Here is a 233,000-nt window from a genome sequence, read left to right as displayed (position 1 = left end):
GCAGCGCTGCGTCCAGCTACGTGGCTCCCAACACAAGAGAGACATGAACCTGCTGGAGAGGATCCAGAGGAGGATCACAAAGATGATCAGAGGGCTGGAGAACCTCTCTGTGTGGATGGATTGAGGGAGCTGGGGCTGTTCAGCCTGGAGAAGAGAAGGCTCTGGGCTTATAGTAACATTTCATTATCTGAGGGGGACATACAGGAAGGCTGGGCAGGGGCTGTTCCTGAGGACTTGTGGTGATAGGATGAGGGACAATGGTTTGAAACTGGAGCAGGGCAGATTTAGGTTGGACATCAGGAAGTCCTTCACAGTGAGAGTGGTGAGGCACTGGAACAGGTTGCCCAGGGATGTGGTTGAGGCTCCATCCCTGGAGACATTCAAGATCAGATCAGATTGGATGTGCCCCTGGGCAGCCTGCTCTAGCTGGAGGTGTCCCTGCTGCCTGCAGGGGGTTGGACAAGATGCCCTTGGAAGGTCCCTTCCAACTTGATGCAATCTGTGAAAAACAAAATGCTGGGGAGCATTTCTTTGCTGGACTGTGAAAGTAGGGATCATAGGGTTCCTCAGCTGGGATCCTTTCCTTCAGCTTGTCTGGTTTCACAGCCCCCCTGCTCCCCAGCAGGATTGGGTGGGCAACCCTTGCAGACTTCTCATTGTAGTGCTCCAAGAGGCAGCTGGGCAATGCTCAGCTCCGTTCCTATGTGCAAGGGGTGGTCTTTGGGGGTGTAGAATTGCTCCTTGCCTTGCTGGACACAGCTCCTTGGGAAAGCAGCAGTCAGGACTGATATGAGGAATGGCTTCACATTCCTACTGGAGTTACCACCAGCATCCCTGAGGCTCTGTATCTGATTTGGCTTGGGTCTCCCAGAGGTTTCCTTTCTAAATCCCCATCCATGGAAGAGCAGCTTGGCCACCCTCTCCCTCATATGGTGCTCTGCTGGGGCAGTCCAAGGAATGCTGCTGGCCTCAGCCACCACCCCTCCCTGAAGCAGAGTAAACTGTGCTGACAGGGTAGGAAATTCTCCTGAACCACAAGGACCTGGAGCTTGCCTCTTGCCTTCCTGTGGGCCTTAACCCAGCTTCAGCCTGGGTGTTTAAAGATTATTAATAGCAATAGTTGAATCAATGGGTTTGTGTTTTTCTTCTTCTGCCAACTGAGTTGTTTCTTCAGCTGAGAATTTTTGGTTGTTTTTATTCAAAGGAGGCAGAGATGGTCCCAAGGATGTGGTGGTGTTGCAGCACAATAATTCCTCTGACCTAACGGGCAGCCAGGCAGGGATTTCACTTTATGGAAGGCTCTCAGTCAGAAGTGGGCAATCTTCAGTGCAAAATAGCTCCAAACTGCAATGGGCTTAGCGCAGTGAAGGGTTTTAGTTCACAAGTATTTCTCTTCAGCAGCTGCAGCACACATAGAATCACAAGCCAGGAGCGTGTGCAGAGCCAGAGCAGGAGCCAGCATCCCTGAACAGTGTGAACAAACCTGAGGTGGCTTTCTTGGTCCCTTTACTGGGTGCCTGGACTGCGAGCTTGCTTTACTCATCCTCCACTCTGCTGTGTGGAGTGGCCCAGGAGGCAGAGATCAGAGACATTCTTTTCCTGTGACCAGGCTCAATCTCAATTTTTTTTTGTTGTTGATTCCATAATGCCTGGGAGAGCAGCTGCAGCTTCCTCTTGGGACCACACTCAACCCATAACAAGGCTTCCTTTCTGCTGATGTCTCTGCTGACCCTCATTTCACTCTTAAGTGCTGCATCAACTTGACAGCCCTGCAGTGTGCCCTGACCTTGCAGTGTGGCTGCAGAAGTTGGTAAAATTGTCTGGGGAGGCTGCCGGTAGTAAATTGGCAGCACCAAAGCCAGGAGCAAGTGAGAGGCAAAATTTTGTGTCCAGCTGTTGGTTACTTAGCCCAAATCAGTATCAGCTAAGGTCCAACCCAGTGTGCCAAGGCTTAGAGTTGGGGCTGGACTGGATGATCTCTGGAGGTCCCTTCCAGCCCCTGCTCTTTGGCGACCCTGTGATCTGTGGCAGGGGAACCTCCTTCCTCCATCGTGCCGAAGGTGGGCAGGTGGCTCCAGCACTGGGTGCTGGGTTTGTCTGGCATGCTGGCTCGGGACAGCAACCCCCTGCCGCCCAGCTCGACAGATGGGTGACATCTTCTGTCAGATCTCAGGCTTCCTTTTGGCAGCTGGCTCCAGGGAGAAAGGAACGTCCTCCTGCAGATCCTGGCCTTACAAAGCAGTCTATGTGGGATGGAAGGTCCCTGCTTTCTGGTTCCACAGAGCATGTGGGGGCTGTGTGGAGGGAAGTGCTCCTGGCATGCAGTGAACTTGTCCAAATAAACAAAAGGCTAAAAGCAGCCCATCCTCAGTCCCTTGAGAAACCCCACAGCAGATGTTGCCAGCAACTGTAGGCCCTTGTTGGGAATCCCATGGATAACCACTGACAGCAGGGAAGCACATGGCAGCGGAGGGCTCTGAGATGGCCCCTTTGTTCTTTGGGAGCAGTGCAGTGTCTGTCTGCAGTGCTGGGTGAAGCCTATAGCAGGGGGTGAGCAGAGCTGCCTCCTGCTCTTAGCTCACCTCAGCCTTACTGTGTGGCCTCAGCAGGTCACCCCTCTGCTCTGCACCAGAGATCCTCCTGTTGTGCCCTGAGTTCAAGGATAGGAAGCTGCTTCCTTGGGGATTTGTAGCCAAGCCTTTAAATTTTGCAAGGTGATTTGTGGCTGGAAGGGACTGTGTTCAGAATAGACAAATGTTTGGTGTTAATATTATTTACATGTGATTTGAAAGATGAGAGGGGGCTGAGAAGCTCAGCTGAAAGGTCAGAGTCAAATAATCATTTTGGTTGGTGTGGTGGGTTAATGCCCATTCTGAAAACAAAAAACAAAGCAGGGGGGAGGGCTTGTGGGTGCTTTGCCCTCCCTGCAGGGCATTTTCCCCCTGGGAAACTGAGTCTGTTCCACTCCCCACTCCCTGCCCAGCTAGGGTATAAAAAGCAGGGTGTTGCAGCTATTAGGTCTCCTTTTGGCTCCTGCCTCTCCTGGATGAGAGCTACTACGGCTGCCTTCCTGCTCCTCTGCCACACGGTCGGGCCTGATCCTTCTTCCTGCTGCCTCCATGCCTCTTCAGAGAGACTGGTTTTGTATTCTTCTTCTTTGTCCCACTCCCGTCCATCCTTGTTCCTTGCCCTTGTGAACCTTGCCTGTTATTGTTATATGTATATGGCTCAAAGAAAACTCTTTACCTCTCTACTTCCAGGCCAACTCCAAATTATTGCTTGGTGGATTTGCTCCTTCCCTTTCCCTTTTTTTTCTTCCCTCCATTGGGAGGGAGGAGGGGGGTGGGAAACAGGGGAGAGATTCTCAGCCTTGCCCCCATCTGAGCTCTTAACTCCCATTTAAGGCTCAAACCACCACAGTTGGATAGTGCTGGTCACAAATCTGGAGACCTGGTGTCAGTGCAGCAGGAGCTGGGCACCTCAAGCAGTGGAATGTCAAACAGCTGCTGCTTTTCTGCAGGGGAAGAAAATTTGTACTCTCAGGCACTGGAAAAGCTTCTTAAGAAACCCTGTGATGGTGTAAAACTTGCCAGAGGATATCCAAAGAGAAAATAATCAGTCAGTCTGAAATTAGCTCTCCTTTGGGCTGTAAGGTTTAAAATGCCCCAGTCTTAAAGGCAAGGGAAATACAGGGGAGCCACTAGAAAGAACAATTTTCTTCCTTGTTTTATCACACAAGTTTTTATTGGTCTCAGAATTATAGGATCTCAGACTGGTTGGTGTTGGAAGGGACCTTTAAAACTAACCTGCAAAGCCCATCCAATCCAACCTCCTGCAGTCAGCAGGGACATCCCCACCTAGAGCAGGCTGCTCAAAGCCCCAGACAACCTGACTGAAATGGGACATCTCCCAACTCTCTGGACAAGCTGGGACAGGGTCTCACCACCCTCAGTGTAAGAAATTTATGATTTTATTGATGAGGTCTGAATGACTTCATTGGTGCAAATAGGCTCCTGCATCACTTTGCAGAAAGCTTCGCCTGTGCTGCTTTGATGCTTTTCATGCAAGCTGCCTTTGCAACCAGCCCCTTCCACCTCTCCCACTGCACAGATTTTCCTCTCGTATAAGAGGAATAGGAACTGAGTCTTTCTTAATGTGCTTTGCCCAGGTAACACCACAGACCTGTCTGTTCAAGGCAATTATTCCTTCTTTGCCCTGACTACAAGGTGGATTGGCCTAAAAAAATCTGGAATAGACACTGGATTTCCTGCTGTTTTGGTAATCCCAGGGATGGGTCAGAACCTTCTGCAGTGGGGCATTTGGGAGGAGAGACATCCCTCCAATACAAACCATGTTTCAAAACCTCTTGGCTCCTGATTGCCCAGGAAGGTTATAAATACTGTTCCCAGGACAAACATTCTCCATGTCAGAGATAATGAGCCAAACAGCTGCTCCCAGGCTGTCCACTCTAACACCAGTAAACACTGAACCATGTGAGAAAGATTTTACATGCCCAGACACTCCAAGAGAGAAGATTGTACACTGATGTCTAAACCACAGCTTTCTTGCCGCATCCATTTTGCACTTTCAGAGGAAAAAGTTCTATAGTGACTCTGTTGGACACCTGTATCTGAAGGACAAGACCAGTACAGGCCATAACCTCTCTGAGCCTGGTGCAGAACGCACCCTGTTTACAGAGGGGAGAGAGTAGAAAGGGTCACAAACATCTCCTAGGAAGGAGAAGCTGTTTTTGTAAGAAACCTGTGTGCCACGTACAGCCACTGGCAACCTCTGGCTGGCTGAGCAGCTTCAGGTCCACAGCAGCAGTAAATCCACTTGGACTGGCTGACCAAACTGGGCTGATGGCTGCGCTACAGGACAATGAGAGGTGTCCTGGCTCAGGCTGCCTTGTCTCATATGAAGTACAAAAGAATTTGTAAACAGGATCTGAGAAGCATTTGAAGAATCACAGAACTTTGTCTGTAAATTTGTACCAACGCAAATGTCCACAACAGACTTCAGAAGTGACATCAGCTGGAGTCTGTGTGTCAAACCCCAACTGGGCAGAAAAAGACTGCAGGTGGTCTTGCAGTTGTGAGAAGATGGATGGGGATGCAGTGATTTTTGCATAGAAATCTCTGCTTCTGAGCCCTTCTTTGGAGAGAGTTGGGGTGGTTCAGCCTGGAGGTGAGAAGGCTGCAGGAAGATGTTCTGGTGGCCTCTCAGTGCTTCAAGAGCTCAGCAGAAAGATGGGGACACATTTCTGAGCAGGTTCTGCTGTGACAGGACAAGGGGTGATGGTTTGAACTGAAAGAGGGAGATTCAGACTGGAGAGAAGGGAGATTTATTTACTTATTTATTTTACAGTGATGGTAGTGAGAGCCTATGCCAGGTTGCCCAGAGAGGTGGGAGATGCCCCATCCCTGGAATCATTGCAGGTTGTTTGGGGCTCTGCCGACTGCAGGGGGGTTGGAGTGGATGAGCTTTGAAAGTCCCTTCCAAACCAAACCACTCTGTGATTCTATAATTAGGATCACAAGGCCTTTCTCCCAAGACTTTTTCCCATCCAGCACTCCTCAGACCCAAAACTCTAACCTGGGTTACAACTAGCCCACTGAAACCCACTTAAAATGCAACTGCAACTAATTGTACAGAGCCAGGAGAGAGAAAGCTGTGTAATTGGGTGGACCTCAAAAATAAGAGAGATCCTGCAGAAGCTGCACACATCTAGAATCACAGAATGGTCTGAGTTCAAAGGGACCTTTGAAGCTCATCCAGTCCAAAGCCCCTACAGCCAGCAGGGACATCCCCAACTAGAACAGGTTGCTCAGAGCCCCAAACAAGCTGACCTGGATTGGTGCAGGGATGGGGCAAAAGGTGCTTTGGTTCTTCCTGGCTTCTTGGCACTTCTGAGAGCAGAAGCAGTTGTATTGAAGGGCACCAGTTCATCATCTGGGGCTGTGGGAACCATTCTCTTCGCCTGATGCATGACTCATGTTGGCTTATACCCAAATGACCCCATTCAGGCAATGTCAAGGCACAGTTGTGAGCAGGACCTTTTCATTCATGTTCTCAGTAGGCATGAATCTGCTTAAAAAAAAAAGAAAGGTCAGTTAAGCACAGTAAATAGTTTTGTCTCTTGTTTTGGGCTTTAAAGATGTCCCAGTTGCTTAAGTGAAAATTGCTGTGACTTAGAGAAATGTGTCCCAAGGCCCTTTTCTGTTGTGTCTGTTGCTAATCACTGTAGAAGTCTTCCTCTAAGAAGTGCGGTTGGCCACTTTGCTGTTGCTAGCTCAGGGTTGGATGCTGATCTTAGTTTCTCAGCTTGCATCTGGCACTGGACTGTTGAAGTAAGAGGAGTGACTGAAGATTTATGGCTGTGTAAATGGGAGCAGAGGTGATCATCTCAAGTTCAGTTCTTCAGCATCTGGAGATCATCATAAATTCATTAAAAACTACTCAAGCAAATACTGAGTGATAACTGCTCTCTGACATCCCAGTCATGACATTGTCCCAGGCAGGGAGACAGGACAAGGGTGGGAAGAGAACCGGAGCAGTGGGTGGTAAGGGGATTTGGGAATCTAGCCTTCGCATGCACACAGAAATGGACAGGGCACACTCTTTGTTCTGGCTTCTCCCTGCTCCTAGCCTCTTGGATTCACTGGAATTACTCCTGATTTACATTCCTTCAAGTGAATCAGGATCGCTCCCCTTTCCCTCAGCAAAACAAACATTTGCTCCTTGGAAAGACAAACAGAGAAGACTTCAAATCTGACCCACAGCTGAGCGGAAATTCTCAGTAATGCAAGAATTTGGGTTTCTTTAGTTTGCAAACAAAGCAGGAGTCCTTGGAGGGAGCATGGTGATTATGTTGTCAGGGGCTACAGAGGGACAGGTCATGCTGCCACTGCTACAGCTGTTCCAGGTAGATGGCATGGAATGTGGAGGAATAGGATGCTCTGAGAGAGGAGGGTTGAGCTCTGGGGATGCTGACAGCAGCTGCTCTGCTGGCTCTGAGCCCTCAGGCAGGCACAAACCTCGTTGAAAACAACCCCAACTGCCTGAAGAAATTGAGATCCAGACCTCACCTGCGGGTAGTTGAGTGTCTACAGATCCAGAGAAAGGATTAGAATGATTTCCAAAAGTCCCTGAGCAGTCTGAGTGTCAAAAGGCCAAAGGGAACTGAGTTCAGAAGCTCTATTGGTATCAACTGGTGTGACTTCTCCCAGGCTCTGCCTCTAATCAATAAGTTTTTGCCCTCACCAGATCTCAGGTTCCCATAGCTCTCATGAAGAAACTCCATGTTAACTGGCAATGGATGGTTTTGCCTTCCTTCCCTTCCTCAGACACACCAGGACTGGTTTCAAATGCCAAGTTAGCCTCAGCCGAGCTGAAGAGCTCCCTGGCTCAGGAGCGGACAGTCAGGTAGGGAGCACCCAGAGCAGCTTCCCTCCAGCGAGGGAGAAGAAACACAGATGGACATCCCTGGGCATGCTGCTTGCTTAGCACGGTCCATTAAACTCAGCATGAACCCTGGGCCCAGCCTAACCCATGATATTTATGGAGTGAATATCTTCCTGCAAAGGCTGTGGAATGATAATACCACCGCTGCAGAGCCCCCAGCCCCCTCTCACACAATCATAGCTCATACAGAGCATTTTAAGACTATTTCATTTATCTGGAGCTGGAATAGCAGGGTCAGGTCCTGGCTGCTTCTCCATTCAGCATTGGAAAGGAAAGGACAGGAAAAATGATGTGTGAACCTCATGAGGTTCCACAGGGACAACAGCAAGGTGCTGCGCACGGGTCAGTGCAGCCCTAGGTATCAACACAGGCTGGGGATGAGAACTGAAGAGCAGCCCTGAGGAGAAGGACTTGGAGGTGCTAGTGGGGGAAGAGTCAGACATGAGCTGGCACCGAGCACTGCCAGCCCAGAGCCAACCTTCCTGCTGAGATCCCCCCTGCAGTGCTGGGGCCAGCTCTGGAGGCAGGAACCTGTTGGAGCAGGGCCAGGGGAGGCCAACGGGATGCAATCTGTGAATGCATCTGAGATGGGCAGAGCAGAGAAGGAACTTTGCCAGTCCAGAGGACTTGGGTATGGAGAGTGTGAGTTCTGCTGTTGTAGGGCACAGGCAACGGCAGTGGTGAGTGTGCAGCAGGTTTGATACACCCCACATGGAACAGCAGGCACATGCTGAGCTCTAACAGTTGATGCCACAGTCCAGAGCATTTCTGTGGGTTTTGGAGGTGTTGATTGCAAAATGGCCAAGAGGTGCCCTGACAAGAAAAGCTTCTTTCCCCACATATCCTTGAAACTGAGCCAGGCTGCAGAGTTTTCCTTTCTCCTACCCCCTTTATTGAGGTCAGGATACCTTGGGCTCAAAACTGTAATAATCTGAGGATCCCAAATAACTGTTTTTTAACAAAGCTTTGCGAGCTGAGAGGTTGGCCTCTCTCTGCCAGGTCATTAATTTCCAGTCTACTGCACAAGGGAGAACATTGTGAGTGCAGAAAGAGGCAGCAGAGTAAAGATGATTTGGGGCTATTTGCCTGACAAAGAATCTGAACCAGCCACAACTTTTCCTTTACCTGACTCAAGGCTGTATTGCAGAAGAAAAACAAGTGATTATTATTCACCTGAAGTTTGCTTTCCACCCCATCTCTTTGTACTTCTGCTGCCAAATGAGATCATGCTTCTGAGGGTGGAATGACTTAAACTATAGAGGTGAGAATTAGGGGTGCAAAAACCTTCCTTCAAACAGTGACAACAACAGACTGAGGATGTGTAGAACAGTCTTGAGAAGCTCTGGTGCTGTAACTCTGGGGAAAAATGGCCCAAAGCTTTGGCAGCCTGGCAGTGATTGTTTCACCAGCAGAAAAGGAAAAAACAGGCTGAAACATCCCCGACTTGTTCAGCCTGGCCTCACAGTAGAGGGCATCCAGCACTCCCAGCATTGCTGTGGCCTCCTCTGGCCCCTCTCCAACAGGTCCCTGTCTGTGCTGTACTGAGGACTCCAGAGCTGCCCCAGCACTGCAGGGAGGGTATCAGTGGAGCGCAGCAGAGGGGCAGAATCTTCTCCCTCTAACTGCTGGCTACAAAGAAGGCAAAGTGATGGACTGAGTTCCTTCCTGGCCCCAAATCTGGCAGTCAGCTTAGCATGTGAGCAGGATGCATCAAGCAGGCATCAGGGTTTGGGTAATGAACAACAAAATGGAATTCTGTGTTTCAGAACATCTCACTGGATGAACCTCACCATCTCTGCTGGCCCATGTTAGAGTGGCTGCCTGTGATCTGCTCCAGCCATGACTTACCAGCTGTGATAATGGAAACCTCCCAATGAGGAGCAGTCCTGAGAGGCACCAGCATGTCCTAGGGGCAGCTGAGCAGCTTTGAGTCCAGGCACAGCACTGAAGCCTTTGAGATCTGGGTGGACAAGATTCACTCTGCCATGCTGCTTGTACCAGCTTCTTGTTTTGGCTTCTGCAGGCAGAGTGTGAGTGGCAGAGATCAGCATGAGCCTCCAGTCTCCCTGTGTGCTTGCCTTCATTTCACCCTTTGGCCAAATGTGATTTTCAGCAATTAGATAAATGTCTGCCTTCACTTCCTACAGACTCAGGAGTGCTGCTGTTTGGGCAGTGAGTGAGCCCAGAAGGTGGCATCAAGGTGAATTAGATGCTCATTGTTCTTTGCTCAGGGGAGATTTTAAGCAAGGCTGACATCTTCATCCCTTCATTTGAGGCAGCTTGGGCAAAAAGAGGTGAAAATTAGTGTTAACTTGGGTGTTTCCTCCCTTTGATCATTCCGAGTCACTCAACCTTCACATTTTCATCCTGCTTCTTGGCAAGTGGCACATCCACTGGGGGGAACAGTTCAGCTGCAAGCACCAGGGGTAGGTTTTACTAACTGAGTGCCCTAGGAATATCTTGGGCCATTGTGTGTAGGGAGTGCCCAAAAGCTGAAGCTCTCCAGCTGATGCTGTCTTTCATGTCCTGATGCTCCTCTGCCTTTTTCTCCAGCTTACATTAAACTGTGCCTTTGTGGCAGACTTGCTCCAGGAGGAAAATTTGGCTCCTCTGTCCCCCACAGCCCTCATCTGGAGGGCTCCTAGTGCTTTGCAGTGAAGAGACTGGTGCAAGGGGTTCTACAATCCAGAGGTTATCCAGGAGCTAGCTATCCAGGTTCTGCTCTCCAGCAGCTAGAGTGGATACAGAGGCTCCTCTTTTAGCAAGGCAGAGGAGAAAGCTGCCTGGCTATGGCAGAGCTAAGGGGGCTTGGAGTATGACAGGATTGCAGTGGGGACATTCTGCTTATGCTGCTTTTCTGGGAAGATGAAGGCTTTGAAATTTAGTATCAGCCCTTCAGTGCTGGGTTGAGGGTTGGACTGGATGACCATTGAGGTCTCTTCCAGCCAGATGTATTCTGTGAGTCAGTGTCTTGATGATTATAGAATCACAGAATAGCTTGAGTTGCAAGGAACCTTAAAGATCATCCAGTTCCCACCCTCTAGTATTCTGTTCTATTCTATTCTCTGCCATGGGCAGAGACAATTCCCACCAGCCCAGGCTGCTCAAGGCCTCATCCAGCCTGGCCTTGAACACTTCCAGGGATGAGGAGTCCACAGCTTCTTTGGGCACCCCGTTCCAGTGTCTCACCACCCTCATAGTAAAGAACTTCTCCCTAAAGTCCAATCTAAATCCACCCTGCTCCAGCTCAAAGCCATTAGCCCTCATCCTGTCACTGCAAGCCCTTGTCAAAAGTCCCTCCCCAGCTCTCCTGTAGCTCCTTCAGGTACTGGAAGACTGCTCTAAGGTCTTCCTGGAGCCCTCTGCAGGCTGAACAGGCTCAACTCTCTCAGCCTGCCCAGGTGAGGGAGTGTTCTGCTCCCGGCTGAAGAGTTCATTTGAGGTCAGGCAGCAGATGAAAAGAAATTCTGAAAGCACAATTTGGAAAATCTTGGCTCAAGGTGCAGCTGCTGCTTCTTGGGCCAAGGAGCAATGCATGAATCAAGCTACACATTATGCACTAAAAAGGCACGAAAAAACCACCTTCAGATGTCCCACAGGGCTTGGAATTAATCTGTGTTTCATATTCTTGCTGTGTGAGAACATGAGAGCAGAGGTGTGTAGCCCTTTATCCCTGTCTTATTTATGAGCAGTGGGAGAACATCCTGTGAAATGTGAGCAGCTAATTTTAGGTGACAACATCGTTGAAGGTGCCAAGGAATGAACATCCAGCCAGACTGCCTGCAGCTCCCAGCTGCTCCAGGGCATGGGATGTTTGTGCCACCTCCAGTACATTAAATCTTTGGTATGGAGACTTAATCCTTCATTGTGACCTTAGCAGAAGTGGTTGTTTTGGATAGGGGTGTGACATCCCTCATCTTATGGAAAAAGGAAGAAGTGCATCTGAGGCAGTTTGCACCCTGCTACTGCTCTCCAGCCCTGGATCCCAAGGGGCTTTCCAAGTGCTAATTAGTTGAGTTGGTGCTGCCTGCTTCCAGCAATGGGCAAACAGCAGCACAGGGAGTGTGGAGGCTGAGCTGGTGTTGCACAGGGACCTGAGAAACATGCAGGGCTTGATTCCTGGTATAAATGCCCTACACTTGGAGGCAGGAAGGAAAGGAAGCTGAATTTAAATGACCTACTCCCTATATTTTTCTTATTCTTCTGTCCTACTTCCCAGCACACTATGCTTGGGTGTGATAGGGGCTGTATGGCACAGCATATCCTCTGTGTGTGTGTTCCTCCTGCTCCTTGCTTCATGTTGGCTCAAAGTCAGCACAGGGATCTTGCACTGCTTCTGCCCTGGAGAAGACACTGAATCCATCTTTTGAAGGCACAAAAGATTCTGTCCAGTACCCAAACTGCTGTCACACTCCAGGGCAGTGAGGACTAAGAGTGCCCTCTGCTGCACTCCTCCTTATTTTCCATGGCAGCATTCCCCTTGTTGTTTGGGAATAAACAAAATAGCTCCTTAATACACAAACAATTTAATATTTTAAAGCTCTTTTTGTGCAGAAGCCAGGGTCTGGATTTCAGCAGAAAAAAAGAAAGGATCATCCCCTGAGATAGGAAGCTGTGATATCCTGCATCAATCCCAAAGCACAAATAAAGCACCACAGAATCAGAGAATCACTGGATTCCAGTATGGTGAGGTTGGAAGGGACCTCTGGGAATAGAATAGAATAGAATAGAATAGAATAGAATAGAATAGAATAGAATAGAATAGAATAGAATAGAATAGAATAGAATATTCACCCAGTCCAACCCCCCTGCTCCAGCAGGGCACCCACAGCAGCTTGCCCAGGATCACAATGGCCAGGGGGATTGGAAGCTCTCCAGAGAGGGAGACTCTACAGCTTTGCTCCAGGCCTCCAGCAGCCTCACACCAAAGAAGTTTCTCCTCCTGTTCAGATGGAACCTCCTGGGTTCTAGTTTGTGCCCCTTGCCCCTTGTCTTGTCCCTGGGCACCACTGAGCAGAATGTGGTTCCGTCATCTTGCCCCCCACCCTTTAGCCCTTGCTGAGCACTGATTAGATGAGGATGCTCCAGGCCTCTCAGCATCTTTGCAGCCTCCACTGGACTCTTTCCAATAGTTCCCTGTCTCTCTTGAACAGGGGAGACATACCCCAATGCTGTCCTTTACCAATCACCTTTACTCTTCATTGCCTCATCTAACAAGCAACTCTTCATTGCAGGAGCCTTTATAGGCATGAAAATTCCACTCAGAGCTGGCAGCAGCAAGTGATGGTGGTGCATGGTCTGTTTTGTACCAACCAGTGCTGACCTTCCCATCTCTGCCTCCTTTTCAGATGGGAAACACTGAGCACCACAAAGCTCTGCTCAGTTAAATTCTCAGCTCTTGCAGCTAAACAGGAATGGATGGGGGTGTGTGTTACGTCGAGTAAACAGTCTCAGCTTTGGACTGTTGGAGTTAAAACGAAGAAAAATGTCAAAAATAATAATCCTGCTTTTACTAGGATTTGATTTATACACGTGGGAAATGACCGAGCTGCAGCCTGCGCCGGCAGCCCTGTAACCGCTGGGGCCGCCGGAATCTGCTCGTGTTCCCTGGAATTTGGGCATTCTTTGTTGCACCCATCTCATCCGAGTTCCAGATCGTCACTCGGGCGGGACACGCCCCCTCCGGGAGGCTGTTTAACGAGGAGCTGGTGTGCGGCGCTCCGCCAAGAGAGCGGAGGAGCTCCGCAGGAGGGGGCGTGGGTCGGCCAGCAGCTGGAACTCCCTCTTCTCCCTCTACTCGGGATGTCTGGCAAGCGGGGGACAGTATCCTGGACCCTGTTCCTCCTCCTCGTTCCAGCCTGGGTACGTATTGCACTGCAGCAGCTCCCTTTGCTGCCAGGCACCGCAGCTTTTTGCTTTGCTGGATGTGAGAGCTTTGGGCTAACTCCCGCAGCTGCCACCTGCCTCCGAAAGGGTCCCGATTCCGGCTGCGAGCGGAGCGCTGCCAGCGCTCGGTGGAACGAAATCAATCTGGGAGCTGTGCCCCGTGCAGTGCTGTCACTTGTGGAGCTCAGAGTTCTTCCAAACGGGAATGGATTTTGTTGCGGGAGGAGAAGAGAATGGAGAGGAGTGGAATTACTGAGTTTATGGCACTGCAAAGAATAAAAGTCCTGCATCCCAGTTCCTCACCATCAACAATCCTTCTCCTGCTGCCATTGTTCCCTGAGAACGGCGATTTCAAGGTGGGAATTAGACAGCAGCCTCTCCAGAGCAGGATTTGTGGCTGGGTTTGGGTTGATCCCAGTTCTTGACAGAGCAGCTGAGTCTGCTCAGGACTTTGCTGTGTTTCCTACAGCGCCAGCAAGACCAGGGGTGCTGGTGCAGTCGGGAGTGTTCCTCACTGCAGGAAGTGACTTTGCGATCAGTGCAGAAGTCAGTTTCACAGAGCCTCTATCAGCAAATTGCTCTGACAGATGCCATAAACTCCTGGCTAATAAGGTCTGTTTGATCACTGCTGGCAGGATCCAGTGTGTGCCAGCCCCTTTCCTGCCAGTGTCCTGTGCACATAACACTGCTGTGATCTAAGGGGAGATTTTGGGGGTTGGGATGATCCTCTTGTTCCTTGCACTGAACCCACTGTGGCCCTTTATTATCACTCTGAGATGACATCACTTGACTTAAACCTCCTGACTGCCTCCCAAATGTGAGTTTTGACTTTCTTTAAGCTCTGAGAGTGATTTTCAGCAGATTGAGCAAGGAAGCAGATTGAGCAGGTGAGAGTAGAACCAGCTGAGCTCCACCAGGCTCAGCCTGGGCATGTCTCTATGTCTCTGTTCCCTCTGTGAAACGGGGGTACTGGTTCTTGGCTCTCACAATAACAATCAGTAACCTTCTCTGGCAACTTGGGGAAGATGCCTTGAGAGTCTGTGATGGATGCAGAGCAAATATTTTCCAGGATGGCTCAGTGCTGGAAGTACATGGACAGCTGCAGCAGGTATAATGGAATGAAGCTGGAGGTGGGGAGATTCAGGCTGGATGTGAGAAGGAAGTTCTTCACCATGAGAGTGCTGAGGCCCTGGAATGGGTTGTCTAGGGAGGTGGTTGGGGTGCCATCCCTGGAGGTGTTTAAGCCCAGGCTGGATGAGGTTCTGGCCAGCCTGATCTAGTGTGGGGTGTCTCTGCCTGTGGCAGGGGGGTTGGAACTAGATGATCCTTGTGGTCCCTTCCAACCCTGACTGATACTATGATACTATTTTCCAGGATATCCCAGTGTTAGGAGTATGTGGATAGCTGTGTTTTGATAGCTTTATCTACTGCCACTCCTGGAGCTCAAAAAAGAACCAGTTCCATCTTTCTTACATCACTTCTCCTTTGCAGTTCCCAAAGCACTTTGCAGACACCTAGCCCAGCTTCAGAATGCACTTTTCCCAGTACTTTGGATGCAATAATGAGACCAAACACATATTAAATATCCTCTTTGTTTTGGCCTTCTTGGCTGGTGCCCTGGGCTCATATGGACATTGACTGGTCAGGAGTGAGAAGTCCTAATGATGCCCCAGAACTGCTGCAGTGGTGTGAGCTCATGTCCTTCCCAAGAGTGCAGGGAAAAGGTTTTGTGCGAATATGAAGCAGGAAGAACATTCTCCCTCTTCCCCCTCAGATAACTGGGTTTGGTGCTGGGAGGAAGCTTGTTCTAGCTTGTCAGCCAAGCAGATGGGACCTGGGTGTCAGTGGTGGAAAAGATGAATGGGCACAGGCAAAGGACTCCCCAAGTCAGGTTGTTTGCACTGCTGCTGTGGCTTGGACATCACTCAGGGATCCTGGGACATGGTGTTTGTGATTGATACAAGAGCTGCCAGCAAAGCCAGGAGTGGGGAGTGCTGATATTCTAGGCTTTAGCACTTTCTTTTACCTATAGCCATGACCTCCAACATTGCTTCTGTTCTGCTGCTCTCAAAATTCCCACTGCTAACCCCGACAGAAAGAAGGTCAGGGCTGTTGTGATCTTGAAGTTAGGATCCTGCTCAGTGAAGGTAAAAGCATAGTTCCCTTCTGCAGAGGGAAGAAAATGAAACATTCTCTAAGCCAAATCCCTCTGTACCCAGGTTGGTGGCATCTTAGGTGGAAATGTTGGTCTTTTGTATGGGTCTGGAGCAAAGAGTGAGTCCTTGCAGTTCTTTGGCATGGTTTGAGCAGGTTCTATGCTTCACTGAAGCAACTCGTTCACAGTATTGCAGGGTGGCTGCTCTGTGCAAGTGCAATGCAACCTGTCCTTTAACCTCTTTAAAACTACTGTGAAGACAAATTAAGAACTGGAGGAAGTTGGTTCAATGTCGCCATTTTACCAGCCGTTCTCAGCTCCAGATATTCCCTTCGCCAGCCCATTATTCACTGCTCACTCTTGGATATGCATGAATCAAAAAATATTTCAACTCACCTCCTGAGCCCATGAGGGGAGCAGGAGGTATAGATAGCACAAGCTGCCTCTGCTCAATAATAAACCAAACAGGAGCCCCAGCACACCCCAGGGCCAGGGGGATGGGGTGGTGGAGACATGTATGAGCTGACTGATGGGAACATCACCAAGGCTTGGAGAGCCCAGTGAGTATGGATGAATTTGGCTTTTTAAGCTGCTCATGGGTAGGAGTGAATGAGGCACAGCAGAGGCAGGGGCACAGAGTCACCCAGCAGGTCTGCAATACATTGAAGGTCTGAATCCAGGTGTTTTTGTGCTGAAAAGCAGCTGCACCATAGTGAGGAAGTGAAGCTGATTGAGAGCAGAAGGTAAAATTGGGTGGTCTGGTTTCTTTGGGTGAATTATTAAAGGAAATAAACAGCTCCAGCAGTGATCAATGGAGGTGAGGAAGAAAACTTGCTTGGTTTAGTTCTATTACATTCTCTGTTACCCAGGAAGAGGCTGCTTTGGTTTGTTTTCCAATAAAGAGCTATTTTGAGAGTTTTTCTTTATATGGCCTGTGGCTGACACTGCATTGGAAAATGCTTGTTGTCATTATATTTCTTAAGCACATGGATTTCATCTTAATATAGGCCGTGTGTTGGGAGTGCTTTGCCTCCTATGATCTCACGTCCCCCCACCCACTCATCCCTGGTCGAATAACATCTTCTTTTGGTAGCCACAGCATGAACAACAACAGAACCAGTAGGAAAGGGTTTCTGTATTTTTTTGTATCTTTTAATGCACTTCAGCAGGCAGTGAGAGATCCCTGAGACATGGCAGCTCCCAGCGAGGGATTCAGCCATGAGGCAGCTGGGCTACAGGCAGCAGAGGCTCATTCCAAATGGCTTTGTGCTGGGAATTTTCAAGCAGAGTGATGCTGATTCCTGCTGAGCAGGGTGAGACTCAGAGGATGTGTGAGTTAAGATTGAGGCTGATCCCTGTCCTACACCATGCTGTTCTGACTGCTACAGAAGGACAAAGCAGTTGGCATCTTCTGTCCCCATGTGAGCCAGAGCAGATGTTTTGAGCAATAGTCAAAACAGCCTGAAAAGTTTTACAGCTGTTATTGGTGACAAACCCAACATCCAAGGAAGCTGTTTCACAAGCTGGGGCTGGATGGGATGCAGCAAGTGCAAACAGCAGCAGAGTTTGTTTGTTTTAATCTCCGTTCTAGATGTCCTCCCCTCCCACCTGCCCCCAAGCTCCAGCTGCTGCAGCCCCTCTCACTGGGTGGCAGTGACCTGGACACGGAGCTGTGAGGGGTCTGCCCTGTCCAGTGCTTTCCTCTTCACCCAGCTCACAGCAATACAGGAGCCAAAAATGTTCTACTGGTTTCAGGGCTGAGACCCCCCTCTGCGGAGCTGGAGCCAGCTCTCTAGCCCTCAGCATAGCACAGACAGGGACTTGTTGGAGCAGGGCCAGAGGACGCCACAGCAATACTGGGAGGGCTGAAAGCCCTCTGCTGTGAGGCCTGTCCCAGGTTGCCCAGAGAGGTGGGAGATACCCTGTCCCTGGAACCATCCCAGGTCAGGTTGTTTGGGGCTCTGAGCAACCTGCTGTAGTTGAGAATGTCCCTGCTGACTGCAGGCAGGTTGGACTGGGTGAGCTTTACAGGTCCCTTCGCACCCAAACCATTCCACGATTCTGTGATCTGCATTCAAGGGTTGCGTCAGCCCTGCAGCAGCAGCTGCCTCTGGAGTGGGGGCTGAGCCATGTCCAGCAGCTCTGTAGTAGTGCTTTGGCACCCCTCCAAAACACCTGGACAATTTCATTTGGCAGAAATTGACAAAAATGCAGGCTAGAGTTGATGCACCAATGTTTCTGGGGAGGTGGAAGAGGATCTTTAGAGACCACACACTCTGCACCTTACACAGTCGTGGTTTTACACCTGGCTGTGTCCAGAGCTGAGTCCACCTGTGCCAAGCTCAATCAGGAGAAGGCTGACACAGACTGAGTTAAGGGAGTGCCTGCAGCATTCTGGTTTTCACAGAGAAAGTGACCTTCCTTCAGACATGGCTTGATCTCTATTTAGCATCTGAAGAGGGCTAAAACCCAAGACTGAGTTCAAGAGGTGGCCAACACTTCTGAAATGCCACCAAACAGGCAGCTGTAGGGTCAGAAGGTCCCACAGAGGGCTGCTTATGCTACATTCCCTGGAAAGCAAAGAGGAGAGGGCACACACCTTTGTGGCTTCATCTCTGACAATTCCTACACCTCTGGGAATTACAAAAGAAATAAGAGATTTGGGGATCAAAATGGGATCCAGGAACTGTTGGGTCAGTGCTTGGGGCTGTCTGACTTTGGGCTAGTCCTCTTGCTGTGTCTTGAGTTTTCCATCTTCAGGCTGGGGCGGCTGCTGCTGCTGCAGAGCACTGGGATGTTTTCTCCTGAGCAGAGCTGAGTGAGGGTTGAGAGCTGCTCACTGTTCATCACAACTCTGCTGTTGCTTGCAGGGAAGCAAGGGGCTGAGCTGTGTGTGGGACTCCAAATTCCTTGTAATGTTTGGTTTGGCCCTGCTTGCCAGAGGTGGCTTTTTGTTCCTTCATGCTTCAGAGGAGTTAGAGATGGGGGTGTGGGGGGGAATCTCAGGAGCCCTTGGAAGCTGCATGCATGTCCTTAGGCAGCAGGGCTCTGAGGTGGAGGGTGGAGCTGATCTCTCTGTTTGGTGGGGTGTCTGTGCTTGAAGCAAGTTGTGGTTGTATTTTTCTGCCTTGCTAGCTTGCAGGAAACATTTTCTCCACGGTGTTTGTCCTCCAGGTAGAAGCACAGGCCTGCACGTATCCATGCCAGTGTCCCTCCCAGCCTCTGCAGTGCCCTGCTGGCACCAGCCATGTGTTGGATGCCTGTGGTTGCTGCAAGGTGTGTGCCAGGCAGCTGGGTGAGCTCTGCTCCCTGCAGAAACCCTGTGACCATCACAAGGGACTCTACTGTGACTTCTCCAAAATCCACAGAGGCAGTGGGATCTGCTTAGGTGAGAGCTCTGTGTTCTGTTGCGTGGTTTTCTCATGGCCCCTTCTGCTTGCAGACCTCCCAGAATCCCCCCAGCATTGACCAAATTGCCTTCAGGGCTTGGAGCTTCATCCAGCAGCATGGTGAGAGCTGTGCCAGCTCTATGAGTCAACCCTTTCACTGCTACTGACACAACCAGCTTCCTCCTGCAAGGAAGGATATTTCTGAAGGCACAGGTTGGGGTTCAGGACTCTGTTCCTGTGACATAGAATCATAGAATAGAATTGCAAAATTGTTTTGGTTGGAAGAGAGCTTCAAGGTCATCAACCTGCCCCAGAGAGATGGGAGCTGCCCCATCCCTGGAGCCATCCAAGGTCAGGTTGTTTGGGGCTCTGAGCAACCTGCCCTAGTTGCAGATGTCTCTGCTCACTGCAGGAGGTTGGACTAGATTACCTTTAAAGGTCCCTTCCAACCCAAACCATTCTGTGATTCAATGTTTCTCTGATTCATCCCTACCTGCAGAGATCTTTGGATACCAGAAAAGCAGAGATGATCCTGTAGTTACTCTAGAGTAGGAGAGCCTGAGGGTGGTGGGGTGGCTTGGGTGGGTGCAGGGAGCTGGCACAGCTGCAGGATTGGAGCAGCTCTCTTGAGCTCTATCGTGTTCCCTGTAGAAAAGGGCAAAAGTCTCCTTGGCTGGATCTGGTGGCCAGAGGTGGGAGGTGGCAGTGGTGTCAGGCAGAGCTGGTAAATAAAGAACCAGCTTGGGCTGCTGGCACAATATGTCTGGGTGCTTGAGTTGGATCTGATCAATGGGAAAGGGAGGTCACGGTGGGATAGTGAAGGACCTGAGAGAATGATTGAGGTTTGAAAACATCATAAAGCCCTGAGCTGGATGGGGAGGAGTGGTGCTGAGGGAACAGCATGAGCAGTTCATTGGGATGGGCTGAACACAGCACAAGAGGGTCTAAAAATAAGTCTGAATGGTTGTGTGAGGGAATGCAGATGTCGTCCACTTGGGTGGAAAAAGTGAGGATTTTGAAAGCTCCAAGTGGGAGCACAGAAGTATTTTTATACCCGTGGCACTGAAAAGAGTTGCAAGTTGAGATCCAGCTCTTGTTAGGAACAAGGCAGCAGCAGCCCAGAAGGATCTGCATTCCCTCAAGGACTAGGTGGGACAGAAAGAGGCTCTCATGTGTTGTTTGGTCCAAACATTTTCTGCCTGGGACAATGTTCCACAGGTGAGCAGGAGTAAGGGGAAAGTAGATCAAGTTTCACAGTGAGCCTCCACAAGCAGACAAGAATCCTCCATTCTGGTGACTTCCCAAAGAGATTTGCATGGATTATTTTGGTTTTCAAGGATCAGGCTTGCTGAAAGCAGTAGCTGAGACAAGAACTGTCCAAAAGCAGGACTGCTGTTCTGGGAACCACTTGGGAATCTCAAAAGTAAGGCATCGCAACTGGTTGGAAAAAACCAAACCAGAAAAACCCTCTCAGAACTTCCCGGGAGCTCCTTTGAATACTCGCTGGGCTGTGTCAAAACTTCCAAAATGCTTCATCTTGATCTTTATGGTATCAAAATAACTGTCCAAGCTGAATGCTCCCTTCCATGGATCCTGTCCAACAAGTATTTTGGTTGAGCTATTGTAGGAGCATGAAGGAAATCTTTGATATCTGACTGAAATGCTTCCGTTCCTCACTGAAAACATTTCTGACACTGACCCCTGCCTGCAGAACTCTTCATCAAATTAGAGCTTTCTGCTGGAAACCTCTTGGTGGAAACACTTTAGCTCACACAGCTGTTAGGGACTGAAGATTGCTCTTGTGTATCAGATATTGTTGAGGTTCCTTTTTTTTTTTGCTCACACAGGTTTTATCAGGAGGGAGTGAAAGACTTGTAGGGGGCCGGAGATGAGAGATCTGGAGATCAGAACAGGGAGAAATAGAAACAGTTGGGGCTGAATGGAAGAAGAGATTCACATGTCTCATCTATCACTGAAGAGCTAAAAATGTCAAACCCCCAAAATGTTATTTTTCTTTTGTAGGTACCTTTAGATATCACAGTATCACAGTATCACAGTATCACTTAGGTTGGAAAGGACCTCGAGGATCATCGAGTCCAACCTGACACCGCAGACCCCATGACTAGACCATGGCACCAAGTGCCACGTCCAATCTCCCCTTGAACGTCTCCAGGGTCGATGACTCAACCACCTCCCTGGGCAACCCATTCCAATGCCGAATGACTCGCTCGGTGAAGAACTTCCTCCTCACCTCGAGTCTGAACCTCCCTTGGCGCAGCTTGAGACTGTGTCCCCTTGTTCTGGTGCTGGTTGCCTGGGAGAAGAGGCCAACTCCCTCCTGGCTACAACCACCCTTCAGGTAGTTGTAGAGGGCAATAAGGTCACCCCTGAGCCTCCTCTTCTCCAGGCTAAACAATCCCAGCTCCCTCAGCCTCTCCTCATAGGGCTTGTGTTCAAGGCCTCTCACCAGCCTTGTTGCCCTTCTCTGGACACGCTCAAGTGTCTCAATGTCCTTCTTAAACTGAGGAGCCCAGAACTGGACACAGTACTCAAGGTGCGGCCTAACCAGAGCAGAGTACAGGGGCAATATGTGGGGAACCAACTTAGATAAGGTGCTTCTTAGAAGAGTGTTGCCTTTTGGCCTTCCAGCAGTGATGAGAAGTAAAGCTGCTGGCTGATGTGTGGTGTGAGGAATGGATCTTGCACAGCACCACTGACTGGGGCACCCTCTGAGAGGGCAGGGAAGATCTCTGGCTTGAGAAGGGCTGTTGGCAGACTATGACAAAGTCCCCTTTTGTAGCTCATCCAGGTGGAAAAGAGATTTTCCAGAGAACTTTGGGAGGTCTGGCAGAGATGGACAGCTGGAGCCAGCCTCCATGTCAGGAATAGCCTTGGGTCTAGAGAGACAACTATTAACTGTACCATCTTCTGCTACATCCTGCATTGGCAGCTCAGGGGACACTTGTCCACCAGCAGGAGCCTTGTGATGCCCTGAGTCAGGGGCCATGCTGCCAGACCCCTGCCATCTCTTCAGCTTCTCCTCTTCCCTGCTTCCCACAGCTCATGAAGGTGCCACTTGTGACTTGCTGGGCAGGATCTACCACAATGGGGAGAACTTCCAGCCCACCTGCAAGCTGCAGTGCATCTGCATGGACGGAGCCATCGGCTGCATCCCCCTCTGCTCCGAGGACCTGCGGCTGCCGTCCCCTGAGTGTCCCAACCCTCAGCGGGTGAAGGTCCATGATAAGTGCTGTGAAGAGTGGGTCTGCAAGGAGGGCAATGAGGAAGCCCCCTTGGAAACACCCATGTCGGGTGAGCAGGGGGCTGGCAGCTCTTTGGGTGACAGGGCTGGATCCAAATTGTCTTTGACCTGCAGTCCTGAGTAGCATCTGTTTTGGAGCTGGCGACTGCTCGCTTTGTGCACTGTGGTGAACAAGTGTTCAGCTTGGTTGAAGGTGGCTCAACTCCAGAGCCATTAAGGGGAGATCTTAGTGATGCTGGGATGAATCTCACAGATCCTCTGACATTGCAGGAGAACTGAGCTGAGGTGGGAAACGGCCCTATGCTTGCCTGTGCTCTCCATGCTGAGGCACTGAGAGCTCATGGGATGGATCAGACCTTTGCTACTGTCCGCAGGAGTCACACCAAGTTGGGAGTGGCTACAGAGCTGCCATGCTTTGTTGCAGGCCCTGAATCATGGAGTGGTTTGGGTTGAAAAGGACTTTTTAAGGTCCTTCAGTCCAACCCCTGCAATCAGTGGGGACACCCCCAGCTAGAGCAGATTGCTCAGAGTCACAAACAACCTCACCTGGGATGGTGCCATGGATGGGGCATCTCCCTCCTCTTTAGGGAACCTGCAAAAGGGTCTCAGCATCCTCAGTGTCAAACATTTCTCCCTTCTCTCCAGTCTGATCCTTCCTTTTTCAGTTCAAACCATCACCCTTTGTCCTGTCACAACAGGCCCTGCTCAAAAGTCCATTCCCAGCATTCTGATTGTCCCCTTTCAGCACTGAGAGGCCACCATAAGGTCTCCCCGGAGCCTTCTCTTCAACAGGCTGAACAACCCCAACTCTCTCAGCCTGACCATACAGCAGAGGGCCTCCAGCCCTCCCAGTATTGCTGTGGCTTCCTCTGGCCCCACTCCAACAGGTCCCTGTCTTTTCTTGCAAACTTCCCTTGTGTCTTTTCTGTGTGACTTAGTTTTCAGGGAGGATCCAGCACAGAAGCCAGAACTGAATAACCTACAGGAGAACTGCTTGGTGCAGACCACCGAGTGGAGTGCCTGCTCCAAGAGCTGTGGCATGGGCATCTCTGCCCGAGTGACCAACGACAACCCCCAGTGCCGCCTGGAGAAAGAGACTCGGCTCTGCATGGTCCGGCCCTGCAACTTCGCCATGGAGAAAACCAAGGTACCGGGTTCGGGGGGAGGGGGCACAACACTGAGTGCCTGAGACAGCCCAGTTAGGCACTTGCCAGGTGTGAGCCTATCTCACAGGGTATGCTCTGTGCTACACTTTGTGTGTACTGTTGCCGAGTGATGGAGACAGAGCACAGGCCCAGGTGGACCTTCTGTCTGATTGCCATCTCCTCATCTGGTCTCTCCCTAGAAGGGGAAGAAGTGCGTGCGGACCCCAAAGCCACGGCAGAGCCTCCGCTTTGAGCTCTCAGGCTGCACCAGTGCCCGCTCCTACCGGCCCAAGTTCTGCGGCAGCTGCACGGACGGACGCTGCTGCACCCCCTATGCCACCAGCACCCTGGAGGTGGATTTCCGCTGCCCTGAGGGGGACTTCTTCCAGCGCAAGATGATGTTCATCAAGATGTGCTCCTGCCACTATGACTGCCCCCGAGACAACGACATCTTCCTGGCCATGCATCGCAGGAGGATGGTTGGAGACCATGTCAAGACTGAGAGGCTGTAGCCCTCTCCATGCCAGATCCACAGGCCACAGTGTCAAGAGAGCTCTGCAGTGCTTTTGTGGCTGTGTCCCAGGACAATGCAGCCTCTTCCCCCTCTGTGAGGGGTTGTGCTCTTCAGAACAGCACCATTCCTCACCAGTAGTCCCAGTGGCCTTCTGAGGTGTGTGTGGGAGCAGCTCCATTTGCTCCAGGCTCCTGGCCTTTACTCATGGTGGTACAGAGATCAGTGAAGGAACCACAAACAGGCTTGAGCTGCAAACTTGATCCCTGTACCCACTGACCAGATGGGAGAGTGGATCAAAGGCACCTGGCTCCAGCTGAGAGCACAGCGCTGTTGACTCCCCATGGGCACTGACTACCAAAGCCTGTGGAAAACCCAGAACACAGGATGGGGGAAGCTCAGGAGGCCTGAGCTAAGGCCAAGCTCTGCAGCTGCTTCCCAGCAGAGTGGGGCTCTGCTGTGCATTGCTGCAGAGCTGCTTGGTGAGCAGCTTCTTGGGTCCTGGCCCCATGCTCAGCTCCTCCAGAGCTTTTCTATTATTTTTAGCTAATTGGAGCCAACAGGCTGGAAAATGCTCTTCCCCATCCTCATGTCCACCTTTCACCATCCCACATGCATCCCTGTCAGCAGCTTTGTTCTGGATCAATTTGCTCCTAGAGAGGCTGGGTCATCTGCTGGGTGACCCCTTCCCTGGGTAGCTCCAGGGTGTATGTGTGTGTCTTTTCCCTGTTTAATTACTTCAACCTTGAGTGTCAGCAAAGGTGGCAGCTAGGAGAAGGAAAGAGCAAGTTATGTGGTGTCACTGCAGGAGACAGAGCATGGCTCAGGGTGTCCTCCAGATGACCTGAGCCCAGGAAGGGGTTTCTTCACAGCAGAAGGCATCTGGCCAAGCAGTAGCTTTGCCTCCAGTGATGTCCTAAACCTGAGGAGCTATTCCACTGTGCAGTGAGCATGAGCCAGGCTGAAACATGTCCCCCGTGGATGTGGCTCCCCGGCAGCTTTTAGTACCGGGATGACCACGTGTCTCTTTTCCTTAACCTCTTTCAGAAATGGCTGCAAGATGGGAGAGGGGATGGACCTTTCCATTTCACACACCCAAAACTGAACTGCAGCTACAATTCAGCTCCAGAGTCTGAATGGTAGGTGATAAGTTGGAGGATCACTGTTCAGCTTGGGTGTCCCTGGGGAGGTCAAGATGTGGGTGAGAAAATCACTGGTGTTTGTAAATGAAGCAGGTCCCTGCTGGAGCTACTGGGACCAGGGACATGGAGAGTGGTGTGGAGCTGGCTCTCCAGCAGTGGGATTCCCTTCTTGTCAGGCCTGTGCAGTCTCTCTGATATTAAGGATATGCTGATTGCTGGCCTGTAGCTCCAGGAGAGGCCACCTCAGCAAGTCCACAGTGTCTCTGAAATCTTACTAGCTGTGTTCAGACTGCTAATTTTTAGGAGAAACATCCCAGCAATGGTAAATCTTCCCAGTCTTTCACTACTGGGGATTGGGATGAATACCTGTCCCAGATGGGTGGGAACAGGGGATTCACCCTACCACATGTCCCACCCCAAAGCAGAACCTGCTGCTGGAGGATGATCCCAGCCATCACCAAATGCTACCCTGCAGCCCCTAGCACTGCTGAGATGCCAGCTCAGGACCTGTGTCTACTCCTGGTCCCTCTCCTCTTGCTCTCCCAGCCTGCAGAAGCTCATGAGCCTTCAGCCTCCTGTAATCAATTGGAACTGTAAATAATTTATCTGATGATGTTGCTGTTTTTAGTCAAGGCCTTCGTGGAGTTCTTGTGTCCTTTTGTCACAGCCTTGCTGGGACTGTGCCTCCCATTGCCCTCCAGGTCTGCCCTGAGCTTTTCTCCTGTCCTTAACTCATCTCTCTGGGGTGTCAATCCAAGCTAAGACTGCGCTTTAGCCAATGCTAATAAATTGCTTTTATTTTTTACAGCCCTGGTAGCATCCCTCTGTACAAGGCTCCTGCCTGGTTTCCCCTCCAGCCTTTTTCCAGCAACACCAGGCTGCTGGGACCCTTTTCAAAGCTGATAGCTGGGTGCAGAGGCAAGAGGGATCCCTGAGAGGTCCTGTCCCCTCTCCAAACAGCAGCAGAAGTGGTGTTTGTGTCTGATGGGCACCTTTGCATCCCAAAAGCTCTGGCTTCTGCTTTGCTGGGGACAAACAGTGCATCCCTCCCCTTCTGCTGAAGGTCCCAGCAGCCCTTAATTCCTGGTTAAAAATACCCCTGAGAGCAGATGTGAGCAGAAATCAGTGATAATGGGGACAGAATGTGAGGGGCTTTGCTGTGGCTTAACAGCTTATGGATTCATCCCTCTCCCTGCTCTCCTCCCCCCTGGCACTGAGGTGAGGGTGAGAGGCTCTTTCTCCTCCCCTGGCGAAGGCTGGGGGCTCCCTGAAGAGAGGCAGTTGATGTTGGAACAGAATCATTAAGGGTCTGACCCTGGAGCAGGATCTGTCGTGTTGCTCCCTGGACACTGCAGGGGTCTTCACCTGGTGCTGGGTGAGTAGCGCTGCCCAGTGCTCTGGGGGTGGCAGCAGGAGGGGACACAGTCCTTGCCAATGTCCCTAGGGTGGTGGCCATTAGGTGGCACCAGGCACCTCCCCAGGGAACATGCTGTCTCCAAGGCAGTGTGCCGTGGGGCCTGGGAGAGCTGAGTGGGTGCTGAACACACTCCACTGCTGAGTATGGCTGCAGGGCAGCATCCACCTCCTGCAGCCCAGCCCTGGGCACGCAATGTCACCACCATAGCCACCAGGCAACCATCATGGCCAGGCTGGGGAGAGGGCAGTGAGGTCCTCGATGCTGCTGAGGGGCCAAACTCCTGCTTGCTGCCACCTTGGGGGCCATCCCAGTCACTGCATTATCACCCACAGCCACCTCCTGCACAGCACCGATTAGCTGGGCATGTCCTCAAGATAAGGCTGAGCTTTTGGGGTGTGTGGTGATGTAGCCCTGCCTTTGCTCCTTATCAGCCTCAGCCATGCCACAACCTCTCCAAGGCAGGATGGGGCTTCCCTGGCTCCTTCAGCCCTCCAGGACAGGATGGGGCTGTCCCCGTCCCCAGGGCAGGGGTGGACAGTTGTCCCCCAGTCTTCCTTGGCCCCTGGGACACGATGGGGATCCCCAGACTTCTCCATCCGCTACGGAGCAGGCTGTTTTTTTACCTTAAAGGTGAAAAAAGGGCACTGGTGCCACTGAACAAAAAATTCTCCGCAAGCCCCGACCCTGCTGGTTTTGGAGCGGGGTAGGGCGCTCGGGGCAGCCCCATGACAGCGGAAGCCCTAGCCGTGCCCAGGGGCTGCCACCCGCCCTGGACGTCCCGGCTAGCGACTTTTCTCCTTACGTGGGTCGGTGACGCCACAGGACATGGTGCGGGGCCTACAGAGAGGCGTGGTCTGCTGATCACGCCCCCACGGTTACACCGCCCCCTGATGGCCCCGCCCACTGCAGAGCCGCGTCGCAGCTGGCCCGGCCCTCGTCGCGCCGCTTGACGGGCGGCGGCGGCGGTAGCCAATGGGTGGCAGGTAGAGGCGCGGAGGGGGCGGTGCGCGCCCTGACGTCAGCGGGGGGGTGAGGCCTGTGGTGCAGGTGGAGGCAGTGCGGCGCGGAGCGGAGTGGCCCCGGGCCGGGTGAGCTGGAGGTGCCGGGGGGTACAGCAGGGCCCAGGGGAACCCATAGAGGGATTAGGCCGGTAGTGGGGTTGAGGGGGTCATAAAGGGACCTGTGGTGCTCAGGGGGGTCATGGTGGGGTCGGGTGGCTTATGGGGCGGTGGGTTATAGGAGGTCTGGAAGCATGCGGAGCGGGGTCAGGTAGGTTATGGGTTGGGGAGATTTGGGTCTCACTGAGAGCCTGTGATGGGTCAAACTGTTTTTGGGATGTGGGGTTGCGGGAGCATTCGGGATGCTTTGGGAGCGCATGGGGAGTCAAGCTGGTTATGGAGCCACGGGGTTATGAGGGAAGATGGAGTGCGGTGGGGTGTGGGGAGCCACAGTGTAGTCAGACTGGGTGTGGGGTGATTTGGATTGGGGGCACCCGTAGAGGTCATGGTAGATCTCACGTGCGTTAGGGTACTGGATGGGAGGTCAGACTGCATGTGGGGGACCCACGGTGAGTGAGGTGTGTGGCAAGGGGATTGTGCAGAAACGGGGGTGTTTTCTGCCTGGGGGAGACCAGAGACCTGCAGTGGGGTCATGAAGCGTGGGGGACAGAAGGGGGGATGTGGGGTGCTCTGCAGGGGAGCGAAGGGGGACCAATGGGGTCAGGCTGAGTGCAGAGTGACTGTGGGGAGAATGGGGTGCAGTGGGGCTGTAGCAGGGACCCTGAGTTTGGCTGTGTGGGAGGGCTGGGGTGTTCTTGTGGGGCCGTGGTGGAGACTCGCAGCAGACTCAGGCTCTAGAGGTGGATGGGGTGCAGGGGCCCTGCCCCGGGACTGGGCTGTTTTCCCCCCCATAGTGTTGTTCCTACTGGTGCAGCCCTGATGAGTCGGGTCCTCCCTGTGCCCCGTGGTCACGGCAGCTCCTGTGTTGGCATCTGAGTCCGGCTTTGGTTTCCTGGTGGTGTTTGGTGCTTGTGGGGTTACACCTGAGCCCCGGGGTTTTGGCGTGCGTGGCCACACTGTACCTTCTCCAAGACACCATCTGCACCCTCTGAGACACTTCTCAGAGCCGGTGACCTTCGCCTGCCGTCGATACCTGCCCTGGTGCGGATCGATGCCGCGCTCAACTGGGCAGATCTCAAACCTCGCCGTCGGCCTTTCTGCGCGGCTGCGGTAGCCGAGCGTCCTCTTGCCATGCCCCCTTGCAGACGGGGCTGCTTTGCGCTGTTGCTGCAACCAGAGGAGTGTGCGGTGGGATGAATTGCATGTTCCTGCAACTGTAGAGGAATGAGGGCTTGGTGAACCTTCTTATGCTGGGGGCTCTGCTGGGGGCTTCTGCCTTCCCCACTTCCCGGTGGCTCAGGGTGTGAGCCGCTGGTCAGAGTCACTGGGGACAGTGGCTATCTTTAGGACTGTGTTGCAACGAGGGGCGTGCCTTGGCTAGGCACTGCCAGCAGCCGCCTGCTCGCCTGAGGATTGACTTACACCGAGGCTCCCGCGTGGGAAAAAAAATCAACATTTGCTGCGCGGGTCGCGGGAGCAGGAGTTGGGGTGCACTGGCCTCTCTGGGGCCCACAGCCAGGCTGTGGGGCTGAAGCCTGGGGTTGGGTAGTGTTGCCATTTGCTGCAGCAGGGTCACTGCCATGGTTGCTGTACGGCCCTGCCAGCACGGGTGGGTGGTGGGCAGGGGCTGACGTCAGGCAACATCTGCTCTGTGCCAGGTCAGACTGGGCAAAGGTGCACAGACATGAGGTTCTGTGTGGGATGCACCAACGGCCTCTTGGCACTATCACACATACTCTGCCACTGCCTAGCAGTGGGAGAAGGAAGATGGGGGAAGCTGAGGGTGTGATAATTCACTGCTCCTGTGGGAGAGGAGCTGCTCTGGGGCACAGGAACAAGTTAGGTTCACCCCAAGCACTCCACTGCTCCCTTCCAAAGGCTTTACTAAAGGTTTGGGCGTGACTCCAGGACAGCCAGAGTCAGGGCTACTGGTGGCAGTGTGGACTCTCCCCTCCGTGTTCTCAGCCTGCCAGAGTCACCTGGTTAGGTGTGGGAGTAATGTGCACCTGTGCCAGAGCTTCGTGTGCTTCCCTTTTCTGCCTTGGCAGTCGTTGACCTGCTTATGCCAAACGTGCCCCGGAGTGACACAACTTGGCTGTGCCTGTCCCTGAGAGGAGGTGGTGAAAACTTGTGGAGCAGTTTGTGTCCCCCCAGGGGTGTGGCTCCCCTTGAGTGCCAGCGTGTATGCAGACATGGGTCTCCCAAGCTTGTCATGGCACTGGCAGGTCCTCTTGTTCCTTGCCCAAAGCTTCCCTGTGCTTATGCTTGAGCCATTGTGTGGATGGTGGGGGCCTCCCCCATCCCTTCACTTGGCTTTGCCTTATGCTCAGGAGAAACTTCAGGCCTCCTCAAGAGGATTTGAAGCCCTGCTGAAGAGAGAAAGTGCCTGCTCATCGGTGGTGGAGCTGCTCTCCTCCTGGCAGCCTCCGGAATCGCTGGCAGCTGCATCTCTCTCCACCGTGTCCCTCCTGCCCCGAGGCTGGCATGATTGTTTCGGAGCTGCCTGATGGGTGAAGATCACTTGGAGGGTAAAAAAATGTCACTTGTTCTCTGAACTGGGGCCCGAGGGTATGTCACTGAATTAATATGTAACAGAGCTTTTGCTGAGCTCCATCGGCACCAGATGACAGCAGGCAGCAGACAGTCCCTGCCCAGCAGGGCAGATCCCCTCCCTTTGTGCCCAGTGCTGTTTTGCCTCTGTGCCTGTTCCCAGCTGCGGGAAGAAGCTCAAGACTGTGGTGCCTGGAAGTCTGGGGTCAGCTCTGGCTCCTGGCCATGCTGGATGCTGTGGGGTGGAGATGTGGGAGCTGTCTGAGGTGTGGTTCAGGTGGCAGGGACTCACCCACCATCAGCTTGGAGATCTCCTGGTGAGCAGCCTGGGAAGGATTTGGAGATTTTGATTGTCCCTTTTATGGATTTTTTTTTTTCTTCTAGTGATTTATGCAAGGCTGAGTCAGGCTTTGCTGGGAGGTGCTGGAGCCAGATAGTTCTCCATGCTTAGCCCAGGACCAGCACTGTGGGACCACGGCTGGTGGTGGGAATGGCCCCTTGGAGCAGCCTCACATGCTGGATCACAGAACCATAGAACTGTCTGGAATGGAAAAAAACTTTAAGATGGTTAGGTCCAACTGCTAGCCCAAGCCCATGCTCTACCAAGGGTATGGGGTTTGGGTAGTGTCTGTCAGGGTCCCTTTGCTGCACCAGGTTGAGCCACCCCCAGCTGAATTTATGGGGACAGCCAGGGTGGGCTGCTGGGCTGTGTGTCCCAGAGCTGCTGGGGTTCATGCAAAGTGGCCACCGGTCTTTGTGCTTCTCCCCACTAGAGGCTGCTGATGAACAGGGATTTCTCTTTCCCTGGCTCTGATAGAGGAGCAGGGACTTGAACTGGAAGTGCTGAGCATCCCGGCCTGAGCTTTTCCTGCTGATTCACCTCGGAGACAGCAGTGGGCTCCCCCCAGCAGTGGCTGGGTTCAGGGGGCACATCTGCTCCCTTGTCAGCCCCACAATGGAGCTCCCCACTTCATTAGCTCTTAATTAGGCAAATGCACCAGGACTCTGTGCAAGGTCACTGCCATGGGACCTGTCATGCTCAGAGCAGGGCCCCAGGAGTGCTGGCTCCCATCCCACCTGCCTGGGGGCTTTTCCAGCTGGGTGCTGAGTGCAGAGTGAGCTCAGGCTCTTGCATTGTGTTCCTGGAGGATCTGTGTGCAGCAATAACTGCTTTGCCCCTCCAGCGTATCCCGACTGGCAGAAAATCCAGGGATTAGTTCAGAGATAGAAGAGATCCTTCACCACTGGGCACAGCAAAGCCACCCTGTAGACACAAAGACTCTGCAAGGGCAGATGGTTTCATACTGAGCCACCTGGGCAGGGTGAGTGTTTGGAAAACACACCCAGACCCTGGGGAGATGAGTAATCACACAACAATTAGGCATACCACAACTCCCTGAGAGAAGCGAAGGTGGGTGTTGGTCTCTTTTCTCTAGTAACAAATGGTAGGATGAAAGGAAATGCCACAAGGTGCACCAGGAGAGATTTAGGCTGGATATTAGGGAAGATTTCTTTCCTACCAGAGTGGTCAGGCGTTGGAACAGCTTCCCAGGGAGGTGTTCAAGAAACCTGTGGCCGTGGCACCTGGGGACATGCTTTAATGGCTGTAGTGGTGGTGGGTTGACAGTTGGACTTGATGACCTTAGAGGGCTTATCCAATTCTATGAGAAACAGCTGCTTCTGCATAGTGACAGCCACAGCAGAAGGTGCCTGGGAACGAGTCTGTAGTGTTGCACAAGACCCTGCTGCCCTGGCTAGGTACGGCCCCTCTGGGAGAGCAGCATGGTGCCAGCTGGCTCTGTCATGGAGTGGCAACACAGCAGCTTCCCCAACAATGGCAGAGCAGAGCTTTACATAATCTGGGACTTGCAAAACAAGCTGGAAGGTCTGGAAAATCCTCCAGCTATTGCTGGTGCTCAAAGCTTGCTGAATTTCCTGGTTTGATCTGACGGGCTTGGGTTTTGTTTTGGGACCACGATGGAGGGAAATGCACTTAGCACAGATCAAAGAGAAGGGGGCTTGTGGCCTCTAATCCATGCATGCTTCTTAGACCAAACTACTTTTTGTGGTTCACAAGAGGTTTTGAGCAGCTGATTGCAGCTTTGAAGGGCTGTGGAGGCCTCTTAATCTATCAAATTAACATAGTTTGTCTCCTGTGTCCTCCTGATGCTTCCTGAGAAAATCCTGAGCTGTCAGCAGGGCAAACCTGGGGCGCCCTGAGCCATGCTCACCCCAGCACCAGTTGGGCTCCTGCTGCAGGGTCTGCTATAGGACAGAGAGCACTGGGTCAAAATGGCTTTGTGTTGCCTAAGCTGTGGGGAGGCTCCAAAGCTGCCTCTGGCTCATGGATTTTAGGACAGGCTGGAAGGGAACTTAGGTGTCTCTTTTGCTTTGCCTCTTGGTTTTCACGTAAACATGAAGGAAAACTTCTTTGGTGTGAGGGTGCTGGAGCCCTGGAGCAGGCTGCCCAGAGAGGTTGTGGAGTCTCCTTCTCTGGAGAGCTTCCAACCTCCCCTGCCTATGATGATCCTGGGCAAGCTGCTGTGTGTGCCCTGCTGGAGCAGGGGGCTTGGACTGGGTGATCTTCAGGGGTCCTTACAACTCCCACCGTGCAGGGATTCTGTGGAGGTGATTGTGGCCGCTTCCAGCAGCTTGGTGACTCAGAGGCAGCTGGGAGGGTGCTGAGGTTGTCAGGACCCCCCCGGCCCTGCACCAGTCTGGGGTCTCAACAGCAGTGTGTTGTCTGACCTAAGGAAGTATTTTGGTGTCTTGGCTTACCTATGCTCCTCCATTTGTTCACCCCAAAGCCTTTTGCCAATGCAACCAAAGCCACTGATGCCCTCTGCACTACTCAATTAAATGAGTGAATCCTGTTAATGTTCTCCACTCCTGCTCATAAATAGGTGACTGAAAAAATCTGTCTTTTCCTGCCACTCCTGGCATAGACATGTTTAGAAGCAAGGAATGAGGTTAAGTTCTTGCTGGTATGCTTAATGTGAGCAAGTTTTGGCACCATGGGAAGCAGCAAAAGAGGAGGAGGAAACCTGGCCTGACAGCATAAATACATCTTCTTATTAGAGGCAGCTTCCAGCTCCTTTCATGTAGGTAATTATATCTGGCCATGGTTGACCTGAGCTGGCTTTGAGCAAGGGGGTGTGAGGCTTGGCGTGTGCTGGGAGGCTGCAGAGTGCCCAGCCTTGAACTGCAGTGGAGTTAAAGCAATCTTGTAGGTGTTGCAAGCAAGCCAGTGTGATACAGTGGTGTGGTGGTAGATGCTGGGAATCTCTGGACTTGCATACAGCATGGAGAGCCTGATGTTGGTGCTGAGCACTGCTTGGCATGGCTGGGAGTTGGGATGGACCAATACCTTGAAGCATGACGGTAGCCAGGGCCAAGTTTTGGGTCCAGCACATGGTGGAAACAACCCCCTGCAATGCTTCAGGCTTGGGGCAGAGTGGCTGGAAACTGCCTGGTGGAAAAGGTTGACAACCAGCTGAAGATAAGCCAGTGTGTGCCCAGGTGGCCAAGAAGGCCAACAGCAACCTGGCCTGGGTGAGCAATAGTGTGACCAGCAGTACCAGGAAAGGGTGAGCACTGGTGAGGCCACACCTCAAATACTGGGGTCAGGTTTGAGCCCCTCACTCCAAGAAGGACATTGAGGGGCTGGAGCAGGGCCAGAGGAGGTCAGCAAAGCTGAGGAAGGGTCTGGAGAACAGGGCTGGTGAGGAGCAGCTGAGGGGACTGGGGTTGTTCAGCCTGGAGAAGAGGAGGCTGGAGGGAGACCTTCTGGTCTCCCATCTCAGCATGCAGATGGCTCATGTTGATGCTGCAGCTCTGCTTGGTCTGTCTGAACTGCCTGGTGGTGGGAATACAGAAGATGTCCAAGTGCAGAACTGTCCAGGCTGTTTCCTGGTGCTGCTGTTTTGCTTTTTCCAGCTGTAGCAGGAGGCAGATGTAGTTCCAGCAGCTGCCTGGCTCTGACAGTTTATGTCTTGCCTCCACTATGAGCTGCTTTCAGACTGTCCTGGTCGATAGGAGGCTGTTATCTGAGCTCAGCAAACTGTAATGATCGCATCCAAGCGCTGCATCTCAAGCCACCTGGCAGCCCTGGGCTGGATGAAGCAGCTCATTTGCACGGGGTGGTTAATTCTCTGCATGTTTTAATCTTCTGTGACCATCTGTGTTCTTCCCCAGCCTGGGGAAACAGGAGCTCATGGGATTTATTCCAGGAGGTGAACATAGAGAGGACTTTATTCTGTGCGTGATGAAAACTGCCCTGGGTCAGAGCAGGGCAGCCTCGTTAGCTCTGGGAGCAGTGTTCCTGCATCTTCAGGCAAGGAGGCCTTGACAATCTCAGCCCTGTCCTGAAGGCACATCCCAAAAAGCTGCAGGGAGGGAGCAGGGGTAAAAGGCACTTACAGAAAATGGAGACCTCTAATTGCTTTCCATCATCCACCCCCAAACCTGTCTGTGGTGGGCTTGCCTGGTACCTTGGAGGGCTGAGGGCTGAGGGCTGAGGTGAGGTAGTGTGCTAAAGCACCCTAAAAGCCCTGCTCCAGGTTGTGGCAGCCTCTAGGGTATGAGCCTGCCCCACCAGTAGTTTCTGCAGTGTCTGCCGTCCTGAAAGCTGTGGCTGGAGTTTGAATTTGAACTTCAGAAGCTGCTGATGGAACTGAGGTCCTCACAACACTTGAGTCAGGGGGACAGCACCTGTAGAAGGGCTACAGTAGCATTTCCATAGAGACCTGCGCAGGCTGCTGCTGGCAGAGAAAAGCTTTTCTGCAGGCAATACCTTGAAGTCTTAGTAGGTTTGGGTTCTCACCTTTGTGAGCAGCTCTGCAGCTCCTCACACAGCCAGGATCCTGCTCACCACAGGCTCCGCATGTGGCACAGGCTCAGGCAGCACCTGCTGAGGGCTCTGTTGGGGAACATCCATCCCACGGGGGCCGAAGCTGCTACTGACAACCCAGCCCAGAGGGAATGGTCCCTGCCCTGTAATTAGGCTCTCCTCTGCTCCTCTTCACCATACTGAGTAGTCTCATGGATATGCTTCTTGCTCTGGATCCTCCTGTGTGGCTTAAAAGCTAGAGATGCTTTCCCAAGAAAAGAGCCACTCACAAAGGAGAATCCCAATTCTCCATCCCTGTCTTACTGGAGTGAAAAGCAGGGGACCTTTGTGAAGGCTTTTCCCTGACTGCACCCCATGTGCTGTAAATTTGTTTGCCACCCTACACCCTGACCTTGTAAGTGAGGAAACCACTTCCAGACATTTATGCCAGCAGGGCTGGGTGAGATGTTTTACTAGCTGTTGACTGAAGGACTGAGACTGCCTCTTGAAAGGAGAGCTCTCCTTCACCTGCTTGCCAGGCTCTTTACATCAGTGTTTAATAACACTTAAAACCAACCATTGCTCCAACTCAATCCTCTCCTGGGTCAGCAGTTGGGTGGTACATCCCAAAGGATGCCTGTGGGCTTGTTCCCATCTCTGTGATGTGGCAGGTGGCTGCAGAAGAGGAGTGTAGTTCTGTGCTCAGTGCAGTAGCATCATGCTGGAGCTGAGGGATCTAGCGTTCAGCCTGGAGAAAAGGAGGCTGAGGACAGACCTCATTGCTCTCGCCAGCTCCCTGAGAGAAGGCTGGGACGAGTGGGGGTTGGGCTCTTCTTCTAGGAAACATAGGATGAGAGGATCCGGCTGGATTTTGGGCCCTGGTGTGTGGCTTCTGGGTTTCACAGCTGGCATCACTGTGGCTCAGGGCACCGCTGCTCCCTTGAATCTCTTCATTTCCTTAATGATCCTTTTTTTGAGAGGATTAGGGTTTAGAGGCCTCTGGCACAGTGTTAATTAAATTAAGTCTCTGGGTGTTTTGTTGAGGTTTTCAAGCCCACTAGAGGGCTCAGTTGGACCCTGTGGAGCTAGGGCTGGAGGCTCTGGGCTGTGGCCATCCCCTCCCGAAGTTTGCAGAAGTTACGTGAGGCTGGAGGAGTAGGTCTGCCACAGCAGCAGAAGGGACCGGGCTGCAGCCGGCTCCACTCGCTGCTCTCGCCGGCTCCAGAGGCTGTGCCGGCTGGCAGGCACAGGGCGCCTGCGTCACTGCTTGCCGTTATCAGTGGGCGGTGATGTCAGGCTGATGGTTGTTGGCTTTTTTCCCCCCTTTCCTGCTTGGTGTTTACACTTCTAAGAAGTGGCTCAACGTGAACGTCTGGTTCCACCGTCGCTTCTGGGAAGGGTCAGTCACCGAGGCTCGCTTGGGTGAGCTCGACTTGCAATGCTCATGTAGGACTCAAATGTGAGCAGGGGTTTTTGTTGGGGCTTTCATGTTCAGCTGGAGCTGATTATTAACCAGAGTCTCTTCTCCTTTCTCTTCTATATCCCCATGATGGATTTTGGTGGCTAACCTGTGTGGTTCACCTGACTGGCTCATCGCTGGGTAAGTGTCTGCTCCGTTAGCCTGGGGAGAGGAAAGCTGAGACCTTTGCTTGGACTTAAATAATGAACTGACTTGTTTATTCTGCCTTAAGCTCTGGAGCATTGTTTGTTACCAAACAGCAGGATTTATTTTGTATATGTGTGTGTGTGTGAAGAGTTTAGATACTGAAAAGCACTTAATATAGCAATTGCCAGGCCAAGTTTATAAGATAAAAAGCCCCCAGCAACACAACAGTTTCTCTTGCCACCCTGGGCTGCAGAGCACTGACCCAGCAATAAAAGCACATTAAGTGCCAGTGAGTGAACAAGTGGAAGTGAAAATAGCAGAAAGCAATACTTCCCATGTCTCCCCAGATGCCTTCTGACAGCTGTTGATAGGAAATCAGGGCTGTGGTTGTGTAAGGGACTCTCTGAAGGCTGGAGTACAGCACTGGGTTGACTTCTGCTCTGCCAGGGGCTTTGTGGGGCATGGAGAGGAGCCTGAGGTCCTTCTGGCAGGACAGGAGGGGAAGTGTTTGTTGAGCTTGGCTTGGAGAAATGCAGCAGCACTTATGTTTCCAGCTTGTGTTCATGGAGATCCTGCTTTGCACTGCGGGGATATTGTCCTGGTGGGGTGGATTCTCATGGTTTGCCAGCAGAAGTTTGGTGCCTGACTGCGAGATGCTGTTTGTGTTTTGTAAAGGCTGTCCAATAAGGGGGGTGTGTGTGCGCTCAGGGAGCAGCAAAGGAAGGAGTCTCTTCTTGGTAAAGCTGGGTACAGAGGTGCCTTTGCATAGAGGCTGCTATCTCTGGGAACTTCAGAAGTTTTTGACTTTTTTGTCAAATTCCAACTATCCTTCTGCTTAAGCTTTCCCCTTCCCTGTCCATCTCTCCCACTTCCCCAGTAATATCCTCCTCTCCCAGTAATGAGGAGGACTGACCATATTTGGAGCTGCTCTGCTCCATGCCCTGAGTGTTCAGTGTGCCTCCAGTCCCTGATGAAAGACTTGAAGGGAAGGCAGAGGAAGGTGCTGGGAACAGATTGCTTTATTCTGAAACTCAGCGTTGCCTCACACAGGAGGGCAGGAGGCAGGAATCACATCTGATCATAAACCTGTTGTTCTTAGACAGAAGTGAAGCACTGTATTTGGAAGCTGAGCAGCTGTTTCCTGTTCTGAACGAGCTGTTATTTGCTACCAAGTTTCTCAAGGAAGGATCATTAACTAACCAGAGAACCTTCCCTGAGTGGAGGTGCTGAGCGCCCAACACCACACCCCCCAGTCATTTGAATACAGAAGGGGTAGGTGCAGGAAACTCTGGCTGGCAGTGTGCTGGCCAGGATCGTGTTTGGAGCAAAAGGCAAATGCTCACTCACAGGATTGTTGGAGCGAGTTAGCGAGAGGCACAGGCAGCAGCTGTAACTGTCAGGCTGGCCAGGGTGAGCAGGAACCAGATCTTCCACCATCATGCTTGAGTGCTTTAGGACATGCTTTAGGACACGCTTTAGGACACAGTCACCCCTCGGGTTGTTGCTGCATGACAAGTCTCTGGTCAAGGGTGAATTTTCTTCTTGAAGGAGGCTGGTCCCCTGAACAATGTCTGGTTTGCTATTCCCAGAGCAAGCTCGCTGTGGCTTCTCTGTGTGTGAATGCTCTCTTGTCTTTCAGGTACTACACAGAGGGTAGAAACTTGCATTTTAATCCTCCTTCTTTTGGGGGTTTGATCACAGAGTCCCAGAATCCCACCATGGTGAGTGGGTGGAATTGACCTCTGGGAATCATCCAGTCTACCCCCCCTGCTCCAGCAGGGCATCCACAGCAGTTTACCCAGGTCATGATGGCTGGGGGGGGTTGGAAGCTCTCCAGAGAAGGAGACTCCACAGCCTCTCTGGGCAGCCTGCTCCAGGGTTCCAGCACCCTCCCATCAAAAAAATTTCTTCTTCTGGCCAGATGGAACCTCCTGGGTTCCAGTTTGTGCCCATGGCCCCTTGTCGTGTCCCTGGGCACTACTGAGCAAAGTGTGGCCCCATCCTCTTGCTGAGGATTAATCAGATCCCCTCCAGGGCTGCTCTTCTCCAGGCTCCACAGCCCCAGGGTTCTCAGCCTTTGCCCCTCACAAAGATGTTCCAGTAGCCTCTATTGGACTCTCTCCAGTAGTTCCCTGCCTCCCTTGAACAGGGAACTACTCAAGATCCTGATATGAGATAAAATTTGCTGCTTGCTGTATACTTGGTATTAATCTGGGTCAGCAGAAAGGACAGCTCAGCCAAACCTTGTTAGCAATGGTAAGATAAAGTTGGTAAGTTGTGTGGTACAGTTTCAGTGGATCAGGGACAGCCCTGACCTTCACTCAGCAGAGAAATCAGCAGGCTCAGGTTGCCTTTCCATCTTTAAGCCTGGCTTATCTCTTAGGTAACCATAAAATACATAATAGGAGCTGTAGTAAGTGAATCTCTTCTGGCCCGATAAGAGAGTTGGGCATCTGTCCTGAAAGTAACACACCAGCAGCCCTGTGGAGGGATGTGCTGCCAGAAGCTGAGGGGAGAAGCCATGAAGGAAAATGCTGAAGATGCAAGTGGAGCAAGGGGAGCCTGTGATGTTTGGGACTGTGCTCTTGACCTTTGAGATAGCGTTCCTATATGCTGCCATTATTTGAAGCATGTCAAGAAATCCAAGGTGAGGCTGTGTGTGCTGTCTGGCTTTGTGCAGAGGAGGTGGCAGGCACGGCGTGTCTGATGATGGGCTGCTGTGGGCTGCATCTTTCCCTGCACTGGTGATGGCGGGAGCCAAGTGGCATAGTCTACGAGTTCACCTGTGCCCAAAATAGTTTCTTTCTGTCCTGTAGTTTGTGGGTCACCCAGAAGGGCTTCGCCTTGTGAAGCTGTCGAGCAGCAGTTGTGGTTTGAACTTGGGTGTCCCCTTGATTCTTATTCACAGAATCAGAGAATCACAGCATGGTAAGGGTTGGAAGGGACCTCTGGAGATCATCAAGTCCAATTCCCCTGCGAAGCAGGATCACCTAAAGTAAATCATGCAGGAACACATCCAGGTGGGTTTTGAATGCCTCAGAGGCTGACTCCCCAACCTCTCTGGGCAGCCTAGTCTAGTGCTCTGCCGCCCTCAGTGTGAAAAAGTTTTTCCTTATGTTTCTGTGGAACCTCCTGTGTTCCAGTTTGTTTATTCACATGTAGCTCAAAGAGGAAGAACAAATGTCTCCTGCTTTTCTACTTTTCAGTGAGATTTTTTGCTTTTAACCTCTCCTAGAAATGCAGTAGCAGGGTGTTTCTCGTGCTCATCCCATCCCTTAGGAGGAGACCATCAGGATTTGACAGGGTGTCAAGTTCTGGGGCTTGCTTAGCTGAATGTTTCACTTCAGCTCTTTGTAAGGCAGTGAAATGCTTCTCATTGTGGTGTTTAAAATAGCAGTGCTGCCTTCTGAATTACCATCTAATTAAACGAAAGCAAAAACTCAAAAGCAAGTGAGCTTTCTGCGTCTCTTGTTGCACAAGAAAAGCTGTTTTAGTTGACCTAAAAAGCACCACTGAAAGCCAGGCTGAGGAGAGATGCCTTCCTCTGGGCTCCGCCAGCAGGAGCAGTAGTTGCTACTGTTCTTGGAGGGGCATTCACGTGGAGACAGCTGCAAGCACTCTTCAAAACAACCCTTTCTTTGAACCTGCTTGCCTTTGGCTGGGTGGTTGGAGGAACTCTGCTGTGAAGACAAATAATGAGAAGTACAGGATGGCAGCTTAATGATTATTAGCTGCTTGCTGACGCTGTCCTTGGTGAAGGGCCGAGGTGAGATCTGTCCAGCGTGCATCTCATGGCTGTTGCTGCAGCTCCTGCTCAGGAGATTGCCTGTGCAGACCACGAGGACTTGCATCCTCTGTGGACCTGTGGAGTGCATCAAACTCACAGTTACGTTATTTCAGTAACAAATATTTTTCAGAGAGGGTGATTCTTAGCAGTTAACTGGCAATGGCAGTTTGGGTGAAGCTTCCTACCCTCCCTGTCCCTCCATCCATCCCCACAGCTTCCTGTTACAACTGCTGGTTTCCCCCACTCCCTTCCCTGAGTTCTTGTCTATAAATCTGAACTGCTTTGGGTTTTCTTTACGAGCATGGAAATATATAACCTGAAAGAAAGCCTCAAAATACTTTATTTTGTAAAGCTCCAGAAAAGCTGGCAGCAACATGATGCTTTCTTCCAGGATTGTGTCCTATGGATATTAATATTTTTGAAGCTGGTATTCATGAGTGCTGGTTTCAGAGGTTAGTATACTGCAGTTCAACCCACCTGAGAGGCCTTCTTTGTTTTAAATGTCTGATATAGAAATGCACACCAATTAATCTCTGAACACCTGCAGAAATGCTGCTCACAGCAGACTGTGATTGTGCTGCATTAGGTGGTGGGTTTATCTGGAGAAAGGACTCGGGGTGTTGAGTCTGATGCAGTTCATACTTTAAGACATACTCTGCAAGGCCCAAGCAAGTGGCAATATGGGAAACCACATGGAACAATGTGGTGCAGAGCTTCAGCTCTGAGTTCTGGAAGGAAGGAGGTAGCTCATGCTCTGGTTAGAAGTTGTATTCACTCTTTGTAGAAAACTAATTAAATAAATGTTGGGTCTGGACAGTTGTCACTCTCAGATGTGCAGGTCTGGCTGGGACTCTCACACAGAATCCCAGCATGGTAGGGGCTGGAAGAAGCCTCTGGAACTTAACTGGTCCAAGCCCTCTGCTCAGGCAGCTTGCCCAGGATCACAGTGGCCAGGTGGGGTTGGAAGCTCCCCAGAGGACACTCCACAACCTCTGCCTCCTCCAGGGCCCTGGCACTCTGACATCAAAGAAGCCTTTCCTTGTTTGGGTAGAACTTCTTGTGTTCCAGTTTGAGCCCATTGTCCCTTGTCTTGTTGCTGGGCACCTCTGAAAAGAATCTGCCCCCATCCTCTTGTCCCCCACTCTTTAGATGTTGATCAGACTCTGGTCTTAAAACTTCCCTTTCCTGAACCAGAGAGCTCTGAACATTTTGCAGCCACAGGATGCTCTTTGATCAGATCAAGAGCCTAATAGCATGGAGTCAGATCTGTGCTTGAACAGTCTCTTGTGAAAGCTTCACATAACTGGTGCTTTACTGGTGAGAAGCTGCAGTTCAAAACCCACCTCCCTGGTCTTATTTAAATAGACCAGAGCCTGTCTTCTCTGCAGTTTGGCTCCTCATCCATGTGAGGAGAAAATCAGCCACTGACATCCTTTGTTTGTGGTCTGGCTCTTCTGCCTCCCTGCCCTAACGCTGGTCCCTAGGTGGCACTAACTGCTATTTTTGGGTTGATTGAACAAAGGCTGCAGAGCTAAGCTTGTCCCCTGCTGAAGTGGTAGCTATGTCTCTGCCCAAGCTGGCTGTTCATGTTTGGTTTAGGAGGCTGGTGCAAGGGCTTGAGCTTCCTCCTGATGCCCAAAGGGAGAGGTTTCCAGCAGCATCTCCTGGAATTCATGAATGAAAGGCAGACAGTCGGGCTCTCTCCATGAGCACATGCCTCGGTTTGTAGTTGTGTCTTCATTACACCAAGGGTGCTGTGGAATGAAAAACTGGGAAATGCTTGAAGTGAGAGAGCGCTCATGACTCTTGGCTGGTTATCTCTCTTCTGAGGCCTCGTTGCTCGGTTCAGTCCATCTCTCAAGCTGTTTCTGGAGCTCAGGCTCACGCCACAATGATTTTGCCTCTTGCAGAGCCCGTACCACTTGCATTCACTGCATCACTGTGTTTTCCAGGCTTGTTTAAGGACTTTCTAGATCCTTTAAGTGCAGCCACTTGTATATTTAATACTTCCTACCCATACTCAAGGGGAAGAGTATTTATCTCTCAGTGTAGAAACACTCCCCGTGTCAACACTGGGTCCTGCAGTCTGAAGCTGACCTCCTCGAATCTTTAAATGGTGCATCTTGGCAGAGATGTGCTTCACGCCCTGTTTCTGAGCCCTGGAACAATGCTGACTTTCCAGGGAGCTGTTCTTCCCTGTGCTGGCATGCATCCTGCAGAGCCAATGCACCTCTTCATCTATTTTATTCTTGGAGCCAGTCTGCTGTACTGCAGGACACCGAGTCAAGTGAACATCAGCTTTATGCAAATGAAGAAAACCCACAGTGGGGGCTTTTTTACATAAATTTATTGAGGTTTTGTGGTGATAATTCCTGGTGTAGAGGCTTAGTTGCCCAGCTATCCCCTCTACCTTTCCATTTCTTTTCCAGTATCAAAAGGCTTGAAGATGGGATTCTTCTACCCGTGGGAAAGAATGTGTAGTTTTACTTTGGCAATAATGGCCCTTAAAGGGCACAACTTCTGCTGTTAAAACAACTAACAAAGGAAAACTTCCCAGTAAGAAACCACATCATAGAATCACAGAATGGCTTAGGTTGGAAGGGACCTCAGGGGTCCCTTGCCATGGGACACCTCTCAACTAGACTTCGTTGCTCAAGGCCTCATCCAACCTGGCCTTGAACACCCCCAGACAGGAGGCATCCACAGCCTCCTTGGGAAACCCATTCCAGAGTCTCACCACCCGGGTACTGAAGAACTTCTTCCTCAGCTCCAGTCTAACCCTGCTTTCCCTCAGCTTCAAACCATTCCCCCTTGTCCTGTCTTTTTACACCCACATGGAAAGTCCCTCTCCAGCCTTCCTATAGCATCCCTTCAGGAATTGGAAGACAGCTCTAAGGTCTCCTTGGAGTCTTCTCCAGCATGAGTGACCTCAGCTCCCTCAGCCTGTCCTCATAGGAGAGGTGTTTCCCTTGTGGAGAAGCAGCTTGCATTTGGCAGAACCTGAAGCTAAACTGGCCATGAGGCTGTGATTACAGCAGCACAGTCTCTTGGTCTGTTTAACTATGGAGGGAGCTGCTTGTCACTTTAATAACTGCTCCACAATGAATCAGTTGTTGGTTTTGGAGAGTGCTATGATGGGCTGGTCTGCAGGTGTAGTCTTTGGTTAAATACTTGACACTGAGCCAGCTGAGTGTGGATGTGCCACTGCACACACACAGATCCACGGAACTTTTGGGCTGGAAGAGACCTTTAGGATCATCAGAACCTGGCATTGACAAGTCCAGTGCTACACCATGTCCCTCAGCACCACATATACACAGCTTTTCAATCCCTCAGGGATTGGGACTCCACCACTGCCCTGGGCAGCCTGTGCTAGGCCTTAACAACCCTTTGAGGGAAGAAATTGTTCCTCATGTCCAGCCTAAACCTTCCCTGACACAACTTAAGGCTGTTTCCACTTGTTCTGTTGCCAGTTCCTTTGGAGAAGAGATCAACCCCACCTGCCTGCAACCTTCTTCTGGCGAGTTGTAGAGAACCAGAAGGTCTCCTCTCAGCTTTCTTTTCTGCACCTAAACATCCCCAGGTCCTGCAGCTGCTCCTCCCCAGCCCTGTTCTCCAGACCCTTCACCAGCTTTGTTGCCCTCCTCTGGGCCTGCTCCAGCCCCTCAGTGTCCTTCCTGCAGTGATGCAGTGCAGCATGTTCTAGTTCTTCATGAAAATACCTTGAGCTGGCAGTTCAGCCTCTCAGAGGCTCTTCCTTGGCAGCAAGTGCTGCTGTGCCTGCTGCTTCCTGGGCTAAGTGAAGGGGTGAGTATGGGAGAAGTGCAGCTTTGGCTGGAGTACTCCTTCCTTCTAGGTAAATCATTTACCTGAAGGATCTTTGTTCTGGATCAGTGTTTTACAGTAAAATGATGCTTGTGAAGTCAGAGGGCGATTTCCTTTACACCTTATTCTGGCCGCCTGCTCTCATCCAAATCAGCACTGCTGATGCTGACAGGAACTTTGGGAAGAGGAGCCAAGGGCAGAGGGCCAGGAGCTGGAAAACTGAGCCACCTGCTCTCCTCCCACCTTGTTTGCTCTTGTGAAATGGCTGCTGCTGCTCCAGAGGCTGTCACACCTTAGCCAAGCATGTGAACATGGCATGTAATTGCCTGTGCCCATTGTATGTGCACATATATGTGTGTGAGATAGACACAACCAGCTTATGGAGACAGCAGTGGATAAATGACTGAATTGACCGGCTTAATTTCTTTGTTTTCCTAGAACTTGGCATAATCCTATTTCTCTTCACCTTAAATCCTGCTTGCTTTGGGGGAGGGATCACTGATACCAATGTGATGCACAATTCCTTTGCTTAAACTGGGAATTCCTCACATAGAGAAGCTTCCTGGGGTGAAGAGAGCTCTGTTCAGTTTATTGTGTGTCAGTAATGCTTTTAGGCACAGCATTCACCCGCACTGGTGTAAACTGTGAGCTTTGTTTTCCAACAGGTCCTACCAGCAGTGTATATCCTGTGAGGCTTGCAGAGCACTGGACCACATTATAAAGGATTTTTTAAATGAAGAATTCACTTGAGCTGGATTTCATCTACTGTCTAGATGCTCTTAAGATGCTAGAATGTGTATGTCTGAGCCTCTTGCTGGCTGTGTGCACATTTAATGGGCAGACGGTAGGGTCTGGTGGTGTTCCCTGTGACCTGCTTGGTTTGCCCTGGCTGCGTCCATCAGGCTCTGAGCAGTTGCCAAGTGGCCTTTCAGCTCTCAAGGAGAAACTTCTGCCTTGGAGACTACAAACACAACTGCAAACTGGTTTTATAGTGAAGAATGTAAGAAATTTCCATTGCTTCCTATGGGATTTCAGAGGTCACTTGGGGGCTGTGTAGGAAGGAAAAGGTTAGAAGCTAAGCCAGTGATTTACAGCAGAGGTGTGGTGGTGTGGTTGGTTGTAGGGACAGGATGAGGGGTAATGGCTTCTAATTGGAATAAGATACATTTAGATTAGGAATTCTTCCCTGTGAGGGTGGTGAGGCACTGGAGCAGGTTGCCCAGAAAACTTGTGGAGGCTTACAGCCTGGAAGTGTTCAAAGCCAGGCTGGTTGGGGTCTTGAGCAACCTGGGCTAGTGGAAGGTGTCTTTGTGCATGGTAGGAAGTTGGAAGTGGATTATCTTTAATGTCTTTTCCAACCCAAACCAGTTGATGCTTCTGTGATTTCCATGTGCAGAAGAGTGTTGTGTGTTATTTATTTATTTATTTTTATATATATTGGTTTTTTTTCTTCTTACAAAGGATTGCTTTGGGCTAGGTTTAAACTTCCCTGCCTTAGAAGGGCATTTTCAAGGCACTCTCATGGCACAGACCATGTCTGGTGACTCTACTGCTCTTTTTTTCCTGCCGTTTGAGCTCTCCATGGTTTGTTTGGTGTTTGAAGAGTAATAGTGCCCTTTTCATGCATGTAGAGCAGCTTGGACAGGTGCTCCCTGTGGATAAATGCTTCACCTAGGAAATAATGACTCAAAATACTCTGCGCTGGCAGATGGGACTGGGGATCATCTGGTGATCTGAGCAGGGTGGGTGACATGCTGCATGGTGTTAAATCAGTGTTTTGATGTGAAGGTTTTGTTGCCCTGGTCTCTTTTCCATGTAATCTGCAGTCTGCCTGGTCAGTGTGTGTTTGTGTTGCAATGAAGCAGTGTGGTTTTGTTTGCTTGTTTGACCTATCTGCAAGAAGCTGTTGCCAACCCTTGCATTCAAAAATTGTGGCTTCTTTGCTCAGCGGTTTTGTCCTCAAAGGCCTTTGGATTCTCTTATGACAGTCTCTTTCCAGCCCATCTGCGGGTAAGCAGCAGCAAAGGCAGCACTTATTGTAGTGGGTCAGCATCAAACAGCTGAGCCTCCTCCAGTTCACAGCCTGGGCTATTAAAATGTGTTAATTTAATGCCGTGGGGAGTGAAGCCAGAGTGCTGTGGGAGCTGCCTGTCTCTGGTGTAGGAGCAGTGACTTCAAGCCACCAGCTTGTGTCTTTGAATCAAATGTGCTCATCTGAGTCCAAGGAGATCACCAGACAGTCCAGATTTTAGGTGAAAATACTTCTCTTTACTCCCATTAAGGAGCTTTTTGTGAGTGATCTCAAGACTGAAACAAGGAGGGAGTCGCTCCATTCACAACTGAGTATCATAGGCATACAGAGGAGAAAAGCTGTGGGATGCATGTTAATTTTTCTGTAAGATGGGGTTTGTTTGGATGACATTTAGCACAAATGTCCTTAGTGTGTGAGTGGCCATTGCTATGTCAGTACTAGTGAGGGCAGGATGAAGTCATCCCATCCAGGCTGCCCATCAGCCCAGGGTATTAGCTGCTGCTGAAGGATGGTCACTCTTAAAGCGAGCAGAATAATGTGCCTGAGAACTTAATTCTCCTTGGGAGGCAAACAGAGAAGCTTCAGTGCTGTATCTTTTGGGGCTGTGTATATATTTGGGAGGGATTTAGTACACCTTCCCACCCTGCAAGATGGTCAGGCTGTAGCATCAAGGAAGGGCTGACAAGCTGGGGAGCATTTTGCTCTGGTGTATGTAGCTGGACAGCTCTGCTTGACAAGATAACTCGTTATAATCGGGCTGTAGGTGAAGAGAAGCCAGTCCATGCTGTTTCAGCATGGGGGGGCAGGTTGATCTATTGGGGGTGTGTGCTGGTGCGCCTCTTGCACCTTCGCCAGTACGGATGTGTGGGGTTCTTGCTGACCAAGCGCCTACCATCTGGATAACAACACGAAACTCTGTGTGGTTGTCACATCATCTGAGTCAGCCCCTAGACGGCTGATGATGCCCTTGCGTTCAAAAAAGTATGAAGAGAACACCACCACCCCTGCCCTGGGTCCTCCCTTCGGGGCTGGGCCACAACTTTCTCCGGGCAACAGCGACCCGTATTGAAAATCTAGGTCACGGTGGGAGGAGAGCGCGGCCGCTGCATCTCGCCGTGACCTGCGGGCAGGGCCTCTCCTGCCCTCTTTGCACCGCATCCGGGCCGCACCGAGTAACTCCGGCCCCTTCGTTTCCCCCCTCAACATCGATTAAGCGGTGGGGAGAGGGGGACGCCAGTAATCCTGTCCGTTCAGATCTCCTCGCTCGCTCCCGGGTGTTTTTCTGCCGGGCTGGGGGAAGGGCCGCGGTCTCCTAGGGCCGGGGTTCGGCGCCCGCGGGCAGCCCTGGGGGAGGGAGCAGAGAGGGAGGGGGCGGGAAGTGCTGAGGGGGCGCGCGCTCACGCTCCCCCCCCCTCCCCCCACTACTCCAGCCGCCGTTTCCCCTCCACCAATAGAGAAGCAGCTCTGGCGCCCCGCCCTCTGCTCTCAGCCAATAGGAGCTTACTACAGTGTTGTGGGCGGGGGCGGCACTGGGCTTCGCGGCGCGCGGTGGGCAGAGCGGCGGCGGGCGGAGGGGAGAGGGGTGGGCTCAGAGGGCGCGGAGCGGAGCCAAGCGGATCCGAGCCGGCTGGGCGCAGGAGAGGAGCTGCACGACCCCGAGAGTGCTATCTCGGGGAGGGGGAGAGCGGCTCAACGCGTCCCGGCGAGTGGGCGGCGGGCACCGGGAGCGGAGGAGGCCTCGAGCGCGCTCTTGGCGGCGGGTAAATGCTAGCGGGCGCGGGTGTGCGTGCATCGGGTGTGCGTGCATCGGGTGTGCGTGTGTGTGCACCGTCTGTCCACTGTGTGTGCACCCGGTGCGTGTGTTTGAGTGCGCGGCGTTATCTGCGCGCACGGTCCTTGCTCGGTGTGTGCGTGTGTGCAGCCGGCGTTATCGGGCAGCCTGGGCATCTGTAGGGGTGTGTATGCACGGGGTCTTTGCACCCTCTGTGTGCACCTTACGTCCGCACGCACGGGCTGCGTGTGTTCATGTGTGCACAGTGTGTGCACGCACATGTGTGTGCTTATGTGTGCATGGTCTCTGTGCATATTGTCTGTGCACATGCTTGTGTTCACGTGTACAAGGTGTATCTGCATGCACACGTGCGTTCACATACGCGTAGTCTGTGCAAGGTTTATCTGCATGCATATGCATGTGTTCCTGTGCACAATGTGTCTGTGCACGTGCATGTGTTCACATGTGCATGGCCTGCACACACGTGTTCATACATAGTGTGTGCATGGTGTTCATCTGTACAGTCTGTGCATGATGTGTTCATATATGTGGTCTGGTTTGTGCACACGCTTGCACGTGTGCCCAGTCTGTGTGTTCATAGTCTGCACAGTGTGTCTGCACTCATGCATGTGTTCACGTGTACATGGTCTGCACAGTGAGTGCACACACATGTTTGTGTGTACATAGTCTGTGCATAGTATGTCTGTACACACATGCTACATGTCTTCCTGTGTGCATGCAAAGGGTGTGAGTGTACGTGTGTGGTCTGCACATACACTGTGTGTTGTGTATCTGGGGTGCATGGTGTGTGTGACATATTTGGGGTACATGATGTGTGTGGTGTATTGGGGCTGCATGGTGTGTTCCATATGTACTCTCTGCATGCATGCAGTCTGTGTTTGTTCACAGGGTGTGCGAGCTCTCCGTGGTGGTGGCATGGAGAGCTAGAAGCTGAAAGGCTGAGGATTGGCTGGAGACAGGTTGTGGAGAAGGCGAGAAACACAAGGGGACAGCAGGATGGGGCACACAACAACAGGGAGTTGGCACTTGGTGTTCCCTCCTTGCTGAGGCTGTAGGTGCCCAGGGCTGCCAGTGGCGGAATTAGGATTCTGCACGGAGTCCATTGTGCAGGAGGAGAATGAAGGAGATATGACAGGGAAGAGCTCTGGGCTTGGTAAAACACTGGGACTGCACTTGCCCTCTCATGAGTGTGGTGCTGTGGTTGGGTGAAGGTTCTTCTGGCCATTCTTCTGCTTCCCTCCGAATTTCAGCTGAAGAGAGATCCCAGTTAAAGGCGTTTGCCACCAAGCCCTATTTTTATTTTGTATCCAGCGAGGCAGCTGGATACAAAAAGGAATTAAAATTGCATCTTGAGCCATCTGTGAGCATCCACAAGCCAGAGTGTTGTCCCTTGAGTGTTTCTTGGGGAGGAGGAACTGCTCCCTCTTTGTGCTCTGAGGCGACTGTGTGGGGTTGGGGGAGGCTGATTTTGGGCTCTTCCAGCTCTGGGTGTGTGAGTGTTTAAGTGTTGCATGCCCAGCTGTAGAAGGACAATTTCTCTGACACTCCAATTTCTGAGGCAGGTGTGGTACTGGAAATGATGGCTCAGTTATAATTCAATTCCCTGTGTTATAAATTAATTAAAATATGGAGAAACAACCCAAAATCTTATTTCTGAGCAACAGCAGAAATCAAATTTTTGCTTTACTTTGCTCTTTATATTTGGAAGGCTTTCCAAATGTGCTGGGGTTTGTTTGCCTAACTTGGATAGATCTGGAGGGATGGTCTTCTGATGAGCTGATTCTGATTTCACAGTGAGTTGTTGGAGGGAAAAATAACCCCGTGAGGTATTGGGAGGAGGCGGTGTGTGGATGGAAGGGCTCTGAGCCCGTTGCTGTTGCTCCTAGCGCAGTTCCTTTCCTAATTAGCTGATGTACAGTGTCGCTGCCCTATGAGCTGCTCCTTTGGCTGGAGAGGTTGCTTTGTGGAGGTGCAGTGGAAGGTTGGGTTTTTGGTAATGGCTGACAAAAGTGTATCCTAGTTCAATGAAGAGGGTTCTTCTGCAGTGTTGCTGTTGATGAGGATGTGATGGTTGTTAATGGAACTGTGGGGTCATTGGTGGGGGTGTTCTGCTTTCGGTGCATGTCCTGTGGACATCTTGTTTGTGGACTTGGTGTTTGTTTTTCCATGTTGTGATGCCAGCCTCTGGCATCTTTAATTCCCTTTTGGTGACAATTTGGAGTGTTGGGTGTGATGTAAAAGGTAGTAGGGCCCTTTGAGTATCTCCGCTGACATCGCCTTAATAAAGAAGGATTTTCTGGGATTCCTGTGGACAAACATAATCTGCTGCAGAAGCTAAACATCAAGGATAAACATAGTGCTCCTTGCCTTTAAAACTCAAGTAGACCGTGGTGGGTCCTCCCCCCCCAAATGACATGAATTGTGTCAGATCAGAGGAACGGGAATTGCCTGTGTTCTGCTCTGATGGCCTCGATGCAATTTGAAGCAAACCCTTCTCAGGGGAGCATTTGTTTGGAAGGCAGCAGCAGACTCCTGGGCACTGCTAGCTGGAGCAAGGGGAGGAAGGACTCTGCACAGCCTGTTCCAACACACCGTCTGCTCCCAGAGCCCGGCAGTGCTTTAGACCAGTGATGCTCCAAATGCACAGCTTCTGTCTCCGGTAGTGAGCTGCCAGCTCCCCGCCGCTCTGCCTGAGCAGCTGCGATGTTTTCACTTGACAGCGCTTGATTTTTTGGGACGTGGCAAAACAGATCTCTTCTGACACCCCATTTACTGCTTGTTGAGCAAATATTGGGATTGATGTGAAGCAGTCTGGTGGATGTGTTGCTTCTCTAGTACGCAACCGCGTTTGCAAATTCATTCATTAAGCGATCAAAGCCTTGCTGTGCCAGGGTAGCTTGCAGGCTTCCAGCCACGGGATGTTGGGATGCTCTGAAAGCTTTGATGTGTTGATGCCGGGAAGGTGACGTGTAACATGGTGGGAGAGAACTGTACATGAAAACGGGAGGCAGTGGCTGTGTACTGGGTATTCATCAGGAGTTATTTAGCATCTCAAAAGAATCTTGGATTTTTGGGGTCAGTGAGTAAACCTTCAGCTCTTCATTCTCAGGGCAGTTCATGGAGGTGTTGGGTGTGTGTCCACAGCACCTGGCCGGGAGTTGATGTGTCAAATACCTTTCTTTGATGAGTTCTTTAAGGAGGGGTATCTGATGAGAGCCTCTTCCTTTGGGGAGGGACCTTGACAGTACCCCTTCTGTGACAGAATGGGGTTTTCTTCAGCCTCTTACTGCCACAAGGTATCATTTCTGGGAAAAAGCTGGAGAAGTTAGTGCAGCTCAGAGGTGCTGGTGAGCTCTGGGCTCTCTCCAGGTGTCCAGGCCAGGGATCACCTGGAACAGAGAAACCTGGCCAGATGGGAAGCAGAGCAAGTTCTTCCCACCCCACTGTGTAAGTCCACAGATGAGGAGCTCAGGCTGGGCTGCATTTGTGTGCTCCAGTGGGTCTGTCTGGACTTGCTCTGCTTGCTGAAGCTGCTTTTACATTCATGGTAATGAGCTGTCATGAATCAGAGGTGTTGCTTTAATAAGGTTGAGGGGCCTGCAGCAGGCCTATGGATGCAAATAATTTCCTATCATAAACCTTGTTTTGAGCTTTTAAACTCCATTGCAAATCTCCTGGCTTCTTCGTAATCATGGTTCAGCTCCCTGCAACTTTTCTGGAGCATTAAGAAATGGCAGATACTCAAACTGCTCAGGCTCAGAGCTGTGTTTTGCTGCTGTCATGCATCTCTCTGGGGAAGCTCAGTGTGAAGCTTTGCATCTCAAGTGGAAACTGTACTCTGGGCTTGGCGATGTTTTGCAATGGTTGTTCTGCTTTTGGGGTGCTTGGTTTCCGCTGTAATCTTGCATAGATTAAGCAGGCAGCTGTACATAAAGATTTCACCTGATACTTCTCATTTGCTCTGCTGTTTTGATCAGTGCTGTGATTCCTTAAATTGCAGAGAACTGTAGGATGTGGCATAGCAGGGATTTATCTTTGATGGATTAGGTTAGAATGTTCATGGCTTGTACTTAATCCAGATTAATATTATTAGTTTCTTTACGCGGGCTCTGTTGTTTACGTGTGTTTGCTATTGCTGTGAATTTTTGCTTGTGTAATGCTGCTAACCTTCTGTACCAAAAGCAGACACTTCTAACTCAACTCTGTAGACAGAGCAAATCTGTTTTTTAATGAAGCAGTTCCACAGAGCAGAAAACAGCGGGGGCTTGGGGTGTGTTTGAAGCCATTGTGCCCTTCCAGTGCACCCTTCTCCAGACCCCACTGTATTCCTGATAAGGGCTTTTCAACCAAATGCCCACACCAGCTGGCTTTAGCTGCTCCACCCAGAGCAAACGTCTGCAGCAGTGCTAGCCATGTATAATTTATGAAGCTGCACAGCACGTGGACGCTGGTGAGTTTGGGAGGAGACCAAGCCTCTTCATCTCCCTGCTGTCGATGCAGAGTTAGGAGGGTGTAGGAGGAGGAGCAACTCTGGGAGGGTGTTTCTGTTGGTGAGTGAGCTCCGTGGCTCATTTTGTGGCCATGGTCATTGTGTTGTGTTCTTCCCTTCCACGGGGGTGCTTTTGAGGAGTGCTTTATCTACGTCCAGCTGGCGGCCAGTCTCTCGTGGAGTCCCCCAGGGATCAGTGCTGGGCCCCATCCTGTTCAATATCTTTACTGATGATCTGGATGAGAGGATTGAGTCCATCATCAGTAAATTTGCAGATGACACCAAGCTGGGGGCAGGACTTGATCTGTTAGAGGGTAGGAGAGCTCTGCAGAGGGACCTTGCCAGGTTGGACAGATGGGCAGAGTCCAAGGGCATGAGATTTAACACAGCTAAGTGCAGGGTTCTACAAATTGGCCACAACAACCCCAGGCAGTGCTACAGCTGGGGTCAGAGTGGCTGGAGAGCGGCCAGGCAGAGAGGGACCTGGGGGTGCTGGTCAGTGGTAGGCTGAACATGAGCCTGCAGTGTGGCCAGGTGGCCAAGAGGGCCAATGGCATCCTGGGCTGCATCAGGAACAGGGTGGCCAGCAGGAGCAGGGAGGTCATTCTGCCCTGCACTCAGCACTGGTTAGGCTGCACCTTGAGTGCTGAGTCCAGTTCTGGGCCCCTCAGTTTAGGAAAGATGTTGAGTTGCTGGAAGGTGTCCAGAGATGGGCAACAAAGCTGGGGAGGGGTCTGGAGCACAGCCCTGTGAGGAGAGGCTGAGGGAGCTGGGGTTGCTTAGCCTGGAGAAGAGGAGGCTCAGGGGAGACCTTCTTGCTCTCTACAACTACCTGAAGGGAGGTTGTAGCCAGGTGGGGGTTGATCTCTTCTCCCAGGCAGGCAGTACCAGAACAAGAGGACACAGTCTCAAGCTGTGCCAGGGGAGGTTTAGGCTGGAGGTTAGGAAGAAGTTCTATACAGAAAGAGTGATTGCCCATTGGAATGGGCTGCCTGGGGAGGTGGTGGAGTCACCATTGCTGGAGGTGTTTAGGAAGAGACTGAATGAGGCAATTGGTACCATGATTTAGTCGATTAGATGGTGTTGGGTGAGAAGTTGGACTTGATGTTCTCGAAGGTCTTTTCCAACCTGGCCTGGTCTATTCCCATTCCCATTCCCATTCCCATTCCCATTCCCATTCCCATTCCCATTCCCATTCCCATTCCCATTCCTATTCTATTCTATTCTATTCTATTCTATTCTATTCTATTCTATTCTATTCTATTCTATTCTATTCATCTCTTGGTGAGGATGAGTGCTGTGGGATGTCAGCCAAACATTCCAGTGGGTTCCCACCATCAGGTAATATCCCAAGAAAACCTGCAACCCAGAGTTGGGGAGGAGCCTTTTCTCTGCCCAAACCGATGTCCTCCTCACAGTGATCACTTGAGTTGTACTCACAGGGAAGCATGCCCTGGATGGAGCCCTGCCAATGGGAGCACGGTCTGGAAGCAGCAGGAGGAGACTGGGGCTAGTTAGCTGTTTCTGTGAAAAGCACAATTGCTTTGAACCTGTGGGTCACTGCTCTTAGGCTGATTATTTGCCCTTCCCCACCCCACACAGTGCCTGTGTGAGAGAGATAATTAAAAGCTTTTAGTTAAATAATTAGCTCAGTGGCTCTCACGGCTCCCTGGTAGAATTGTGGACTCAAACACTTGGAGGTAGAAGATGGCATGTGGCTGCTGCTGGTCCCGCAGCATCTCCTCCATCTCCTTCTGCAAGCACAGACCAGCCTGGTCTTGGGGTGTGATTGCAGATAGGCTTTTCCCCCCAGGGCTGGCAGGAGAAAGCCTCTCACTAAGTGGGAGCAGCCCTGTCCCGCTGTGTGTAGGACCCCGGGCTGGAGTTATTCTCTGCTAGTTGAACTCTGCTCTGAAGACAGGATTAGTAATTCCTGCCAGGGCTTGCAGTTCACATGGAATCCAAGCATGGTGAGGGTTGAAAGGATCTCTGAAGATCATCGAGTCCAACCCTGGAGTACTGTGTCCAGTTCTGGAGCCCCTATTACAAGAGGGATGTGGAGGTGCTGGAACGTGTCCAGAGAAGGGCCACAAGGATGATCAGAGGGCTGGAGCTGCTCTGCTGTGAGGACAGACTGAAGGAGTTGGGGCTGTTCAGTCTGCAGAAGAGAAGGCTCTGAGGTGACCTAATTGTGGCCTTCCAGTATCTGAAGGGGGCCTACAGGAAGGCTGGGGAAGGACTTCTCAGGATCTCAGGTAGTGATAGGACTAGGGGGAATGGAATGAAGCTGGAGGCGGGGAGATTCAGGCTGGATGTGAGGAGGAGGTTCTTCACCATGAGAGTGGTGAGACGCTGGAATGGGTTGTCCAGGGAGGTGGTCGAGGCCCCATCCCTGGGGGTGTTTAGAATAAACCTTTATTAGGATAAACCAAACCAGGTTGGAAGAGACCTTCAAGATCATGGTGTCCAACCCATCAACCAATCCAACCCACCCAAACAGCTAACCCATGGCACCAAGCACCCCATCAAGTCTCCTTCTGAACACCTCCAATGACGGCGACTCCACCACCTCCCCGGGCAACCCATTCCAATGGGCAATCACTCTTTCTGTATAGAACTTCTTCCTAACATCCAACCTGAACCTCCCCTGGCACAGCCTGAGACTGTGTCTTCTTGTTCTGGTACTGAGTGCCTGGGAGAAGAGACCATCATCTGCCTGTCTACAACCTCCCTTCAGGTAGTTGTAGAGAGTGATAAGGTCACCCCTGAGTCTCCTCTTCTCCAGGCTGAGCAGCCCCAGCTCCCTCAGCCTCTCCTCACAGGGCTTGTGTTCCAAGCCCCTTACCAACTTTGTTGCTCTTCTCTGGACACGCTCCAGCAAGTCAACATCCTTCCTAAACTGAGGGGCCCAGAACTGGACACAGTACTCGAGGTGTGGCCTAACCAGTGCAGTGTACAGGGGCAGAATGACCTCCCTGCTCCTGCTGGCCACACTGTTCTTGATGCAGGCCAGGATGCCATTGGCCCTCCTGGCTGCCTGGGCACGCTGCAGGCTCATGTTCATCTTGCCATCAACCAGTACCCCCAGGTCCCTCTCTGCCTTGCTGCTCTCAGCCACTCTGACCCCAGCCTGTAGCACTGCATGGGGTTGTTGTGGCCGATGTGCAGAACCCAGCACTTGGATGTGTTCAATCTCATGCCATTGGATTCTGCCCATCTGTCCAGCCTGTCGAGGTCCCTCTGCAGAGCCTCTCTACCCTCCAGCAGATCAACTCCTGCCCCCAGCTTGGTGTCGTCAGCAAATTTACTGATGATGGACTCAATGCCCTCATCCAGATCATCAATAAAGATGTTAAAGAGCACAGGGCCCAGCACTGATCCTTGGGGCACACCACTAGTGACTGGCTGCCAGCTGGATGTGGCACCATTCACCACCACTCTCTGGGCTCAGCCATCCAGCCAGTTCCTAACCCATCGCAGTGTGCTCCCGTCCAAGCCATGGGCTGACAGCTTGGCCAGGAGTTTGCTATGGGGGACGGTGTCAAAGGCCTTGCTGAGGTCCAGGTAGACCACATCAACAGGCTTCCCCACATCCACCAGGCGGGTCACCTGATCATAGAAGGAGATCAGGTTGGTGAGGCAGGACCTGCCCTTCCTAAATCCATGCTGGCTAGGCCTGATTAAGGCCTGATGCTGGCTAGGCCTGATTAAGAGCAGGCTGGATGAGGCTCTGTCCAGCCTGATCTAGTGTGGGGTGTCCCTGCCTATGGCAGGGGGGTTGGAACTAGATGATCCTTGCGGTCCCTTCCAACCCTGAATGAAACTATGAAACTATGAAACCCCACTACCAAAGCAGGATCACTTAGAGTCAATCACACAGGCACATGTCCAGGTGGAATGCCTCCAGAGAAGGAGACTCCACAGCCTCTCTGGGCAGCCTGCTCCAGTGCACCAGCACCCTCACAGTGAAAGAGTTTTTTGTTCTGTTGGTGTTGAACCTCCTGACTTCCAGTTTAAGTCTGTTGCTCCTTGTCCTGGCACTGAGAGGAGTCCGGCCCTATCCTTCTGACACTTACATATATATAAGCATTAATGAATTCTCCCCTCAGTGTCCTCTTCCAAATACTGGATTCTATATGCAGGTAGTTTTGCAGCCCTGCTTCCAAACAGGCAGATCCCAATGGCATCACCTTGAGGTGCACATCAGCCATTAGGGACAAGAGCTGGTGGGACTCCACAGGGACACAGCCCTTGTGTGCACAGGGGAAAAGAACATTGGTGAGCTGTAACCCTCCCTGGCTGACAGAGCTTTCTTGTTCTTCATGTAGACAAAAACAAAGCTGCTAATTCTGTCTGAAAAGTCATAAAATCCAGGATTGGGCCAAAATTCCCTTTCTTAGGTACCTGTTTTACAACTGTTTGCCTGGCAGTGATTGATGTGCAAGATAGAAATTGTGTGTTGAACTCTTGTGGGGAGTTGGTGTGAAGTCAAGAGAAATGTCACCTCACTGACATCTCCCTTTCTCCTGCATGAGTGTGTCCAGGTGTCCAGAGGCAGTGCAAAGCCGTAATGTAAATGTGCCCTGACAGAGGCAGAGGATGTGTTCCCAGGCTTCTTTCAGGAGGAAGGGCTCAGAACCTGCAGATGAAAGCAGCACTTTTAGGGTCCTCAGTAGCAAATACTGGGATTTGAGCAGTGAGAAACTGGGTGGGGTGAGGACTGGCACTGCTCTTGCTATCCCTCCATTCCTGCTTGGGATGTACCCTTCCAAGGATATCCCTCCGTTCATGCCTTCCTCCTGGGCAATGTCCTCCATCCCTCTTAGGGATGCATCATCCCGGGGCAATCATAGAATGGATTGGGTTGGAAGGGACCTTGAATATCATCCAGTTCCAACCCCTGCCATGGGCAGGGACACCTCCCACTAGATGAAGTTGCTCAAGGCCTCATCCAACCTGGCCTTGAATATCTCCAAGGAGGAGGCATCCACAGCCTTCCTGGGCAACCTATTCCAGTGTCTCCCGACCCCCATTGTACAGAATGTTTTCCTTTAATATCCAGTCTACAGCTTTCTTCTTCCTCTATCCCTCCTGGGGATTTACCCATTGGAATGGGCTGCCTGGGGAGGTGGTGGAGTTGCCATCACTGGAGGTGTTTAGGAGGAAACTTGATGGGGTGCTTGGTGCCATGGTTTAGTTGATTAGATGGTGTTGGATGGTGGGTTGGACATGATGATCTCGAAGGTCTCTTTCAACCTGGTCCTATTCTATTCTCTATTCTATTCTCTATTCTATTCTCTATTCTATTCTCTATTCTCTATTCTCTATTCTCTATTCTCTATTCTATTCTATTCTATTCTATTCTATTCTATTCTATTCTATTCTATTCTATTCTATTCTATTCTCCTAAGAACATCCCTCCAGGGGGATGTACCTTCCCAAAGACGTCTTTCCATCCCTCCCTCTTGGAGTGCACCACTGTCCCTCCATGCCTTCTGGAGTTTGTGCTGAGGGCCAGTGTAGTATTGTTGCCTCTTATCTTCAACTGTGAAGTTGAAAGTGAGTGTGTGTGGTGAGGAGCTGGTGAGGCTTGGTCCATAAGCACCTGAAGAGCTGTACTGCAAGATGGGAGTTCAGGCTACCTGGTCCAGCTGCTGGAAGAACTTTAGGCACAAGTTGGCACTGTTGGGGCCTTGGGGAGGAAACCAGCTGCAGAGAAGATGACTGTTCTCAGCTGTATGTTGTATGCTGCTCTAGTCAGAAGGGTTTAAGGACCTTTCCCTCGTCCCCTGCTTCCTTCCCTGCCCCCCCCCCCCCGCCCCCCCTTTCATGGGGAGGGGGAACAGCAAGGAAGAGAAACAGCTTTAGGGGGGGAAAAGCAGGCTCAATAGATGTTGTTTTTCCCTTGTTTTTCATGTGCAGCTAGGCCTCCTAGGGGGTTCAAACACGATGGAAAAGAGCTCTTGCAGATGCCTGGGTTTGCTGAGTCAGTTGCACACGTTGGCTGACTGTTCCTCAAGGAGCTTCTGAGAAACAATTTCAGGTTGCAGAGGCAGGGTGCAGGAGGGACCCTGCAGAAGGGGTTTATCTGTGGTGGAGCTGGGAGGAGCAATGATTGCCTCAACATGGGGAGGGTGTGTGGCCGATAGCATGGGGACGTGGTCATGTGCAGAGCTCCTCTGACTTCAGCAGCCGCTGATACTGAGTTTATTGGAGGAAATGGTGTAGGCTGCTCCTTGAGGCTTTGTCATCGTTCTTGTAACTGCTGCTTCTGTTATTTCCCTTCTGTCTGCTTGATGTCCTCTTCAAAAAACACTTGATGTGTTTGTGGGTGGCAGTAGCTGGGCTGCTTGCTCCTGCTTGGTTCTGTGCTGCCCTTCCCTCCCTCAGGAAATGGTGGAAAAACAGTCAGAGTTGGGTGGTGCTCTATCACATGGGGGTTGGACTAGATGATCCTCAGAGGTCCTTTCCAGCCCATACCATTCTGTGATTCTATTGTGAGATCAGAGCAGCGTTGCACTTTGTCCTGCTGCAGGACTTGTGTCCCTGACCCTTTCTGCAGTGTGGGTTGGGGTGCTTCACCCACACACTGGGAATGAGAACCCAAAGAACTGGTAGTGTCCAACTGTGTTCATCTCTAAGAGTGACCTTTAAAGGAAAAACCTTTGGTGTGAAGTTGCTGGAGCCCTAGAGCAGGCTGTCCCGAGAGGTTGTGGAGTCTACTTCTCTGGGGAGGCTTCCAACTTCCCCTGGCCATTGTGGTCACAGGATGTCAGGGGTTGGAAGGGACTTCTGGAGATCATCAGGTCCAACCCCCCTGCCAGAGCAGGATCATAGAATCCAGCTCAGGTCGCACAGGAACACATCCAGATGGGTCTTGAAATTTCGTCTCCAGAGGAGACTCCACAACCTCTCTGGGCAGCCTGCTCCAGGGCTCTGGGACCCTTACAGTAAAGAAGTTCTTTCTCATGTTGAAGTGGAACTTCCTGTGCTGTATTTTCCATCCATTGCCCCTTGTCCTGTCACGGGGCACAAGTGAGGAGAGGCGTTCCCTTCCTTGCTTTCACCCATCCCTCAGATATTTATAAACATTTGTTAAATCCCCTCTCAGTCTTCTCCTTTCCAGACTAAAAGGCCCCAGGTCAGGGGGCTCGACTGGATGATCTTCAGAGATGTCTTCTAACCCCCACCATACTTTTCCCACCCTGTTTGCATGCTGGAAGAAGTTTTTGTCCTATTTTATTTTGAAGAAATTAGATGCTTGGGGTACCTGGTGTCTCCCCTCAGCTTTGGGGACGCAGAAAATACTCGTTGGTGTCATTGTGGTACACTTGATCTCTCCCTTCAAATGCTGAATGGCATCTGAGATACTGCTGGGGAAACCACCGTGAGCAGTGTTACTGGCTTTGTGTTTGGCAGGTGCTGCTGTTGGCTTACTTAAAACTGAGAACTGGCTCTCTTCACTTGGCCCGACGAGGGCAAAGGGCGATGGCCCTTTTGTGGAGGGGTGGTTTATTAAAGAAAGACTTCCTACCACATGAAGAATAGAGAGGAAGAGCTCAGGGAAGCTGAATCTATTAGTGTGATGAGCCTGTGTGCCTCCGGAGACAGGAGTAGGACTAGATAATGAACATGGCTTCAGCAAAGCAAGGCTTGCAATTACAGGGAAATTTGGTGCTTCTCTGTGGTGTTTTTCTTGCACCCTTCCCAATGCATGAGCATTGTCCAGGGGTTGTCCTGGTGGGGCGGTTCAGGTTGGGCTTGATCCATGCAGTGCTAGTCACAGGACAGTTAGGAGATTTAGTCATGCAAATACGGCAGGCTTAATTTTTTTTTCTCCTTTTTCTGAGGTAGATGCACATCTGCACCTCTGCCAGTGGTTAGATTTGTTGCAGAGACAGTGCTGGGAGGCCCAGGAGCAGCTTGTACCCAGAGATCAATCATGCACCAGTCCAGCAGGTGGGAAGGTTTGCAGAGAGCTCATGGCTGCCTTGGCGAGGTCTGAGCCTGCCTGCGGGGTTAGCTTTGTCTGCTGGGCTGATGCTACTGGTGGAAGTGGTTGCACATTATCTGTTTCTCCTGTTTTCTTACCACAAACAGTTGTAAATCGCTGAGGCAGAAGGGACAGATGAAAACAACCCCCAGCCCTGGCTTTGCTGTGACACTTTCCAACTCCTGCCAGGGTCTTTTAGATTGAAAGCAGAACAAGGAAACAAAGAACTGTGCCCTTTTGATGCATTAACTTAAAAATGGACTGCAAATTGCCTATAGATTGTGCTTTATTTGGAGACAGTTCCACCTTCTGAAACTTCTGACTGGCAGAAAAACAAGTGGTGATTAGCTATACTGACATGAAAGCTGGGTTAATTGTAGCACTTCAGCTTTACCACTAGAAAAACATCTTGGCGTAGGTGAAGACATGTGGTTTTGAGCTAGAGTCACCGTGGAATGGAGAGGACACAGGCTGAAGTTGCAGCTTCGAAAGTATGAGGTTTGTGGGTGAGTTGTTCAAGGTTTTGCTTGTTTCTCCCCCTGTGCTGAGTACCTGGATGTGTTTCAGCAGAAACACTCCCTGAGAAAGCATTCTGAGATGTTTCTTTAAAGCGAAAGCACGAGTGGAGCAAAGCCCAAGCCTCTCTGGATTGCTGCAGTTGGAAAACATCAGCAGAGCCTTTCTAATAGAGCAGGTTATGAACGCAGTGCAAAAATGCAGCCAGCTGCATCCTGCAAAGCCGAACATCATCTCAACATCCCAGTATAAGTCAAGCCCAGCAGTTGCTCGGTTCTTGTTCTCTGGAGGAAGCTGCAGCTGGGGAATGTGCTATGTTTTCCCACCCATTTACTGTGTTTTTGCCTAGTCACAGGGTGTTTCATGGGTGCAGCCAGGTTGGGTGCTGCCGGTCAGAGATGTTTGGGAATGAGTCAGTAGAGCTCAGGATGCACGTTTCTTGAAAGCAACCCAGGAGATCCGCAGGCTTTGCACAAGCTTAAAGGCTGACACCAAGACAAAAAGATCAGACCTCCTGGTGATGGAAGCTCTGAGCTCTTGTGCTGGTGCTTTGGCAAATAATGCTTGAAATTTCTTGCTGTCTTCTAAAGAAAAATCTGTCTTTGCTGCTCCAAGCAATGAATTACAGTTGTTTTTAAATGCAAATGGCAAAAAATCCTCAGCTTGGAGCAGTGCAGCTATTTGATTTTTAAGTTGCTAGTTTGTCTCGCAGGTAATGAGCCAGCGTGGTATCCAGATTGGTCCCCTATGGCTATGTGGGATTGCAGCGGTCATCTGTGTGCTCTGTATTTACTGTGAGGACAAAAGAATGTGGCACTTGCCTTTTAGCAAAGGGACTGGCTTTTTCAGTTGGATCACTGGAGATGGGGATGTGTTTGAGATCTCAGATTCCCCCTCTCACTTATTAAAGAAGAGTACTTGGTTTATGCCACCTGCAGTTAAAGCCCACACAGCTATTGCCTAATTTCTCATGGCAAGAGCATGGTTATGTTTTTGTAGCATCTTCCTTTTTGAAGCCATGCTGGAAGTTGGCTTTGCTGCTTGAAATTAAGTCCTCTTGTAAACCAGAGGCTCACTGAGTGATTTATTAATTTAATTGCTGCTTCTAATAGTAAACACATTGTGGATTAGAGAGACACGTCCTGCTGCCCTAGAGGACTTGGGCAAAGTGGTCACAGAATCCCTGAATCCCAGTATGATGGAGGTTGGAAGGGTCTTCGGAGCTCACCCAGTCCAACCCCTCTGCTTAAGCAGGGTCACCCAGAGCAGCATGGCTGGGGTGGGGTTGGAATCTCTCCAGAGGAGGAGACTGCTCAACCTCTCTGGGCATCCTGCTCCAGGGCTCCAGCACCCTCACAGCAAAGAAGTTTCTTGTCCTGTTTTGTATCATCAGCAAACTGGCTGAGAGTCCATTCCGTTTCATCACCCAGGTCATTGATAAAGGCATTGAGTAAGGTCCCAGATATGTGAGTCATCCATGTTGTTCATGTCCCTGTGCAGGCACACCCCTGATGTGAGGGCTTAGTGTCCCCTGCTCTTGTTCCAGCAGGGTCTCCAAGCCCTGCTGCTGAGCAAAGCGGTGACGAGATGGATTTTTTCTCAAAACGCTGGGAGCAGAAATGAAGCACAGAGAAGAGCTATTCACCTTGTCATTGTGCTTTATGTCTGGGAGATGCCTAGCAGTGACCTTCCCTGCTGTGGTCAAGAATGAGTTTTGCAGAGCTGTTCATGACACCCCTTGAAAGCTCACCGCCCCATGTGAAGAGAAACACAGATTGGGAGGAAAAAGAAAAAGTAATACTCGGTTAAGAAATGAGCAGGCAGCTGTGCTAAAGTGGCATTTTCCCCTGGCACACAGCTGTTTCACACAAGTGGCACTGCAGCAGCCCGTTGTGTAATAGACAGCTGTTTGTAGAAAGGGACAAGGGACCAAGGCAGGTGGAATCCCTTCTCAAAATCTGCCAGAAGGATGTTTTGCAGCAGGGTGAATGTTAAATTTGAGCAGTGTGAGTTGCTCGATAACTTCTTGTGTTCCTGCCTGCAGATGCCAGCATGGTTGTGAAGGCTTCAGGAGCTGCAAACATTCCTAGATTGGATATTGGAGAAAATTTCTTTACCATAAGAGTGGTCAGGAATTGAAACAGGCTGCCCAGGGAGGTGGTGGAGTCACCCTCCTTGGAGGTGTTCAACAAACATGGGGGCGTGGTACCTGGGGATATGGCTTAGTGTCCTTGGTGGTCGTGGGTTGATGGTTGGACTGGATGATCTTGGAGGTCTTTTTCAACCAAAGCAATTCTGTGATTCTATGCTGAGGTCCATTCTGTGCCATTCCTGAAGACTATTGCTGGGCAGCTCTTCCCAGAGGAGCTGCTGGTCCTGGATGCCAGCAGGTTTGAAACTTACATTGCTGTGCAGTGCAGCCGGCAGCAGCCTCATGCACAGGGAATTCTGTAATTAATATCGGCTTGAGTGCTGAGTAATTTGGAGCAGTAATTGGATGGTAGCTTAAGAGCAGGAGCATGGTTAAATAAATCAAACAGGCTTTGTGGTCATAACGTCAGCAGGTGAAACACCTGGGAAATGGCAAATCCACATGGCAGTGCTGCGTGCTGTGAGCCAGGTGGGTGCTTCAAAGCACACCCAGCCAAACCCCAATGTGCAGAACAGGGGCAGGTCCTCTCCTTCCCCAGGTGCTGAGGGAGCAACACCTTCTTAGGCAGATTGATTTTAAAGAATTAGGCAATGAAATGTTCTTGCTGTGGAGTTGTTTGCAGCTTGTTTGGTCTGGGGAACTGCAACAAGCGTGGGCTGCTGAGTGTGTGTGCACTGATGTCCTTCCAAAGTAGGAGATCAGCTCGTTGTGTTTGTTTCTGGTTTTGCTTTTTACTCTTAAACCATACTTCTTGCTGTAAACCCTACTTTGCTTTCTGGAGCTGGTGTGGCTTTTCTCTGCTCTCTTTTTTCACGGTGCTCTGCTAACAGCTTACATTGGTGAGGAGATGTCTAGGAGCCAGCTGAACCTGGTTAGACCTTGTTTGCATATGTTCATTATTTTCATCTCCAGAGGAACAGACAGCCATCTATCTTCAGCCTGTGTATAGATAATAAGAACCTAAAGGAAATGTGATGGATGTGGTTTGAGAATATCTTTTTTGGAGGCGCAGAGGGGGTTTGACGTGAGCTTCCTGTCAGGGAAGCCTGGGTGAGCTCACTGATGCTTTTTGCTCTCTCCACTCTTTCACCCTGGCCTCATTTGAAGGGTCTTCTCATGGCAGTTTTAGCCTGAACAATGATACCAACAGAGCTTGCAGAAAAGAGGATTTGTCTGGCCTTTTATGCTCTTGTGCTTCGTGAATGTGGATTTCAGCAATATTGTTGTGTGGCTCCTGCTGTCAGCAGCTTGTTGAAAAGGGGAGCTCACTCGTCTGGTATTGCAGCTCTCGACTCGCAGCCCTTTTGCCCCATAATTTGAGCTGGGACTCTCCATTCAGCCTTCAGTACTGGGTGCCAGGCAAAACCCAGTAGGTTTTGAGTCCAAACCACTGAGAGTAAACCAGTTTATTTTTCATTTTCTGTTGGGTTTTGGTGCTTGATAAATAGCCAAGCTGCCCTGAGTCCTCATGAGTCTGCGGAGCTTTCAGCTGGCTGAGGTGGTGTTGGGCTCAGTGAGGCTTCACCTGTGCATGAGGTGGTTGCACAACCGGCATTGAAGTGGAATAGAGGAGAAAACAAGCAAAGCTTCTCCCAAACCCCATGCAGTTATTTGTGCTGCCTTTGTATTGTTGGGGAGGGGGTACTCACATGTGCCCACTTTGAATAGAGTAAGGATTATTCTGAGACCTAACTTGCAAAATGTGAGTCTTGGGGTGCTGGGTTATGGGCACGAGAGCAGCAGCTCACCCAGAAAGCAGCTCCAGCTCCTGGTCATTGTAACAGGGAGATATTTAAACCAGATGCTTTCTCTTTTCTGCACATGCTTTGTCCTTACTAGAGGGAATAGTTTGTCTTGCAGGGCTCTTCATTTGAGTTTTTGGTTTATTTTTGACACTGCAGTGTCAAGAAAAAGCTGGTAGCTGTTTGCTGTTGCCTTCTCATCAGGAGCATGACTGGCAGCATGCTGGCAGTGATGTGGTGGTGGGTATCAGCACTCATGGTGGGTATTGGCACCTATGGTTGTGTGTCAACACCACTGGTGGGTGTCAGTGCTGGTGGAAGTGAAGAAAGCTGATTACAATGTCAAAGCAGTGCCTCTATTCTCTGTCCTCTCCCTGCCTGCCCTTACAGATGGGTCCTCTTTAATGACTTTGAGAATGTTAATCTTCTCTCAGCGCTGCCAGGGGCAGATGTGAGCAGGCTGGGAAAGAGGGACCCGAGTTACCTGCAGGAGCAAGAAGGTAGGAGAGGATCAGTGGTGGGGAGAGCACAGGTCTAGCACAGATGAACAGGAGGGTGGGAGAGATTCCTTTAGTGTGGACTCCTGAGCAAAGCAATGTTTAATTAATTCAGGATTAATTGTGGCTGGAGAGGAGGGTGCTGTGGTGTGTTGCACAGAAAGTGATCAAGGAGCACCGGTATGATGATTAGCACTAAGTTGTCCTTATAGGTACTGGATGGGAAAGGTGAGAGTTGTAAAAGTGAAAAATACCTCTTGAGAACTGCTCAAGGTGCCAGTGTGTGTTCAGTTTTTAAACCTGCGAAGCCTCTTCCTGTCCCAGCCCATCAAGTGCAGAGAGGAAGACAGCAACTGAAAATAGAAGCAAACAGCCCCTGTAATGTGGGGGCAAAGAGTGTTTCTGGCCGTCTCCTTGGATCACAGCTTCCTTTTCCTTTCTGTAGGTTGAGGAAGGCACCATTTGTGCACATTTCCTCCTGGGTGCAAATGACTGCACTAACCAATGAACAAGAGGGTTAAGGCAGGACTTGAGCAGAGGGGACCAACAAGGACACTCACTTGGGTCTCCAGCAGCAGAAAATAACTCATGGTGCCATGTTATCTTCCTTCCCATTTTTAAATCAATGCTCTTCCTTCCCCCCAGGATGATCTTCAATATCCTGCTCACTGTTTCCCATCATGATAGGACAGGCTGTGCACCGGAGCTCAGCTGCTGTGTCCTGGTGAGCCATTAGTGCCTCAGGGTGGAGTCTGGGGTGGTGTTCAAAGGCAGAGTGGACACAGACACCCTGTGGAGTAAAACTGATGGCTTGGTGGGCAGGCAGGAGGTGACAGTGCTGTTATTTGGGCTGGGAAGCTGCAGTGGTGGTAAGAAAGTGCTCACTGCGTGTTTGCTGTCCCAGAGCATCAAAGGGATTGCTGACAGCTGAGCAACTGCACTAAACAACAGAGCTACCGAAGGTGATATGCCAAAAGCACCAGGTTAGGCACTGGAATGTTGTCCCTGCAGCCCGTAAGTATTGAGAGTGTCGCCTGAAACTGTAACGTTTTAAATGCCGGCTTTTACTGGGAGCTCGCACTCTGCTGCTACACGCAGGTGCCAAGGGCTGCTCAGTGCTCGTGCTGAAATCCTGCCAAAGAAAAGGTGATAAGAGTCACAGAATCATGGAATGGTTTGGGTGGGAAGGGACCTGTAAAGGTCATCTAGTCCAACCCCCCTGCACTCAGCAGGGACATCCCCAACTAGAGCAGTTTGCTCAGAGCCCCAGACAAGCTGACCTGGGATGGTTCCAGGGATGGGGCATCTCTCACTTCTCTGGGCAGCCTGGGCCAGGGTCTCACAATCCTCAGAGTCAAAAAACCTCTTCCTTTTCTCTAATCTGAATCTCCCTATTTTGGTTCAAACCGGTCCTCCTTGTCCTGTCACAAGAGGCCCTGCTCAGGTCTGCCCCCAGATTTCTTTTCAGCCTGTTTAAGTCCTGAAAGGCCACCAGAAGGTCACTCTTCTCTATTATTGAATGAAAATCACTTGTCTGGGCTGTGTGTGAGATAAAGCACCCAGGAAGCCAGGCTGGCACCCAGCAAGCTGGGTTGTGTCTCCTTGCTGTTGGAGGTGCAGTGCAGGCAGTGTGGGGAAGTCGGCAATTTTGATTCCAAGCCATCTTCAGTGAAAATGGCTGTTTGTAAATGTGTTACATCAGATGTGTCAATGGGTGTAATTAAGGAATGAAGACTGCTTCACACCCCTAATTAAGGGGATTAAAAAATGAAAGCTGCCTGATTTCACTGCTGGGTGGAAAAACCAAACAGGCAGACTGGTGGAAAGTGCTGGGAGGCCAAGGTGGTTCTGCTGCAGCCCCATCAGAATAGAATAGAATAGAATTAAGCAGGCTGGAAAAGACCTTCGAGATCATCAAGTCCAACCTATCACCCAACACCATCTCATCAACTAAACCGTGGCACCAAGTGCCCCATCCAGGCTCTTCTTAAACACCTCCAGTGATGGTGACTCCACCACCTCCCTGGGCAGCACATCCCAATGGCCAATCACTCTGTGAAGAAGCACCAAGAGGAGCAGCTCTGGGGAAGTGACAGCACTGATCCCTTCCCTAATTGGTGCATAATTAACTGCTGAGCATAGAAGACAGTGTTTGATCACTGGTTCAAGCTTTCTCCAATTTGATTTTGGTTTCTGGTGGGGATGGGAGGCTTTCCATGGGGATGCAGCTTTGAGGAGCTCACAGTTGTGTCATCCCATGATGGGCTGGTATCTCCTTACCATCTCAGTACCCATCACCCACTGTTGAGGATGGTGAGGTGGGGTCTTGTTGCATAGAAGCAGATGTGAGATGGATGTGTGGGGTGCTGGACACAGGGCAGGACCTTCAAGCATCCATGAAGTGCTTTTGTGTGCATGTAGTGGGCAGTGCCATGCCAAATCTGGGACAGTGAACGTGGGGTAATGGAAATATGAGGAAGCTGTGCCCAACATGGGCTCCTCTGCCTTGCTGAGAGTAGAACTGCTTTGTGGTGGGATGGAGACTGCTGTGAGAGGATCCTGACACAATGATCTCCCGTGATTTGTTTGACTCCAGGCAGGGGTCACATACCATGCAGGTGCAGGGGCCCAGAATGGCTGCCACTGGAGCACCCTCCACTCCTGCTGTGATTTTCCAGGAGCCATTTCCTTTGCTCTCCAGCTTGTGAAGCCGGCCCTGGGGAAACTTTAGGGTCACTGAGCATCGTCAGCAGGAAAGATAGGAAGAAAAACATCCTTGTGGAAGTGGTGTTAAGCATCCAATAGAATAGAATAGAATTAACCAGGTTGGAAAAGACCTTTGAGATCATCAAGCCCAACCCATCACCCAACACCATCTAATCAACTAAACCATGGCACCAAGTGCCTCATCCAGGCTCTTTTTAACACTTCCAGTGATGGTGACTGCACTACCTCCCTGGGCAGCACATTCCAATGGCCAATCTCTCTGTGAAGAACTTCTTCCTAACCTCCAGCCTAAACCTTCCCTGGCACAGCTTGAGACTGTGTCCTCTTGTTCTGGTGCTGCTTGCCTGGGAGAAGAGACCAACCCCCACCTGGCTACAACCTCCCTTCAGGGAGTTGTACAGAGCAATAAGGTCTCCTCTCGGCCTCTTCTTCTCCAGGCTGAACACCCCCAGCTCCCTCAGCCCCAAGTGTATGCCTGGGACACATAATGCTCTTCTGTAGCATGTGGTGCTGCATTTGTCAGGGCGGTGTTCTTCTGGGGCTCTGCTGGCATTTGAGTTTGTCCCACTGAAACTGCGTCGGTCCCTGAGGCTTTACAGACAGCATTTGGCTTGTGGGTATGAGTGCTCAGGAAAACATCTGAGTGACTGGTTTGCCTGTGGATTCCCTGTGGACCAGGTCTGGTTGAGACTGTGGTTGCACTCAGGCTTTAAACGGTGCTGTGTTTGCCTGGTGCCCTTAGACCCAGACAGGAACCTGGAGTGGGTCAGAGTCTGAACTATTTTAAAAAGGGACTTTCTGGAGCAGGTGTCTCCTCAACTTCTTGTGTTTATGGTGCCAGCAGAAGATGCTTTGCTCTTCCTAGTCTTGGGGCATGGTCAGCATCTGTCTGGGAGTCTGCATCTTCCATTTCTCATTGCTCTGTGCCTTGGGGAGGTGCAGCCACCTGAGAGGGGGCTTCCGTTTCTGCAGGCAGGGGATGGGGCCTGTTAAGAGCTTTTAGCATTGAACATCCTCTCTACTCTGCTCCCATGAGACCCCACCTGCAGTACTGCATCCAGTTCTGGTACCCCCAACCCAAGAAGGATGTGGCACTGTTGGAGCAGGTCTAGAGGAGTCCACAAGGTTGGTCAGAGGGCTGGAGAACCTCCCCTGTGGAGACAAGCTGAGAGAGTTGGGGCTGTTCAGCCCAGGGAGGAGAAGGCTCCTTAGAGCAGGGCAGTTGGAACTGAATGGTCTTTAAGGTCCCTTCCATCCCAGCCCATTCTCTGATTCCTGGCTGTCAGTGCTGCAGTGGTGGGTGCTTGGCAGGTGCCAGACTCTGTGTGTGTGCAGGGCTGTGTTTATCCAGCAGGCAGCTCTTTATCAAAGAGCCTGCTGGTCCCTCTGGGTTCTAATTATAGCTTCAGTTTGGAAACAGCCGAAGGGAGAATGACAAAAGCAAAAAGTGCTTTTACCCCTGTGCTTGAAAAACTGTAAGGAAGGAAAATGAGCGCTCTTATGTTAAACCTTGAGTGTAAATGAGGCGCAGTGTGAGTAAACACATCTGTGTTCAGGCAGGAAAAAAAAACCAACCAAAGCCTCATGAATAATGCATGGCAAAAAATCCTCCTGTTTGGTGGCTGGAGATCTATTGCTTATTGCTCTTGAACTGTTGCTGTAGAAAGCAGCATGCAGCTGGAGGAAGCAGGCTGTTGTCATCTCTGGCATCTCTGTTTTGCTGTCATCACCACCCTTGGTATTCCTTCAGAGCAAAGTCAGGAGGGTGGTGATGGAGTGACCTGCTGGGATGGAGCCTGTGCACCCTTGGCATTACTCACTCGCTGTGCTGCTGTGGCTGCAGCGCTCCTGCTGCTGGTCCTGGCGCAGATTTGTTGTGCCTGCCTCCTTCTGTGCCTGCCGGGCTACCCTTGCTTCCTGCCTCCACAGGTGGCTGGTGGACTGAGCCTCCCGGGGATGCTGTCTGCAGAGTGCAGGAGCCGGAGCTGTCGGTGGGGCGGCGATGGGTGCTGGGGGTCCCTCTTTCCTCTGCGAGACTGGGCAGATACCAGCTCCTGCAGAGGAGGGTTTCAGAGTGAGTGTACCAGCGAGGCTGAGCTCAGGAGGGAGGGTTTGATGTGGTTGAGTGGTTTGGAGACTTGTTTCTGGGGAAGGAAAGTTTCAGCAGGCACTGGGCAACTGAGTGAAGAGTTGTTTCTGCCCCAGCCTTATCTGAAGCAGGGGAAGGGAACCCCAGGGATTGCTTCTGCAGCTCGCTATGGGATAGGAAGCAACACTTGAGCTAAACTGATGGTTTGCTTAGTGCTTTTGGCAAGGTACTGATCTGCTCCTGCATTGCAGCAGGAGAGGGGATCTCGGAGTAGCTTTGTTTTGCTGGCAGCCTAGGCATATGCCTTCCCCATGGCTCTGTTCTGGATCCAAGTTCAACTGAGTTTTCCTAACAGGTCCCACACGGGCAGCCTTTCCAAACCCATCACTGTAGAGAAGGCTCCAGTGACGAGTACATGTCCTCATTTAAATTTCAGCGCTTTGCTGATGAGCAGAGCCTATGAATTCCTGCCTGAGGAATTCTATAGCATCCAGGAGGATTTCTGAGGATAGATGGGAGGAGCTCCCAGCTCCCTTTGGTTGTAGTGCACTTACTGTTCTATGTAGTCAGGCCATTTTATAAGCCCAGTCTTGAATTTGACATAAATGATTTGCTTTCAGCAGATGGTGAGCTACTATTCTTGCCCTCATTTAAATAGGAAAGCTGTACGATACCAGGAGATGAAAGAGGGGCATGGTGCTGCTGGGTGTGCAGTAGATTACGAGGGCTGGTCTAGTGAGAATTAAATCTGAGTGGTTGTAATGTACCATCTGTGTTGTGTTGGGTGCTTTATTTTTCCCCCATTGGATGAGGCTCTTGAGCCTCTGGTTGCCCTCCGGGTGAGGCAGCGTTGCTGGCTGAGCAGCAGCAGCTCTTTTGTTCAGGATTCAAAGAACCAGCACAAGAAAACGGTGCATGTTCATCCTAACAGGGGTTATAAAATGCCAGCACTAATTATTCCTTGTATGCAATCCATTAAATCAATTCTGAAAGGTTCTGATGCTTTATTTTAAAGTTATCTGTATTTTTTATTTTACTGTGTTTGGATTCATAGAGCCACAGTATCATTTCAGTTGGAAAAAACACTTTAAGATCCTCCAGCCCAACCATTCTCTCCATGGCCCTCAGCACTGCATCTCTGCCTCTTGGGAACTCTTCCAGGGATGAAGATTCAGCCACCTCCCTGGGCAGCCTGTGCCAGGCTTTGAGAACCCTTCAAGTGAAGAATATTCTTCTAACGTCCAACCTAAACCTGCCCTGGTGCCACTCGAGGCTATTTCTTCTTCTCTTGTCATTTGTTCCTTGAGAGAAGAGACAAACCCCCACCTGGCTCCAGCCTCCTCTCGGGGGGTTGTAGAGAGCAATGAGGTCTCACCTCAACCTCCTCTTCTCCAGGCTGAACATCCCCAGCTCCCTCAGCTGCTCCTCCCCAGCCCTGCTCTCCAGACCCTTCCCCAGCTTCATTGTCCTCTGGACCTGCTCCATCCCCTCAATGCCCTTCTTGGAGTGAGGGACCCAAAACTGTATTCAAGGGGTGGTTTTACCAGTGCCCAGTACAGGGGACAATTTCATATTTTGCTTCCAACCCCCCAGCCAAAGCTCTCCCTGTGCTGTTTGTAGCTGTAGTAAAGATCTCGTGCAGGATATGCAGCTCAAGCACAGGCGTGGGGCGAGTCCTGCCTGCGGCAGTCGCAGTTTCCTCCTCTCCGACCCACAGACGCAGGTCTGCTGCATGTGTTCCAGGTTCTCTAGAAGCTGAGTTTCCAGCCTGTGCTCTTAGTTTCAGAACAGCTCTAGGTGTGGTTTCCCTGGTGAATTGTGTGCTTTTCACACACGTTATGAAACGGGAAGGACTGCAGTCAAAAACTCCATGCTGTTGCTGAAACTGATTTTTTGGGGCCTATTTTTAGCAGAAATTTCCCTCTTACTGTTTCCAGCTCTTGCTGGTGTTTCTCTGAGCTGTTGGAACTGGCCACAGAATCAGAGAACCATTAAGGCTGGAAAAGACCTTTAACATCATCGAGTCCCACTATAGCCTAAGCACCGTGACCATGAAACAACCCAAAGGAGCAGCATGGTTCTTCTCAGAGAACAAACTTCATGACTTCCCATGAGCTCAGGTGCAGGGAGCAAGCCTTCTGAGTCCTTCAGGCTCTGTGTGGATGTTGGGATCTGCTGAGCTGATTGAATGCTACGTTTTGGATAAATGGCTTTGTGGAACAGTGATAGGAGAAACTTTAAATAAAAACCTGCTTGTGGCTGGGCTCTGGGCAGAGCTTTCTCCAAACAATGAGCTGAAGAGCTTAGGCAGGAGCCTCTTTCCTTGTGTTGCCTCTGCCGTCGGCTGGGTTGGAAACAAACTTAGTAAGCATCTCTGTGCAGCAAAGGCGATTTTGTCACAATAACCCAGCCCCTCGGGTGTGTTGCTCACTCACAAATCTCCTTGCCTTTGGCTGAGAGCTTGGGAGGAGGCGATTTCTGAACATAAAGCTTCAAAGGGAGAGAACCAGCTGTGAAGCCACACAGTGCAGAAGCATGCTTGGGTCTGCACCCATTGAGTTCCTGGTGCTGGCTGCTGCTATGAAATGTTTATTGGGAAGAGCTGGGGAGGGAAGGGCTTGGATGTGCCCAGCCCTGCCAAGGGAATCTGACCAAACTGTGAGGTGGTTGCTGGGGATGCAGGAAAGACACAGAGATGTTTGCTCACCACCGATGAGACCCACCTTCCTGTGCCAGGAGAGGTCCCTGACTTTGACTTTGAAATCTAAGTAAACATTGCTTGTTCCAGAATTGTTGGTATTTGAAGAGAAAAAACTACCTCCAGAGGAAATGTTTGTTCGTGGCCTGTCCCTCCTGTTTACCAAGGCTGGTAAGAGCTTGTATCCTCCCTGAACTCCTCATCTCAGAAGCCTTGATTCTGCCTTCTTAGTTTTAAGAGGTTACAGTGTGGTGTGTTTTGATAATTATTCTTGCAAGTGTATTTATCCCAAACACTGGGAATACTACAGAGAATCTGTCCTGTATCATGGGCTTGGGGTGATGTGTGTTTGGCTGCATGTAGTTCACTGCTGTCTGCAGTGCCCTGAAGCATCTGTAGGGAGTTTCGTCGAATCGCAGACCAGTTTGGGTGGGAAGGGACCTTTGAATTTCACCCAGTCCAAGCCGATCGGCCGGGACATCCCCAGCTACAGCAAGTTGCTGAGAGCCCCAGACTAGCTGCCCTGGGTTGGGGCATCTCTCACTTCTCTGGGCAAACTGGAACAGGGTCTCACCACCCTCAGTGTTGCTCCTTTCTCTCTGAATCTCCCCCTTCCAGTTCAAACCATCCCCCCTTGTCCTGTCACAACAGGCCCTGCTTAACAGTCTGTCCCCAGCTTTCTTTTCAGCCTATTTAAGTCCTGAAAGGCCACCTGAAGGTTTCTCCCCTCTGTTACTGAATGAAAATTGCTTTTCTGGGCTGTGTGTGAGATAAAGCACCCAGGAAGCCAGGCTGGGGAACTGAGGTGACAAAATGCCCAGCTCTCAGCATTTTGGAGAGCTAACCTTGGGTGCTCTTGCTTTCTTGGTTGGACTCTGCCAAGAAGTTCTGTCTTCTCCTTGGAAAGTGCTGGAGGAGGAGAACCAGTGGGGTGTGGGTTTCTGCGCCTCTGTGACTCCATTTAGCCCAGAGCCCTGCCACATCTGGGTTTTGGCAGCATCTTTGCCTTGTGATGTCCCTGATTCATCAGGTGCCTGTGCAGGGAGGGTGTCTCTTTGATCCTTGTTTCCTCAGTGTGAGCAGAAAGCTGCTCTTCCAGTTGTCTCCACCTCTCTGTTGGCTTTGGAGAAACCTAGAACAGCTCACCAAGGAGAAGATCATGAGCAGGGCATAAGTCTGTAAAGCTGGCTGCTGCAGGAGACCAAGTTAAAAGAGGCCATGCAGCTCATCCCCAAAGCTAGCTTGTGGGGCTGAGCCCAAGTGAAGAGGTTTCGAAGAGTTCAGAGGGGCTGCCCCAAATCTGACACCTTTCCAGTGGGGGCACAGACCCTGGAGGTTACCATACCTGCTTTTCCCAGAATTACAGATTCCCAACATGGCAGGGGTTGGAAAGGACCTCTGAAGATCATCCAGTCCAACGTCCCTGCTCCAGCCGGGCACCCATGGCAGCTTGCCCAGGATCACAATGGCCAGGTGGGGTTGGAAGCTCTCCAGACAAGGAGACTCCACAGCCTGTCTGGGCAGGCCTGCTCCAGGGCTCCAGCACCCTCACACCAAAGAAGCTGTCAAAAGCCTTCCTTGCAGTAAACCTCCACGTCAAACCAAACCCAACTTTGTAAACTCAGGAAATTTGCCTTGCTGGAGAAATAAGTTCAGTGAAGGTCTCTAACACTGCTCTGTTTCAACCACAGCTTTAGGAATAACATTGAGCATTAAACGCAAGGGGTGAATGCGTTGGAAAGGGAGGAGAGCTTTTCTCTTTCAAGCACTCTGGTTATTTTGGCAGTCAGGATGACTTAAAATAGTTGAATGCAGCAGTATGTAGGAGGGTGACGTCTTGAAGTGTTTCCTGCTTTTGTGTTGTGGAGCAAACGTTTGCACACTGGGGCTCGAGAAGTGGATTGGATTATGAGCTCTTCGCTCTGTGTAAGCAGAGGCAATTTATTGCTGCAGATGCATGTGGTGCAGCGCAAAGATTAGTTCTATCCTCTCTAAAGCGTGATTATTTTGGGTCCTCTTATACCTTAAATAGATATTCTCATGTGATTTCCATCTTTCTGTGTCAACAGCCCAGGCTAAAGTTGAGATAAACATTGCGTCAGCTTAGTCGCGCAGGCTCTGAAGAAATCTCCTCGCTCTTGTGGAGATTGTTTGGAAGCTTTTTCATTTTGCATTTCTCCAGTGTGCAATGCAAAGGTCTCGGACCCTGACCCCTGCCTGGCTCTGCCGGACTTGTCTTGTGAAGGTCAATGTAACTGATCACCACCACTGAGTCCCATCTGGAGCAGAGGAGTACTGTAGTTCCTCATGCTTAAATATCCCCCTTTTTAGTTCATGTTAAGGGTCTGTGGCCTCTTCCAGGGACATTTAGAAGTGAGCAGCTGTTAAAATTTGTTGTGCCTGCAGTTTTTGACTTTCAGGGAGCAGGTTTCTCCTTCCAATTGCAGTGGTGGTGACTGTAACACTGCAAGCAGGTCATCTGGGGTTTTGGCATGGTGTGGTAGAAGGAAGGTTGGCTGGTCATGTGTATGTCCTTATGTGGCTGGACTGAATGATCTTAAAGATCTTTTCCAACCTAAATGATTCTCCTCTGCTCTACTCCTGCAGCCAGTGCTGCCAGAGGAAGATAGGGACTTGGAGGAAGAGGGGACCTTAGGACAGCCCTGCGGAGCAGGACCCTCTGTTATCTCCTCCCTTTTGCCTGTTTCTGTTTTTAAAGCATTTGCTCTTGTCAGGCTCTGGAGACCTGATGTCAGGGAATTCAGTAGTTTGGAGTGAGCATTGTCCAAATGGTGGAAGATGTGTGGGCAAACATCTACGGAGATGTTTCTGTCAAAGCAAACCTTTGCAAAATGAATGAGTTTGCTCCTAAGGACTTTGTAGGCTGGAGTTGGCAGGACAGGGCGGTGTGGCTGGTGAAAGTGGCGTGTCCGTGTTTGTGGCTGGGTTTGAGTAGCTTAACGCAGACTTGAATGTTGGAAAGCTCTTGACTGAGATCTCTTGACCTCTCTTACAGCATCATGACAACAGAGAAGAGTCTAGTGGCAGACACTGACAATTCAGAGCAGCAGCAAGCCACGGAGGAGGAGGGAGCTGCTGAAACCCCAAAGCAAGAGGCTTCTCTAGAGGAAGGGCCTCAGCAGACAGCGGAGGGGCAGCCTGCAGTGGAGCAGAAGCAGAAGGCCTCCAACGGTGAGACACCTGTGCACAAGGAGCAGAGCAAGAGGGAGCGCCGCACCTCTGAGGGCCACGGCCTCTCCCGCCTCTTCTCCTCCTTCCTCAGGAGACCCAAGTCTCACGTGTCTGAAGAGGACAAAGACACTGATGTTCCTAAAGAGGCAGGAGGTGACCAGAAGGAGCTGGGATTAGGAGCCAGCCCTGATGAAGACATCCTGGTGAAAGCTCCAATTGCAGCTCCTGAGCCCGAGCTCAAAACTGATCCATCGCTGGATCTCCATTCCTTGAGCAGTGCGGAGACACAGGTAAAACACACTGCTCCATGTGGGGTGCTCTGGAAGTGTGTCTTTTTAGCCAAAACTATAGAAATTTCATATCCTAGGGTGATAAACTTGATCAGGAAAACTCATATAAGATGTCAGCTCCCTGTGTTCCATTGTGTGCTTCCCACTCCTGCATTCCTGCATCGCACTGTCCTGTGGAGCACCTGCTGCTGGAATTGTGCTCACACTTCACAGCACAACCGAAATGCCTCGTGCTGACTCTCTACTCTGCTGAGGAATGGGGAAGTCACATCAGAACCAGGGTTTAGGTTCATAATTCACTTCAGAGCAGTTGCTCCTCAGAATGTCCCTGCTGTGTGCAGAATAAAGGCAGGCCGTGGTGTGAGGTGGAGATTGTAACAGGAGGTGGGTTTAGGAAAGAGTTTCTTTAGCTTCAAGGAGCAGAAACATGGCTCTTTAGGCCTTGTTGCCTGCTCAGGCTGGGCTGGTGCTGAGCCTGCCAAGTACAAATATTTTCTGCTTATGCATCATGTAGACAGGAATTTCTGCACAGCATGTGGCTAAGCCCAGGTCCTCGTAGCTGTCTGATGTCTGCTTTTTACAGCCGGGGGCAGGTTTTGTGCAGTTTTTAAAGCATGGTAGAAACAGAGGCAGAGGCACCCACCAGGAGACACTCATCTGCAGCTGGTTTATTATTTGGGGGTATTGGATCTCTTAGCCCTTGGGTAATTGCAACTCTGCTGTTACTAATGTTGTTGCCTGAAGCTGGAGAAAGTTTTGTCAGGCATGGGAACAGGGAGCTGGTGTAGTCAGTGTCCCTGCAGGTGTTCAAGTGCGGATGTGGCACTTGGGGACATGATTTAATGGTTGTGGTGATGTTAGGCTGAAGGTTGCACTGGATGATTTGAGAGTTCTAAGAACCTCTTCTTCGAGGTTCTATGATTCTGTGGAAGGGAGGTGCCCTTTCTCCTGAGGTAAGCATTCCTTACAGCCCAGCCAGCCTGTGTGTGTTGCTGGAGTCTCAGCACATCTGTGGTGAAATTGGGATTATTCAGCTGCTGCTTAAGGTTTGAAAGGGATCCAGAGAGGTGTTAGTGTCTACAAGCTCTGACATCTGGATCAATACTTCACCAGTTAGAGCATTGCTAGCTGTAGGCAGTAATTGTAAAGCTACCTCCTTAAAACTAAAAAAGAGCTGTGGGAAGGTTCTTTGTAACAGCTTGTTCTTTCTTTGTCCAAATTTTGGAGCCTGTGAAAACCACAGGATGGACTCTGCTGATGTTTCTGAGGGCTGGGATTAGCAGAATGGGGAGGGACTGGAAACTTTCATACAATTTCAGTCTAGAAATTATATATCCAGAGAGGGTCACAAAGATGATCGGGGGCTGGAGCACATGCCCTATAGGGATAGGCTGAGAGAGTTGAGCCTGGAGAAGAGAAGGCTCCAAGGAGACCTTAGAGCAGCCTTCCAGTACCTGAAAGGGGCTGCAAGAAAGCTGGGGAGAGACTTTTGACAAAGTCTTGGAGTGACAGGAAAGAGGGAATGGATTGAAACCTGAGGAGGGAAGATTGGAGATTAGGAAGAAATTCTTGACAGTGAGGATGGTCAGACACTGGAACAGGTTGCCCAGGGGGGCTGTGGATGCCCCCTCCCTGGAGGTGTTCAAGGCCAGGCTGGATGAGTGGGAGGGCAGGGAGTTGACACTGGATGATTTTTAAGGTCCCTTCCAACCCAAACCATCCCATGAATCTATGAATGAAATCCATTATTTGTTTGTTTAACTTTAATTTACAGCCTCTGAGCACACATGAGTGTGCACCTACAGCCTTCCTTCACCATGGGCTCTTTGCTTCATACGAAGCATTTGTGCTGGTTTCTAGGTTCTTTAGATCACTGTCTGTGGCTTTGTGAACTGTGATGCTCGGCAGATATTTCTGCTGTGAGAGCATTTGTGGGGTGCTGCCTCTTTGATAAATGCTGACCAACAGGCATTAGAAGCTTTGACTGATTCCCTGCTCCCGATTGTCCTAGCCCTGCTGGAGCAGAAGTCAGCAGCTTGCGGACATTATTGAGTTTTTAAATACCTCCCTGCAGTTGTGCCTGGGTATGATTTCATGAGATGTGATGGGCTGAAAGGACAGGGTTTTGCTCCTGCTGCATCAAGCCACTTCCAGCACTTGTCAGAGTCTGCCATGAACTCGTTTAACCTGCTGAAATGGCAGTGACAAAAAGCCAACCCAGCTTCCTTCCTCCAAACTGCATCTTCTCTTACTTGAGTGAATTAAACTGGATGGCAAACTGCTTCAGTAGGCAAAGGGAGAGCAGTGTGAGTGCTGCCTTCCCTTTCTAGTGGCAGAGAGCTGCTTGTTCAGCTCAGACAGGCCTGGAGTGTCAGCACTACCCCACCTTCTAATGCCACTGCTGCCATGCTAGGGGACAGCACACTGGGTGAAAGCTCATTGCCTGATGTGGCACTGGGAGCATGGGGCCCATTTGCTGGATGTCTGGCCTAGGAGGGGAAAAACTTAGTCCAAAAGGTGCTGTCATTAAGACTGGGAAGATTTGCATGATGGAATCTGCCTGGTTTCTCTAATCAACCCTTTTTTCTTTTTTATTATGTCCTTATTAGATGAGAATGACTTGAAGAGCTTTAAAAGTGAGTGTAGATTCATAGAATCACAGACTGGATTGTGTGCAAAGAGACCTTTAAAGGTCATCTTGTTCAACCCCCCTGCAGTCAGCAGGGATGTCCCCAACCAGAGCAGGTTGCTCAGAGCCCCAAACAAACTGACCTGGGATGGTTTCAGGGATGGGGCATCTCCCACCATTCTGGGCAGCCTGGCTAGGGTCTCACCACCCTCAGTGCCAAACATTTCTCCCTTCTCTCCTGTCTGAATCTCCCACTTTCAGTTCAAACCATCCCCCCTTGTCCTGTCACAACAGACTCTGCTCAAAAGTCTGTCCCCTTGAAGTCCTGAAAGGCCACCAGAAAGTCTGCCGGAAGCCTTTTCTTCTCCAGGCTGCACTTCATGACCTTTCTCACCCAAGCTGCTGCTCTAGGTCCCAGGTTACACATTTATGTTACTCCTGGGGCGAGAACCCAGCAATGCTTGTTTCACCTGATGGTTTTATTTTTTGCTTGAGTTAATCTAAACTTGGCTGACCTGGGGGTTTCAGCCTGCACAGGAGGAGAGGAGGGGCGACCAGGAGCCCGAGAGCAAAGACCTTGGAGGCAAGGAAGGAGGGGAAGCAAAGGAGGAGTGCACCAAGCCAAAGCTGAAACAGGAGACTCTGGAGACCAAAGCAGAGAAGGATTTGAAAGCTGCCCAGAAAACAGTAAAAAAACACAGAAACATGTACTGCAAAGTTGTCTTGCTGGATGATACCACTTTTGAGTGCTCCGTGGATGTAAGTACTTTTGGGATTTGTTTCTGCTTCTCCTTGTTTCCCTCTCCCTTCTCCTCCCCTTGAAAAAGCACCACAAACATGGCTTAATGGGGGCCTCATTTGCTGCCCATGAGTTACATGATAGGCTTTACTGCAGGACAATCTTGCTGTAAGCTGTAACAACTTCTTTTGTGTGTTGGAGAAGTCTCTGGGTGCTAGGAATACATTTTTTTATTGTTCTACAGTTTCCAGGGTACCTTGTTTTGTAAAGAGGGAGCAAGTTAAAAAAAATTAAGATATCTTGCTTGCTGTTCATCATCTCTCTCATTTGTATCCCAGGCTAGAGTTTAGGTTTTGGGACAGTCTAAAAATCTTTTGCCCCTTCCCTTTGAGTAAAATGAGTTGTCAGGTTGATTTGTGCTTTTCTATTCACCCAAGGTACCTTTGCCTATCAGCCTGCTGGCAAATGTAACTCCTGGAGCTGGGATGTAAAGAGGAACATACTGTGTTTAGCCTGCAGTTGGATATATTTGCAGTAAACAATTTAAAATTACTATGTTGACTTACAGCCCTGCAAACCCCTTCATCTGAGAGCTTTCATCTTCTGCATTCTCTCCCAGGGCTCTCTTGCTGGCAGGGCAATAAAAAGCTTGCAGAAATCCCCATTTCAGTATTGAAGGACTTGTTTGGAATATTAATAATCTGGTACTTACCATTTGAGCATACTCCCCTCAGCTTGTTTTTCCCCAGTCCTGCTGGCTAAGTGGGCCATGAGAGGGTTTCTGGGTACAGGGCTCCTTGTGAAAGCTGTTACCTTGGGTGATCCTGGGCAAGTAGGTCACTGCCAGCCGTTTGTGTAACGTGGCTACTGCCTGCCCCTTGCTGGGGGCTTTGTCTGCAGCCCCTCAAAGGGAACTGTTCCCGGGAATGCTTGATGTGGTGTGGAGTCTGAGTTTGCTGCAGCAGTGCCTGAAGATACTGGCAGGCTGCAGGGATGCTTTTGGTGGGAGAGCTGGTGGTGGTGCGGTTGGTCCTGACTGGAGCAGGCCGTTAGAAATTGGACATCTCATCTGGAAGAGAGGAGATTTAGGTGGAGATTAGGAAGAAATTGTTTACAGTGAGGGTGGTGAGACACTGGCACAGGTTGCCCAGGGAGGTTGTGGGCGGGAAGGGACCTTGAAGATCGTCTAGTTCCAACTTCCCTGCCATGGGCTGCACTCTTGGCTCAGCTGCTATGCAAATGTGCCTGCAAGGAGCAGCACAGGCACAAGCCCTGAATTAGTGAAGCTTCTTTGGCATTACCAGAGCCACGCTTCCTTTTGTGCAGAGGCTCCAACAGAATGAGCTGCTCCTACTTACTATAGTTCTGTGCCTCAGAGATGTTTTCTTTCATGCTTTTGGACTAAAAGGGTACCTGTTCTGAGGGCTGTTCACTTCTGCAGGATGTGGACAAGAAGAAGGCAGAGGTGTGTTTCTTGAGGCAAGAAGTTGTTTGCTCAGCAGCTTTCAATGTGTCAGACACCACTGGAGAAGCTGGGTTTCATCAGCAGATCAGGGTGATGAAAGGGTCACAGAAATTATAGTCTTTGTTTCTCAGATGCTGTTTCTTTAGTGACCCTGCTAAATCAGGTTGCCCCCAAAATGGGAGACTGTAGTAGTGGGTGGTAGCAGCAGTTTTATACCCTGTGCTGATCATCTCTGATTGCCTGTCAGCAAGATACTGGTGTGGTAGACATGGTTTGAGAGGGAAAGTTCATACAAATCCTTGGTGTTTATGGAGTCACGTTGAGGAGCTCAGCTTAGAAGGGCTTCAGCCATGGAGCTGGTGGTAGCCAAGGAGACCCACTACAGTTCCCCAGTTTGAATTTTGATGCCTGATGCTCTTTTTTGTAAGGGGTGGTTGATGAGAGCAGCCAGGAGATCTAATTTTGGGCTATTCAGGACTTTTCTCCCTTCTTGGCAATGCATGGTGTGGTTTGATGACATCTTCTTTCTCCTTTCTCCCATGGACTATGGCAAGCAAAAAGCGAGCAGCCTGTCCTACAGAATTTCTTCTGTCTGTTTGCAGAAACATGCCAAGGGACAGGATCTCCTTAAAAAAGTCTGTGACCACCTCAATCTCCTGGAAGAAGACTACTTTGGTTTGGCCATATGGGACACACCAACCTCCAGGGTAAGCAGCTGTTCTTGTCTGTGTTCTGCCCCTGAGTGGCTTCAGCTCTTTGAAGGATCATCTCCCTTGGGGAGGATGTGGTGCATAAGCTCCTCTTAAAACTCCTTTTAGTGTCATCTCAAAAAAAAGGAAAAAGACTAAGAGGGTCATCACAGAGGCACAAATAGTGAAGAAATGACTACAGGAGTGTGGGTTTTAGTAATAAAGTGACATGACCTTGGGTCTTCACCTGGAAAAAAGTCATTAGTTACAGTATCACAGTATAACTAAGGTTGGAAGAGACCTCGAGGGTCATCGAGTCCAACCTGTCACCACAGACCTCATGACTAGACCATGGCACCAAGTGCCACGTCCAATCTCCTCTTGAACACCTCCAGGGACGGTGACTCCACCACCTCCCTGGGCAGCACATCCCAATGACGAACGACTCTCTCGGTGAAGAACTTTCTTCTCACCTCGAGTCTAAACCTCCCCTGGCGCAGTTTGAGACTGTGTCCCCTTGTTCTGGTGCTGGTTGCCTGGGAGAAGAGACCAACCCCTTCCTGGCTACAACCACCTTTCAGGTAGTTGTAGAGGGCAATGAGGTCACCCCTGAGCCTCCTCTTCTCCAAGCTAAACAACCCCAGCTCCCTCAGCCTCTCCTCATATGGCTTGTGCTCAAGGCCTCTCCCCAGCCTTGTTGCCCTTCTCTGGACACGTTCAAGCGTCTCGATGCCCTTCTTAAACTGAGGGGCCCAGAACTGGACACAGTACTCAAGGTGCGGCCTAACCAATGCAGAGTACAGGGGCACAATGACCTCCCTGCTCCTGCTGGCCACACTATTCCTAATGCAGGCCAGGATGCTATTGGCCCTCTTGGCCACTTGGGCACACTGTTGGCTCATATTCAGGTGGCTGTCGATCAGCACCCCCAGGTCCCTCTCTGTTTGGGAGCTCTCCAGCCACCTCGACCCCAGCCTGTAGCACTGCATGGGATTGCCATAGCCAAAGTGCAGCACTCGGCACTTGGACTTGTTGAATGCCATCCCATTGGCCTCTGCCCATCTGTCCAGTCGGTTGAGCTCCCTCTGCAGAGCCTTGCTGCCCTCTAACTGACCAACATCTACTCCTAACTTGGTGTCATCCGCAAACTTGCTGGTGACTGACTCGACCCCCTCATCCAGATCATCAATGAAGATGTTAAAGAGGACAGGGCCCAGCACTGATCCCTGGGGCACACCACTAGTGACTGGCTGCCAGCTGGATGTGGCACCATTCACCACTACTCTCTGGGCTCAGCCCTCCAGCCAGTTCCTAACCCAGCACAGAGTGTAGTGGTCCAAGCCATGAGCTGACAGCTTAGACAGCAGTTTGCTGTGGTGGATGGTGTCAAAGGCCTTGCTGAAGTCCAGGCAGACCACATCCACAGGCCTCCCCACGTCCACCAGACGGGTCACCTGATCATAGAAGGAGATCAGGTTGGAGAGGCAGGACCTGCCCTTCCTAAATCCGTGTTGGCTGGACCTGAGCCCTTGGCCGTCCTTCAGGTGCACAGTTATTGCCGCCAGGATAATCTGCTCCATCACTTTCCCTGGCACTGAGGTCAGGCTGCCAGGCCTGGAGTTGACTACCAATTGATGCCATTGATTTGTAAAGCTACAGTTCAAGAGGTTAGGAGAAGAAAAGCAGCAGTTTTTTTAATGGGGATTTCAAGAAGAGGTTATCTGCCCTTGGGCTGTAGAAGATGAGGGGGATTTCACAGTCCTGGAGCCTGTGTTCACCAAACTGAGCAAGACTAAAAGCTGGCTGCCCTGGCTCTGGTGTCATTATCTGTAAGGTTTGGAGCCATCCAGAGCAGTTCTGAGTGGAGGCTTTACCCTGTGAAAGAACACACATGACTTTTCATACCAAAACTCAGAGTATCATAGTATCAGTCAGGGTTGGAAGGGACCACCAGGATCATCTAGTTCCAACCCCCCTGCCACGGGCAGGGACACCCCACACTAGATCAGGCTGGCCAGAGCCTCATCCAGCCTGGGCTTAAACACCTCCAGGGATGGGGCCTCAACCACCTCCCTGGACAACCCATTCCAGGGCTTCACCACTCTCCTGGTGAAGAACTTCCTCCTCACCTCCAGCCTGAATCTCCCCACCTCCAGCTTCATTCCATTCCCCCTAGTCCTATCACTACCTGATATCCTGAGAAGTCCTTCCCCAGCCTTCCTGTAGGCCCCCTTCAGATACTGGAAGGCCACAGTTAGGTCACCTCGGAGCCTTCTCTTCTGCAGACTGAACAGCCCCAACGCCTTCAGTCTGTCCTCACAGGAGAAGTGTTCCAGCCCTCTGATCATCCTTGTGGCCCTTCTCTGGACACCTTCCAGCATGTCCATATCCCTCTTGTAATAGGGGCTTCCAGAACTGGACGCAGTACTCCAGGTGGGGTCTCACCACAGCTGAGTAGAGGGGGAGGATCACCTTCCTTGACCTGCTGGCCACACTTCTTACTCATATGGTTTCAGTTTAAGGTCTTTTCTTGGTTAGACTCAAGTAGTGTCTCATCTTTTAAACCCCTGGTTGTGCTTGAACTCAATCCCAAGCTCTGTTTCATGAAGCTCTGTGCTAAATTGAAATCAAGAACCCTCTTAGGTCCTTTAGGCTAGGTGCCTTGGTCCACACTGTGACTATTCCTGTGCTTCACCTCCAGCAGTCACTTGTGGGCCAGGTAACTGTGGCTGTTTATTATTAAGTATTTAACTGTTGTTAAATACTTAATAATTGTAAAGTTAATTTTCAATACACAGGCAAAAGAACACCCTTTTGCTCGCTGAGGCAGGCAGAGCTCTGTCCTGGGTTTATTTTCATGTCTCTGGTGTCCTGCTGTTTCCTTGTATGTAAAATATGCTTCCGTGCAGAAAAGGAGGCTCCATAACCTCCCTGGGCAGCCTGTTCCAGTGCTCTTTCACCCTCACAACAAAGAAGTTTTTCCTCATGTTAAGGTGGGACTTCCTGGGTTCCTGTGCTCATAGAATTGCTTTGGCTGGAACAGACCTTTACAGTCATTGAGTCCAACCATTATATAGGGAATAAACCTTCCCGGGGACAGCCATTTTCCTGGGTGGGAACGGCAGACAGTTGGGGCAGGAGATGGTGACAGTGGATAGAGCAGCTGGTCAGCACTGAAGGAGGTTGATGCTCATGCTGTTCTGAAAGGGAGGATTGTTTCCCACTGATCCATCACACAGTGTGGATAAAAATGCTCTTAATTGCTGTGCCCTTCATTGTCCACTGGCTCAGGCTGGGTGTGTGCTGAGGATACAAAACTGCTCCCCCGAAAACCCAGTTCTCAGCTCTGCAGGAGTGAGCAGTCGTGGCATCAGCATGGGCATAATGATGCTCTGCTTAAACCAGTGGCCTTAAAAATGCAGGAAGCAGCATGGCCACCTTCCAATGGATTTTGTGTCCCAGTTTTATAGGTTAGAGGGACAACATATAGAAAGATAAGATTAAATGTGAACATGGCTCTCCCTGCCGCAATGTTACGTGTCCTTCTGGTCAAGAGAGATTAGTTTGGAGGATTCAGTGAGGTAATTCCTTCACCTCAGGAGACCTGGACATCCAAATCCTGTTCAGGGCTTGTGAAAATGAAGAAGGTGGTTTAATGTAGCCTCACCACAAGGGCTGTTAGCACTGTGCTGTCCCCTTCAGCAGGGCAGCCCCTGACCTTTGCAAAGGGAAAGGTTCAGACCTGACGTGCTGGGAGTTGCTCAGACTGTGCTGGCAAAGCAGGAGCTGTTTTAGATGCTTGTGTTGCACCATGGGGCTGTTCAGCCTGGAGAAAAGAAGGGCTCCAAGGAGACCTTAGAGCAGCCTTCCAGTACCTGAAAGGGGCAACCAGAGAGCTGGGGAAGGACTTTTGACAAGGGCTGGGAATGACAGGACAAGGGGCAATGGATTGAAGCTGGAAGAGGGGAGATTGAGACTGGAGATTAGGAAGAAATTCCTGACAGTGAGGGTGGTGAGACACTGGACCAGGTTTTCCAGGGAGTCTGTGGATGCCCCATCCCTGGAGGTGTTCAAGGCCAGGTTGGATAAGGCCTTCAGCTATCTGGGCTAGTGGGAGGTGTCCCTGCCCATGGCAGGGGGCCTGGGACTGGGTGATTTTTTCAGTCCCTTTCAACCCAACCATTGCATGAATCTATGAATCATCCCACAAATCCCCAAATTACAGAGGCAGGGAGGAAAAAGGATATATTTCTAAGTTTGTAGATGAGATGATTACTAGAAAATTGAGTCATGCTTAGGAGAGATGAAGATTGAGTCATATGTGGTGTAAAAGATTCCAGGTTTCCCCAGTGGTGGGATGTTTTTCCTTCTATCTCAGTGATTAGGTTGTTAAAACCCAGCACTAACAATAGTCCTGGCTAGGGTAAGTATGGAGACAGAGTGCCTAAAATGAAGGAATACATCTGATTTGCCTGGTTTTAAGGGTTCTGGAGGGAAAAAAAAAAGTGTTGCACAAGTGGCTTTCAGAGCTGCATGTGTGGCTATGACTACCTTCTGCTATGTGCTTGCAGCCCTAATACTCTGCTTTTTGTTTTCCTCCTGTTCTTCATGACTCCTCCATGAGTACCTGGTAGGCGAAGGGCTGGAAATTCATCCACTGAGACCACAGACTGGAATAAAAGTTGTGGAAAATTCCCTGTCTCTCCACTTTCTGTGGCTGTGTTTGTGTCTTTTTTGTCACATTTTTAACAATTTACAGTTTTCTGTGGTGTTTCTGGAAAATCTGTTAAACTGTGAATGTTTTTATCTTCTTACAGACGTGGCTGGATCCTGCCAAAGAAATAAAAAAACAGGTTCATGGTAAGTAGATAGAATTTATCAGGTGGGAGTGTGTGGTTTGTACCGCTTCCCTAAATAAGTGTGGCTTTGGTGCATGATCTGGGGGGGGGCAGGGATAGGTGAGAGCTCCTGCGAGGGTGTCTGGCAGGGATCAACGCAGGTTCCAAGCAGTCTGTGCATCCTTTCTCATCTTCTTGAGTACTTAGTGATGCTCTAGATTTAGGAGAAAACATCATTTCTTTGGAAAACACAGCTTGGGCTGTGTTCACCCTGAGCAGCCCCACACTGTTCTTGCTGCCATGCGATGCTGAAGTGGGAGATCTGCTCCCTGTTGGAGGATGGGACAATGGCTGTCAGTGGGAGCTGTTCAAATCTCAAAGCGTACTGGGAGAGGCCGAGCGAAACTGAATGGACGCTGAGGCTGCTTTGGGGTCCACGCAGAGGTACTGGAGTGATGAATGGCTCAGGTGCCATCAAGGTAAATACCAGATGCTCTTCAGAGTTGTGTTTTAAGGTCTGCTTGCATTGAGTAAGTTCAAGATGAGGGCAGTGTCAAAGTTAAATACGCTTGTATTTAGCACTTTTGTTTTCTCTCAGGAGCAAGTCTGGCTGCTTTGAAGATGCAGTGCAGCTTTGTGAAAGTCCAGTGCTGTTTCACATACTATTTTGATGGGGAGCACAGAAAAAAATGGGTCATTCACTACAAGTCAGGATAGAGGTGCTGCAGGGCTGTGGAGTAGGAAAAGCTCTGGCTCTTACCAGCTTCTGTTTGAATCAATAGCAGGATGTGTGGAAAGGGCATGAGCTGCTCCAGCATGCCTGGAAAATTCAGTTTGTAAGTGTAGTGAGCATCCTGCTGTGGTATCTGATCCCCTGAGATATGGGTTAAATGGCAAATTATTTGAGTTCACTTGTATGTGGCTATGTGGACACCAGTGTCTGCTGGTGTAGCTGTTCTCTTCTGCCTGAAGTGTCTGCTGGGCATGGCTTGTTTGGGGCTGTGTGTAATACACAACATGCCTCGTGTTTAATCCCAGTGATGGCATTGCATAAGAAGTAAATCCATGAATGCTGCATGTCCCCTCTTCCCTCTTGGAGATTGTGATAAACCTCTGAGCGAGTTAAGCTCGGGGAGAGCTTCTCTTTCTGAAGCAAATATTTATTCTGAACTGGGGTCAAAGGGCAGAGCAGGGAGGAGTTGCAACTATGGGGATTACTTTCAGCACTTGGTGGGTTAGCCAGGTCTATTTTCTGTGGGTAAACATGGTTATTTTCAAGAAAAAGAGGTGTTGACCCCTTCTGCTGTGTCACCCAGACTGTCCCTGCCACAGTTAATGCCAGTTCTAGGTGTGATTCTGTAGGTTCTCACTCTGTAGTGGTGCTGTACAAGGTTTGCACTGAGTCTTATTAAAGCGTTTAGGTCTGGACTTGTAAATCTCTTCCTGTCTCGGCGCTTGCTGATGTAATCCAGAGATTGTATCCAGACCTCAGAGCAATCTTTCAGTACCTGAAAGGGGCTACAAGAAAGCTGGGGAGGGACATTTGATAAGGGCTAGTAGCGACAGGATGAAAGGGAATGGTTTTAAGATGGAAGAGGGGAGTTTAGACTGGAGATTAGGAAGGAATTCTTTACAGTGAGGGTGGTGAGATACTGGCACAGGTTGCCCAGGGAGGTTGTGGATGTCCCCTGCCTGGAGGTGCTCAAGGCCAGGCTGAATGAGACCCTGAGCAACCCAGGCTGGTGGGAGGTGTCCCTGCTCATGGCAGGGGCTTGAAACTGGATGATCTTTAAGGTCCTTTTCAACTCAAACCATTCCCTGATTCTATGATCGATGCTTGTGTTGTGCTGAGTTTAGACTGTGGGTTGCCCACCTGACCGCAGTGTACCAGCTCCCCAGTGAACTGGCACACCTGCTTCTGACCAGAATGCTGGAAATTGGGTTGAGTGATGAACCAGCTCTAACTCATTAACTCAGAGCATGCTCCTGACCTCCTCATGAATCCTCCTTTGCAGTTAATGAAAAGAGATGTCAGTAATGGGGTCTCTTAGCAATGAATTAAATTATTTCCATAAGTTGTGGTTTATTCAGGTGTATTTTACCTGTCCTGCTTGGTTTTCTCCTGTTTGTATCTGGGCTCCTGTAAATGTAGTCACATCTTACACCCTCTGCTAAGCAGCAGCAAGCTGTGAGTGAGCAGCAGTAAAACTGGTGTCACGGCTGATCAGCTCAGATTGGATATTCCCAGTTGGGAATCAGATCAGATGGGATATTCCTGGCTTTTTTTTTTATAGCTACTGACCATCATGGAGCTTTCTGCTGTGTTTGTTTTCTCAACCTCTTTTATCATTGCAGGAGGCCCCTGGGATTTCACCTTCAATGTCAAGTTTTATCCACCAGACCCTGCGCAGCTGACAGAGGACATCACCAGGTGAGGTACCTGGGAATCTTGTTGCCAGAACAGGGAATATTTTGTCAGAGTTGTTAATGTCTGAGTGTTCTTCTGTCATTCGGTAAGGTATTTGTGGTTTGGAGGGAGTTTTGTTTCTGTGTTTTTGGTGGACATGTGGGATGTTCTTACTCTCTGCTAAAGTCTGCAGGTGTAAAGCAGAGTTGTTTATAAACTTGCCTTTAGAAAAGTAAATTTGTATTTCAAGCAAAGATTTTTCGATTGCAGTCGTTACCTGCTGCCTTAATTCCTCCTGTCCCCCCACAAATAAGAATACAGGTAGGAAACAGAACCAAACATCACGCTGCATTCATCAGTGGCATAAACCAAGAGATTCTGTTTGATCCTCAAGTTTCTTAAGGTTCTCTGTGCTCTCTGTAAATACTATTTAACTTTTTCCCCTCCCCAGGTATTATTTGTGTCTTCAGCTCAGACAAGACATCATCACGGGGCGGCTGCCCTGTTCCTTTGCCACTCTGGCTCTGCTGGGTTCCTACACAGTCCAGTCTGAGCTGGGAGACTACGATTCTGATCTACACGGCCCTGATTACATCAACGAATTTAAACTGGCCCCAAACCAGACAAAAGAGCTTGAGGAGAAAGTGGTGGAGCTTCATAAAACATACAGGTAAGGTGTGGCAGCTGGAGGCCTTGTTTGCACACAGCAGCCTGAAATAATGGAGGTGATGTGGCTTTCTGGTGCATTCCCCTCCTCTGCTATGTGCTTCTGGTTTCCTGCTGCACCGAGTTTTCTTTTTTATGTTGGCAGCAGTAGCTTTAGCAGTAAGGTGTGAACTTGCTACTGTGAACATCAGCAGTTTAAAAGAGATCTAATGCTTTAGAACAAAAGTCTTGCTAGAAGCTGGAATTCTTTTATCCTGCCTGAAGAAGAAACTGTGTTTTCAGAAAGCAGATGCAAAGTTGCAGTGTTCATTAACAGGTGCTCTTCCTCAACACTGCAGCTGTGAAAGTGGGGTTTATTTCATGTGAAAATGAAAAATTTGGCTGTTGTAAGCCTGCCTATTGTCTTTTTTTGTTCTTTTTTCTTTGGAGTCTATGCAATTTTTTTTGACTGGAATCTGCTTGGAGCAAATCTCATCTCTTTGTGTGTAGCCTGCAGCATGTTTGGGGTTTTCTGCTGCCACATTTAATAGGTAGCACTTTCTGATGTGGAAGTGTTCCAGGGGCTGCAGGAGTTACAGGTCTGCAGTTAGACTGTCCTTGTGCTTGCCAGCTTGGGCACCACTAGATGGATAAGGAACTGGCTTGATGGCCACCCCCAAAGAGTGGCTGTCCATGGGTCTATGTCCCAGTGGAGGCCAGGGACAAGCAGAGTCCCTCAGGGATCAGTCGTGGCACCAGGCTTGTTCAACATCTTTGTGGGTGCCATGGACAGTGGCATTGAGTGCACCCTCAGCAAGTTTGCTGATGACACTAAGCTGTGTGGTGCAGCAGACACACTGGAGGGAAGGGAGGCCATCCAGAGGGACCTTGACAGGCTGGAGAGGTGGGCACAAGCCAACCTCATGAGGTTCAGCAAGACCAAGTGCAGGGTCCTGCATCTGGGTTGAGGCAATCCCAGGCACAAATACAGGCTGGGCAGTGACTGGCTGGAAAGCAGCCCTGAGGAGAGAGACTTGTGGGTGCTGGTGGAGGAGAAGCTCGACATGAGCTCTCAATGTGCACTTGCAGCCCAGAAAGCCAATCAGATCCTGGGCTGCATCAAGAGAAGTGTGGCCAGCAGGTCAAGGGAGGTGATTCTCCCCCTCTACTCAGCTGTGGTGAGACCCCACCTGGAGTACTGCATCCAGTTCTGGAGCCCCTATTCCAAGAGGGACATGGACATGCTGGAAGGTGTCCAGAGAAGGGCCACGAGGATGATCAGAGGGCTGGAGCACCTCTCCTATGAGGACAGACTGAAGGAGTTGGGGCTGTTCAGTCTGGAGAAAAGAGGGTTCTGAGGTGACCTTATTGTGGCCTTCCAGTATCTGAAGGGGGCCTACAGGAAGGACTTCAGGGAGGCACTGGATGCCATTGAGCTGGAGATCAGGGACAATCGGGTTGAGTGCTTGTGGGTGAAAATTAGAGGGAAGACCATCAGGGCAGACATCCTGGTTGGAGTCTGTTATAGACCACCCAACCAGGAAGAAGATGTTGATGAAGCATTCTATAGGCAGCTTAGGGCTGTCTCAAGATCGCCAGGCCTTGTTCTCATGGGCGACTTCAACCTGCCTGATATCTGCTGGGACCTCAACACAGCAGAGGAGACCGTCTAGGAGGCTCTTGGAGTGCATGGAGGACGGCTTCTTATCCCAGGTGCTGCGCGAGCCTACCAGGGGTAAGGCTATGCCTAACCTCCTCTTCACCACTAGGGAAGGGCTGGTGGGTGATGTGGTGGTCAGAGGGTGTTTAGGGGCCATGACCACAAAATAATTGAATTTTCAGTATTTGGCCAAGCTAAGAGGGGTAGCAAGAAGACCTCCACTCTGGACTTCCGGAAGGCAGACTTCAGGCTGCTCAAGGAACTAACTCAGAGGGTTCCTTGGGATAAAGCCCTTAAAAACAAAGGGGTCCAGGAGAGCTGGACCTACTTCAAGGAAGAACTGTTGAAGGCTTAGAACAGGCTGTGCCAATGTGCCGGAAGATGAGCCACCGGGGCAGACGGCCTGGATGGGCAATGAGCTTCTAAAAGAACTAAGGGAAAAAAAGAGGGTGTATCACCTTTGGAAGAAAGGTGAGGCAACCCACGGAATGTTTAAGGATGTTGCCAAATCATGTAGGAAGAAAATTAGGGAGGCAAAAGCACACGTGGACCTTAGACTGGCCTCTACTGTGAAGGACAACAAAAAGTCCTTCTATAAATACATTAATAGCAAGAGGAAGGGCAAGGACAACCTCCACTCCTTGGTGGACACGGAGGGGAACGTTGTATCAAAGGATAAGGAAAAGGCAGAGGTACTTAACACCTTCTTTGCCTCAATTTTTACTAGAAGGACAGAACGTCTTCCTGACAGCTGGCCTGCAGAGCTGGCAGAAGGAGCCAGGGAGCTGCATAATTTCCCTGTGTTCCAGAAGCAGGTAGCTGGAGCTCTCCTCAGCCGCTTGGATCCCCACAGGTCCATGGGACCAGACGGGATCCATCCTAGGGTGCTGAGAGAGCTGGCAGATGAGCTGGCCAAGCCACTCTCCATCATTTTTCATCAGTCCTGGCTCACTGGGGAGGTCCCAGAAGACTGGAAGCTGCCAACGTGGTGCCTATCCACAAGAAGGGCCGGTTGGATGAGCCAGGGAATTCCAGGCCTGTCAGCCTGACCTCAGTGCCAGGCAAGATCATGGAACAGGTCATCTTGGGTGCAATCACACAGCACTTACAGGATGGCCAAGGGATCAGGCCCAGCCAGCATGGATTTAGGAAGGGCAGGTCCTGCCTCACCAACCTGATCTCCTTCTATGATCAGGTGACCTGCCTGGTGGATGTGGGGAGGCCTGTGGATGTAGGCTACCTGGACTTCAGCAAGGCCTTTGACACCGTCTCCCACAGCAAACTGCTGTCCAAGCTGTCAGCCCATGGCTTGGACAGCAGCTCTCTGAGCTGGGTTAGGAACTGGCTGGAGGCTGAGCCCAGAGAATGGTGGTGAATGGTGCCACATCCAGCTGGCAGCCAGTCACTAGTGGTGTGCCCCAAGGATCAGTGCTGGGCCCTGTCCTCTTTAACATCTTTATTGATGATCTGGATGAGGGCATTGAGTCCATCATCAGTAAATTTGTGGACAACACCAAGCTGGGGGCTGGAGTTGATCTGCTGGAGGGTAGAGAGGCTCTGCAGAGGGACCTCGACAGGCTGGACAGATGGGCAGAATCCAACGGCATGAGATTTAACACATCCAAGTGCTGGGTTCTGCACATCGGCCACAACAACCCCAGGCAGTGCTACAGGCTGGGGTCAGAGTGGCTGGAGAGCAGCCAGGCAGAGAGGGACCTGGGGGTGCTGGTCAGTGGTAGGCTGAACATGAGCCTGCAGTGTGGCCAGGTGGCCAAGAGGGCCAATGGCATCCTGGGCTGCATCAGGAACAGGGTGGCCAGCAGGAGCAGGGAGGTCATTCTGCCCTGCACTCAGCACTGGTTAGGCTGCACCTTGAGTGCTGAGTCCAGTTCTGGGCCCCTCAGTTTAGGAAAGATGTTGAGTTGCTGGAAGGTGTCCAGAGATGGGCAACAAAGCTGGGGAGGGGTCTGGAGCACAGCCCTGTGAGGAGAGGCTGAGGGAGCTGGGGTTGCTTAGCCTGGAGAAGAGGAGGCTCAGGGGAGACCTTCTTGCTCTCTACAACTACCTGAGGGCAGGTTGTAGACAGGCAGATGTTGGTCTCTTCTCCCAGGCACCCAGCAGCAGAACAAGAGGACACAGTCTCAAGCTGTGCCAGGGGAGGTTTAGGCTGGAAGTGAGGAAGAAGTTCTACACAGAGAGAGTGATTGCCCATTGGAATGGGCTGCCTGGGGAGGTGGTGGAGTCACCATTGCTGGAGGTGTCCAGGAGGAGACTTGATAGGGTGCTTGGTGGCATGGTTTAGTTGATTAGGTGATGTTGGATAATAGGTTGGACACGATGATCTTGAAGGTCTCTTCCAACCTCTTTTATTCTGTTTATTCTATTTAAGAAGGCTGGGGAGGGACTTCTCAGGATCTCAGGTAGTGATAGGACTAGGGGGAATGGAATGAAGCTGGAGGTGGGGAGATTCAGACTGGATGTGAGGAGGAAGTTCTTCACCAGGAGAGTGGTGAAGCCCTGGAATGGGTTGTGCAGGGAGGTGGTTGAGGCCCCATCCCTGGAGGTGTTTAAGCCCAGGCTGGATGAGGCTCTGGCCAGCCTGATCTAGTGTGGGGTGTCCCTGCCCGTGGCAGGGGGGTTGGAACTAGATGATCCTGGTGGTCCCTTCCAACCCTGACTGATACTATGATTCTACAATGCTATATCTTCTCGGGACAAGGGCGAAGGACTCCTGGTACCAGGTTAAAGGCTGACAGTCACCAAGCCTCTTCTTCCTCTTGTTTTCACAGGCTCACAGAATATCAGGGGTTGGAGAGAACCTCTGTCAATCAGTGAGTTCAACCTTCTTGCCACCTCTCTGGGCGGTCTGTCCCAGTGCTCCAGCACCCTTAAATTAAAGAAGTTCCTTCTGATGTTTAGGTGGAACTTGTGATGTTCCAGTTTGTGTCCAGTACTGATCAGCACTGATGAGATTCCCCCCTCAGCCTGCTCTTCTCCAGGCTAAACATCCCAAATTCTCTCAGCCTTTCCTCATCACAGAGTTACTCCAGACCCCTCAGCATCTTTGTAGCCCTTTGCTGTACCCCCTCCAACAGGCCCGTCCTTCTTGAACCAGGGAGCCCAGAACTGGACACAGTCATCCAGCTGTGGCCTCACCAGGGCAGAGTAGAGGAAGGAGGAGAGCCCCTACTTGACCGGCTGGCTGCCTTCTTCTTGATGCACCTCAGAGCTTATTTTTATAGATGCTTGGATTGCAGGACCTGTGTGCCCTGTGCCACAGAGAGCTGGCCTGGAGAGCAGCCAGCCAGCAGCTTCCTCACCCTCCTAGAGATACATTTGGGGTTTAGGGGAAAGCAAGAAGCCCATAACACCACTTAGTGATACTGAGGCCATCAACCAGCAGCCCCTTCCCCTTGGCCTGTTAAGAACTGCTGGGTGATGCAGTCCTAAGGATAAGGGAGCGAGGATGAGACCTTCTGGTGGGCAGCTAGCAGCTAATAACCTCAGTGCAGCAGGAATGAGTGGTCACGTGTCCCTGGCTGGGAGCAAAGCTGCAATTAACATCTTGCTCAACCCCACAGATCAATACTTTAAATTGATTCCCCTCCATTTGCATTGAGAGGAGAGGAAGTAAGGGACAAAAAACACTGTGCCATTGACAAGCTTGGTGGTTAGTGGCAGCTCACGCTGCTCAATTATTCATGACTTCATTAGAAGGATACTTCAAGTTATAGGCTGTGGCTATATTTAGTCTGCTTGTGCCTGCAGAAGGAAGCAGGATGGGCCCATTTGATTTCTGGCCCATATTCTATGAACATGGAACTATCAGAGGGTTTTCAGTGGGAAAACTCTGCTAGAGCGTATCTCTGGCTCTTGCTACTTGATTGTCCAGAGAAGGGCAACAAAGCTGGGGAAGGGTCTGGAGAACAGTTCTGGTGAGGAGCAGCTGAGGGAGCTGGGTTCATTCAGCCTGGAGAAGAGGAGACTGAGGGGAAACTTCATTGCTCTCTACAACTGCCTGAGAGAAGGTTGCGGTGAGGTGGGGATTGGTCTCTGCTCCCTACTATCAGGTCATAGAAGGAGAGGAAATGGCCTGAAGTTGTGCCGTGGGAGGTTCATGTTGGACATTAGGAACAATTTATTTTCTGCAAGAGTGGTCAGGGATTGAAACAGGCTGCCCAGGGAGGCAGTGGAATCACCATTCCTGAGGCATTCAAAAAATGTGTGGCCATGGCACTTGGGGATGTGGTTTAGGGGCTGTGGTGGTGGTAGGTTGACGTTTGGACCTGGTGATCTTAGATGTCTTTTCCAACCAAAACAATTCTATGATTTGTGAAGTACAAGGCACAACTGGGAGATGGCAACTGCTCCTGGGTCTGTCCTAGATTGTCCTTAGAGCTGTCATTGTGCCCTGGCTCCCACCACTGAAACCTCTATTTATGTCATACAAGATGTATGGAGCCACTGGGTAAGGAAGACATCAAAGCAGGGAGCAAATTGAAGTGCACACAGTTGAATGCTCTCCCAGAAGAGCTGTTAGATATACCTCCTACACCAGGATCTTATTAACAAGGCAGCTACAATACCATTTATAATGGCCTCCGTTATCAGGATGTTTCTGTTAAGCAAAGTTGTGTTGTATGGCCCCTCCTGCAGACAGGGAACCATCTGTTCCCAGAAAACATCTCATTCATCTGGTTTGTCCCAGTAGGAATTGCTGCTGAGTGGTCTCAGCTGGCTGTGGGTTTGGAGAAAAATAGCTGGGCTTGTGGGGTCTGAAGGCAAGAGGTCTGGGAGGATGGTGCCTGCCACCCTCTGGCTTTGGCTGAATTGGTGTTTCTTCCACTGGATCAAGTTTTGGACCCTGCACCACACTTCCTTCCTGGATAATTCACTTTCTTCTCTAGTATCTGCACAGCTTCTCAGAAATAAGGTGCATCTGTTCTATGAGATGTCCCAAAGCACAAGTTTGTGCATCCAGACTAATTTAGTAATTCTTCATCTGGGCACAAATCTGTTGAAAGAAAAATAAAATGTCATGTTTAAATGGTTTTGTGAAGTCTGCTCTGTCCCCTCCTACAAGCCCCAGTTAGGAGAATACTGAGCCTTCTCTCTCTTTCCCCAGATCCATGACTCCAGCCCAAGCAGACCTGGAATTTCTTGAGAATGCAAAAAAGCTGTCAATGTATGGAGTTGACCTGCACCAAGCCAAGGTGAGAGTCAGTGTATGAGCACCTGCCTGTGCCTTGATGGTCCTTCCCTTGCAGGAGAAAGTTTCCTTCCTTCAGGAGGGTCCTTTAGAAAGATCTGGGAAGTGTGGGAACACAGCCACAGGCAGAAATGCTTCAAACACTGTTTCAGGTGTTGTAAGAGAAGTGATTCTTGCTGGTTATTATTTAAATATTCCAGGAAGCTTTAAAAGGTGACTGATGTAGATTGGTCCTTACTCTGAGAAACTCTGGCCCTGTAAGGGGAGCCACTCTCCTCAGGGAAATGCAGGATAGGCTCAAAGCCAACCCTTGGAATGTCACGGGAGGGATCAGCAGGAGGGAGGAGGTTGTGAGGAGAAACATTGAAGGAAAAGCAAACCTGGCCCTGGCTGTAAAGGGAGCTGGAGGCTGAGGTCTGGGTAATGGGGAGATGATTTTAGGGGAAGGTAATTTGGAGGGCAGACATTGTCCTGAAACTTGTAACCCCACTTAAATCCTCACCTACTCTCCCAGGACATGGAAGGAGTGGATATCACTCTGGGAGTCTGTTCCAGTGGCCTTCTCGTTTACAAAGATAAGCTGAGAATCAACCGCTTCCCCTGGCCCAAGGTCCTGAAGATTTCCTACAAGCGCAGCAGCTTCTTCATCAAGATCCGGCCAGGGGAGGTATGTTCTGACTTCTTGGTGCTCCTCTCTTCTTTAATTTCTTTCTGATTATCCCCACCCTGTGTGTGCTTCACTAAAACCAAATGTGGGAGGGTGTCAGCTTTTCTCTGAATGTTTTTTTTATGGGTGCTGGGTTCAGGCAGTGCCGCAGACCTTGCTGAAGCTGTGAACCAACGGGTGACAATTTAAACAAGGTGTCTTCCAGCACCACCTCCTGGCACTGGGTGGCATTCCCAGCATCCAGGGGAGACCATTGGGAAATTCATAGTTTAAATTGGGAGAGGACTAACTCCTTTTGTGGAAACGGGGCAAGACAAAGGTTCTTTGTCCCACTTAAAAAAGAAATGAAAGAAATATTTTCATGGATGTTTTCACTGAGACTGCCGCAGGTTGGGGCAGGGGTTGTCCTGGTGCTGACTCTTGGGAGCAAGGAGATCCCTGGAGCAGCCTGGTCACTGGAAACAAGGTGGGAAGAGAGGCTACAATGAGGAGCTGGCACCTTCCTCCTTCTTTTCCTTCTGCTTTGACTGCCATGACCCAGTCTTGCTGGAAGGTCAATTTTTGACCCCATCCCTCAGCTGGGCACCATGACAGGGGGATAGATGAGTCTGAATGGCTGAAAATCCCTTAGCACGCTCTGCAAATCCCAGTGCACCCTCAGAGATGCTCAGGTCTGTGGCCAAGCCATGCCTTTTCTTGGACCTGAGGTCTTCCTGCACATCATGGAGTGATTTCAGGTGCTCTTGGGCTTGACCAGCAGTTTGTGCTGCTGCAGAACAACAGGTCCGGGCTGAGGACTGGACTGCTGCCACATTTATTTCTTGCTAAGTAACTTTTATTTTCTGCAGCAAGAGCAGTATGAAAGTACAATTGGGTTCAAGCTACCAAGTTACCGGGCAGCAAAGAAGCTGTGGAAAGTCTGTGTAGAGCATCACACCTTCTTCAGGTGGGTTCCCTGACCAGTTGGCTCACCTTGAGTAACTAATGCTTTAGATGCACTGTTGAAAATGAGCAGCTCCTCCAGTGCTCTTTAGTGTTTTGCAGGAATTGGAGGGACCTGGCTGCAGAGACATGAAGTATTCCTGTTGCAATTTAGATTACAGGAAAGCTGGAGAGGGATTTTTCCTAAGGGTGTCTAGAGACAAGACAGGGGTGAATGGTTTGACGCTGAGTCAGAGCAGGGTTAGACTAGATCTTTGGAAGAAGTTCTTCAATAGGAGGGTGGTGAGACTCTGGCACAGCTGCCCAGGGAGGTTGTGGATGCCTCCCTGGAGGTGTTCAAGGCCAGGCTGGATGAGACCTTGAGCAACCTGGTTTACTGGAAGGTGTCTCTGCCATGGCAGGGAGGGTGGCATAGATGATCTCTGAGTTCCCTTCCAATCTAGGCCATTCTCTGATTATGTGATTTCTAGACAGCTTCTGTTTCATAAGGTACATAGAATGTCTTAAGTTGGAAGGAATCTTAAAGATCATCTGGTTTCAATCCACTAGACAAAGGTCTTTAGCTTTTGTAGGTGTGGGGCTTACTGTTAGCGCCTGTGTTTATAGATGGAATCATAGATAGTTTGGGTTGGAAGGCACCTTAAAGATCATCCAGCTCCAACCCCCTGCTGTGAGCAGGGACACCTTCTCCTAGCCCAGGTTGGTCAAGGTGTTTTGTTAATCAAGTGCCTGCAAGAGACTTCCTTAATTTGTATTTTAATTTCTCCCACTGCTTCCTAAGATCTGGAGGCAATGATTTTTAAGTAGTGTGTGTGGTTTTCAGGCTGACTTCCACTGAAGCCATCCCCAAGAGCAGGTTCCTGGCGCTGGGCTCCAAGTTCCGCTACAGTGGCCGGACGCAGGCGCAGAGCAGGCAGGCGAGCGCCCTGATTGACCGCCCCGCGCCCCAGTTTGAGCGCACGGCCAGCAAGCGAGCCTCCAGGAGCCTGGATGGAGGTGAGTCCCTCTTGCTTTTCTCTCTGTGGCTGCAGGGTTCTGAAATCTCTTAAATACCACCTAAATCCCCTGTTTTAAAAAAAACCCAAACACCTCCCTTGGACACAAGGCCTGGACAGAAAATGCAGGCAATAGTGGTAGTAGCAAGGACTGACTGACAGAGGATGTAGGTGGGTGCTGAAAGATCATGGCAAAGTTCTGGTGGTTATGGTATTTCCTTACTTAACAAATCAGGAATTAAGATATTCCAGGATGTGTTTAGTTTAATGTGGCTTTGTAAATGTGGAGCTTTCCTTGGGGGGTGATGTTTTGCCGCAACCGTTTGAAACTTTTTCAGTGTCTGTGAAAGTGATGCTGATTGTGAGACAGGGACCTGTTGGAGCAGGTCCAGAGGAGGCCACAGCAATGCTGGCAGGGCTAAAAGCCCTCTGCTGTGAGGCCAGGCTGAGAGAGTTGGGATTGTTCAGCCCAGAGAAGAGAAGGCTCCAGGGACATCCTGTGGTGGCCTCTCAGTGCTACAAGGGGATAATTAGAAAGCTGGGGACAGAATCTTGAGCAGGGCCTGTTGTGAAAGGACAAGAAGTGATGGTTTGAACTGAAAGAGGAAGATTCAGAGTGGAGAGAAAGACACCGAGGGTGGTGAGACCCTTTTGCAGCTTGCCCAGAGAGGTGGGAGATTCTGCATGCCTGGAACCATTCCAGGTCAGGTTATTTGTGTCATTGAGCAGCCTGCTCTAGTTGCAGATGTCCCTGCTGACTGCAGGAGGTTGGACTGGACAAGGTTTGAAGGTCTTTTCCCACCCAAACCAGTCTGTGATTCTGATGTTGAAATTCATGACATATCTATCAGGTGGGCTCATCCCCGTTAAAAGAGCTGGACAGCAGTAGGCCACAGGAGACAAGGCATGGGAAAGGGAATATCTAAGTGTGCCCCCCTTGATCTGAGTCATGGAATGCTTTTCAAACTAGGATCCAGGGAAAGGTGAGCATGCAAGGGTGCCTGATGGAGCAGGAGCAGCACTGCTTTGAGCCCCGAGGTTGTGCTGCAAGCTGGGAGGACACAAGGCTGCCTCAGCACCCCATGGCCAGGATGCTCTGCCCCTGACATGGATCTGCAGGGCTCAGCAATACCCTGGGCTTCATGCCTGAGGGTCAGGAGGCAAAGGGCTGATTGGTTGGAGCTCCAAACAAAGTGCCTGCTTGCTTGCAGTCCAGGTGTGCAATGTTACCCAGGCATGATGTGCAGAGGCAAGGGCACCAGTGCTGTTGGTTACCCTTTGGCCATACTCAGTAGACTATTCCAACCCTAGATGAGTAGAGAGATCCCAGCTGCAACCCTACACCTGAATGCCAGAGCTTGGGAAAGAGCAGCCTGTGAATGTGACACCTCTGTCCCCGTTGAAGTCTTCACGGTTTTTCATCTGCTGTGTGGGCAGTCATTAACCTGTGCCCCGTTTCCTCAGCTAAATGTGCGACTCAGAGAGTTGAGTTCAGAGCCGTAGAGGAAGAGAAGCAGGAGAAGGTGGTGGTGGTTGAGGTTCCTGAACCAAAACCCATGGATGAAATCCGAGAGAAGCCAGGTATAGCTGTGGTGGTGGCTACCACTCTCTGCAGCACCTTTCCTATCCTTTACATGCTTGCTCCTGACGCTTGAAGTTTCACCAAATCTTTGGTGGCTTTTCTTTTTTCTTTGCAAGAAGAGTTCCTCAGTCAGAGGACAAACAGCCCAGCAGACCCCCAGCTCCAGCAGACTCGTTACGTTTCCACCTTGCACCTTGTTAGACTGGGGAGATGGTGAAAAGTTTAGGATGTGCTGGCACCAGCAAGCTGCCTCCTTATTAAATTGGGGTGGTTTTGTGAATGTGGATTAGAAAACTTCAAAGTCTGATCTTGAAACTTCTTGTAAAGCTTCTGAAATTCTTCATCCTGGGACCTGCTTGACTTTATTTAGTCTTGTTCTGGGTTTTTCGGAGGGGGCGGATGAGAAATGCCACCCATTACTTATACTTTTCCTAAGATAGGTACTATTAATAAGGGCAGTAAACTTTATTAGTATTTCAGAGGTGCGTGGGTACATCAATGTGTTTGAGTGCTAACAAGTGTTTCACAGCAGCAGTGTTGTCAAATATTTGCAGTCTTCATCCCCTCCATAGCAAATGCATATGGTGCATCAGAGCTGGAGATAATTCATATGCAAACCCATTGTGTCCTTCTTCACTTCCCTTCCTCACCCTGACTTTTTTTCTAGCCTGCTTCTGACACCACTGTTTATCTGATGTGGAATTGAGACCAAGCTCTCAGAAAGCAGCATGGCAGACTGGCTCCCCACTACAAGCTTGCCTTGGATTTCTGCCAGTCAGGGAAAGCTGTCAAAATGCTTGATGCTTTGATGCTGTCAAAACAGAAGGTGGAGGACTTAAGACAGCAAGATAGGGCTGTATGGCCCTAGTTTCCATACTTGTACATTTAATTAAAGCTGATGGGTTTTATACAGGCTTTTCTCTAGGGGAGCCTGGATGTGTTTTTCCTAGCAGCCAGCACCTGCATCTCCCCAGACTTGACAGGCAGAGCCCATCCTGGTACCACACTTAAGAGCCCTTCACATGCCCCACAGATCCCTGCCTAGGCAGGAAGCCTGTAAAGCTTACTTGTGGTCTTCTTTTTCTCACTCATCCAATGCAATGCTGGGCCTGGCAGCATCAGAACGGCTGCTACACAGCTGCCTCGTGGAAAGTTACTCTTAAGCTGCCCAGTTTAAAACTTTGCTGTTCTTGGCCACTGCCTTGGAGAGAGATCTTCTCTGGCTCTGTCCTCTGCTGTGGTGACCATTGTGTGTCCGTGTAGTTCTCCAGCTGCTATCTTAACACCCGCAAACCTCTTTCTAGACAAACACACTCGTGACACTTTTGAAATGAAGCCCATTGCAGAGGAGGAAGAGGAGGAGAAGGTAGAGGTGGTTAAGGTTCCTGTGGCCAAGCCAAAGTTTGTGGAGCCACTGCCAACTTGGTCAGGTACAGCTGCAGCAACGTGTGCCATCGGCATGGCTCCTGCAGCCGCCCATGCTGGCACTGCTGGGTTGAGGTGTTGCAGTGCTGCAGGACAGAGGTGACATCGCTTGCAGTGGTGTTTAGTGCCACTTAGAGTCCCACATGGCTTTGCAAATGTGCTGTAGTGTGCTGCTTTACTGGAGTGTGCTGCTTGCTGAGCCAAGGAGGTGCCGTGCCAGGGCTTGGCAGTGTGGCTTCATGTTGAAGTGAGTGTGCAGTGGCCTCTGAACCCTCCTCTGTCACTGTCCCGTCTTATAGGTTCATTCCCCAGAGATGTAGGATCCTGTGGTGCCTGAAGATCAGGTTGTCTGCTCTGGGACTGCTGAAGGTCACCTGCACTTGGCTTTTTTACCTTTACTTCTCTAGTTGCTGTTTTTGTTTTGTTTTGTTTTGTTTTCAGAGCACCTTCACTGATCCACACTAATCATAATTAAAAGCAGAGCTGGTTAGTCACAACAGGAAGAGAGGGTTGAAGCCATGGAGGGAACTAAGTGGGAACTTCACCTGTTTTCTTGAATACTCTGAACAGCACTAAACCAGCTCCTGTGCTTGACTCAAGGATGTCCCATGGGATGGGTGCAGCAGGGCAGCCAGTGGCCAGCATCCTACCTGAGCACACCTAGGAGTGTCCTGCGGCAGCTTCTCCTTCTTCTCCTTCTGAACTTTTTCCTTCTCTCTTGACACTTCTGTTTCTAGTAGGGATTGTTTTCCTGGCCAGGGTGATAGAGAATAATCTTACATTTTGGAGCAGCACTTATTACTGTGTTTCAATCTCGTGTATCAAAATAGCTAAAGGTAGTAAATCAACAAAATATAACTAAAATAACCCAGTTTGGGACAGTACAGAACCCATTGCTGGGTATCAAAGGAAAAGCTTTCCATGAGGATGTCTAGAGACGGGACAAGGGGGAATGGTTTGAAGCTGAGGGAGAGCTGGGTTAGATTGGAGTTTAGGAAGGTGAGGCTCTGGAACAGGTTGCCCAGGGAGGCAAGGTTGGATTAGTCCTTGAGCAGCCCAGTCTAGCTGAGAGGTGTCCCTACCCCCACTCTGATTCTGTGGTTGACAGGGTGCTGGGCCATCTCATTTCAACTGTACTGTTACCTAGAAAGATTGGACCAGATGATCCTTGGTGGTCCCTTTCAACCTAACTTTCTATGATTAAAGAGAGGTGGCCCTGCAGATTTACAGAATGTCCTTTGCTGCTTCCCTTGTGAGGTGGCATTTTAACACATCCATAACTTTTTTAGCCAAACGTGCTCTTGGCAATGTTGAGATAAGTCCAATTGAAGAGGAGGAGGAAGAAAAAGTGGTGATGAGAGAACCAGAGGCGGTCCTGCAGGAGCCAGGTACCACCATGATGGCTTTGCATACCCAGCATCCTCCTGATCCTGACTGTTCCTGCCATCTCACCTGTACCTCTGTACAACCTCCCTGTGGCTGTCACTGCTTCTGTGGCATAAATGCACCAGGACATGGCGCCGAAAGGTTCACACAATGCCTGGCTCAGAGGCTATGCTGAAGAGGGGCAGATAATGAGCTGGCAGCGGTGATGGGTTGGGATTTAGGGGACATTTTCAGCAAGATGTAGTGTCTGGGAATTTGCCTCCAAGTGTAATTTCAGTCCCTGAAAAATCAGGTTCTTTTTTGCCTTTGTAAGGTTTTGGCCACAGGGCTATGCTTGATGCTGTACAGGTTTATTACATAGAGATGAGATGTGGTTTTCTTTGCAGTGAAACAGGAATTCTTACTAAGGAGGTACTTAAAATGACACTGTATTTTTTAACACCAAATTTCCTGGTGTCTTTGACTAGATTATGGTCACTGGTAACCTGGTGTTGGCCAGGGTAGGTCACACAGTGTGACCCTTGCTGTGTAAACTGTGACTTTTTTGCTCTCTACAACTCCCTGAAAAGAGGCTGGAACCAGGTGGGGGTTGGTCTCTTCTCCTGAAGAACAAGTGATAAGACCAGAGGAAATGACCTCAAGGGGCACCAGGGAGAGTTTAGGTTGGGCTTCAGGAAAAACTTCCCCACTGAAAGGGTTCTCAAAGACTGGCACAGGCTCAGTCCCCATCCCTGGAGGTGTTTCAAAGAGGCAGAGATGTCGTGCTGAGGGCCATGGGTTAGCACCAGCCTTGGTGGAGATAGAAAATGGTTGGACCGGAGGCTCTTAAAGGGCTTCTCCAACCCAAACTATTCTATATTTGAATAATTTTAGGAATATGAGACGGTGTCAAAGGAATTTTTTCAGGTCCCTAGGTGTATTTCTAGTGGAATGGCCACAACCCAATATCAGAACTAAATAGCTTATTGTATTTGTAGACACGTCGTGCATGAATTGATCTCGTTTTGTCACAGTATTGGCTTGAATATTTTTGAGGTGTTGGGCTTTTTAGGCATCAGAAACTGTCTGAGAGATAAGGAATTGAAAGAAGGAGTAGGCAGCTGATTTTGTGTTCACCTTGTGCTTGAATTTAGACTGTCATCCTCTGGAAAGGTGATTTTTTTGGCAGCATGCTCTTCATTTCTGCAGTCACTGACCTGGAGATGCTGGCTATCTTCTTGCAATAGTTCCTTGGGCTGCAGCAGAAAATACTCATCTTGCACATGCAGCCCCAGCCTGCTTTGAAACCCACCTGGAAGTTGCTGTGAAGCTCTATTGAGCAAAGCTTGTTGATTACTTTTTTTTTTTTTTTTTTTTTTTTTAATGTTTGAATAGCTGAAAAGATTGTGAGGCTGGGGGAAAGTCTGTGCTTCCTTCCAGAAACCACCTCTCTCTGGCTGAGGAGATGCCCATGAGTTGAGAATTCACCACAGCTCTAGGTGTTTCTATTTTAATGGTTACCCTGGAGTGGACTTCTCTGTCAGTTGTGTGTGAAGAACCTATAAATCAAAGGCACAGTGTCAAAACCAGATTTGCCTTTCTGGTGTGGCTTCTCTGCAGAGTGCAAGCTTGCTTTTTGTAAACCTTTTGTTGTGGGGTTTTATTTTGTTTTATTTAAACCGTAAAGAAAACAATCTCAACTTTCCTGTACTATATGCACAAGCTACTTTGCTCAACATCTTTATTCCCCCCCCCCCCCCTTTCTTTTTTTCCTTTCTCTTCCTCCTCCCTTTCTTTTTAAATGACGGCATTGTAATTTGTAAAGGCTTTGCCTGGTGCTCTGGAAGTGTTGCTGGCTCTGAACCATGTCCCAATTTGTCTTTCCCCCATCCTCAGCAGTGGCCATGATAAGCCCTGAGAGGAGTCCTCGTCCCACCTCTGCCCCAGCCATTGCTCAGAGCCATGCTGCAGAACAAGTCCCAGCTAAGCCTGATGTGAAGGATATGGTCACTGCATCTAAAGTAGAAAAGGAAACAGCAAAACCTGATGTGAGACGTGAAGAAATTCTAGTGGAGAGAGCCAAGCTGGAAACAGACGATTCCTCAAAGGTATGTCACACCAGAGGCTCTTTGCAAGAGTCTGTGATGATGCTGGGTGGGAGTGTCAGCTCTTGAAGCCACCCCAGAGTGGCAGCTCTTTGTACCAAGGATCTAAATCCTAGGGAAACCCCAGCCCTGACCCGCTGGGTCAGGAAAAGAGGAACTCCAGCGGGGCTTAGTTTGGTGGTTACAGTAGAACAAAATGCAAGTCGCTGATACAGAGTCAGAGCAGAATTCTAGAATCATTTGGTCAGAAAATGTCACCAAGCCCAAGCATTATGGCATTAAAAAAGCTGGCAAGTGTTGCACACAAGTTCATGGGACTTGAATTTAGGGCTCACCCATCACAGGGCTGTCTGCACTGGTTCCTGGTATGACAACAAGAGCGATTCCAGTGAAACTGGTGATAGGGATCTTGTCTGCAGCCCTGTGGCTGAAGGCACGTTGATAAGCTGTCTCTGGGAGAGCTGGTGGTACATTCCTGCAAGCTGGAGTAGGACTTGAGTTGTGGATGGCGCTGTCAAGACCTTGGTGGATGTATTGTCTAAATGAAATTGGTTTTAAACATGGTTTGATCTTTTCACAAATGTCTGAGACCACCACTGTGTACACTGTGTGTACTGTTCCCATTACTCCAAATAATGGGTAAAATTAGTGTTCCTATCACAGTGTCTGTAATATTCTGCAACTTTTACTGAGTGAAATCTTCCAGCACTGCAGCAGAGGGCCTTGCATGTTTCCCACATTACTCTGAATATTTTGCTGCTCTCAGCATTACTGAGCCACATTTTTCCATTCAGGGGGTCTTGTATGAGACAGAGCAGGCGACATCCCTGGTAGTGAAGGCTGGGAGAGCTGAAGAAAGGACAGTTGCTTCCAAACATTTCAGGGCTTGTGTGACCAGCAATTTTTAACTGAAAATGCTGAGGGGACCTTCAGGCTGGTGCTCTGTGTGTGCTCCAGCACCACCACTTAACCCTCCCCAGCATTAAACACAAGTCAGTTTGATTCATCCCATTCTTAAACACTGATTTTTGGTTTTCTTCTTTAAGTGTAGATGTGGGAGGAAGTTGCTGATTTGAATGTGCCAAATTTACCATTCCTCATATGTAGCTACATCACTTCACACCCACCTTTTGCCTTCAGAGTACTTGACAATCTAGTTTTTCTAAAAGACCTCCCTTAAAGAGTTAGAACAATCTTGGCTCTGTGCTTATGAACAGTAAAAGAGCTTCATTTGTGATGGTGAGCATGATTCGTGTAGCTAGATCTCTTCTCACTGACTCTTGAACATAATGCCTATGGATAACCAATCGTTTTCTGTTTTTGAAGAAGGTCTCTCTTAATTTGAGCATGTTGCTTTTGGGAAGGATTTCCCTGGGAGATGCAAATGAAATCTGAAAACACTGCCTGACAAAGCTAGCACGAGTGGGAAGCCTGTCTCCAGCTGCTCTTAGAGAGAGCACTGGTTTCAAACACAAATAATTCTGGAGCTGCAGGAATTATTGTGGGTGTGCTGTTGACTAACTGACCGTCATCCAAGAGCTGCTGTGTCATTAACTCTTTACCAAGAGGCTGCATGTTGGTTTATTGCATGTTCACCCAGCACTTCAAAACTAACTTGCTGCAGCTGTGTTTTGAAACTAAATGATCTCTGGAAACAAATCTACTAACACAAAATGTTTTTACCAATTTATTTCTTAAATGTAGGTGAGGAAAGCGCACACTGAGGTCACAGTACCCACCACCAGTGGTGCCCAGCCCCAGGTTTGTGCTAATTGTTCAGTTAGGTTGTTCACAGTCTTTTTGAAGGTTGAACCAGCGAGGTTCAATGTAGTGAAATGAACCAACCACTCTTTTTTTTTTTTATCACTGTCCAACAGCAGCAGCCTGCAGAGAAAGAGGAAGAGCTGATAAGAATGAGGAAGGTTAGCCATTTTACCCTTTCACCAAACAAGTTTGCTATATCATTCATGCATCTGTAACATGTTTAAAAAGACAGTGCTCCAACTTTCTCATGTGCCTGGGGTTGGGGTTTGGGGTTTTTTTTAATGACAACTATCAAAATAACCTGATTTCCAAGTGAAGAGCTTTTTATCCCAGAGTCTGCTAAAAATCCCCAGGTTGGATGTTAGACACCCACTTGATTTGATTTCTGAAATTGATCTTCTCTCTATCAAATTGGATTAGAAACTAAAGAAACCCAAAGAAATCCATTTGATTGGAAGCAACCCCCCCCCATTTGTCTGGAAACCAAAGAAACCCATTTGATTAGGAAAAAACCCCAAAACATTTCACTGGAAACCAAAGAAAACACAGAGTGCACTGCAGGAAATGCAGATGGAAAAAGTGTGGTGCTTTTTTGTATCGATGAATGATAAGGGAAATTTCCAGGATAGAAAAGGTGGTTGAGACATAGTTACTGTGCACATAGAGAGTGTGTAAAAGTTATACCAGGCCCTAGAGCCTCTTCACTGGGGTGGGGAAGCATCACTCTCAGAAATGTGAGTGCTAAGTGGTGCTTGGCTTCCACAGAAAACAATTAACTATTCTTTGTGGTAAGCTATACAAGTGAGGGCAAAAGCCACTGAGCTCCTGGGAGCTGTCTCTTTAAAGACCTCATTGCATCTCCCTATCCTCCATCATCACAACCCCCACTTGCTGGTGGTGGCCCCAGGCTGTGTTGTCCCCACAGCAGGGTCCCCACCCCACGCTGGCAGAGCGCTGCACCCTTAACCTTCAGTTGACCTTTTTTAATTTGCCAGTTTGTCAACCCTGCAAGAACAACGTTTTAATTTTTTGTGCTTTTCTTTTTTTTTTTCCTTTTTTTTTCCCCCCTTTTCTTTCGTTTTCACAGAAAAGAGCAAAGAGGCTAGATGGTGAAAACATTTATATCAGGCATAGCAATTTAATGTTGGAGGTTTGTATGAACTTGAAGCTTTTTTCAGTTGCATTTGCCTAGACATTCTGCATCTGTGCTGAACTTCTTCCTCTTCTGCTGCCTTTGTTTTTGCATGCTCCTGCACAAGAGACCTTTTCTTCTTTTGTTTTCAATGCGCTTTTGCATGGTGACAGTAAACATGGTGATGTGCAGGCATTCTTCCCTCTACCTCTTCTGACTTTCATTCTCTCGTACTGATCCAAAATATATGATTGGCAGAGCTGTGTGCTCAGGTCTGCTCTTGGACCTGCTAGCTGCTCATGGTGGCACCAGTCACAGAACCAGAGAGTCATGAAAATGCAGAATCGTTTAGGTTAGAAGAGACCTTTAACATCATTGAGTCCAATTGCTGAGTTGTGGCAGTGAGGCTCATTTACAAGTTTCTCCCTACTTGAAATTAGTTGTTTTCCAGGGGCAAAAGCTGATCTATGAAAATGCAAAATTCAGGTGGAATTGTCACCTTTGTGGTGTTCAGCTATCTCAATGTCCACATCATTTCAGACAGGACATTGCTGGAATGCTTGCAGTGTTATCATCCTTCTTCAAACACAGTCTTGACTTTGCAAAATCTTCAGCGTTCCCTAGGGCTCCATCTTGCATCAGCACCGGTGCCAGGTCTCCATGGAGCTGATGCAAGGGCTGGATGCTCATGGATGCGAAGCCATTTCATCCCTCCACATACCCAAAAGCCACTCCATCCCTCCCAAAGCCATTCCCTTCAGCTTGGGAGCCTTTACACTTGGTTTTACCTCAGCATGGTCTCAGAACAGACCACACCAATCATATATTTTATTCTTTTTAATACACTCTGTTATGAAAGATGTTTTGTGCTAATACTCTGTGCTCCATGTTTTCTACTCCAAATTGCAGCACTAGCAGCTGGTAGGGTTTCCCTGTTGGTATCTCTTGTACTAACTGCCTTCTCCTACTCTCAGTTGTAAAGAATTTGCAGCTTTGGAGTGCTTTTAATGTAAAAAAAAAAAAAAGTTATTTTTTGAGACTGCTACAACTTAAGCTTTTGGTCACAAGTGAAGCTTCTGCAGCACGATGGGCAGAAGTCAGCTGGAGCGCTGTGAAGACTACATGTGTGGCTTTCTTCCACCCAATTCAACCAGCTCCATCTTCCCCAACCCCAACAAGAGCTTTTTCATTGCTTTTAAACCCTCTTTCCTGCAGTACTTTGCTCTGACACCCAACCCACTTGCTCCCTGATGCCCTTCCCACCGGTTCTGTTGCAGGTGCTCCAGCCCTCCCCTAGCAAAAGGTTGACCCCAGCATCTCACCTGTTTTATTCCTCGTTTTCTCAGCCCATGCTTTTGGCACATGAGAAGTTTTCCCAGCAGACCTCACGCTCCTAAAGCTGCTGCTTGGTTTAATTGGAAGCTGCTTAACACTTCCTGCTTTGTAGCCCACACTCCATGTTGTCACACCAAGGGCAGAACAGGAGGAAAAGCTTTAAGGCATAGTGACCTCGTTCCTTGAGATGCTTCCCAACCCTGTTGTGGCTTCACATAGCTCCTTGTGGCTTTTGCTTCTCTGCCAGCCCTCCCAGGACCAGCTCTTGTGCAGTGGTGGACAGCCAAGGTGGCCTTTCTCTCTTCTCTAACCCAGGAGCAGCTGTAGCACCTGGACCTGGACTGGGCTTTATCCTGGAGTCCTCAGCAGACTTATATTTTTTTTAAATTTTTCCTCTAAGCAGGCACTTGCTTTGTGCTTTCATCTGGGACAGATGCAAAAAGTGTCTTTCCCTCTTCCCCGCCCCCCCCCCCCCCCCCCCCCCGCCAAGAACTGTGCCAAGAAGAGCAAATGTTCTTAGTGAAGCATTTTGGGTAGTGTGTCCTGTATCTGCAGGGTTGCAGATATTCTTGGGGGGGACTCTCCTTTATGACTGCCTTTCCTCTCCCATCTCCTAATATTGATGGGCTGAGTAATAACTAAAAGCACCAAACCAGTGGCATTTCCCAGCAATGCTTTTACTGACTTGAGTTTCCCCCCTTTCTAACAGGTGAAGCTTACTGCTTTTTGGCACTGTCCACAAAAGTAATTGTTTGGTTTATGCCTGTTTTATGTCAAAGCTTTGCTTTCAACCAGCTCTGGTTTGCTTGCAAGGAACAGCTGTTTTGAAACAAGCTGAAGAGAGCTGACGTGCCTTGAAGTCATTTATGTTGTAAACTGGCATCACAGAGTAGGAATCTGGCTTTCTCCAGATGAAGGATTTTAGCAGGAGTTTCTTGATTGATCCACCATAAAGTACATGCTCAGTTTGATTTTTAAAGAGCAGTCACCTCATCTTCATTTCAGAAGTCTGAAACCTCCTATGGTAGATCCTGGAGGGATGACATGAGAGGTGGGGAAATAAAAGTATTGGGGCTATTCTGAGAGAAATGGGTGTGGAGAGAATAAATCAAATTGGGAAAACAGTTTCTTAAGCATTAATTGCATTTACAGTTGTGAATCTTCAGGCTAGCAGAGGGAAAAGAAAGCAAACCCACCCAATTTAAATTAAATAACCCAAACAAACTTAGTTTTGCAACCTAGAACAATCTCAGATGGGGAAGACCCATGTGAAGACCCTTAGCTGCATCTAGGCTGGTGGAGCTTGAGCTTGAAGTGCTGGCACGTCTTGCTGCTGGAGGAGCCCCATTGCCGTTTCTCCCAGCTAATAGCAGTGGAAAGAGGAGAGAGGATGCTCCGTGTGTGTTTGCAGTGTGAGCACAACTGGTGGGAGGTGGCAGCAGCTCTGCTGAGCGCAGCTTTGCTATGCAGCAGTGAGGTGATGGCAGGTGTCCTCCCTGTGTCCCTTCATTCATCCTGTCCTTTTACTAATAGGATCTAGATAAGACCCAGGAAGAGATAAAGAAGCATCACGCCAACATCAGTGAGTTGAAGAAGAACTTTATGGAGTCCGTTCCGGAGCCTCGGCCGAGTGAATGGGACAAGCGTTTGTCCACTCACTCCCCCTTCCGAACCCTCAGCGTCAATGGGCAGATTCCCGTGGGAGCAGACGGAGTGAGTACCTTGGCAGCATGCGGGTGTCCAAGGAACAGTTTCCAACCCATCATTCAGCCTAGGTTTTAGTTGTATTGAATTTTAGTAGTTAATATTGACTTCAAACATTTACAGAGGCCTCAAAGGGAATCCATGCTTTAGTTGTGGTATCATAAAAATGGGATTTATTGGGGTAGAAAAGGTTGTAGGATTTCTTCACCTGGTTTTGATGCCACTTTTCCATGCTGCTAGACTTTATTTCATATGGTTTAGACTGCATATTAGAAAGAAATTTTTACAGTTAGGGTGGTGAGACACTGGAGCAGGTTGCCCAGGGAGGTGTTCAGGGCCAACCTAGGTTAGTGGGAGGTGTCCCTGCCCATGGCAGGGGGTTGGAACTGGGTGATCTTTAAGGTCCCTTCCAACCCAACCCATTCTGTGAGTCTGTGATGGATACTCTGGGAACTGGTTTATTCCTGGTGCCGGAGAATGCATCTCCCTCAAAATGTGGAACAAACCACTCCAGACCCCAAACACCTGACTTAAAGGATTTATTAATTCAGAGATAATGCTGCAGGTAACCCAATGGAGAAGAACTAGGATGGTTCCAATTTTCTGAAGTCGCTTTATTCACCAGTTAATCCAGGATGTTAGTGGGTTTAGTGCTTGCGTTAGGATCTGCTGTGGAGGCTTCAAGACTCCTCCTCTGGGTGCTACAGCAGGGATGGTCATACGTAATGGACTCTTTCTAGCTCACAGGAGCAGTGCCTATATGTTAGTAGCCACATACACTCACTGTACCTCTGCTAATTTCCTTAAAAAGGTAATTTTCTAAAGAAACCTTGTTGGAGCAGCAGAGATCTGTTTGCCAACTGGTTTCTTCTGGAATAACTGGTTTCTTCTCACCCTCAGCAACTGAGTGCACCCTCAGCAAGTTTGCCAACACCTCCAAGCTGCGCAGTGCAGCAGACACGGTGGAGGGGAGGGATCCATCCAAAGGGATCTGGGCAGGCTGCAGAGCTGGGCCCAAGCCAACCTCGTGAAGTTCAACGAGACCAAGTGCAAGGTCCTGCACCTGGGTCAGGGCAATCCCAGGCACTGATACAGGCTAGGCAGGGACTAGCTTGAGAGCAGCCCTGAAGAAAAAGGTGTGGGAGTGCTGGTGGATGACAATCACAGAATTTCAGGGGCTGGAAAGGGCTTCGACAGCTCATCCAGTCCACCCCACTGCCAGAGCAGGATCACCTACACCAGATTACACCAGATGCCCCCAGGCGAGGTTTGAATATCACCAGCGAGGGAGACTCCACAACCTCCCTGGGCAGCCTGTTCCAGTGCTCTGTCATCCTCACAGTGAAAAAATTTCCCTTCATATTTACGTGAAACTTCTTATGCCTTAACTTCTACACTTGCCCCTTGTCCTGCCATGGGGCACCACTGAGCAGAGCCTGGCTCCATCCACTCAGGACTCACCCTTTACATATTTATAAACATTGATGAGGTCACCTCTCAGTCTCCTCTTCTCCTCATACGGAAGATGTTCCATTCCCTTAATCATCCTCGTGTCTCTGCGCTGGACTCTTTCAAGCAGCTCACTGTCTTCCTTGAACTGAGTGGCCCAGAACTGGGCACAATGTTCCAGATGTGGCCTCACCAGTAAAGGTAGAAGGGGAGGGGAACCTCTCTCGACCTCAACATGAGCCGTCAGTGTGCACTTGCAGCCCAGAAAGCCAACCAGATCCTGGGCTGCATCCAGAGAAGTGTGGCCAGCAGGTTGGGGGAGGTGATTCTCTCCCTCTGCTCCACTCTGGTGAGACCCCACCTGGAGCTCTGTGTCCAGTTCTGGAGCCTCTATTATAGGAAAGATCTGGAGGTGCTGGAACATGTCCAGAAAAGGGCCATGAGAATGATCAGAGGACTGGAGCTTCTCTCCTATGAAGACAGGCTGAGAGAGTTGGGACTGTTCAGTCTGGAAAGGAGAAGGCTCCAAGGTGACCTTATTGTGGCCTTCCAGTATCTTAAGGGAGCTACCAGAAAGCTGAGGAGGGACTTTTTAGGGTGTCAGGGAGTGATAGGACTGGGGGGAGGGAATGGAGCAAAACAAATTCAGATTGGATGTCAGGAAGAAGTTCTTCCCCATGGGGGTGGTGAGACACTCAACAGGTTGCCCAGGGAGGTGGAAGAAGCCCCATCCCTGGAAGTTTTTAAGGCCAGGCTGGATGTGGCTCTGAGCATCCTGATCTAGTGTGAGGTGTCCCTGCCCATAGTAAGGGGGTTGGAACAGGATGATCCTTGAGGTCGCTTCCAACCATGACAATTCTGTGATTCTAATAGACAGCTTCTCTGGGTAATATTGGAATTACCTAGCTCAGATTTGAAGCCTGTGAATAAAACTGTAGTTAGAGCTCATGGTAGCTGATCTCTTAAATAATAAATGTGATTTTTCATTACAACTGAAAAGTGACACCCTGGCTGTGATGGCAGCAGCTGTAGTCTCTCCTGTTTTCAGCCTGGCTTCTCCCCTCCCTGCCTACAGCAATTGCTGATAAACTGGTATTTCATCTTCACAGCATTGCAAGGGAGATGCTTTTGAAGCAGAAAGGACCCTGCAGAGGAGGGAGGATTCTCAGAACAGGTACACAGGGTTTAGCAGGTGGAGTTGCTACAGGTTTCTCACAGCACAGAGAAAGACTGAACTAATGAGGATTGATCAGTGAGCCCTGGAAGTGTTCAAGGCCAGACTGGACAGGGCTCTAGCAACCTGGTGGAAGATGTCCCATCTCATGTAAAGGGGGGTTGGAACTAGATGATCTCGAAGGTCCCTTCCAAACCAGATCATTCTATGACCCTTGGAATTACACTGTTTAACACATGGATGGGTTCTCCTTTTCGGTTGGTGAGTCTAAGCAAAATTCCGCAGGGATTTGGGCAGTAAAGTGATGCAGAGCTCTGCCCATGGTGCCATGTGGTGGATGGATGTGTAAGTGGGAAAGAGCACGGTCTCTCAAGCTCCACAACTGCAGCTCAAGAATTACACTCTTATGCTAAAGAATTCCTTTCATGATGACTACATCGTGAGGTCTTGAGGGGCCGCTGTTCATGATAACTGGGTGCTGTGAGCTTTCCCCGTCTGAGGCTGCCGTGGTCCACAGAGATGCAAGGGTTGGTTTTCAGCCCTGGATTTGCATTTCTGGATGTTCCCTCTTGATCTGATCCTCTCTGAAGTGGGCTTGCTCTGAGGTAGAGATGCCGTTCTGCTGTGAGCTTCCAGAAATGCATCTTCGCCAGGCACCTGCAGGGAGGGATTTTCCCTCACCTGCCTGTGTTTATGGATGGTAAATCACAATTCAAAGCGGTTTTGTTCCTCCTTTTTCTGGTGGTATCTTCACCCTGCTGGGGTGGCCAAAGGGGGTTGCAGCCAGGGCTTGCTTTTCTGCTGTTCCCATACATTTTATTGCAAGACAACTGAACCTTAACACGCTTTGTGTGTCCAGGTCAAGAAAGTCACTGTTCTATCTTCTGAGAGACAGGTTGGTGGGCTTGAGGTAAAGCTGCTGTTCTGATATCTGCTTCTGAACCAGACATCTGCTGTTGCAATGGCACCAAGCAAAAACTCAGCAGCAGCTGCTGGATAACACTTTTTTTTTTTTCCCCTTTTGGCTACATGAAGTAGTTTTGTAACTCACCCCAAGAGGAATTTTGGCACTGCTGCAGCTTTTGCAACCTTCAATTTTGCTTGTTTTGGTGCATGGCTGGTTCGAAAAAACTGCATGAAAGATAAAAACTGTGTATTCAGCAAGAAAAACAATGATGGGAGTTTAACTGTACCCTGTTCTTTTTATGTTGTCTTTCTTTCCTTTTTGTTGTTGTTGTGTTAATGATCATGTTACTCTTGCATTTTATCTTTTTGTTTGCTGCCCAGTCTCCCGGCTACTTTCTCCCCAGTTCTCATCACTTGAGGGTGTGCAAAGAACCAGTCCCAAAGTTCTGCACTGATCAGAGGAGGCTGGCTCAACTCAGAGAGCTCAGAGCCAAGTTTTTCCTCTCCTAGGTACACTGGGGTTTGACCAGGTCAAGCATATTAAAGGGATGGAGAGTTACTAAACAATTCTCACAGTCTTTCTTTCTCTAAGGGAAGTGCTAGAGAGCCCTTGCATGATCCTGTCTGATGAGTTTCTCATTCCTTAGACTACAGAAGGAGTCTGGAGGCTGCTGAGTTTTCTACATTCCTTAGACTCCAGAAACAAGAGTGTTAAAACGTGGAGCAAAGTGTAAGGAGTTTGCAGTGCTCCCACTGCCATCTTGCCTGGTTCACACTCGGGATTTCTAAGTGTAACAATTTTTCACTCATTCCAGTAGAATTTTTGAAACAATGGAGATTTTGATACTGTGTCAGACCTCTGATAAAGCATTTTGTATCCTCACTGCAGTCTGGATGCTCCACACTATTGAACAAATGCTGGGTCTTAAGGGCACTGTACAGTAGAAAGCCATCAGAGACCACGTTTTGTACTGTACCATCTCTATTCCTAATGCCTCAAACTTTTTTCTCAACCATTCCAGTTCCAAAACAGTTCATTATATTGTGAGTGTACATTTTTGTGGGAGGGCAGTTATAAAACACACATGATTCTGACCCCGAGCCTTGTGACACAACACGTGTGATCCCGACCCAGACATTCATGTGCTCTGCAGAGAGGACTAAACTTAGTAGCTCTAAGGCTGAAGCCACTAGCACCTCTGCTCTCCAGGGCAGCTGATTTTTTATGCTGAGACAGACTGTCCTAACACTTTGCACACCTCCAAGTGCCATTTTGGACACTTTCCATCTGTCATTTTTGTTCATCTTTCTCTGTCTTTCTTGATCTTCTACCATGAAAGCAGACACAGGAGCGTCCTCTGTTAGTACAGGATGAAGACAAACTAAAAAAGCAGGAGATACCTTCTGAGACAGCCTTTCCCCAGCAAGCAAGTGAAGCAACTCTTCCAAAGGTTTCTATTGCAATTCCTGAGGAGCAGAAATCTCTCAAAAAGTGTCAGCTGTACTCTAGCATTTTTCCTTCCCCACGTATTCCCTTTATGATGTCCTTTTTCCTGGTCGTAGCACTGACTGTTTGGTGGCTGCTCTTTCTCTGAGTGGCAACAGGGTCGTGTTGAAACCTCAAGACCAAAGCTCCTGAATTTCTTGGCTGTAGCCTATGCTGTACCTTCCTTGTGCTGGTCTTTGATCTCTGTAGTTCACTGTCCTGGGGAGGGACACCCCACGACCGCCGTGTAAACCCTGCTGTGTGTCCTTGCATAGCTGTGATCTGGGACCTGGCAGGAGTGGTCATGGATTGCCAGAGCCACTCTGAAGTTTCCTAGTGTGCAAAAGCCAGTGCTCTGAGCCCTGCTCCTGATGTCTGTGAGAGGGCAGATGGGGAGTGTAAATACATGGGAGGAGACTTTTGCTCCTTCAGCCCCTGTAGATGCTGTGTAGGAATTGCTGAAGACTTGCTTGGATGCTTGTTGTGTCAAAAGTGGGATGCTGACAAGTTGAAGAATGTTTGATAGTGATCCAAAAGAGGCTTTACAGCGAGCTGCTGAATCCAATCCATAACCACTCCTCCAGGAAGCTAAGACTTGTATTTAATCAAACGTGATGATTAGCGATGCTGCTGCTAAGGTAGGGGAAGGGATGGGCAACTTCTTGTTCTCCTGCTGAAGGAAACCTTCTGCAAAGCATCAGAGCTTCCCTCTCACACCCTGGTGAGGACAGAACCCATTGCAAGTAGCTAATTATTGTAATAATAGATTAATCATCACCCACCACTCTGGTGGGCTGGATGCATTCCAGATGTGTTTTATTTAATTTGTGTTGAACTGACTGATGCATGTTTGCTTAGGTGGCAGGAATGAAGTCACCTGCTGCTAGATATGTCTCCTCTGTTAGCATGTTGACTTCTGATGTTAAAGCTATCAATTGTTTTGACTTCTCTAACTAAACCTCTGCATGCTCCTTGTTGTTTATTGCCTCTTAACATGAATTTCTGGACCACCCTCAAGTGTAGCCACGTTACCTGGCTGAGCTGCACAGGCTCCAAGATGAGTTGTCCAGCTGAGCAGAACTGGAGCAAGCCAGAGGGAAGAAGGGACTTTGTGTTTTAGGGGTTTCTTTTCTGTACATAATAATTGTGGGGCTGAGCTGAGCCAACTGCTTCTCCTTTCAGAAGTAATCTGTTTTTTGTTGCTTTGGCTGGAGGATTGGTGTAGGCACAGCTACATCTGAGAACAGCCACCAGTGCCATCAATGTTGGCAGCTGCTCCAGCAGCACAGAAGAGAAGGGAGAAAACCTTCATTCCAGGGACTAAACTATGTGAATATATATGTATAAATAGTTATATTTGTAGTCCTTTCTAGATCTGCATCTGTGTGAGCAGTGTTATGTAGGAAGCTAGCAGATAAGCTTGCAGGAAAAAGAAGTAAGGCAGATATGGCATGTGCTGTTTGATCTGAAGGACCGTGGGGGGTCACGGGCCGCTTGAGTCTCGCTCTCGGTGTGCAGGTTGAAACTCTCTCAATGCTGTCTCAAACCATTTGTTTTAATCTCAGAAATCTTTCTGATTACTCTTGTAACCTGCTCCAATTAGTTCACCAGTTTGTGCCTTTAGGACTTTGCTTTATGAGGATGCTGATTTGTTGCTGCAAACTATTCTTCCCTTCTTAATACACTGCCTTTAAAACACAGTCTTCCTCTTTCAGTGGTTGGAAGTGTAGAAGACACTGGGTGGTTATACAGGTTCACTGTGGTGTCAAGGAGAGCTGCTGAGACCTTCTTGCTGCCTTCTGGCGGTACTTGAAGGGAGTCTACAAGAACGATGGGGACTTGAGCAGGGCTTGTTATGACAGGACAAGAGGTGATGATTTGAAACTAAAAGAGGGAGATTCAGACTGGAGAGAAGGGAGTTCTTCACCATGAGGATGGTGAGACCCTGTCCCCAGTTGCCCAGAGAAGTGGGAGATGCCCTGTGCCTGGAACCATTCCAGGTCAGGTTGTTTGGGGCTCTGAGCAACCTCCTCTAGTTGCAGATGTCCCTGGTGACTGCAAGGGGGTTTGACTGAGAGAGCTTTAAAAAGCTTTAGAATGTCTATGATTCTGTGTCAAGAAGATGGATGCTGAAGAGGAGAGGTGGAAAAGAATGCTGAGGTACCATATGTTGAGCAGGAGTTGCAGAGTGGAAGAAAACCATGCTTCTGTCTGGGATTCCCTGCATGAATTTGCCTCCCAGAATTAGGACAGACATGATGAAAAGCAAGGGACCACTAATTGTGCCCAGTGGACGTGGAGAGTGAAGGCATAGAAGTGGCTCAGATCTCTCTGGCCATTTTCTGTCCACATTTCCTGGAGGAGAGCTGTTTGAACACACCCCTGCTCCCTTCCAAAAGCCTTTGCTGGCTGCTGTTGTGGTGCTGTCAGCACTGTTGAGGTTATTTCATCTTATCTGTGAACAATGACAAGGACTTTGAAGCCATCGCAGTGGCTTTTGCAAAGCCATGGTTGCTGTAGCTCTGGCTGTGCTATTTCCAAAGGACCCAGAGTCTAAAATTCTTTGCCCAGAGCAATATTTGGATGGTATGCTCAGGGTGTCTTACCCTGGAGTGATGAGATGCACTCTGTCACTTAGCTCAGTAATTTAATTAAAACAATCTCTCTTACTTTGCGGTTTTTGAACCTTGAAATAAGGCTGGTGGCCATCAGCAAAAACCCCTGTGACACTTCATTCAGATTCTGAGAATGCTCAGGATCGTTTTGGGGGTTTATAGAACAATTAGCTCTGCAGAGTATAAAGAAACTGAACAAAAGCTTTTTATTTCTCTGGCAGAGGCCAGTTCTCTCTGTTCAGCCTGGTGGATGAGATCCCTTCTGACAGAGAAAGCCCAGAGCTTACCAAGAAGAGGCCCCTTTCCGGGTCCTTCCTCTGCTTTTCCCCATTTTCATGTAAGGTAAAGGGATGTACAGATGTGTCCTGTGACAATCCACATTAAGGTCTCATTCCTGCACAAGGTGTATCTCCTACACTTTGATGCTGTGCTGCCTGGTTTCACCCTTTTCTTTTGATGTCCATGCGCTGAAGGAAGGGATTTTGGGATGCCTGCTGTCATGCCTGTACACTGGGAGAGTTGATTCACTCTAAGTTGATTCACTAGCACTTAAAGGGCAGAAATCTCAGGGTTTTAATAAAGGAACCATCACTTTGCTCCTTTTCTTCCTCAGGAATAAACTCACTGCAGAGCACCAGCAGACTCCAGCATGTGCCCTGACAGCACCACTGTCCCCAAGCAGTGGTGGGATTAATGTTTGTACGTGGTCATTGTGATGCCAGCCTGTGAGTGATTGAGAGCTGAGTTATCCAAAATTATCCAAAGGAAAGCTGGTCATGACCACAGCATGTAACCTCATCCAGATTGGCATGAGAAGTCCTGATATTTCAATATCACCTGCCACAGAAAACAACATCCTGGTGGCTCTGGCACACTGGAGACATTGCTGTGATGACTGCCAGCAGTTGTGATACGAATGATACGAACTTCCCCAGTGTGATACGAATGTGATACGAACTTCCCCAGTGTTCTGTGGTTTGGCTGCTTGGCTGCAGTGAGGCCCCTTGGTGCTCATTGGTGGGATCCAGTTAGTGACTGTTGAGGCTTCAGCATGCTCCGCTCTGGTGTGAGGGTGCTGGAGCCCTAGAGCAGGCTGCCCAGAGAAGTTGTGGAGCTTCCTTGTCTGGAGAGCTTCCAACCCCCCGCTGAACACTGTGATCCTGGGCAAGCTGGTGTGGATGCCCTCTGCTTTAGCAGGGGTGTGTGGGGTTGGACCGGGTGAGCTTCAGAGGTCACTTCCAACCCCATCATGCTGTAATTTGGTGATTCTGTTGATGGTTGAGTCCATGCTTTCTGCAACTTCTTTTCTTTCACTTCCTGAATCTTCTTACCCTGATACTATCTCTTTTGAGTGCCAGATAAAACACAGAATAATTTCTTGTGCTTTCATTTCATGACATTAGTGTTTTGAAGCAGCAAGTAGCATCCTGAAGCCAGAGCTGGTTGCTTGAAACTCAGATTCAGCTTCTGAGGCTGAATTAGGCATCAGGCTTTCTATGTAATGGTCATCAGTGATGCTCAAGGTGTGCATTACTGTAAAACAACAGCCCTTTTTTCTTTCTTAGTATTAAAAATGAACAGAGAAATTGTTTGCATCTCCTGCCAACTGCTGCTTTGCCATGTGTGAATCAAGGGCTTCGTGAGCAGGTCAGGTGAGGCTATGGAGAAGCTGAGGCTAACTCTTCCCTCGCAGCTTGTGCAGTAACTAGCGATGACCTAAGAAGTAGGCACTCAATATTCATCTCCTACCCTGAAATAATGAAGAGAGATGCATTTCCTCAGCATGGCACCAGAGGAGTAGCTGGTATTTGCAGGAGCAAGGTTGGGCTCATACTGCAGAGCTCTTCAGGAAGGCTGCGGGCAAAGTGTCTTTGTGTAAGAGTCAATAATTTGTCACTCTGGGAATTATTCCACTGGTTTATTGGGTTTTCTTTTTGCTGGTTATGAGTTGATGGTGCCTGTTCTGTACTGACTTAGACACTGTGGCAGGACATGTGCTGGAAAAATGTAGCACAAAGATGGGATATGGATCAACGTAGGACCTCTTTGGTCTGCACTTCCCGTGGGGGGATACTGGGGAACCTGGTAGTGGTGGACTCTCTGTGGTTCCCCCTGTTTACATCTGTCTTGGTGTGGGAAGCTGAAGGGAAGGACTTACCTTGGTTTGTACCACTGTGGGATCTTCCAGCAGTGGTACATGGTCATGTTGGACCAGTTTGTGGGGACTAAAAACACTTTCTTTTTTTACCTAAAATGCTCTCTTTTGGAACACTTTTTGATTTTGTATTTTTTCCTCAGAATTTTTCTTTGTAAATATGTACATTTGTCATTAATAAATGTTACTATAAATCAGATCCTTCTTTCTACTGCTTATTAACCAAAAAAGCTGTACATGAGTTGTGTTAATGACTTCCTTGGACTAACTCTCAGTGTTGCTTCCTTAAACCAGGAGCCATTAGGCCACAGGTTGTCACCATTCAGGATGCTAGGTCTGCTGGACACCAATGTGGGTTTTGTGTTCCTGGGGGGCAGGGCCACAGTGCTGTGGCTGTAAGCAGTGCTGAGTCGTACACTGGTCAGAATAATTTGATCGAGTGTTATATCTGGCTTGGTTTAAGACAAGTTTTGTTTGCACATGTCAAAAGGTTCAGCACTCTGCCGAATACTCAGTGGCACGCTGACACCTTTTCCCTCTTCACTTCTGAGAGTGAATGGTAGGAAAAGCAGTTTTGTCCTGTGCAATGCAGCTGCCAACACCTCTGCCCCAAACCTTGTATTAATCTGAGGACAAAAATGCACCTTTCTGATTCTGCAGACAAAGAAACCATGTTCCTGATTAACCACCCTTGCTCTGCGTGGTAATGGAGTGCAAGCCTGTAGTTGGCTTTGAGCCTGAGGTTGTATCTAGAGGCCGGATCAAGTGTCAGTCTTAATTTTAACTCCCCGATCTTTCTTCTGAGGGGTTATTTACTTCTGGATGAACTGTTTGGCTCATTCTGTGCAGTCACAAGTGGGAAAGCAAATGAGGCCATGATAGAGCAGCGTGAGGCTTGTGCCGGTGCTCTCCTGGGTGAGCCCAGTAGCCCAGCAGAAGAAATGAAGCAGGCAAAATGTAGCAGTGCAAAATGAACCCTCCTGGTACCTCCACTCTTCTCACCTGCTGCTGTTACACTAAACTGGTGGCAGTGTTTGCAATGCCACCAGCAGCTTTTTCTCTGTAGAGGGAGTTTGGAGTAAGAAGTCCCTTGTCCAAAAGTCCCTGCCCCACAGAAGGGATGGGAAGGGGATCAGGGTGGATGGGGAAAGGAATCATATTGCTCAGCAAACTTACTTTAGTAACTTAAGTACTGATCTTGAGGTTGTTTCATGTTGCCAAGTGGTGGATGCAGTGGATTGGAGGTGGTTGCTGTGTTATGTGTAATATCCTGGGATTCTTCTCCAGGGCAACAAGTTGATCTTTTTATGCTATGGATTTTCTAGCTTTACTTTCAGCTTTGGTCAAACACTGTATTATCCTTCTGTCATCTGATTAGGCTGCTCAGGATGTTGTGATCAGATCAATGACAATTCAAAAACCCATCCAAAACGGTGAATCCATAGGTAATGGCTCGGTTTAAAATGATGACATTGAACGGCTTCTGAACCTTTTGACTTCTGTCTTTTTAAGGCAAAGCAGTTCTCTATGGCGTGGCAGGTACTGTGAAATAAGGATCTCTTGTTTTCTACTTCATAATACTTCCTTACCCAAGTGCTTTGCCAACGGGGAGACTGAGCATCATTTGGTGTGGGAGCTCTTGCTGGTGAGTGTGGTTCGCTGCAAAGCAACAGCATCTCCCTGTGCATCTGTAGATGGTCGCCTGAAGCTGTTGGCTTTCGTAGCTACTTGTTGGGGGATAACCTAATAACATGCGTGAACAGCTGCAGTGCCACTGAGAGCAAGAGGGAACTGGGAAGTGCTGACTGCCTGGGATTCATGGCATTTAATGTGGTAGGTTTGGGGAGTCAGTGAGCACTGACGTTACATTGTTTTGTCAATTTGTATCAAGTGGTTTTGGTAATTGGCAGGTTTTCACCATTTCAGCACTCCTGGAGTTTCCTGCAGGGCGGGAGTCTGGTTAGGGATGGGGATAATTGATTTTTTGGGGGGGATTTCTGCAGCCCATAGACAAAATGAAGGTGTTGAGAGCCTGTACCAGGTTGCTCAGAGAGGTGGTCGATGCCCTATGCCCGGAACCATTCCAGGTCAGGTTGTTTGGGGCTCTCAGCAAGCTGCTCTAGGTGCTGATGTCCCTGCTGGCTGCAGGGGGTTGGACTGAATGAGCTTGAAAGGCCCCTTCCCACCCAAACCATTCTATGCCATGGGCTGCAGAGCATGGACACAGGGTTCATGAGTATATCCTGATCCAAAGTAGCAGAATCTTGGAAAAAAATACAGGGAAACAAATTGATAAAAAAAAAACACCTCTAAAAAAAAAAATCATCCTTTTGTTTGCTGGTATCAGCCATGCAATTTAGCCTGTTATTAGTTTATCCCCAGTCTGCATTGCCATGTGTCACTATTACACTGTACTGCTTGAGCTCCATCCTCAGGATCTGTCACCATTGGGGTCTCAAAGATGGGGATTTGCAGGGTCATGTATTAGCCAAATTCATGCCTGGTTTGATGTCTCTTCTGGGGCACTGCATCCTGTCCTGCCTTTTCTTTATGCTGTGTATGGCTTTGCCAATCCTCCGCTTCCTGCTTGATTGAGGCATTGCGGCTTTGGGCTTGTGTTCTAGGTTTCACAGGGCTTGAGGCGAGCTTGGCCCCCGAGCCCTAAAAATATAAATGCTTTTGCATCTGTGAATTAAAACAAATCTTGATAAGATCAGAATTTGTAATAGATGTTAAAATTCCTAGAGAGTTTTTGTTGATCTTAATAGAAAGATAATATTTTCTAGCCTCCATGCCAATGGTGCTTAAATACAGGAACAAATTCAGTTGTATTTCAGAAGAAAAAAAAAGTGAGTCCATCATTTTGTGTGGAAACAAAGACTTTTCCATTAGTCTGTGTTCTTTCTGGTAGAATAGCAAGGCAAGCAAAAAGAGCTTCTGCTGGGTTGATCTTATCAGGATTCATTCTGTCTGTAGTTTGCATGTTTATTGGTTCTGTAGGTGAGCAGTGTTTGTGTGCCCTGGGCTTCCTCTGAGTTTTTTCCTGCCTCTGTGCTTTTGCCATGCAAGATACTACCAAAATTGTTTTTCTAGGGAGATGGGAAGTTGTTCTGACTGGATACAAATGTTTGTTTCAATAGATCTGTGTTCATGTAGCTGCTTTAATCTGTTGTACCTGAAGCTTTCATGCTTCCTCTTGGTTGAGTTGTGCCCCAGCTGGTGTCCAACAGGCACAAATCCAGGCTGGGCAGTGACTGGCTGGAAAGTAGCCCTGAGGAGAGAGGCTTGGGGATGCTGGGAGACAAAAAGCTCAACATGAGCTCTCAATGTGCACTTGCAGCCCGCAAAGCCAATCAGATCCTGGGCTGCATCAGGAGAAGTGTGGCTAGCAGGTCGAGGGAGGTGATCCTCCCCCTCTACTCAGCCCTGGTGAGACCCCACCTGGAGTACTGTGTCCAGTTCTGGAGCCCCTATTACAAGAGGGATGTGGAGGTGCTGGAACGTGTCCAGAGAAGGGCCACAAGGATGATCAGAGGGCTGGAGCACCTCTCCTATGAGGACAGACTGAAGGAGTTGGGGCTGTTCAGTCTGCAGAAGAGAAGGCTCCGAGGTGACCTAATTGTCGCCTTCTAGTATCTGAAGGGGGCCTACAGGAAGGCTGGGGAAGGACTTCTCAGGATCTCAGGTAGTGATAGGACTAGGGGGAATGGAATGAAGCTGGAGGTGGGGAGATTCAGGCTAGATGTGAGGAGGAGGTTCTTCACCATGAGAGTGGTGAAACCCTGGAATGGGTTGTCCAGGGAGGTGGTCGAGGCCCCGTCCCTGGGGGTGTTTAAGAGCAGGCTGGATGAGGCTCTGACCAGCCTGATCTAGTGTGGGGTGTCCCTGCCCATGGCAGGGGGGTTGGAACTAGATGATCCTTGTGGTCCCTTCCAACCCTGAATGAAACTATTTGCAATACTTAGCATATATAATTAAGGAGACATCAGTATGTTGGCAGTATATAATCCCAGGTTTTAAAGCAAGAGGGAGACATGGACATTCAAAGCTGATAACCTCCATTCTTGTTCTGTTTTGTGAAATGTTGCAGTGCAGAACCTTGTGTTATGCAAAATGAGGGTGTGAGACCCTGTCCCAGGTTGCCCAGAAAGGTGGGAGATGCCCCATCCCTTGAACCATTCCAGGTCAGGTTGTCTGGAGCACCCTGCTCTAATTGCAGATGTCCCTGCTGACTGCAGAGGAGTTAAAGATGACCTTTGAAGGTCCCTTCCCTCCCCCAAAAAAACCTGTGCTCTGGATGTACCTTCAGAGGAGCAGGTATGGAAGTGTTTTCTGATCACCAATAACACTTACCTTTGTGTACAGTCTGACCTGATCATCACAGTGCTGCACTCTGTCCCCTCACTCCTGTTAAATGTATTTCCCTAAGAAGTATCCCCAGAGAAGCCTAAGAGGCTGGAAATCCTGGTGGGTAGGAGTCTGACATCTGCAACACAAAGAAGCAGTGAGCTGAAAAATCCCCAGAAGGAATGGTGGAAGCATCATTTCTTGAAATTATACAGTATCACAGTATCACCAAGGTTGGAAGAGACCTCAAAGATCATCGAGTCCAACCTGTCACCACAGACCTCATGACTAGACCATGGCACCAAGTGCCACATCCAATCCTTGAACACCTTATACTAAAATAAGCATCTGTTTGTTCCTACATAAAGGGGCTGCTGTTCTTACCCTACTATTGAGCTGTGCTGTTAGATGAGGTCACTCAGGGTGAGAGCTTCTGGTCTACAGAAAATGCATCGTAACCCATCACCTGCAGGCTTCCGACCTCACATTTTAAGCACAAATAACAGCTTTTTGGTTGCCTAGAGAATCTTCTGAGTAGAAACTGAGGCAATAGTTTCCATTCATCTTAACACCACCATTGCCATCAGAAGAGAAGTTGGCAAAATGGACTCACTGTGCTTCCATGAAAGTTCAGTCATGGGGTTTGGATGCACCAACACGTGGTGATTTTTATACGAATAAAATCAACTGCGAGGTTACTTATTGAGAAGAAATAGCAATGGCATTGGATTAAGCAGCATCCCTTGGATTTTTCTTCTTCTTGTTCCCTGTTGTTGGGTGATGTGTAGGTGCCCATAACTGCTTGTTGTGCCCATCCTTGAAGGCAGCTTGCCACGTCAATAAGGAGACAAACCCCAATTTCTAGCAGAGGACAGGACTGCAGCCATCACCCGGCGATGCTTCTCTGTGCATGTGAAATACTCAGCACTCAGGGTTTAGGCAAACAGCTGAATTTGTGCTAAATCTTTCTGTCCTGTTCATGTTTTAATTCTTCTGTCAGTGTGCCTTCCCTTCTTGCTAGAGGGCTCGCAGAGATCTGAGAAGACTAGTTGAGACCTTGCTGAGTGGAGAGCAGATAGAGGCAGCCTTAGTAACTAACCCTCTGGCCTGCTGCACTCTTTCCAAACATCTCAGGTGCTCTAGATGTGTTCACTTGCTTCTTGGGCTGAGATACTTCACTGTAAACTGAATATAAACTGAATCACTGGCTTGGTGGTGATGGGCTCAGCACACATCAATGTGAACTTCTGGCTTTCCAGCTTAAAGCCACGTTTCTTTATACCGCAGGTTTTGTGCTTAAGGTAATTGAATCCATTTGTTTTGAAGAAATCTTTCAGCTGGCCAGATGTGGCCAGAACTGGTGAGCTCAGGAGCTTCCATAATTGAAGCAGCTGATTTCAACACTAACTTGTGGATATTCTTGCAGTAATTTTAGCAACACCAGGTCTGTGTTTGTGATCCCAAGAGACAGCAATGGTAAAGAGGATGCTCAGAGGTGTGAGTGTTTCCAGGGGTGAGGAAAAGAGCAGGGCAGAGGCCCTGGATTACCCTGCACAGAAATTCTGGGCTTATTTTCTTTACCTCCACATGCAAATTCAAGCACAACATGAAATATTTCAAGGAGCTCAAGCAGAGCTGGGGTCTGGCTTTGGTGCAGTGGTTGGATTTTGTTGCACACGTGGATTTTGGATGTGCATTTGAAACACTGAAATTGCTCCTGTTTCCTGGGAAAAAAGTGCTTAGTGGTGGCTCTTCCTTTATGCTACTGAGAGTTGCTTTAAGAGTGATTCCTTAAACTTGAGGAGGGCAGATTATTAATGTGCTGGGAACTAAATGCCTGGGTATATCGCAGCACAAAGGTTTTGGTGCTTTCCAGTGTCCAGCCCCACTGTTGCATGTGGTACTGGAGATGAGATGTATTCTACAAAACCAATGTTTTGCCTTTATGCCTCAAGACCTCCTGCTCTCCCTAATGCTCTCTTTTTCTTTTTCTCTCTCTTTGGCCTTTTTTTGTGTATTCATTTCTTTTTAGAAACTGAGTGACTTTCTCTCCAGAGAGGATGTGGCTGCAGTGCCTGAGTGGAGCAGTGTTAACGCTGCCTTAGCCTGGGAGTGCTCAAAGCAGTCAGTAGCTTTTAGTGAGACCCTCGTGCCACCCACCTCAGAACCTTCTCCCAGCCGACACTTTGGTGCTTCCTCCTTAAGCAGCGAGGAGGAGGAGGAGGCAGCTCCCAGCCTCCCCGTGAGCGAGGAGGACCTGAGATGTGGAAAGGGGCTTTGTGTGCATGCGGAGGAGGACTCGGAGCTTTCTGAGCTGGAGCCCCCTGCCAGCCCTGCTGCACCTCCCCAGCAGCCCTGGGGAGCAGAGGAGGAGGAGGTGGCAGAGGATGACGAAGACAGATTGGCTTTTAGAAAGCCAAATGGCGAGTGTCACGACTTGGAGGTTAATGACGGGCTGCTGGCAGTCATTCGCTGCTTCCAGGTAGTGAGCCCTGCTCCCCACACCCCCGGCCAGCTTGGGAGTGGGAACCCGAACGTTGCAGCAAGCAGATGCCATGGATCCCAGAGGAGTTGTGCTTGCTTGGCTTGGACTCTGCTTGGAGCTTGTTAGCTGGTTAATCTCCCGCAGTCAGTGCACAGAAGCCCCTCTCAATTTGTCTTTGCATTAAATATGAACCCCTCTTGATTTATCTTTGCATTAAGTGTGAGCCCCTCTCAATTCATCTTTGCATCACATACAGTTGCTGCAGCACAAAGCTTTGTGCTTTGTTCAGAGCATCCTTTGCATCCCCAAAAAGGAGACTGTTTAGGCTCCAAAGACATATCATTCTAGTCCTTTAAGGCTTTTGCCACCTTCTTGTGTGCCAGAGGTTGAGCCTTAGCACAGCAGAGTAAATTGGAAGTGCTGCCAAACATGCTTTGACATGGTGCGAGTGGGCATTGATGTCCTCTTTCTGCTCTCCCATGGGAGATGACTATTTTTGCCTGCTTCAGTGTTGATGTTAATTGCTGATGGTTAAATTGATGCCCACTTTCCCCTGCTTAAAATCATGGTGGCATGTGCTGGGTTTGGGGACGGTGAGCAGAAATCGAGCCCTCTGGGAGAGCACTCTGGGTCTGAACTAACTCCTGTCTTCTTCTGGATGGTTATCAGGTGGCGGAACAACTGATTTCTCTTCCCCTTCCCCCAGTTTCTCTTTCAAGATGTCATGTTTCTGTCTTGTCTGACATTGATTTAATAAAAGTTAGAGGCCCAGGATCTGATGAGGATTTTTAATCATGTCACATTTCACCTGCAGTCAGGGTAAAGCTTCTCAGCTGAGATCAAGTCTGTATTTGCCTGGGAGTTGCGTTAATCTTGACATTGTCATCTGTACATGAGGGTCATCTTTTCCTGGCAGCTGGCCATGAGCTTCTAGTAATTAGAAAGTTGATAATCAGTGGAGACAGTTTTTGTGTGGTATTGTGGCACACCAGCTAAACCCTTAATGCCTTGCTCAGTCTTACCCGAGGACACGGTGTTGGGGAAGGTCTGGAGGATTTTTATATCTCTTTAATCCTCGTTCATGATCTCTGCCCTCTGAGCTGTGTGTTGTACCGGAGGCTTAAAAGCAAAGATTTCCAGGCTGACCTTCATCCCCACAGTGCTTTTATCAGATCAGTGTCAGAACACTTGCCAGGACAGGGTGTGGAAATGATGGCTGGGTCCTTACAGAGCTGTTTTTAACCCTGTCCCATAGCCACCGCTAGTGAAGACCCAGACGGTCACCATCTCTGACGTGTCCAGTGCTGTCAAAAGTGAAATCCCCACCAAGGAAGTTCCCATTGTCCACACTGAGACAAAGACCATCACCTACGAAGCTGCACAGGTAAGGCATGTTTGGGTTCATAGAACCACTGAGTGGTAGGGGTTGGAAGGGACCTCAGGAGACCATCCAGTCCAGCCCTGCTGCCAAAGCAGGGTCACTCAGAGCAGCTTGCCCAGGATGGCAATGGCCAGGTGGGGTTGGAAGCTTTCCAGAGAAGGAGACTCCACAGGCCTCCAGCACCCTCACACCAAGGAAGTTTCTCCTCCTGCTCAGATGGAACCTCCTGGGTTCCAGTTTGTGCCCACTGCCCCTTGCCCTGTCACTGGGCACCACTGAGAAGAGCGCAGCCCCATCGTCTTGCTCCCCACCCTTTAGATATTCATGTGAATTGAGAAACTCCCCTCTCAGGCTGCTCAACAGCCCCAGGGCTTTCAGCCTTTCTTCCTCACGGAACTGCTCCAGGCCCCTCAACATCTTTGCAGCCTCCACTGGACTCTCTCCAGCAGTTCCCTGTCTCTCAAACTGGGGAGCCCAGAACTGGACCCAGTGCTCCAGATGTGGCCTCACGAGGGCAGAGTAAAGGGGGAAGAGAACCTGCCATGATGTGCTAGCCACACTCTTGTTCGTGCCTCCCAGTATACTATTTGCCTTCTTGACCATCAGAGCACATTGATGGCTCATGGTGAACTTCTTGTTGCCCTAGCACTCCTCACTTCTCCCCAGAGCTGCTTTCCAGCCAGCAGCCTGTACTGGTGCAGTGGGATTATTCTTTCCCAGATGTAGGACTCCACACTTGCCCTTCATTTTCCAGGGCCTTAATTAAATTAAAGTAAGCATTTTGTGTCTGAGTCCTGCTCTGTTGATGTGGACACCCTGCTTCTGTCCACCCTGCCTGCGGACACTGACAGCCTGTTTTTCTGTCTGTTCTTCTGTCCTCCAGACAGATGGTGGCAACGGAGACTTAGATCCTGGCATCCTGCTGACTGCTCAGACCATCACTTCAGAAACCACCAGCAGCACCACCACCACTCAGATCACAAAGGTAACAGCATAGGAACATGATAAAACAGCTATTTCCCCTCTCTCCATGATAGAGAGGGGAGCAGGGCTGAATAATAAGAGAAAAAGCTCAAGATTTTCTTGGGGGAAAATAAAGTGATTAATACTTGAAACAAAGCATGAGAGTCCTTGTGCTGCACTGGGACTATGGAATATATGTTTATTGCAGCTCAGTGTGGGGTTACAGGCTCTGACTGTCCTATGGGACAAGGGAAGGAGCTGTACTGTGAGGCAAGAAATTGAATATTTCTCAGGTTTTTCTGTTAACAGCAGCAGTTTTCTCTGTGATTCTGGTACCATGGTATGACAGCAGAGGCTGGGAATGCTGGTTTTGGATACCATCTTTAGACAGGCAGCCCCAGCGCACTCCAGCTCCTTTTTACTTTTAAACTAACAGGGATTTTTCCTTTTATACTAGACTGTAAAAGGTGGAATTTCAGAGACACGGATTGAGAAGAGGATTGTCATTACAGGAGATGCCGATGTAGACCATGACCAGGTAGGACCTCAGGTGACATCTAAAAGAGCTTCTCACAAACTGAGCAGGCTCTGCCTTTCTGGAGATAACTTCACCAGGGAAGTTGTTTGAACCCAGGGAAATTTCTCTGGGTAGAAAAGAGGCCTACCAAATAGCTGGGGAGGGACTTTTGACAAGGGTTTGTAGTGACAAGACAAGAGGGAATGGATTGAAGCCTGAGGAGGGGAAACTGAAACTGGAGATTAGGAAGAAGTTCTTGCCAGTGAAGGTCGCGAGACGCTGGAAGAGGCTGCCCAGGGAGACTGTGGCTGCCCACTCCCTGGAGGTGTTCAAGGCCAGGCTGGATGAGGCCTTGAGCAGCCCGGACTGGTGGGAGGTGTCCCTGTCCATGGCAGGGGCTTGGAACTGGATAATCTCTGACGTCCCTTCCAACCCAACCCATTCTGTGAATCTGTGAAACAAAACTTCCAAGATTTATTTCAGTAATAAATTCCTCCTTGCCTGTACATACTTACACCAGCAAAGCTCAGTTCTGCTCTGAAACTGGTGCTGCCAGCAGTTCTGATTCCAGAATTGGTTTGGTGAAATGCAATTAAAAATTAAAATAAAAATCCACCAAAATGTGAATTTTTCCCTGAGATCTAGACAATCTGTGTTTGTTTTCTTGTAACCCTGAAGCACTGTGGAATGCCAGAAATCATTTCAGAATGCTCAGCACTTACATTAAATCTTGGGGGATTTGTATGAAATGCTTCCAATGACTCAGTCTCATCGGCCTCTTGTGTTGGGAAGTGATTGTGATCATCAGAGAATTAGACTCTGAATTTAATTTTAGTTGCAAGTGTCATGGGGCTGGAGAATATCCACAGAATGCTAGGGGCTGGAAAGGACCTTGAAAGATCATCCGGTCCAAGCTCCTGTCAGACCAGGATCACCTAGAATAGATCACACAGGAATGCATCCAGGCAGGTTTTAAATATCTCCAGAGAAGGAGACTCCACAACCCTCCTGGGCAGCCTGCTCCAGGGCTCTGTCACCCTCACAGTGGAAAAAAATTTCCTCCTGTTTCCATGGAACTTCCTATGCTTCAATGTCCACCATTGCCCCTGGTGCTGTCATTGGGCATTCCTACAAGAAGGGCAAATTACTCCAACAGAAGGTGTCTGAAATATGCTCATCACACTTGTTAGCAGAGTAAACAGGGGTTGCTTAACTGCTCTCATCCACCTTCTACTCTGGGGCAGTGGTGAGATGTGAGTTCTTCATAGAAAACAGATCTTCCTTGGAGAAATAATCTAATACCATCAAAAGTCAGCAAACTGGGTAGCTGAAGTGGATTCACTTTCTTTGTCTCTCCCTAGAGGTAGAAATAGCCTCTTGTCCCCCCTTGGAGGCATAGAATCATAGAATTGTGTTGGTTGGAAAATACTTTTAAGATCCTCGAGTCCAAGCATTATCTACCAAGCCTAGCGCTAAGCCATGTCCCTCAGCATCATGGCCATGGGGGCATGTCTCTGCCCCTTCAGGCACTCACTGAAGTGTGTGGTCTCTTCCAGGTCCTCGCGCAGGCGATAAAGGCAGCGAAGGAGCAGCACCCAGACATGTCGGTGACCAAAGTGGTTGTGCACCAGGAGACCGAGATTGCGGAGGAGTAGTGAGGCTGTGATGGACAAGTGAGTGGTGGGTGCTGCTTTGCCCCAGGGTGGGGGGCTCAGTCTCTGTGCCAGTGAGTTTTGGCTAAATTCAGTCAAAGTTTAAGTGAGTTACGATTAGCTGTTGAGTCCTGCTCAGGCTGGACTCTTTCATCAAGGCCGATGAAAGAGTCACAGATACGGAAATGAGCCAAAAAAGACCAAAAGAAGCAACGTGGCTTCTGTGCTGAGGCTGCTTTGCCTTACCGAGCACCTCCAATGCACCTGCACCACACTGAGCTATTGGTCTCACCTAGAACCTTGCCTGTAGGAGTGCCTGGTGACCCCTGAGCTGGACCCCAAGCTCTAGATGTGCCTGGAAAGGTCCGTAGGGTCTCTGCACTCTTCATGGTTTGGGGAAGGAGCTGCTGGAGGAATCCCAGAGCTCTGCCTGTGCACTGGTGCTGTAAAGCCCGTCCTGCCTTGTGTTGGTGATGTTGGTGTTGCTTGAGTTGGTGCCATGTGCTACCCAACCTGTGTCCTGCCTCAGCCCAACCAAGCTGGGACTGCCAGTGATTTGGAAAGCAGAACAAGAAGTTGTTGGTTAAGAAGAGGGACAGCATGGCCTGACAGCCAGAGTAGTTGAACTTTTTAACTGTCACAGAGTCATAGAATTGTTTTGGTTGGAGAAATCTTTAGGATCATCAAGTCCAATTATTAACCCAGCACTGCCTGGTCTCCATTAAACCACAGAATGGTTTGTGTTGGAAGGGACCTGTAGAGGTCATCTGGTCCCTCTGCAGTCAGCAGGGACATCCTCAACTAGATCAGGTTGCTCAGAGCCCTGTTGTGCCTCACCTTGAATATCTTAAGGGATGGAGCCCCAACCACTTCCTTGGGCATGTCCCTCAGCACCACATCTACATAGCTTAGAAATCCCTCTAGGGATGGGGACTCTGCCCTGGGCAGCCTCTTTCAAATGTAGATAAAAATGGCAGAGCTCTCCTAAGATTTGCAGCTCTTAAAATACAGTCCTTCAATGATGGGAGTAGGGGGTTGTTTGTGCCTGGAAGTGACTCTGAGCCTGAATTTACACCTGCCATTGGTGGTAACTAACTTGATTTCAGTTCTCCAGCAGCTTCACGGGAGCAGGTTCCTTGAGCTGGTTTTTGGTAACTGTAACTTCGCTCCTCTTTCTTCAGGAAATGTTCCTGCCAGGCACAGCACCAAGAATCAGAAACTCAGCAAAACTACCAAGAAACTACCTGGAGCACAGAGACCTCGGATTTACAAGACTTGACATTCAGAGACATTCATATCATTTATTAAGAGTTGAGCTTTGACATTTTACTTAGGATTTTTTCCAGGCTCCACTGGATCCTAGTGGATAGAGATTTTTTTAAATATATATATAGAGAGAGAGAGAGAGCGATACGAGTATGCCATATTTTGAACTGTGCTGACTTATTTTTTACAGGTTTTCCATTTGCATTCCCTCTCCTGCATTGCCCTTTCATCACAGACCCAGACACAGCTCCCAGGGCTCCAGGGATCTCTTCTTTTTAAGTCATGTTCCCTCCACTTCATCAGGGGTAACGGAGATAAGCCACAAGCCGCATCCTAGTGCAGGATCCAGGTGTGCCCTCCAAAAACCATGGCTCCTTCAGCTGGGAGAGTCAGTTTAAAGAAGTCAGACTTCAGTTTTGTGGAGTATTTTTGCTTATTGCCGCTTGATTTTATTTTGTTGGGTGGGCGGTTTTGGGGGGCTTTTTTTTGTGTGTGTGGTTTTTTTAGTTTGTTTGTTTGTTTGTTTAGCTCTAGGGAAGCTTGAGTCCCTCCGGCTGCAATTCCTGGGGGTGCAGAGCAGAACTGCTGCCTTCACCCTGATTTTCCTTCCCGGTGGGTTTTGGGACCCCTAATGTGTGAACACAGTAGGGTTTTGTGGTGTACCCTTTGTATGCTTCTTCACAGTTGACTAGATTTGGGGAATACTGGAAGTTGCTTTGAGTATCTCAATACTGTGAATCACAGAGCTTCAAGAGGACTGTGACAGCACCTTGCCTTCTTCCCGTGTGTCTCTGCCAAGTGCTACATCCCCCCTTGGTGTTTTCTGGCTCCCATTAAATCCAGAAGCTCCTAGAAGTGTGTGTTTAAAGTGTTTGGACTCTGAATGGTATCAAGGTAGGCTTAGGCAGCATTCACAGTAACTGATTATCTTCTTCAGTGTCTTAGTTTTTCACTTGCTTGTATTCATGACTTTTAAGTTAAAGCATTGGGGGTTTTGTTTGTTTTGTTTTGTTTTGTTTTGTTTTTTCCCCTGTAAGTCATGGGTTGGGGTTTTATTCCTCCCATCACAGTGCTAAACATGTTACCCGTAGACTAGGGCTTATATCCTGCTACCAGTGAATTTAAAACACTTCAGACAACCCTTTCTAGGCCTGGAACACTGTGTTTGGAAAGGCTGAAGAAGGAATCTTAGGAGGAGTCAGGTGTTTCTGTTGTGATAGAGCCAAACCACATGGAAAAAGCCACCACACCTCTTCCATGCTGGCTTCCAGGTCTGGGCTTTGTTTGGCTTTGTGACCACCTTGCTGGAAAAAAATACCAGGGTTAGAGTGGTTGCATCTTTAAGCTGAGCTCACAGAGCACTGGGGTCAGCTCTGGTGGGGTGAGGATGACCAGAAAACATCTTTTATGGGGCTGCTTGCTCTTCCTTCCACAGTATTGGATCTAAGCTGCTCATGGAGCTTCATGGAAATGCTCTGATCATGGCCTGGATTCTCCCTCCAGCAGTCAAATTTATCAAGAAGAAAAAAGCCAAGCTTTGTAGAAAGTCTGCCTAGACACTCATGAACGCTTTAGTACCCTCTGAGGTTGTGATTTCTTCTCTTTAGAGACTATATGTGTGTGTGTACATATATATATATATATATATATGTGTGTGTGTGTGTGTGTGTGTGTGTGTGTGTGTGTGTGTGTAACCTGTAGTGTGGCAAATTGGTAGCTAAGGGCATGGAGTGCTCTCTGCTGCTGCACCATAGTTGAGAACGGGGAGGAAAAGGCAATAAAAAGCTCCCTTAGTTTAAATGGGAATAATGTGTTTCAGAAATCACTGGTTTGAGCTCAGGCTGCAACAACTCGCTGTTCAGCTGCAAAACTAGCCTTGGAACTACACTGGGGCCAATGTAGCTTCTCCCATTCAGGTGCAATTTCAAACAAGCTGTGAGTATTGATTGGAGACTGCTGAAAATGCTGGAGCTACTTGAGTTTTGTTTTTTTTGAGCCTTGCTGGCTGTGGGTCCTTCCCAGCCTCCAGCCTTCCCATGCTGGTAGCTGTTTCTCAGGATGCTGTGGGTGTGTACTGTGGGCACTGGGCATCCTCTTGGGGAATCTGGGTAGTCCTGGCCTCCAGGGCTGTCGTTCAGATTCTTACTTCCTACTGATGCCTGGACAGCCTTTTCCCTCATTAGTCTCTGTGTTCCTGCTGTCCTCAACTTAGTTGGGTCATGCTTGCCTTAAACACCTGTTGTGCTGAGCACCCCCATGGCAATTTCCATTTTCTGGGAATTCAGCCTTTTTTTTGACACTCAGTCCTTCCTTCTCACCCTGTAGCAGCTACTGGAGGAGTCAAAGAGTGTGCAGAGTTAAGATTTCTGAACTTCACCAGAAAAAGCCAGTATGAAACTGAGTTTGTCCACAGCACTTATAGGCACTTGGCCCTCATGAGGAGCAGGAGAAAACACCCTGAGCAAGGGGTTTCTAGAATAAGAAACCTGCTGGCACAAGAGATGGTTCCTTTCCAAAAAGATGTGCTCACTGTGGCTACGGACATCCCATAGACTCGAATAAACCTGTGTTTATTTTCCCCCTGGATTTGGGTGGTTGTTTCCAGGTTGTTCATTATTGCACTTCCCCTTTTAAAGTCCTTTCTTCTTCCTGAGTACTTTAAATAAATGATTGCCTCATCACCACAATAGCAACGCCCGGAGCTGGGGGCAGACAAGCTCATCCCTTGCATGGAGTCTCAGCTCACCGCTGCTATCACCCCTCTGTGTGACCCCATGGAGGGGGGCGGTTCAAGCCCTGCTGACCCTCCCCAGCTCTCCTCAGCTGACGTGGCTACCGACATCCAGGAGCTGGCCAGGAGCAGCAGCAGCAGCCTCGGGAGAAGATGAGTTGTGAGCAGAAGCAGCTTCCATCCTTGGGGCTGTGGTGGGGCTGCTGCATCCCTTCCACCTCCGCTGGGTTTGCCAGTCTTGGCTCTGCTGTGTCATTTCTAGGGACTAAACAGCTAAGGAAGGTCTATTTATATGAATGTTCCCAGCTCTTCCCTCTCCACCAGTTCACCCAGAGACTGTCTTGATTGTATAATATACATTATATGGAAGCTATTTATATATGAATTAATGCTTTTATAGAGAGGAAGGCAAGGAGTTCCTATTCTCCTTCATTACTCTGGAAGGGCTCTGCCTGCCAAGTGGCGATCGCTGACCCAGCAGAGATCTGTTAGCAACGGACTAACCAAGTTCTGCTTTTCATAAACTGTGGTTTGCTGATTTTCCTAATCGTACAATTTACCTGGGGAGGTGGTAGTGTCCCAGCCTTAGCAATGAGACTTGTAAAAAAAGTAGAAATTAAATAAATAAATAAATACATAAATAACATGAGAATATGAAGGAGCTTTGGAAAGCTTTTTTCTAAGGCAGTTGTGAATTGTCTAGGCTAAGCCAGTCACACTCTTCTTTCTAAAACAATAGGAGCTTTTAAAACAGGCAAATCTGTCTAGATGGACTAGGGATGGGAGCTGTTCTTTTGGACTTTCATAGTGGTACAAAGGGAAAGTTGCTGTAGCGTTTAGCCAGACCTCAGTGTTGGGTATTGCTTTCTGTATTGCATTTTTCAATAAATTTTCAAACAAAACTCTCTCTGGCCCTGGAGTTTCTTTTCCTCCTTATCACCGTCCCCTAGGGTCCTGCTCTTAGTCTGGCTTCATGGAAATGGGCTTTTTCCTAAACCAGACCCAAGGGTATCCCCAGCAGAGCTGGTGTTGGCTATGCCACTGTGTGCTGTGGCTGAACACTGAAACCAGCTGCGCAGGAAGGTGGTGAAAGCTGCATCCGTGGAGACATTCCAAGTCAAGCTTAATGGGGACTGAGCAACCTGATCTAGCTGGGGATGTCCCTGCTTACTGCAGAGGGGGCTGGACAAGATGACCTTTGAGGCTTCTTCCAAGCCAATGCATTCTGTGACTGTGCTCTCCCTAAAGCAGCATCACTTGGTATCAAACCTCCTTTTGAGCTCCCCAGTTTCAATAGAGATCAGGTAAGGGTTTCTGCACCCCCCCAGCTGCTGCCTGACCCCAAATGAATGTGGCTGGAGCAGGGCATATGGTCTAATCCAGGGCGATTGTTTTGCCCTCCCCCCCCCCCCCCCCCCCCGCAGCATCCCAAGGTTGCCTGGGGACATCCAAAGGGGTTTGGAGGGTAACAGAAGGGGTCTAGGGGCATCTAAAGTGAGTCTGGGGACATCTAAAGGAGATCTGTGAGCATCTAGAGGGAATGTGGGCATCCTTAAAAGGGTCTGAAGGCATATAGAGGGGTCTAGGGCCTCTAAAGGGGGTCTGGGACGCCTAAATGGGTTTTGGGGGCATCTAAAGGAGTCTGGGAGGGCCTCTAAAGGATTGGAGACAACTAAAGGGGGTGCTGGTGGTGTTTAGAGGCCTCTGGGGGTTCCCTTGGGGGCTTCCAGAGGGGTGTCTGGAGGGGTCCCGAAAGAGCTGGGGAAAAGGGTCTCAGTGAGGTTTTTGGGGGTCTCTGCGGGGTCCACACAGTGTCTGGGGTCTTCTGTAGGGTTGCTAGGGATTCGGCTCCCTAGTGCTGCGCACTCGCGCTCACTGCTGCCTCCGTGTGGCCATGGAGAGGGAGTGATCGCTGCCGTATGCTGCTAAGGGCTATCGATCCTGCAGTGCATGCGGGGAGCTGCTGCCTCATCTCTAAATGCCCCAAATACTTCAAATGTCTGAGAATTCTGGGGGAAATCGAGGGGTCGGGTAGAGACTAAAATTTATTTAAACTTCTAGCTATTAGTGTGAGGCGTTAAATAGACAGCAATCTCTTACTTTTGTACAGGTATTAAAATTTTGTATTAATTTATAGTTAAAGAAGCATTTAAAAATAACAAGCCAGTATCTCCTCTGTTCTAAAAACGATTTTGGAAGATGGAAAGCCGGGCTGCAATAGGGGCGCGGCGCCTGCAGCTTAGGTCTTGTTGCTATGGGAGTGGAGCGGCTCGTTGCTAGGGGCCCCTATGCATTCGGCGCATGCGTTCTAGAGCGCAGCACTCGTGCACTAAGGAAGCGGGGTCGGACGGACACCGGTATTCAGTATTCCTAAGGTTGGAAGTAGACCGCAAAGATCATCGAGTCCAACCTGTCACCCCAGACCTCATGACTAGAGAGGACACTACTGCCCACTGCAGGCTTGAACTCACGACCTTCCCATTAAGGGTCTGATGCATTACCAACTGAGCCACCTGAGGGGTGAAAAACACCAACCTGTGCCGAGCCAGCTGGAGCCGTGTTTTGGGGTCCTGCAGGATTTGGGATGGTGTTCCTGCAGTCCAGGGACTCCCAGACATGTCTCCCCCCGGCATCTAAAGGCGTTCTGGGGGGCAAAGAGGGTCAGGGGGCACCGAGATGGCGCCGGCCCTCACCAAAGATGGCACCGCCCACACCAAGGTGGCACCGCCCACACCACGATGGTGCCGCCCACACCAAGGTGACACCGCCTACACCAAGATGGCACCGCCCACCCCAAGATGGCACCGCCCACACCAAGGTGGCACCGCCCACACCCGGGTGGCACCACCCACACCAAGATGGCACTGCCCACACCAGGGTGGCACCGCCCACACCAAGATGGCACCGCCCAAACCAAGGTGACACCTCCCACACCAAGATGGCACTGCCTAAACCAAGATGGCACCGCCCACACCATGATGGCACCGCCCACACCAAGGTGGCACCGCCCACACCCGGGTGGCACCACCCACACCACGATGGTGCCACCCACACCAAGGTGACACCGCCCACACCAAGATGGCACCGCCCACACCACGATGGCACCGCCTACACCAAGATGGCACCGCCCACACCAAGGTGGCACCGCCCACACCAAGGTGGCGCCGCACGCTTTAAATGGGTGCCTGTCACACTGCCTTGGCTATTAGGGTTTCTGGCCTCTGTGCTTTGTACCAGGTTAGTGCCAGCCTCTGCTGCTCTTTGGGGCTTTTCTGTACCAGCTGCATGACTTGCCCCTGGCCCTGTTTGTGGGGTGGGAGGTCCTTGACCCAGCAGGAGGTTCCTGGTACTGCGGGCCAGCAGCAGCGGGCAGGGGGAGGGAGGTGGGGTGGGTGTCGGCCTGCAGCGGTCTGGAGGGGTCAGGAGCAGTCTGCTCCCAGTAAAGCTAAGTGTTCTAGTCCCTCCTAGTGCTCCCAGTATGGGCCAAGTGTTTTCCCTCTGCCAGTGTTACTTGCAACTGTAAGTTCCATTCGTCGTGCTCCCAGTGTTCTCTTAGCTCTTCACAGTACTCCCAGTAACCCCCAAATATCCTCCCCAGTGCTCCCAGTATTGATTTTTGTAGCTGGGGTCATTGGAGGATCTTTGTGGCTGGGGGTGGTGGTTGGAGGATTTTTGTTCCCTGCTTTTATATTGTAGAAGCCTTTGTATAATAGAGGTGACACAATAGGGGTGATTTCAAAGCCTGTTTTCATACAAATTAATACCATTCTTCAATATCTAGATAAACAGGAGGAATTTTTAGTGGGCCTTTTAGTGTTAGGGTTAGTTGGATTAGATCTCTCAGCAGTGAGAAGCTTTCCTTAGGGTTAGGGTGGATTGTTTGTTTGTTTTGGTTTTGTGGTTTGTTTTTTTTTTTAATTGAATGGAAAAACCTCTGAACAGAGCCCAGCTGAGCTGCCTCCCACACACCAGCACAGGAGAAGCCCTGCAACTGGGCAGTGTTGCTTTCCCTCTTAGAGCCATCTATTAGCATCTAAGGTGGGTCTGGGGGCATCCAAGAGGAATTTTGGGGCATCTAAAGGGTTCTGAGGGCATGTAGAGGTATCTGGAGGCCTCTTAAGGAGCCCCTGGGGCATTTTTAGCTGGAGTTTTAGAGTTAGGCTTAGTTGGATTTTTAGTTGGAGGCTAACGCTAAAAATCCAGTGAGGTGAGAGGCTTTCATTCCCCCTCAGAAGGCTAGTGGCTCCATCCATCTCAGCTGACTTTGGCTCCTTTCAGGTCATCTCTTTTTCACATCCCAGCCCCTCTGCTCTGCCCCAGGTTAGTGCCAGCCTCTGCTGCACTCTGGGGTTCTTCTGTAGCAGCTGCAGGACTGCCCTGGCCCTGGTTGTTGGTGTGTGGGGGGGGCCTGGACCTGGTGTTAGGCTGCTGGTCCCGAGGCCATGTGGATCCAGTGGGTGGATGGGGAGTGTGGGGGGGCAGGGAGAAGCAGCAGTTCCCCAGGGCTCCTCAGCTGCTCAGAACTCAACAGTCTTGGAGGGGAATAAAACCCATGGAAAGCTGAGTGTGAGGTGACAAAGCAGGCACAGCCCCCCCAGGTTGGCACCGCCCTCAACAACATGGCGCCGGATGCTTTAAAATGGCTCAGTGCAGGGTCGTGGCTGTTACTCCTCAAGCTATGAGCAGACACACAGACAGTTGTTAACAGAGTTTCCTTGTGCATTCCAGGTCTGGTGTGTTCAGACCGACAGGATCTTCCTGGGCCATCCAATTACGGTTTCCGTTGACACTTTTCAGCCCTTACATCCGGTTTGCCGACAGAGGACGTTGGTTTGTGGGGCCTGGCAGCGACAGTTTTCCAAAGAGGAGCTCTAAGGACCAGCTGCAAGGTTAGGTTTGGATTCTCCTGGGGTGCCTGTGCTTGAAACCCCCCAGTCTGCAGCTGAGGCCGTGCAGAGTGGTGCTCGCAGTAGCTCTGTGCAAGTCTGCCATGGGCTCAGGAGGCCAGTATCTAGAGAGAGGGAAGGACAGAGACACTTCTAAGACAGTTTTAAAGAAATAATTATGAGAAGAGGCAAATTAATTCTGGGGACTCATGTGATATATCTGTTCAAGAGAAAAAAAAATGAAGGAGGTTTCTGACCATAACCAGGCTGACAAAGCACAGTAATGTGGTTTCCTATAAGATTTAACTCCTCCTGCATTGCATAGGGCACTTCAACAGCTGTCCTGACAAGCTATAAATAATGAACTTAATCCACCCTGTGCGAGCAATGGGGCAAAAGATTACAAAACCCATGTATGCAATTGAGACGTGTTACATTGGGACACCCAGGATACAGCTCATCAAGCTGATTGTCCTCTTCTAGTTTTTAGGCACAAGATGGAAGAAGGAAGGGGGAAGACAGAGCAGAAGCTATATTTAAAATATGAAACTCCTAGGCTGAAAGAAAAGAAAAACATTTTAAAGAGCACTCAGTGAGACTCTGTCACCAGCATAGCTAATCACAGAATCACTGAGTGTTAGGGGTTGGAAGGGACCTCAAAATAGCATCCGGTCCAACCCCTGTGCCAGTGCAGGATCACCTAGGGCAGGTTTTGAATGTCTCCAGAGACTCCACTAACTCTCTGGGCAGCCTGCTCCAGGGCTCTGGCACCCTCACAGTGAAAAGGTTTTTCCTTCTGTTCCTGTGGAACTTCCTCCTTTTATTCGTCGGACACAGCGGAGCCGCTGGGTCGTGTTGCTGCGGCAAGGTGACCCACCCTGTAGTTCAGGGCCTGGGTCTCTGCCTTCATGGCAGCCTGTTCCCTTGGCACCCTGTCAGCTTAACAGCCCTGTACTTGTGGCCTGTGTGACGAGTTTTGAGCCCTCCATCCCCCTTCTGTCCCCAGCAGCAGCCCAAGGTCCCTGTAAGCAGGGCTGGGGAGGCTGCTTTAGGCAGCTAACAGGAACCAACCTTTGCCTGGCCCTTAGAAGGCTTCCCAGTCCCTTCTTAGTTGCCTTCCCAGTGCACTCCCAGTCCTTCCCAGTCTCTCCCAGTTCCCTCCCAGTACACCCAGTTCTTCCCAGTCCATCCCGTTCCCTCCCACTCCCATCCCAGTCCATCTCACTGTCCTCCCATTCCCTCCCACTGTCCTCCCTGTCCCTCCCATTCCCTCCCAGCCCCTTCCAAGTCCCCTACCAGTCCCTTCCTAGTTTTACCCAGTCCTCCCCAGTACCCTCCCTTTCACCTTATTTCCTCCCACTCCCCTCCAAGTCCCTTCACAGTCCCCAACCCAGCCCTTCCCCATCCCTTTCAAGTCCCCTCCCAGTTATACCTGCACTACCTGGCAAGAGCCCTGGTGGACAATTGGAAGCAGTAGCATCCCCACTGGGAACACTGGGAGACAACTGGGAGCACTGGGAGCATGACCCAGGAATTCCCAGTACCCCCCTCAGCCCCCCATTTCCCTCCACAGCCCTTTACAGCCTCCCAGTCCATCCCATTTTCTCCTACACCTTTCCCAGTCTGGGAGGAGACTGGTAGGGGCTGGAAGTTTCTGGGAGAGTCTGGGAGCCATACCTGCAGCACCTGGAGTCAGACCTGGAGCCCTGGGAGACAACTGGAAGCAGCAGGAACCCAACTGGGACAAAAGTGGGAGACAGCTGTGAAAGTCCCCTCCCAGTCCCTGCCAGTCCATTCCCCTCCCTGTCCCTCCAAGTCCCCTCCCACACTGTCCCACTCCCCTCCCAGTCCCTCCCTGTTTATTCCTGTCCCTCCCAGTACCTCCCAATCCTTTCTACTCCTATCCCAGTATAGGAGACCAGTAGGGACCAGGAGGCACTGGGAGACATACCTGGACCAGCTGGAGGCATTGCTGGAGCCCTGGGACACAACTGGAAGCAGCGGGAACCCAACTGGGAGCACTAGGGGTCCCTGGGAGGAACTGGGAGACAACTGGGGGAGCACTGGGAGTATCTCCCCATGACCCCCAGTGCCCCCCTGAGCCCCTCCAGACCGCCCCAAAGTCTTTCCACAGTCTCTGAGTTCTTCGCAGTGCCATGTAGAGCCCTTCCCAGTACCTCCCAGTTAACCCTTAGAGTTCCCCAGTGCCCCTCACTCCCCCCCAGTAACCTTCCCCCCCCAGATCCTTTCTCAGCCTCCCAGTACCTCCCAGTACTGTCCTGAGCCCCTCCCAGTGTCTCCCAGTCCTTTCCCAGTCTGGGAGGAGGCTGGCAGGGACTGAGAGGCACTGGGAGGGACTGGAAGCCATACCTGCAGCACCTGGAGTCAGTTCTGGAGCCCTGGGAGACAACTGGAAGCATCAGGAACCCAACTGGGAGCACTGAGAGTATGTCCCTGTCGTAGTTTGGGCTGGCTGCCCTCTGCTACAGGGGTGTTTCCTGTGTCCAGAAGTCCAGCCCAGTGGGTGGACACAGGAAATTAGGTTATTTCCTACCATGATCCCTTGCACCACTATAAGTTTCACGGCGGGGTCTGGCACTTCCTCTTTCCTTCCTCCTCCGTCAGCCGGTAACTGGGGGAGAGATCTCCTGGCTTTGGGCCTGGCTAGGCCCAAGGCCACGGGGGGATGGGCAGTCTCAGATCTGGCCAGCTGAGACTAGCCTAGCAGTGGGAGGGGGAAGAAGGAGCCCTGGGGGTCTCGGGTGTACCCTCAGGTGGGGATGGGATTTCTCTGGGTCTGTTTTGGGTTCTTTTCTCTTGTCACTGTATTTCTAGCTCTCTGCACGCACTCACTGTTCTATTTAAACTTTCCATCACTTTTGCAATCTGTTTGTCTGAGTCGTTATTTCTGCGCGTGGTGGGGAGGGGGGGCCTGCCCCAACCCATTACAGTCCCCATAGCTCCCAGTGCCCCCCTGAGCCCCTCCAGACCGCCCCAAAGTCTCTCCGCAGTCTCTGAGTTTTTCCCAGTGCCATTCAGAGCCCTTCCCAGTACCTCCCAGTTAACCCTTATAGTTCTCCAGTGCCCCTCACTCCCCCCCAGTAACCCTCCCCCCCAGAGTCCTTCCACAGCCTCCCAGTACCTTCTAGTACTTCCCAGTAACCCCCAGTTCCTCCTAGTACCTCCCAGTCTCACATAATCAACCAGGTTTGAAGAGACCTCAGATCTCATCAGTTCCCTCCTATGTCTGCATCCCTACCCCCTCCTCACAATTAAACCATGGCTCCAGGTGCCACATCCAGTTCTTTTTTGGAACACCTCCAGGGATGGGGACTCCACCACCTCCCTGGGCAGCACATTCCAATGGCCAGTTCCTCTTTCTGGGATGAACTTTGTCCTCACCTCTAGCTTAAACCTCCCCTGGCACAGCCTCAGACTGTGTCTCTTGTTCTGGTACTGGGTGCCTGGGTGAACAGACCAAACCCCACCTGGCTACAACCTGCCCTCAGGTAGTTGTAGAGAGCAAGAAGGTCTCCCCTGAGCCTCCTCTTCTCCAGGCTAAGCAACCCCAGCTCCCTCAGCCTTGCCTCACAGGGCTGTGCTCCAGACCCCTCCCCAGCTTTGTTGCCCTTCTCTGGACACCTTCCAGCATCTCAACATCTTTCCTAAACTGAGGGGCCCAGGAACTGGACACAGAACTCAAGGTGTGGCCTGACCAGTGCTGAGCACAGGGCACAATGACCTCCCTGCTCCTGCTGGCCGCACTGTTCCTGATGCAGGCCAGGATGTATTTAGCCTTCTTGGCCACCTGGGCACACTGCTGGCTCATGTTCAGCTGGTGTCAACCAGCACCCTCAGGTCCCTTTCTGCCTGGTTCCTCTCCAGCTAGTCTGACCCCAGCCTGTAGCAATGCCTGGGGTTGTTGTGGTAATGTGTAGAACCTGGCACTTGGATGTGTTCAATATCATGCCCTTGGACTCTGCCTGGAGGAAAGCAGAAAGTATCTATGGAAGGTTTCAGGACAGGATAGAACAACAGGCTGCTGACGACGGAAGAACAGTCTGATGATAAAGAAGAGCTGACTGCAGTAAACAGCCTGAAGCGCGAGACAGAAGGACGCTCGCCTCCGTGCTGGAGAAGCTCAATCCCTCCCAGTCTCCTTCTCATCTTGCAGCGTGGCAGATTTCCCGGAGTGGGAAAGCAGAGCCGCGCTCTCTTTGGTCAGTGCAGTTTAGGTGGGAAGTGCTTCCACTGGCTCCATTGGTCCAGATCACCCCAGTTTGGGCTCTGTTTACTTTGGGGCCATTTGGGCCCATTTAGGATCCTCTTTGGGACTTTTTTCCCAGTTGTTCCCAGTCCCTTCCAGTTCCTTCGGAGCTCTCTCACAGTTCTCCCCAGTGCCTCCCACTTGAGCCTCCACTACCTCTTAGTCTCTACCAGTTTCCTCCCAGTTTTCTTTCAGTCTCTGACAGTTTCCTCCTCCTTCCCTCCCAGATTCCACCTCGTGCCCTCCCAGTTACTCCCAGTTTCTTCCCAGTCGCTTCCAGTTCTCTGCCAGTCCTTTGGTGGGAGGAAACTGTTGGGACCGGGAGGGCACCGGGAGGAGGCCATTACTGTGTAGTTTGGTAATACTGACGGCTGCAGCTGGTGCTGAGCTAAACAGAATGATCACAGAAGGCTTTTGCTCTGAAGCCAGAGCTGCCTGCTGGCGCAACGAACGTTTTTCTGACAGCTCTTGGAGGAACATTTCTGTACAGGTGTTCCCCAGGGCTCCTCAGCTGCTCAGAACTCAACGTGTTGCCTTGGAGGGGAATAAAACCCATGGAAAGCTGAGCGTGAGGTGACAACGCAGGCACCACCCCCCCCGGCGTGGCACCGCCCCCCCCGGCGTGGCACCGCCCCCCCCAGCGTGGCACCGCCCCCCCCCAGCGTGGCACCGCCCCCCCCCAGCGTGGCACCGCCCCCCCCCAGCGTGGCACCGCCCCCCCTCCAGCGTGGCACCGCCCCCCTCCAGCGTGGCACCGCCCCCCTCCAGCGTGGCACCGCCCCCCTCCAGCGTGGCACCGCCCCCCCCAGCGTGGCACCGCCCCCCTCCAGCGTGGCACCACCCTCCTCCAGCGTGGCACCGCCCCCCCAGCGTGGCACCGCCCCCCCTCCAGCGTGGCACCGCCCCCCTCCAGCGTGGCACCGCCCCCCCCCAGCGTGGCACCACCCCCCTCCAGCGTGACACCGCCTCCCCCAGCGTGGCACCGCCCCCCCCGCCTGGCACCGCCCCCCTCCAGCGTGGCACCGCCCCCCCCGCCTGGCACCGCCCCCCTCCAGCGTGGCACCGCCCCCCTCCAGCGTGGCACCGCCCCCCCAGCGTGGCACCGCCCCCCCCAGCGTGGCACCACCCCCCTCCAGCGTGACACCGCCTCCCCCAGCGTGGCACCGCCCCCCCCGCCTGGCACCGCCCCCCTCCAGCGTGGCACCGCCCCCCCCGCCTGGCACCGCCCCCCTCCAGCGTGGCACCGCCCCCCTGCAGCGTGGCACCGCCCCGGAGCGTGGCACCGCCCCCCCAGCGTGGCACCGCCCCCCTCCAGCGTGGCACCACCCTCCTCCAGCGTGGCACCGCAACCCTCCAGCGTGGCACCGCCCCCCCCGCGTGGCACCGCCCCCCTCCAGCGTGGCACCGCCCCCCCAGCGTGGCACCGCCCCCCAGCCTGAACCCCACCCCCCAGCATGGCACCGCCCTCAACAACATGGCGCCAGATGCTTTAAAATGGCTCAGTGCAGGGTTGTGGCTGGTAGAGGTTGCAGCTCTTCTGCTGTGTCCCAGGTCAGTGCCAGTCTCTGCTGCTTTGTGGGGTTTCTCTATAGCAGCCGCTGGAGCTGCGCGGGGCTTTTGGGGGGGGGGGGGGGGCGTGTCCGGGCTTGGCCGGTGGGGCTCTGCGGGGGTGGCGGCTGCTGCCTCAACCGTACCCAGAGGCCCCGTGGGAGCTCAATGCTGCCACCCTGTGTGTAATGGCCGGCAGTGCAGCCGTGCCGCGGCGTGTGCCGCCCCGGGAGAGCTCAATGCTGCCACCCGGTGTGTAATGGCCGGCAGTGCAGCCGTCCCGCGGCGTGTGCCGCCCCGTGGGAGCTCAATGCTGCCACCCGGTGTGTAATGGCCGGCAGTGCAGCCGTGCCGCGGCGTGTGCCGCCCCGGGGGAGCTAATTTCTGCAGCCTAATTGCGCTGAATGCTCGAAAATTCTTAGGGGAAGAGCGGAGGGCGGAGAGCTTGACTCGAGCGCCGCTATGGATCCGGCGCCTGCGCCCTAGCCCGGCTCTGCTGGCGCCACAGGGGCAGCGTCCCGGTGGTCCCTATGGATACGGCGCCTGCGCCGCAGCGGGTCCCGTCCCGGTGTCGCTGCCGGCCCGGGACTCCCAGGTGTGTTCCTTCCGGCGTCTGAAGGTGGTCTGGGGCCATCGGCAGGGCTTTTGGGGGTGACGGAGGAGGTCTTGGGGACACCTAAAAGGGTCTGGGGATACGTAAAGTTCTGGTGGGGCCATCTGAAAGGGTCAAGGGTCGTGGAGAGGCAGCTGGGCACCTCCGACGGTCCCTTGGGGAGGTCTCTGCAGGCTCCCGTGGGAGCTGGGGGTGTCTCGGGGTGGGTTTGGGTATGGGTTTGTGCTGCAAACAGCGTTGATAATGACTTAGAGAAAGACACACAAGAGACTCAGTAAGTCTCTTGTATCGTGCTTCTATTCTGGCGCCTGACACAGGTAGGATCATTTCAAAAGAGCTGTGTGTCTTCAGAGAGGTTTGGGCAAACTTTTATACAAAAAGTTATCTGTCTATAATGACAGAGGTCCAGATGCTGCCTATCTATACAAAGCTTATCTATCTAAAAGAGCAGAAGTACACATATCATGCAGGTGTCCTTTATCGTATACAAAAGAGCATCTTGTCCAAGACTAACAGAAGTGAATCACTGACAAATCCTGTTATTCCTTATCTATCCAAAGGCTGTCTGCCAACCCCTCTCCCCCTCCCTGCGTTCCAGCATTTCAGCTAACAAGCGGAAAATTCTTATCAACTCTGTGGTTCTGTTAATGAGACTTTTCTGTTCATCAATTCCCCCCTTTCTCACAGCCAACAGTATATTCCTATACTATATTTTCTGAAGGCAAACTTTGGACCCAGGCTTTCTGAGCTATCTTTCCCATGCTGACACTTGTGGAAGTTACTCTCAGATGTAGTCACCCAGTCTGATGCCCCCCAAGTCCAATTCATTGAGGCTTCCCCAAATAAAGGGGTCCTCATTTGGCCTCGAGGAAGTTCAGTGCATATCCAACAGTTAGAGAGATTAGTTTGCAAAGCCAATTCTTGCCTAACGTGTAAGTACATATTGCCTTCCCATCCCTCAATTTCCTTGCTGTGCTGCAAAGATTTTGAGAGGAATTTCTAGGTATTAACTACAGCCAGGGCAATCCTTCAAGTGCCCTAGGAATGCAGTGAAAACCTTTTGGGAATTGTTCCTGCTCTGGTACTCCTCAAGCTATGAGGAGCTCTTCAGGGCAGCTCCAAGGTTAGGTTTGGATTCTCCTGGAGTCGCACACAGAACGAGTCTCACGATTCCAGTGGTCTAATTTCATAGCTGCATTTTCTTCTCTCTGCCTAGGTGACAGGACGACCTCACTAATGAAGAGAGATAGCCTGAGCTCTGCAGGAACCTTGAACCCAAGCAGCCAGTGCCTTCTGTGAGTACAAGCTGTCCTTGTTCAACGTGGAGGTAGTTGAGAGCTGAAGCCAGACCACACCGTAATTCCCTCAGCTTCCTCTTCTGCAGATTAAACAGTCCCAGTTCCTTCAGCCACTCCTCCTAAGGCTTGTTATCCAGACCCCTCACCAGCTTTGTGGCCCTTCTCTGGACTCACTCTCTCACAAGGGGTGTCCTGGGGAACAGCACTTGTGCCCGGCCGGCCACCGGCTGGGTTTAACTCTGTTCCCCACCGCTCTTGGGGCCCAGCCATCCATCCTGTTCTGCTGTCCAGCAGTCCCTTTGAAAAGAAATCCATCTGAAAAAAGAAGTAGCAGAGAAGGAAAGCTGAAGCTGCAAAGATTGCAATCCCCTCAGTTCTGGTTGTAGCCGGGTGGGGGTTGGTCTCTTCTCCCAGGCAAGCAGCACCAGAACAAGAGGACACAGTCTCAAGCTGTGCCAGGGGAGGTTTAGGCTGAATGTTAGGAAGAGGTTTACAGCTTGGCCAAAGACTCTTCTGATCCCTGTCTTCTGGTCGTGACCAGCAGCGTGCACGGGTGGCCAAGAAGGCCACTGGCAACCTGGCCAATATCAGGATCAGAGTGGCCAGCAGGAGCAGGGAGGTCATTCTGCCCCTGCACTTGGCACTGGTTAGGGCACACCTTGAGTCCCGTGTCCAGTTCTGGGCCCCTCCGTTTAAGCAAGACGTTGAGTTGCTGGAAGGTGTCCGGAGAAGGGCAACAAAGCTGGGGAGGGGTTTGGAGCACAGGCCTGTGAGGAGAGGCTGAGGGAGCTGGGGTTGCTTAGCCTGGAGAAGAGGAGGCTCAGGGGAGACCTTCTTGCTTTCTACGACTCCCTGAAGGGAGGTTGTAGCCAGGTGGGGGTTGGTCTCTTCTTCCAGGCAAGCAGCACCAGAACAAGAGGACACAGTCTCAAGCTGTGCCAGGGGAGGTTTAGGCTAGAGGTTAGGAAGAGGTTCTGCACAGAGAGAGTGATTGCCCATTGGAATGGGCTGCCCAGGGAGGTGGTGGAGTCACCATCTTTGGAGGTGTTCAGGAGGAGACTGGATAGGGTGCTTGGTTGCATGGTTTAGTTGATTAGGTGGTGTTGGATGATAGGTTGGACACGATGATCTTGAAGGTCTCTTCCAACCTGGTCCGGTCCATTCCATTCCAATCAACTAAACCACGGCACTGAGTGCCTCATCCAGTCTCTTTCTAAACACTTCCAGTGATGGCGACTCCACCACCTCCCTGGGCAGCACATTCCAAAGGCCAATCTCTCTTTCAACCTGCTCTATTCTATTCTATGAAGACCTTCTTCCTAACATCCAGGTTTAATTGGTGAGAGCAACAGACTTGGTTGCTGCCACCCGCTGCTAAGGGGTCTGAGTGGCCCCCAAATGGGGTTTGGAGGCAGGTAAAGGTTTCTTTTGGCAGGTGAAGGGGTTTTGTGGGCATCTAGAAGGGGTGTGGAGCCCCCTGAAAGGGTCTGGGATAGTGTCAGGGGGTTCTGGGCTGGTCTACCAGCGGGTCTGGGGACATTAGAAGCGTCTGGGGGTACCTAAAACGGAGCTGGGCGTATCAGATGGGGGCTTTGGGTGCCTCCAAAGGGGTTTTGTGGGCATCTAAGCTGGGGAATCTGGGGGGGTCCTGAAGGAGTTGGGGGGGTTCTCCTCAAGCTATGAGCAGACACACAGACAGTTGTTAAGGGACTTTCTTTGATCATTCCAGGTCTGGTGTGCTGGGACTGGCAGGATCTTCCTGAGCTGTCCACGTACAGTTTCTGTCGACACTCTTCAGCTCGTACATCCGGTTTGCTGACAGAGGGTGTGGGGTTTGTGGGGCCCGGCAGCGAGACTTTTCCAAAGAGGAGCTCTTCAGGGCAGCTCCAAGGTTAGGTTTGGATTCTCCTGGAGTCTCACACAGAACGAGTCTCACGATTCCAGTGGTCTCATTTCATAGCTGCATTTTCTTCTCTCTGCCTAGGTGACAGGACGACCTCACTAATGAAGAGAGATAGCCTGAGCTCTGCAGGAACCTTGAACCCAAGCAGCCAGTGCCTTCTGTGAGTACAAGCTGTCCTTGCTCAACGTGGAACCAGCTGAGAGCTGAAGCCAGACCACACCGTAATTCCCTCAGCTTCCTCTTCTGCAGATTAAACAGTCCCAGTTCCTTCAGCCACTCCTCCTAAGGCTTGTTATCCAGACCCTTCACCAGCTTTGTGGCCCTTCTCTGGACTCACTCTCTCACAAGGGGTGTCCTGGGGAACAGCACTTGTGCCCGGCCGGCCACCGGCTGGGTTTAACTCTGTTCCCCACCGCTCTTGGGGCCCAGCCATCCATCCTGTTCTGCTGTCCAGCAGTCCCTTTGAAAAGAAATCCATCTGAAAAAAGAAGTAGCAGAGAAGGAAAGCTGAAGCTGCAAAGATTGCAATCCCCTCAGTTCTGGTTGTAGCCGGGTGGGGGTTGGTCTCTTCTCCCAGGCAAGCAGCACCAGAACAAGAGGACACAGTCTCAAGCTGTGCCAGGGGAGGTTTAGGCTGAATGTTAGGAAGAGGTTTACAGCTTGGCCAAAGACTCTTCTGATCCCTGTCTTCTGGTCGTGACCAGCAGCGTGCACGGGTGGCCAAGAAGGCCACTGGCAACCTGGCCAATATCAGGATCAGAGTGGCCAGCAGGAGCAGGGAGGTCATTCTGCCCCTGCACTTGGCACTGGTTAGGGCACACCTTGAGTCCCGTGTCCAGTTCTGGGCCCCTCCGTTTAAGCAAGACGTTGAGTTGCTGGAAGGTGTCCGGAGAAGGGCAACAAAGCTGGGGAGGGGTTTGGAGCACAGGCCTGTGAGGAGAGGCTGAGGGAGCTGGGGTTGCTTAGCCTGGAGAAGAGGAGGCTCAGGGGAGACCTTCTTGCTTTCTACGACTCCCTGAAGGGAGGTTGTAGCCAGGTGGGGGTTGGTCTCTTCTTCCAGGCAAGCAGCACCAGAACAAGAGGACACAGTCTCAAGCTGTGCCAGGGGAGGTTTAGGCTAGAGGTTAGGAAGAGGTTCTGCACAGAGAGAGTGATTGCCCATTGGAATGGGCTGCCCAGGGAGGTGGTGGAGTCACCATCTTTGGAGGTGTTCAGGAGGAGACTGGATAGGGTGCTTGGTTGCATGGTTTAGTTGATTAGGTGGTGTTGGATGATAGGTTGGACACGATGATCTTGAAGGTCTCTTCCAACCTGGTCCGGTCCATTCCATTCCAATCAACTAAACCACGGCACTGAGTGCCTCATCCAGTCTCTTTCTAAACACTTCCAGTGATGGCGACTCCACCACCTCCCTGGGCAGCACATTCCAAAGGCCAATCTCTCTTTCAACCTGCTCTATTCTATTCTATGAAGACCTTCTTCCTAACATCCAGGTTTAATTGGTGAGAGCAACAGACTTGGTTGCTGCCACCCGCTGCTAAGGGGTCTGAGTGGCCCCCAAATGGGGTTTGGAGGCAGGTAAAGGTTTCTTTTGGCAGGTGAAGGGGTTTTGTGGGCATCTAGAAGGGGTGTGGAGCCCCCTGAAAGGGTCTGGGATAGTGTCAGGGGGTTCTGGGCTGGTCTACCAGCGGGTCTGGGGACATTAGAAGCGTCTGGGGGTACCTAAAACGGAGCTGGGCGTATCAGATGGGGGCTTTGGGTGCCTCCAAAGGGGTTTTGTGGGCATCTAAGCTGGGGAATCTGGGGGGGTCCTGAAGGAGTTGGGGGGGTTCTCCTCAAGCTATGAGCAGACACACAGACAGTTGTTAAGGGACTTTCTTTGATCATTCCAGGTCTGGTGTGCTGGGACTGGACAGTTTCTGTCGACACTCTTCAGCTCGTACATCCGGTTTGCTGACAGAGGGTGTGGGGTTTGTGGGGCCCGGCAGCGAGAGTTTTCCAAAGAGGAGCTCTTCAGGGCAGCTCCAAGGTTAGGTTTGGATTCTCCTGGAGTCTCACACAGAACGAGTCTCACGATTCCAGTGGTCTCATTTCATAGCTGCATTTTCTTCTCTCTGCCTAGGTGACAGGACGACCTCACTAATGAAGAGAGATAGCCTGAGCTCTGCAGGAACCTTGAACCCAAGCAGCCAGTGCCTTCTGTGAGTACAAGCTGTCCTTGCTCAACGTGGAACCAGCTGAGAGCTGAAGCCAGACCACACCGTAATTCCCTCAGCTTCCTCTTCTGCAGATTAAACAGTCCCAGTTCCTTCAGCCACTCCTCCTAAGGCTTGTTATCCAGACCCTTCACCAGCTTTGTGGCCCTTCTCTGGACTCACTCTCTCACAAGGGGTGTCCTGGGGAACAGCACTTGTGCCCGGCCGGCCACCGGCTGGGTTTAACTCTGTTCCCCACCGCTCTTGGGGCCCAGCCATCCATCCTGTTCTGCTGTCCAGCAGTCCCTTTGAAAAAAAATCCATCTGAAAAAAGAAGTAGCAGAGAAGGAAAGTTGAAGCTGCAAAGATTGCAGTCCCCTCAGTTCTTGTGGTACCCGCTGTGAGATCCTAAGCCACCTGAACTGAGCCGGTCAGGCAGCCAAGCTAGTGCAGCAGTGTCTTCTGGAGAGTTGATAGGAGCCAGTTCTGTGGGGTTTGTTGAAGTGAGTGGCCAGTCGTTCTACATGAACAATTGTCTTAGTGCTAGCAAGCAGGAGGCTCTGAAGTGTGGTACTTTGAGAGCTCCATTCATACTTGCCCTTCAGGAGGAGCCAGCTCTTTCATTGAAGGATCTTCCTGAGGTGTCCAAGTACAATTTCTGTTGACACTTTTCAGCTCTTACATCCAGGTTGCTGACAGAGGATGTTGGGTTTGAGGGCCCTGGCAGCGACAGTTTTCCAAAGAGCAGCTCTAAGGCCAGCTGCAAGGTTAGGTTTGGATTCTCCTGGGGTGCCTGTGCTTGAAAGCCCCCCAGAGGCCGTGCAGAGTGGTGCTCGCAGTAGCTCTGTGCAAGTCTGCCATGGGCTCAGGAGGCCAGTATCTAGAGAGAGGGAGAGGGAAGGACAGAGACACTTCTAAGACAGTTTTAAAGAAATAATTATGAGAAGAGGCAAATTAATTCTGGGGACTAATGTGATATATCTGTTTAAGAGAAAAAAAAATGAAGGAGGTTTCTGACCATAACCAGGCTGACAAAGCACAGTAATGTGGTTTCCTATGGGATTCAACTCTTCCTGCATTGCATAGGACACTTCAACAGCTGTCCTGACAAGCTCTAAGTAATGAACTTAATCCACCCTGTGCAAGCAATGGGGCAAAAGATTACAAAATCCATGTATGCAATTGAGACGTGTTACGTTGGGACGCCCAGGATACAGCTCATCATGGGACGCCCAGGATACAGCTCATCAAGCTCTCCTAGTTTTTAGACGCAAGATGGAAGAAGGAAGGGGGAAGACAGAGCAGAAGGTCTATTTAAATATGAAACTCCTAGGCTGAAAGAAAAGAAAAACATTTTAAAGAGCACTCAGTGAGACTCTGTCACCAGCATAGCTAATCACAGAATCACTGAGTGTTAGGGGTTGGAAGGGACCCCAAAATAGCATCCGGTCCAACCCCTGTGCCAGTGCAGGATCACCTGGGGCAGGTTTTGAATGTCTCCAGAGACTCCACTAACTCTCTGGGCAGCCTGCTCCAGGGCTCTGGCACACACAGTGAAAAGGTTTTCCCTTCTGTTCCTGTGGAACTTCCTCCTTTTATTCGTCGGACACAGCGAAGCCGCTGGGTCGTGTTGCTGCGGCAAGGTGACCCACCCTGTAGTTCAGGGCCTGGGTCTCTGCCTTCATGGCAGCCTGTTCCCTTGGCACCCTGTCAGCTTAACAGCCCTGTACTCGGGGTCTGTGTGACGAGTTGTGGAGCCCTCCATCCCTCTTCTGTTCCCAGCAGCAGCCCAAGGTCCCTGTAAGCAGGGCTGGGGAGGCTGCTTTAGGCAGCTAACAGGAACCAACCTTGCCTGGCCCTTAGGGGGCTGAGGTCAGTCCCTGGGCTCCTGAAGAGGTGGTGTTGCGCTGCTGCCATGAGGGCCGGCCCGTAGGTGGGGCACGGGCCAGAGCCTGTGGCTCTCTGTGGGGCTTTTTGGGAGTGCTGCTGAGGCCTCACTCTGTCCTGTTGGCATCCTTTGTCAGGGTAGCCAGATCCTAGGCCTGATGTCTATCGTTAGCTCAATCGCAGAATTTCCTCGTCTGCTGTTCCTGTCCATAAATTTTTGCCAGTGCTTCTGTAATAAAAAGGTTTTTATTTCTCCTGTAACTTGCAAGCTGGTGACCTCCTTAGGAGCACCACTGTGTTGTTCACAAAGTTCTTTGCTGTTGCAAAGCTGGGAGAAGTGTGAGGTTCAGCTGATGAAGTTTCTCTCTTTAGGGGTGTCTGCTCAGCCGTCCTCTTCCTGGATCTCGGAGCTTTGTCTCTCCCTGTTTGCGGTGCCCCGACAAGGACTTGTGCCGACACATCCTCGGGAAGCTGAAACCACCAAAGGGTTTAATGGGTTTGAGACAAAATTCACCCAACTCATTCTGCGGTGGTGTACGGGAAAGAGTCGGTAGGGGAAGCCGCAGGACAGCCTGCAGCAAAGCTCAGGACTTGCTCCCTCGCCTCTGCCTTCTGCACGTCTCCTCGTCGGCCGCCTGTAAGCGAGACGCTTCACCAGCTGGCTTGTTTGAATTCAGTAAAGTTATGGCATGGAAGTTATCTGGTAGGAGTCGTTGCTAAACAGATGTAGTTGAAGCTTTGTATCTTCCGTTCTCTCTACTAGTTATTCTAATCTTGCCCTGTTGGTTTAGCCCATCAGTTTTCATGTTCTCTTCATCTATTAGTAGCAGAAGAAAGGGCCCCTTGATTCCAGTATTTCTTGCTGTAGTTCAGAGGTAGAGTTGGCTTTCCCTCTGACCTTTTATACTTTTACTTTGTGTTAAGTGGAACCCAAAACTGAATAGGATACTTTGTGTAAAGCTTGAGCAGCCCTTAACTTTCGAATTATACTGCATGCACTACTGCTTTGCAACATTCACAGGACTGTGGTGGTGTCAGACAGTTTACTTGCATTTAGCTCCTCAGGGGCCACGCCTTCCTTTGGGCTGATAGTCTTGGCCAAAGCTGCAATGTTCAGTCCTTGCTGTGAAAGGCAGGAGGTGCTAGCTGGGCAGTTTGCTTTATTTTGTGCCTTTCTGGGGGCGAATCAAAGGGAGTGGGGGGATTGTGGGTGGGCTGGTTCTGCCACGTGGGGCAGGGGGCTGCTGCAGCAGAGGACCAGGTGAGCGAGGGCTGGGGGCCCCCCCCTAAAGTGCTGAAAATTCTCCAAGGGCACCACACTATCTTTAAAAGTGTAAGTACTGGGGTGAGGCGAGGCGGAGGCAAACCTCTGGTTTGCAGCTGGAGAGGGAGGGCTTGGAGTGACTGGTGCGTAAGAAAGCTTTGGAAACGACCCCTGTCTGCCCTCTCTGCTTCTAAAAGGCTTTTAGCATTGGAAACTAAAACCCACGTGGGGGCCCGGCTGCTGCCCACGCCCAGGGAGGTGCTCAGTGCTGCCACCCGGTGTGTAACGGCCGGCAGTGCAGCCGTGCCGCGGCGTGTGCTGCCCCGTGGGAGCTCAATGCTGCCACCCGGTGTGTAACGGCCGGCAGTGCAGCCGTACCGCGGCGTGTGCCGCCCCGGGGGAGCTCAATGCTGCCACCCTGTGCGTAATGGCCGGCAGTGGAGCCGTGCAGCGGCGTGTGCCGCCCCGGGGGAGCTCAATGCTGCCACCCTGTGCGTAATGGCCGGCAGTGCAGCCGTGCCGCGGCGTGTGCCGCCCCGTGGGAGCTCAATGCTGCCACCCTGTGTGTAATGGCCGGCAGTGCAGCCGTACCGCGGCGTATAGCGCCCCGTGGGAGCTCAGTGCTCAACCCTGTGTGTAATGGCCGGCAGTGCTGCCGTGCCGCGGCGTGTGCCGCCCCGGGGGAGCTAATTTCTGCAGCCTAACTGCGCTGAATGCTCGAAAATTCTTAGGGGGAGAGCGGAGAGCTTGACTCGAGCGTCGCTATGGATCCGGCGCCTGCGCCGTAGCCCGGATCTGCTTCCCAGTCGCTTCCAGTTCTCTGCCAGTCCTTTGGTGGGAGGAAACTGTTGGGACCGGGAGGGCACCGGGAGGAGGCCATTACTGTGTAGTTTGGTAATACCGACGGCTGCAGCTGGTGCTGAGCTAAACAGAATGATCACAGAAGGCTTTTGTTCTGAAGCCAGAGCTGCCTGCTGGCGGAACGAACGTTTTTCTGACAGCTCTTGGAGGAACATTTCTGTACAGGTGTTCCCCAGGGCTCCTCAGCTGCTCAGAACTCAACGTGTTGTCTTGGAGGGGAATAAAACCCATGAAAAGCTGAGAGTGAGGTGACAACGCAGGCACCGCCCCCCCCGGCGTGGCACCGTCCCCCCCCGGCGTGGCACCACCCCCCCAGCGTGTCACCGCCCCCTCAGCGTGTCACCGCCCCCCTCCAGCGTGTCACCGCCCCCCTCCAGCGTGTCACCGCCCCCCTCCAGCGTGTCACCGCCCCCCTCCAGCGTGTCACCGCCCCCCTCCAGCGTGTCACCGCCCCCCTCCAGCGTGTCACCGCCCCCCCTCCAGCGTGTCACCGCCCCCCTCCAGCGTGTCACCGCCCCCCCTCCAGCGTGTCACCGCCCCCCTCCAGCGTGTCACCGCCCCCCCTCCAGCGTGTCACCGCCCCCCTCCAGCGTGTCACCGCCCCCCCTCCAGCGTGTCACCGCCCCCCTCCAGCGTGTCACCGCCCCCCTCCAGCGTGTCACCGCCCCCCTCCAGCGTGTCACCGCCCCCCTCCAGCGTGTCACCGCCCCCCTCCAGCGTGTCACCGCCCCCCTCCAGCGTGTCACCGCCCCCCCTCCAGCGTGTCACCGCCCCCCCTCCAGCGTGTCACCGCCCCCCTCCAGCGTGTCACCGCCCCCCTCCAGCGTGTCACCGCCCCCCTCCAGCGTGTCACCGCCCCCCTCCAGCGTGTCACCGCCCCCCTCCAGCGTGTCACCGCCCCCCTCCAGCGTGTCACCGCCCCCCTCCAGCGTGTCACCGCCCCCCTCCAGCGTGTCACCGCCCCCCTCCAGCGTGGCACCGCCCCCCTCCAGCGTGGCACCGCCCCCCAGCGTGGCACCGCCCCCCCAGCGTGGCACCGCCCCCCCAGCGTGGCACCGCCCCCCCCAGCGTGGCACCGCCCCCCCAGCGTGGCACCGCCCCCCCCAGCGTGGCACCGCCCCCCCAGCGTGGCACCGCCCCTCCAGCGTGTCACCGCCCCCCAGCCTGAACCCCACCCCCCAGCATGGCACCGCCCTCAACAACATGGCGCCAGATGCTTTCAGGGTTGTGGCTCGTAGAGGTTGCAGCTCTTCTGCTGTGTCCCAGGTCAGTGCCAGTCTCTGCTGCTTTGTGGGGTTTCTCTATAGCAGCCGCTGGAGGTGCGCGGGGCTTGGGGGGGTGGCCACCGGCGGGGCAGCTCGGGGCTTTTGGGGGGGGGGGGGGGGCGTGTCCGGGCTTGGCCGGTGGGGCTCTGCGGGGGTGGCGGCTGCTGCCTCAACCGTACCCAGAGGCCCCGTGGGAGCTCAATGCTGCCACCCTGTGTGTAATGGCCGGCAGTGCAGCCGTGCCGCGGCGTGTGCCGCCCCGGGAGAGCTCAATGCTGCCACCCGGTGTGTAATGGCCGGCAGTGCAGCCGTCCCGCGGCGTGTGCCGCCCCGTGGGAGCTCAATGCTGCCACCCGGTGTGTAATGGCCGGCAGTGCAGCCGTGCCGCGGCGTGTGCCGCCCCGGGGGAGCTAATTTCTGCAGCCCAACTGCGCTGAATGCTCGAAAATTCTTAGGGGAAGAGCGGAGGGCGGAGAGCTTGACTCGAGCGCCGCTATGGATCCGGCGCCTGCGCCCTAGCCCGGCTCTGCTGGCGCCACAGGGGCAGCGTCCCGGTGGTCCCTATGGATACGGCGCCTGCGCCGCAGCGGGTCCCGTCCCGGTGTCGCTGCCGGCCCGGGACTCCCAGGTGTGTTCCTTCCGGCGTCTGAAGGTGGTCTGGGGCCATCGGCAGGGCTTTTGGGGGTGACGGAGGAGGTCTTGGGGACACCTAAAAGGGTCTGGGGATACGTAAAGTTCTGGTGGGGCCATCTGAAAGGGTCAAGGGTCGTGGAGAGGCAGCTGGGCACCTCCGACGGTCCCTTGGGGAGGTCTCTGCAGGCTCCCGTGGGAGCTGGGGGTGTCTCGGGGTGGGTTTGGGTATGGGTTTGTGCTGCAAACAGCGTTGATAATGACTTAGAGAAAGACACACAAGAGACTCAGTAAGTCTCTTGTATCGTGCTTCTATTCTGGCGCCTGACACAGGTAGGATCATTTCAAAAGAGCTGTGTGTCTTCAGAGAGGTTTGGGCAAACTTTTATACAAAAAGTTATCTGTCTATAATGACAGAGGTCCAGATGCTGCCTATCTATACAAAGCTTATCTATCTAAAAGAGCAGAAGTACACATATCATGCAGGTGTCCTTTATCGTATACAAAGGAGCATCTTGTCCAAGACTAACAGAAGTGAATCACTGACAAATCCTGTTATTCCTTCTCTATCCAAAGGCTGTCTGCCAACCCCTCTCCCCCTCCCTGCGTTCCAGCATTTCAGCTAACAAGCGGAAAATTCTTATCAACTCTGTGGTTCTGTTAATGAGACTTTTCTGTTCGTCAATTCCCCCCTTTCTCACAGCCAACAGTATATTCCTATACTATATTTTCTTAAGTCAAACTTTGGACCCAGGCTTTCTGAGCTATCTTTCCCATGCTGACACTTGTGGAAGTTACTCTCGGATGTAGTCACCCAGTCTGATGGCCCCCAAGTCCAATTCATTGAGGCTTCCCCAAATAAAGGGGTCCTCATTTGGCCTCGAGGAAGTTCAGTGCATATCCAACAGTTAGAGAGATTAGTTTGCAAAGCCAATTCTTGCCTAACGTGTAAGTACATATTGCCTTCCCATCCCTCAATTTCCTTGCTGTGCTGCAAAGATTTTGAGGGGAATTTCTAGGTATTAACTACAGCCAGGGCAATCCTTCAAGTGCCCTAGGAATGCAGTGAAAACCTTTTGGGAATTGTTCCTGCTCTGTTACTCCTCAAGCTATGAGGAGCTCTTCAGGGCAGCTCCAAGGTTAGGTTTGGATTCTCCTGGAGTCGCACACAGAACGAGTCTCACGATTCCAGTGGTCTAATTTCATAGCTGCATTTTCTTCTCTCTGCCTAGGTGACAGGACGACCTCACTAATGAAGAGAGATAGCCTGAGCTCTGCAGGAACCTTGAACCCAAGCAGCCAGTGCCTTCTGTGAGTACAAGCTGTCCTTGTTCAACGTGGAACTAGTTGAGAGCTGAAGCCAGACCATACCTTAATTCCCTCAGCTTCCTCTTCTGCAGATTAAACAGTCCCAGTTCCTTCAGCCACTCCTCGTAAGACTTGTTATCCAGACCCCTCACCAGCTTTGTGGCCCTTCTCTGGACTCACTCTCTCACAAGGGGTGTCCTGGGGAACACTACTTGTGCCCGGCCGGCCACCGGCTGGGTTTAACTCTGTTCCCCACCGCTCTTGGGGCCCAGCCATCCATCCTGTTCTGCTGTCCAGCAGTCCCTTTGAAAAAAAATCCATCTGAAAAAAGAAGTAGCAGAGAAGGAAAGCTGAAGCTGCAAAGATTGCAATCCCCTCAGTTCTGGTTGTAGCCAGGTGGGGGTTGGTCTCTTCTCCCAGGCAAGCAGCACCAGAGCAAGAGGGCACAGTCTCAAGCTGTGCCAGGGGAGGTTTAGGCTGAATGTTAGGAAGAGGTTTACAGCTTGGCCAAAGACTCTTCTGATCCCTGTCTTCTGGTCGTGACCAGCAGCGTGCACGGGTGGCCAAGAAGGCCACTGGCAACCTGGCCAATATCAGGATCAGAGTGGCCAGCAGGAGCAGGGAGGTCATTCTGCCCCTGCACTTGGCACTGGTTAGGGCACACCTTGAGTCCCGTGTCCAGTTCTGGGCCCCTCCGTTTAAGCAAGACGTTGAGTTGCTGGAAGGTGTCCGGAGAAGGGCAACAAAGCTGGGGCGGGGTTTGGAGCACAGGCCTGTGAGGAGAGGCTGAGGGAGCTGGGGTTGCTTAGCCTGGAGAAGAGGAGGCTCAGGGGAGACCTTCTTGCTTTCTACGACTCCCTGAAGGGAGGTTGTAGCCAGGTGGGGGTTGGTCTCTTCTTCCAGGCAAGCAGCACCAGAACAAGAGGACACAGTCTCAAGCTGTGCCAGGGGAGGTTTAGGCTAGAGGTTAGGAAGAGGTTCTGCACAGAGAGAGTGATTGCCCATTGGAATGGGCTGCCCAGGGAGGTGGTGGAGTCACCATCTTTGGAGGTGTTCAGGAGGAGACTGGGTAGGGTGCTTGGTTGCATGGTTTAGTTGATTAGGTGGTGTTGGATGATAGGTTGGACACGATGATCTTGAAGGTCTCTTCCAACCTGGTCCGGTCCATTCCATTCCAATCAACTAAACCACGGCACTGAGTGCCTCATCCAGTCTCTTTCTAAACACTTCCAGTGATGGCGACTCCACCACCTCCCTGGGCAGCACATTCCAAAGGCCAATCTCTCTTTCAACCTGCTCTATTCTATTCTATGAAGACCTTCTTCCTAACATCCAGGTTTAATTGGTGAGAGCAACAGACTTGGTTGCTGCCACCCGCTGCTAAGGGGTCTGAGTGGCCCCCAAATGGGGTTTGGAGGCAGGTAGAGGTTTCTTTTGGCAGGTGAAGGGGTTTTGTGGGCATCTAGAAGGGGTGTGGAGCCCCCTGAAAGGGTCTGGGATAGTGTCAGGGGGTTCTGGGCTGGTCTACCAGCGGGTCTGGGGACATTAGAAGCGTCTGGGGGTGCCTAAAACGGAGCTGGGCGTATCAGATGGGGGCTTTGGGTGCCTCCAAAGGGGTTTTGTGGGCATCTAAGTTGGGGAATCTGGGGGGGTCCTGAAGGAGTTGGGGGGTTCTCCTCAAGCTATGAGCAGACACACAGACAGTTGTTAAGGGACTTTCTTTGATCATTCCAGGTCTGGTGTGCTGGGACTGGCAGGATCTTCCTGAGCTGTCCACGTACAGTTTCTGTCGACACTCTTCAGCTCGTACATCCGGTTTGCTGACAGAGGGTGTGGGGTTTGTGGGGCCCGGCAGCGAGAGTTTTCCAAAGAGGAGCTCTTCAGGGCAGCTCCAAGGTTAGGTTTGGATTCTCCTGGAGTCGCACACAGAACGAGTCTCACGATTCCAGTGGTCTAATTTCATAGCTGCATTTTCTTCTCTCTGCCTAGGTGACAGGACGACCTCACTAATGAAGAGAGATAGCCTGAGCTCTGCAGGAACCTTGAACCCAAGCAGCCAGTGCCTTCTGTGAGTACAAGCTGTCCTCGCTCAACGTGGAACCAGTTGAGAGCTGAAGCCAGACCACACCGTAATTCCCTCAGCTTCCTCTTCTGCAGATTAAACAGTCCCAGTTCCTTCAGCCACTCCTCCTAAGGCTTGTTATCCAGACCCCTCACCAGCTTTGTGGCCCTTCTCTGGACTCACTCTCTCACAAGGGGTGTCCTGGGGAACAGCACTTGTGCCCGGCCGGCCACCGGCTGGGTTTAACTCTGTTCCCCACCGCTCTCGGGGCCCAGCCATCCATCCTGTTCTGCTGTCCAGCAGTCCCTTTGAAAAAAAATCCATCTGAAAAAAGAAGTAGCAGAGAAGGAAAGTTGAAGCTGCAAAGATTGCAGTCCCCTCAGTTCTTGTGGTACCCGCTGTGAGATCCTAAGCCACCTGAACTGAGCCGGTCAGGCAGCCAAGCTAGTGCAGCAGTGTCTTCTGGAGAGTTGATAGGAGCCAGTTCTGTGGGGTTTGTTGAAGTGAGTGGCCAGTCGTTCTACATGAACAATTGTCTTAGTGCTAGCAAGCAGGAGGCTCTGAAGTGTGGTACTTTGAGAGCTCCATTCATACTTGCCCTTCAGGAGGAGCCAGCTCTTTCATTGAAGGATCTTCCTGAGGTGTCCAAGTACAATTTCCGTTGACACTTTTCAGCTCTTACATCCAGGTTGCTGACAGAGGATGTTGGGTTTGTGGGCCCTGGCAGCGACAGTTTTCCAAAGAGGAGCTCTAAGGCCAGCTGCAAGGTTAGGTTTGGATTCTCCTGGGGTGCCTGTGCTTGAAAGCCCCCCAGAGGCCGTGCAGAGTGGTGCTCGCAGTAGCTCTGTGCAAGTCTGCCATGGGCTCAGGAGGCCAGTATCTAGAGAGAGGGAAGGACAGAGACACTTCTAAGACAGTTTTAAAGAAATAATTATGAGAAGAGGCAAATTAATTCTGGGGACTCATGTGATATATCTGTTTAAGAGAAAAAAAAATGAAGGAGGTTTCTGACCATAACCAGGCTGACAAAGCACAGTAATGTGGTTTCCTATGGGATTCAACTCCTCCTGCATTGCACAGGACACTTCAACAGCTGTCCTGACAAGCTCTAAGTAATGAACTTAATCCACCCTGTGCAAGCAATGGGGCAAAAGATTACAAAATCCATGTATGCAATTGAGATGTGTTACGTTGGGACGCCCAGGATACAGCTCATCAAGCTCTCCTAGTTTTTAGACGCAAGATGGAAGAAGGAAGGGGGAAGACAGAGCAGAAGGTCTATTTAAATATGAAACTCCTAGGCTGAAAGAAAAGAAAAACATTTTAAAGAGCACTCAGTGAGACTCTGTCACCAGCATAGCTAATCACAGAATCACTGAGTGTTAGGGGTTGGAAGGGACCCCAAAATAGCATCCGGTCCAACCCCTGTGCCAGTGCAGGATCACCTGGGGCAGGTTTTGAATGTCTCCAGAGACTCCACTAACTCTCTGGGCAGCCTGCTCCAGGGCTCTGGCACACACAGTGAAAAGGTTTTCCCTTCTGTTCCTGTGGAACTTCCTCCTTTTATTCGTCGGACACAGCGAAGCCGCTGGGTCGTGTTGCTGCGGCAAGGTGACCCACCCTGTAGTTCAGGGCCTGGGTCTCTGCCTTCATGGCAGCCTGTTCCCTTGGCACCCTGTCAGCTTAACAGCCCTGTACTCGGGGCCTGTGTGACGAGTTGTGGAGCCCTCCATCCCCCTTCTGTCCCCAGCAGCAGCCCAAGGTCCCTGTAAGCAGGGCTGGGGAGGCTGCTTTAGGCAGCTAACAGGAACCAACCTTGCCTGGCCCTTAGGGGGCTGAGGTCAGTCCCTGGGCTCCTGAAGAGGTGGTGTTGCGCTGCTGCCATGAGGGCCGGCCCGTAGGTGGGGCACGGGCCAGAGCCTGTGGCTCTCTGTGGGGCTTTTTGGGAGTGCTGCTGAGGCCTCACTCTGTCCTGTTGGCATCCTTTGTCAGGGTAGCCAGATCCTAGGCCTGATGTCTATCGTTAGCTCAATTGCAGAATTTCCTCGTTTGCTGTTCCTGTCCATAAATTTTTGCCAGTGCTTCTGTAATAAAAAGGTTTTTATTTCTCCTGTAACTTGCAAGCTGGTGACTTCCTTAGGAGCACCACTGTGTTGTTCACAAAGTTCTTTGCTGTTGCAAAGCTGGGAGAAGTGTGAGGTTCAGCTGATGAAGTTTCTCTCTTTAGGGGTGTCTGCTCAGCCGTCCTCTTCCTGGATCTCGGAGCTTTGTCTCTCCCTGTTTGCGGTGCCCCGACAAGGACTTGTGCCGACACATCCTCGGGAAGCTGAAACCACCAAAGGGTTTAATGGGTTTGAGACAAAATTCACCCAACTCATTCTGCGGTGGTGTACGGGAAAGAGTCGGTAGGGGAAGCCGCAGGACAGCCTGCAGCAAAGCTCAGGACTTGCTCCCTCGCCTCTGCCTTCTGCACGGCTCCTCGTCGGCCGCCTGTAAGCGAGACGCTTCACCAGCTGGCTTGTTTGAATTCAGCAAAGTTATGGCATGGAAGTTATCTGGTAGGAGTCGTTGCTAAACAGATGTAGTTGAAGCTTTGTATCTTCCGTTCTCTCTACGAGTTATTCTAATCTTGCCCTGTTGGTTTAGCCCATCAGTTTTCATGTTCTCTTCATCTATTAGTAGCAGAAGAAAGGGCCCCTTGATTCCAGTATTTCTTGCTGTAGTTCAGAGGTAGAGTTGGCTTTCCCTCTGACCTTTTATACTTTTACTTTGTGTTAAGTGGAACCCAAAACTGAATAGGATACTTTGTGTAAAGCTTGAGCAGCCCTTAACTTTCGAATTATTATACTGCATGCACTACTGCTTTGCAACATTCACAGGACTGTGGTGGTGTCAGACAGTTCACTTGCATTTAGCTCCTCAGGGGCCAGGCCTTCCTTTGGGCTGATAGTCTTGGCCAAAGCTGCAATGTTCAGTCCTTGCTGTGAAAGGCAGGAGGTGCTAGCTGGGCAGTTTGCTTTATTTTGTGCCTTTCTGGGGGCGAATCAAAGGGAGTGGGGGGATTGTGGGTGGGCTGGTTCTGCCACGTGGGGCAGGGGGCTGCTGCAGCAGAGGACCAGGTGAGCGAGGGCTGGGGGCCCCCCCCCTAAAGTGCTGAAAATTCTCCGAGGGCACCACACTATCTTTAAAAGTGTAAGTACTGGGGTGAGGCGAGGCGGAGGCAAACCTCTGGTTTGCAGCTGGAGAGGGAGGGCTTGGAGTGACTGGTGCGTAAGAAAGCTTTGGAAACGACCCCTGTCTGCCCTCTCTGCTTCTAAAAGGCTTTTAGCATTGGAAACTAAAACCCACGTGGGGGCCCGGCTGCTGCCCACGCCCAGGGAGGTGCTCAGTGCTGCCACCCGGTGTGTAACGGCCGGCAGTGCAGCCGTGCCGCGGCGTGTGCCGCCCCGTGGGAGCTCAATGCTGCCACCCGGTGTGTAACGGCCGGCAGTGCAGCCGTGCCGCGGCGTGTGCCGCCCCGGGGGAGCTCAATGCTGCCCCCCTGTGTGTAATGGCCGGCAGTGCTGCCGTGCCGCGGCGTGTGCCGCCCCGGGGGAGCTAATTTCTGCAGCCTAACTGCGCTGAATGCTCGAAAATTCTTAGGGGAAGAGCGGAGAGCTTGACTCGAGCGACGCTATGGATCCGGCGCCTGCGCCCTAGCCCGGCTCTGCTGGCGCCAGAGGGGCAGCGTCCCGGTGGTCGCTATGGATACGGCGCCTGCGTCCTAGCCCGGCTGTGCTCGCGACAGAGGGGCAGCGTCCCGGTGGTCGCTATGGATACGGCGCCTGCGCCCTAGCCCGGCTCGGCTGGCGCCAGGGGGGCAGCGTCCCGGTCGTCGCTATGGATACGGCGCCTGCGCCCTAGCCCGGCTCGGCTGGCCCCCGGGGGGCAGCGTCCCGGTCATCGCTATGGATACGGCGCCTGCGCCGCAGCGGGTCCGGTCCCGCGCACGCGCCCTCCTCGCGGGCTTCGCCCCGCTTTTCTGGCCGGGGGGGCGGGCGCCGCGCTGAGCAGCTTTGGAGCCGGAGCTGTCGCGGAGAGCCCTGATTCGGTGCCTGACGCCGTTCTGTGCCCCAGGGTGCCTGCGAACCGCCGTACTTTGGCGGGGCAAGGGGTCGTGACGCATTCGGGAAGCTGGCAGTGCGGTTTCCGGTGTCGCTGCCGGCCCGGGACTCCCAGGTGTGTACCTTCCGGCGTCTGAAGGTGGTCTGGGGCCATCGGCAAGGCTTTTGGGGGTGACGGAGGAGGTCTGGGGGCACCTAAAAGGGTCTGGGTAAAGTTCTCGTGGGTCCATCTGAAAGGATCAAGGGTCGTGGAGAGGCAGCTGGGCACCTCCGACGGACCCTTTGGGAGGTCTCTGCAGGCTCCCGTGGGAGCTGGGGGTGTCTCGGGGTGGGTTTTGGTTTGGGTTTGTGCTGCAAACAGCGTTGATAATGACTTAGAGAAAGACACACAAGAGACTCAGTAAGTCTCTTGTATCGTGCTTCTATTCTGGCGCCTGACACAGGTAGGATCATTTCAAAAGAGCTGTGTGTCTTCAGAGAGGTTTGGGCAAACTTTTATACAAAAAGTTATCTGTCTATAATGACAGAGGTCCAGATGCTGCCTATCTATACAAAGCTTATCTATCTAAAAGAGCAGAAGTACACATATCATGCAGGTGTCCTTTATCGTATACAAAAGAGCATCTTGTCCAAGACTAACAGAAGTGAATCACTGACAAATCCTGTTATTCCTTCTCTATCCAAAGGCTGTCTGCCAGCCCCTCTCCCCCTCCCTGCGTTCCAGCATTTCAGCTAACAAGCGGAAAATTCTTATCAACTCTGTGGTTCTGTTAATGAGACTTTTCTGTTCATCAATTCCCCCCTTTCTCACAGCCAACAGTATATTCCTATACTATATTTTCTTAAGTCAAACTTTGGACCCAGGCTTTCTGAGCTATCTTTCCCATGCTGACACTTGTGGAAGTTACTCTCGGATGTAGTCACCCAGTCTGATGCCCCCCAAGTCCAATTCATTGAGGCTTCCCCAAATAAAGGGGTCCTCATTTGGCCTCGAGGAAGTTCAGTGCATATCCAACAGTTAGAGAGATTAGTTTGCAAAGCCAATTCTTGCCTAACGTGTAAGTACATATTGCCTTCCCATCCCTCAATTTCCTTGCTGTGCTGCAAAGATTTTGAGGGGAATTTCTAGGTATTAACTACAGCCAGGGCAATCCTTCAAGTGCCCTAGGAATGCAGTGAAAACCTTTTGGGAATTGTTCCTGCTCTGGTACTCCTCAAGCTATGAGGAGCTCTTCAGGGCAGCTCCAAGGTTAGGTTTGGATTCTCCTGGAGTCTCACACAGAACGAGTCTCACGATTCCAGTGGTCTAATTTCATAGCTGCATTTTCTTCTCTCTGCCTAGGTGACAGGACGACCTCACTAATGAAGAGAGATAGCCTGAGCTCTGCAGGAACCTTGAACCCAAGCAGCCAGTGCCTTCTGTGAGTACAAGCTGTCCTTGTTCAACGTGGAGGTAGTTGAGAGCTGAAGCCAGACCACACCGTAATTCCCTCAGCTTCCTCTTCTGCACATTAAACAGTCCCAGTTCCTTCAGCCACTCCTCCTAAGGCTTGTTATCCAGACCCCTCACCAGCTTTGTGGCCCTTCTCTGGACTCACTCTCTCACAAGGGGTGTCCTGGGGAACAGCACTTGTGCCCGGCCGGCCACTGGCTGGGTTTAACTCTGTTCCCCACCGCTCTTGGGGCCCAGCCATCCATCCTGTTCTGCTGTCCAGCAGTCCCTTTGAAAAAAAATCCATCTGAAAAAAGAAGTAGCAGAGAAGGAAAGCTGAAGCTGCAAAGATTGCAATCCCCTCAGTTCTGGTTGTAGCCAGGTGGGGGTTGGTCTCTTCTCCCAGGCAAGCAGCACCAGAGCAAGAGGGCACAGTCTCAAGCTGTGCCAGGGGAGGTTTAGGCTGAATGTTAGGAAGAGGTTTACAGCTTGGCCAAAGACTCTTCTGATCCCTGTCTTCTGGTCGTGACCAGCAGCGTGCACGGGTGGCCAAGAAGGCCACTGGCAACCTGGCCAATATCAGGATCAGAGTGGCCAGCAGGAGCAGGGAGGTCATTCTGCCCCTGCACTTGGCACTGGTTAGGGCACACCTTGAGTCCCGTGTCCAGTTCTGGGCCCCTCCGTTTAAGCAAGACGTTGAGTTGCTGGAAGGTGTCCGGAGAAGGGCAACAAATCTGGGGAGGGGTTTGGAGCACAGGCCTGTGAGGAGAGGCTGAGGGAGCTGGGGTTGCTTAGCCTGGAGAAGAGGAGGCTCAGGGGAGACCTTCTTGCTTTCTACGACTCCCTGAAAGGAGGTTGTAGCCAGGTGGGGGTTGGTCTCTTCTTCCAGGCAAGCAGCACCAGAACAAGAGGACACAGTCTCAAGCTGTGCCAGGGGAGGTTTAGGCTAGAGGTTAGGAAGAGGTTCTGCACAGAGAGAGTGATTGCCCATTGGAATGGGCTGCCCAGGGAGGTGGTGGAGTCACCATCTTTGGAGGTGTTCAGGAGGAGACTGGATAGGGTGCTTGGTTGCATGGTTTAGTTGATTAGGTGGTGTTGGATGATAGGTTGGACACGATGATCTTGAAGGTCTCTTCCAACCTGGTCCGGTCCATTCCATTCCAATCAACTAAACCACGGCACTGAGTGCCTCATCCAGTCTCTTTCTAAACACTTCCAGTGATGGTGACTCCACCACCTCCCTGGGCAGCACATTCCAAAGGCCAATCTCTCTTTCAACCTGCTCTATTCTATTCTATGAAGACCTTCTTCCTAACATCCAGGTTTAATTGGTGAGAGCAACAGACTTGGTTGCTGCCACCCGCTGCTAAGGGGTCTGAGTGGCCCCCAAATGGGGTTTGGAGGCAGGTAGAGGTTTCTTTTGGCAGGTGAAGGGGTTTTGTGGGCATCTAGAAGGGGTGTGGAGCCCCCTGAAAGGGTCTGGGATAGTGTCAGGGGGTTCTGGGCTGGTCCACCAGCGGGTCTGGGGACATTAGAAGCGTCTGGGGGTACCTAAAACGGAGCTGGGCGTATCAGATGGGGGGTTTGGGTGCCTCCAAAGGGGTTTTGTGGGCATCTAAGTTGGGGAATCTGGGGGGGTCCTGAAGGAGTTGGGGGGTTCTCCTCAAGCTATGAGCAGACACATAGACAGTTGTTAAGGGACTTTCTTTGATCATTCCAGGTCTGGTGTGCTGGGACTGGCAGGATCTTCCTGAGCTGTCCATGTACAGTTTCTGTCGACACTCTTCAGCTCGTACATCCGGTTTGCTGACAGAGGGTGTGGGGTTTGTGGGGCCCGGCAGCGAGACTTTTCCAAAGAGGAGCTCTTCAGGGCAGCTCCAAGGTTAGGTTTGGAGTCTCCTGGAGTCGCACACAGAACGAGTCTCACGATTCCAGTGGTCTAATTTCATAGCTGCATTTTCTTCTCTCTGCCTAGGTGACAGGACGACCTCACTAATGAAGAGAGATAGCCTGAGCTCTGCAGGAACCTTGAACCCAAGCAGCCAGTGCCTTCTGTGAGTACAAGCTGTCCTTGCTCAACGTGGAACTAGTTGAGAGCTGAAGCCAGACCACACCATAATTCCCTCAGCTTCCTCTTCTGCAGATTAAACAGTCCCAGTTCCTTCAGCCACTCCTCCTAAGGCTTGTTATCCAGACCCCTCACCAGCTTTGTGGCCCTTCTCTGGACTCACTCTCTCACAAGGGGTGTCCTGGGGAACACCACTTGTGCCCGGCCGGCCACCGGCTGGGTTTAACTCTGTTCCCCACCGCTCTCGGGGCCCAGCCATCCATCCTGTTCCGCTGTCCAGCAGTCCCTTTGAAAAAAAATCCATCTGAAAAAAGAAGTAGCAGAGAAGGAAAGTTGAAGCTGCAAAGATTGCAGTCCCCTCAGTTCTTGTGGTACCCGCTGTGAGATCCTAAGCCACCTGAACTGAGCCGGTCAGGCAGCCAAGCTAGTGCAGCAGTGTCTTCTGGAGAGTTGATAGGAGCCAGTTCTGTGGGGTTTGTTGAAGTGAGTGGCCAGTCGTTCTACATGAACAATTGTCTTAGTGCTAGCAAGTAGGAGGCTCTGAAGTGTGGTACTTTGAATGCTCCATTCATACTTGCCCTTCAGGAGGAGCCAGCTCTTTCATTGAAGGATCTTCCTGAGGTGTCCAAGTACAATTTCCGTTGACACTTTTCAGCTCTTACATCCAGGTTGCTGACAGAGGATGTTGGGTTTGTGGGCCCTGGCAGCGACAGTTTTCCAAAGAGGAGCTCTAAGGCCAGCTGCAAGGTTAGGTTTGGATTCTCCTGGGGTGCCTGTGCTTGAAAGCCCCCCAGAGGCCGTGCAGAGTGGTGCTCGCAGTAGCTCTGTGCAAGTCTGCCATGGGCTCAGGAGGCCAGTATCTAGAGAGAGGGAAGGACAGAGACACTTCTAAGACAGTTTTAAAGAAATAATTATGAGAAGAGGCAAATTAATTCTGGGGACTCATGTGATATGTCTGTTTAAGAGAAAAAAAAATGAAGGAGGTTTCTGACCATAACCAGGCTGACAAAGCACAGTAATGTGGTTTCCTATGGGATTCAACTCCTCCTGCATTGCACAGGACACTTCAACAGCTGTCCTGACAAGCTCTAAGTAATGAACTTAATCCACCCTGTGCGAGCAATGGGGCAAAAGATTACAAAATCCATGTATGCAATTGAGACGTGTTACGTTGGGACGCCCAGGATACAGCTCATCAAGCTCTCCTAGTTTTTAGACGCAAGATGGAAGAAGGAAGGGGGAAGACAGAGCAGAAGGTCTATTTAAATATGAAACTCCTAGGCTGAAAGAAAAGAAAAACATTTTAAAGAGCACTCAGTGAGACTCTGTCACCAGCATAGCTAATCACAGAATCACTGAGTGTTAGGGGTTGGAAGGGACCCCAAAATAGCATCCGGTCCAACCCCTGTGCCAGTGCAGGATCACCTGGGGCAGGTTTTGAATGTCTCCAGAGACTCCACTAACTCTCTGGGCAGCCTGCTCCAGGGCTCTGGCACACACAGTGAAAAGGTTTTCCCTTCTGTTCCTGTGGAACTTCCTCCTTTTATTCGTCGGACACAGCGAAGCCGCTGGGTCGTGTTGCTGCGGCAAGGTGACCCACCCTGTAGTTGAGGGCCTGGGTCTCTGCCTTCATGGCAGCCTGTTCCCTTGGCACCCTGTCAGCTTAACAGCCTTGTACTCGGGGCCTGTGTGACGAGTTGTGGAGCCCTCCATCCCCCTTCTGTCCCCAGCAGCAGCCCAAGGTCCCTGTAAGCAGGGCTGGGGAGGCTGCTTTAGGCAGCTAACAGGAACCAACCTTGCCTGGCCCTTAGGGGGCTGAGGTCAGTCCCTGGGCTCCTGAAGAGGTGGTGTTGCGCTGCTGCCATGAGGGCCGGCCCGTAGGTGGGGCACGGGCCAGAGCCTGTGGCTCTCTGTGGGGCTTTTTGGGAGTGCTGCTGAGGCCTCACTCTGTCCTGTTGGCATCCTTTGTCAGGGTAGCCAGATCCTAGGCCTGATGTCTATCGTTAGCTCAATCGCAGAATTTCCTCGTCTGCTGTTCCTGTCCGTAAATTTTTGCCAGTGCTTCTGTAATAAAAAGGTTTTTATTTCTCCTGTAACTTGCAAGCTGGTGACCTCCTTAGGAGCACCACTGTGTTGTTCACAAAGTTCTTTGCTGTTGCAAAGCTGGGAGAAGTGTGAGGTTCAGCTGATGAAGTTTCTCTCTTTAGAAGTGTCTGCTCAGCCGTCCTCTTCCTGGATCTCGGAGCTTTGTCTCTCCCTGTTTGCGGTGCCCCGACAAGGACTTGTGCCGACACATCCTCGGGAAGCTGAAACCACCAAAGGGTTTAATGGGTTTGAGACAAAATTCACCCAACTCATTCTGCGGTGGTGTACGGGAAAGAGTCGGTAGGGGAAGCCGCAGGACAGCCTGCAGCAAAGCTCAGGACTTGCTCCCTCGCCTCTGCCTTCTGCACGGCTCCTCGTCGGCCGCCTGTAAGCGAGACGCTTCACCAGCTGGCTTGTTTGAATTCAGCAAAGTTATGGCATGGAAGTTATCTGGTAGGAGTCGTTGCTAAACAGATGTAGTTGAAGCTTTGTATCTTCCGTTCTCTCTACTAGTTATTCTAATCTTGCCCTGTTGGTTTAGCCCATCAGTTTTCATGTTCTCTTCATCTATTAGTAGCAGAAGAAAGGGCCCCTTGATTCCAGTATTTCTTGCTGTAGTTCAGAGGTAGAGTTGGCTTTCCCTCTGACCTTTTATACTTTTACTTTGTGTTAAGTGGAACCCAAAACTGAATAGGATACTTTGTGTAAAGCTTGAGCAGCCCTTAACTTTCGAATTATTATACTGCATGCACTACTGCTTTGCAACATTCACAGGACTGTGGTGGTGTCAGACAGTTCACTTGCATTTAGCTCCTCAGGGGCCAGGCCTTCCTTTGGGCTGATAGTCTTGGCCAAAGCTGCAATGTTCAGTCCTTGCTGTGAAAGGCAGGAGGTGCTGGCTGGGCAGTTTGCTTTATTTTGTGCCTTTTTGGGGGTGAATCAAAGGGAGTGGGGGGATTGTGGGTGGGCTGGTTCTGCCACGTGGGGCAGGGGGCTGCTGCAGCAGAGGAGCAGGTGAGCGAGGGCTGGGGTCCCCCCCTAAAGTGCTGAAAATTCTCCGAGGGCACCACAATATCTTTAAAAGTGTAAGTACTGGGGTGAGGCGAGGCGGAGGCAAACCTCTGGTTTGCAGCTGGAGAGGGAGAGCTTGGAGTGACTGGTGCGTAAGAAAGCTTTGGAAACGACCCCTGTCTGCCCTCTCTGCTTCTAAAAGGCTTTTAGCATTGGAAACTAAAACCCACGTGGGGGCCCGGCTGCTGCCCACGCCCAGGGAGGTGCTCAGTGCTGCCACCCGGTGTGTAACGGCCGGCAGTGCAGCCGTGCCGCGGCGTGTGCCGCCCCGGGGGAGCTCAATGCTGCCACCCGGTGTGTAACGGCCGGCAGTGCAGCCGTACCGCGGCGTGTGCCGCCCCGGGGGAGCTCAATGCTGCCACCCTGTGCGTAATGGCCGGCAGTGGAGCCGTGCAGCGGCGTGTGCCGCCCCGGGGGAGCTCAATGCTGCCACCCTGTGCGTAATGGCCGGCAGTGCAGCCGTGCCGCGGCGTGTGCCGCCCCGTGGGAGCTCAATGCTGCCACCCTGTGTGTAATGGCCGGCAGTGCAGCCGTACCGCGGCGTATAGCGCCCCGTGGGAGCTCAGTGCTCAACCCTGTGTGTAATGGCCGGCAGTGCTGCCGTGCCGCGGCGTGTGCCGCCCCGGGGGAGCTAATTTCTGCAGCCTAACTGCGCTGAATGCTCGAAAATTCTTAGGGGGAGAGCGGAGAGCTTGACTCGAGCGTCGCTATGGATCCGGCGCCTGCGCCGTAGCCCGGATCTGCTTCCCAGTCGCTTCCAGTTCTCTGCCAGTCCTTTGGTGGGAGGAAACTGTTGGGACCGGGAGGGCACCGGGAGGAGGCCATTACTGTGTAGTTTGGTAATACCGACGGCTGCAGCTGGTGCTGAGCTAAACAGAATGATCACAGAAGGCTTTTGTTCTGAAGCCAGAGCTGCCTGCTGGCGGAACGAACGTTTTTCTGACAGCTCTTGGAGGAACATTTCTGTACAGGTGATCCCCAGGGCTCCTCAGCTGCTCAGAACTCAACGTGTTGTCTTGGAGGGGAATAAAACCCATGAAAAGCTGAGAGTGAGGTGACAACGCAGGCACCGCCCCCCCCGGCGTGTCACCGTCCCCCCCGGCGTGGCACCACCCCCCCAGCGTGGCACCGCCCCCTCAGCGTGTCACCGCCCCCCTCCAGCGTGTCACCGCCCCCCTCCAGCGTGGCACCGCCCCCCCAGCGTGTCACCGCCCCCCCAGCGTGTCACCGCCCCCTCAGCGTGTCACCGCCCCCCCCAGCGTGGCACCGCCCCCCCAGCGTGGCACCGCCCCCCCAGCGTGTCACCGCCCCCCTCCAGCGTGTCACCGCCCCCCTCCAGCGTGTCACCGCCCCCCTCCAGCGTGTCACCGCCCCCCAGCCTGAACCCCACCCCCCAGCATGGCACCGCCCTCAACAACATGGCGCCAGATGCTTTCAGGGTTGTGGCTCGTAGAGGTTGCAGCTCTTCTGCTGTGTCCCAGGTCAGTGCCAGTCTCTGCTGCTTTGTGGGGTTTCTCTATAGCAGCCGCTGGAGGTGCGCGGGGCTTGGGGGGGTGGCCACCGGCGGGGCAGCTCGGGGCTTTTGGGGGGGGGGGGGGGGCGTGTCCGGGCTTGGCCGGTGGGGCTCTGCGGGGGTGGCGGCTGCTGCCTCAACCGTACCCAGAGGCCCCGTGGGAGCTCAATGCTGCCACCCTGTGTGTAATGGCCGGCAGTGCAGCCGTGCCGCGGCGTGTGCCGCCCCGGGAGAGCTCAATGCTGCCACCCGGTGTGTAATGGCCGGCAGTGCAGCCGTCCCGCGGCGTGTGCCGCCCCGTGGGAGCTCAATGCTGCCACCCGGTGTGTAATGGCCGGCAGTGCAGCCGTGCCGCGGCGTGTGCCGCCCCGGGGGAGCTAATTTCTGCAGCCCAACTGCGCTGAATGCTCGAAAATTCTTAGGGGAAGAGCGGAGGGCGGAGAGCTTGACTCGAGCGCCGCTATGGATCCGGCGCCTGCGCCCTAGCCCGGCTCTGCTGGCGCCACAGGGGCAGCGTCCCGGTGGTCCCTATGGATACGGCGCCTGCGCCGCAGCGGGTCCCGTCCCGGTGTCGCTGCCGGCCCGGGACTCCCAGGTGTGTTCCTTCCGGCGTCTGAAGGTGGTCTGGGGCCATCGGCAGGGCTTTTGGGGGTGACGGAGGAGGTCTTGGGGACACCTAAAAGGGTCTGGGGATACGTAAAGTTCTGGTGGGGCCATCTGAAAGGGTCAAGGGTCGTGGAGAGGCAGCTGGGCACCTCCGACGGTCCCTTGGGGAGGTCTCTGCAGGCTCCCGTGGGAGCTGGGGGTGTCTCGGGGTGGGTTTGGGTATGGGTTTGTGCTGCAAACAGCGTTGATAATGACTTAGAGAAAGACACACAAGAGACTCAGTAAGTCTCTTGTATCGTGCTTCTATTCTGGCGCCTGACACAGGTAGGATCATTTCAAAAGAGCTGTGTGTCTTCAGAGAGGTTTGGGCAAACTTTTATACAAAAAGTTATCTGTCTATAATGACAGAGGTCCAGATGCTGCCTATCTATACAAAGCTTATCTATCTAAAAGAGCAGAAGTACACATATCATGCAGGTGTCCTTTATCGTATACAAAGGAGCATCTTGTCCAAGACTAACAGAAGTGAATCACTGACAAATCCTGTTATTCCTTCTCTATCCAAAGGCTGTCTGCCAACCCCTCTCCCCCTCCCTGCGTTCCAGCATTTCAGCTAACAAGCGGAAAATTCTTATCAACTCTGTGGTTCTGTTAATGAGACTTTTCTGTTCGTCAATTCCCCCCTTTCTCACAGCCAACAGTATATTCCTATACTATATTTTCTTAAGTCAAACTTTGGACCCAGGCTTTCTGAGCTATCTTTCCCATGCTGACACTTGTGGAAGTTACTCTCGGATGTAGTCACCCAGTCTGATGGCCCCCAAGTCCAATTCATTGAGGCTTCCCCAAATAAAGGGGTCCTCATTTGGCCTCGAGGAAGTTCAGTGCATATCCAACAGTTAGAGAGATTAGTTTGCAAAGCCAATTCTTGCCTAACGTGTAAGTACATATTGCCTTCCCATCCCTCAATTTCCTTGCTGTGCTGCAAAGATTTTGAGGGGAATTTCTAGGTATTAACTACAGCCAGGGCAATCCTTCAAGTGCCCTAGGAATGCAGTGAAAACCTTTTGGGAATTGTTCCTGCTCTGTTACTCCTCAAGCTATGAGGAGCTCTTCAGGGCAGCTCCAAGGTTAGGTTTGGATTCTCCTGGAGTCGCACACAGAACGAGTCTCACGATTCCAGTGGTCTAATTTCATAGCTGCATTTTCTTCTCTCTGCCTAGGTGACAGGACGACCTCACTAATGAAGAGAGATAGCCTGAGCTCTGCAGGAACCTTGAACCCAAGCAGCCAGTGCCTTCTGTGAGTACAAGCTGTCCTTGTTCAACGTGGAACTAGTTGAGAGCTGAAGCCAGACCATACCTTAATTCCCTCAGCTTCCTCTTCTGCAGATTAAACAGTCCCAGTTCCTTCAGCCACTCCTCGTAAGACTTGTTATCCAGACCCCTCACCAGCTTTGTGGCCCTTCTCTGGACTCACTCTCTCACAAGGGGTGTCCTGGGGAACACTACTTGTGCCCGGCCGGCCACCGGCTGGGTTTAACTCTGTTCCCCACCGCTCTTGGGGCCCAGCCATCCATCCTGTTCTGCTGTCCAGCAGTCCCTTTGAAAAAAAATCCATCTGAAAAAAGAAGTAGCAGAGAAGGAAAGCTGAAGCTGCAAAGATTGCAATCCCCTCAGTTCTGGTTGTAGCCAGGTGGGGGTTGGTCTCTTCTCCCAGGCAAGCAGCACCAGAGCAAGAGGGCACAGTCTCAAGCTGTGCCAGGGGAGGTTTAGGCTGAATGTTAGGAAGAGGTTTACAGCTTGGCCAAAGACTCTTCTGATCCCTGTCTTCTGGTCGTGACCAGCAGCGTGCACGGGTGGCCAAGAAGGCCACTGGCAACCTGGCCAATATCAGGATCAGAGTGGCCAGCAGGAGCAGGGAGGTCATTCTGCCCCTGCACTTGGCACTGGTTAGGGCACACCTTGAGTCCCGTGTCCAGTTCTGGGCCCCTCCGTTTAAGCAAGACGTTGAGTTGCTGGAAGGTGTCCGGAGAAGGGCAACAAAGCTGGGGCGGGGTTTGGAGCACAGGCCTGTGAGGAGAGGCTGAGGGAGCTGGGGTTGCTTAGCCTGGAGAAGAGGAGGCTCAGGGGAGACCTTCTTGCTTTCTACGACTCCCTGAAGGGAGGTTGTAGCCAGGTGGGGGTTGGTCTCTTCTTCCAGGCAAGCAGCACCAGAACAAGAGGACACAGTCTCAAGCTGTGCCAGGGGAGGTTTAGGCTAGAGGTTAGGAAGAGGTTCTGCACAGAGAGAGTGATTGCCCATTGGAATGGGCTGCCCAGGGAGGTGGTGGAGTCACCATCTTTGGAGGTGTTCAGGAGGAGACTGGGTAGGGTGCTTGGTTGCATGGTTTAGTTGATTAGGTGGTGTTGGATGATAGGTTGGACACGATGATCTTGAAGGTCTCTTCCAACCTGGTCCGGTCCATTCCATTCCAATCAACTAAACCACGGCACTGAGTGCCTCATCCAGTCTCTTTCTAAACACTTCCAGTGATGGCGACTCCACCACCTCCCTGGGCAGCACATTCCAAAGGCCAATCTCTCTTTCAACCTGCTCTATTCTATTCTATGAAGACCTTCTTCCTAACATCCAGGTTTAATTGGTGAGAGCAACAGACTTGGTTGCTGCCACCCGCTGCTAAGGGGTCTGAGTGGCCCCCAAATGGGGTTTGGAGGCAGGTAGAGGTTTCTTTTGGCAGGTGAAGGGGTTTTGTGGGCATCTAGAAGGGGTGTGGAGCCCCCTGAAAGGGTCTGGGATAGTGTCAGGGGGTTCTGGGCTGGTCTACCAGCGGGTCTGGGGACATTAGAAGCGTCTGGGGGTGCCTAAAACGGAGCTGGGCGTATCAGATGGGGGCTTTGGGTGCCTCCAAAGGGGTTTTGTGGGCATCTAAGTTGGGGAATCTGGGGGGGTCCTGAAGGAGTTGGGGGGTTCTCCTCAAGCTATGAGCAGACACACAGACAGTTGTTAAGGGACTTTCTTTGATCATTCCAGGTCTGGTGTGCTGGGACTGGCAGGATCTTCCTGAGCTGTCCACGTACAGTTTCTGTCGACACTCTTCAGCTCGTACATCCGGTTTGCTGACAGAGGGTGTGGGGTTTGTGGGGCCCGGCAGCGAGAGTTTTCCAAAGAGGAGCTCTTCAGGGCAGCTCCAAGGTTAGGTTTGGATTCTCCTGGAGTCGCACACAGAACGAGTCTCACGATTCCAGTGGTCTAATTTCATAGCTGCATTTTCTTCTCTCTGCCTAGGTGACAGGACGACCTCACTAATGAAGAGAGATAGCCTGAGCTCTGCAGGAACCTTGAACCCAAGCAGCCAGTGCCTTCTGTGAGTACAAGCTGTCCTCGCTCAACGTGGAACCAGTTGAGAGCTGAAGCCAGACCACACCGTAATTCCCTCAGCTTCCTCTTCTGCACATTAAACAGTCCCAGTTCCTTCAGCCACTCCTCCTAAGGCTTGTTATCCAGACCCCTCACCAGCTTTGTGGCCCTTCTCTGGACTCACTCTCTCACAAGGGGTGTCCTGGGGAACAGCACTTGTGCCCGGCCGGCCACCGGCTGGGTTTAACTCTGTTCCCCACCGCTCTCGGGGCCCAGCCATCCATCCTGTTCTGCTGTCCAGCAGTCCCTTTGAAAAAAAATCCATCTGAAAAAAGAAGTAGCAGAGAAGGAAAGCTGAAGCTGCAAAGATTGCAATCCCCTCAGTTCTGGTTGTAGCCAGGTGGGGGTTGGTCTCTTCTCCCAGGCAAGCAGCACCAGAGCAAGAGGGCACAGTCTCAAGCTGTGCCAGGGGAGGTTTAGGCTGAATGTTAGGAAGAGGTTTACAGCTTGGCCAAAGACTCTTCTGATCCCTGTCTTCTGGTCGTGACCAGCAGCGTGCACGGGTGGCCAAGAAGGCCACTGGCAACCTGGCCAATATCAGGATCAGAGTGGCCAGCAGGAGCAGGGAGGTCATTCTGCCCCTGCACTTGGCACTGGTTAGGGCACACCTTGAGTCCCGTGTCCAGTTCTGGGCCCCTCCGTTTAAGCAAGACGTTGAGTTGCTGGAAGGTGTCCGGAGAAGGGCAACAAAGCTGGGGCGGGGTTTGGAGCACAGGCCTGTGAGGAGAGGCTGAGGGAGCTGGGGTTGCTTAGCCTGGAGAAGAGGAGGCTCAGGGGAGACCTTCTTGCTTTCTACGACTCCCTGAAGGGAGGTTGTAGCCAGGTGGGGGTTGGTCTCTTCTTCCAGGCAAGCAGCACCAGAACAAGAGGACACAGTCTCAAGCTGTGCCAGGGGAGGTTTAGGCTAGAGGTTAGGAAGAGGTTCTGCACAGAGAGAGTGATTGCCCATTGGAATGGGCTGCCCAGGGAGGTGGTGGAGTCACCATCTTTGGAGGTGTTCAGGAGGAGACTGGGTAGGGTGCTTGGTTGCATGGTTTAGTTGATTAGGTGGTGTTGGATGATAGGTTGGACACGATGATCTTGAAGGTCTCTTCCAACCTGGTCCGGTCCATTCCATTCCAATCAACTAAACCACGGCACTGAGTGCCTCATCCAGTCTCTTTCTAAACACTTCCAGTGATGGCGACTCCACCACCTCCCTGGGCAGCACATTCCAAAGGCCAATCTCTCTTTCAACCTGCTCTATTCTATTCTATGAAGACCTTCTTCCTAACATCCAGGTTTAATTGGTGAGAGCAACAGACTTGGTTGCTGCCACCCGCTGCTAAGGGGTCTGAGTGGCCCCCAAATGGGGTTTGGAGGCAGGTAGAGGTTTCTTTTGGCAGGTGAAGGGGTTTTGTGGGCATCTAGAAGGGGTGTGGAGCCCCCTGAAAGGGTCTGGGATAGTGTCAGGGGGTTCTGGGCTGGTCTACCAGCGGGTCTGGGGACATTAGAAGCGTCTGGGGGTGCCTAAAACGGAGCTGGGCGTATCAGATGGGGGCTTTGGGTGCCTCCAAAGGGGTTTTGTGGGCATCTAAGTTGGGGAATCTGGGGGGGTCCTGAAGGAGTTGGGGGGTTCTCCTCAAGCTATGAGCAGACACACAGACAGTTGTTAAGGGACTTTCTTTGATCATTCCAGGTCTGGTGTGCTGGGACTGGCAGGATCTTCCTGAGCTGTCCACGTACAGTTTCTGTCGACACTCTTCAGCTCGTACATCCGGTTTGCTGACAGAGGGTGTGGGGTTTGTGGGGCCCGGCAGCGAGAGTTTTCCAAAGAGGAGCTCTTCAGGGCAGCTCCAAGGTTAGGTTTGGATTCTCCTGGAGTCGCACACAGAACGAGTCTCACGATTCCAGTGGTCTAATTTCATAGCTGCATTTTCTTCTCTCTGCCTAGGTGACAGGACGACCTCACTAATGAAGAGAGATAGCCTGAGCTCTGCAGGAACCTTGAACCCAAGCAGCCAGTGCCTTCTGTGAGTACAAGCTGTCCTCGCTCAACGTGGAACCAGTTGAGAGCTGAAGCCAGACCACACCGTAATTCCCTCAGCTTCCTCTTCTGCACATTAAACAGTCCCAGTTCCTTCAGCCACTCCTCCTAAGGCTTGTTATCCAGACCCCTCACCAGCTTTGTGGCCCTTCTCTGGACTCACTCTCTCACAAGGGGTGTCCTGGGGAACAGCACTTGTGCCCGGCCGGCCACCGGCTGGGTTTAACTCTGTTCCCCACCGCTCTCGGGGCCCAGCCATCCATCCTGTTCTGCTGTCCAGCAGTCCCTTTGAAAAAAAATCCATCTGAAAAAAGAAGTAGCAGAGAAGGAAAGTTGAAGCTGCAAAGATTGCAGTCCCCTCAGTTCTTGTGGTACCCGCTGTGAGATCCTAAGCCACCTGAACTGAGCCGGTCAGGCAGCCAAGCTAGTGCAGCAGTGTCTTCTGGAGAGTTGATAGGAGCCAGTTCTGTGGGGTTTGTTGAAGTGAGTGGCCAGTCGTTCTACATGAACAATTGTCTTAGTGCTAGCAAGCAGGAGGCTCTGAAGTGTGGTACTTTGAGAGCTCCATTCATACTTGCCCTTCAGGAGGAGCCAGCTCTTTCATTGAAGGATCTTCCTGAGGTGTCCAAGTACAATTTCCGTTGACACTTTTCAGCTCTTACATCCAGGTTGCTGACAGAGGATGTTGGGTTTGTGGGCCCTGGCAGCGACAGTTTTCCAAAGAGGAGCTCTAAGGCCAGCTGCAAGGTTAGGTTTGGATTCTCCTGGGGTGCCTGTGCTTGAAAGCCCCCCAGAGGCCGTGCAGAGTGGTGCTCGCAGTAGCTCTGTGCAAGTCTGCCATGGGCTCAGGAGGCCAGTATCTAGAGAGAGGGAAGGACAGAGACACTTCTAAGACAGTTTTAAAGAAATAATTATGAGAAGAGGCAAATTAATTCTGGGGACTCATGTGATATATCTGTTTAAGAGAAAAAAAAATGAAGGAGGTTTCTGACCATAACCAGGCTGACAAAGCACAGTAATGTGGTTTCCTATGGGATTCAACTCCTCCTGCATTGCACAGGACACTTCAACAGCTGTCCTGACAAGCTCTAAGTAATGAACTTAATCCACCCTGTGCAAGCAATGGGGCAAAAGATTACAAAATCCATGTATGCAATTGAGATGTGTTACGTTGGGACGCCCAGGATACAGCTCATCAAGCTCTCCTAGTTTTTAGACGCAAGATGGAAGAAGGAAGGGGGAAGACAGAGCAGAAGGTCTATTTAAATATGAAACTCCTAGGCTGAAAGAAAAGAAAAACATTTTAAAGAGCACTCAGTGAGACTCTGTCACCAGCATAGCTAATCACAGAATCACTGAGTGTTAGGGGTTGGAAGGGACCCCAAAATAGCATCCGGTCCAACCCCTGTGCCAGTGCAGGATCACCTGGGGCAGGTTTTGAATGTCTCCAGAGACTCCACTAACTCTCTGGGCAGCCTGCTCCAGGGCTCTGGCACACACAGTGAAAAGGTTTTCCCTTCTGTTCCTGTGGAACTTCCTCCTTTTATTCGTCGGACACAGCGAAGCCGCTGGGTCGTGTTGCTGCGGCAAGGTGACCCACCCTGTAGTTCAGGGCCTGGGTCTCTGCCTTCATGGCAGCCTGTTCCCTTGGCACCCTGTCAGCTTAACAGCCCTGTACTCGGGGCCTGTGTGACGAGTTGTGGAGCCCTCCATCCCCTTTCTGTCCCCAGCAGCAGCCCAAGGTCCCTGTAAGCAGGGCTGGGGAGGCTGCTTTAGGCAGCTAACAGGAACCAACCTTGCCTGGCCCTTAGGGGGCTGAGGTCAGTCCCTGGGCTCCTGAAGAGGTGGTGTTGCGCTGCTGCCATGAGGGCCGGCCCGTAGGTGGGGCACGGGCCAGAGCCTGTGGCTCTCTGTGGGGCTTTTTGGGAGTGCTGCTGAGGCCTCACTCTGTCCTGTTGGCATCCTTTGTCAGGGTAGCCAGATCCTAGGCCTGATGTCTATCGTTAGCTCAATCGCAGAATTTCCTCGTTTGCTGTTCCTGTCCATAAATTTTTGCCAGTGCTTCTGTAATAAAAAGGTTTTTATTTCTCCTGTAACTTGCAAGCTGGTGACTTCCTTAGGAGCACCACTGTGTTGTTCACAAAGTTCTTTGCTGTTGCAAAGCTGGGAGAAGTGTGAGGTTCAGCTGATGAAGTTTCTCTCTTTAGGGGTGTCTGCTCAGCCGTCCTCTTCCTGGATCTCGGAGCTTTGTCTCTCCCTGTTTGCGGTGCCCCGACAAGGACTTGTGCCGACACATCCTCGGGAAGCTGAAACCACCAAAGGGTTTAATGGGTTTGAGACAAAATTCACCCAACTCATTCTGCGGTGGTGTACGGGAAAGAGTCGGTAGGGGAAGCCGCAGGACAGCCTGCAGCAAAGCTCAGGACTTGCTCCCTCGCCTCTGCCTTCTGCACGTCTCCTCGTCGGCCGCCTGTAAGCGAGACGCTTCACCAGCTGGCTTGTTTGAATTCAGCAAAGTTATGGCATGGAAGTTATCTGGTAGGAGTCGTTGCTAAACAGATGTAGTTGAAGCTTTGTATCTTCCGTTCTCTCTACGAGTTATTCTAATCTTGCCCTGTTGGTTTAGCCCATCAGTTTTCATGTTCTCTTCATCTATTAGTAGCAGAAGAAAGGGCCCCTTGATTCCAGTATTTCTTGCTGTAGTTCAGAGGTAGAGTTGGCTTTCCCTCTGACCTTTTATACTTTTACTTTGTGTTAAGTGGAACCCAAAACTGAATAGGATACTTTGTGTAAAGCTTGAGCAGCCCTTAACTTTCGAATTATTATACTGCATGCACTACTGCTTTGCAACATTCACAGGACTGTGGTGGTGTCAGACAGTTCACTTGCATTTAGCTCCTCAGGGGCCAGGCCTTCCTTTGGGCTGATAGTCTTGGCCAAAGCTGCAATGTTCAGTCCTTGCTGTGAAAGGCAGGAGGTGCTAGCTGGGCAGTTTGCTTTATTTTGTGCCTTTCTGGGGGCGAATCAAAGGGAGTGGGGGGATTGTGGGTGGGCTGGTTCTGCCACGTGGGGCAGGGGGCTGCTGCAGCAGAGGACCAGGTGAGCGAGGGCTGGGGGCCCCCCCCTAAAGTGCTGAAAATTCTCCGAGGGCACCACACTATCTTTAAAAGTGTAAGTACTGGGGTGAGGCGAGGCGGAGGCAAACCTCTGGTTTGCAGCTGGAGAGGGAGGGCTTGGAGTGACTGGTGCGTAAGAAAGCTTTGGAAACGACCCCTGTCTGCCCTCTCTGCTTCTAAAAGGCTTTTAGCATTGGAAACTAAAACCCACGTGGGGGCCCGGCTGCTGCCCACGCCCAGGGAGGTGCTCAGTGCTGCCACCCGGTGTGTAACGGCCGGCAGTGCAGCCGTGCCGCGGCGTGTGCCGCCCCGGGGGAGCTCAATGCTGCCCCCCTGTGTGTAACGGCCGGCAGTGCAGCCGTGCCGCGGCGTGTGCCGCCCCGGGGGAGCTCAATGCTGCCCCCCTGTGTGTAATGGCCGGCAGTGCTGCCGTGCCGCGGCGTGTGCCGCCCCGGGGGAGCTAATTTCTGCAGCCTAACTGCGCTGAATGCTCGAAAATTCTTAGGGGAAGAGCGGAGAGCTTGACTCGAGCGACGCTATGGATCCGGCGCCTGCGCCCTAGCCCGGCTCTGCTGGCGCCAGAGGGGCAGCGTCCCGGTGGTCGCTATGGATACGGCGCCTGCGTCCTAGCCCGGCTGTGCTCGCGACAGAGGGGCAGCGTCCCGGTGGTCGCTATGGATACGGCGCCTGCGCCCTAGCCCGGCTCGGCTGGCCCCCGGGGGGCAGCGTCCCGGTCATCGCTATGGATACGGCGCCTGCGCCGCAGCGGGTCCGGTCCCGCGCACGCGCCCTCCTCGCGGGCTTCGCCCCGCTTTTCTGGCCGGGGGGGCGGGCGCCGCGCTGAGCAGCTTTGGAGCCGGAGCTGTCGCGGAGAGCCCTGATTCGGTGCCTGACGCCGTTCTGTGCCCCAGGGTGCCTGCGAACCGCCGTACTTTGGCGGGGCAAGGGGTCGTGACGCATTCGGGAAGCTTGCAGTGCGGTTTCCGGTGTCGCTGCCGGCCCGGGACTCCCAGGTGTGTTCCTTCCGGCGTCTGAAGGTGGTCTGGGGCCATCGGCAAGGCTTTTGGGGGTGACGGAGGAGGTCTGGGGGCACCTAAAAGGGTCTGGGTAAAGTTCTCGTGGGTCCATCTGAAAGGATCAAGGGTCGTGGAGAGGCAGCTGGGCACCTCCGACGGACCCTTTGGGAGGTCTCTGCAGGCTCCCGTGGGAGCTGGGGGTGTCTCGGGGTGGGTTTTGGTTTGGGTTTGTGCTGCAAACAGCGTTGATAATGACTTAGAGAAAGACACACAAGAGACTCAGTAAGTCTCTTGTATCGTGCTTCTATTCTGGCGCCTGACACAGGTAGGATCATTTCAAAAGAGCTGTGTGTCTTCAGAGAGGTTTGGGCAAACTTTTATACAAAAAGTTATCTGTCTATAATGACAGAGGTCCAGATGCTGCCTATCTATACAAAGCTTATCTATCTAAAAGAGCAGAAGTACACATATCATGCAGGTGTCCTTTATCGTATACAAAAGAGCATCTTGTCCAAGACTAACAGAAGTGAATCACTGACAAATCCTGTTATTCCTTCTCTATCCAAAGGCTGTCTGCCAGCCCCTCTCCCCCTCCCTGCGTTCCAGCATTTCAGCTAACAAGCGGAAAATTCTTATCAACTCTGTGGTTCTGTTAATGAGACTTTTCTGTTCATCAATTCCCCCCTTTCTCACAGCCAACAGTATATTCCTATACTATATTTTCTTAAGTCAAACTTTGGACCCAGGCTTTCTGAGCTATCTTTCCCATGCTGACACTTGTGGAAGTTACTCTCGGATGTAGTCACCCAGTCTGATGCCCCCCAAGTCCAATTCATTGAGGCTTCCCCAAATAAAGGGGTCCTCATTTGGCCTCGAGGAAGTTCAGTGCATATCCAACAGTTAGAGAGATTAGTTTGCAAAGCCAATTCTTGCCTAACGTGTAAGTACATATTGCCTTCCCATCCCTCAATTTCCTTGCTGTGCTGCAAAGATTTTGAGGGGAATTTCTAGGTATTAACTACAGCCAGGGCAATCCTTCAAGTGCCCTAGGAATGCAGTGAAAACCTTTTGGGAATTGTTCCTGCTCTGGTACTCCTCAAGCTATGAGGAGCTCTTCAGGGCAGCTCCAAGGTTAGGTTTGGATTCTCCTGGAGTCTCACACAGAACGAGTCTCACGATTCCAGTGGTCTAATTTCATAGCTGCATTTTCTTCTCTCTGCCTAGGTGACAGGACGACCTCACTAATGAAGAGAGATAGCCTGAGCTCTGCAGGAACCTTGAACCCAAGCAGCCAGTGCCTTCTGTGAGTACAAGCTGTCCTTGTTCAACGTGGAGGTAGTTGAGAGCTGAAGCCAGACCACACCGTAATTCCCTCAGCTTCCTCTTCTGCACATTAAACAGTCCCAGTTCCTTCAGCCACTCCTCCTAAGGCTTGTTATCCAGACCCCTCACCAGATTTGTGGCCCTTCTCTGGACTCACTCTCTCACAAGGGGTGTCCTGGGGAACAGCACTTGTGCCCGGCCGGCCACCGGCTGGGTTTAACTCTGTTCCCCACCGCTCTTGGGGCCCAGCCATCCATCCTGTTCTGCTGTCCAGCAGTCCCTTTGAAAAAAAATCCATCTGAAAAAAGAAGTAGCAGAGAAGGAAAGCTGAAGCTGCAAAGATTGCAGTCCCCTCAGTTCTGGTTGTAGCCAGGTGGGGGTTGGTCTCTTCTCCCAGGCAAGCAGCACCAGAGCAAGAGGACACAGTCTCAAGCTGTGCCAGGGGAGGTTTAGGCTGAATGTTAGGAAGTGGTTTACAGCTTGGCCAAAGACTCTTCTGATCCCTGTCTTCTGGTCGTGACCAGCAGCGTGCACGGGTGGCCAAGAAGGCCACTGGCAACCTGGCCAATATCAGGATCAGAGTGGCCAGCAGGAGCAGGGAGGTCATTCTGCCCCTGCACTTGGCACTGGTTAGGGCACACCTTGAGTCCCCTGTCCAGTTCTGGGCCCCTCCGTTTAAGCAAGACGTTGAGTTGCTGGAAGGTGTCCGGAGAAGGGCAACAAAGCTGGGGAGGGGTTTGGAGCACAGGCCTGTGAGGAGAGGCTGAGGGAGCTGGGGTTGCTTAGCCTGGAGAAGAGGAGGCTCAGGGGAGACCTTCTTGCTTTCTACGACTCCCTGAAGGGAGGTTGTAGCCAGGTGGGGGTTGGTCTCTTCTTCCAGGCAAGCAGCACCAGAACAAGAGGACACAGTCTCAAGCTGTGCCAGGGGAGGTTTAGGCTAGAGGTTAGGAAGAGGTTCTGCACAGAGAGAGTGATTGCCCATTGGAATGGGCTGCCCAGGGAGGTGGTGGAGTCACCATCTTTGGAGGTGTTCAGGAGGAGACTGGGTAGGGTGCTTGGTTGCATGGTTTAGTTGATTAGGTGGTGTTGGATGATAGGTTGGACACGATGATCTTGAAGGTCTCTTCCAACCTGGTCCGGTCCATTCCATTCCAATCAACTAAACCACGGCACTGAGTGCCTCATCCAGTCTCTTTCTAAACACTTCCAGTGATGGTGACTCCACCACCTCCCTGGGCAGCACATTCCAAAGGCCAATCTCTCTTTCAACCTGCTCTATTCTATTCTATGAAGACCTTCTTCCTAACATCCAGGTTTAATTGGTGAGAGCAACAGACTTGGTTGCTGCCACCCGCTGCTAAGGGGTCTGAGTGGCCCCCAAATGGGGTTTGGAGGCAGGTAGAGGTTTCTTTTGGCAGGTGAAGGGGTTTTGTGGGCATCTAGAAGGGGTGTGGAGCCCCCTGAAAGGGTCTGGGATAGTGTCAGGGGGTTCTGGGCTGGTCCACCAGCGGGTCTGGGGACATTAGAAGCGTCTGGGGGTACCTAAAACGGAGCTGGGCGTATCAGATGGGGGGTTTGGGTGCCTCCAAAGGGGTTTTGTGGGCATCTAAGTTGGGGAATCTGGGGGGGTCCTGAAGGAGTTGGGGGGTTCTCCTCAAGCTATGAGCAGACACATAGACAGTTGTTAAGGGACTTTCTTTGATCATTCCAGGTCTGGTGTGCTGGGACTGGCAGGATCTTCCTGAGCTGTCCACGTACAGTTTCTGTCGACACTCTTCAGCTCGTACATCCGGTTTGCTGACAGAGGGTGTGGGGTTTGTGGGGCCCGGCAGCGAGACTTTTCCAAAGAGGAGCTCTTCAGGGCAGCTCCAAGGTTAGGTTTGGAGTCTCCTGGAGTCGCACACAGAACGAGTCTCACGATTCCAGTGGTCTAATTTCATAGCTGCATTTTCTTCTCTCTGCCTAGGTGACAGGACGACCTCACTAATGAAGAGAGATAGCCTGAGCTCTGCAGGAACCTTGAACCCAAGCAGCCAGTGCCTTCTGTGAGTACAAGCTGTCCTTGCTCAACGTGGAACTAGTTGAGAGCTGAAGCCAGACCACACCATAATTCCCTCAGCTTCCTCTTCTGCAGATTAAACAGTCCCAGTTCCTTCAGCCACTCCTCCTAAGGCTTGTTATCCAGACCCCTCACCAGCTTTGTGGCCCTTCTCTGGACTCACTCTCTCACAAGGGGTGTCCTGGGGAACACCACTTGTGCCCGGCCGGCCACCGGCTGGGTTTAACTCTGTTCCCCACCGCTCTCGGGGCCCAGCCATCCATCCTGTTCCGCTGTCCAGCAGTCCCTTTGAAAAAAAATCCATCTGAAAAAAGAAGTAGCAGAGAAGGAAAGTTGAAGCTGCAAAGATTGCAGTCCCCTCAGTTCTTGTGGTACCCGCTGTGAGATCCTAAGCCACCTGAACTGAGCCGGTCAGGCAGCCAAGCTAGTGCAGCAGTGTCTTCTGGAGAGTTGATAGGAGCCAGTTCTGTGGGGTTTGTTGAAGTGAGTGGCCAGTCGTTCTACATGAACAATTGTCTTAGTGCTAGCAAGTAGGAGGCTCTGAAGTGTGGTACTTTGAATGCTCCATTCATACTTGCCCTTCAGGAGGAGCCAGCTCTTTCATTGAAGGATCTTCCTGAGGTGTCCAAGTACAATTTCCGTTGACACTTTTCAGCTCTTACATCCAGGTTGCTGACAGAGGATGTTGGGTTTGTGGGCCCTGGCAGCGACAGTTTTCCAAAGAGGAGCTCTAAGGCCAGCTGCAAGGTTAGGTTTGGATTCTCCTGGGGTGCCTGTGCTTGAAAGCCCCCCAGAGGCCGTGCAGAGTGGTGCTCGCAGTAGCTCTGTGCAAGTCTGCCATGGGCTCAGGAGGCCAGTATCTAGAGAGAGGGAAGGACAGAGACACTTCTAAGACAGTTTTAAAGAAATAATTATGAGAAGAGGCAAATTAATTCTGGGGACTCATGTGATATGTCTGTTTAAGAGAAAAAAAAATGAAGGAGGTTTCTGACCATAACCAGGCTGACAAAGCACAGTAATGTGGTTTCCTATGGGATTCAACTCCTCCTGCATTGCACAGGACACTTCAACAGCTGTCCTGACAAGCTATAAGTAATGAACTTAATCCACCCTGTGCGAGCAATGGGGCAAAAGATTACAAAATCCATGTATGCAATTGAGACGTGTTACGTTGGGACGCCCAGGATACAGCTCATCAAGCTCTCCTAGTTTTTAGACGCAAGATGGAAGAAGGAAGGGGGAAGACAGAGCAGAAGGTCTATTTAAATATGAAACTCCTAGGCTGAAAGAAAAGAAAAACATTTTAAAGAGCACTCAGTGAGACTCTGTCACCAGCATAGCTAATCACAGAATCACTGAGTGTTAGGGGTTGGAAGGGACCCCAAAATAGCATCCGGTCCAACCCCTGTGCCAGTGCAGGATCACCTGGGGCAGGTTTTGAATGTCTCCAGAGACTCCACTAACTCTCTGGGCAGCCTGCTCCAGGGCTCTGGCACACACAGTGAAAAGGTTTTCCCTTCTGTTCCTGTGGAACTTCCTCCTTTTATTCGTCGGACACAGCGAAGCCGCTGGGTCGTGTTGCTGCGGCAAGGTGACCCACCCTGTAGTTGAGGGCCTGGGTCTCTGCCTTCATGGCAGCCTGTTCCCTTGGCACCCTGTCAGCTTAACAGCCTTGTACTCGGGGCCTGTGTGACGAGTTGTGGAGCCCTCCATCCCCCTTCTGTCCCCAGCAGCAGCCCAAGGTCCCTGTAAGCAGGGCTGGGGAGGCTGCTTTAGGCAGCTAACAGGAACCAACCTTGCCTGGCCCTTAGGGGGCTGAGGTCAGTCCCTGGGCTCCTGAAGAGGTGGTGTTGCGCTGCTGCCATGAGGGCCGGCCCGTAGGTGGGGCACGGGCCAGAGCCTGTGGCTCTCTGTGGGGCTTTTTGGGAGTGCTGCTGAGGCCTCACTCTGTCCTGTTGGCATCCTTTGTCAGGGTAGCCAGATCCTAGGCCTGATGTCTATCGTTAGCTCAATCGCAGAATTTCCTCGTCTGCTGTTCCTGTCCGTAAATTTTTGCCAGTGCTTCTGTAATAAAAAGGTTTTTATTTCTCCTGTAACTTGCAAGCTGGTGACCTCCTTAGGAGCACCACTGTGTTGTTCACAAAGTTCTTTGCTGTTGCAAAGCTGGGAGAAGTGTGAGGTTCAGCTGATGAAGTTTCTCTCTTTAGAAGTGTCTGCTCAGCCGTCCTCTTCCTGGATCTCGGAGCTTTGTCTCTCCCTGTTTGCGGTGCCCCGACAAGGACTTGTGCCGACACATCCTCGGGAAGCTGAAACCACCAAAGGGTTTAATGGGTTTGAGACAAAATTCACCCAACTCATTCTGCGGTGGTGTACGGGAAAGAGTCGGTAGGGGAAGCCGCAGGACAGCCTGCAGCAAAGCTCAGGACTTGCTCCCTCGCCTCTGCCTTCTGCACGGCTCCTCGTCGGCCGCCTGTAAGCGAGACGCTTCACCAGCTGGCTTGTTTGAATTCAGCAAAGTTATGGCATGGAAGTTATCTGGTAGGAGTCGTTGCTAAACAGATGTAGTTGAAGCTTTGTATCTTCCGTTCTCTCTACTAGTTATTCTAATCTTGCCCTGTTGGTTTAGCCCATCAGTTTTCATGTTCTCTTCATCTATTAGTAGCAGAAGAAAGGGCCCCTTGATTCCAGTATTTCTTGCTGTAGTTCAGAGGTAGAGTTGGCTTTCCCTCTGACCTTTTATACTTTTACTTTGTGTTAAGTGGAACCCAAAACTGAATAGGATACTTTGTGTAAAGCTTGAGCAGCCCTTAACTTTCGAATTATTATACTGCATGCACTACTGCTTTGCAACATTCACAGGACTGTGGTGGTGTCAGACAGTTCACTTGCATTTAGCTCCTCAGGGGCCAGGCCTTCCTTTGGGCTGATAGTCTTGGCCAAAGCTGCAATGTTCAGTCCTTGCTGTGAAAGGCAGGAGGTGCTGGCTGGGCAGTTTGCTTTATTTTGTGCCTTTTTGGGGGTGAATCAAAGGGAGTGGGGGGATTGTGGGTGGGCTGGTTCTGCCACGTGGGGCAGGGGGCTGCTGCAGCAGAGGAGCAGGTGAGCGAGGGCTGGGGTCCCCCCCTAAAGTGCTGAAAATTCTCCGAGGGCACCACAATATCTTTAAAAGTGTAAGTACTGGGGTGAGGCGAGGCGGAGGCAAACCTCTGGTTTGCAGCTGGAGAGGGAGAGCTTGGAGTGACTGGTGCGTAAGAAAGCTTTGGAAACGACCCCTGTCTGCCCTCTCTGCTTCTAAAAGGCTTTTAGCATTGGAAACTAAAACCCACGTGGGGGCCCGGCTGCTGCCCACGCCCAGGGAGGTGCTCAGTGCTGCCACCCGGTGTGTAACGGCCGGCAGTGCAGCCGTGCCGCGGCGTGTGCCGCCCCGGGGGAGCTCAATGCTGCCACCCGGTGTGTAACGGCCGGCAGTGCAGCCGTACCGCGGCGTGTGCCGCCCCGGGGGAGCTCAATGCTGCCACCCTGTGCGTAATGGCCGGCAGTGGAGCCGTGCAGCGGCGTGTGCCGCCCCGGGGGAGCTCAATGCTGCCACCCTGTGCGTAATGGCCGGCAGTGCAGCCGTGCCGCGGCGTGTGCCGCCCCGTGGGAGCTCAATGCTGCCACCCTGTGTGTAATGGCCGGCAGTGCAGCCGTACCGCGGCGTATAGCGCCCCGTGGGAGCTCAGTGCTCAACCCTGTGTGTAATGGCCGGCAGTGCTGCCGTGCCGCGGCGTGTGCCGCCCCGGGGGAGCTAATTTCTGCAGCCTAACTGCGCTGAATGCTCGAAAATTCTTAGGGGGAGAGCGGAGAGCTTGACTCGAGCGTCGCTATGGATCCGGCGCCTGCGCCGTAGCCCGGATCTGCTTCCCAGTCGCTTCCAGTTCTCTGCCAGTCCTTTGGTGGGAGGAAACTGTTGGGACCGGGAGGGCACCGGGAGGAGGCCATTACTGTGTAGTTTGGTAATACCGACGGCTGCAGCTGGTGCTGAGCTAAACAGAATGATCACAGAAGGCTTTTGTTCTGAAGCCAGAGCTGCCTGCTGGCGGAACGAACGTTTTTCTGACAGCTCTTGGAGGAACATTTCTGTACAGGTGATCCCCAGGGCTCCTCAGCTGCTCAGAACTCAACGTGTTGTCTTGGAGGGGAATAAAACCCATGAAAAGCTGAGAGTGAGGTGACAACGCAGGCACCGCCCCCCCCGGCGTGTCACCGTCCCCCCCGGCGTGGCACCACCCCCCCAGCGTGGCACCGCCCCCTCAGCGTGTCACCGCCCCCCTCCAGCGTGTCACCGCCCCCCTCCAGCGTGGCACCGCCCCCCCAGCGTGTCACCGCCCCCCCCAGCGTGTCACCGCCCCCTCAGCGTGTCACCGCCCCCCCAGCGTGGCACCGCCCCCCCAGCGTGGCACCGCCCCCCCCAGCGTGTCACCGCCCCCCTCCAGCGTGTCACCGCCCCCCTCCAGCGTGTCACCGCCCCCCTCCAGCGTGTCACCGCCCCCCTCCAGCGTGTCACCGCCCCCCTCCAGCGTGTCACCGCCCCCCTCCAGCGTGTCACCGCCCCCCTCCAGCGTGTCACCGCCCCCCTCCAGCGTGTCACCGCCCCCCTCCAGCGTGTCACCGCCCCCCTCCAGCGTGTCACCGCCCCCCTCCAGCGTGTCACCGCCCCCCTCCAGCGTGTCACCGCCCCCCTCCAGCGTGTCACCGCCCCCCAGCCTGAACCCCACCCCCCAGCATGGCACCGCCCTCAACAACATGGCGCCAGATGCTTTCAGGGTTGTGGCTCGTAGAGGTTGCAGCTCTTCTGCTGTGTCCCAGGTCAGTGCCAGTCTCTGCTGCTTTGTGGGGTTTCTCTATAGCAGCCGCTGGAGGTGCGCGGGGCTTGGGGGGGTGGCCACCGGCGGGGCAGCTCGGGGCTTTTGGGGGGGGGGGGGGGGGCGTGTCCGGGCTTGGCCGGTGGGGCTCTGCGGGGGTGGCGGCTGCTGCCTCAACCGTACCCAGAGGCCCCGTGGGAGCTCAATGCTGCCACCCTGTGTGTAATGGCCGGCAGTGCAGCCGTGCCGCGGCGTGTGCCGCCCCGGGAGAGCTCAATGCTGCCACCCGGTGTGTAATGGCCGGCAGTGCAGCCGTCCCGCGGCGTGTGCCGCCCCGTGGGAGCTCAATGCTGCCACCCGGTGTGTAATGGCCGGCAGTGCAGCCGTGCCGCGGCGTGTGCCGCCCCGGGGGAGCTAATTTCTGCAGCCCAACTGCGCTGAATGCTCGAAAATTCTTAGGGGAAGAGCGGAGGGCGGAGAGCTTGACTCGAGCGCCGCTATGGATCCGGCGCCTGCGCCCTAGCCCGGCTCTGCTGGCGCCACAGGGGCAGCGTCCCGGTGGTCCCTATGGATACGGCGCCTGCGCCGCAGCGGGTCCCGTCCCGGTGTCGCTGCCGGCCCGGGACTCCCAGGTGTGTTCCTTCCGGCGTCTGAAGGTGGTCTGGGGCCATCGGCAGGGCTTTTGGGGGTGACGGAGGAGGTCTTGGGGACACCTAAAAGGGTCTGGGGATACGTAAAGTTCTGGTGGGGCCATCTGAAAGGGTCAAGGGTCGTGGAGAGGCAGCTGGGCACCTCCGACGGTCCCTTGGGGAGGTCTCTGCAGGCTCCCGTGGGAGCTGGGGGTGTCTCGGGGTGGGTTTGGGTATGGGTTTGTGCTGCAAACAGCGTTGATAATGACTTAGAGAAAGACACACAAGAGACTCAGTAAGTCTCTTGTATCGTGCTTCTATTCTGGCGCCTGACACAGGTAGGATCATTTCAAAAGAGCTGTGTGTCTTCAGAGAGGTTTGGGCAAACTTTTATACAAAAAGTTATCTGTCTATAATGACAGAGGTCCAGATGCTGCCTATCTATACAAAGCTTATCTATCTAAAAGAGCAGAAGTACACATATCATGCAGGTGTCCTTTATCGTATACAAAGGAGCATCTTGTCCAAGACTAACAGAAGTGAATCACTGACAAATCCTGTTATTCCTTCTCTATCCAAAGGCTGTCTGCCAACCCCTCTCCCCCTCCCTGCGTTCCAGCATTTCAGCTAACAAGCGGAAAATTCTTATCAACTCTGTGGTTCTGTTAATGAGACTTTTCTGTTCGTCAATTCCCCCCTTTCTCACAGCCAACAGTATATTCCTATACTATATTTTCTTAAGTCAAACTTTGGACCCAGGCTTTCTGAGCTATCTTTCCCATGCTGACACTTGTGGAAGTTACTCTCGGATGTAGTCACCCAGTCTGATGGCCCCCAAGTCCAATTCATTGAGGCTTCCCCAAATAAAGGGGTCCTCATTTGGCCTCAAGGAAGTTCAGTGCATATCCAACAGTTAGAGAGATTAGTTTGCAAAGCCAATTCTTGCCTAACGTGTAAGTACATATTGCCTTCCCATCCCTCAATTTCCTTGCTGTGCTGCAAAGATTTTGAGGGGAATTTCTAGGTATTAACTACAGCCAGGGCAATCCTTCAAGTGCCCTAGGAATGCAGTGAAAACCTTTTGGGAATTGTTCCTGCTCTGTTACTCCTCAAGCTATGAGGAGCTCTTCAGGGCAGCTCCAAGGTTAGGTTTGGATTCTCCTGGAGTCGCACACAGAACGAGTCTCACGATTCCAGTGGTCTAATTTCATAGCTGCATTTTCTTCTCTCTGCCTAGGTGACAGGACGACCTCACTAATGAAGAGAGATAGCCTGAGCTCTGCAGGAACCTTGAACCCAAGCAGCCAGTGCCTTCTGTGAGTACAAGCTGTCCTTGTTCAACGTGGAACTAGTTGAGAGCTGAAGCCAGACCATACCTTAATTCCCTCAGCTTCCTCTTCTGCAGATTAAACAGTCCCAGTTCCTTCAGCCACTCCTCGTAAGACTTGTTATCCAGACCCCTCACCAGCTTTGTGGCCCTTCTCTGGACTCACTCTCTCACAAGGGGTGTCCTGGGGAACACTACTTGTGCCCGGCCGGCCACCGGCTGGGTTTAACTCTGTTCCCCACCGCTCTTGGGGCCCAGCCATCCATCCTGTTCTGCTGTCCAGCAGTCCCTTTGAAAAAAAATCCATCTGAAAAAAGAAGTAGCAGAGAAGGAAAGCTGAAGCTGCAAAGATTGCAATCCCCTCAGTTCTGGTTGTAGCCAGGTGGGGGTTGGTCTCTTCTCCCAGGCAAGCAGCACCAGAGCAAGAGGGCACAGTCTCAAGCTGTGCCAGGGGAGGTTTAGGCTGAATGTTAGGAAGAGGTTTACAGCTTGGCCAAAGACTCTTCTGATCCCTGTCTTCTGGTCGTGACCAGCAGCGTGCACGGGTGGCCAAGAAGGCCACTGGCAACCTGGCCAATATCAGGATCAGAGTGGCCAGCAGGAGCAGGGAGGTCATTCTGCCCCTGCACTTGGCACTGGTTAGGGCACACCTTGAGTCCCGTGTCCAGTTCTGGGCCCCTCCGTTTAAGCAAGACGTTGAGTTGCTGGAAGGTGTCCGGAGAAGGGCAACAAAGCTGGGGCGGGGTTTGGAGCACAGGCCTGTGAGGAGAGGCTGAGGGAGCTGGGGTTGCTTAGCCTGGAGAAGAGGAGGCTCAGGGGAGACCTTCTTGCTTTCTACGACTCCCTGAAGGGAGGTTGTAGCCAGGTGGGGGTTGGTCTCTTCTTCCAGGCAAGCAGCACCAGAACAAGAGGACACAGTCTCAAGCTGTGCCAGGGGAGGTTTAGGCTAGAGGTTAGGAAGAGGTTCTGCACAGAGAGAGTGATTGCCCATTGGAATGGGCTGCCCAGGGAGGTGGTGGAGTCACCATCTTTGGAGGTGTTCAGGAGGAGACTGGGTAGGGTGCTTGGTTGCATGGTTTAGTTGATTAGGTGGTGTTGGATGATAGGTTGGACACGATGATCTTGAAGGTCTCTTCCAACCTGGTCCGGTCCATTCCATTCCAATCAACTAAACCACGGCACTGAGTGCCTCATCCAGTCTCTTTCTAAACACTTCCAGTGATGGCGACTCCACCACCTCCCTGGGCAGCACATTCCAAAGGCCAATCTCTCTTTCAACCTGCTCTATTCTATTCTATGAAGACCTTCTTCCTAACATCCAGGTTTAATTGGTGAGAGCAACAGACTTGGTTGCTGCCACCCGCTGCTAAGGGGTCTGAGTGGCCCCCAAATGGGGTTTGGAGGCAGGTAGAGGTTTCTTTTGGCAGGTGAAGGGGTTTTGTGGGCATCTAGAAGGGGTGTGGAGCCCCCTGAAAGGGTCTGGGATAGTGTCAGGGGGTTCTGGGCTGGTCTACCAGCGGGTCTGGGGACATTAGAAGCGTCTGGGGGTGCCTAAAACGGAGCTGGGCGTATCAGATGGGGGCTTTGGGTGCCTCCAAAGGGGTTTTGTGGGCATCTAAGTTGGGGAATCTGGGGGGGTCCTGAAGGAGTTGGGGGGTTCTCCTCAAGCTATGAGCAGACACACAGACAGTTGTTAAGGGACTTTCTTTGATCATTCCAGGTCTGGTGTGCTGGGACTGGCAGGATCTTCCTGAGCTGTCCACGTACAGTTTCTGTCGACACTCTTCAGCTCGTACATCCGGTTTGCTGACAGAGGGTGTGGGGTTTGTGGGGCCCGGCAGCGAGAGTTTTCCAAAGAGGAGCTCTTCAGGGCAGCTCCAAGGTTAGGTTTGGATTCTCCTGGAGTCGCACACAGAACGAGTCTCACGATTCCAGTGGTCTAATTTCATAGCTGCATTTTCTTCTCTCTGCCTAGGTGACAGGACGACCTCACTAATGAAGAGAGATAGCCTGAGCTCTGCAGGAACCTTGAACCCAAGCAGCCAGTGCCTTCTGTGAGTACAAGCTGTCCTCGCTCAACGTGGAACCAGTTGAGAGCTGAAGCCAGACCACACCGTAATTCCCTCAGCTTCCTCTTCTGCAGATTAAACAGTCCCAGTTCCTTCAGCCACTCCTCCTAAGGCTTGTTATCCAGACCCCTCACCAGCTTTGTGGCCCTTCTCTGGACTCACTCTCTCACAAGGGGTGTCCTGGGGAACAGCACTTGTGCCCGGCCGGCCACCGGCTGGGTTTAACTCTGTTCCCCACCGCTCTCGGGGCCCAGCCATCCATCCTGTTCTGCTGTCCAGCAGTCCCTTTGAAAAAAAATCCATCTGAAAAAAGAAGTAGCAGAGAAGGAAAGTTGAAGCTGCAAAGATTGCAGTCCCCTCAGTTCTTGTGGTACCCGCTGTGAGATCCTAAGCCACCTGAACTGAGCCGGTCAGGCAGCCAAGCTAGTGCAGCAGTGTCTTCTGGAGAGTTGATAGGAGCCAGTTCTGTGGGGTTTGTTGAAGTGAGTGGCCAGTCGTTCTACATGAACAATTGTCTTAGTGCTAGCAAGCAGGAGGCTCTGAAGTGTGGTACTTTGAGAGCTCCATTCATACTTGCCCTTCAGGAGGAGCCAGCTCTTTCATTGAAGGATCTTCCTGAGGTGTCCAAGTACAATTTCCGTTGACACTTTTCAGCTCTTACATCCAGGTTGCTGACAGAGGATGTTGGGTTTGTGGGCCCTGGCAGCGACAGTTTTCCAAAGAGGAGCTCTAAGGCCAGCTGCAAGGTTAGGTTTGGATTCTCCTGGGGTGCCTGTGCTTGAAAGCCCCCCAGAGGCCGTGCAGAGTGGTGCTCGCAGTAGCTCTGTGCAAGTCTGCCATGGGCTCAGGAGGCCAGTATCTAGAGAGAGGGAAGGACAGAGACACTTCTAAGACAGTTTTAAAGAAATAATTATGAGAAGAGGCAAATTAATTCTGGGGACTCATGTGATATATCTGTTTAAGAGAAAAAAAAATGAAGGAGGTTTCTGACCATAACCAGGCTGACAAAGCACAGTAATGTGGTTTCCTATGGGATTCAACTCCTCCTGCATTGCACAGGACACTTCAACAGCTGTCCTGACAAGCTCTAAGTAATGAACTTAATCCACCCTGTGCAAGCAATGGGGCAAAAGATTACAAAATCCATGTATGCAATTGAGATGTGTTACGTTGGGACGCCCAGGATACAGCTCATCAAGCTCTCCTAGTTTTTAGACGCAAGATGGAAGAAGGAAGGGGGAAGACAGAGCAGAAGGTCTATTTAAATATGAAACTCCTAGGCTGAAAGAAAAGAAAAACATTTTAAAGAGCACTCAGTGAGACTCTGTCACCAGCATAGCTAATCACAGAATCACTGAGTGTTAGGGGTTGGAAGGGACCCCAAAATAGCATCCGGTCCAACCCCTGTGCCAGTGCAGGATCACCTGGGGCAGGTTTTGAATGTCTCCAGAGACTCCACTAACTCTCTGGGCAGCCTGCTCCAGGGCTCTGGCACACACAGTGAAAAGGTTTTCCCTTCTGTTCCTGTGGAACTTCCTCCTTTTATTCGTCGGACACAGCGAAGCCGCTCGGTCGTGTTGCTGCGGCAAGGTGACCCACCCTGTAGTTGAGGGCCTGGGTCTCTGCCTTCATGGCAGCCTGTTCCCTTGGCACCCTGTCAGCTTAACAGCCCTGTACTCGGGGCCTGTGTGACGAGTTGTGGAGCCCTCCATCCCCCTTCTGTCCCCAGCAGCAGCCCAAGGTCCCTGTAAGCAGGGCTGGGGAGGCTGCTTTAGGCAGCTAACAGGAACCAACCTTGCCTGGCCCTTAGGGGGCTGAGGTCAGTCCCTGGGCTCCTGAAGAGGTGGTGTTGCGCTGCTGCCATGAGGGCCGGCCCGTAGGTGGGGCACGGGCCAGAGCCTGTGGCTCTCTGTGGGGCTTTTTGGGAGTGCTGCTGAGGCCTCACTCTGTCCTGTTGGCATCCTTTGTCAGGGTAGCCAGATCCTAGGCCTGATGTCTATCGTTAGCTCAATCGCAGAATTTCCTCGTTTGCTGTTCCTGTCCATAAATTTTTGCCAGTGCTTCTGTAATAAAAAGGTTTTTATTTCTCCTGTAACTTGCAAGCTGGTGACTTCCTTAGGAGCACCACTGTGTTGTTCACAAAGTTCTTTGCTGTTGCAAAGCTGGGAGAAGTGTGAGGTTCAGCTGATGAAGTTTCTCTCTTTAGGGGTGTCTGCTCAGCCGTCCTCTTCCTGGATCTCGGAGCTTTGTCTCTCCCTGTTTGCGGTGCCCCGACAAGGACTTGTGCCGACACATCCTCGGGAAGCTGAAACCACCAAAGGGTTTAATGGGTTTGAGACAAAATTCACCCAACTCATTCTGCGGTGGTGTACGGGAAAGAGTCGGTAGGGGAAGCCGCAGGACAGCCTGCAGCAAAGCTCAGGACTTGCTCCCTCGCCTCTGCCTTCTGCACGTCTCCTCGTCGGCCGCCTGTAAGCGAGACGCTTCACCAGCTGGCTTGTTTGAATTCAGCAAAGTTATGGCATGGAAGTTATCTGGTAGGAGTCGTTGCTAAACAGATGTAGTTGAAGCTTTGTATCTTCCGTTCTCTCTACGAGTTATTCTAATCTTGCCCTGTTGGTTTAGCCCATCAGTTTTCATGTTCTCTTCATCTATTAGTAGCAGAAGAAAGGGCCCCTTGATTCCAGTATTTCTTGCTGTAGTTCAGAGGTAGAGTTGGCTTTCCCTCTGACCTTTTATACTTTTACTTTGTGTTAAGTGGAACCCAAAACTGAATAGGATACTTTGTGTAAAGCTTGAGCAGCCCTTAACTTTCGAATTATTATACTGCATGCACTACTGCTTTGCAACATTCACAGGACTGTGGTGGTGTCAGACAGTTCACTTGCATTTAGCTCCTCAGGGGCCAGGCCTTCCTTTGGGCTGATAGTCTTGGCCAAAGCTGCAATGTTCAGTCCTTGCTGTGAAAGGCAGGAGGTGCTAGCTGGGCAGTTTGCTTTATTTTGTGCCTTTCTGGGGGCGAATCAAAGGGAGTGGGGGGATTGTGGGTGGGCTGGTTCTGCCACGTGGGGCAGGGGGCTGCTGCAGCAGAGGACCAGGTGAGCGAGGGCTGGGGGCCCCCCCCCTAAAGTGCTGAAAATTCTCCGAGGGCACCACACTATCTTTAAAAGTGTAAGTACTGGGGTGAGGCGAGGCGGAGGCAAACCTCTGGTTTGCAGCTGGAGAGGGAGGGCTTGGAGTGACTGGTGCGTAAGAAAGCTTTGGAAACGACCCCTGTCTGCCCTCTCTGCTTCTAAAAGGCTTTTAGCATTGGAAACTAAAACCCACGTGGGGGCCCGGCTGCTGCCCACGCCCAGGGAGGTGCTCAGTGCTGCCACCCGGTGTGTAACGGCCGGCAGTGCAGCCGTGCCGCGGCGTGTGCCGCCCCGGGGGAGCTCAATGCTGCCCCCCTGTGTGTAACGGCCGGCAGTGCAGCCGTGCCGCGGCGTGTGCCGCCCCGGGGGAGCTAATTTCTGCAGCCTAACTGCGCTGAATGCTCGAAAATTCTTAGGGGAAGAGCGGAGAGCTTGACTCGAGCGTCGCTATGGATCCGGCGCCTGCGCCCTAGCCCGGCTCTGCTGGCGCCAGAGGGGCAGCGTCCCGGTGGTCGCTATGGATACGGCGCCTGCGTCCTAGCCCGGCTGTGCTCGCGACAGAGGGGCAGCGTCCCGGTGGTCGCTATGGATACGGCGCCTGCGCCCTAGCCCGGCTCGGCTGGCCCCCGGGGGGCAGCGTCCCGGTGGTCGCTATGGATACGGCGCCTGCGCCCTAGCCCGGCTCGGCTGGCCCCCGGGGGGCAGCGTCCCGGTCATCGCTATGGATACGGCGCCTGCGCCGCAGCGGGTCCGGTCCCGCGCACGCGCCCTCCTCGCGGGCTTCGCCCCGCTTTTCTGGCCGGGGGGGCGGGCGCCGCGCTGAGCAGCTTTGGAGCCGGAGCTGTCGCGGAGAGCCCTGATTCGGTGCCTGACGCCGTTCTGTGCCCCAGGGTGCCTGCGAACCGCCGTACTTTGGCGGGGCAAGGGGTCGTGACGCATTCGGGAAGCTTGCAGTGCGGTTTCCGGTGTCGCTGCCGGCCCGGGACTCCCAGGTGTGTTCCTTCCGGCGTCTGAAGGTGGTCTGGGGCCATCGGCAAGGCTTTTGGGGGTGACGGAGGAGGTCTGGGGGCACCTAAAAGGGTCTGGGTAAAGTTCTCGTGGGTCCATCTGAAAGGATCAAGGGTCGTGGAGAGGCAGCTGGGCACCTCCGACGGACCCTTTGGGAGGTCTCTGCAGGCTCCCGTGGGAGCTGGGGGTGTCTCGGGGTGGGTTTTGGTTTGGGTTTGTGCTGCAAACAGCGTTGATAATGACTTAGAGAAAGACACACAAGAGACTCAGTAAGTCTCTTGTATCGTGCTTCTATTCTGGCGCCTGACACAGGTAGGATCATTTCAAAAGAGCTGTGTGTCTTCAGAGAGGTTTGGGCAAACTTTTATACAAAAAGTTATCTGTCTATAATGACAGAGGTCCAGATGCTGCCTATCTATACAAAGCTTATCTATCTAAAAGAGCAGAAGTACACATATCATGCAGGTGTCCTTTATCGTATACAAAAGAGCATCTTGTCCAAGACTAACAGAAGTGAATCACTGACAAATCCTGTTATTCCTTCTCTATCCAAAGGCTGTCTGCCAGCCCCTCTCCCCCTCCCTGCGTTCCAGCATTTCAGCTAACAAGCGGAAAATTCTTATCAACTCTGTGGTTCTGTTAATGAGACTTTTCTGTTCATCAATTCCCCCCTTTCTCACAGCCAACAGTATATTCCTATACTATATTTTCTTAAGTCAAACTTTGGACCCAGGCTTTCTGAGCTATCTTTCCCATGCTGACACTTGTGGAAGTTACTCTCGGATGTAGTCACCCAGTCTGATGCCCCCCAAGTCCAATTCATTGAGGCTTCCCCAAATAAAGGGGTCCTCATTTGGCCTCGAGGAAGTTCAGTGCATATCCAACAGTTAGAGAGATTAGTTTGCAAAGCCAATTCTTGCCTAACGTGTAAGTACATATTGCCTTCCCATCCCTCAATTTCCTTGCTGTGCTGCAAAGATTTTGAGGGGAATTTCTAGGTATTAACTACAGCCAGGGCAATCCTTCAAGTGCCCTAGGAATGCAGTGAAAACCTTTTGGGAATTGTTCCTGCTCTGGTACTCCTCAAGCTATGAGGAGCTCTTCAGGGCAGCTCCAAGGTTAGGTTTGGATTCTCCTGGAGTCTCACACAGAACGAGTCTCACGATTCCAGTGGTCTAATTTCATAGCTGCATTTTCTTCTCTCTGCCTAGGTGACAGGACGACCTCACTAATGAAGAGAGATAGCCTGAGCTCTGCAGGAACCTTGAACCCAAGCAGCCAGTGCCTTCTGTGAGTACAAGCTGTCCTTGTTCAACGTGGAGGTAGTTGAGAGCTGAAGCCAGACCACACCGTAATTCCCTCAGCTTCCTCTTCTGCACATTAAACAGTCCCAGTTCCTTCAGCCACTCCTCCTAAGGCTTGTTATCCAGACCCCTCACCAGCTTTGTGGCCCTTCTCTGGACTCACTCTCTCACAAGGGGTGTCCTGGGGAACACTACTTGTGCCCGGCCGGCCACCGGCTGGGTTTAACTCTGTTCCCCACCGCTCTTGGGGCCCAGCCATCCATCCTGTTCTGCTGTCCAGCAGTCCCTTTGAAAAAAAATCCATCTGAAAAAAGAAGTAGCAGAGAAGGAAAGCTGAAGCTGCAAAGATTGCAGTCCCCTCAGTTCTGGTTGTAGCCAGGTGGGGGTTGGTCTCTTCTCCCAGGCAAGCAGCACCAGAACAAGAGGACACAGTCTCAAGCTGTGCCAGGGGAGGTTTAGGCTGAATGTTAGGAAGTGGTTTACAGCTTGGCCAAAGACTCTTCTGATCCCTGTCTTCTGGTCGTGACCAGCAGCGTGCACGGGTGGCCAAGAAGGCCACTGGCAACCTGGCCAATATCAGGATCAGAGTGGCCAGCAGGAGCAGGGAGGTCATTCTGCCCCTGCACTTGGCACTGGTTAGGGCACACCTTGAGTCCCCTGTCCAGTTCTGGGCCCCTCCGTTTAAGCAAGACGTTGAGTTGCTGGAAGGTGTCCGGAGAAGGGCAACAAAGCTGGGGAGGGGTTTGGAGCACAGGCCTGTGAGGAGAGGCTGAGGGAGCTGGGGTTGCTTAGCCTGGAGAAGAGGAGGCTCAGGGGAGACCTTCTTGCTTTCTACGACTCCCTGAAGGGAGGTTGTAGCCAGGTGGGGGTTGGTCTCTTCTTCCAGGCAAGCAGCACCAGAACAAGAGGACACAGTCTCAAGCTGTGCCAGGGGAGGTTTAGGCTAGAGGTTAGGAAGAGGTTCTGCACAGAGAGAGTGATTGCCCATTGGAATGGGCTGCCCAGGGAGGTGGTGGAGTCACCATCTTTGGAGGTGTTCAGGAGGAGACTGGGTAGGGTGCTTGGTTGCATGGTTTAGTTGATTAGGTGGTGTTGGATGATAGGTTGGACACGATGATCTTGAAGGTCTCTTCCAACCTGGTCCGGTCCATTCCATTCCAATCAACTAAACCACGGCACTGAGTGCCTCATCCAGTCTCTTTCTAAACACTTCCAGTGATGGTGACTCCACCACCTCCCTGGGCAGCACATTCCAAAGGCCAATCTCTCTTTCAACCTGCTCTATTCTATTCTATGAAGACCTTCTTCCTAACATCCAGGTTTAATTGGTGAGAGCAACAGACTTGGTTGCTGCCACCCGCTGCTAAGGGGTCTGAGTGGCCCCCAAATGGGGTTTGGAGGCAGGTAGAGGTTTCTTTTGGCAGGTGAAGGGGTTTTGTGGGCATCTAGAAGGGGTGTGGAGCCCCCTGAAAGGGTCTGGGATAGTGTCAGGGGGTTCTGGGCTGGTCCACCAGCGGGTCTGGGGACATTAGAAGCGTCTGGGGGTACCTAAAACGGAGCTGGGCGTATCAGATGGGGGGTTTGGGTGCCTCCAAAGGGGTTTTGTGGGCATCTAAGTTGGGGAATCTGGGGGGGTCCTGAAGGAGTTGGGGGGTTCTCCTCAAGCTATGAGCAGACACATAGACAGTTGTTAAGGGACTTTCTTTGATCATTCCAGGTCTGGTGTGCTGGGACTGGCAGGATCTTCCTGAGCTGTCCATGTACAGTTTCTGTCGACACTCTTCAGCTCGTACATCCGGTTTGCTGACAGAGGGTGTGGGGTTTGTGGGGCCCGGCAGCGAGACTTTTCCAAAGAGGAGCTCTTCAGGGCAGCTCCAAGGTTAGGTTTGGAGTCTCCTGGAGTCGCACACAGAACGAGTCTCACGATTCCAGTGGTCTAATTTCATAGCTGCATTTTCTTCTCTCTGCCTAGGTGACAGGACGACCTCACTAATGAAGAGAGATAGCCTGAGCTCTGCAGGAACCTTGAACCCAAGCAGCCAGTGCCTTCTGTGAGTACAAGCTGTCCTTGCTCAACGTGGAACTAGTTGAGAGCTGAAGCCAGACCACACCATAATTCCCTCAGCTTCCTCTTCTGCACATTAAACAGTCCCAGTTCCTTCAGCCACTCCTCCTAAGGCTTGTTATCCAGACCCCTCACCAGCTTTGTGGCCCTTCTCTGGACTCACTCTCTCACAAGGGGTGTCCTGGGGAACACCACTTGTGCCCGGCCGGCCACCGGCTGGGTTTAACTCTGTTCCCCACCGCTCTCGGGGCCCAGCCATCCATCCTGTTCCGCTGTCCAGCAGTCCCTTTGAAAAAAAATCCATCTGAAAAAAGAAGTAGCAGAGAAGGAAAGTTGAAGCTGCAAAGATTGCAGTCCCCTCAGTTCTTGTGGTACCCGCTGTGAGATCCTAAGCCACCTGAACTGAGCCGGTCAGGCAGCCAAGCTAGTGCAGCAGTGTCTTCTGGAGAGTTGATAGGAGCCAGTTCTGTGGGGTTTGTTGAAGTGAGTGGCCAGTCGTTCTACATGAACAATTGTCTTAGTGCTAGCAAGTAGGAGGCTCTGAAGTGTGGTACTTTGAATGCTCCATTCATACTTGCCCTTCAGGAGGAGCCAGCTCTTTCATTGAAGGATCTTCCTGAGGTGTCCAAGTACAATTTCCGTTGACACTTTTCAGCTCTTACATCCAGGTTGCTGACAGAGGATGTTGGGTTTGTGGGCCCTGGCAGCGACAGTTTTCCAAAGAGGAGCTCTAAGGCCAGCTGCAAGGTTAGGTTTGGATTCTCCTGGGGTGCCTGTGCTTGAAAGCCCCCCAGAGGCCGTGCAGAGTGGTGCTCGCAGTAGCTCTGTGCAAGTCTGCCATGGGCTCAGGAGGCCAGTATCTAGAGAGAGGGAAGGACAGAGACACTTCTAAGACAGTTTTAAAGAAATAATTATGAGAAGAGGCAAATTAATTCTGGGGACTCATGTGATATGTCTGTTTAAGAGAAAAAAAAATGAAGGAGGTTTCTGACCATAACCAGGCTGACAAAGCACAGTAATGTGGTTTCCTATGGGATTCAACTCCTCCTGCATTGCACAGGACACTTCAACAGCTGTCCTGACAAGCTATAAGTAATGAACTTAATCCACCCTGTGCGAGCAATGGGGCAAAAGATTACAAAATCCATGTATGCAATTGAGACGTGTTACGTTGGGACGCCCAGGATACAGCTCATCAAGCTCTCCTAGTTTTTAGACGCAAGATGGAAGAAGGAAGGGGGAAGACAGAGCAGAAGGTCTATTTAAATATGAAACTCCTAGGCTGAAAGAAAAGAAAAACATTTTAAAGAGCACTCAGTGAGACTCTGTCACCAGCATAGCTAATCACAGAATCACTGAGTGTTAGGGGTTGGAAGGGACCCCAAATAGCATCCGGTCCAACCCCTGTGCCAGTGCAGGATCACCTGGGGCAGGTTTTGAATGTCTCCAGAGACTCCACTAACTCTCTGGGCAGCCTGCTCCAGGGCTCTGGCACACACAGTGAAAAGGTTTTCCCTTCTGTTCCTGTGGAACTTCCTCCTTTTATTCGTCGGACACAGCGAAGCCGCTGGGTCGTGTTGCTGCGGCAAGGTGACCCACCCTGTAGTTGAGGGCCTGGGTCTCTGCCTTCATGGCAGCCTGTTCCCTTGGCACCCTGTCAGCTTAACAGCCTTGTACTCGGGGCCTGTGTGACGAGTTGTGGAGCCCTCCATCCCCCTTCTGTCCCCAGCAGCAGCCCAAGGTCCCTGTAAGCAGGGCTGGGGAGGCTGCTTTAGGCAGCTAACAGGAACCAACCTTGCCTGGCCCTTAGGGGGCTGAGGTCAGTCCCTGGGCTCCTGAAGAGGTGGTGTTGCGCTGCTGCCATGAGGGCCGGCCCGTAGGTGGGGCACGGGCCAGAGCCTGTGGCTCTCTGTGGGGCTTTTTGGGAGTGCTGCTGAGGCCTCACTCTGTCCTGTTGGCATCCTTTGTCAGGGTAGCCAGATCCTAGGCCTGATGTCTATCGTTAGCTCAATCGCAGAATTTCCTCGTCTGCTGTTCCTGTCCGTAAATTTTTGCCAGTGCTTCTGTAATAAAAAGGTTTTTATTTCTCCTGTAACTTGCAAGCTGGTGACCTCCTTAGGAGCACCACTGTGTTGTTCACAAAGTTCTTTGCTGTTGCAAAGCTGGGAGAAGTGTGAGGTTCAGCTGATGAAGTTTCTCTCTTTAGAAGTGTCTGCTCAGCCGTCCTCTTCCTGGATCTCGGAGCTTTGTCTCTCCCTGTTTGCGGTGCCCCGACAAGGACTTGTGCCGACACATCCTCGGGAAGCTGAAACCACCAAAGGGTTTAATGGGTTTGAGACAAAATTCACCCAACTCATTCTGCGGTGGTGTACGGGAAAGAGTCGGTAGGGGAAGCCGCAGGACAGCCTGCAGCAAAGCTCAGGACTTGCTCCCTCGCCTCTGCCTTCTGCACGGCTCCTCGTCGGCCGCCTGTAAGCGAGACGCTTCACCAGCTGGCTTGTTTGAATTCAGCAAAGTTATGGCATGGAAGTTATCTGGTAGGAGTCGTTGCTAAACAGATGTAGTTGAAGCTTTGTATCTTCCGTTCTCTCTACTAGTTATTCTAATCTTGCCCTGTTGGTTTAGCCCATCAGTTTTCATGTTCTCTTCATCTATTAGTAGCAGAAGAAAGGGCCCCTTGATTCCAGTATTTCTTGCTGTAGTTCAGAGGTAGAGTTGGCTTTCCCTCTGACCTTTTATACTTTTACTTTGTGTTAAGTGGAACCCAAAACTGAATAGGATACTTTGTGTAAAGCTTGAGCAGCCCTTAACTTTCGAATTATTATACTGCATGCACTACTGCTTTGCAACATTCACAGGACTGTGGTGGTGTCAGACAGTTCACTTGCATTTAGCTCCTCAGGGGCCAGGCCTTCCTTTGGGCTGATAGTCTTGGCCAAAGCTGCAATGTTCAGTCCTTGCTGTGAAAGGCAGGAGGTGCTGGCTGGGCAGTTTGCTTTATTTTGTGCCTTTTTGGGGGTGAATCAAAGGGAGTGGGGGGATTGTGGGTGGGCTGGTTCTGCCACGTGGGGCAGGGGGCTGCTGCAGCAGAGGAGCAGGTGAGCGAGGGCTGGGGTCCCCCCCTAAAGTGCTGAAAATTCTCCGAGGGCACCACAATATCTTTAAAAGTGTAAGTACTGGGGTGAGGCGAGGCGGAGGCAAACCTCTGGTTTGCAGCTGGAGAGGGAGAGCTTGGAGTGACTGGTGCGTAAGAAAGCTTTGGAAACGACCCCTGTCTGCCCTCTCTGCTTCTAAAAGGCTTTTAGCATTGGAAACTAAAACCCACGTGGGGGCCCGGCTGCTGCCCACGCCCAGGGAGGTGCTCAGTGCTGCCACCCGGTGTGTAACGGCCGGCAGTGCAGCCGTGCCGCGGCGTGTGCCGCCCCGGGGGAGCTCAATGCTGCCACCCGGTGTGTAACGGCCGGCAGTGCAGCCGTACCGCGGCGTGTGCCGCCCCGGGGGAGCTCAATGCTGCCACCCTGTGCGTAATGGCCGGCAGTGGAGCCGTGCAGCGGCGTGTGCCGCCCCGGGGGAGCTCAATGCTGCCACCCTGTGCGTAATGGCCGGCAGTGCAGCCGTGCCGCGGCGTGTGCCGCCCCGTGGGAGCTCAATGCTGCCACCCTGTGTGTAATGGCCGGCAGTGCAGCCGTACCGCGGCGTATAGCGCCCCGTGGGAGCTCAGTGCTCAACCCTGTGTGTAATGGCCGGCAGTGCTGCCGTGCCGCGGCGTGTGCCGCCCCGGGGGAGCTAATTTCTGCAGCCTAACTGCGCTGAATGCTCGAAAATTCTTAGGGGGAGAGCGGAGAGCTTGACTCGAGCGTCGCTATGGATCCGGCGCCTGCGCCGTAGCCCGGATCTGCTTCCCAGTCGCTTCCAGTTCTCTGCCAGTCCTTTGGTGGGAGGAAACTGTTGGGACCGGGAGGGCACCGGGAGGAGGCCATTACTGTGTAGTTTGGTAATACCGACGGCTGCAGCTGGTGCTGAGCTAAACAGAATGATCACAGAAGGCTTTTGTTCTGAAGCCAGAGCTGCCTGCTGGCGGAACGAACGTTTTTCTGACAGCTCTTGGAGGAACATTTCTGTACAGGTGATCCCCAGGGCTCCTCAGCTGCTCAGAACTCAACGTGTTGTCTTGGAGGGGAATAAAACCCATGAAAAGCTGAGAGTGAGGTGACAACGCAGGCACCGCCCCCCCCGGCGTGTCACCGTCCCCCCCGGCGTGGCACCACCCCCCCAGCGTGGCACCGCCCCCTCAGCGTGTCACCGCCCCCCTCCAGCGTGTCACCGCCCCCCTCCAGCGTGGCACCGCCCCCCCAGCGTGTCACCGCCCCCCCAGCGTGTCACCGCCCCCTCAGCGTGTCACCGCCCCCCCAGCGTGGCACCGCCCCCCCAGCGTGTCACCGCCCCCCTCCAGCGTGTCACCGCCCCCCTCCAGCGTGTCACCGCCCCCCCTCCAGCGTGTCACCGCCCCCCCTCCAGCGTGTCACCGCCCCCCTCCAGCGTGTCACCGCCCCCCTCCAGCGTGTCACCGCCCCCCTCCAGCGTGTCACCGCCCCCCTCCAGCGTGTCACCGCCCCCCTCCAGCGTGTCACCGCCCCCCTCCAGCGTGTCACCGCCCCCCTCCAGCGTGTCACCGCCCCCCAGCCTGAACCCCACCCCCCAGCATGGCACCGCCCTCAACAACATGGCGCCAGATGCTTTCAGGGTTGTGGCTCGTAGAGGTTGCAGCTCTTCTGCTGTGTCCCAGGTCAGTGCCAGTCTCTGCTGCTTTGTGGGGTTTCTCTATAGCAGCCGCTGGAGGTGCGCGGGGCTTGGGGGGGTGGCCACCGGCGGGGCAGCTCGGGGCTTTTGGGGGGGGGGGGGGGGCGTGTCCGGGCTTGGCCGGTGGGGCTCTGCGGGGGTGGCGGCTGCTGCCTCAACCGTACCCAGAGGCCCCGTGGGAGCTCAATGCTGCCACCCTGTGTGTAATGGCCGGCAGTGCAGCCGTGCCGCGGCGTGTGCCGCCCCGGGAGAGCTCAATGCTGCCACCCGGTGTGTAATGGCCGGCAGTGCAGCCGTCCCGCGGCGTGTGCCGCCCCGTGGGAGCTCAATGCTGCCACCCGGTGTGTAATGGCCGGCAGTGCAGCCGTGCCGCGGCGTGTGCCGCCCCGGGGGAGCTAATTTCTGCAGCCCAACTGCGCTGAATGCTCGAAAATTCTTAGGGGAAGAGCGGAGGGCGGAGAGCTTGACTCGAGCGCCGCTATGGATCCGGCGCCTGCGCCCTAGCCCGGCTCTGCTGGCGCCACAGGGGCAGCGTCCCGGTGGTCCCTATGGATACGGCGCCTGCGCCGCAGCGGGTCCCGTCCCGGTGTCGCTGCCGGCCCGGGACTCCCAGGTGTGTTCCTTCCGGCGTCTGAAGGTGGTCTGGGGCCATCGGCAGGGCTTTTGGGGGTGACGGAGGAGGTCTTGGGGACACCTAAAAGGGTCTGGGGATACGTAAAGTTCTGGTGGGGCCATCTGAAAGGGTCAAGGGTCGTGGAGAGGCAGCTGGGCACCTCCGACGGTCCCTTGGGGAGGTCTCTGCAGGCTCCCGTGGGAGCTGGGGGTGTCTCGGGGTGGGTTTGGGTATGGGTTTGTGCTGCAAACAGCGTTGATAATGACTTAGAGAAAGACACACAAGAGACTCAGTAAGTCTCTTGTATCGTGCTTCTATTCTGGCGCCTGACACAGGTAGGATCATTTCAAAAGAGCTGTGTGTCTTCAGAGAGGTTTGGGCAAACTTTTATACAAAAAGTTATCTGTCTATAATGACAGAGGTCCAGATGCTGCCTATCTATACAAAGCTTATCTATCTAAAAGAGCAGAAGTACACATATCATGCAGGTGTCCTTTATCGTATACAAAGGAGCATCTTGTCCAAGACTAACAGAAGTGAATCACTGACAAATCCTGTTATTCCTTCTCTATCCAAAGGCTGTCTGCCAACCCCTCTCCCCCTCCCTGCGTTCCAGCATTTCAGCTAACAAGCGGAAAATTCTTATCAACTCTGTGGTTCTGTTAATGAGACTTTTCTGTTCGTCAATTCCCCCCTTTCTCACAGCCAACAGTATATTCCTATACTATATTTTCTTAAGTCAAACTTTGGACCCAGGCTTTCTGAGCTATCTTTCCCATGCTGACACTTGTGGAAGTTACTCTCGGATGTAGTCACCCAGTCTGATGGCCCCCAAGTCCAATTCATTGAGGCTTCCCCAAATAAAGGGGTCCTCATTTGGCCTCGAGGAAGTTCAGTGCATATCCAACAGTTAGAGAGATTAGTTTGCAAAGCCAATTCTTGCCTAACGTGTAAGTACATATTGCCTTCCCATCCCTCAATTTCCTTGCTGTGCTGCAAAGATTTTGAGGGGAATTTCTAGGTATTAACTACAGCCAGGGCAATCCTTCAAGTGCCCTAGGAATGCAGTGAAAACCTTTTGGGAATTGTTCCTGCTCTGTTACTCCTCAAGCTATGAGGAGCTCTTCAGGGCAGCTCCAAGGTTAGGTTTGGATTCTCCTGGAGTCGCACACAGAACGAGTCTCACGATTCCAGTGGTCTAATTTCATAGCTGCATTTTCTTCTCTCTGCCTAGGTGACAGGACGACCTCACTAATGAAGAGAGATAGCCTGAGCTCTGCAGGAACCTTGAACCCAAGCAGCCAGTGCCTTCTGTGAGTACAAGCTGTCCTTGTTCAACGTGGAACTAGTTGAGAGCTGAAGCCAGACCATACCTTAATTCCCTCAGCTTCCTCTTCTGCAGATTAAACAGTCCCAGTTCCTTCAGCCACTCCTCGTAAGACTTGTTATCCAGACCCCTCACCAGCTTTGTGGCCCTTCTCTGGACTCACTCTCTCACAAGGGGTGTCCTGGGGAACACTACTTGTGCCCGGCCGGCCACCGGCTGGGTTTAACTCTGTTCCCCACCGCTCTTGGGGCCCAGCCATCCATCCTGTTCTGCTGTCCAGCAGTCCCTTTGAAAAAAAATCCATCTGAAAAAAGAAGTAGCAGAGAAGGAAAGCTGAAGCTGCAAAGATTGCAATCCCCTCAGTTCTGGTTGTAGCCAGGTGGGGGTTGGTCTCTTCTCCCAGGCAAGCAGCACCAGAGCAAGAGGGCACAGTCTCAAGCTGTGCCAGGGGAGGTTTAGGCTGAATGTTAGGAAGAGGTTTACAGCTTGGCCAAAGACTCTTCTGATCCCTGTCTTCTGGTCGTGACCAGCAGCGTGCACGGGTGGCCAAGAAGGCCACTGGCAACCTGGCCAATATCAGGATCAGAGTGGCCAGCAGGAGCAGGGAGGTCATTCTGCCCCTGCACTTGGCACTGGTTAGGGCACACCTTGAGTCCCGTGTCCAGTTCTGGGCCCCTCCGTTTAAGCAAGACGTTGAGTTGCTGGAAGGTGTCCGGAGAAGGGCAACAAAGCTGGGGCGGGGTTTGGAGCACAGGCCTGTGAGGAGAGGCTGAGGGAGCTGGGGTTGCTTAGCCTGGAGAAGAGGAGGCTCAGGGGAGACCTTCTTGCTTTCTACGACTCCCTGAAGGGAGGTTGTAGCCAGGTGGGGGTTGGTCTCTTCTTCCAGGCAAGCAGCACCAGAACAAGAGGACACAGTCTCAAGCTGTGCCAGGGGAGGTTTAGGCTAGAGGTTAGGAAGAGGTTCTGCACAGAGAGAGTGATTGCCCATTGGAATGGGCTGCCCAGGGAGGTGGTGGAGTCACCATCTTTGGAGGTGTTCAGGAGGAGACTGGGTAGGGTGCTTGGTTGCATGGTTTAGTTGATTAGGTGGTGTTGGATGATAGGTTGGACACGATGATCTTGAAGGTCTCTTCCAACCTGGTCCGGTCCATTCCATTCCAATCAACTAAACCACGGCACTGAGTGCCTCATCCAGTCTCTTTCTAAACACTTCCAGTGATGGCGACTCCACCACCTCCCTGGGCAGCACATTCCAAAGGCCAATCTCTCTTTCAACCTGCTCTATTCTATTCTATGAAGACCTTCTTCCTAACATCCAGGTTTAATTGGTGAGAGCAACAGACTTGGTTGCTGCCACCCGCTGCTAAGGGGTCTGAGTGGCCCCCAAATGGGGTTTGGAGGCAGGTAGAGGTTTCTTTTGGCAGGTGAAGGGGTTTTGTGGGCATCTAGAAGGGGTGTGGAGCCCCCTGAAAGGGTCTGGGATAGTGTCAGGGGGTTCTGGGCTGGTCTACCAGCGGGTCTGGGGACATTAGAAGCGTCTGGGGGTGCCTAAAACGGAGCTGGGCGTATCAGATGGGGGCTTTGGGTGCCTCCAAAGGGGTTTTGTGGGCATCTAAGTTGGGGAATCTGGGGGGGTCCTGAAGGAGTTGGGGGGTTCTCCTCAAGCTATGAGCAGACACACAGACAGTTGTTAAGGGACTTTCTTTGATCATTCCAGGTCTGGTGTGCTGGGACTGGCAGGATCTTCCTGAGCTGTCCACGTACAGTTTCTGTCGACACTCTTCAGCTCGTACATCCGGTTTGCTGACAGAGGGTGTGGGGTTTGTGGGGCCCGGCAGCGAGAGTTTTCCAAAGAGGAGCTCTTCAGGGCAGCTCCAAGGTTAGGTTTGGATTCTCCTGGAGTCGCACACAGAACGAGTCTCACGATTCCAGTGGTCTAATTTCATAGCTGCATTTTCTTCTCTCTGCCTAGGTGACAGGACGACCTCACTAATGAAGAGAGATAGCCTGAGCTCTGCAGGAACCTTGAACCCAAGCAGCCAGTGCCTTCTGTGAGTACAAGCTGTCCTCGCTCAACGTGGAACCAGTTGAGAGCTGAAGCCAGACCACACCGTAATTCCCTCAGCTTCCTCTTCTGCACATTAAACAGTCCCAGTTCCTTCAGCCACTCCTCCTAAGGCTTGTTATCCAGACCCCTCACCAGCTTTGTGGCCCTTCTCTGGACTCACTCTCTCACAAGGGGTGTCCTGGGGAACAGCACTTGTGCCCGGCCGGCCACCGGCTGGGTTTAACTCTGTTCCCCACCGCTCTCGGGGCCCAGCCATCCATCCTGTTCTGCTGTCCAGCAGTCCCTTTGAAAAAAAATCCATCTGAAAAAAGAAGTAGCAGAGAAGGAAAGTTGAAGCTGCAAAGATTGCAGTCCCCTCAGTTCTTGTGGTACCCGCTGTGAGATCCTAAGCCACCTGAACTGAGCCGGTCAGGCAGCCAAGCTAGTGCAGCAGTGTCTTCTGGAGAGTTGATAGGAGCCAGTTCTGTGGGGTTTGTTGAAGTGAGTGGCCAGTCGTTCTACATGAACAATTGTCTTAGTGCTAGCAAGCAGGAGGCTCTGAAGTGTGGTACTTTGAGAGCTCCATTCATACTTGCCCTTCAGGAGGAGCCAGCTCTTTCATTGAAGGATCTTCCTGAGGTGTCCAAGTACAATTTCCGTTGACACTTTTCAGCTCTTACATCCAGGTTGCTGACAGAGGATGTTGGGTTTGTGGGCCCTGGCAGCGACAGTTTTCCAAAGAGGAGCTCTAAGGCCAGCTGCAAGGTTAGGTTTGGATTCTCCTGGGGTGCCTGTGCTTGAAAGCCCCCCAGAGGCCGTGCAGAGTGGTGCTCGCAGTAGCTCTGTGCAAGTCTGCCATGGGCTCAGGAGGCCAGTATCTAGAGAGAGGGAAGGACAGAGACACTTCTAAGACAGTTTTAAAGAAATAATTATGAGAAGAGGCAAATTAATTCTGGGGACTCATGTGATATATCTGTTTAAGAGAAAAAAAAATGAAGGAGGTTTCTGACCATAACCAGGCTGACAAAGCACAGTAATGTGGTTTCCTATGGGATTCAACTCCTCCTGCATTGCACAGGACACTTCAACAGCTGTCCTGACAAGCTCTAAGTAATGAACTTAATCCACCCTGTGCAAGCAATGGGGCAAAAGATTACAAAATCCATGTATGCAATTGAGATGTGTTACGTTGGGACGCCCAGGATACAGCTCATCAAGCTCTCCTAGTTTTTAGACGCAAGATGGAAGAAGGAAGGGGGAAGACAGAGCAGAAGGTCTATTTAAATATGAAACTCCTAGGCTGAAAGAAAAGAAAAACATTTTAAAGAGCACTCAGTGAGACTCTGTCACCAGCATAGCTAATCACAGAATCACTGAGTGTTAGGGGTTGGAAGGGACCCCAAAATAGCATCCGGTCCAACCCCTGTGCCAGTGCAGGATCACCTGGGGCAGGTTTTGAATGTCTCCAGAGACTCCACTAACTCTCTGGGCAGCCTGCTCCAGGGCTCTGGCACACACAGTGAAAAGGTTTTCCCTTCTGTTCCTGTGGAACTTCCTCCTTTTATTCGTCGGACACAGCGAAGCCGCTGGGTCGTGTTGCTGCGGCAAGGTGACCCACCCTGTAGTTCAGGGCCTGGGTCTCTGCCTTCATGGCAGCCTGTTCCCTTGGCACCCTGTCAGCTTAACAGCCCTGTACTCGGGGCCTGTGTGACGAGTTGTGGAGCCCTCCATCCCCTTTCTGTCCCCAGCAGCAGCCCAAGGTCCCTGTAAGCAGGGCTGGGGAGGCTGCTTTAGGCAGCTAACAGGAACCAACCTTGCCTGGCCCTTAGGGGGCTGAGGTCAGTCCCTGGGCTCCTGAAGAGGTGGTGTTGCGCTGCTGCCATGAGGGCCGGCCCGTAGGTGGGGCACGGGCCAGAGCCTGTGGCTCTCTGTGGGGCTTTTTGGGAGTGCTGCTGAGGCCTCACTCTGTCCTGTTGGCATCCTTTGTCAGGGTAGCCAGATCCTAGGCCTGATGTCTATCGTTAGCTCAATCGCAGAATTTCCTCGTTTGCTGTTCCTGTCCATAAATTTTTGCCAGTGCTTCTGTAATAAAAAGGTTTTTATTTCTCCTGTAACTTGCAAGCTGGTGACTTCCTTAGGAGCACCACTGTGTTGTTCACAAAGTTCTTTGCTGTTGCAAAGCTGGGAGAAGTGTGAGGTTCAGCTGATGAAGTTTCTCTCTTTAGGGGTGTCTGCTCAGCCGTCCTCTTCCTGGATCTCGGAGCTTTGTCTCTCCCTGTTTGCGGTGCCCCGACAAGGACTTGTGCCGACACATCCTCGGGAAGCTGAAACCACCAAAGGGTTTAATGGGTTTGAGACAAAATTCACCCAACTCATTCTGCGGTGGTGTACGGGAAAGAGTCGGTAGGGGAAGCCGCAGGACAGCCTGCAGCAAAGCTCAGGACTTGCTCCCTCGCCTCTGCCTTCTGCACGTCTCCTCGTCGGCCGCCTGTAAGCGAGACGCTTCACCAGCTGGCTTGTTTGAATTCAGCAAAGTTATGGCATGGAAGTTATCTGGTAGGAGTCGTTGCTAAACAGATGTAGTTGAAGCTTTGTATCTTCCGTTCTCTCTACGAGTTATTCTAATCTTGCCCTGTTGGTTTAGCCCATCAGTTTTCATGTTCTCTTCATCTATTAGTAGCAGAAGAAAGGGCCCCTTGATTCCAGTATTTCTTGCTGTAGTTCAGAGGTAGAGTTGGCTTTCCCTCTGACCTTTTATACTTTTACTTTGTGTTAAGTGGAACCCAAAACTGAATAGGATACTTTGTGTAAAGCTTGAGCAGCCCTTAACTTTCGAATTATTATACTGCATGCACTACTGCTTTGCAACATTCACAGGACTGTGGTGGTGTCAGACAGTTCACTTGCATTTAGCTCCTCAGGGGCCAGGCCTTCCTTTGGGCTGATAGTCTTGGCCAAAGCTGCAATGTTCAGTCCTTGCTGTGAAAGGCAGGAGGTGCTAGCTGGGCAGTTTGCTTTATTTTGTGCCTTTCTGGGGGCGAATCAAAGGGAGTGGGGGGATTGTGGGTGGGCTGGTTCTGCCACGTGGGGCAGGGGGCTGCTGCAGCAGAGGACCAGGTGAGCGAGGGCTGGGGGCCCCCCCCTAAAGTGCTGAAAATTCTCCGAGGGCACCACACTATCTTTAAAAGTGTAAGTACTGGGGTGAGGCGAGGCGGAGGCAAACCTCTGGTTTGCAGCTGGAGAGGGAGGGCTTGGAGTGACTGGTGCGTAAGAAAGCTTTGGAAACGACCCCTGTCTGCCCTCTCTGCTTCTAAAAGGCTTTTAGCATTGGAAACTAAAACCCACGTGGGGGCCCGGCTGCTGCCCACGCCCAGGGAGGTGCTCAGTGCTGCCACCCGGTGTGTAACGGCCGGCAGTGCAGCCGTGCCGCGGCGTGTGCCGCCCCGGGGGAGCTCAATGCTGCCCCCCTGTGTGTAACGGCCGGCAGTGCAGCCGTGCCGCGGCGTGTGCCGCCCCGGGGGAGCTCAATGCTGCCCCCCTGTGTGTAATGGCCGGCAGTGCTGCCGTGCCGCGGCGTGTGCCGCCCCGGGGGAGCTAATTTCTGCAGCCTAACTGCGCTGAATGCTCGAAAATTCTTAGGGGAAGAGCGGAGAGCTTGACTCGAGCGACGCTATGGATCCGGCGCCTGCGCCCTAGCCCGGCTCTGCTGGCGCCAGAGGGGCAGCGTCCCGGTGGTCGCTATGGATACGGCGCCTGCGTCCTAGCCCGGCTGTGCTCGCGACAGAGGGGCAGCGTCCCGGTGGTCGCTATGGATACGGCGCCTGCGCCCTAGCCCGGCTCGGCTGGCCCCCGGGGGGCAGCGTCCCGGTCATCGCTATGGATACGGCGCCTGCGCCGCAGCGGGTCCGGTCCCGCGCACGCGCCCTCCTCGCGGGCTTCGCCCCGCTTTTCTGGCCGGGGGGACGGGCGCCGCGCTGAGCAGCTTTGGAGCCGGAGCTGTCGCGGAGAGCCCTGATTCGGTGCCTGACGCCGTTCTGTGCCCCAGGGTGCCTGCGAACCGCCGTACTTTGGCGGGGCAAGGGGTCGTGACGCATTCGGGAAGCTGGCAGTGCGGTTTCCGGTGTCGCTGCCGGCCCGGGACTCCCAGGTGTGTTCCTTCCGGCGTCTGAAGGTGGTCTGGGGCCATCGGCAAGGCTTTTGGGGGTGACGGAGGAGGTCTGGGGGCACCTAAAAGGGTCTGGGTAAAGTTCTCGTGGGTCCATCTGAAAGGATCAAGGGTCGTGGAGAGGCAGCTGGGCACCTCCGACGGACCCTTTGGGAGGTCTCTGCAGGCTCCCGTGGGAGCTGGGGGTGTCTCGGGGTGGGTTTTGGTTTGGGTTTGTGCTGCAAACAGCGTTGATAATGACTTAGAGAAAGACACACAAGAGACTCAGTAAGTCTCTTGTATCGTGCTTCTATTCTGGCGCCTGACACAGGTAGGATCATTTCAAAAGAGCTGTGTGTCTTCAGAGAGGTTTGGGCAAACTTTTATACAAAAAGTTATCTGTCTATAATGACAGAGGTCCAGATGCTGCCTATCTATACAAAGCTTATCTATCTAAAAGAGCAGAAGTACACATATCATGCAGGTGTCCTTTATCGTATACAAAAGAGCATCTTGTCCAAGACTAACAGAAGTGAATCACTGACAAATCCTGTTATTCCTTCTCTATCCAAAGGCTGTCTGCCAGCCCCTCTCCCCCTCCCTGCGTTCCAGCATTTCAGCTAACAAGCGGAAAATTCTTATCAACTCTGTGGTTCTGTTAATGAGACTTTTCTGTTCATCAATTCCCCCCTTTCTCACAGCCAACAGTATATTCCTATACTATATTTTCTTAAGTCAAACTTTGGACCCAGGCTTTCTGAGCTATCTTTCCCATGCTGACACTTGTGGAAGTTACTCTCGGATGTAGTCACCCAGTCTGATGCCCCCCAAGTCCAATTCATTGAGGCTTCCCCAAATAAAGGGGTCCTCATTTGGCCTCGAGGAAGTTCAGTGCATATCCAACAGTTAGAGAGATTAGTTTGCAAAGCCAATTCTTGCCTAACGTGTAAGTACATATTGCCTTCCCATCCCTCAATTTCCTTGCTGTGCTGCAAAGATTTTGAGGGGAATTTCTAGGTATTAACTACAGCCAGGGCAATCCTTCAAGTGCCCTAGGAATGCAGTGAAAACCTTTTGGGAATTGTTCCTGCTCTGGTACTCCTCAAGCTATGAGGAGCTCTTCAGGGCAGCTCCAAGGTTAGGTTTGGATTCTCCTGGAGTCTCACACAGAACGAGTCTCACGATTCCAGTGGTCTAATTTCATAGCTGCATTTTCTTCTCTCTGCCTAGGTGACAGGACGACCTCACTAATGAAGAGAGATAGCCTGAGCTCTGCAGGAACCTTGAACCCAAGCAGCCAGTGCCTTCTGTGAGTACAAGCTGTCCTTGTTCAACGTGGAGGTAGTTGAGAGCTGAAGCCAGACCACACCGTAATTCCCTCAGCTTCCTCTTCTGCACATTAAACAGTCCCAGTTCCTTCAGCCACTCCTCCTAAGGCTTGTTATCCAGACCCCTCACCAGATTTGTGGCCCTTCTCTGGACTCACTCTCTCACAAGGGGTGTCCTGGGGAACAGCACTTGTGCCCGGCCGGCCACCGGCTGGGTTTAACTCTGTTCCCCACCGCTCTTGGGGCCCAGCCATCCATCCTGTTCTGCTGTCCAGCAGTCCCTTTGAAAAAAAATCCATCTGAAAAAAGAAGTAGCAGAGAAGGAAAGCTGAAGCTGCAAAGATTGCAGTCCCCTCAGTTCTGGTTGTAGCCAGGTGGGGGTTGGTCTCTTCTCCCAGGCAAGCAGCACCAGAGCAAGAGGACACAGTCTCAAGCTGTGCCAGGGGAGGTTTAGGCTGAATGTTAGGAAGTGGTTTACAGCTTGGCCAAAGACTCTTCTGATCCCTGTCTTCTGGTCGTGACCAGCAGCGTGCACGGGTGGCCAAGAAGGCCACTGGCAACCTGGCCAATATCAGGATCAGAGTGGCCAGCAGGAGCAGGGAGGTCATTCTGCCCCTGCACTTGGCACTGGTTAGGGCACACCTTGAGTCCCCTGTCCAGTTCTGGGCCCCTCCGTTTAAGCAAGACGTTGAGTTGCTGGAAGGTGTCCGGAGAAGGGCAACAAAGCTGGGGAGGGGTTTGGAGCACAGGCCTGTGAGGAGAGGCTGAGGGAGCTGGGGTTGCTTAGCCTGGAGAAGAGGAGGCTCAGGGGAGACCTTCTTGCTTTCTACGACTCCCTGAAGGGAGGTTGTAGCCAGGTGGGGGTTGGTCTCTTCTTCCAGGCAAGCAGCACCAGAACAAGAGGACACAGTCTCAAGCTGTGCCAGGGGAGGTTTAGGCTAGAGGTTAGGAAGAGGTTCTGCACAGAGAGAGTGATTGCCCATTGGAATGGGCTGCCCAGGGAGGTGGTGGAGTCACCATCTTTGGAGGTGTTCAGGAGGAGACTGGGTAGGGTGCTTGGTTGCATGGTTTAGTTGATTAGGTGGTGTTGGATGATAGGTTGGACACGATGATCTTGAAGGTCTCTTCCAACCTGGTCCGGTCCATTCCATTCCAATCAACTAAACCACGGCACTGAGTGCCTCATCCAGTCTCTTTCTAAACACTTCCAGTGATGGCGACTCCACCACCTCCCTGGGCAGCACATTCCAAAGGCCAATCTCTCTTTCAACCTGCTCTATTCTATTCTATGAAGACCTTCTTCCTAACATCCAGGTTTAATTGGTGAGAGCAACAGACTTGGTTGCTGCCACCCGCTGCTAAGGGGTCTGAGTGGCCCCCAAATGGGGTTTGGAGGCAGGTAGAGGTTTCTTTTGGCAGGTGAAGGGGTTTTGTGGGCATCTAGAAGGGGTGTGGAGCCCCCTGAAAGGGTCTGGGATAGTGTCAGGGGGTTCTGGGCTGGTCTACCAGCGGGTCTGGGGACATTAGAAGCGTCTGGGGGTGCCTAAAATGGAGCTGGGCGTATCAGATGGGGGCTTTGGGTGCCTCCAAAGGGGTTTTGTGGGCATCTAAGTTGGGGAATCTGGGGGGGTCCTGAAGGAGTTGGGGGGTTCTCCTCAAGCTATGAGCAGACACACAGACAGTTGTTAAGGGACTTTCTTTGATCATTCCAGGTCTGGTGTGCTGGGACTGGCAGGATCTTCCTGAGCTGTCCACGTACAGTTTCTGTCGACACTCTTCAGCTCGTACATCCGGTTTGCTGACAGAGGGTGTGGGGTTTGTGGGGCCCGGCAGCGAGAGTTTTCCAAAGAGGAGCTCTTCAGGGCAGCTCCAAGGTTAGGTTTGGATTCTCCTGGAGTCGCACACAGAACGAGTCTCACGATTCCAGTGGTCTAATTTCATAGCTGCATTTTCTTCTCTCTGCCTAGGTGACAGGACAACCTCACTAATGAAGAGAGATAGCCTGAGCTCTGCAGGAACCTTGAACCCAAGCAGCCAGTGCCTTCTGTGAGTACAAGCTGTCCTTGCTCAACGTGGAACCAGTTGAGAGCTGAAGCCAGACCACACCGTAATTCCCTCAGCTTCCTCTTCTGCACATTAAACAGTCCCAGTTCCTTCAGCCACTCCTCCTAAGGCTTGTTATCCAGACCCCTCACCAGCTTTGTGGCCCTTCTCTGGACTCACTCTCTCACAAGGGGTGTCCTGGGGAACAGCACTTGTGCCCGGCCGGCCACTGGCTGGGTTTAACTCTGTTCCCCACCGCTCTTGGGGCCCAGCCATCCATCCTGTTCTGCTGTCCAGCAGTCCCTTTGAAAAAAAATCCATCTGAAAAAAGAAGTAGCAGAGAAGGAAAGTTGAAGCTGCAAAGATTGCAATCCCCTCAGTTCTGGTTGTAGCCAGGTGGGGGTTGGTCTCTTCTCCCAGGCAAGCAGCACCAGAGCAAGAGGGCACAGTCTCAAGCTGTGCCAGGGGAGGTTTAGGCTGAATGTTAGGAAGAGGTTTACAGCTTGGCCAAAGACTCTTCTGATCCCTGTCTTCTGGTCGTGACCAGCAGCGTGCACGGGTGGCCAAGAAGGCCACTGGCAACCTGGCCAATATCAGGATCAGAGTGGCCAGCAGGAGCAGGGAGGTCATTCTGCCCCTGCACTTGGCACTGGTTAGGGCACACCTTGAGTCCCGTGTCCAGTTCTGGGCCCCTCCGCTTAAGCAAGACGTTGAGTTGCTGGAAGGTGTCCGGAGAAGGGCAACAAATCTGGGGAGGGGTTTGGAGCACAGGCCTGTGAGGAGAGGCTGAGGGAGCTGGGGTTGCTTAGCCTGGAGAAGAGGAGGCTCAGGGGAGACCTTCTTGCTTTCTACGACTCCCTGAAAGGAGGTTGTAGCCAGGTGGGGGTTGGTCTCTTCTTCCAGGCAAGCAGCACCAGAACAAGAGGACACAGTCTCAAGCTGTGCCAGGGGAGGTTTAGGCTAGAGGTTAGGAAGAGGTTCTGCACAGAGAGAGTGATTGCCCATTGGAATGGGCTGCCCAGGGAGGTGGTGGAGTCACCATCTTTGGAGGTGTTCAGGAGGAGACTGGATAGGGTGCTTGGTTGCATGGTTTAGTTGATTAGGTGGTGTTGGATGATAGGTTGGACACGATGATCTTGAAGGTCTCTTCCAACCTGGTCCGGTCCATTCCATTCCAATCAACTAAACCACGGCACTGAGTGCCTCATCCAGTCTCTTTCTAAACACTTCCAGTGATGGTGACTCCACCACCTCCCTGGGCAGCACATTCCAAAGGCCAATCTCTCTTTCAACCTGCTCTATTCTATTCTATGAAGACCTTCTTCCTAACATCCAGGTTTAATTGGTGAGAGCAACAGACTTGGTTGCTGCCACCCGCTGCTAAGGGGTCTGAGTGGCCCCCAAATGGGGTTTGGAGGCAGGTAGAGGTTTCTTTTGGCAGGTGAAGGGGTTTTGTGGGCATCTAGAAGGGGTGTGGAGCCCCCTGAAAGGGTCTGGGATAGTGTCAGGGGGTTCTGGGCTGGTCCACCAGCGGGTCTGGGGACATTAGAAGCGTCTGGGGGTACCTAAAACGGAGCTGGGCGTATCAGATGGGGGGTTTGGGTGCCTCCAAAGGGGTTTTGTGGGCATCTAAGTTGGGGAATCTGGGGGGGTCCTGAAGGAGTTGGGGGGTTCTCCTCAAGCTATGAGCAGACACATAGACAGTTGTTAAGGGACTTTCTTTGATCATTCCAGGTCTGGTGTGCTGGGACTGGCAGGATCTTCCTGAGCTGTCCACGTACAGTTTCTGTCGACACTCTTCAGCTCGTACATCCGGTTTGCTGACAGAGGGTGTGGGGTTTGTGGGGCCCGGCAGCGAGACTTTTCCAAAGAGGAGCTCTTCAGGGCAGCTCCAAGGTTAGGTTTGGAGTCTCCTGGAGTCGCACACAGAACGAGTCTCACGATTCCAGTGGTCTAATTTCATAGCTGCATTTTCTTCTCTCTGCCTAGGTGACAGGACGACCTCACTAATGAAGAGAGATAGCCTGAGCTCTGCAGGAACCTTGAACCCAAGCAGCCAGTGCCTTCTGTGAGTACAAGCTGTCCTTGCTCAACGTGGAACTAGTTGAGAGCTGAAGCCAGACCACACCATAATTCCCTCAGCTTCCTCTTCTGCAGATTAAACAGTCCCAGTTCCTTCAGCCACTCCTCCTAAGGCTTGTTATCCAGACCCCTCACCAGCTTTGTGGCCCTTCTCTGGACTCACTCTCTCACAAGGGGTGTCCTGGGGAACACCACTTGTGCCCGGCCGGCCACCGGCTGGGTTTAACTCTGTTCCCCACCGCTCTCGGGGCCCAGCCATCCATCCTGTTCCGCTGTCCAGCAGTCCCTTTGAAAAAAAATCCATCTGAAAAAAGAAGTAGCAGAGAAGGAAAGTTGAAGCTGCAAAGATTGCAGTCCCCTCAGTTCTTGTGGTACCCGCTGTGAGATCCTAAGCCACCTGAACTGAGCCGGTCAGGCAGCCAAGCTAGTGCAGCAGTGTCTTCTGGAGAGTTGATAGGAGCCAGTTCTGTGGGGTTTGTTGAAGTGAGTGGCCAGTCGTTCTACATGAACAATTGTCTTAGTGCTAGCAAGTAGGAGGCTCTGAAGTGTGGTACTTTGAATGCTCCATTCATACTTGCCCTTCAGGAGGAGCCAGCTCTTTCATTGAAGGATCTTCCTGAGGTGTCCAAGTACAATTTCCGTTGACACTTTTCAGCTCTTACATCCAGGTTGCTGACAGAGGATGTTGGGTTTGTGGGCCCTGGCAGCGACAGTTTTCCAAAGAGGAGCTCTAAGGCCAGCTGCAAGGTTAGGTTTGGATTCTCCTGGGGTGCCTGTGCTTGAAAGCCCCCCAGAGGCCGTGCAGAGTGGTGCTCGCAGTAGCTCTGTGCAAGTCTGCCATGGGCTCAGGAGGCCAGTATCTAGAGAGAGGGAAGGACAGAGACACTTCTAAGACAGTTTTAAAGAAATAATTATGAGAAGAGGCAAATTAATTCTGGGGACTCATGTGATATGTCTGTTTAAGAGAAAAAAAAATGAAGGAGGTTTCTGACCATAACCAGGCTGACAAAGCACAGTAATGTGGTTTCCTATGGGATTCAACTCCTCCTGCATTGCACAGGACACTTCAACAGCTGTCCTGACAAGCTATAAGTAATGAACTTAATCCACCCTGTGCGAGCAATGGGGCAAAAGATTACAAAATCCATGTATGCAATTGAGACGTGTTACGTTGGGACGCCCAGGATACAGCTCATCAAGCTCTCCTAGTTTTTAGACGCAAGATGGAAGAAGGAAGGGGGAAGACAGAGCAGAAGGTCTATTTAAATATGAAACTCCTAGGCTGAAAGAAAAGAAAAACATTTTAAAGAGCACTCAGTGAGACTCTGTCACCAGCATAGCTAATCACAGAATCACTGAGTGTTAGGGGTTGGAAGGGACCCCAAAATAGCATCCGGTCCAACCCCTGTGCCAGTGCAGGATCACCTGGGGCAGGTTTTGAATGTCTCCAGAGACTCCACTAACTCTCTGGGCAGCCTGCTCCAGGGCTCTGGCACACACAGTGAAAAGGTTTTCCCTTCTGTTCCTGTGGAACTTCCTCCTTTTATTCGTCGGACACAGCGAAGCCGCTGGGTCGTGTTGCTGCGGCAAGGTGACCCACCCTGTAGTTGAGGGCCTGGGTCTCTGCCTTCATGGCAGCCTGTTCCCTTGGCACCCTGTCAGCTTAACAGCCTTGTACTCGGGGCCTGTGTGACGAGTTGTGGAGCCCTCCATCCCCCTTCTGTCCCCAGCAGCAGCCCAAGGTCCCTGTAAGCAGGGCTGGGGAGGCTGCTTTAGGCAGCTAACAGGAACCAACCTTGCCTGGCCCTTAGGGGGCTGAGGTCAGTCCCTGGGCTCCTGAAGAGGTGGTGTTGCGCTGCTGCCATGAGGGCCGGCCCGTAGGTGGGGCACGGGCCAGAGCCTGTGGCTCTCTGTGGGGCTTTTTGGGAGTGCTGCTGAGGCCTCACTCTGTCCTGTTGGCATCCTTTGTCAGGGTAGCCAGATCCTAGGCCTGATGTCTATCGTTAGCTCAATCGCAGAATTTCCTCGTCTGCTGTTCCTGTCCGTAAATTTTTGCCAGTGCTTCTGTAATAAAAAGGTTTTTATTTCTCCTGTAACTTGCAAGCTGGTGACCTCCTTAGGAGCACCACTGTGTTGTTCACAAAGTTCTTTGCTGTTGCAAAGCTGGGAGAAGTGTGAGGTTCAGCTGATGAAGTTTCTCTCTTTAGAAGTGTCTGCTCAGCCGTCCTCTTCCTGGATCTCGGAGCTTTGTCTCTCCCTGTTTGCGGTGCCCCGACAAGGACTTGTGCCGACACATCCTCGGGAAGCTGAAACCACCAAAGGGTTTAATGGGTTTGAGACAAAATTCACCCAACTCATTCTGCGGTGGTGTACGGGAAAGAGTCGGTAGGGGAAGCCGCAGGACAGCCTGCAGCAAAGCTCAGGACTTGCTCCCTCGCCTCTGCCTTCTGCACGGCTCCTCGTCGGCCGCCTGTAAGCGAGACGCTTCACCAGCTGGCTTGTTTGAATTCAGCAAAGTTATGGCATGGAAGTTATCTGGTAGGAGTCGTTGCTAAACAGATGTAGTTGAAGCTTTGTATCTTCCGTTCTCTCTACTAGTTATTCTAATCTTGCCCTGTTGGTTTAGCCCATCAGTTTTCATGTTCTCTTCATCTATTAGTAGCAGAAGAAAGGGCCCCTTGATTCCAGTATTTCTTGCTGTAGTTCAGAGGTAGAGTTGGCTTTCCCTCTGACCTTTTATACTTTTACTTTGTGTTAAGTGGAACCCAAAACTGAATAGGATACTTTGTGTAAAGCTTGAGCAGCCCTTAACTTTCGAATTATTATACTGCATGCACTACTGCTTTGCAACATTCACAGGACTGTGGTGGTGTCAGACAGTTCACTTGCATTTAGCTCCTCAGGGGCCAGGCCTTCCTTTGGGCTGATAGTCTTGGCCAAAGCTGCAATGTTCAGTCCTTGCTGTGAAAGGCAGGAGGTGCTGGCTGGGCAGTTTGCTTTATTTTGTGCCTTTTTGGGGGTGAATCAAAGGGAGTGGGGGGATTGTGGGTGGGCTGGTTCTGCCACGTGGGGCAGGGGGCTGCTGCAGCAGAGGAGCAGGTGAGCGAGGGCTGGGGTCCCCCCCTAAAGTGCTGAAAATTCTCCGAGGGCACCACAATATCTTTAAAAGTGTAAGTACTGGGGTGAGGCGAGGCGGAGGCAAACCTCTGGTTTGCAGCTGGAGAGGGAGAGCTTGGAGTGACTGGTGCGTAAGAAAGCTTTGGAAACGACCCCTGTCTGCCCTCTCTGCTTCTAAAAGGCTTTTAGCATTGGAAACTAAAACCCACGTGGGGGCCCGGCTGCTGCCCACGCCCAGGGAGGTGCTCAGTGCTGCCACCCGGTGTGTAACGGCCGGCAGTGCAGCCGTGCCGCGGCGTGTGCCGCCCCGGGGGAGCTCAATGCTGCCACCCGGTGTGTAACGGCCGGCAGTGCAGCCGTACCGCGGCGTGTGCCGCCCCGGGGGAGCTCAATGCTGCCACCCTGTGCGTAATGGCCGGCAGTGGAGCCGTGCAGCGGCGTGTGCCGCCCCGGGGGAGCTCAATGCTGCCACCCTGTGCGTAATGGCCGGCAGTGCAGCCGTGCCGCGGCGTGTGCCGCCCCGTGGGAGCTCAATGCTGCCACCCTGTGTGTAATGGCCGGCAGTGCAGCCGTACCGCGGCGTATAGCGCCCCGTGGGAGCTCAGTGCTCAACCCTGTGTGTAATGGCCGGCAGTGCTGCCGTGCCGCGGCGTGTGCCGCCCCGGGGGAGCTAATTTCTGCAGCCTAACTGCGCTGAATGCTCGAAAATTCTTAGGGGGAGAGCGGAGAGCTTGACTCGAGCGTCGCTATGGATCCGGCGCCTGCGCCGTAGCCCGGATCTGCTTCCCAGTCGCTTCCAGTTCTCTGCCAGTCCTTTGGTGGGAGGAAACTGTTGGGACCGGGAGGGCACCGGGAGGAGGCCATTACTGTGTAGTTTGGTAATACCGACGGCTGCAGCTGGTGCTGAGCTAAACAGAATGATCACAGAAGGCTTTTGTTCTGAAGCCAGAGCTGCCTGCTGGCGGAACGAACGTTTTTCTGACAGCTCTTGGAGGAACATTTCTGTACAGGTGATCCCCAGGGCTCCTCAGCTGCTCAGAACTCAACGTGTTGTCTTGGAGGGGAATAAAACCCATGAAAAGCTGAGAGTGAGGTGACAACGCAGGCACCGCCCCCCCCGGCGTGTCACCGTCCCCCCCGGCGTGGCACCACCCCCCCAGCGTGGCACCGCCCCCTCAGCGTGTCACCGCCCCCCTCCAGCGTGTCACCGCCCCCCTCCAGCGTGGCACCGCCCCCCCAGCGTGTCACCGCCCCCCCAGCGTGTCACCGCCCCCTCAGCGTGTCACCGCCCCCCCAGCGTGGCACCGCCCCCCCAGCGTGTCACCGCCCCCCCAGCGTGTCACCGCCCCCCTCCAGCGTGTCACCGCCCCCCTCCAGCGTGTCACCGCCCCCCTCCAGCGTGTCACCGCCCCCCTCCAGCGTGTCACCGCCCCCCTCCAGCGTGTCACCGCCCCCCTCCAGCGTGTCACCGCCCCCCTCCAGCGTGTCACCGCCCCCCTCCAGCGTGTCACCGCCCCCCTCCAGCGTGTCACCGCCCCCCTCCAGCGTGTCACCGCCCCCCTCCAGCGTGTCACCGCCCCCCTCCAGCGTGTCACCGCCCCCCTCCAGCGTGTCACCGCCCCCCTCCAGCGTGTCACCGCCCCCCTCCAGCGTGTCACCGCCCCCCTCCAGCGTGTCACCGCCCCCCTCCAGCGTGTCACCGCCCCCCTCCAGCGTGTCACCGCCCCCCAGCCTGAACCCCACCCCCCAGCATGGCACCGCCCTCAACAACATGGCGCCAGATGCTTTCAGGGTTGTGGCTCGTAGAGGTTGCAGCTCTTCTGCTGTGTCCCAGGTCAGTGCCAGTCTCTGCTGCTTTGTGGGGTTTCTCTATAGCAGCCGCTGGAGGTGCGCGGGGCTTGGGGGGGTGGCCACCGGCGGGGCAGCTCGGGGCTTTTGGGGGGGGGGGGGGGGCGTGTCCGGGCTTGGCCGGTGGGGCTCTGCGGGGGTGGCGGCTGCTGCCTCAACCGTACCCAGAGGCCCCGTGGGAGCTCAATGCTGCCACCCTGTGTGTAATGGCCGGCAGTGCAGCCGTGCCGCGGCGTGTGCCGCCCCGGGAGAGCTCAATGCTGCCACCCGGTGTGTAATGGCCGGCAGTGCAGCCGTCCCGCGGCGTGTGCCGCCCCGTGGGAGCTCAATGCTGCCACCCGGTGTGTAATGGCCGGCAGTGCAGCCGTGCCGCGGCGTGTGCCGCCCCGGGGGAGCTAATTTCTGCAGCCCAACTGCGCTGAATGCTCGAAAATTCTTAGGGGAAGAGCGGAGGGCGGAGAGCTTGACTCGAGCGCCGCTATGGATCCGGCGCCTGCGCCCTAGCCCGGCTCTGCTGGCGCCACAGGGGCAGCGTCCCGGTGGTCCCTATGGATACGGCGCCTGCGCCGCAGCGGGTCCCGTCCCGGTGTCGCTGCCGGCCCGGGACTCCCAGGTGTGTTCCTTCCGGCGTCTGAAGGTGGTCTGGGGCCATCGGCAGGGCTTTTGGGGGTGACGGAGGAGGTCTTGGGGACACCTAAAAGGGTCTGGGGATACGTAAAGTTCTGGTGGGGCCATCTGAAAGGGTCAAGGGTCGTGGAGAGGCAGCTGGGCACCTCCGACGGTCCCTTGGGGAGGTCTCTGCAGGCTCCCGTGGGAGCTGGGGGTGTCTCGGGGTGGGTTTGGGTATGGGTTTGTGCTGCAAACAGCGTTGATAATGACTTAGAGAAAGACACACAAGAGACTCAGTAAGTCTCTTGTATCGTGCTTCTATTCTGGCGCCTGACACAGGTAGGATCATTTCAAAAGAGCTGTGTGTCTTCAGAGAGGTTTGGGCAAACTTTTATACAAAAAGTTATCTGTCTATAATGACAGAGGTCCAGATGCTGCCTATCTATACAAAGCTTATCTATCTAAAAGAGCAGAAGTACACATATCATGCAGGTGTCCTTTATCGTATACAAAGGAGCATCTTGTCCAAGACTAACAGAAGTGAATCACTGACAAATCCTGTTATTCCTTCTCTATCCAAAGGCTGTCTGCCAACCCCTCTCCCCCTCCCTGCGTTCCAGCATTTCAGCTAACAAGCGGAAAATTCTTATCAACTCTGTGGTTCTGTTAATGAGACTTTTCTGTTCGTCAATTCCCCCCTTTCTCACAGCCAACAGTATATTCCTATACTATATTTTCTTAAGTCAAACTTTGGACCCAGGCTTTCTGAGCTATCTTTCCCATGCTGACACTTGTGGAAGTTACTCTCGGATGTAGTCACCCAGTCTGATGGCCCCCAAGTCCAATTCATTGAGGCTTCCCCAAATAAAGGGGTCCTCATTTGGCCTCGAGGAAGTTCAGTGCATATCCAACAGTTAGAGAGATTAGTTTGCAAAGCCAATTCTTGCCTAACGTGTAAGTACATATTGCCTTCCCATCCCTCAATTTCCTTGCTGTGCTGCAAAGATTTTGAGGGGAATTTCTAGGTATTAACTACAGCCAGGGCAATCCTTCAAGTGCCCTAGGAATGCAGTGAAAACCTTTTGGGAATTGTTCCTGCTCTGTTACTCCTCAAGCTATGAGGAGCTCTTCAGGGCAGCTCCAAGGTTAGGTTTGGATTCTCCTGGAGTCGCACACAGAACGAGTCTCACGATTCCAGTGGTCTAATTTCATAGCTGCATTTTCTTCTCTCTGCCTAGGTGACAGGACGACCTCACTAATGAAGAGAGATAGCCTGAGCTCTGCAGGAACCTTGAACCCAAGCAGCCAGTGCCTTCTGTGAGTACAAGCTGTCCTTGTTCAACGTGGAACTAGTTGAGAGCTGAAGCCAGACCATACCTTAATTCCCTCAGCTTCCTCTTCTGCAGATTAAACAGTCCCAGTTCCTTCAGCCACTCCTCGTAAGACTTGTTATCCAGACCCCTCACCAGCTTTGTGGCCCTTCTCTGGACTCACTCTCTCACAAGGGGTGTCCTGGGGAACACTACTTGTGCCCGGCCGGCCACCGGCTGGGTTTAACTCTGTTCCCCACCGCTCTTGGGGCCCAGCCATCCATCCTGTTCTGCTGTCCAGCAGTCCCTTTGAAAAAAAATCCATCTGAAAAAAGAAGTAGCAGAGAAGGAAAGCTGAAGCTGCAAAGATTGCAATCCCCTCAGTTCTGGTTGTAGCCAGGTGGGGGTTGGTCTCTTCTCCCAGGCAAGCAGCACCAGAGCAAGAGGGCACAGTCTCAAGCTGTGCCAGGGGAGGTTTAGGCTGAATGTTAGGAAGAGGTTTACAGCTTGGCCAAAGACTCTTCTGATCCCTGTCTTCTGGTCGTGACCAGCAGCGTGCACGGGTGGCCAAGAAGGCCACTGGCAACCTGGCCAATATCAGGATCAGAGTGGCCAGCAGGAGCAGGGAGGTCATTCTGCCCCTGCACTTGGCACTGGTTAGGGCACACCTTGAGTCCCGTGTCCAGTTCTGGGCCCCTCCGTTTAAGCAAGACGTTGAGTTGCTGGAAGGTGTCCGGAGAAGGGCAACAAAGCTGGGGCGGGGTTTGGAGCACAGGCCTGTGAGGAGAGGCTGAGGGAGCTGGGGTTGCTTAGCCTGGAGAAGAGGAGGCTCAGGGGAGACCTTCTTGCTTTCTACGACTCCCTGAAGGGAGGTTGTAGCCAGGTGGGGGTTGGTCTCTTCTTCCAGGCAAGCAGCACCAGAACAAGAGGACACAGTCTCAAGCTGTGCCAGGGGAGGTTTAGGCTAGAGGTTAGGAAGAGGTTCTGCACAGAGAGAGTGATTGCCCATTGGAATGGGCTGCCCAGGGAGGTGGTGGAGTCACCATCTTTGGAGGTGTTCAGGAGGAGACTGGGTAGGGTGCTTGGTTGCATGGTTTAGTTGATTAGGTGGTGTTGGATGATAGGTTGGACACGATGATCTTGAAGGTCTCTTCCAACCTGGTCCGGTCCATTCCATTCCAATCAACTAAACCACGGCACTGAGTGCCTCATCCAGTCTCTTTCTAAACACTTCCAGTGATGGCGACTCCACCACCTCCCTGGGCAGCACATTCCAAAGGCCAATCTCTCTTTCAACCTGCTCTATTCTATTCTATGAAGACCTTCTTCCTAACATCCAGGTTTAATTGGTGAGAGCAACAGACTTGGTTGCTGCCACCCGCTGCTAAGGGGTCTGAGTGGCCCCCAAATGGGGTTTGGAGGCAGGTAGAGGTTTCTTTTGGCAGGTGAAGGGGTTTTGTGGGCATCTAGAAGGGGTGTGGAGCCCCCTGAAAGGGTCTGGGATAGTGTCAGGGGGTTCTGGGCTGGTCTACCAGCGGGTCTGGGGACATTAGAAGCGTCTGGGGGTGCCTAAAACGGAGCTGGGCGTATCAGATGGGGGCTTTGGGTGCCTCCAAAGGGGTTTTGTGGGCATCTAAGTTGGGGAATCTGGGGGGGTCCTGAAGGAGTTGGGGGGTTCTCCTCAAGCTATGAGCAGACACACAGACAGTTGTTAAGGGACTTTCTTTGATCATTCCAGGTCTGGTGTGCTGGGACTGGCAGGATCTTCCTGAGCTGTCCACGTACAGTTTCTGTCGACACTCTTCAGCTCGTACATCCGGTTTGCTGACAGAGGGTGTGGGGTTTGTGGGGCCCGGCAGCGAGAGTTTTCCAAAGAGGAGCTCTTCAGGGCAGCTCCAAGGTTAGGTTTGGATTCTCCTGGAGTCGCACACAGAACGAGTCTCACGATTCCAGTGGTCTAATTTCATAGCTGCATTTTCTTCTCTCTGCCTAGGTGACAGGACGACCTCACTAATGAAGAGAGATAGCCTGAGCTCTGCAGGAACCTTGAACCCAAGCAGCCAGTGCCTTCTGTGAGTACAAGCTGTCCTCGCTCAACGTGGAACCAGTTGAGAGCTGAAGCCAGACCACACCGTAATTCCCTCAGCTTCCTCTTCTGCAGATTAAACAGTCCCAGTTCCTTCAGCCACTCCTCCTAAGGCTTGTTATCCAGACCCCTCACCAGCTTTGTGGCCCTTCTCTGGACTCACTCTCTCACAAGGGGTGTCCTGGGGAACAGCACTTGTGCCCGGCCGGCCACCGGCTGGGTTTAACTCTGTTCCCCACCGCTCTCGGGGCCCAGCCATCCATCCTGTTCTGCTGTCCAGCAGTCCCTTTGAAAAAAAATCCATCTGAAAAAAGAAGTAGCAGAGAAGGAAAGTTGAAGCTGCAAAGATTGCAGTCCCCTCAGTTCTTGTGGTACCCGCTGTGAGATCCTAAGCCACCTGAACTGAGCCGGTCAGGCAGCCAAGCTAGTGCAGCAGTGTCTTCTGGAGAGTTGATAGGAGCCAGTTCTGTGGGGTTTGTTGAAGTGAGTGGCCAGTCGTTCTACATGAACAATTGTCTTAGTGCTAGCAAGCAGGAGGCTCTGAAGTGTGGTACTTTGAGAGCTCCATTCATACTTGCCCTTCAGGAGGAGCCAGCTCTTTCATTGAAGGATCTTCCTGAGGTGTCCAAGTACAATTTCCGTTGACACTTTTCAGCTCTTACATCCAGGTTGCTGACAGAGGATGTTGGGTTTGTGGGCCCTGGCAGCGACAGTTTTCCAAAG

At 51.8% G+C, this 233,000-nt stretch overlaps 2 protein-coding genes and 7 long non-coding RNA genes across 45 annotated transcripts; all 9 read left to right on the top strand.

The window, feature by feature from the left end:
* The first annotated feature begins 13,162 nt into the window (after positions 1–13,162).
* LOC137451484 (CCN family member 2-like) lies at positions 13,163–25,761 on the top strand. Of its 2 annotated transcripts, XM_068158975.1 has the most exons (6): positions 13,269–13,326; positions 13,418–13,706; positions 18,680–18,893; positions 21,955–22,206; positions 23,095–23,303; positions 23,502–25,761. In XM_068158975.1, exons 2-6 carry the CDS (start codon positions 13,584–13,586, stop codon positions 23,811–23,813), a joined length of 1,110 nt encoding a protein of 369 aa, XP_068015076.1. In that variant the 5' UTR covers positions 13,269–13,326; positions 13,418–13,583; the 3' UTR covers positions 23,814–25,761. The 2 variants fall into 2 exon arrangements, with proteins under 2 accessions (XP_068015077.1, XP_068015076.1); XM_068158976.1 differs by lacking the exon at positions 13,418–13,706 and having other exon boundaries at positions 13,163–13,326.
* Positions 25,762–27,404: 1,643 nt separating this feature from the next.
* Positions 27,405–137,620, top strand: EPB41 (erythrocyte membrane protein band 4.1). Of its 36 annotated transcripts, none has more exons than XM_068158952.1 (26): positions 36,204–36,326; positions 72,921–72,983; positions 75,829–76,294; positions 79,452–79,682; positions 81,730–81,834; positions 86,634–86,676; positions 89,010–89,085; positions 89,513–89,731; positions 96,492–96,579; positions 97,090–97,242; positions 98,091–98,188; positions 99,008–99,180; positions 100,644–100,760; positions 102,066–102,191; positions 103,476–103,574; positions 105,448–105,659; positions 107,361–107,417; positions 107,534–107,578; positions 108,508–108,570; positions 111,421–111,600; positions 127,756–128,205; positions 129,464–129,592; positions 130,473–130,574; positions 131,010–131,090; positions 132,626–132,742; positions 133,903–137,620. In XM_068158952.1, exons 3-25 carry the CDS (start codon positions 75,833–75,835, stop codon positions 132,722–132,724), a joined length of 3,408 nt encoding a protein of 1,135 aa, XP_068015053.1. In that variant the 5' UTR covers positions 36,204–36,326; positions 72,921–72,983; positions 75,829–75,832; the 3' UTR covers positions 132,725–132,742; positions 133,903–137,620. The 36 variants fall into 36 exon arrangements, with proteins under 36 accessions (XP_068015071.1, XP_068015058.1, XP_068015059.1 ...); XM_068158948.1 differs by lacking the exon at positions 72,921–72,983 and adding an exon at positions 60,276–60,357; XM_068158970.1 differs by lacking the exons at positions 36,204–36,326; positions 72,921–72,983 and adding an exon at positions 27,405–27,459 and having other exon boundaries at positions 75,843–76,294.
* Positions 137,621–147,350: 9,730 nt separating this feature from the next.
* LOC137451460 (uncharacterized) lies at positions 147,351–151,217 on the top strand. Its single transcript, XR_010989841.1, has 3 exons — positions 147,351–147,422; positions 149,249–149,327; positions 151,060–151,217. It is a non-coding gene; the product is annotated as an uncharacterized lncRNA (long non-coding RNA).
* Positions 151,218–158,625: 7,408 nt separating this feature from the next.
* On the top strand, positions 158,626–162,535 carry LOC137451459 (uncharacterized). The gene is made up of 3 exons (XR_010989840.1): positions 158,626–158,706; positions 160,568–160,646; positions 162,378–162,535. It is a non-coding gene; the product is annotated as an uncharacterized lncRNA (long non-coding RNA).
* A 12,329-nt stretch (positions 162,536–174,864) lies between these two features.
* Positions 174,865–178,774, top strand: LOC137451458 (uncharacterized). Its single transcript, XR_010989839.1, has 3 exons — positions 174,865–174,945; positions 176,807–176,885; positions 178,617–178,774. It is a non-coding gene; the product is annotated as an uncharacterized lncRNA (long non-coding RNA).
* Positions 178,775–184,940: 6,166 nt separating this feature from the next.
* On the top strand, positions 184,941–188,353 carry LOC137451457 (uncharacterized). Its single transcript, XR_010989838.1, has 3 exons — positions 184,941–185,158; positions 186,386–186,464; positions 188,196–188,353. It is a non-coding gene; the product is annotated as an uncharacterized lncRNA (long non-coding RNA).
* Positions 188,354–193,310: 4,957 nt separating this feature from the next.
* LOC137451456 (uncharacterized) lies at positions 193,311–197,221 on the top strand. The gene is made up of 3 exons (XR_010989837.1): positions 193,311–193,391; positions 195,254–195,332; positions 197,064–197,221. It is a non-coding gene; the product is annotated as an uncharacterized lncRNA (long non-coding RNA).
* A 12,407-nt stretch (positions 197,222–209,628) lies between these two features.
* On the top strand, positions 209,629–213,538 carry LOC137451455 (uncharacterized). Its single transcript, XR_010989836.1, has 3 exons — positions 209,629–209,709; positions 211,571–211,649; positions 213,381–213,538. It is a non-coding gene; the product is annotated as an uncharacterized lncRNA (long non-coding RNA).
* A 4,140-nt stretch (positions 213,539–217,678) lies between these two features.
* Positions 217,679–221,052, top strand: LOC137451454 (uncharacterized). The gene is made up of 3 exons (XR_010989835.1): positions 217,679–217,857; positions 219,085–219,163; positions 220,895–221,052. It is a non-coding gene; the product is annotated as an uncharacterized lncRNA (long non-coding RNA).
* Positions 221,053–233,000: the final 11,948 nt, after the last annotated feature.

The sequence above is a fragment of the Melanerpes formicivorus genome, unplaced genomic scaffold (assembly GCF_026170545.1).
Source record: "Melanerpes formicivorus ecotype bairdi unplaced genomic scaffold, bMelFor1.0.p_v2 SCAF_45, whole genome shotgun sequence".
NCBI lineage: Eukaryota > Metazoa > Chordata > Aves > Piciformes > Picidae > Melanerpes > Melanerpes formicivorus.
The sequence above is the reverse complement of the archived record's forward strand: the minus strand, read 5'-3'. Positions and strand labels throughout refer to the sequence as shown.

Coding starts and splice junctions, on each gene's coding strand:
- EPB41 (XM_068158948.1), top strand. Junction 107,418..107,533: donor CCAGTGGTGCCCAGCCCCAG/GTTTGTGCTAAT, acceptor ACTGTCCAACAG/CAGCAGCCTGCAGAGAAAGA. Junction 129,593..130,472: donor TCACCTACGAAGCTGCACAG/GTAAGGCATGTT, acceptor TCTGTCCTCCAG/ACAGATGGTGGCAACGGAGA.
- LOC137451484 (XM_068158975.1), top strand. CDS start 13,584: ATGGAGAGGAGTGGAATTACTGAGTTTATGGCACTGCAAAGAATAAAA. Junction 13,707..18,679: donor CTGAGAACGGCGATTTCAAG/GTGGGAATTAGA, acceptor TTTGTCCTCCAG/GTAGAAGCACAGGCCTGCAC. Junction 22,207..23,094: donor CTTGGAAACACCCATGTCGG/GTGAGCAGGGGG, acceptor TGTGTGACTTAG/TTTTCAGGGAGGATCCAGCA.